The sequence below is a fragment of the Odocoileus virginianus genome, unplaced genomic scaffold (assembly GCF_023699985.2).
Source record: "Odocoileus virginianus isolate 20LAN1187 ecotype Illinois unplaced genomic scaffold, Ovbor_1.2 Unplaced_Contig_5, whole genome shotgun sequence".
NCBI classification, from domain to species: Eukaryota; Metazoa; Chordata; class Mammalia; order Artiodactyla; family Cervidae; genus Odocoileus; species Odocoileus virginianus.
This window is the reverse complement of record NW_027224322.1, coordinates 2,286,144-2,559,465: the sequence shown is the minus strand read 5'-3', so window position 1 is coordinate 2,559,465 and position 273,322 is coordinate 2,286,144. Positions and strand designations below refer to the sequence as shown.

At 60.5% G+C, this 273,322-nt stretch overlaps 8 protein-coding genes, 3 long non-coding RNA genes and 1 pseudogene across 46 annotated transcripts in view; 7 read left to right on the top strand and 5 right to left on the bottom strand.

Moving 5' to 3' along the window:
• The window catches only part of KIF1A (kinesin family member 1A), an 87,233-nt gene extending 45,462 nt beyond the window's left edge, over positions 1-41,771 (top strand). For 5 of the 16 annotated variants that reach the window (XM_070463623.1, XM_070463627.1, XM_070463622.1 and 2 more), the window contains 31 exons: positions 616-699; positions 2,455-2,635; positions 2,706-2,778; positions 2,903-2,996; positions 3,685-3,833; positions 4,642-4,820; positions 6,081-6,218; positions 12,866-12,984; positions 14,909-14,994; positions 15,584-15,722; positions 15,834-16,002; positions 16,135-16,225; positions 17,605-17,723; positions 18,359-18,414; positions 19,214-19,322; positions 19,537-19,603; positions 19,696-19,780; positions 22,418-22,523; positions 24,512-24,538; positions 31,275-31,298; positions 32,464-32,578; positions 33,527-33,660; positions 34,413-34,474; positions 34,643-34,788; positions 35,276-35,476; positions 35,901-35,978; positions 36,537-36,661; positions 37,381-37,533; positions 38,031-38,223; positions 38,691-38,809; positions 39,138-41,771. In XM_070463623.1, the coding sequence (XP_070319724.1) occupies positions 616-699; positions 2,455-2,635; positions 2,706-2,778; positions 2,903-2,996; positions 3,685-3,833; positions 4,642-4,820; positions 6,081-6,218; positions 12,866-12,984; positions 14,909-14,994; positions 15,584-15,722; positions 15,834-16,002; positions 16,135-16,225; positions 17,605-17,723; positions 18,359-18,414; positions 19,214-19,322; positions 19,537-19,603; positions 19,696-19,780; positions 22,418-22,523; positions 24,512-24,538; positions 31,275-31,298; positions 32,464-32,578; positions 33,527-33,660; positions 34,413-34,474; positions 34,643-34,788; positions 35,276-35,476; positions 35,901-35,978; positions 36,537-36,661; positions 37,381-37,533; positions 38,031-38,223; positions 38,691-38,809; positions 39,138-39,180 (3,464 nt within the window). In that variant the 3' untranslated portion in view covers positions 39,181-41,771. The remainder of the gene's footprint in view (positions 1-615; positions 700-2,454; positions 2,636-2,705; positions 2,779-2,902; positions 2,997-3,684; positions 3,834-4,641; positions 4,821-6,080; positions 6,219-12,865; positions 12,985-14,908; positions 14,995-15,583; positions 15,723-15,833; positions 16,003-16,134; positions 16,226-17,604; positions 17,724-18,358; positions 18,415-19,213; positions 19,323-19,536; positions 19,604-19,695; positions 19,781-22,417; positions 22,524-24,511; positions 24,539-31,274; positions 31,299-32,463; positions 32,579-33,526; positions 33,661-34,412; positions 34,475-34,642; positions 34,789-35,275; positions 35,477-35,900; positions 35,979-36,536; positions 36,662-37,380; positions 37,534-38,030; positions 38,224-38,690; positions 38,810-39,137) is intronic. The other 11 variants (XM_070463629.1, XM_070463632.1, XM_070463624.1 and 8 more) reach the window with 3 other exon arrangements.
• A 10,657-nt stretch (positions 41,772-52,428) lies between these two features.
• On the top strand, positions 52,429-65,494 carry LOC110150300 (putative aquaporin-12B). The gene is made up of 6 exons (XM_020913229.2): positions 52,429-53,035; positions 54,143-54,259; positions 55,435-55,600; positions 63,538-63,729; positions 65,028-65,098; positions 65,439-65,494. The coding sequence occupies exons 1-6, from the start codon at positions 52,429-52,431 to the stop codon at positions 65,492-65,494; spliced, it is 1,209 nt and encodes a 402-aa protein (XP_020768888.2).
• Positions 65,495-67,158: 1,664 nt separating this feature from the next.
• On the bottom strand, positions 67,159-78,305 carry GPR35 (G protein-coupled receptor 35). Of its 3 annotated transcripts, none has more exons than XM_070463604.1 (2): positions 78,090-78,305; positions 67,159-68,433 (listed from the first exon to the last, which is right to left on the bottom strand). In XM_070463604.1, exon 2 carries the CDS (start codon positions 68,421-68,423, stop codon positions 67,518-67,520), a length of 906 nt encoding a protein of 301 aa, XP_070319705.1. In that variant the 5' UTR covers positions 68,424-68,433; positions 78,090-78,305; the 3' UTR covers positions 67,159-67,517. The 3 variants fall into 3 exon arrangements, with proteins under 3 accessions (XP_070319705.1, XP_070319704.1, XP_070319703.1); XM_070463603.1 differs by lacking the exon at positions 78,090-78,305 and adding an exon at positions 74,889-75,274; XM_070463602.1 differs by lacking the exon at positions 78,090-78,305 and adding an exon at positions 72,630-72,956.
• An 8,160-nt stretch (positions 78,306-86,465) lies between these two features.
• LOC139033861 (small nucleolar RNA SNORA70) lies at positions 86,466-86,607 on the top strand (annotated as a pseudogene).
• A 6,676-nt stretch (positions 86,608-93,283) lies between these two features.
• Positions 93,284-103,711, bottom strand: CAPN10 (calpain 10). The gene is made up of 12 exons (XM_070463683.1): positions 103,394-103,711; positions 101,108-101,239; positions 99,595-99,791; positions 98,681-98,898; positions 97,658-97,799; positions 97,150-97,316; positions 96,699-96,919; positions 96,019-96,221; positions 95,681-95,936; positions 94,066-94,265; positions 93,661-93,706; positions 93,284-93,467 (listed from the first exon to the last, which is right to left on the bottom strand). The coding sequence occupies exons 1-12, from the start codon at positions 103,517-103,519 to the stop codon at positions 93,438-93,440; spliced, it is 1,938 nt and encodes a 645-aa protein (XP_070319784.1). The 5' UTR covers positions 103,520-103,711; the 3' UTR covers positions 93,284-93,437.
• Positions 103,712-110,335: 6,624 nt separating this feature from the next.
• Positions 110,336-118,733, bottom strand: RNPEPL1 (arginyl aminopeptidase like 1). The gene is made up of 11 exons (XM_020913231.2): positions 118,197-118,733; positions 115,259-115,399; positions 114,669-114,820; positions 114,218-114,334; positions 113,849-114,084; positions 113,546-113,659; positions 113,085-113,197; positions 112,668-112,776; positions 111,385-111,615; positions 111,171-111,313; positions 110,336-110,782 (listed from the first exon to the last, which is right to left on the bottom strand). Exons 1-11 carry the CDS (start codon positions 118,731-118,733, stop codon positions 110,522-110,524), a joined length of 2,154 nt encoding a protein of 717 aa, XP_020768890.2. The 3' UTR covers positions 110,336-110,521.
• ANKMY1 (ankyrin repeat and MYND domain containing 1) lies at positions 118,732-187,095 on the top strand. Of its 13 annotated transcripts, none has more exons than XM_070463672.1 (18): positions 131,531-131,636; positions 132,158-132,308; positions 133,619-133,805; positions 136,501-136,644; positions 140,463-140,935; positions 142,595-142,811; positions 143,049-143,231; positions 145,294-145,715; positions 146,981-147,152; positions 147,812-147,952; positions 149,167-149,307; positions 151,174-151,281; positions 155,050-155,181; positions 157,520-157,633; positions 157,963-158,128; positions 164,285-164,363; positions 165,114-165,274; positions 165,644-165,988. In XM_070463672.1, the coding sequence occupies exons 2-18, from the start codon at positions 132,175-132,177 to the stop codon at positions 165,781-165,783; spliced, it is 3,114 nt and encodes a 1,037-aa protein (XP_070319773.1). In that variant the 5' UTR covers positions 131,531-131,636; positions 132,158-132,174; the 3' UTR covers positions 165,784-165,988. The 13 variants fall into 13 exon arrangements, 11 of the variants coding, with proteins under 11 accessions (XP_070319768.1, XP_070319769.1, XP_070319766.1 ...); XM_070463673.1 differs by having other exon boundaries at positions 131,531-131,657; positions 143,067-143,231; XM_070463671.1 differs by having other exon boundaries at positions 131,531-131,657.
• Positions 121,092-124,292, bottom strand: DUSP28 (dual specificity phosphatase 28). Its single transcript, XM_020913196.2, has 2 exons — positions 123,774-124,292; positions 121,092-123,605 (listed from the first exon to the last, which is right to left on the bottom strand). Exons 1-2 carry the CDS (start codon positions 124,242-124,244, stop codon positions 123,477-123,479), a joined length of 600 nt encoding a protein of 199 aa, XP_020768855.2. The 5' UTR covers positions 124,245-124,292; the 3' UTR covers positions 121,092-123,476.
• Positions 123,785-125,060, top strand: LOC139033857 (uncharacterized). Its single transcript, XR_011486343.1, has 2 exons — positions 123,785-123,923; positions 124,651-125,060. It is a non-coding gene; the product is annotated as an uncharacterized lncRNA (long non-coding RNA).
• Positions 175,762-180,041, top strand: LOC139033858 (uncharacterized). The gene is made up of 2 exons (XR_011486344.1): positions 175,762-176,255; positions 179,193-180,041. It is a non-coding gene; the product is annotated as an uncharacterized lncRNA (long non-coding RNA).
• A 506-nt stretch (positions 187,096-187,601) lies between the features above and the next one.
• Positions 187,602-213,486, bottom strand: GPC1 (glypican 1). 7 transcript variants are annotated; one of them, XM_020913216.2, is made up of 9 exons: positions 212,843-213,486; positions 194,358-194,516; positions 192,165-192,556; positions 191,439-191,604; positions 190,620-190,750; positions 190,414-190,533; positions 190,196-190,329; positions 189,695-189,870; positions 187,602-189,259 (listed from the first exon to the last, which is right to left on the bottom strand). In XM_020913216.2, the coding sequence occupies exons 1-9, from the start codon at positions 213,006-213,008 to the stop codon at positions 189,024-189,026; spliced, it is 1,680 nt and encodes a 559-aa protein (XP_020768875.2). In that variant the 5' UTR covers positions 213,009-213,486; the 3' UTR covers positions 187,602-189,023. The 7 variants fall into 7 exon arrangements, with proteins under 7 accessions (XP_020768875.2, XP_070319783.1, XP_070319781.1 ...); XM_070463682.1 differs by lacking the exon at positions 212,843-213,486 and adding an exon at positions 198,835-198,977; XM_070463680.1 differs by lacking the exon at positions 212,843-213,486 and adding an exon at positions 198,020-198,109.
• A 6,966-nt stretch (positions 213,487-220,452) lies between these two features.
• LOC139033834 (uncharacterized) lies at positions 220,453-222,913 on the top strand. The gene is made up of 2 exons (XR_011486316.1): positions 220,453-220,866; positions 221,085-222,913. It is a non-coding gene; the product is annotated as an uncharacterized lncRNA (long non-coding RNA).
• The last annotated feature ends 50,409 nt before the right edge of the window (positions 222,914-273,322 follow it).

Sequence of the window (273,322 nt, the reverse complement as noted above, 5' to 3'; positions counted from 1 at the left end):
GGTGTCCGTCACCGCTGCCAGTCTCGAGCACGATCCTTCCTTTTCGGGGGGGTACCTGCTGTCCCAGCGGACACGGCCCCCAAGCTCAGCGCACGCTCCCTGGTGGGCTCCGGCTAGCTTCGGGGCTGTAGACCACTGACCTCTCTGTGACAGGGCCACTGCGGGGTGGTGGCCTTAAGCTGTGCTGAGGACACTGGTTCTCCCAGAATTCTGTCCCCAAAGCTCTCCCTGCCCTCGAGGGGTGGACACAAAGCCAGGAGGGGCTCTGGGACTCCAGGACCGTCCCTCCTGGAGACCCCGTAGGGCAGGGTGGGCATCTGGCACGGCCTCCCTGGCTCTGACTTGGGGCACAAGAGCCTCCCTACTGGGTATCACCTCCCTTGCCTGTGAGGGGCTGAGATGCCCCTCTGGCTTCTTTAAGGCCCAATCGAGGTGCTGCAGGGAGGAGGTGCCTGGGGGGGGGGTGCACCTGGGTGCCAGGTGGCCAGGTGGGTCGAGACCACCCCCACCCTGAGTGCTTGCTGGACTTGCAGTGAGTCCAGTTCACTGGACTCAGACAGGGAAGCAGCCAGGGTGACAGCCCCTCACGGTCCTCCTCTCTGCCCTGTCCTGTAGCTGTGGTGACCCTAGAGCCCTGTGAAGGGGCGGACACCTATGTCAATGGCAAGAAAGTCACGGAGCCCAGCGTCCTGCGGTCAGGTACAGTGGGGGCAGGGGTCGCCCCACTCCCCATGCCTGTGCACCCCTGCTCCCAGGCTGTGGGGCTGCAGGCACCTGACCAGCCTGCAGGCACCCCGGCTGCACCGTAGGCTCGGAGGTGGTGGGGCGAAGGCTGTTCGTGGCAGAACTCCATGAGGGGCCCTGTCCCAGAGCCCCGGCGGGACGGAGGGGGGCCTTGGCAGAGCAGCCAGCGGGGCGTGGGCTGCGCAACCCCCACACCCCGGCCCCCTGGCTGGGCCTTGTGCCCTAGTGTTATAAAACAAGCAGGAGGAAGATGTATGTATACACACATGTGTATATACTGATGTATCTGTCTGTCCATCTACCGAGGGACTTACTCAATGGAATTGGCTCAGGAGGTGGTGGGGGCTAGACAGATGGGTCTGAAATCTGCAGGTGGAACTTTCTCTTCAGGGACATCTCTGTTTAGCTCTTAAGGCCTTTTCCCAAGGGGCGAGGCCCGCCACATCCTGTGGATGGTCTCCTGTCCTAAGGTCACCACCCAGGTGCCACCCCCAGCTACAGACGTTCCCACCCCTGGCAGTGCATACATCAGTGCCCGAGCGCACCGCTGGGCTCCGCTCCCCAGACGAGCTGACACATAAAACGGACTGTCATATCACTGTGTCTGGGTGACTTTGCTAAGAATGAGGGCACTCTCTCTGGCTCCACTCCCCGGCTGAGCTGACATATGGACACACTGTCGTGTCACCATGTCTGATGACTGCTAAGAACGAAGGGACTCTCCCTCTGCCCCAGCTAGGGTTGCAGGCGGGACACCCCTAGCCTGACGTCCAGACCTCTCTGGGTGCTCCAAACGGCCCTCCCTGCCTTTGTGGTCCTGGGATGCTTTGAGAGGGTATGCACCACACATCTGGACTCAGGGGCCTCGTGAGGCCACCCATGGCCGGCGTCCTTGCTTGGTTGAGCCAGGCAAGGGCAGGTCCAGAGAGCAGTTTCTGTCTCCCTTGTCGCTTCAGGATCGGTGCCCGCAGGCTCGGGGCAGGGCCTGGGCTGCGAAGGGAGCGGAACTTGGGGGCTGGAGGAGCCGCCTGCAGGCTGGGGGCCTCGTGGGGAGTGGGACTGAGCCGGGTTTGCAGACCCCGGAGGAGAGCTGTGATTCCTGGAGAAAGTCAGAAGGAAGTTAGGCGGTTCAGAGAGAACCCTGCCTCCGGGCAGGATAGTCCCAGGGCAGCTGGCACTGCCCTGGGGGCACCTGTGTGCCCGGGAGGGCCCTGCCGACAGGGCAGAGCCTGGCTCTGGAAACCTGCTGGCCCCTGCTCTGCTGCCATCCAGGGACGGCCGGGAAGGGAAGTGCCAGGCAGAGGGGCCACGCCCAGCCCTCAGATGGGGGGTGCCAGGCCCAGGGCACGGGGCAGGAGGCCAGGCTGGCCTGGGAGTGGCACGTGCGGGGTTGTGGAGAGGATGGGATGGTGGAGACGCCCCAGGACTGTGCGCAAATGTCACTGCTGCTGGGAGGGGCGGGGCCCTGGGGAGGATCCGGGGAGCCTGAGGAGGCGCGTTCAGGTACTGGTGGGGGAGGAGGCCATCCCGCGGGGGCGGGTGAGGGGGACGCTTGGCGGAGGCGGCAGTGGGCTGGCTCCGGACAACTGGGAGCCCCCCGGGGAGGGCGACGCTGGGACGCCGGGGGTTTTCCTCCCCTTTCCTCTCCCCTCCTCCGAGGCCCCTCAGACCAAAGGTTCTCCAGCTGCCTGCCTCGGCCCTGTCCCCCAGGAAACCGCATCATCATGGGCAAGAGCCACGTGTTCCGGTTCAACCATCCCGAGCAGGCGCGGCAGGAGCGCGAGCGCACGCCCTGCGCGGAGACGCCGGCCGAGCCCGTGGACTGGGCCTTCGCCCAGCGCGAGCTGCTGGAGAAGCAGGGCATCGACATGAAGCAGGAGATGGAGCAGAGGTGGGCCGGGCTGCCCCTCCCCGCCCCCCACCGCCGTCCGCCCGCCGGCACTCACCCGCAGCTCTTGCAGGCTCCAGGAGCTGGAGGACCAGTACCGTCGGGAGCGCGAGGAGGCCACCTACCTGCTGGAGCAGCAGCGACTGGTGAGACGCCCCACCCAGGTCCCCGCTGCCCGCCGGAGCTGGCGCTGGGTGGGGCCGCGTCCGGAGGGGAGGGCCGCAGTGGCCTGGTCTCCGCGTGGAGCCACAGGCACACTTCTGTGCCTAGGACTACGAGAGCAAGCTGGAGGCCCTGCAGAAGCAGATGGACTCCAGGTACTACCCCGAGGTGAACGAGGAGGAGGAGGAGCCGGAGGACGAAGGTGAGGGGGCGGGCCGGGCCGGCCTGGGGCTGGGGAGGGGCCTCCCTGCAGGTCGGCTGGCCCAGGCCTTTGCCCCCGGGGGCCCTGGTCTGCAGGCAGGATTGGGGAGGCTGTGCTGCAGCAGGAAGGCACCTGTGCACACACGTGCAGTTCTGGGGCAGGCAGCCTAGAGCACGGGGAGGACAGTGCAGGGTCCCCTGCGGGAACCTTGCACCCACCCGGCCTGTGCTGCTTGAGCGGCGCTAGTGCTCCTCCCGGGAGAAGGTCTCTGCGCCGTTTCAGAGCGTTTCCTTGGGCGGCCCACCGCCGACTGCAGCTGCCGGGCGAAGGACCACCCGCAGGCAGGGTTCACGTCCCGCTTGGCCTCCGGTCAGCTGGTTGGCCCCTTGGGCGGATGAGACTTGGCCGCCCTTGTCTGGACTCATCTATCTGGGGGTGGGGGGTGCCAGGCCGCAGCCCGTCCTCCTGCCCCCACCCCACCGCTGCTCCGAGCCCTAACTGAGCTCCGGCCTGACCCTCAGGCCCCTCGCACTCACGCCGGGGGCGCGGCGGCCGCCGTAGGGCCTGAGGGCCGCTCCCTGAGGCAGGTCTCCCTGTACGACCCTTTCCCGAACATCCCAGACAGTTGGTGCGACCCTGGGGGCCTGAGCCCCCGCCCCGCATCGACCGGGCCCACCTCTCCGCACAGTCCAGTGGACGGAGCGAGAGTGCGAGCTGGCGCTGTGGGCCTTCCGGAAGTGGAAGTGGTACCAGTTCACGTCGCTGCGGGACCTGCTGTGGGGCAACGCCATCTTCCTCAAGGAGGCCAACGCCATCAGCGTGGAGCTCAAGAAGAAGGTGGGCCGGCCGCTCCGTGCCCCCGCCACCCCCATTCCCCTGCCCATGGGCCACACCCTGCCAGACCATCCCACACCATGCCCCTTTCTCACTACGCCCCGTGGCGCATACGCCACGCCCCCGCCACGCCCACACCACATGCCTGACACGCACGGCTCCCTCATGCCACCCCCCCCCCCGCCCTGCCCATTCCCCACCTATGCACGCCACGCTCGTGCCACTCCCTCGCCACGCCACGCCACAGCTACTAGCATGCCACGCCATGCCACACCGTGCCACGGCCCTTCTACACCACGCCCCTTTCACACTACCCCCACGGCACACGTGCCACGGCCCGCCACGCCCACACAGCCACGCCGATGCCACACCCACGTCACTCCCCTTCCACGCCACACCCCACGGCACGCTCATGCCACGCCCCCACCACGCCACACCTCCACCACACCACGCCACTCCCCTTCCACGCCACACCCCACGGCACGCTTATGCCACGCCCCCACCACCCCACACCAGGCCCCTGCTACGCCACGCCCCCACCACGCCGTCTGCACTCGAGGGCACTCTTCCAGTCCAGTAGGACTCCCAGCTGAGCGGCTCTGCCTCTCTGCCAAGGGGGGCGAAACGCCCCTGATCTGTGCCCCTAGGAGGCCGGGTGGATGAAGGGAAGCCGGCACTGACCAAGGCCGGCGCATAGGCAGGCCAGAGCGTGGGCGAAGTGGAGCTTTCTCTCCAGCCGCGGGAAGGAGGCTATTCCGAGGCCGGGCTCCACCTCCAAGGGGCTGATGGGCGTCATCTTCACTGTGCACAGGTCCAATTCCAGTTTGTCCTCCTCACGGATACACTCTACTCCCCGCTGCCACCTGACCTGCTGCCCCCGGAGGCTGCCAAGGACCGAGAGACTCGCCCCTTCCCACGCACCATCGTGGCCGTGGAGGTCCAAGACCAGAAGAACGGGGCCACCCACTACTGGACGCTGGAGAAACTCAGGTGCATGGGAAGCGGAGTGAATGCAGAATGTTGGGCAGCTAGTTTTCCTGTTTCGGTTTCTTTTTAAGTCAGAAGAAAGTACATAGGATCCAGCCTTATTAAAGAATCTGTGTTCTGCTCTGGCAAAGCTAGGCTGAAGTTGGTGGGTGAGGTGCTGGGGGGAGGAAGGCAGGGGGTCCTCCGCTTTGGGCGGAGCCTGGGCGGGGCGGAGGACGGCGGCCCCTGGAGGACGGCGGCCCCTGGGGGACGGCTGGTCTGCCCTCCCCTCTGCCTCCAGGGTCCCACGTGCCAACCCTGCTGTGCGTGGGCCTGACTCTTCCTGGGTGAAGGTGACTGGGCAGGGCTTTGCCATGGGAGAAAAGTTTACTGTTGCTCAGCTTCCCCTGGAAGGAGGGACACCCGCACGCAGGGGAGGTGCAGGGCCTTCAGGGACGAAGCAGGGGTCTCACTACAGCATCTTCGAGGCGTTCGTGGGCACAGCTGGACAAGGCGAACAGTGAGGACTGACCGGTTAGAACAGCATTGGAGGCTTGGGGCAGGGGCTGCCTGGTGGCCTGGCCCCGCACCTGAGATTAGGGCAGGGGAGCTGGCTGGTTGAGTGGGCTTGGGCCGGGTAAGGGGGTCTTCACTGTGGGGGAAGGGTCTCCCAGGCAGCGAGGCCCCAAAGATGTCAGAACACTGTGAGACACAGAAAATAACACAGACGCACTCACACGTGCAGCCACGCACATTCACACACATGGTCCCACTCACCTTCAAACACAGGCCCACTGGCACTCACATACCAACCATGTATGTTCCCAGGTACACCTGCCCCTTCCCTGTCCTCCAGGCTGCGGCCCCTCCTGGGAAATGAATGTCCCCCCAGGTCCTTCCTGCTGCACCTGGGCCCCCAAGGTATATTTCCCTCGGAGGTGTTTCTGCCACAGCTTGCTGGTTTTCCAGGGTGATAACTTCGGAAATGCCTTGTTCCTCGTGTCCTGTCACAACTTGCCCTTTGCTCACCAGCTCCCAGGGCTCCGTGCCTGAATCCGGGTTCCCCCACACTGGCTGGTCCCAGCCCCGTCCTCTCCTGACACCCTGCAGCTGTCACTGGGGTTAAGAGAAGTGTGTGGTGAACGTGTGTTGCATTGCAAGCCCCTTGCTCATGGTCAGCCGATTCCAAGGACCACGGAGGGAATGTCCGGCAAAGCCGCTTGAGCTGAGGGCAACCCTGAGCAGGACGCTCCGCCCGGGCCCACGCTGACCTCTGCCCTGCAGGCAGCGGCTGGACCTGATGCGGGAGATGTATGACCGGGCAGCCGAGGTGCCCTCCAGCGTCATCGAGGACTGTGACAACGTGGTGACCGGAGGAGACCCCTTCTACGACCGCTTCCCCTGGTTCCGGCTGGTGGGCAGGTGGGTGTCTGCCTCCGGACCAGGCTGAGAGACTGGGAGAAGAGTGGTGGGTGGCGAGGGCCTGGGCCCTGGCCCTGACCTGAGGCGGGCGCTGGCCCTCTTCCATCCCGAATCCCCTGCCTTGGTCCTCTCTGGGCTGAGTCCCCCCGTCATCCTCTTCACATACCAGTGGGCCCTGATGGGGAGGGGGTCTCCGCATTGCCACCCACCCCCGCTTCGGGGCCGTAGCCCTCAGGCGACACCTGTCCATGGGTGAGAGTGTGAGGCTTGGTCAGGCCTTCTGGGCCACCGGTGGGGCGTGAGCGGGAGGCAGGGCAGAGTGCTCCCAGAGCCCAGAGTCTGCGCCTGGGCTGTCCCCTGGCTCCTGGGCTGGGGGGGCTGCACCCAGCCCCTGCCCCCCACGGGGCGTGGATTCTGAGGCTTCGACATGACCACGGCCTCGGCCACACCCGGCCAGGACCACACCTGCCGGGACCTTCCGGAACCTTCCGGGGCTGCACACTGGCCCCACGGGCGGGCGTGCGTGTGTGTCCACGCCTGGGGACGGCGCACCCTGGGCCACCTCGGCTTTGGAGGCGGTGCCCGTGGAGGTCTGTGTGTCGGCCGCCCGCCCCGCCGCCCCCGAGGAGCCGGTGTTAACTTCTCTCTGTCTTGTCGCACTAACCCCAGTTCAGTCGTCTCTGGCTGCAACAGCTACCCTCTTCTCAACACATGCATGAGCGAGCGCATGGCTGCTCTCACCCCCTCCCCCACCTTCTCGAGCCCCGACTCCGACGCCACCGAGCCTGCCGAGGAGCAGAGCGTGGGGGAGGAGGAGGAGGAGGAGGAGGAGGAGGAGGACGCTGTCCTGGGGAGGCCCAGCAGGGGAAGGTGGGGGCCCAGTGACAGAGGAGGCAGGACGCCCCGGGGCACAGGCTCCACGCAGGGGGTCTGTTTCTGCAGAGAGGCCTCTGGAACCCCAGGGAGAGCCCCCACCCCCGGGCAGGGGCCTCAGGGCATTTGGAGAAGTGGCGGCAGGCATCCTTGCACCCCCTCGCCCACCATCCGAGGCCACTGTCCCTCCTTCTGCTGTTTTCCAAAAGAGACGGAGGGTCTGGGTCTGCTCCCAGTGCCGCCCCCGCCCCCCATCGTGGGAAGAGGAGCAGAACCTGGAGGAGGCCGTTGGGGGACAGCAGCGGGGGACGAAGGAAGGCAGAACCTGGCAGTGGGAGGGCCTCCCTCTGAAGCCCTGGGCAGCCTGGCCTCTCTTCGAGCCAGTCTCCATCTAAGATAGAGAACGCCTCATTCGTCCTGACCTTCAGGCCATCAACATTGGAGACGGCACCCCTGGCCTTGTGCCCTCCAGGGAGCTGTCCTCTGTGGAGGGGAGGCAGTGATTAAGGGTTTTAGACAGGAGACAGACCAGGTCCAGGAGGGGGCGTGGGGCTCGCCCTGCAGGCAGATGGGCCAAGTACAGTCCGTCTGTTTTTATCACCGTGGGACAGAAATGAGAAAGAAAGATCTAGAAACCTAGCTGTAGTAGTAGAAACCTTGGCTCACAGAAACTGAATTTACACATTCTGTCTGCAAAGGTGGAAGTTAGCTTTAAAGGCAACCTTTGTAGGAGTCTGGGATTGCTTCCTGGGCTAGGCCGAGGGAAGGTTTGGAAGTCTTGACCTTGGAGCACCAGTGCTGGAAGCTGTGCCGAGGCTGGCCCCCAGATAACAAGGTTTGTTCTGGGAGCCCTTGGGTGCAGCTGCTGGAGTGGAAGCCCCTCTGGTTCCTCTGGGAAGGAAGCAGGCTCTCTCGAGGGGATCGTGGGTTTATTCTGACTCAGTCTCCCTGAGCGGGGGCTGCTGGCCCCCTGGCTCTCTCCTGAGATGCCCCAGTCCAGCTTCCTGCCCCACCGACCCAAGGGAAGGCGTGACCCCTGGGGCTGGCTCCACACAGGCCTCTCAGAAAGCCCGGCCACGCAGGCCAGGGCTGCCGGGTGTCAGGCAGGTGTGGGGTTACTGGGAGAAACGGGGGTGGGCTCTTGCAGTCTCAGCCAGAAAGAGCTGGGTCCTTCCGACACTCCCCCTGTGATCTGGGATGTTACGAAACAACCAAAACCAAAGCCGCGCGAGAGGCCAGCTCCCCACGCGGCCGTCTGCGAGGGGCTTCATTTGAAAACGTCCTGATTTTTCTGGTTTGGCAAGAATTGGCTTTTCCCGTGCAGCAGCTGTGCAGGCCGAGCCCTGAGGAGGACCCGTGTGTGGTTCCCTTTATCCTTCTGGTAGCCGCTGGCTCTCTCTCCAAAGCTTAAGCAAAATTGGGGCGCCCACTCTTGCCTCCCTCCGGAAAGGCTTCCGTGGCCCCAGCATGCGTCTGCACCTCACCAATCTCGTGGTTAGCGCTGCCTCCTCCGCTCCCCCACGCTCCGCCCCGGCCCCCACCTCTGCCGCCCCCCCTGTCTCCGGCGGGTCTCAGCCTGCTTCAAGGTGCCCTTGCTCCCGAGCATGGGGTCCCGGTAGGGCCCCCCCCGCCCCGAGTCCAGGGTCAGCCTGCGTGCCGCTGCGCTGGGGGGGGGGGGGGGGGGGGGTGGGCCGGCCCAGCGGGAGGAGGTGGACCTGTGGGCTCAGTCTCCCCCGTGGTCCTCCCCGCCTGGACCTTCGCTCTCAGAAGGGGGGTGGGCAGGGGAGCCGCAGAGAGAGGAGGGTGAGGGGCTGACTGTCTGGGACGGACGGTCCCGGGGAAGGAGGACAGGTGCCCCTCGAGTGTAGGATCCAGGACTCTGGGTGGAAAAGCACTGACCCGCCGTGTCTGCTCTGCGCTGTCTGGGCCAGCAAGGCCGAGCTCCCAGCCCCCAGCCGGGTGTGCTCTGTGGGCCAAGCCGCTCAGCCCGAATCGTCTCCAGCAATGCGCCGGGCCGCCGTGTGCGGGTGGGCGTGCCGTGGCCGGTGGGTCCTCCTGACAGGGCTGGGCTGCTCCGGCCCCCGAGGTGGTGGGCACTGCTGTCCACTTGGGCGTGTGGAGGGCCCGGCCTCTACCCCTCGGACCCACCCTCTCCAGTCCCCGTCATCCGGGGTGGGCCTGGGGTCTTCCTGACCCCTGCCCTGGTGGCTGGTGCTGCCACCAGGGGCAGTGGCTGCCAGGCTGGGGGGTCCCTTCGGGGTGAAGGCGGTGTCACCATCACAGGGCAAGGGGCAGTGAGGAGGACAGAGGGTCCCGCAAGGCCACCGTGCCCTCTGGAAACCCTCGCCCAGGGCTGTGTCTGATCTGTGTGCGAACCCGCCTGGTGCCCCTGGGGGTGTGGAGACCAGCCCTCCCACGGCCGGCAGTGAGGTTCAGAGAGGGCAGCAAGTGTGGCCGTGGACTCCAGGTGTCTTTTTCTTTGTAAAACCCCAACCTCCAACCAAGGGGGCCCTCGAAGCCCCCAGCCCTGCTGTTTACGATACCCTAAGCATCTGGGTTTTCTTTCCTTTCCGACAAGAGGAAATCCCGTGAGATCGGGAAAGACTTGATTTACCTAACGAACCTTAAGTAAGCTGCTGGGCGATGGGGCGCTGTGCCCACAGCCGGGAGCTGTCCCGGAGCCAGCCTGGGGTCCCGCCCCAGCTGAGCGTCTGCTCCCAGCCTTGCTGTCCTCGGACCTCCGTCTCCGCCTGTGAGACGGGGCATGGAAGCCGTGGTTCGCCAGCCCTAGCACCCCCACTTAGACTTCCGGCGCTGTGTTTGAGCCCCTAGTTTGAGCCGTCGGACCAGCTGAAGCATGCCGCTGGGGAGGGAGCCCCAGCGTCTGTGTTGAGGTGTGAGGAGAAGAGACCCCAGCCACCTGCCGCACGGTGCTGGGGGCTCCAGCGCCAGCCCCAGTGGGCTCGCAGGGGCTGTCACGCACAGTTTCTCCCCTGGAGCTTTCGGTGGCAGAGTGCCAGCGGGGTGATTTGAGCTTTAGGACTCACGGGGTGCAGCCCTCTTCGATGCGTGGGCCCCGTGGCAGGAAGCACCCCGGGAGACCAGTGGGCATGTGCAGCCGCGGGGCCCTGGGGAGTGGGGACGCCCGCCCTGCCGCGGGCCTGCTGTGATTGGGTTGGCCTGGCCCCGTGCCTTGGACTGCCTAGGGCCTGGCCTCCGTGGGCGCAGGAGGGAGGAGGGCTGACCTCTTTCCCCTCCCTCTCGGCCCCTCGGGGTGGTCCTGGGTCCCCTGCAGCGGGCTGCGAGAAGCCATTGGAGCTGGGAGCCAGCGCCCAGGGACTGCTCCCTGAGCCTTCAGGAAGCAGCCCCCGGGCCTGGCGGGCCCTCCTGGCTGGTGGCCCTCGGACAGCCTGACACTCTGCCTCGGGAGGGCATCGTGCCCTCAGTAGCCCACGACCCAGGCGGCGTGCCTCCCCGTAGGTCCTCCTGTGGGTCCCTGCAGGGTGCAGGGGGTGGGCAGGCCTGCCCCCCACCCTGGCGCCTGGGGCTCCCAGAAGTCTCCCTACCCTGCTTTCTGCAGCAGGCGGTGCCCAGGGGCGGGCAGGGCTGAGGGCAGCGCTGACTGGGCCCCGAAGCTGGGAGCTACTCCACCCAGCCCCCTTTGCGCTCTGGGGCAGGGCGGGGCAGCTGGGCCTCGGGGGAGTGGAGCCGGCTCTGTGCCTGTCCCCATAGCTCAGAGTCCTGGCCCTGCACTTCCCCTTCTGGACCCCGTGACTTGGCTCATTTCACAGTCGCCCCCTCCCACCCCCAGTTTCCATCAGAGAAGCTGGGCCAGCAGCCCAAGTGCCGGGGAGGGGAGGCCCCCACCGTCCCGCCCGAGGTGGGTGCTGGCTGATGCCCTCTGCGATGTGGGCGAGGCCTTCCGTTCGGACTCCAGCATCTCTTGCTGGCTTCTGCTCTCCTGCGTGGTGGCTGGGGGCAGTGGGCCTTGGCGCCCGCTCCTATCGGGGGAGAGAACACTGAAGGGAGGGGCCGTGGGGCACCCTCAGAGATGGTGCTCTGCTGGGGAGGGGGCTTCCGCCTGCCGGAGGGTGGGGGGCCGCAGTGGCAGGCCCTGGGAGGCCCCACCCTGGGGTGCCTGGGGCCTGGCTCAGCCTTCAGGGGCCCAGAAAGCAAAACCAGTCAACAGAGGTTGGGCCTGCTGGTAAATTCGGGCCAACCGGGAGAGCTGTGCAGAAAGCAGCCCAGAGGTTGAGACGTGGTAGCCTTGCACAGAGATGGGAGCAAACGGGGGCGTGAGGCCAGAACGGGGCGGGGCCCACGGCAGGGGCTGGAGCACCTGTTGGATGCAAAGAGCTTGGAGGCCAAGGCGGGTGGGGTCTGCTCGGGTCTCAGGTCCCCTCTGGCAGCCGTGGAGGCCGGGGTGGGGGGGGGGTGCAGGGGGAGAGGGTGGGAGGCCAGGGCTGATGGGCTGGTGATGGGTTTCAGAGACTCGAGGCAGAGCTGAGGGACGGGCTAGGATGGTGTGCAGAGCTCTGCCCCGCGGTGGGGGAAGGCCGGCGGTGGCCAGGCTGGGAGCCGACCGGAGAGGGACGCAGGGGCTGGAGTCAGGGCCCTGGGGAGAGCCCCGCCCCCACCTGCGGCCACGGGGCATCCAGAGCAGGGAGCCCAGCCTGGATGAGGGGCGGGGTGACGGACGACGCACCTCTCCTCCTATCCCCAGTGACCCCTCCCCACCTGACCAGTGCCCAGACTGCCGCCTCAACTGCCCACACCTTGTCCCCACTTGGACCCCCTCACCCCCCGCACTTCCTCCCCAGCACCTCCCACTATCCGGCTCCAGATCCTGCCCCTCCCCCAGGACCACACCCAGAACTTCCCCAACCCCAGAGCTCTGGTTGCCGGGTCTGTGCCTTTGGGCTGGAGTGGAGGGCAGAGCAGGGCTGGAAACCAGGGTGCTCCCTCCAGGACAGCCCCCCCCCAGGAGGACATAACCCAAAGAGGACACGTCCCCAAGGAGGGTGTTTCCCCCTAGGAGTGGGTGTCCCTCCACGGAGGGCTTCCTGAACAGAAGGGAGTGGTGCTCATGCCAGCCTGCCCACCCGCGGAGCACCACAGGCTCCGCCTTCCACTGCCCATGAGATCCCGCAGGTCGGCCGGCTCAGGGAGGGGGCGCCACGGTGACGTGGCCTCTGGCCTGCCTGTCTTGGCACTAGCTGGGCGCATAGCTGAGCTGCCAGGAGAGGGGGGCTCTGGGCCCTGGGGCTGGTGGGGCCGTGCCAGGCAGTGCTGCAGCGTCTGGGGCATCCTTGGGGCTCTGTTCAGCCCTCCTCCCGGGCCCTGGCTGAAGTCATGGAGCTCTCACCCCTTGTGTTCCTGGAGAGGCTCACAGGGAGCCCTGAGCTGTCTTTTGCCATCTGAGGCCCTCTGTGGGGTCTGCGAGTGTCAGGGGCCTCCAGGGAACGGGCAGGGGAGACGGGGGGCATCGGCACCAGCGTGAGGGTTGTAGGTCAGCGAGGCGGTCCCCGGTCGTCACCCTTGAAGCAGGCTGAACCCTCCTCCTCGCTGTCCTCCGCGTCCTCCCGCCCCTCTGCCCTGTCCGCTGCTGCCCACCCCCCACCCCGGCCCTGTGCAGCTCCTGCCTGACCCCGCCCTGGCTGCCCCCACCTGGCTGCCCGCCCCCCTCTGCTTTGCAGTGTCGTGTTGTGCGCCCACCCTGCCGCCTCTGCCGGGTGCCCGGCGGGTGGCCCTGACCATGGCCTCTCCTCCCCCAGGGCCTTCGTGTACCTCAGCAACCTGCTGTATCCCGTGCCGCTGGTGCACCGCGTGGCCATCGTCAGCGAGAAGGGCGAGGTGAAGGGCTTCCTGCGCGTGGCCGTGCAGGCCATCTCAGGTGCGTGCAGGCAGCCTCCCCCACAGCCCCGGCCTCCTCCGTCTCTCCCTGCAAGACAAGCCCTGCTGCCCGGCGCTCGGCTTGGGCCCCCGGGGCTCCTCCTGGTCGGCTGGGGCCTCCAGGGCCATGAAGGCCGAGCCCGGGGCTGTCTGAGGCTCCTCTGGCTCGGGCCCCCCACCAGGCAGCCTGCAGATGCAGCCTGGTGCAGAAGTGTGCCCCAAGCCCCCACCACAGTCTCAGCTCCAGGAAGGGTACACACACTCTGGCCCTTGGTCCCCTAGCCTTCCCGAGTCCCTAGCACGGCCCCCTCTGGAGCACATGGCTGCTCAGGTGCTGACCTGTGTCCCCAGAGGCCGTGAGCCCCTCCCCACCGCTGGCCAGCTGCTCCAGCCCCCACTGAGAGGCAGATGCTCCTCACTGCCCAGTCCCCTCCTGGCCACCCCTCTGGGTTGGGGGCAGCCTCCCAAGGGAGGGCATCAGGTTTGCTGGGTTTGCTCCTCTGAAAGTGGATCCTCTGTGAAGCTTCTTAGGAGTGTGGAGAGATGCTTGAAGACGCATGGGAGCTGCTGGGCTGGAGGGTCCCTCCGCTGCAATGGCCAGGCTTCCCTTCCCCACCTTCAGCCCCCAGCGCCTCCTCGGGCCTCTTCCTCCTCTCTCGAGGCTTGGCCTGGGCACCATGGGTGCCCCGTGTGCAGCTGAAGAGGGCCCGGGCTGGGACAGGGAGGTGCGAGGCGTGAGCAGCGCGGGTGGCCTGCTCTCCCACTGGGTGGCCCGTGTGTGCACACCCTGGATGTCTGGACCCCTGTGCCAGGTTCTCGCTTCCCCACGATCTCAAGCACTCTCCCCAGCTCCTCCAGCTGTGTGACCACGGTGCTTAGGCCCCTGGGGATGCAGCTGAGAAGGGGGAAGCTAGGGGTGGGCTGGCTTTAGGAACGAGCCAGGTGACGGCGATGCTGGGGCATCCAGTGCCGCCCTCCTCCCCCGAGGGGGGCCCAGGCCCTCTGGGCGCTTCATCCTCCCTGGTCTCTTCCTGGCCCTTCCTGACCCCTCGGCTCCTGTAGAGCGGGTCCCACCTGGCTGGCCGCTTCATAGACAGACAGGTCGGTGCTGTCTGTTTGGGCCGCACCTGATGTCCCCCGTCTGGGGGCTGAGCTGGAGGAGACGGCCACCCCTGCCCCTGCCGCCCCGCCATGGCAGGGGCCCTCCTGCGCACTTTCCCTGGGCCGCCCTGAGCAGTGGTGGGGTAGAGCCCTGGGCCCTCGGGCAACTGGGGTGAACGCCTCGCTGGTGTTCGCACCCCCACAGGGCCCCAGAACAGAGGGTTGGAGCCGCCTGGCATCTGTGAAGTCTCCTGCAGCGGCACCTAGCCAAGTGGCTGGAGTTGGGGGCTGGGGGCCTGGAGGGGGCAGGGCTGGGGGCCTGGAGGGGGCAGAGCTGGTGGCCTTCAGGCGGCAGGAGAACGGTTTGGGTTTTGTCCCAGATGGTAGGCAACCCTGGACACTGGGGAGAAGTGGGTGTGAGAGCATGTGGGGTGTTGAGTGTCCAGCTGCGTGACGGGCGGAGGGGAGAGAGGTGGGGAGCCCGGAGGCACCTGGGTTCTGTTGCAGCGGCTGAGTCTGGGGTCAGGACTTGGGCAGGGGGGCAGAGGTAGAAAGCTTGGCTCTGATAAGGTGGCGTTCATGGCCCCATCGGTGTGGCCGTGCCGACGACATGGCTGCCGCTGGGCCATGGGGCAGTGGAGGCCGGTGGTCAGGGTGCCCGGGACATGCCCTGGTCATTCAGAACTGCTCAGCCGTGTCTGGGACCCCCCAGGAGGGTCAGAGCTGCACCTGGTTCCAGCATCCCCCCCGCCAGCACTCGGACTGGACGTCCTGTCCCACCTGGGGACACGCTGGGCCTGACCCTCTGCTCCGTCCTGTTTCAGCCGACGAGGAGGCCCCTGACTACGGCTCCGGCGTCCGCCAGTCGGGAACAGCCAAAATCTCCTTTGACGACCAGCATTTCGAGAAGGTAGTGGGGTGGCCACGGATGCCACCAGATGGGCCGCCAGCCCGGCAGGGCCTCGGGGTGGGCGAGGACAGCGTCTTCCTCGCAGGCGCCCTTCCTGCTCTCGGGCAGCAGGCCTGATTGGGGAGCTCCCAGGCCCTGCCTGGACCATGGTGCTCTGAGGCCTTCCTTGGGCCCTGGACCTCCGAGTCATCCCTCTCAGAGGGAGCACGGGGCAGAGCAGAGAGGGCCCGGGGTGGGGGCGGTGGGGGCCATGCGGGCAACTGGTGGGGGGCCTGGCTGGGCCCTGAAAGCCGCTGGGAGAGTCTCTCTACGGTGGGGGAGCAGGGGGCGGAGCTGAGGGAGGGGTCCTGGCTGGGTGGGCGGAGCTTAGGGAGGGGCGGAGCTGAGGGAGGGGTCCTGGCTGGGGTGGGGGCGGAGCTGAAGCCCAGAGACGTGTCCCACCTTCCTTTTCCGCTGCGTAGACTGACAGAGGCACTCAGAGCCTGGGGAACCGAGGGCTAGGGAGGAGTCCGCCCATGGCACGGGATGGCCTGGTGGGCGCTCAGGGTCCCTGGCGGCGCTCTCTCCGACCCCACCCCCGTCTGCACAGTTCCAGGCCGAGTCCTGCCCCGGGGTGGGCATGTCCCGCTCAGGGACCTCCCAAGAGGAGCTGCGTATCGTGGAAGGCCAGGGCCAGGCCGCAGACTCTGGGCCCTCGGCTGATGAGGTCAACAACAACACCTGCTCAGGTGGGTCCCCGCTGCCCACCTCTTGGCAGGCACATGTGCTGCAGGCCAGTCCCAAGCCCACACTCAGCCCTTTGGGTCCCTCCACACCCATCTGCCCTTGGCTCCCAGCAGCGGTGACCCCGGAGGGCCTCCTGGACAGCCCCGAGAAAGCCGCCCTGGACGGGCCCCTGGACGCCGCCCTGGACCACCTCGGCCTGGGCAGCACCTTCACCTTCCGTGTGACCGTCCTGCAGGCGTCGAGCATCTCTGCTGAATATGCCGACATCTTCTGCCAGTTCAAGTGAGCTCCGTACCCAGGCTGTGCGGGTGGGCCTTGGCAAGGCGCAGGCGCAGGGCACCTGGTGGCCCCCTTGGGGCTGGGGTGCCTGCGCCCAGGCCCCACACCCACCGAGCATCTCCTCCCGGTTCGCAGCTTCATCCATCGCCATGACGAGGCCTTCTCTACGGAGCCCTTGAAGAACACGGGGAGGGGGCCCCCGCTGGGCTTCTACCACGTCCAAAATGTACGTCCTCAGGGCCCCCGTCCCCCTGCCGTGACCCACCCCTCCCGGGGCCCCAGCTTTGCTGGCCTCCCTGAAACCCCCGAGGTGCTTTCACTCGGTCACACCTTCTCCCTCTCCTGTGCAGCAGCCCTGGGCTGGGCGTGAGGACAAGGGCCTTGGGCGCCAGGTGGGGGCGTGTGTGCTCCTGCTGGGCAGTAGGGGCTTTGGGGGGCTTAAGGCTGGGGGTGGGGGCAGCCCAGAGCCCCACCGAGGGCCCCTGCAGCAAGCCTCAGTCGGATGTGGATGTGAAGGGTCTGGGGGCCCAGCGAGGCCACCCTGGCTTGGTCCTGGGGATGAGGTGGGGCAGGGCATGCGGAGGGCCGTGGGGTGCCCAGGCAGAAGCCAGACAGGCCAGGGAACCCCCAGCCCGAGAAGAACTGGCAGACGGCGGGGACATGGTTCAACCCGCAACTCGAGCCAGGCTGTCAGGAGAGCAGGGGACTGTCTGCTGTGAGGCGGGGAAGCAGGGCCCTGACGGTAGCCGCTGGGTCACAAGACCTCGGGGACCCAGCGAGTGTGAGTTGGACCTGAGCTGTGGCTGTGCCCTGAGCAGCCACCTCGGCCTGGCTCAGAAGGGCCTTGTGGACTGTGGCTCATCCTGCCCCTCAGGGACGAGGGGCTCCGGTCGTCTCTAAGCCAGGGAGGTGGGGCCAGCTTTGCCAGGGCACTGCGTGGGTTCCTTCCCTGGCAGCCCAGCAGGGCCCCTCAGCCCAGGGGCTTTAACCAGGGGCTGCCTGCCTCTCAGCCCCTGAGGCTTAAGTCCGAAAGCCCGGTGGGCTCCGCGCTCCCTCTGAGGCCATGACGAGAACCAGTTGCCACCTCTCTCCCTGGCTAATAGATGGCCACCTTCCCCAGTATCCTCACGTCACGTCCCATGCGGGCCTGTGCCCAAGTGTCCCCTTCCTACGAGAACACTGGGCCTGTGGGGTCCCCAGTGACCTCATTCTAGCTCAATCGCCTCTGTGGAGACCCCTCTCTGACACCCGTGCTGGCAGTCAGGCTTCAACACGTGAGATGCGGGTAGTGGGGGACACAGTTCAACCCACAGTGCCGGGCAAGTGGACGAGAGTCCAAGCACGGTCAGGCCAGGTCACAGAGACCCGTCCTGCAGCTCTGCGATCTGAAAGAGCAGCTGAGCCCAGGGGCCCTCAGCCCGTCAGTCCTGTGGGAGAGCCCGCGGGCCAGCCCGCAGTGGCCGGTCCACAGGGCGTGTGGAGGAGCAGGCTGGGCAGACCCAGGTGAGGTCAGCCCCGGGCTCTGCGGTCTGGGCCTGGGGTGCCGGGTGCTCCTTGGAGGCCGAGCTCTCCCCTCCCTGACTCCTCATGCCGCTCCCCGACCAGATCGCGGTGGAGGTGACCAGGTCCTTCATCGAATACATCAAGAGCCAGCCCCTTGTCTTCGAGGTCTTTGGGCACTACCAGCAGCACCCGTTCCCGCCCCTCTGCAAGGACGTGCTCAGGTCAGCGGGCTAGGGCTTTTCGCCTCCGGGCTGGCAGGCTTGACCTGCGCTCTGGACGGGCCTGGTATGCTGGCTGTGGAGCCTTGTGGCCCCCCCAACACCTCCTATCTGAGGCTGGACACGGTGCAGTCAGAGACGGCCCTGTGAGGCTGAGGAGGGGTCTTAGAGGGTCACTGTCAGAACCTCGGCCTGGCCTGGGTGACCCCCTGCCCTGCTCCTGAGCCCTCCGCCCCCCCAGGCAGGACGGGGGTGACTGGCCCTGCTCCCTCCCCTGCCTGGGGCTCTCAAGGTGGGTCCCCGCTGAGCCCCCCGTGTGTGGGGAGAGCAGCCCAGAGGATTGGGGGCAGTGGGGCCCCTTGTTGCCACCTCTGGGCACCCTCTATGCTGATGTGCGGGACCCAGGGCGAGTGTCGGCAGAGCAGGCCGGAGGGGCTGGTTCCAGGACTCACATGTTCTAGGGAGGGGAGAGGCCTGCCTGGATTCCCAGGGCCTCATGGGGCCTCCCGGGGGGTTTCGAGCTCTAGGGTGCCCCCTCCCCGGTTGGTGGAGGCCTGAGGTCAGGCCTTTCCCAGGCCCCGTGGGAGGGGCATTGGCCTCTGGTCACTCACGGTCACTCTCCCCATCTGTCCCCACAGCCCCCTGAGGCCCTCACGCCGCCACTTCCCACGGGTCATGCCGCTCTCCAAGCCAGGTAGGCGGGGCTCTCCCGGCCGCAGGGTGCCCGTGTGGGCTGGCCACGCTTGGCCAAGTGTAGTCCTGCAAGGGCGTCCCTGCCCCCTAGCCTCCTGGCACCTCCCTGCCCCCCCTGCTGGCCCTCCGGGGGCCCCACAGAGTCAGGGCTCTGTTCCAGAGCAGGGGCCACAGAGGGACATCTGGGAGGCTGCCCGTGGCTGGGGATGAGGGCCGGGGGCTCCCAGGGGGCTGGGCCCTGTAAACTGAACCTGCAGGACGGACTCTGTCTGAGAAGAGGCAGGCTCGGAAGCTGCTTCCCTGGGGGGAGGCTGGAGGTGGGCGAGCCCAGGAGGTCCCTGGAGGAAGGGCCCTGGGAGGTCAGCCGCGCCTGGCACCCAGAGCAGAGGGGCTGTGGGCAGAGGTGGCTGGGCACACGGGGCACGGAGCCAGTGTGTTGGGAGCAGCCACACGTCTAGGGCGGCGGGGCCCAGGGCCTCTGTGCTGGAAGCAGGTACTTGGCATGGCCGAGCGGTCCCAGGCGGGTCGTGGGGCCTCAGAGCAGGCGTGGCTCCGGCCACTGCCTGTGCCCAGGTACATGGGGCTGCGGGCTCCTCCCACCTGGCACAGACAAGCCTGCAGTCACGCCCGCCCCCTGGGGTGGTGGCCAAGGCCTGTCTGTGCTCCGGGGTGGAGCCCGCCAGTCTTCCCCATGGAGGGCAGTGTCCTCGCTGCTGCTGGGGGTCTGCTCCCTGCCTCCTCTGCGCACCCTCACCCACGAGCGGCCTGTTTGCACCCACATCTCCTCTCTGTCCCCCCAGTGCCGGCCACCAAGCTCAGCACGCTGACGCGGCCCTGCCCAGGGCCCTGCCACTGCAAGTACGACCTGCTGGTCTACTTCGAGATCTGCGAGCTGGAAGCCAACGGCGAGTGAGTCCCGAGCCTGTGCTGCCCGCGCGGGGCGGGGCAGGGGTCCACCAGATGTGCAGGGCCAGGAGGGGCCTGGGGCAGCGGGTGGTGTTCCCCTGCCCTCTGCTCCGCCCCAGGGGGGCCGGCCGGCTGTGCGGTGCGTGCGGGGCGGGGCTGGGATCTGTGGGACCCTCTGTCGCCGGGCACACCCTCAGCCCTGCCGCCTCTCTTGCAGCTACATCCCGGCAGTGGTGGACCACCGCGGTGGGATGCCGTGCATGGGGACCTTCCTGCTCCACCAGGTGCGAGACCTCGCCGCCCCGCTCCCGCCCCGAGCCCCGCCCCAACCTGGCCTTCCGCCTTCTGACCCTGCGCTCTCCCCCGGTGCTGGCAGGGCATCCAGAGACGCATCACCGTGACCCTGCTGCATGAGACGGGCAGCCACATCCGCTGGAAAGAAGTGCGGGAGCTGGTGGTGGGTGAGTGAAGGCTCACACAGGTGGGAGCAGCACAGTCGCCCCGTGCAGCCCCAGACCCGGCTCTGCCCCTGTTGCTGTGTGGTCTTGGCTGAGTCACTTACCCTCTCTGTGCCTCACCCCTCACCTGAAGAGAAGCGCAGGGACTCAGGCGATGATTCCAGACTTCTATTTAATCACCGCGTTAGCTTGCTAGGGCTGTCGTAAGGAAGTCCCGCACTCCAGATGGCTTGAAAGCCCAGAACTTGGTCTTGTCGTGGTTGTGGATAAGGCCTGTGATGACGTTGTCAGCAGCTTGGCCATGCTTCCTTGAAGCCCCAGAGGAGGTCTTTCCTCCTCCTCTCCAGCTGCTGGTGGTTTGTGGGGAGCCCTTAGCTTGTGGATGCGTCACCCCAAACTTCAGTCTTCACGGGGCCTGGATACTTAGATGAGGGCCCACCCGGTCCAGCGTGACAGTGTCTCCCCTCCTCACGTCTGCCGAGCACCTGTTTGCACATGAGGTCACGTTCTGAGGTTCTGAGGGTCAGGACCACAACACGTTGTTTTGAGGGGACCCAATTCAGCTCACAGAGAGTGCCACGTCTTAGATGCTTTCCATCTGTAACTTTCTGCCGTGAACTCTTCCATCTTGGAAATGTTCCCTTTGCTGACTCTTTGCAAAGAATCTGTTTTCCCAGGTTCCGTTCTAAGACTGGAACCACCATCCCTCCCAGGACGGACCACTCCGTCCTCAGCGTGACGCCGCCTCCCCACCCCACCGCCCTGGAGATGAGGGACCTCTGAGGCCTCACCCCGGGTGTTGCTGTGGCCAAGGGCATCAGCTCAAGCGTGGCATCCCTGGGACTGGGGAGTGGTTCTGAGGGTGTAGCAGCAAGGATGTGACAGGGGCCCGTCGTCCTGCATCACTCGGTTAGGATCGTAGATCGCGGGGTTCTGGGGGCCCCAGGACAAACGTTTCATTTGAGATGTTCCGCGTCTTATTTCCACACAAATCAGAAGAACAGCAGAACAAACGCACACACCCCTATTGCAGATGTGGTCTGGGGGAGAGGCCCAATGATTCCTTTCTGACTTAACAAAGAAAACTCAGTACTACTTGTTTATTCCTTGAGGAGCAGAGTGATCAAATTAACCATCACTGTAAGCTTAAGAAGATCCCCTGGAGGAGGGCACAGCAACCCACTCCAGTGTGCTTGCCTGGAGAGTCCCATGGACAGAGGAGCCCAGCGGGCCACAGCCCATGGGGTTGCACAGAGCCGGACATGCCTGTCTGACTACACACGCACTCAGGGGCGAGAAGTGGGTAACGGAGGCACCAGGAGGGAGTCCTGGCTCGTGGCAGTTCTGGTGCCTTTTATAGACAGAGTCACCCCCGTGCCCCCACCACAAGTACAGGCATCTTAGAGGGCTTGGCTGGAAATAGCCCTTGCAAGGAGACATTTTTGACTCCGTGTTTCTCTTCTTTTTCTTAAGTATAAAAAGAGAGGAAACATTTTTTTCCTTCTCATCTTGCTAAGATGTCCTCTTCCAACGAGTAGGAGGGCCTGTGGGTTCCAGGCTGGGTGATTGGAACCTATCAACTGGGGTGGGGAGATATTGCAAGAGTTATTTATGGCTGAGAGACTGAGAAGCTCAGAACTTAGGCTGCGGGAGGACATCCACTGACAGGCAGCGCCATGGGCAGCAGTCACTAAATTGTGTCCGACTCTTTGTGACCCCGTGGACTGCAGCACGCCAGGCTTTCCTGTCCTCACCATCTCCTGGAGCTTGCCATCCAACCATCTCATCCTCTGTCGTCCCCTTCTCCTCCTGCCCTCAGTCTTTCCCAGCATCAGGGTCTTTTCCAAAGAGTTGGCTCTTCATATCAGGTGCTTCAGCTTGAGTATCAGTCCTTCCAATGAATATCCAGGGTTGATTTCTTTTAGGATTGACTGGTTTGATCTCCTTGCTGTCAAAGGGACTCTCAGGAGTCTTGTCCAACACCACAGTTCAGAAGCATAGATTCTTTGGTGCTCAGCCTTCTTTATGGTTCAACTGTCACGTCCATAGATGACTACTGGGAAAGCTATAGCTTTGACTGGATAAGCCTTTGTCAGCAAAGTGATGTCTCTGCTTTTTAATACACTGTCTAGGTTTGTCATAACTTTTCTTCCAAGGAGCAAGCATCTTTTAATTTTGTGGCTGCAGTCACCATTCACAGTGATTTTGGAGCCCAGAAAAATAAAATCTGCACTGTTTCCACTTTTTCTTTATCTATTTGCCATGAAGTGATGAAATCAGTTGCCATGATCTTAGTTTTTTGAATGCTGAGTTTCAAGCCAGCTTTTTCACTCTCCTCTTTCACCCTCATCAAGAGGCTCTTTGGTTCCTCTTCACTTTCTGCCATTAGGGTGGTGTCACCTGCATATCTGAGGTAGTTCGTATTTCTCTCAGCAGTCTGGATTCCAACTGCAAAGCCTGCATGGGCCTCCCTGCGCCTCTCGGTGTTGCCTTTAGCTGGGTGCCCCTATGGCCGTGTGGGCAGCCCTGTGGCATGGCCTTGTAGCCGGAAGCTCCTGCCCAGGCAGAGGTGGAGAGCGGGGACCTGGCGCCCACCTGCCCTCCTGGGGAGTGACCTGCGGCCTGCCCCCCTTCCCGCAGGTCGCATCCGAAACACCCCGGAAACGGACGAGTCTCTGATTGACCCTAACATCTTGTCACTCAGCATCCTCTCGTCCGGATACATCTGCCCGGCCCAGGACGACCGGTGAGTCCGCTCGGGGTCGGCGCTCTCTGGAGGAGGGCCTGAGTCTCAGCCCCCCACCTGGCCTGCCCAGCCGCGCAGGGCTCTGAGCTCTCCAGGCTTTCTTCCTGGCCCTCCAGGAGGTGGTGTGGGGAGGAGCCCGTGGCCGTGTGGTCCCCTGGCGAGCTGTTGCTCGCTCACCTGATGGAGGGGCACGTGGGCGTGGCTGGCGGAGGAGCTGGGTCCTGTCCTCAGGACTCTCGCGGGCGTGAGGCAGCATGGGGCAGTGGGCAGACGAACGGGCTGGATTTCCCAGCCACGCTGCTGTGGGCACATGTCCTGTTTGGCAGGCATCCTCCCTGCGGCCCAGGGTCCTGGAGGAGCTCAGGGTCGAGCCGGCCGGTGGTCTGGCATCCCGGGGTGGGGGTGTGCCCAACGGCATGGCTTGGCACACGCTCCTCCTCACTGGGTTTGCCGGGCTCGGGGGTTTTGGGGGAGAGGCCTCTGGGGGCCAGGCTGGGGTGGACAGCTCCCTGCCAGAGCCAACCTCCTGTGGGGACATTGGTAGGCTTGGCTTTGTCTGAGACACTGCTTCCTGGGAGTGTGGGGACGTGGGGAGGGGGCTCCCAAGTCCCGAAGGCTCAACCTGGTCCAAAGGGCAGAAGCCAAGAGCTGACCCCGAGCTCCAGCCGTGGGCATCTCCATGGGCTCTTGAGCCATGTTTGCAGACAGTATCTTGAGGGCTGGGTGCGCTGGAGCAGGTGGGGCCCCCCTTGCCAGGGGAGCTGGATCCATAAGGATAAAGGGTCCTGGTCCAGACAGAGCTGGGCTTCCTCGCAGGCTCCCCGGAGAGGGGGCAGCGACCCCGCAGGGGCAGGCGTGGCTCTGTTCCAGCCCTGCCCTGGAACCTTCTGGAGGAAACGCAGCCTGCACTCGTGTCCAGAGGAGGGAGGGTTGGATGAGGATGCTGGGGGGTGTTCTCTCAAGGGTGGGGGCACCATGACAGGCAGGCCGGGCTTAGGGGAAGGGAGGTGCGGCACATGCAGGTAGGCCCATCGCCATGGGGACACATCCTGGGGACCTGGCAAGAGGGCCTGGAGCCCTCTCACGGGCTGCCTGCGGGGACACAGGCCTCTGAGGCCATACCTTGGGTGGGGCCGAGGGGACCCGTGTCACCAGGGAGGCTGACCTCAGCGTTCCCCCAGTCTCTGACCCTCCCTTTGTCCTGGCAACACCTCCATTCTTGGGCTAGAAGGGGAGTGGACCGGGGAGAGGAGGGGGGCGTGGGTGCCTCTGGGACCGTGTCTCTGGGCTCCCGTCCTCCGGCCGGCACAGTGGCTGCGGGACACGTGGCCAGCCCCGGCCTGGGCTCCGTCCTGGGGAGCTTAGGGGGCTGGACCTCGGGTCAGTGGGGCTTTGGCTGAAAAGGTTCGCCCTGCTCCTGGAAGTCAGAGCATCCATCACTGGCGGGCCCGGCCTGTGCCCTGGGGACCATGGGACGAGAGGCCAACTCGAGTGCGGGAGGTCAGGGCCCCCGGGGCTCCAGGAAGCCCTCGACCAGAGTCCCTGCCCGCAGCTGCTTTGGCCCTTGCTTGGCTCCCCCTCTCCCTTGCTGTCTCATTCCAGCACGGCCCTGACCCAAGCCCCGCCCTGGGGAGAGTCTCGGGGACCCCCTCAGCGAGCGGCCCCAGGCAGGCGGCGTGCAGAGGCTTGGCTGGTCGACCAGCAGCTCCCCCAAGGGCCCTCTGTCCCCTGGACCCTGGCTGACGTTCTCGGAGCTCCGCAGGTGATGGGGCAGGCCCTCTCCCTACCGGGAGACCCGGGCTGGCCTTGGGCCCCGCGCCTCGGCTGCCCGCCTGCTTCGCCGCAGCCCCGCCCCCTGATCCCCGCTCAGGGTCCCCAGGCTGTGCGGCCTCCCGGCTCCGCTGGGCCGCCTCCACGCTGCCCCGCCTGCTCTGCTGCTGCCGCCCCCGGCCCCCCCCAACTAACCTGTGATTGTTTGTGTTTTGCAGGCAGTTTCTTGATTCGGACATGCCTAGGTACCATCCGTGCCCCTGGTTTCTTTCAGCCTGCCCCCACTTCACAGCCCCGAGATCTCATTCCAGCTTTCGGGCCCCTCCACACTCGCTCACCTCCCCGTCTGTCTCTGCTGTCTTCTCCTCCCGTTTTATTTCCTTTTTCCTCTCCCTGTCACACCGCTTCCTCCCCATTGCCCTCTGCCCCCCCCACCCATGGCTGAGCACCCCTGCCCTCCACTCTCGATCTTGGCTGCTTCGGTAGTTTCTGCCCTTGTAGAAGATGGCTGGCCTCCCGTTCCCCTCCACCCCCTGAGCCTTACCCGTGCCCCACCCCGCCCCAGCAGGAGCAGGCTCCCGCATGCAGGCTGGCCGGCCCCCTCCCCGCACACTGAGAGAGCAAAGAGGGTGCGTAGTGGGCACAGGACGGGGGGCAGACAGGCACAGCCCGGCCCAGCCCTCCCCGCTCTGCCCCGCTGCCCCAGGTGCGGGCCCCCCACCCAGCCAGGCTCCTGGAGAGGCCGCCACACACCCTTCTGGAAGGGGGTGGGTGGTGAGGGGTGAAGGGCCCGGGCTCCGGACTCGCTGGTCCCAGGAGCAGCCCCCGAGTCACGGGCTCCTGGGCCGGTCACGGAGATCCCTCCCCACCTGAGCTCTGGCCTTGGCGACCCGGAGCAGGGTCCTGGAGACCCTGGGGTGGACGGCCTCGCAGTCCCTGTTACAGACACTGTCCTTGAGGCCGCGGTCTGCTCTGGGCCCCTGTGGACTGTGGCCAGAGCTGGGCGTCCTGGTGTCTCTGTTCTGAAAGAGGAAGGGAGCAGCAGAAGACCTCCAATGAGGACGCCTGGTCCTTGAAGGGGCGCAGGGCGCGGGACGGTGCCTGCCCCTTCTCAGGGTGGGGCCCAGAGCACAGGGCGGGGTCAGGTCTGGTGCAATGTGTTGGGATGGATGGTCATTCTGAATGTGCCCTGGGCAGCTCTAGCTGAGGCCTCAAGGGGTGGTCAGAGGCTGTAGTTCCTGTGAGCGTGTCCCCAGGGCATGCGCACCTGAGGCAGGATCAGGCCCTCCCTGGGAGCAGGCAGCTGGCTGTGAGGGGGACTCTGTCAAGGAAGACCTGTGGTAAGGCTGCACTAGAGGAGGGTCACATCCCTGTGGGGCCCAGAGAGCATGGACCTGCCCCTCTTGGGTAGCCTGGAGGGCTTCCTGGAGGTGGCAGCCTGCCAGCTGGCCCTGGAAGCAAACTGGGCCCGCCATGGCAGCTGCAGCCTGCAGTCCGCCTGTTCTCAGAGAGCTCTGGGGTTCATCCCTGGAGGGGACCCGACTTCGGGCCTGTTTCCTTGATAAGTCCATCAGTACGATGACACAGGGGTATGGGCATTTTGTTCCAGTTTGTGTGTCCACAACCAGCCCGGTGTGACAGAGGTGTGTACACCCCCTGCAGATACATCCTGAAATAGAAACATTCCCTGTGGCCAGAAGGAGACCGCCTCAGGGTGGGGTGGGGGTGGGGCTCCTACTCAGCACCAGCCCCCAGGCTGCAGAAGGGCCTCACCCCAGCCCCTGGGTGCAGAGCGCAGTGGCCTTGGCCTGCGAGAGGAGGCCCAGAGTGCTGGGAAGGGTGAGGGGTCAGAGCCCCGAGCCTTGGGCTAGCGCCTGCTGCATGCAGCAGAAAACTGCTGTGGTGGGAGGTTCTGGGGATGAGCAGAGGGTGCCCTCTTGATGTCTGGGCTGGGGTGGGGCTTGGGGGCTGCACCGGCTGGCCGGGCTGGCTGTGTGAACGTCCACGTGTGGCAGGATCTTCTGGAGCCTGTGGTCTGTCCCCTAGGCCGGGGACTCTGAGGGCTGCCTCATCGTGTGAGACTAAATGAGATGAACGGGACAAGATCTAAGGAGGGGCCTTGCACATGGAATTTTATTAATGTGTGTAGTGTGGTTATTTTCACTGCTACCTTGTTGTTCAGTCACTCAGTTGTGTCCAACGTTGTTGTTCCCTCGCTCAATCATGTCTGACTCTTTGCGACCCATGGACTGCAGCACGCCAGGCTTCCCTGTCCTTCACCATCTTCCAGAGCTTGCTCAAACTCACATCCACTGAGTCGGTGATGCCATCCAACCATCTCATCCTCTGTCATCCCCTTCTCCTCCCGCCTTCAATCTTTCCCAGAATCAGGGTCTTTTCCAGTAAGTTGGTTCTTCAAATCGGGTGGCCACAGACTGGAGTTTCAGCTTCAGCATCAGTCCTTTGAATTAATATTCAGGACTGATCTCTTTTAGGATGGACTGGTTTGATCTCCTTGCCATCCAGGGGACTCTCTAGAGTCCTAGCATTTAATTTGAAATGCTCCTAAAGCACAAACCTCCTCAGCAAAGAGCCTAGTTTTTAAAAAGCTAACCACACCCGTTTTCCAGAGGAGCCCTGCTGAGATGCTGGGGTCTCACTCTCACAGTAGGGAGTGAGGAGGAGAGGTGATGACTCAGCCTGACCCACGAAGAGTGAGGTCAGACCTTCCACCTTCCACCCCATCCATGCATCTTACCTGGGCTCACTCTCCTGCCCTGGGCTCCTGGTGCCCGGGGCAGCAAGGGGCCACAAGACCCTATAAAGTAAGGCAGTGTGAGGCTGGGGAGGACAGTGGTCCACAGTGATCCTAAAGTAAGGTGGCGTTGAGGCTGGGGAGGTCGGTGGTCCACGGTGACCCTCACCCCTCCCGCAAAGCACAGGATCGGATTTCTCCAGACAGGTGGCTCAGGTGCCCCAAGGGCTGCCCCAGCCTCCCTGGGACGGGCCCGGGTTGGGAACTTGTGAAGTCTCTTCTCTGTCCTGTTTGCTGCACCATTGACAGGACATGACCCCCACTCACTCATCCATTCATCTTTCACACAGGGCACGACTCCTATTCATTCATTCATTCATCTGTCACATGGACACGACCCCACTCATTCATTCATCACATGGGACACGACCCCCACTCATTCATTCATCCATCACACGGTATCTGACCCCCACTCACTCATTCATTCCCCCGTCACACAGGGCACAATGCCCACTCACTCACTCATTCCCCTGTCACACGGGATCTAACCCCCACTCATTCATTCATCACATGGGACACAACCCCACTGATTCATTCATTCATCCGTCACATGGGATCTGACCCCACTCATTCACTCATTCCCCCGTCACATGGGATCTGACCCCCCACTCACTCACTCATTCACCTGTCACATGGGATCTGACCCCCACTCACTCACTCATTCACCTGTCACATGGGATCTGACCCCCACTCACTCATTCACCCGTCACATGGGATCTGACCCCCACTCACTCACTCATCACCCGTCACACGGGACACGACCCCCACTCACTCATTCCCTCGTCACACAGTATCTGACCCCCACTCACTCACTCATTCCCCTATCACACGGGATCTGACCCCCACTCACTCACTCATCACCTGTCACATGGGATCTGACCCCCACTCACTCATCACCCGTCACACGGGACACGACCCCCACTCACTCACTCATCACTCGTCACACGGGACACGACCCCCACTCACTCACTCATCACCCGTCACACGGGACACGACCCCACTGATTCATTCATTCATCCCTCACATGTGAGCCTTCCTCTGCAGTTGTTCAAAAGGGGGATGAAAGACTAAACAGGAGGAGTCTGTCTCCAGGAAGCTCAGATGCTGGTGGGGAGTTCATTTGTCCCCTCACCCCTCGATCCTCCCCTCCCTCCATCCCTCTGGTCAGAGTGCTCGCTCTGTGTGGCAGGAGACGCCGCTCGGCTGTGCGAAAGTCCCATCCAGACACAGAGCTGAGTCTCTGAGGTTCAAGGCTGCTCTCCTGCTCTTAGCTGTGTGGCTGCACCCTGTGATCCTGGTCCCCACTGGATAGGAGGGCTGTGCTGGCTGCAATTCAGGGGGCTCAGATCACCTTCCCTGAGTTCCTAGGCCGCTTCTACTAAAGGTGACATTGTCAAGAAACGTACTTCCCAGAGTCTAAGGCATTTCTGGTTGACACCTCAAGGGAGGGGCTTCATTTGCAGATTCTCAGCAGACCCGTTTGCACCAGGCTGCCCACTGTGCCTGCCCGTGGGCGCCCACGGCTGCGACGCTTCTCAGAAGCTGTCTGGATGAGCCCTGTCCCAGCAGGGGAGGCGGTCACACTTGAAGAGTGCCCAGGGGCTTGTGCTGGGAGCCTTGAGAGTCTCTTACCTCCCCCCGGGCAGCCCCTGGGCCTCTGAGCGCCCCAGGGCCTCCTGTAGCCCTGAGAGGGTGCAGTTCAGTTCAGTTCAGTTGCTCAGTTCTGTCCGACTCTCTGTGACCCCATGGAAGGCACGCCAGGCCTCCCTGTCCATCACCAGCTCCCAGAGTTTACTCAAACTCATGTCCATTGAGTTGGTGATGCCATCCAACCATCTCATCCTCTGTCGTCCCCTTCTCCTCCTGCCCTCAATCTTTCCCAGCATCAAGGTCTTTTCAAATGATTCAGCTCTTTGTATCAGATGGCCAAAGGATTGGAGCTTTAGCTTCAGCATCAGTCCTTCCAATGAACACCCAGAACTGATCTCCTTTAGGATGGACTGGTTGGATCTCTTTGCAGTCCAAGGGACTCTCAAGAGTCTTCTCCAACACCACAGTTCAAAAGCATCAATTCTTTGGCACTCAGCTTTCTTTATAGTCCAACTCTCACATCCATACATGACTACTGGAAAAACCATAGCTTTGACTATATGGACCTTTGTTGGCAAAGTGATGTCTCTGCTTTTTAATATGCTGAGAGGGTGCAGAGGCAGGACTAATGCTGGCTCCCCTGACATAGACCCGGGAGAACGGAACCCTGCCTGGCAGGACCCCTGCCTGGCCACAAGGTCACACCGTTTGAACAAGAAATGAAACGGGACGGATGTTTTGCAACACATGAAATTTTATTTGTCAACAAAGTTTTTTGTTTTTTTCTTAACTTTTTAATCATTTTTATTTTTTGGCCTTACAACATAGCATGTGGGGTCTTAGGTTCCTGACTAGGGTCAAACCAGTGGAAGCTCGGAGCCTTAACCAGCAGGCCGCCGGGAAGTCCCGAGTTCCCAGACTTCCCTATGTGGGTCCTTGCTTGTCTGAGCCTCACACTGTTTGTCCCGGAATTGAACCTTGGTGGTCCTGTCTCCAGGCCCCTGCTGCCCGACCCCTTAGGCCACTCGGCAGGGCCCCTCACCCAGGACCTCCTCCCCGCCTGGAGGGCTCATGTGGGGTCAGGAAGTCAGCTGAGCCTCCTGGACGTGGACAGAGGAGTGTGAGGGCTGCAGGACTGTGCCGATGAGTTTCCGCGTGGCCAGGGGCCCTGCCGGAGCCTGGGGGCTCTGCTGTGGGTGCAGCCTGGGCGCCTGCCCCTTTTCAAGCGGGGTCCGGAGCACGGCGCGTGGCTGGCAGGGCTGACTAGGCCCCACGGCCTCGCTGGGGCAGCGGCTGGGCTGGCCTACTGTGGCCCGTTTCCCCAGGATGCCTGGGTGCAGAGGGTCCGCAAGATGATGGGGCCAAACTGACTGTGAAGTGCTGATTCTCTGCCCTCGAGGTGGCCCCACGCCTCATCTGTGTTTCTATGTGTGCGAGGGCCCTGGAATCTGTGTTCCTGACCTGTTCTCAGTGAAGCGGACCCTGTGGCTCCATAGTCCCCATGTCTGGGCCACCTGTCCCCCTTAAAAGTGGCACCGGGGTCTGGCTGAGTTTCGCTCAGAGGGAGCAGCGCTGCGGGGGGTGGGGGTGCAGTTCCCGAGTGACCCGATGCCTACTCGGGTGTGGGGTCCCGAGGGCCCCCCACCTTCCAGTTGCTGCCTGGGTACACCGTGGCTCCCTCTGAGCCCACTGGGTTCGAGTTTCCTGCCATGTCATCAAGGGGGCACGAGTCAGTGCCCCCCACCCCCTGCCCAGCAAGCTCAGGGGCCCCCGCGTGACTGCTGGGGTCCCACATGGGCTGGGCCGCTCTCCGGCCTTTCTGGTGTGGGCTGGGTCCTCGCACCCTAGCACTTGCCAGGGAAGGAACCCAGCGGTGTCCTTCAGTGAAATTTGAGGCAGGCGGACAGGGCAGCACTGAGCCAGGTGCTGGCCACTGGGGGCATCTGGGGTGAGGGCTAGTCCTGACCCACACCGCCCAGGCGCTGTCCTCCGCTCCACACCGGCTCTCGTAGCCGGCAGGACGGCTCAGTGAGGCAGGACAGTGACTGCCACCATCTGACCAGGAGGCAGGGCGTGGCGTGTCTGCTGACAGCCCGAGCTCATGTGCTGTGAAGTGATATCTTGCTCTGAGCTGGGCTGCAGTGGGCCTCTGGCTCTGTCCATGGGCCCGGCCCCTCAGAGCTGGGGCATCTGGGGGCCCCCGGGACAGAGGGCATCCCTCTGGTTCTGGGTGGCAGCTCCAGGCATGCCCAGCTGGTCCTGCTGGGGACGGACCCAAGGACGCAGGGAATGGGGTGTCTGCAGTACCCAGGCTGGGGGCTCAGAGTGGGCCCCCACCCTCGTGGACTCAGTGGGCCCCCACCCCCCGGGGCTCAGAGCGGGCCCCCACCCTCCTGTGCTCAGAGCGGGCCCCCGGGGTGTGTCTGGGCCCCGGGCTGCGGTCGGCAGCCCATGGGCAGCGTGGTGCGGCGCCCGCCTGCTCCGTGTCAGCTTGTGCCCGGCCGGGTGGCGGTGCTCGTTCTGACATGTGGTCTCTTCTGTGTGTGTACGTGTGTCCTGGCTGCCTCCGCCTTTAGCGTTTCGTTTGGAAGTGACACTAGGTACAGCTCACCTTTCTCTTCCGCGCCCGCTGGCCCGCCCTCTCCGGTTTCCAGTCTCCTCTCCCCTCTGATGTCCGCCCCGCTCCCCTCGCCCGCCCTCCGGTCCCCCGCTGTCCTCCCCTCCTCCCCGTGGGTCTGTCTCCGTGACGTGCCCGGCGCTGGCCCTGCCCTGTCTCGCTGCTTCTCCCGTGGCCCGGACGCTGCGGAGACGGGGTGGCGCCTTCGCCGCCCTGCCCTCCACTCCCCTGGGCGGGGCTGGCCGTGCGGGCGCGTGTGCGGCGCCCCGCTTGCGCTGACGTGTTCTCTGCCGCGTCTTCGTGGGGATGCTGGGTGGAAACCGGAGAAGCTGGGGCTGCCAGGGCTCGCAGAGCAGCCACGCTAGGGTTTGAGGCAAATTCCCAGCTCATGAGGGACGGTCCTCAAGTCACGCCGGGACTGAGGCAGGGGTTAGAACGATTGAGAGCAGAAACTGTCGAGTAACAGGAAAGCCGGCCAGGAGTGGCGGCCACCACTCGTCTGGCCCCTGAGCCTGCCCCGAGCCACCCGCAGCATGGGTTCCTGGCCACAGCGCTCATGCCCCGGTCATGGCTTCCTGACTTAGAGACTGGGGACAGAAAGAAGCACCCGCGCCTGCTCTGTGCTCTGTGGGGCCCAGCCGTGGCCACGGGGGCTGTGCTATCTTTGGGGGGCTGCCCCGGTTTCCACCCCCAGCATCATTTCCCAGGGCCGTCAGTTGGGGATGAGATGCCGCGGAGAGCTCTACAGACCCGCAGGCTCCCTTCGGGTCCAGGGAGAGACCGTGTGCCTCCTTACTCAGGCTCAGGGGGTCCCTCGCCTCTCCTCTCCCACCGGTGGTCACAGCCCCTCTCCCCTCCACCCTCCCATCCCCACCTCGGCTCCAGAGTCCCGGGCTGAAACCTCCCATCCCCCAGGGTGGAGCTGAGGGCGCTCCAGGGCTCCTCCTGGTGGGGCGTCCGGAGCCCCCAACCCAGCCCGGTCCTGAGTAAGGAGGGGGTCTGTCCTCCCTGGACTCCGGCCCCAGCGGCTCGCCCGGCAGGTTGCCCACACGTCCGTCTGTCTTTGTGTGTCTGTCTGCATGTCCCCGTCCCCGCCGAGAGCACACCACGCTCCGTCAATTTTCTACCTCGTCTCTGCTTCCTTCTAGAACCTTTTACCAGTTTGAGGCTGCGTGGGACAGCTCCATGCATAATTCCCTCCTGCTGAACCGGGTCACCCCTTACCGAGAGAAGATCTACATGACCCTCTCTGCTTATATCGAGGCAAGAAACCTGTGCCCAGAGCCTCCCCCCAAATCACCCATCTCCCCAGCCTGAGTTGCTGGCCAAAGGACAATAAGGATGCTTGTTAGCCCCACACAACCACGGTCAACCCTGTTGTCTTCTCAGAGGGCTTCTTGAGTCCTTGAGTTAAATCTGTGTTCTTTTAATGGGAGTGCTCAGAATTAGTCAGTTCTTCTATCTTTAGTGTGTGGGTTTGTCCTTGGGGTTGTAGCGCCAGCAGACATTGCATCTAAGTTCCAGACAGCACGAGAACAGAAGCCTCCTTTTCCCCATCCCAAGGGTTTCTGGCTGTGACTTCCTTGGAAGCCCAGGAGGAGGCCGGGGGTGTGGGCATTTCTTGCCGGTGCAACAGCCAGCGGGGTGGTAGAGACTGATGTGCCCACCCTCCCTCGCTCCCTACCCCCAGAGTCTAATTATTGTGTCTGTAACATGGGGACCAGTGCGACCGCCCCACGGGATGCGGTTTGCTCAGGCTGAGCAAACACTGGTAGGGTATCGCCCAAGCAAGACCCCAGGATACATCCGCTTTGTCAGTTGTCAGCCTGGAGCTTCAGGAAAACCAAAGAAGCTGCTGTTTAAGTCAGCAGCTCGCTCGTTGGGCAGCGATCTCCTGTGGCCTTTAGGGTTGACCCGTGGTGCACAGACAGGGTCTGGTCAGATCCGCACAAACATTTTGGGGAGTGTGCTGTCCCAGTTTCATGGTGAGAAGGCTGAGGCCCATGTCTGGGATGTTGGGGTGTCCTACAGGGACCCCTGGCCCCTGGCCCCCCGCAGCTCCAGCAGAAGTTGGTTCAAGGTGGGGGCAGAGACTCTCCTGGGCTGGGGCTGCCCTGGGGATGGGGGAGGGGGAGGGTCTGCGGCTCTTGGGCCTCCCCGCAGAGGACGGGGCTGGGGGGCTGGGCTGAGCCCACCCCCCCGCCCCCACAGATGGAGAACTGCACGCAGCCGGCCGTGGTCACCAAGGACTTCTGCATGGTCTTCTACTCCCGAGACGCCAAGCTGCCTGCCTCACGCTCCATCCGCAACCTATTCGGCAGCGGGAGCCTGCGGGCCTCGGAGAGGTGAGCCCGCCAGGAGTGCTCTCCGGCCTGTCTCGCTTGCACCACCGGAGGAGGCCTCTGCGCACTTGTGGGGATGCAGATGTTGTGTTGAGGGGGCGGGAGAGAGCTGGGGTCTGCCTGTCAGGTGCAGCAGGAAGGCCTGTGTGTCCACTATGGGGCCCCTGTGGGTGGCCCCAGGTGACCTTCCTCCGCAGCAGCCGCGGGGCCCTGCTGCTGGGCCCTGGGGGAGGTGGGGCAGAGGGACCCTGGACGGCTCGTCTCCAGGGACATGTCCAAAGCCAGGCCTCCCCGCCCCCAGGGGGTTGGACGCCAGACCCGGTGTTCTGCATTCTTGGGGAGGGGGAGGAAGGCAGTGGAGGGACCCCGCCCCAGGAGGGGGGACACCCAGGGTGCCAGGTCCCTGCTGGTCACCTTCAGTGATGCTTGCACACCCTGTGTTGTGGGCGGCCGCCCCAGGGGACACAACCGGGAGGAAAGCCTGGGGGTCCTGGATGGCCACGACCCCATGACCCTGTCATCCAGCAGGTCACCTTGGGACCACGGCCCCCCCTCCATGAGCGGGTTAGTGGGGTGCCCTAGGCAGAGTCAGAGGCCCCAAGAAAAAGGGGGCCAGCGGGGGTCTGGGTCGGGGACCCTGACCCCCCAGCCCCCACTGCCTGGCGTGCGGGCCATGTGACTCGTGCCCAGAGTGCACGTGCCGGTGAACGGGCACCCGGCCGTTGCCACGCGGGTGACAATGGCCCCCTCCACAGCAACCGCGTGACGGGCGTTTACGAGCTGAGCCTGTGCCACGTGGCTGACGCTGGCAGCCCAGGTAGGCGTCTGCCCTGCGCCCTCTGTCCCAGGGTGGCGGGGGCACACTCAGGTGACATCAGCTGCACTGCCGTGCGGGGAGCCCCTCACCCGGAGACACTGGGGGGCTGGAGGACCGTGGGGGCGGGCGCAGCCCCCACCGGGTATGCCATGTCCGCGGCCCATGCAGGCATGCAGCGGCGGCGCCGGCGGGTGCTGGACACGTCGGTGGCCTACGTCCGCGGCGAGGAGAACCTGGCGGGCTGGAGGCCGCGCAGCGACAGCCTCATCCTGGACCACCAGTGGGAGCTGGAGAAGCTGAGTCTCCTGCAGGAGGTGAGGGCCGGGCCCCCCCGGCGCCCCCTGGGCCCCTGTCCCTGCCTGCGCTCGCACGCCCGCCTATAATGGGGCTCAGGGCCTCACGATGGCCCCCGGCTTCCGGCGGAACGTTCATCCTTGGTCCAGCCTCAGACTGGGGGGCGTGTAGTGGAGACGAGAAGGACACTGGGAGGAGAACTGGGCAGCAGTGAGGCCCTTCGGTAGCTCCAGTCAGGACAGCCTATGTCCAGCGGCGGGCACTGACCACCGGCCAGGGCAGCGAGTGGAAAGAGGGCGTCGGGGTCCGCATCCGTCCACGCTCTGGGTCCTTCCCGAAGCTGCGTCCCTGGAGCTTGTCCGTCTGCTCACGCTGGGGCATGGGCAGGTCTGCGGGCTCCAGGTCACCCACCACAGCCGGCTGAGCCTGCCGAGGGCCAGGGGCTCAGCGCGGCCGCACCCTCCCCGCCCGGCGGGTGCAATGAGGCCGTGCTCGTGCTCCTCACAGGTAGAGAAGACGAGACACTATCTGCTGCTGCGGGAGAAGCTGGAGACGGCCCAGCGGCCCGGCCCCGAGGCGCCATCCCCCGCCTCCAGCGAGGACTCCGAGGCCCACGGCTCGTCCAGCGCCTCCTCCCCGCTCACGGCTGAGGCCCGGCCGGCATCCCTGGAGGCACCCAGCGAGAGGCAGCGGGAGCTGGCTGTCAAGGTGGGTGGCCACCCTCCCGGCCCTTCCCGGTGCCGGCAACTGCTGGGACCTGGGAGGACGAGGGTCCTGGAGTCACCTTGACCCCGTCCCCACCCCGCCCCACCCACAATGGGACTCGGGCACTGTTTGCAGCCTCCTCCCCCAAGCAGTGACCTGCCCCCCTTGAATACCTGCAGTGACGGGGAGCTCACCACCTCCAGCAGAGCCGGCCCTTTCTGCCGCTGGTTGGGCCACAGGGAAGGCCTCCTGCACTTTGTATGCCCCCACCCCCTCCTTTGCCCAGGCCCCAGCCTGCCACAGGATTCCTCAGATGGCCCCATCCCCTGGGAGTCCTCCTGCGGTGCCCGGCCCCTCAGCCAGCCACCCACGTCCACGTCCGAGCCGGGTCCAGGGGCCCCTGACCGGGCGTTTGCTCTCCCCACAGTGCTTACGGCTGCTCACCCACTCCTTCAACAGAGAGTACACCCACAGCCACGTCTGCGTCAGCGCCAGCGAGAGCAAGGTGGGCACGGGGCGGGGGCACCCTCTCCCAGCCCAGGGGGGTGCCTCCGAGCTCAGGGAGGCCAGGGCCCATGCAGGGCAGAAGCGAGGCGCCCTCCTCTGCCCACTGTCCCCAGTAGCAGCCCCGTCCCACCTGGCCGCACCCCGCTGCACCTGTCCTGGGTGAGCCCAGCTGCTCCTTCGTTTCCGTCCTCACCCGGGGCCCATTGGGGCCGGTGGCCTCGGGCCTGTCCCCCACCTCTGTGCTGCCCTCCACACAGCCTCCGGAGGGGATCCTGCCCGCGCCCTCAGCCCTGCGGCGACCTGCCCTCTGCCCTCTGGCTCGTCTCTCCCTCTGCCCAGAGCTCCTCTTGCTGTGGCCATGGGGCCACACGTGCTGATGTCGGGGCTCAGAGGCTATGCCTTCCTTGGTCCTTTCCCAGGGGTCCCCCATTCCCCCGAGGCAGAGCCCGAAGCCCTGGGTGGGGCGGGCAGGGAGGGTCTGGCCTGCAGTTGGGGTGGGGGAGTGTCCCCTCACGGGGGCCCCGCACTGCCCCAGAGAATGCCGTCTCCTCCGCAGCTCTCTGAGATGTCAGTCACGCTGCTGCGGGACCCGTCCATGTCCCCGCTGGGGGCCGCCACGCTCACCCCCTCCTCCACCTGCCCCTCCCTGGTCGAGGGCCGGTACGGGGCCTCTGACCTAAGGTACCTGCGCGCCGGGCCGGGCCGGCACAGCCTGCGCCTGCAGGAGTGGATGGCAGGGTGTGGGGGGTGGCGGGTGGCGCCTGGGGGCGGCATGCAGCGGGGCAGGGCTCATGCTGTTTGTCCTGGGCCACTTTCTGCTAAAGCGTAAATTTAAACTGTGCTCTTCTATAAGGCTGGGAACAGGTCAAAACACTGAACAAAAGGCCTTTCCAGTGGCAAATGGAATAGTGGAAAAGCGGTGACAAAGCAGAGACTCAGGGCCTTTTGGGTCCACTGACTTCTGCTGATGTGGGGGCCCCCTGCTGACACCACCGTATCTGACCCCCGGATCTTGTAGCTCCTTGGGGTCTCTTTCCTCTGACTGAGAAAGGCGTGAAGCCCCCTGGGCCCCATCCTGAGACAGGCCGCCTCGGCCAGCGCGTCGGCCCCTCGGGCCAGGCCACGGACCACCCGCTCCCTCCACGCAGGTGGTCCCACCCGCTCCCTCCACGCAGATGGTCCCTGAGGAGGCCGAGTCAGCCTCGGTCAAGACCAAGAGCCGCTTTTCAGGGGTGGGGGTGGGGGGGCCAGGGCGCCCCTGGAGAAGGAGCCGGTGGCGGGTGGACCCAGTTGGGTGCCCCACCGGCCCCGGGGGTGATGCTGGCCCGAGGAGCCCACTGAGATTCCTGGGCCCTCCAGGGGCGTCCTGGCACTGCAGCAGCTTCACTCTGCTCCCCCAGGACCCTACAGCCCTGCTCCCGGCCAGCCAGCCCGGAGCCTGAGCCCCTGCCCGAGGCGGATGCCAAGAAGCCCCCCTCCCCTGCACGGGCAGCGGAAGCCGACAAGGAGCCCCAGCGCCTGCTGGTGCCCGACATCCAGGAAATCCGCGTCAGGTGTGTGGGGGCCCTGCCCAGCCGGCTCCTGAGGACCCCAGCTCTGCTTCTGCAGGGACGGCAGCCGCCCCAACCTGGGCAGTGCTGGGGGCCAGGAGACCACCCCCTGACCTGGGTCAGTGCAGGAGGTCAGGAGACCACTGCCCCCAGACCTGGGGCAGTGCTGGGGGTTGGGAGACTGCCCCCTGACCAGGGGCAGTTCTGGGGGTCAGGACACTGCCCCCCTGACCTGGGACAGTGCTGGGGGCCAACAGACCACCCCTCGATGTGGGGCAGGGGCAGCTCTGTGCTGTAGTCAGAAGACCAAGCCCCCCCGCCAGACGTAGGGCAGGGGTGGAAAATGAGCTGAGGTGGAGGACAGGAGAGTGGCCCAGAGCCTGGACCGGGGCGGGGGCCGGTGGAAGGCTGTGGGGGGGAGGGGGCGAGCCTGGAGGGAGGCTGCGGGGGGCCGGGTAGAGGCCGTGGAGAGGTAGTTTTGATGCGTTGCCACCCTGCAGCCCCATCGTCTCCAAGAAGGGCTACCTGCACTTCCTGGAGCCGCACACAGCCGGCTGGGCCAAGCGCTTCGTGGTGGTGCGGCGGCCCTACGCCTACATGTACAACAGTGACAAGGACGCCGTGGAGCGGTTCGTGCTCAACCTGTCCACTGCCCAGGTGGAGTACAGTGAGGACCAGCAGGCCATGCTGAAGGTGCGCCGCGCCACGGGCTGGCGGGGAGGGTGGGAGCCGGGCCCAGTCCCCGCAGGCCGCGTCCCCTCACCGCACTGCCGAAGCAGTGTGACGACGTCACGGGTGGGGGTGCGGGGCTCAGCCTCTTGTGTTCTGGGGCCACTCTGCCCACCTGTGGGGCGCGCCGTCCTGGTGATGACCAGCAGTGAGGGGTGGGGTGAGCATGGATCCCAAGGATACCCCGTTTGATGGCTCATGACACAGTCCCTCCTCCAGCGATACCCACAGAGGGTGTCAGGAGCCCTGCAGGCCAGCGGGGCACTGGGCCCAGAAGTGCAGCCTCCTGCCCCCAGCTTTGCCCCTGACCCTCCCGCGGATCTCCTCCTCTGCCCCTTCTCCGACACCCCCACCCCGACCCCCGAGGAGCAGTGGCCGCCCCGGGCTGAGCGCGGGTGGCTTGGCGCCCCTCACGGCGGCCCCCTCTGCAGACCCCCAACACGTTCGCGGTGTGCACGGAGCACCGGGGCATCTTGCTGCAGGCCAGCAGCGACAAGGACATGCACGACTGGCTGTACGCCTTCAACCCCCTGCTGGCCGGGACGATACGGTACGTCCGCCTGTGGAGGGCCGCGACGGGTGCCTGGGGCCCGCCCTGCGTGTGGGTCCCTGAGGCCTCCAGAGCCCACGGTCGGCCGGCGGGAGGGCACCTCTATGTCGGGACCACCAGGCCCTGGGTGGACGAGCCTCGCCCCTGGCGGGGGACCTTTTAAAGGAGGCTGTGGGGGCGGGGGGCTGCTCCCACCGAGTCCCAGAGGCAGGAGGCAGAGGGTATGTCTCCCGGGCAGTCAGGGAGGCAGGGACGTGCCCGTGATGCCCCTCATGCCAGCCTGCAGGCGCGCACGGCCCTCTGACCGCCGCTCCTGTCGGCCCCGCAGGTCCAAGCTGTCCAGGAGGAGGTCTGCCCAGATGCGGGTCTGAGCCCAGCCTCCCGCAGGCCCGGCCCCGCATCCCGTCATCGTCACCGTCTGTGTCAGCGCCGCCCAGCCCCGCCCGCCTCCTGGGATGCCCGCCCCGCCGGGGACCTGCCACACGACCTGTCCCAGCAGAGGCCGCACGTGTCGTCCTTTCTTTCTGCAGGAGGCGCCCCGGGTGGGAGGAGCTGGGAGGCGCCAGAAAGGCGGGGGGCAGGAGTCCTGGGGCATCGCCGCCATTCTAATATTTTTTTAAGCATAGACAGACTTATAATTAATATACACTAGTTAGTGACGTTGAGACAGTTCCCTCAGACATTAACGATAAGACTGTGTTCTATTTATAAGTATTTATTTCTAATGCCTTCACGTAGACCTGTAGGATTCAGATGGACCTGCCCCCTTGTTCCCACACACACCTCCCAAGCCTCTTGGGGACAGACGTGTCGGGGCAGCTCCCCGGGAGCCACGGGGACGTGGAGCTGGATGGACGGCCCCGGGGATGCACTGCCCCAGCCGCAGCTGAGGCCTGTCCCCGCGCACGCGGGGCTGGCCTGGTCCCTGGACCTGTGTGTGTGTGTGCGTGCGTGTGTGTCGGGGGTGTGCTGCCTGAAGGCCGAGCAGCACAGGTGTGTCCTTCCAGCAGGAGTAGGACGCGTGTCTCACCTGGACGGCAGCCCCTGAGTCGTGACCATCGGGGTACGCTTGCAGCACGTCCCTGGGAGCGGGTGGGGGGGCCCAGGCGCCCGGTCTGGGGTGAGAGGGTCAGGGTGGTCCCCGGTGTCCGGGCTGGCCGGGGGCGGGGCTGGGTCTACGAGAGGCTGTGGGCAGCGTGAGCCCCAGGTCGCCGCAGAGAGGAAGCCGTGGGCCCCTCTCTTGCCAGGAGAGGAGTGTTCGGGGGTCCCGGGGAGACTCTGGCGGCCGGTGCGGGTGGCCAGTACCAGCGCTGGGTCGTCCGTCTTCCAGGAGCCTTTTCTTGTGCCCGAGGGTGTCGCCGTGTCTGGTCCAGCCTCTCATGGCGATACCCGTCTCGTCCCCCCTTCAGACTCTGTGCCCAAGGGTTGCCCGGGCTGAGGGTCTGGTCGGGGAACCCACTGGCCCAGGGTCTTCGGGGAGCTGTTCCTCCTCCCAGAGACATGGCCAGCCCTCTTCAGCTCAGGGGAGAGCAGCCACAGCACAAGCCCCGTCCGCTCCGCGGCGCCTGGAGCAGGTGCAGAGGTGGAGGGTCTAGACAAGGACCGAACGCCGTCCAGAAACCAGAGGCTTGAGCGCCCCGGGGTCCCTGGAGGCAGAGAGCAGAGAGCAGGCTGACGGCCGCTCCGGAGCCAACACTGAGCCGGCCTCGCGGGCAGGGGGAGGACGCACGGGTGAGCTCTGGGGGTCAGTCCTGAGTGCCCCGCTGTCCTGCGGGGAGACTGGGGCACAGGGCCCGGCTACGGCCCCTCAGGTCAGCCAGCCTGAGGCCGCGGCCTCGCCAGGGTCCGAGGCCCTGTCTGGGGGCAGGGTGCCTGGGGCCAGCCAGCCTGCAGAGCCCCTGCTGCGCGGGGCGGGCTGAGGGACTCGCCCACGTCCGGGGCCCCCACGGCCACGGGGGCCCCACGGCCGCTGCGTCCTGCCATCCCAGCGGGGGCATGGCACCCAGGGTGTCCCTGCCCATCTCCGCCTCCTCCTCTCGGCCTGGGCCCGAGAGCTCTGTCTGCACGTCGGGAAAGCCGCTGTCCCGGGCCGGGTGCCATGGGAGCCAGCACAGGGGGTCTGGGACCCCGTCCCGCCGGTGACACGGGGGGCCGGTCTGGAGGCCCCGGGGGTGGGCGCAGACGGGAAGGTTGGGTGAGGGGTCGTGCTGCGTCCCTGAGGGGCGGGAAGGATGCAGGGAGCCACTTCTCTCGAATGGGCTTTGTTTCGGTGCTTGAGGCTGCTCCGGCTGCAGCTGCTGTGAGTTTGGGGGCGTCCCCGCGTCCCATCCAGGCAGGGGGGCATGCCTTCTGCGGCGGCCCTGGGCAGAGCCCCGGGTGGGAGAGTCCGGGCCCTGGTTACCGGGCTGGGGGCCAGGGGCGGGTGTTGAGAGACTTGTCAAGGCCTCTGTGCTCGGAGTGACTGTCCTTAAAATGCCAGCGTTTTGTTCTCTGACAGTACGCGCACGCACTCACACGCACACGCACACACACGTAGCAGGCTGAGTGCGGTGATCTCCCGTCAGTCCTGGACCCCCTCAGTGCCCCTGGGTGGATGAGGCAAGACAGCCAAGGAGGGTCCCTGAACGTCGCCGATGTCACGGCCTGCCTGGGGCTGCCACGCCGGTCCCTTCAAGCTCTCCCCAGCGAGAACCCCAGAGGCCCCCTCCTCCATCCCCTGGGACAGACGCGAGGCTGCGGCTTCTCCCCAGACCCTGGCCTCCTGCGGCCAGCTGGCCCCCGAGTCCCCCGTAGCTTGTACATATGTGCTTGTGTGGCCCCTGACCGTGACCGCCATCCCGATGTAACGGCTAGTTCCCTGGTGTCCTGAACCCGAGTGTTAGGCTCTTGGCTCCTGTCCCATGTGTGTGCGCTTAAGCTCTGTCCAGTTAAGAAATAAAATGGCTCTTTATGCAACACCAGACCCGCGGGCCCCCGCTCGGCTTTATTTGTGCGTTGGTCTGTCTGCTGGGGCCTTAACTAGCCGCAGGGCCAGCTGCCCAGCATGTCTGGAGGTAGCACGCGCCTCCCAGTGCCAGGCAGAGAGGGGAGAGCGGGCCCTGAGGGGTGGGAGGGGCCGGATGATGTTTATTGCGGGAGCATCCACCTGCTTCCCTCGGCACGGGCTGCACCATCTCAGCAGCTCCAGGTGCCCTCGGGTACGCCAGCCCTGCGTACTTCCACCCTCAGCTCAGGCAACTTCAAGTCCTTTCACGCGGTCAGCGTTACCTCATAATCAAACTGGATGAAGACATTCCATGAAACCATAGACCAATGTCCTTCTTCAACACAGAAACAAATCCCCTCGATAACATCTCACAAAGGCCATGGCAACTCACTCCAGTATTCCTGCCTGGAGAACCCCATGGACGGAGGAGCCCGGTGGGCTACAGCCCATGGGGTCACAGAGAGGCAGACACAACCTAAGCCATGTAGCACGCAACGCACACAGCATCTCACCAGGTTGAATGTAGGGGTATGCAGAAAGGCCGATGCCCCATGACCTAGGTGGGTTTATCCTGGGAATGCAAGCATGGTTCAAGAGCTGATCATTCTAATTCACTGTATTAAGCTAACGAAGGAGAAATCACATTATCATCTCTATAGGCGCAGAAAAAGCATTTGATGAAAATCCAATATCCGTTGCTAATCAAAACTTGAAGTAGAGGATAACTTCCTTAACGTGGTAAAGTGTCTGTAGCTCGCATCGTGTGTGTGTGTGTGTGTGTGCGCGTGTGTGCGCTCACTCAGTCGTGTCCGACTCTCTGTGACCCCATGGGCTGCAGCCCACCAGGCTCCTCTGTCCGTGCAATTTTCCAGGCAGGACTGGAGTGGGTTGCCTTGCCTTCCTCCAGGGGATCTTCCCGATCCAGGGATCGAACCCGTTTCTTATGTCTCCTGCACTGGCAAGCGGGTTCTTTACCACTAGTACCACCTGGGAAACCCAAGCTAGCATCATACTTAACAGCAAAAGATGAAGACTTAATGCTTAAGACTGGGCACAAGACAAGGATGCCCTCTCTCATCACTCCTATTCAACAAGGTAGTGGAGCTCTGACCAGGGCAGTAAGGCAAAACGAAAGAGAAGGTGCACAGATCAGAACAGAAGAATGGCGCAAAAGGCAGTAAGTTCTGAAGGAATATCCCCAAAATCCACTATAATTAATACATGAGTTAACCGAGGCTGCAGAGTGCAACGTTAATGTACACTCATTTTATTTATGTTTTATTAAAGTACAGTTGACTATGTTTAAGGTGTACATCAATGTGACTGTTATATATGCATATATATGAATACACACATATATGTATATTCTTTTTCAGATTCTTTTCCATTATATGTTATTACAAGCTACAGAATTACAAACACAAATTTTATTTTTATATGCTAGCAATAAACTGTTGAAACTTTGAATTTAAAAAATAGCACCATTTATACTGGTGGCTTCCGTGGTGCCTCAGATGGTAAAGAATCTGCCTGCAATGCAGATTCCTGGTTTGGGAAGATCCCCTGAAGAAGGAAATGGCTACACCCTCCAGTGTTCTTGCCTGGAGAATCCCATGGACAGAGGAGCCTGGCGGGCTACAGTTCATGTGGTCACAAAGAGTCAGACACAACTGAGCCAGTAAGCACACATTTATAAGAGTAGCAAAAATGTGAACTACATATGTATAAATCCTAACAAAATATATGCAAAATCAATATGCCGAAAGCTATAAAACACTGATGAGATACATCAAAGACCTAAGTGAAGAGTTATATTCACAATTAGAAGAGTCAATATTTATTAAGATGTCATCACTCCCCAAATTGACTTTTAAATTCAACATGATCTCAATCAAAATTCCTGTAGATATCAACCACCTGATTCTAAAATTTATGTGAAAAGTAAAGACACTAGAATAGCTAGAACAAATTTGGCACAGAAAAATAAAAGCTAGAAAAGTCACAATACCCATTTTGACCTATGAGTCTACGGGGACTGGGACAGTGTGGTATTGTTTTAATTGGAGTTTAGTTACTTTACATGCTGTGTTCGTCTCTGCTGTACAGCAGAGTGAGTCAGCCACATGCACACGTATGCCAGCCCTCTCGGGCCGCCCCCCACCCCACGCCCAGCCTCCCATCCTCCTGGGGCGTCGCTGAGCACCGAGCTGAGCTCCTGGAGCTGCCCTGCAGCGCCCCGCTAGTCTGTTTTACACCCGGATCCCACACTCCACTCCCCCCACGTCCACACATCTGTCCTCTGCGTCTGCATCTGTATTCCTGACCCGCAAAAATGTTATTTGTACCCTTTTTGTAAATTCCAGGTCAGTGTGGTATTGGTGAAGAAACAGACACATAGATCAGTGCAACAAATGTAACCAGCTGACACTTTTTACAAAGATGCAAAAGCAACCAATGGGGAAAGGATAGACTTTTTAACAAACAATGTTGGAACAGTTGGATTTTGATATGTCTTTTAAAGTGAATATAAACTTAACATCTTATACAAAAAGTAACTCAAAATGTTATGTAAAATCTAAATCTATAAAATTTCCAGAAGAAAATAATATTACAAGGAAACCTTGAGGATACAAAGCTAGGCATGGTGTTTTTGGATATGACACCATAAGTCCTATTCACAAAGAAAGAAATGCAAGGTTGAACTTTATGACAGTGAAGAAGCTTTTGCTCTGTGAAGGAAAATGAAAAGACGACCTACAGATGTGGAGAAGATATTCACAAATCATACCTCTGGCCCAAGACTTGTCTCCAGAATACATTAAGAATCCTCCCAAATCTCTGATAGGAAAAAAAATAACCCAACTTAAAAATGCTAAACAATGCCACTACTCACATACTTAAAGGGCTGAAATAAAAATCAAGAAATAAAACCTGATGATATCGAGTGTTGGTGAGAAGCAGCAACTGGAACGCTCCACTGTTGTTTGGGAAGCTGCAAAAGCTGCAATCACTCCAGACAAGGATTTGGGACTTTTTTAGAAAGTTAAATGTACACTTTCATATGACTCACCAGTCCCACTGCTGGGCATCTACCGTAAAGAAATGAAAAACCGTGCCTTAGAGAAATGGATACACAGATGTTTAAAGCAACTACTCATTGTTGCCCCCAAGTGGGGCAATGTAGAATCAAAATTAAAAGTTGGTGGCCTGCCTGAGTACCAGCAACAAACAGATGGAATTGGACATTTTAAAGTCACCATATAGAGTAGTGCCAAAAAAAAAAAAGAAAGAAAGAAGGTGTAGAAAACAACAAAATTCTGATGAATCAGTGATGTAAGTAAATAGACATTCTGTGTTCACTACTCTCGAGACTCACTGCTGCGAAGACGTGAGCTTTGCTGGTTGGCCCTATAGACGCAGTAGGGCTTTTCAGGAGGTGGTAGTGGTGAAGAACCTGCTTGCCAATGTAGGAGATGCAGGTTCAGTCCCAGTGTTGGTAAAATCCCCTGGAGGAGGGCGTGGCAACCCACTGTAGTATACAACTTCCCACAGACGAAGAGCCTGGCAGGCTGCAGTCCGTAGGTTTGCAGAGTTGGAAACCCAGACTCAATGCCTCCCCGATCACGCTGCCGGGGTGCCAGTCAGATATCCACAAACTGAATCCAAAATGTGTGTGTCAAGGCCAAAGACCCCCAAAGAGCCAACACGGTACTGAAGAAGAGCAAATTTGTAGGACTCACACCACCCAGCTTCAAGACTTACCATAAGCTTTCAAAACTCAGGATAGGGACTTCCCTGGTGGTCCGGCAGCTCAGACTCACCCTCCCAATGCAGGGGTCCCAGGTTCGATCTGTGGTCGGGGAACTAGATCCCACATGCCGTAACTAAGAGTTTGCATGTTGCAACAAAGATTAAAGATCCCGCGTGCCACAATTAAATAAATAAAAACAAATGCTTAATCAAGATAGTGTGATGCTGGTGATTGAGCAGACAAGTAGATCAAAGGTACAGGAGAGCCCAGAAATAGACCCACACAGAGTCAGCTGATTTTTAAAAGCAACACAGGCTGTTCAAGGGCAACAGGACAATCCTCTCAGCAATGGGGCTGGAGAAAGGGATGCCCACGAGCAAAAAGCATTTTAAAGAATCCGGTCACAGATCTTACACTTCTCACAAACATTCAGATGCTAAGTCAAAATGGATCTTGGACCTAAATGCAAAACACAAAGCTAAAACTTCTACAAGTACTTATCAGCGTTAAGAAATGCCTAGGACCTGGGCTTCCTGGGTGGCTCAGATGGTAAACAAAGGAAGTGTTAGTTGCCCAGTCATGTCCAAGTCTTTGTGACCCCATGGACTGGGTCTCGCCAGGCTCCTCTGTCCATGGAATTCTCTAGGCAAGAATACTGGAGTGAGTAGCCATTTCCTCCTCCAGGAGATCTTCCCAACCCAGGGATCAAACCTGGGTCTCCTGCCTTGTGGTCAGACTCTACCGTCTGAGCCAGAATCCGCCTGCAATGCAGGAGTTCCGGGTTCGATCCCTGGGATCTCCTGGAGGAGGGCATAGCAACCCACTCCAGTGTTCTTGCCTGGAGAATCCCATGGACAGAGGAGCCTGGTGGGCTACAGTCCCTGGGGTCGCAAGAGTCGGACATGACTGAGCGACCAAGGACAGCACACCAGGACCTGGGAGGAAATGCTTGGAAAACAATTATCAGACAAAAGACTTGTCTTTAGAGCATGTGAAGAATTATTATAACTCAATAATGAAAAAGATACACAACTCAGTAAAAAGCAAAAAGCATTTGAATGACGAATAAGTAGGCTCCTGACAATGTGGCTCACATCACCTGTCATCATGGGAGTGCAGCCTCCCACCACAGAGAGAGCAGACACCAGTGGGAGAGACTGTGGGGGTCTTCACAGCATCGCGGTGTTTGTGGACACCTCCTACCTGGAAGGCCAGCTGGTGTGGCCCTACGTTGGCCTCCTACCTTGCTCCTACTGTTGTTGAGTCGCTCAGCTGTGTCCGACCCCACAGACTGCAGCACGCCAGGCCTCCCTGTCCATCACCAACTCCCGGAGCTTACTCAAACTCATGTCCATTGAGTTGGTGATGCCATCCAACCATCTCATCCTCTGTCGTCCCCTTCTCCCACCTTCAGTCTTTCCCAGCATCAGGGTCTTTTCAAATGAGTCAGTTCTTCGCATCAGGTGGCCAAAGTATTGGAGCTTCAGCTTCAGCATCAGTCCTTCCAACAAACACCCAGGACTGATCTCCTTTAGGATGGACTGGATCTCCTTAGATAAAACTTAAATGGTGTGCAGCACACCCATCTTGAGAGTCCAAGGGACTCTCAAGAGTCTTCTCCAACACCACAGTTCAAAAGCATCAACTCTTCAGCACTCAGCTTTCTTTATAGTCCAACTCTCACATCCATGCATGACCACTGGAAAAACCATAGCTTTGACGGCACGGACCTTTGTTATCAAAGTAATGTTTCTGCCTTTTAATATGCTGTCTAGTTTGCCATAGCTTTCCTTCCAAGGAGCAAGCATCTTTTAATTTCGTGGCTGCAGTCACCATCTGTGGTGATTTTGGAGCCTAAAAAAATCTGCCACTGTTTCCACTTTTTCCCCATCTATTTGCCATGAAGTGATGGGACTGGATGCCATGATCTTAGTTTTTTGAATGTTGAGTTTTAAGCCAGCTTTTTCACTCTCTTCTTTCACCCTCATCAAGAGGCTCTTTAGTTCTTCACCTTCTGCCATTAGAATGCTCCTGGGAACGTAAATGCCACAACCACCTTGTGGGAAGTAGCAACAGGACCTCACAGAATTAAGTGTTGTCCTGCCCTATGATTTAGAAAGATTCTTTAGCTACTCACCACCACCCCAAAACAAAAAACACTTGTCCACAAGGACTTATATGAACTTACTGAGAGCAGCTTTATTTGTATTGCACGGGAAAAAATGGAAAAAAACATAAATGTTGGTTCATTATCAGAAAGATGGATTAACAAGTTGTGGTTCAGTCATGGAATGGAATTCCATTCAGCATTAAGTAGGAACAAAACTCTGACACTGGAAAGCAAACCAGCCCAGCCCCCTGCCGGCCCCCACACGGAGACGCCGGGCTGACGCAGGTCTCGGGCTACATGGAGGTCCCCAAGCCTCTGTGAAGCAAAGCAAGAAGCCAGATGCCTCTGACCAGGGGCGGGGCCCACTGGAAGGGACGGGGCTTTCTGAGAGCGCGCTCAGCCTGGGTGACCCACGGCTGTGCCTGTGTCTCTCGGGTGAGAGTTCACTCTCAAGATGGGTGTGCTGCACACCATTTAAGTTTTATCTAAAAGTATGAAGTATCTAGAAATACAGCCAATTCAGGCTGATGACTCAGTGGATCACCATCCCACTCCAGGCGGGGTGTCTGGTGGTCAGTGTTCGCTGTGCTCCGACCCCGGCAGGCCCTGGCCGCCCGGAGGCCAGGCCCCACGGGGGAGCCGCGGGTGACCAATGGGTAAGGCGGAGGCCCGGGGCTCCGAGGTGGCCGGGAGGTCCCCGCAGGCACTCATGTCGTGTGTGAGCCCGAGGGAAGCCCGGGGTCCACGAACACAATCGGTAACCTGCAACAGGAAAGAAGAGTTTTACTGAACCCAAACTGAAGACTATCACCCGGGAAACAGCTTCCCAGGTCACTCGGAGGGAGTGCTCCAGAGCAGTTCTATAACTCGTTGGGACAAAGAACATCAAACAAGTCTGGGGTGTGTCCCTTCATACCCACCCGGCTCCTCTGTCCATAGGCTTCTCCAGGCAAGTGTACTGGAGCCGGTTGCCACGCCCTCCTCCAGGGGATCTTCCCGACCTGGAGATCGAACTCTCATCTCCTGCTTCTCCTGCATTGGCAGGTAGTTTTTTCCGCTAGTGCCTCCTGGGAAGCCCCATATCCCTTTAAGTTCTCAAGAAAACAGGCCGGCTCGTACACAGCGAGTCAGCGTGTCCTCAGCACCTGAGAGGGAGTCTTATTGTTAAAGAAGGGCCAGAAAGGGAAGCATTTAACCTTTATTTTTAACACGGACATTCTTTGTTTTCAGTTCAGTTCAGTCGCTCAGTCGTGTCCGACTCTTTGCAACCCCATGGACTGCAGCACGCCAGGCCTCCCTGTCCATCACCAACTCCCAGAGCTTGCTCAAACTCATGTCCATCGAGTCGGTGATGCCATCCAACCATCTCATCCTCTGTTTTTATTTATTCATTTTTTTTGGTTGTGCTGAGCCTTCGTTGCGGCCCAGGCTGCTCTCTAGTTGCGGTGCTCTGGCTTCCCATTGCGGTGTCTTCTCTTGCCCCAGACCATGGGCTCTAAAGCACGCGGGCTTCAGCAGCTGTGGCTCCGGGCCCGAGAGCGCAGGCTCATCAGTCGTGGAGCACGGGCTTAGTTGCTCCGAGGCATGTGGGATCTCCCATGTCTCCTGTATCGGCAGGTGAATTCTTTACCACTGAGCCGCCAGGGAAGCCCCGGACATTCTTTCCTTCTGGTCGGTGCGCCCTTTCCTTTAATAATTAAACCAGATGTACAATGTATGTTTGCTGGGCAACAAACAGGCTATTCCTGTTAGCATCAAGCTCAAGCTAACTCTGGAGGATATATGTGTATGTATAGCTGATTCACTGTGCTGTACAGTAGAAATTAACGTTGTAAACCAACTACACGCCAATAAAAATCAATTTTAAGACAAGTTAACTCAGGTAAAAGCCAGAATGACTTCCCAGCTCCTCAGTCTGTGAGCATTTCTTTTATCACCGGCTTCAGTACACCAGGTCGCTGCGGCTTCCAAAACGCTCTCTGCTCCTTGGAGAGGGTGGGGGCCTGGCAGAAGGGAAAGACAGACACCCCGTGCACAGGCTGGAGTCTGGAGGCGTGTCTGCCTCCTGGGTGAGGTTGGGGCCCTGGAGACCTTCCTGCTGGGGTTGGCCTCACCCCTCTCCTGGGGCGTGGGGTGGGGAGAATGGGGCACCAGACGCCTTCCCACCTCCGGGAGAGTTCTGAGCCCCAAGGTTGTCTGCCAGGACAGCCAAAACAGTCAGCCCCTGTCCCTAAGCTGCAGGTCTCTGCCCCCCGCCTCACCGCCCTGGGCCTGGGCTCTAGGGGGACGAGCGCTGGCTGGGGAAAAGACAACAGATGGAGCTGTGAGGGGGCGGGGATGCGGGCATCAGATGGCAGGTGAGGGGGCGGGGATGTGGGCATCAGATGGCAGAGCCCCTGCCATCTTCGTAGCAAGAATGCGGGGGGGGGGGGGCAGAACGGAAGCCTCGGCTGGTCTCGAGCCCCCCCCCCCAATAGAAGTGCACCTGCTCAGGGAGACACGTCCCCAGCTGGGGCGCCGTTGGGAGCAGGGCCTTGGGTGGGGAAACCGGTGCTGCTGCGGGAAGCAGGTTCGCGTGGGCGCGGCTAGCGGCAAAGGCGTCCGGGCCCAGCCCTCAGCCTCGCACGCAGCACCCCGCAGCCCCGGGCCCGGCCGAGCTCCTCTGGAGGAAACTCACCCTGATTTGGAGGGCATTTCTTTCATCCCGGTGGCTCAGCTGATAAAGACTCCACCCGCAATGTGCAAGACCTGGGTTCAATCCCTGAGTCAGGAAGATCCCCTGGAGAAGGGATAGGTTACCCACTCCAATATTCTGGCCTGGAGAATTCCACGGACTGTATAGTCCATGGGGCCGCACAGAGTCGGGCACGACTGAGCGACTTTCACTTTTGTCTTTGGAGTCAAGCCCCTGGGAAGGAGGACGGGGACGGCAGGTCAGGGCGGCGGGGATGTGAGGGACAGAGCAGCAGGGGTGGAGGGCCGGGGGCCCCCAGGTGGGCTTGAGGGGGCGTCACCTGGACCCCTTCCCCAGCAGCGGTGGCCGGACATGAGGCCTCTGCCTGCAGAGACCCGGCTCCTGCGCTCAGAGCCTCCTCCCCCTTCTGCAGGGGGCAGGCAGGGGTGAGCCGCCTGTCTCCCCTGGGGCCCCTGCCCAGGGACCCCTCCGCCGCCCTGCGCCCTCTACCTTGGCCCCTGCGGGGTGTGGCTGTGTCCTGGAGACCTTGACTTTGACCTTCAGCAACAGCGCCCCCAGCCCCTGGCTCAGTCCTCCTCCCCCGGAAGCCTCCTCCACAGCCGGCTCCTGCTCTCTGCTCCAGCTCAGGCCTGCGGGCCCGTGCCCGGCTCGGGCCTCCCCTCCGCACCCTCTGAGCCCCGCTCAGCCTGTCCCCTTGGCCTGGAGTGACCGCTGGGCCAGGGGTGGCCTGGCAGATCCAGCACCCCTGCTCGTTCAGGTCCTACAGAGCGTCCGTGACCACGACCTGGGCTGTCTGTCCTTGCAGCCTGGCCGGTGTCCAGCAGAGTCACGAGCAGAGCCCCGAACTTCCAGTCCCTCCGACTTGGGAGCCAGGGCCCAGCGACGTCCTCGGGCCAGGCGCTTACCTGGACTCCAGCGGGGTGTGGAGAGGGGTTCACAGGGGACCCCACTTGCCTGGATCGGGCCCTCTCCTCCAAGTTCACCATGTGCTGGGCCTGCAGGAAACCCCCGAAGCCCCCAAGCAGCCCTTTTGCTCAAGACTAACTCATAACTTTGCTAGAAATGCAAGTCACATGCCCACCCTCCAGGCAGAAGATCCAGGGCAGTAAGTCCCCTTCTCAGGAACCTTGACACTGTGAGCTTTCAGAGGTGCGGATGTCCGTCCCATCAGCGTCCGGCGTGAGCCAAGGCAGCGGGCCCTCCGCCCTCCGTTCAGCTCTGCCGTCTCCCCTCCTCTGTCTCCTCCTGCCAGTAACGCTTCTTGATGTTCACTCGATGCCAGCCCTGTATGCCAGCTGTTGGTACGTTCTACTGCACTTTTCAAGGCGCTGTGTGTACTGTAAGGTTGACATGGTTTTGATTGTTTTTATGTATTATTTGTGTAAAGAGTATTATAAAGGGCTTCCCTGATAGCTCAGTTGGTAAAGAATCTGCCTGCAATGCAGGAGACCCCGGTTCAATTCCTGGGTTGGGAAGATCCCCTGGAGAAAGGGAAAGGCAACCCACTCCAGTATTCTGGCCTGGAGAATTCCATGGACAGTATAGTGTGTATATATAGACTGCATATTTGTGTGAAGAGTATAAGCCTATCACAGTACAGAACTATGTAGCCATTGTGTGGACTACAAACGTGCTCTCGGGACGGAAGCTGTTCGTGTGCAGGGGACTTACTGTATGAGGTGAGGTGGGTCCGTCTCTGCAGGCTTAGCTTCCAAGGTGCCCAGTGCAGCCCTGCCAGGGCGCCCCCTGCTCCCCGCGCGGGGCTCCTGAGCCAGCACACGGCCACCCTCCTGAGGGAGCTGGTGCCCAGGGACCCTCACCCAGGCAGGGATGGCACAGGCGCCTGCAGGGAGCTGCCCGGTGGAGCCAGGAGGCCGGGCTGAGTCACGGAGCCCCGGCAGCTTTGGGGAGCGGCACCCGGAGTGCCTGAGCGGGGCCGGGTGTCCGCGGAGGACGCCCGACTGAGGGGCGGGCCGGGGAGGCGCTGCGGGCGGTGCAGGTGTGAGGCTCCCACGGCCTCCCTGCCCGACACGTCAGCTCAGGCGCCTGCCGGCCATCCTCCGCAGCCTCCAGGCTGATGGCCGGTCTGAACGTGTCCCTCTGCTTCTTCCTCGCCACCTTCGCCCTCTGCCAGGCAGCCAGGAGGGCGGCCAAGGCCCTGCTCCCCGGGGGCGCCTACGCCCACTTTGCCCGGGAGGCGGCGGGCACGGCCCAGCTGGGGGCCTGCTGCCTGGAGATGCGGATGCTGGTGGAGCTTGGGCCCTGGGCGGGGGGCTTCGGCCCCGACCTGCTGCTGACTCTGGTCTTCCTGCTCCTTCTGGTGCATGGGGCCACCCTGGACGGGGCCTCGGCCAACCCCACGGTGTCCCTGCAGCGGTTCCTCCTGGCCGAGGCCTCCTTGCCCGGCATGCTGCTGGAGCTGGCGGCACAGGCACTGGGCGTGCAGGCGGCCGGCGCCCTGACGCGGCTCTACTGGGCCTGGGGGCTCAGCGACCTGCACGTGCTGCAGAGCCTCATGGACCCGCACTGCAGCTCGGCGCTGCGCACGGCCGTGCCCCACGGCGCCCTGCTCGAGGGCTCCTGCGCCTTCCTGCTGCACCTGGCGCTCCTCCGCCTCCAGGGCAGCCGCGCCGTCCACAGGGCGCCGGCTGTGGCCCTGCTGCTCACCGCCGTGGCCGGCACAGGTGAGACCGGCCGCCCGTCCCCGGGGCTGCGTGGCCACCCAGGAGAGGAGCTGCAGGCCAGCACGGGGCCTGGGGTGGCCATTGCCTGGGCACCTGCTGGGGGTGGTAGCCAGCCAGGCGGGACTCAACGTGATGGGCAGGGATGGGACCCCAGTCAGACAGTCCTTCCTGGTTGGGTCTGTCCTCACCTTGAGCTGCTCCTGTTCATCCTGGGAGGCCGACGCCTGAGGTGGACAGTGGGTGGGGAGGGGGGCTGCTGCTTCTTTGGGGCCCAGGCTCTGGTCTGGAAGCTCCTGCGTCCTTGGTCACCCCTCCTGGAGGCCCGGGGATGCTATTTCCTCCTCACCCCCTGCCGCTGACTGCTGGACCCACCTGTCACTGCTAGGCAGCCCCCTCAGTTCTCCCCTCCCCCCTCCCCACCCTCCCCCCTCCTCCCCACCTCCCCACCTTCCTTCTCCCTGCTCCCCGCCCACTCCCCTCCCTCCCCTCTTCTCCCTCCCCCCTCCCCTCCCCGTCTCCCTCGTCGTCCCCTCCTCCCTCCTCCCCTGTCTGGGATCTCCCCCGCACACCCAGGCCGAGCCTGCTGACCAAGCTCCCGTGGGCCCCTGAGCCCCGGTGGAAACCACCCTGGCTCCCCCCAAGGCGCAGGCCCAGCTCTGACCCTGCCCGGGGAGCCTCTGCCCGCCGGTCCTGTTGGAGGCCCTGGGGCTGAGGGACGCTGGCGCTGCTCCACGTGGCCCCCGCTGGCCCCGTGCACCCCTCTCCGCTGCTGTTTCTTTGTTTGGCCAAGGCTCTCTCCTCGCTGTTCCTGTCTCTCCATCTGTGTCTCCCCGCCTCCCTCTCTTTCTACGACGCCCTCCCGTGGGCATGGGGTGTGCAGAAGATGGCTGGGGCGCCGAGTCCACGCAGGGGTGAGAGGTCGGGAGACCCTCCTGTCCAGCTGCTGCCTGACCTCTGGGCGGCCTGCCTCCCGGTGTCCCCATGGCACAGGGGGATGGAGCCGGGCCACCCCGCCAGGCCTGCCCAGGCGACTGCCGGACGTGGGGTGGGTGGTCCCGCGGGCGGTGGCACAGGCGAGCCAGGACTGATGTCTGCACTTCCCTGCAGCCGGGCCCCTGACGTCCGCCTTCCTGAACCCTGCACTGGCCGCCTCGGTCACTTTCCGCTGCTCAGGGCACAGCGTCCTGGAGTATGTCCAGGTCTACTGGCTGGGCCCCGTGACAGGTAAGGGGCTCCAGGGGTGCAGGGGGCCCCGGGGGCAGGGGCAGGCCGGCCCAGTCTGTCCTCTGGGGACAGGGGTAGCCCACAGGGCTTCCAGCTCGCTGGCTCGGGTCGAGGCGGGGGCTGCTCCTGGGGCCTCCCCCAGGGTCCCGGAGAGTGGGGGGGGGATCCTTGCAGGGAAGCTGGAGACGTGGGCATTTGGAATAGAGCGTTTTGGCCCCAATCCACATGGGCGCTGGCTGGACGGGGCGGGGCTGTCCTTCAGAGCTCTTGGCTGGCCCAGGGAAGCGAAGTGAAGGCTGGGGACAGCAAGGCCACTCACCTGAACCCAGGCAGTGGGGGGGGGAAGCCTCGCCGTCTCTGTGGCTGCAGTCTCCCTGCCCCCTGCCCCCGGGCATCCGGGGCTTGCGGGTGCATCAGTCCCATCCCAGCCCGTCCTCCCTGTCCACCGTGTGTCCCCTGAGAAGGACAGCAGTCACACGGCGTTGGGGTCCACTCTGCTCCAGGGAGACCGCGTCTTAATGTAACTACTCACACCCGCTGAGACCCTATTTCAGGCAAAGTCCCACTGTGAGGTCAGGGAACGACCTGAATCCGGGGAACACCACTCCATCCTGTGACCCCACAGCTGCTGTGGCGACACTGGTGCCGTCAGGACCCTTCTGGGAGCCACGGGGGCGGAAGCTAGGGGGCCGGAACCCGTGTGCACACACCGGCTCAGTTCAGGCAGGAGGCCTCCCGCCCTTGGGGGGACGAGGGTTGGCCAGCTGGGGGTCCAGGGTCCTCCACTCCGGAAGCTCCGGGCAGAACCTGGGGGCGAGGGGTCGGCCAGGCCCCACCCCCTGACCCCCGGCCCCCTTGGTCCCACCTCCACTCTCACCACCCCGTGAACGACATGCTAGAGTCAGGAGACGGCCCCGAGAGGAAGGGCTGAGACTCAGGCACTTGTGCCTGGAACACGGGGCCCAGAGTGTGGTCAGCAAGTGCACACAGTTCCGGGTCCCCTCCGACCTCCGGGGGGTCGGCCCCAAGGGTAGTGGATGCTGGCAGAAGCCGGGCCAGGGCAAGACCTGGCCCCGTCTGCAGGCGTCTGTCCACAGATGGTGTGGGGCGCGGCATCAGGGGGGTCTCAGGCCTGGGGAGCCCCCAGCTTCCGTGTGACCCTCGCTCTTCCACAGGCATGCTCCTAGCCGTCCTGCTGTATCACGGCCGCCTCCCTCGCCTTTTCCAGAGGAACCTGCTTTACAGTCAGAAGAGCAAGTACCGGGTCCCCAGAGGGAGGCCTGTCCCGGGGCCTGGAGGCAGCCAGACGCCTGAAGAGGGGAGCAGAGGACGGGGACCCTGGTAGTGGGGGCAGGGGGGCAGCCACTGAGTTCCAGCCACGCCGGCTCCGTCCCCGTGAGCAGGGAGCTAGGGCCCAACCGTGGCTGGACCCGGAGGCTCCTGAGCTGAGGGCAGGGGACAGACCTCCAGCCCCTTCCTCACCAGAAACCACATGTCAATAATAAACCGTCCCTAAGACCTGCCATGTCCCTGGGCCTGACAGGCTGGTGACGGGCAGGCCGAGTGAGGCGGGGCGCAGGGCCACCTGCCCTTCCCTTTGCAGGGGGTCTCTGGTGCCTCTTCTATACAGTCGTCCTTCAGTCGCTCAGTTGCATCCGACTCTTTGTGATCCCATGGACTGCAGCACACCAGGCCTCCCTGTCCATCACCAACTCCCAAAGCTTGCTCAAACTCATGTCCATTGAGTCAGTGATGCCATCCAACCATCTCATCCTCTGTCATCCCCTTTCTACTTCCTGCCTTCAATCTTTCCCAACCAAAATCAAAGGTAAGATCTAGGAGGAGAGGCCACGGTGCAGGGTGAGCACACCCGGCCTTGAGGTGTCCCACTGGTGGTGACTGGTCGGCCTGGACACACCCCAGCGGGCAGCTGCTGGGGACGGTCAGGGTGATGGCTGGAGCCCGCGGCTGCAGGGGACATGGGACACCCAGCACCGCCCCCAGCACCCTGCCGCCCTGAAGGCCGTCATGGCCAGGCACGCACAGCGGGGCCCTCACTGCAGACCCCGGGTTCCCCAGGCTTGGGGGAGCCCCCAGCCATTTTCTCCCCAAAGACCAGAGCTCACCTGGAATCTCCCACCCCCAGAGAACACAGCCCCTCAGCTGGGGGTTCCTGCAGCCCCGTCCGTCCGGAGAGTGAGGCTGGTAGGGAGCCCAGCCCAGGGCCCCACCCTCTCCTCGGGCGAGACGGACAAGAGGGAGAAGCCAAGCAGAGGCCCTGGGTGAGCCCACCCGCCGAGGGGCTGCCTTGTGGAGGCGAGGCGCCGTCTGCCTGCACCAGCTCCAGTGCGGGGTGCAGGGGAGAGAAGGGAGACTCCTCCCCACTTCCTATGGCTGCCCGCCTTCACGATCCGCTCCCCCACCTGCCCGGGCAGCGCGGCTGCTCTCTATGGGCTCCGTCTCCTCTCCACCCTGCTGTGGCCGCCTGGGACGGGGAGCGGGCCCGGGTCTCTGAAGGCCCCCCCGGGAGAGAGGCGCAGGGGCGGTGATGCGATGGGGCTCCTCTCCTGGGGGTTCCTGGAGCCCCGTCCCCGGGGGTCAGCACTGGGAGGATGGCCACTGCAGCAGCCGCAGGGGTGAGGTCGTCACCCTGGGTGGAGAGGGGTCCTCACTGGCAGCACCAGGACAAGTGGGGGGGCACCGCTCAGCTATCCCCCAGAAAGGCCCTACAGCCCCCGCACAAGGCTTCCAGGACAGGGGCCCTCCTGCGCACTTGGGCAGTGAGCTGTTCAGGGAGTGAGCTCAAGAAAAGCACTAACGTGGGCATTGAAATACACGACAGCACTGGGCTATTAGAATTATTTCAGGAGTTTGGAATCTCTTTTGAAAAAGGTCAACATTGCAAAGCAAAATCCACCAACTTGGAAAGAAAAATTAAATTTAAGGATCACGTTATTACACAGAAAAGAACACAATGTTCATATGAAGCTTTGATGAACCAGTTACTACATGGATGACAACTCAAAATTAACTTTTCAGTAAAATTGAAGATAGAATGATAAAAGTGCAAAAAGAGCTGTTTGAAATTACATGCAAATCATGAATCAGTTTCTTTATGGTCTCCAAAAGCTATAGGAAATATGAAAGTGACACTGCAAAGATTTACATTTAAATTCAAACTTTCACAAAACTGATTTGTATGAAGGGTTAAATCTTTTCAGGAAAATTGCTCTGAAAGAATTGTTGTTCAGTCGCTAAGCTGTGTCCAACTCTTTGTGACTCAATAGACTGCAGCATGCCAGGCTTCCCCATCCTTCACCATCTCTCTTCGTTTACTCAAACTCATGTCCACTCATGTCCACTCATCCAGTGAGTCAGTGATGCCATCCAGCCATCTCATCCTCTGTCGTCCCCTTCTCCTCTGCCTGCCCTCAATCTTCCCCAGCATCAGGGTCTTTTCCAGTGAATTGGCTCTTTGCATCAAGTGGCCAAGGTATTGGAGCTTCAAGGTATCAGCTTCAACGTCAGTCCTTCCAATGAATATTCAGGGTTGACTTCCTTTAGGATTGACTGGTTTGATCTCCTTGCTGTCCAAGGGGCTCTCAAGAGTCTTCTCCAGAGTCTTCTCTTCTGAAAGAACCATCAGCTCTAAATGTCCTAGAACTTACATTTCAAAATAACTAGGAAGTATCCCCATGCTCTCACAGCCCATTCATACTCTGAACAGTCCCAGCAATGGTTCCATCAGCAGAAAGATCCTTCTCGAAGTTGAAAATCATCAGAAATGATTGCAATCCTGTATTTGTCCAGAGTGACTAGTACTGCTTTAAACTCGATTAACGGAAGATGAAGTTGCCAAATGTATAAATTTTAATTAGCTAATTAATAGATTTTCAGAAAAGGGAGACAGGAAAGTTGGACAATCAATCAAAATCTCTTGTGAATGAAGTATAGTAAGTCCCCTACCTGCAAGCAGGTTCTAAGTGTGCTCATAAGCCCACCAGAGCTGGCCTAGGTATACAACTAACACAGGCTGCTGTATGGTACTGGACTGGAGCAGGGCCTCCCTGGGGCTCAGACGGTAAAGAATCCGCACAGCATCTGGCTACAGGTGAGAGGGGCCGCCCTCCGCTGAGGCCCCAGAGGCGGCCCTGGAACCGACTCTGCACCCCTTTCTCTCCCGCCCCCTCTGCTGGTCTGAGCAGTCCGTGCAGAAGGCAGGGAGTGATCAGGGTGGTGTTGGGAGGGGCTCTTGGATGACTGGTCGGGGGCGCTCTGGTGGGCGGGGCCTACCTGCGTCCACCTGTGGCTTCCTGGGCTGCAGACACCAGGCCCCGCATCCAGGCCGGCTCCAGAAGGGGCTCTCATCTCTGGAACGTTGCCCCCTCCCTCTCTCCGGCCCACCCCCCACCCATCCCAGCTGCCGAGACGGAGGGTCCTCTGGAGAGGAGTCTGTGTCTGCAGAGAGGACCCTGGAGCAGCCCCACCCCAGCAGCACTGCAGCCCCTAGAGCTGGTTTCTCCAGCACTTCTAGGAGAAACCGCTGTTTCTGGAGCTGGGGCTGGAGAGGCTCGGGGTGAGCCTGGAGTATCCGCCTCCCCACTTTCCCCCAAAACACACCCACACTGGCGGGAGTGTGTCAGAAAGACAAGGACACCGCCGACACGGTTCCTCAATGGCCAAGACTGGGACAAGCTGGGCAGCAACAGCAGCAAACTCCTCACAGAAAACAAATGTCAGGTCACCAGAGGGGAAAGGTTGGGGGTTTGGGATTAACGTACTCACGCTACTGTACGTAAAAGAGATTACAACAAAGACCTATCATAGAGCACAGGGAACTGCACTCCGTATTCTGTGACAACCTCAATGGGAGAAGGGGCTGAAAAAGAGCAGATGTGTGCATGTGCGTAGCTGAGCGCTTGCATCTCCCGCTGGAACCACAAAGCCGAGGCCAGAGTCAGTGTCCGCTCCTGGCAGGGCCCATTTGTAATCTATGGGGCTACGGGGCGTCAGTCTGACTTGTTAGCATTGTGGGGTCCTCCCCTGGGGAGCCTGCCCCCAGCCGTCAGGGTGCAGGAGGCCGTGTCTGGACTCAGCCCATCTCTGCTTGGCTGCAGAGTCCCCATGCCCACTCATGTCGTGCGCCCGGGGGGCCACCTTATGCAAGAGCACCAGGATCGTCAATTCCAAGCACCTCTGATCCTGGAAGGGGTACTTCAATTGGGTGTTGAAATGTCCTAGTTTAACGCACCCCTTAAATTTCCAAAGCGATTTGTGTGGGTCCTAAGAGACCAGTTTCCCGTTGCCCATCTGCCTGATTGTATGGCCAGGTTACTGGCCACCACACGCTAGTCAGTAAAAACCCAACACAGAGGCAACAGCATGTAGTTCAACCGTGAGCCGATTCGCTTTCACCTTCTTTGATCAGACTGTGACCATGCAAGGGGATGCTGTCCATTCCCCTCGGACTGCCGGAAACCCAGCAGGCTGTGCTGCCTGAGAGCTGCTCGTGGGCACCGCTCACGTGGCGGTGGTGTCTGGCAGCCCCTCGGGGGCTCCAAGGCCACTGGACAGGGGACTAGGCTCCCTGTTCATGGATGTCCCCTGGGAGCATGCACCTGTATAAATAGGTAAATAAAACTCCCGTCTCATTCAGGAACTCTTCCAGTCACTTACCTCCCCACTGGCGAGTCTGTGGCATCCCATGGGATGTTCCATAACTGCTCTGTGCCCCTGGGTCGGGGAGGGGTCTCCATCAAACCCGATGCCGGCTAGTGGGCCAGCCGTCTCAAACGGAACCCAGCGGTGACCACCTGGGGGCGCTCACTGACTCCTGCCCTAAGGTTCTTCCTGGGCTCCACACAGGGCAAAATAGTTCCTGTCACTTTATGATTCAATTTATCCTTCCTGCCCTCCAGCCTCTAACAGGACATAGTGAACCTGGAGATCCTCTTTTGTCCATCAGGCATCCTATACGCCTTCATATTAATGACGTCTGTGGGCTGGACCACCTCACTGACCCCCATTTGGAATGTTCCATCGATGTCGGCTGAAGGGTGGGTTTCCAGGCCTCCTGTTGTACAGGATGAGGTAGGGGACGCGACCCCAGTCACACATAGACCGTCTTCCCAGAATACGTTCAGCTACAGCAGGTGCAAACACTGTCCATGACATCTGTTCAAACTTGGCAATTTTCATCCAAGCTTTCACCCCAGTCTCATCAGCTCTTGCCTTCCTGTCTCCTCTAGTCTAACGCTCACTTCTGTTGGGGTGTCACCCGCAGCTGTTGGAACCACAGGGCACAGGGCTTCCCGTCAAGGAATCCTAGAAGTGACTCGTCTCCGAGGTGACACCCTCCACCCCAAGTTTCCGAAGATTCAGGGCCAAGACACACGCTTTTCTCCACTAAAAGAGTTTTGATTTTCTCTTAGGAGGTAAGTGCTTCAATATTACTCCATTTGTGGGAAGAGTAATTACAGTATCTTGTTGCAAACAAGGGTAATAAAATAATGCAGACCCACAGCAAGAATTCTGTCTTCTAAAGTCATTTTGATGTTTTTCTCTTTCAGTTTTATTGCTATCATTTAAGTGATCAAATGACATCTCATATGCAGACCTGATAGAATTATAATTCTTAGGGTAATGAAAGAGGAGAATGAAAAAATTGGCTTAAAACTCAACATTCAGAAAACTAAGATCATGGCATCTGGTCCCATCACTTCATGGCAAATAGATGGGGAAACAGTGGAAACAGTGACAGACTTTATTTTCTGGGCTCCAAAATCACTGCAGATGGTGTAGACTGCAGCCATGAAATTAAAAGACGCTTGCTCCTTGGAAGAAAAGCTATGACAAACCTAGACAGTGTATTAAAAAGCAGAGACATCACTTTGCCAACAAAAGTCTGTCTAGTCAAAGCTATGGTTTTTCCAGTAGTCGTGTATGGATGTGAGAGCTGGACCATAAAGAAGGCTGAGTGCCAAAGAACTGATGCTTTTGAACTGTGGTGCTGGAGAAGTTCTCCAGCATTGGCAGGCAGGTTCTTTGCCACTAGCACCACCTGGGAAGCCCGCTGGCAGTGATATTAGGTCACAGGGGGACCAAGGCCAGCAGTGTCCGGACCCACAGGGCCATGCGGCAATCCAGGGAACGAGATAGAAGGAGCGCTGAAAGCCGCTGCTGACTCGTTCAGGGGAAGAGTGCAGGTAGGACGGGCCCTTCCCTATCCTTTGCTCAGGTGGCAGTTTCCAGGGATGGGGGGATCCTCAGAATTTCATGTCTGAAAAGGAGTGTCTGAGGAAGGCCACCCTGACCCCCATCATTCCCAGCCAGGGAGTCACTCTCAGGAGTCCCGGCTATGTCCCAAAGGTGGGGATGTGGCTCAGGCTCCCGGGGTCCCTACCAGGGATGGGGTGCTCCCCAGCCTCTGGGCCCCTGTGGTCTCCAGGGGTGGGGATCTGTGTGGGAAATAAGGCCAGACTCCAAGGGTACGGATTCAATACTCGAATGAGCCTGAGGCTCACGTCTACTCATGTTTTTGGCCCCACCCATGTTAGAGGTTGCCCTGAACCCGAGGATCCCAAGGTACAGGCGGGAACACTGTGGCCTGGGAGGAAGCCACCTGAATTTGCACTTGGGCAGCCAGAACACAGGACCACTCTCTGGACTGCGGGACAGTGGGCGATTGTACGGGGAGGTGGGTGCTGGCAGGCCCTGGCACACTGGGCCACGGCAGAGAGGGGACCAGAGGCCACGGCAGGCTGGGGACAGGGCCGCTGAGAGGTAACAGTCAGAGGTGGTAGGAGAGGAGAGGGCAGACAGGCACTCCTGCTCCTGGGAGGGCAGGGGCCCGGGTCTCAGGTTTGTTCCTCTTGAGGGGCACATCTCTGGAGAAGGCAGGGAGGGGCAGCTCACTGTCAGAGCGGTCCTCACGTGGGGGCTTAGAAGCCCCTAATGGACGCCAGTACTGGTGATGCTGACTAGGTCCAGGGTTCATGCTGGGAGATCACCTCAGTCAGATCCCTTGCTGTGGTCACAATGTCTGTGTGTCCTCAAACTTCCAAAGTTGGAATCCTAACCTAGCCCAACTGGATGTGATGGTCTCAGGAGGTGATGAAGTCACAAGTGTGGAGCCCTCAGGAAATGGATTGACGCCCTTGGGAAAGAGACGCCAGGGGGCTCCCACATCCCTTCCACCAGGGAGGACCCAGCAGCAGACAGTGATCTGTGAACCACGAAGCGGCCGTGGACCTGGAGGTCCACTTCCAGACTCGGGACTTGCCCATTTGGAAGCCACGTCTCCTGTGGTGTTCTAACAGTCCTCCTCCCAGACAGGGGAAGTCCTGCACCCAGGACCCAGGCCGGCAGGACAGACCCCCGACCTGAGCTGCCCGCGTGCCCTGGTTGGGTCTCTGCCGAGCAGGCTACTTTCACCCTCCGGTCTGGGTCACAGTGAGAAATCACATTCCCTCCGTAAATTAACTGAAACTTCAATCACAGCTGGTCACAACTGCGTGGTGAGACGCAGGTATGCTGGGAGGCGAAGCCCGGGCCTCGGCCCCCTCCCCTCCAGTGCGGAGCCACCCCCTTTTTCTGGGGCCTGAACAGTCTTTGGGGAGCGGAGAGTGGGACCAGCCAAGTCCAGCCTCACCGAGCGAGAACCTCCCGGGTAAAGAAGCGCTCGGGGCGGGGCCTAAGGGGCGGGGCCTATTCCTGGGTGGAGCCTAAGGGGTGGTCCTAAGGAGGCAGAGCCTATTTCCTGGGCGGGGCCTAAGGGGAACGGTTTGTTCCGGGGTGGAGCCTAAGAGCGGGGCCTATTCCTGGGCAGGGCCTAGACAGAGGGGCGATAGCTAGAGACGAGGCCGGGTGAAGGGGGTGGCTCCCGTGACCTGGCCTTGGGCCTCCTCACCGAGGCTCCGACCTCGCCCGCCCTCGAGGGCTGGCCTGTCCAGCCTGTGCTTGCCACATGCTGGACGCCGGGCCGGGCCCAGCAAGCTGAGCAGCCCCGAGCACGGTGACTCCGGCCTCCGCTCCAGCGTGCGAGGCGCAGTCTGCGAGGCGGGGCTGGGATCAGGGGTGTCCTTGAGACAGGACACAGCGTGATCGCTCAGGCAGTCCCGCCGCCCTGTTCTCCAGAGAGCACCCTCCTGGTTACAGGGTCACTCAGTTGCATCCGCCTCCTTGCTGCCGGGTCTCCTTGCTTCCTTCTGGCCCTCACACCTCTCCACACTGGAACCTGGGCACCCTCTCTGTTGGAGGCCCTCTTGCTTCCTCCTTAGCCACACCCCTTCAGTGTCCCTCGGAGTCCCGTTGTCACCCCTCATCACGTTCGGAGTCCCCATCCTGGCCTACACCTGCCATTGTTGTCCCGACGTCCCCCGCCCCACCCTGGCCTTGATCATGTCCCCCCTGGGCACCCCAGAGTGGCTCCCTGTCCTGACCCTCACCCAGCGTCCAGCCAACAGCACAAGGCGGGGCCCATGTGCAGGGCGCCTCCCACTCCTCTGATGCACAGCCTTCCCCACCTTCAGAGCAGCCCCTTCTCAGCCCTGCCATCTTATCTGGCCCACTTCCCCCCAGCCTCTCTCCTCTCCATTCCTCCATGGGGGACCCCAGAGTGCAGCCTTGTGAGGCTCTGGGTGCACATTTCAGGGTCCAGTGCCAGGCACAGGGCAGGTTTTATCTGTGCATGCTGATAAACAAGTCAGCTCCATGGGCTTGTGTCCACCCTCAGGATGCATCCTCAGAGCCAGACAGAGGCTCTAGCCAGCTCCCTGCGTGGCCAGCGGCCCCTCCCCTCTGCGTAGTCTGACACCCAGCCCCCCACCGCCTGCTGAGCCCCAGTGTTGCCTCCAGGGAGCAGTGGTCTCTGGACCCGGTGGGAGGGCCTGGTCTCTTGCTCCTGATTCTCCAAGGGGACCAGCCCTGAAAGGTGACTCTGGGGGTCTCTGAGGCAGGGGTGAGGACGCAGCAGGCCAACAAGCCCACCCGCCTCCAGTGACTGTGCCACCAGCCTGAGCCCTGGGCCTCGTCTGTCCCTGGGCCTCTGTGAGGCGAGGTGCCCACGGCCAGCAGCACACATCCTCCGGAGTCAGAGCTGGGCCTCCGTGGCTGAGGGCAGAGGGCAGCACCAGCTGGGGAGGGTGGCTGGACCGGCTCTGCCGGGATGCTTTTCACTGCACACAGAGTGCACAGGGACGGGCAGGCAGAGGGTCTGGCCCTCCCGGGTCACTTGCAGCTCAAGGTTGTCTTCGAAGGCAGTGTCCCCCTACAGGAGCCCCTTCCCAAGGGACCGGTGGTCAGGGTTGAACCTGGTGGGGCAGATGTTGTCCTCTGCAGTTTCCGGGGTTTGGGGGCATGGAGGGCGAGGGCCCCACCTCCTCCTGCCAGCCAGCTGCTGCTCTGGCCAGCAGAGAGCCCCAAGAGGAAATGGGGGCAGGGGCTGTGACCGTGCTCTTGGCCTGATGAGAAGCTCTGTGCTTGAGCCACAAACAGGATGGCTGGGCTTGATCTCCCTGGCACCGGAGCCGTGGTCAAGGGCACTGATGCCGCCAGCAGCCTTGGCTACATAAACGGCTTCTCTAGTGGGCCATTCGAAGCACCCCTGTGCCTGGCCCCAGAACAGCATGCCTGGTGCTAGAGGTGCGGTGGGTGATGGGTAGGCCTGTGCCTCCTGGCAGGAGAAGACCCTAGGCCAGGCCGTGGGTGGGGCACCTGCATGGGCAGAAGGGGGTTCCCACCAGCCACGCTGACCACCGTGTGGGTCCAGGGCCCTGCTGCACTGTGTCACAGCCAGGACGTCGATCTCCCTCAGATCGGGGCTGGTGGCCCGGCAGGAAGGTGGGTTTGGCCTGGGGCTCTGCCCTGCCCGAAGCCTGTCCGCCCTCATTCTGCCCAAACAAATCTCCCTCTGTGTCCTGGGAGGCTGAGGTGGGGCCTGGCCCCCGGAGGCTCTCAGGAGCAGCCGCCCCGCTGCCCTGGCCCAGCAGGAGCCCCCGGGTGGTCTCCTGCCCTGACTTCACGGTGCAGGTTTGTGCTGGTGCTGATCCAGCCCCTCGATTCCCCGCCAGGCCCTCTGCCCCGGTGGAGTGGACACGTCCTGAGATCCATGGAAGTCTGGGCGGGGCAGGGTCCCAGAGCTTCCTCTCAAGCCTTGCTGATGACGCACCTGCTCCTGCAGGTGTTGGCCTAGTGGACGCTCTGCAGGACCCCTTGCTGGGGGCCCTGTGGGCCTGACTGCCTCACCTCTCAGACAGGATGCAGCTAGCTCAGCAGCAGTGGGCGGTGGCTGCTGCCTGGTTGACCACAGGATGCAGGTTTCTGTCCACCTACGCCATCACGGCAGACCCAGAGCCGCAGGGAGGTAGACAGAGACACTGGTCACCACCTGCGATAGGACATCGCTGCCCACACTGCGGCCACTGTGGTCATTCCCCAGGCGGCAGCCACAGACACAGAGGTCGACAGCCTGGGAGGGGGTGGGACAATGTGGAAGCCTCAGCGGGCTCAGGGCCAGGGCGCCCTGCTGGGTGGACTTCACCTGGACCACAGAGGCAGGCTGTGCCGTTCTCTCCCCCTCCCCTCCATCTTCCGCTCCCCCTTCCCCTTCCATCTTTCTCTCCCCTCGCCCACCTCCATCTTTCTTCCCCTCCCCCATCTTCCTCTCCCCTTTCCCCCATCATCCTCTCCCACTACGCCATCTTCCTCTCCCCCTCCCCAACCTCCATCTCCCTCTCCCCCTCCCCCACCTCCATCTTCCTCTCCCCCTCCACCACCTCCATCTTCCTCTCCCCCTCCCCCACCTTCATCTTCTCTAACCCTCCCCCACCTCCATCTTTATCTCCCCCTCCCCCACCTCCACCAAGGGTTCCACCAAGGGCCCCTCCAGACTGTGGACCTGCCACCTCCCCTGCCCAGTGGGATGAGGGGCCCCAGCCCTGGAGCAGCCTAGGGGTCTGTGGGGCCCTTTTCTGAGCCCCTCCACCCAAGGCTTCATCAGATCAGCTCAGGACCTTTGCCGGTCCATCCCTCCACCCTGTTACCCCATCTGCCCCAGACCACATGACTCCTGGAAGGTCCTTCCTCCTGTGTCCGTGGGTGTGCGGTCCCAAACTCCTCTGGCCGGAAGAGCTGGTTCTGGTCCTTCCTCAAGAACCCCTGACCTCCACCCACTCTTGGGGATGCTCTGAGGGGCCAGAAGGGGTCCCAGGCTGGCCCTTGGGGTTCCCGGGTGGCAGGAGAGCAGAGGGGACCTGGGCCTGGGGGACAGCAGGCTGAGCCATCGTCTGTCTGTCAGTCTCTCCGCCCCTCCTCCCGGCTCTGCCCTCGTGCTCCCTGCTCGGCTCCTCGGAGGCTCCTTCTGTCTCGCTCTGCTATCCGTCTTCCTCTCTCGTCCTGTCCCTGTCACTGTCCCCCCTTTCTTTCCTCCAAACTACCCAAGCCTGCTCCCTCACCCCCATTCTCTCTTGCTTTCTCCCCATCTGTCTCTCCTTCTCTCCCATCTCTCACTTTTCTCTGTCCCAGAGACTGTCTCTGTCTACAGCAGCTCCTAACACCCAGGCTGAGGCCCCAGATGGCTCCTGGGACTCCACGTCTGGCCCTTGTGGACGCCCGTGTCCCCTGCCGACACAGAAGTTAACTGTCCCCACCTCTCCCTACACCTGGACTAGGAGCTCAGGGCCAGCTGCCCACACCAGGGCCTGGGCCGGGCCTGGGGCCGACAAGGCAGCTGAGGACCAGCCCTGCCTGGCGGCAGCCGCCAAGATAATGAGGAGTGGGCCAGGGTGGGAAACAGCTGGCAGGGCCCATGGAGAGCCCCCAAGTGGAAAGCCCTAGAAAGCCACCTGGAAGACACCGCAGGCGCTCCACCTCCCACTACGCGGCCATGGGTGGCACAGAGCCCCAGTGGAGAGCTTTATTCTGGCCCCTGTGGGGCAGTAGCAGAAGGCTGGCCATCAGAGCCTCAGGCACCCGGCAGACACCCACCTCCCGGTGCCCCAAGTGTGCCAGGCTCTGGACGCAGCAGGGTCCCTGGGCTTGGCCCTGCTCAGGCCCCAGGCCTCCTGTCCTCATCCTTGTTCCGCTTCTGCCCCAGGGGTGGGGCTGTTGCCTCCCCAGGCTCCATGCCCAGGTTGTCCTGCTGAGTTGAGCCTCCTGAGAGTGCCCCCAGCCCACGGCCCACAGCGAGTTCAGGGCAGATCGTGGGGCTCCTTGTCTCTGGTCACTGGTCCCCCCAGCAGGGGGGCCCATGGCTCATCTCCTAGGTCAGGGTCACAGTCAGAGTGTCCTTGCTCTTGTGGGCCTTGACTCTGGGGGATGTGGTTGACACAGACGCCTCCTGGAACTCCTTGGCCATGAAGTAGTAGCAGATGGCGTCCAGGCAGCAGTTGGCATCTGAGAGTCTGCTAGTGATCTTGATGGCCATCTTAATGGCACAGGTCTCCAGGCCCAGGGCCACGCGCATGGTCAGCACCATGTGGAAGGGCAGAAAGCAGACCACGAAGATAACCAGGTTCGCCAGGACCATGCGAGAGGCTTTCCGTGTGGCTTCCGCCTGGCCCGGGTTAGCCTCGGGCCTCTGGGTCAGGGCGGTCACCACCTGCAGAGAGCAGAAGACCAGCACGGCCAGCGGCAGGTAGAAGCCCAGCAGTGGGAAGACCGCGGTGTAGGTGTTCCGCCTGGAGCGGACGGCGAAGCAGAAGCCACCGTCCTGCACGTCCAGGAACCAGTGGAGCGCCAGGGAGCCGAGGACCACCACCCAGAGCGCGGCGCACACGGCCGCAGCCTGGCCCGGAGAGCGGAGCCCGCGGGCGTGCAGGGGGTGCCGCACGGCCAAGTAGCGGTCCACGGCGATGGCCATGACCAGGCTGATGCTCATGTACCTGTTGAGCAGGAAGGCGGCCTGGGAGAGCTGGCAGAGCGGCGTGTCCTGAGAGGTCTTCCGGAAGCGCAGGAAGAAGGGCAGGGCACAGAGCAGGCAGAGGTCGGCCACAGCCAGGTTGGCCATGTAGATGCGGGTCTCTGTCCAGCGCGGCAGGCGCCAGCACAACACCCAGAGCGCCAGGCCGTTGAGCAGCAGGCCAAGAGCCAGGAGCCCGCCCGTGTAGGTGAGAAAGACTTGCTCAACCGCTGGGGACTCCCAGGAGCTGCAGTTGCTGTTATTCATGATCCCGGGGCTGCAGAGCGGGAGCAGGGTGTGAGGTGGGTAGGCCAGCAGGGGGACCCCAGGCCCCCCACCACCTCAGGAGCCCCAAGTTCACCTGCCCAAGGAAGACACCCCAAGAAGCCCCGAGGCACCTGTGGGAAACCAAGGCCTTCAGAGGCCCTTGGGCCTGAGATGGCTTGGGGAGCCAGCCCAGGGCTGGACCCAGGTCCCCGTGCCTGAGCCTGCCTCTGCAGGGACCTGCTGGCTGCTGGGCAGAGAGACAGAGGGAGTGCACGGTCCACCTCCAGCCCCAGCCATGCCGACTCCACCCGATCTCAGGACGGGGACCCAGGGGTGGCCAGCCTCGCGCCAGCCCAGTGCCATTCTCACCAGGGGGGTTCAGAGGCAACTGCAAGACAGGGACCCCAGGGAGCCCTGGAGTCTGAAAGCTGGTAGACTGAAGGGCCTGTGGGGTCCCAGGGCAGCTCACTGCCCCCCTCCACCTCCTCCGCAAACCTGGCTGCAGGAGGCACCCGCGTCCGACGCACTCCTGCTCCTCAGCAGGGCGGGCATCTCCCGACCGGGCCCTTCCTGGCTACTGAGGTCCAGGGCAGCAGGGGCCGCGGCTCAGCCCTCCCGAAAAGCCCAGCCCCTCTCTCCCTCCTGTGCTTTGTCCTCTTGCTGAGGGGATGGTGGTTGGGTGCCCGGTTCCCAGCCTCCCTCCCTCCTCCCCTCCAAGAGCCTCCCCAGCTGCCCTCAGGCTGACCTAGACTCGCCTGACGCCCCATCTGGCTCAGGAGTCCCCTTGAGTTCCCTGTGGTCAGGGCCGCCCTGTGGTTCTGGTGGCCTCAGGGTGTTGCTGGGTGACCTCCACCCGGTCATCGTCAGAAGCCCCTACACAGCCTCACCCTCCACACCTCTCGCTCCCCTGCACACGCTCCATGACAGCCCAGGACTGCCAGGACCAGCTCACCAGGGTGGGGATGGACTTGGTCAGCGGTCTGACGTTCCTGGTGTGGCCCCCTGAGCTGGGCAGCACCCAGAGGCATGGGTGTCAGATGTGTGGGACCGTGGAGCACGCCTGTGCGAGTGACAGGCACCCTCCGGACCCCTCCCACCCCCATTTGGTTCCTCTGGCTGGAAGGGCCTGGAAGGGTGGGGGGAGAAGCCTTCCTCCCTCCATGAGCACCAGGCCCCCTGGGGGCTCCCTGACCTTCGGGCGAGGTTGAGAAGGGGGTTCAGTCCATTGGGGGGGGAGCATCATGGCCAGGCGGGGTGGAGTCTGCTCCCCTGTCCCCCCTCACACACAGGAAGGGGAGAAGCACCCAGAGGCGGCAGTATCAGGCTCATGGGTGCCAGGGTTGCAAGTGGGGCACTCATTTCCTGAGCCACAGCCCCCTGGGAATGTCCAGGCCACAGTCCATTAGGGGAGCTGGCGCACAGACCGCAGAGAGTAGGAGCGGAAATATTCTGCCCAATTATCCTGTTAAATCCCTTCTGAATTTTAAGTGCCCATTTGCCAGCAATTCAAGTTTCACGAATGCTTCCACTGTGTGTGAAACCTCTCTCCTCATGTTTGAAGGATTCTGCTTGTTCCCTCCTTGGTCTGTGACCACAGGCCCATGCAGGCAGGCTCCCCAGACTCCAGAACCCACTGAGACAACTGCTGGGGTCCTCCCTGCCTGCCTGCCTACCCCCAGCCGAGAACGCTCGAGCCTGCTGGGAGCACCCGGTGATCCTGCCATGCGCGCCTCCGGGCCGTCTCCCCACCCAGGCGGCGTCCGGGACGACCCCTCGCTACTCTGGGCAGCGAGGCCTGCAGCAGCGGATGGTCATCGCAGCCCAGGGCGCTGCCCAGGACAGCAGGGGGGCAGGCCTGCCCCTCACTGCATGCCCTCTACCCAGACGGCTATCTCGGGGCTGGTCCTGCTCCACACTCATGGGGGTGTCAGCTTCAGTCCAGCCTCGTGTGGCCCAATATTTGAAGAGGGAAACTTAAAAAACCTAGCTGCCCTCTTTACATTTCCCCTTTTATAATGACTGTCAGGGAGAAGGACAGTATTTCTGCAAGATTATCAGGGTGCACCTGACACTTGGAGGAAATGCCCTGTTCATAGGGCCTCTCCCTTGGGGTGAAAAAGGTTTGGGGGCTCAAGTCCCAAAGTCCAGCTCAAACAGCATGGGGTCCCCAGAAGCCATGGCAACCCACTCAGGTCCTGCCTGCCCCAGGCGAAGGCACGGGGCCCCTGGGCAGGGGTGGGGGGCGGCCGGGGCTCAGACCACTCAGCTGTGGGGGCACCGCCACTTCCTGCTGGGGGAGGCAGCCGCAGGCGGGGGGCAGCACCCCAGAGGCTGCGCTTCCTGCTCCCACAGCGGGTGGGAAGCCACCCTCGGTGCGGCAGAGGTGCCTTTGTCAGTCCCACGCCCTAAGTGGGATCTGGGGTAGAGAGTGGAGTGCTGACCCCTGTTGTCCGGGTGCCAAGGGGTCCTCTGGAGCTGGGACCCCAACTTAGAAATAGCCCAGGGCCCAGGACGAGTTTCACAAAGTCGCGTTCGCTGTGCTAGGGCCCCCCTCAGACCCCTTCTCTCCTAGCTTCAGATGCTGGTCTCAGCCCATGAGAGACTTCAGAGGCTCGAGTGAGGGGAGCCCAGGTCCCAGGATCACCCTAAGTTCCTCTGCATTCCGGCCCACGAGTGACGTCCTGGTGCCAGATCATCAGCCCCCACAGGGCTGTTCCTACAGGTTACCCTGCTGAGGTTCAGAACCCCGGCACAGCCTTCACCTGCTGAGACCCCGTCACCCTCACCCTCTGAGACCCCGTCACAGCCCTCACCTTCTGAGACCCCCTCACCCTCACCCTCTGAGACCCCTTCACAGCCCTCACCTCTGAGGCCCCCTCACCCTCACCCTCTGAGACCCCATCACAGCCCTCACCCTCTGAGACCCCGTCACAGCCCTCACCCTCTGAGACCCCCTCACCCTCACCCTCTGAGACCCCGTCACAGCCCTCACCCCTCTAGACCCCATCACAGCCCTCACCCTCTGAGACCCCGTCACAGCCCTCACCCTCTGAGACCCCCTCACCCTCACCCTCTGAGACCCCGTCACAGCCCTCACCCCTCTAGACCCCGTCACAGCCCTCACCCTCTGAGACCCCCTCACCCTCACCCTCTGAGACCCCGTCACAGCCCTCACCCCTCTAGACCCCATCACAGCCCTCACCCTCTGAGACCCCGTCACAGCCCTCACCCTCTGAGACCCCCTCACCCTCACCCTCTGAGACCCCGTCACAGCCCTCACCTCTGAGACCCCCTCACCCTCATCTTCTGAGACCCTGTCACAGCCCTCACCTGCTGAGACCCCGTCACAGCCCTCACCCCTCTAAGACCCCGTCACAGCCCTCACCCTCTGAGACCCCCTCACCCTCACCCTCTGAGACCCCTTCACAGCCCTCATCTCTGAGGCCCCCTCACCCTCACCCTCTGAGACCCTGTCACAGCCCTCACCCCTCTGAGACCCTGTCACAGCCCTCACCCCTCTAGACCCCATCACAGCCCTCACCCTCTGAGACCCCGTCACAGCCCTCACCCTGTGAGACCCAGACCCCGTCATAGCCCTCACCTCTGAGGCCCCCTCACCCTCACCCTCTGAGACCCTGTCACAGCCCTCACCTCTGAGACCCCCTCACCCTCACCCTCTGAGACCCCGTCACAGCCCTCACCCCTCTGAGACCCCATCACAGCCCTCACTTCTGAGGCCCCCTCACCCTCACCCTCTGAGACCCCGTCACAGCCCTCACCTCTGAGACCCCCTCACCCTCATCTTCTGAGACCCCGTCACAGCCCTCACCTCTGAGACGCCCTCACCCTCACCATCTGAGACCCCGTCACAGCCCTCACCCCTGAGGCCCCCTCACCCCTGAGGCCCCCTCACCCTCACCCTCTGAGACCCCGTCACAGCCCTCACCTCTGAGACCCCCTCACCCTCACCCTCTGAGACCCCGTCACAGCCCTCACCCTCTGAGACCCCGTCACAGCCCTCACCTCTGAGACCCCCTCACCCTCACCCTCTGAGACCCCGTCACAGCCCTCACCTCTGAGGCCCCCTCACCCTCACCCTCTGAGACCCCATCACAGCCCTCACCCTCTGAGACCCCGTCACAGCCCTCACCTCTGAGGCCCCCTCACCCTCACCCTCTGAGGCCCCCGGGCCCTGCGGGCACTGACCTGACCCACTGGTTCCCTCCTGAGCTGCTGACGCCTCGACAGGTGCTGCCGAAGGGCTGGTAGGGAAGCAGGGCTGGGTGAGCCGGGCCCCCACACTGTCCTGACTGCACCCCTCCTTAACGCTGGCAGGCAGTGGGCGGGCTGACGACACTGACAGCGCATGGGACTCCCCACTGCCTGTGCCGGCCCAGACCTGGGCTGCCTGGGAGATTCCTGGGGGAGGAAGTGGGGTTCCAGTGGCCACCTCTGTTGACAGCCCAGAGAAGCAGTGGTCTTTCTGGAGACAGCGGAGCCGGTGGTCCAGACTTCCCTCGGTGCAGAGGCACCTTCCTGTCATCTCCTGGGCGGGGCCGCGTGTCTGCGGTCAGTGTCCCCACCCACCCCCGCATCCTGGCAGGAAGGCCCTGCACCTTCGCACGCAGAGCACCCCGGCACAGCCCACTCCAGGTGGGCTTCCTGCTGCTCTGCACCAGGGCCCCACTCCCCCCGCCCCTCCACCAGCTAGCCTCCTCACTGCCCCTCCTCAGAAGCCGTCCTTGCAGACCACCTGCTCCCCTTCTAGAATGTTCTCTCCACCGCTTCTCCAGGCCCTCTGGAGTTCCATTCCCTCCCCTCTGAGCTCAGGGCCCCAGATCTTGCTCAAAGGGATTGCTCTGCCCTCCCCCTGCACCTGAGGGCAGCGCCTTGTCCCCTGGGCCTGGGTCCTCTGCACCGGACCTCAGCACCTCTCCCGGCATGGCCTGTGAGGGGCTGGGGCGAGTTCGACCCCACCCTGCCCGTTTCCACAGGCAGAACCTGGGGCTCCATGAAGGGGCCTGGCTGGCCTCCTGACTTGGGAACCAGGTACCGTGCCCTGAGGAGGGGCCTGGGCTCACCCTGCAGACCAGGCTGGAGGGTCCCACTGTGGGCTCCTCCCCTGGCGTCCCTCCTCTCTGACCATCCCCTCCCCACCAGCCCCCAGCCTCCGCAGCCCTGTGCGCCCCTCTGCAACCTGACGTTCAGCCGTAGAACTTCTGAATTTTTCTCGTGTCCTTGTCCTGGCCTGTGGCTGGGACCCCACCTGCTCCTGCACAGAAGGGCCTCAACAAGTCCCATTCACGGGTCAGCAGGGCCCAATGGAGGAATCCAACTGGGTGGCCAGAGCCCGGAAACAAGCAGAGTCTTGGCCCAGAGCAGGCGCGTGTAAACATGAGTGGCTGCAGCCTGGAGTGGGGTGCAGCCCCCCCGCCGCCCCAGCCCACAGGCCTGCAGCCGACTCACCATCCCCCCACTGTGGAGGGAGGGCAGGGCTGGGTCCTTTCCTCCAGGTCCACTGGGTCCCCGGGGGTCCAAGAGGCCTGGCCCCACCAGGCGGGCTCCAGAATCCAGACGAGACCCATTCCCACTGCCGGGCGGGCCGAGAACCCTAAGGCACCCTCCGCAGAGCAGGACAGGGCAGGGCCCGTGGCCCCGCTGCCTCTTCAGGACTCGGGCTCAGACAGAGCTCCGTCTCCGAGGCCCCCCACCCTCACTGCTCAGCGCCCCTGGTCCCAGCACCTGCCTCTTCTGCTTCACACCTGCCCGAGAGCCGTGGTGGCAGCCTGACGGGGGCAGGAGTCCTAGTGCCGGACTGACCGCAGGGGGCTCCTCCTTCCCCCGTGTCCTGGCCCTTCACCCCTCGCAATGGTTGGAGTTTGAGAGAAAAGACTGCCAGCAACGCTGCAGCGGGGGGACATGCTCCTGAGATTGGAGGTTGGCATCACTGCCTTGTCCAGATGCAACCTCTTCCAGGGAAGTGCCCGGGAGGCAGAGTCGCTCCCAAGGAGGCTGCCGGGCGTGCCCAGAGCCCCCATCCCCATCCCATCCTCACCCCCCAGAACCTCACTGCCTCCGGGACCCACTGTCCTCCACCACCCCCACCCCAGGCCTCCTCATCTGGAGTGGGAGTGATGTCCCCACCATTGGGGGCCAGGAGGGAACAAAGCCCTGAGAGCGGGGGACTCAGGACTGACCCAGAACGAGGGCGAAGGACCTGAGGACACCCAGGTGGGATGTCACGAGCTGCGCAGTGCGGCCACTGGCCGAGGGCCTTGACCCCCCAGCGGTCCCCCCCAGGGCTCCGTGACTCTGCGCCCATCCTGGTCTTGCTCTACGCTGGTCTGCCCCTTCCATGCCCGCCCCAGCCGCCTCACTCGTGGGCACCACGCTGGACACGGCTGGCAGGGCAGTGGGGAGATGGCCCAGGGGGATGCGCCCGGCACAGGGGGAGCCTACACTTACCTCGTGGGGTTCACGGAGGGCAGGTCAGGACCAGGACGCTTCCAGAAGAAGGCAGCCCTGAAGCTGGACCTGGGAGGTGGGCGGGGCGGAGTGGGGAGGGGCTTCCTGGAAGATGGAAGGGCGGGAGCCGTGGTGTCTCCGCGCTGGAAGGGGAGGCTGGAGGCGGGGCAGGCCAGCCTTTCACAATCTGGGCGCAGCTGGGCGGAGGGGAGTAGCGCTGTCCGTGGGGAGATGTGGCCACTGGTGTGGGCGCAGGGGCTCCTGTCACTGCCGCCCCCCAGCCTGAGGCAAAGGAGTGCTGGTCTAACACGAACACTGCTTCTTCGTTCTTCCTGGACCTTGCCTTATCTCCGGTATAGTGCAGGGAGGACAGTTTACTCTGATTACTGACCGCGGGCCCTTAGATATGGGGGTGGGGGGGTGGGGGCAGCACCTCACTAGCCTCGCCCAGCCCCAGCCCTGCCCCAGGCACCTAGGGAGGGGACCAAGGACACCCCGGGGGCCGGGCCTCTGGGCCTTGGGCTCAGCCTTCTGTCGCTGCCAGCACTTTCTGTTCCCCTCTTCTCAAAACCAGGTCTGGGAAACAACCCCTCCACCCCCACCCCGCCACTGGTCTGGCCCCAAACCTGCCCGGGGCCTGTTATTTGCCATGCTGTCACTGTAGCGGGCAAGGCAGGGGTGACTATGGGACACCACGCGGGGGTGGGAGGAAGGGGGGACACCTGGGAAATTGACGGGGATGGGGACGCTGCCAGGGGAAGGGGAGGAGGGGGTGGATCTGCAGGTCATCCCACCGTGGGCCTCACAGCTCCCCTCACCCCAGGCTCACTGCTCACCCTTGGGGGCCATCCTAACTCCTCCCCGGGCTCACCGCTCACCCCTGGGGGCCCATCCTCACTCCACCCTGGGCTCACCACTCACCCCTGGGGGGCCATCCTCCCCCCACCCCAGGCTCACCGCTCAGCCCGAGGGCCATCCTCCCCCCCACCTCACAGGAAAATGAGGCCCCATCTTGAGGAAACACCCTTGAACTCCACCCCAGACCTGAAGACCGCAGGCCGTGTTCAACTGGGCGGTCTGCTCCCCACTCCCTCCCCCCCGACGCTGTCCACAGACCCTGGGCTCAGGTGTCCCCTGAGCCGCCAGACCAGCCTCAGGGTCCCAGAGGAGGGCAGGAGAGGGAGGGCACTGGACCCTTCCTGGCCAGGCTGCCCACTCGCCTCCCCTCCCTGGGCCACCCCCACCACGGCCACTCCACCTCCAGGCACATCTCTCTGGGGGTCTGGGACTCCGCCCCCCATCCGCTGTTTCTTCCTGGACTCTCGCCCTCCGTCTCCCTGCAGGCTGGTCCCTCGTAAAGGGGCAGTTGGATGAGCCCAGCTCTGCCCCAGCCCCCGAGGGACCCTGCAGTTCTGGGCTGCCGAGAGCCACCTGGGGATCAGCCAGCGTGGGCAGGGGCCAGGGGCCGGCTTCTGTCCTCGGGCCCATCATGGTGCCCTGGCTGGACTCCTGCCTGCTGGGCGCTCACCCAGGAGTCACCGGCTGAGGTGACACAGGGGACGGGACTTTGCTGTAAGACCAGGCGGCCTCAGCGTCTCTGCACTAGACTCCCTAGTTCAATATACAGTTGAACTTTTCCATGAAACAAGTTTATAAAAACGGAGAAGTGGTGTGCAGTGGGGAAGGGTCTGCAGCAGGTGGGTGGTGAGCTGGCCCCTCAGCCCCGGGACGTGGGCGTGGGGCTGGCTGCCTGGGTGCGGCTCTTTGACATGAGACGCCGTCCACTCGAGACTTGTCCTGTGTGAGGCTCACCCTGCCGCCGCCGCAGGCCCTTGGATGTGACCCGTGACTCATCTCTGCACACTGACCACCAGCCTAGCAGATGGGGACTGCCGCGGAAGTGGTTGCGGGGCAGGGAGAGCCAAGGCCCTGACCCGACCCGTGAGGGCGGAGGGCAGGGGACAGGCACATAGCCCCAGCGGCTCTGCCACCCGCCTCCTCAGGTGAGAAGCGCTGGGCGCCAGGGAACCCGCCTCCCGCCTTCACCTACTGGGCTGCGGCAGGGACCCCCTGGGCCACCGGGGACTCCCCCCGGAGCAGCCCCTGCAGCAGCCACCTCCATCATTCCAGGAAGCGCTCTGTGGCCCCGAGACCTGCCTGCTCACCCACCCGCACCCCACCTCCTGCCACCCCGCCCCGCGGTGTCCTTCACTCAGCTGAGTGGCTGAGCGGGGAGGGGGCTGGTGGGAGCGCCCAGCAGCCCACCCTCGGGGCCCGGATGTGCCCGGGGCGGGGGACAGGCCCCCTGCTGTCCCCACACAGGCTCCTGTTCCTGCTCCAGGGACGGAGTCGGGGGGACACAGCTGGGCCCAGGGGAGCAGCGGGCTTGGAAACGCTGAGGAGGATCCTGTGGCCACGCTGCCTGCCTGCCCGCCCGCGGCCTCTGGCTCGTGCTGCACCCCAGGCCCTCCCGCCTCCTACCCTGGAAGGACGGGGGCCGAGGGGCCCAGGGACGACCGCTCTGTTTCCAGAAAGGAGCCAGCACACCCAGGCAGCGGAGCCCGGAGTCCTCCGGTCAGACGACCAGAGCACCAGACGCCCTCCAGGCTCTGGACCCCTGCTCCATCTATGACCGCCTCTCAGCCCAGGGGCCCGGTGGCCAGAGGGCACACGTCCAGGGCGCGCAGTCCCACTCCAGCGCCCGGGGCGGGCAGCCCTGCTATCCAGCCGTCATGGTGCCCCTGCGCTCTCACCACACGCTGCCCCGAAGCCCCCCAGACCCCTCGTGCTCCCAGACAGACCCCCTCAGCCCCACTGTCCTCTGTAGCCCCTTCCACAGCCCTTCACCCTGGGACCCCAGGGTGCCCGCAGAGGCTGAGCCAGGCGTGTCCAGTCCTTCCCCAGCTGCGGGGCCTGCGCCAGGGAGAGACACCACACAGGGCAGCGAGGGACGCTGGGGCCCCTAAGGCGTTGAGAGGCTCTGCTGGCCTGGCCCGGCTGCCCCCAGGGTCACCTCCGGGTCCCCCCTGGGGAGTAGTTGGGCCTGAGAGGTGGACCTGTCGTCCTGGCCCACAGAGTCAGACCCACAGGCCGGGCAGGGGGCCCTGGGCTTCCCAGCGCCTGGTCCTGACACCCCACTCTGCCAACACTAGCATTACTCAGGGACCAGGGCCAGGGGCAGCTCCCCTCCTGCAAACCCACCTCAGACGCCACAGGCAGACAGAGCCCAGGGCAGGGATGCGTGAGCACCACCCTGCCTCCCTGGCCTTGCTGGGCTGGGGGCAGGGGTGCCAGGCGGCTCATGGGGCCTCCTCCAGGGTGACTGCCAAGCTGCCCGCTCTGCCTCCTGCTCTGAGCCCTGGGACCTCCCCGCACCATCCTCCACGGCGGTGAGGAGCTGCTACAGCTGGCCGCAGGCTTCTGCCTCCCCGAGGGCTTCCTTCCCCTTTCTCTGCCCAGGGTTTGTCTGCCTGGAAGGACCACTGCCCCACACCAGCCTCCCTCCTGGGGACACTGCCTCCCTGCAGCCTTTGGCCACCAGGGCCCGCCTGGTCTCGGGCCTCCCTTCCCAGCAGAGATGGCCATCTGGGCCCGCCCCGTCCAGGCAGCGGCAGCCCCTGCCCACTCTCTGCCCCCCTTCCTCTCCAGGCACCCACTCCCTGCAGGGGCCCCTGCAGCCTGACAGTGGCTCCCAGGCCCTGCTTCCCGGTGGTGACCTCAGGCTGGGGCGTCTGGTGGGCAGAGAGTGGGTGTGTGCCCCAGGCCCATCATCCTCGCGTTGAAGTCAGCACCCAGGTTCAGAGCACCCCGGGGCTCTGTCTCTCCACGAGGGGGTCCTCTGCCCCCTGCTGCCCCCAAGGGCAGGCGGCCTCCAACTCAGGCTCCTACGAGCTAGTCTGTCTCGGGGGAGCCCAACGTGATCTGCACCCCAGCGACGCTGAGGCAGGAGGCCCTCTGGAGTGTGGGCAAGATGCCAGCCGATAGAGTGGCGGCCAGACGGTTCACAGAGAAGAGACGTAAATGGCTCGAAAGGGGGCCCTCAGTGTACAGGGCGTGGCAGCCCCACTCCCCGTCAGATGGGCCAAAGCCAAGTCTGACAGCCCTCTGTGGGGGTGGGACACCCTCACACACTCTCCTCTGGCATCCAACCTCCCAGAGGTCACCGGAAAGCATCCAGCTGGGCCCTTTGAACCCGTTATCCCACCTCTGGGAATCTCCATGGATGGACGGCGGAACTAGGGAGAAGGTGCTGGAGAGGCTGACCCTGCGGGGCTGTGGGGCAGCGACAGCCTGGACCCCATTCAGACATCTGTCATGGGCTCTGGGGGCGTGGAGTCTGTCCCATCCACACCACGGAGAACTGGGCAGTTGCAAAAAGGGAAGAGAGATATTTTTGTACATGAGGATATGGTTATCTCCCGGATATACAGCTAGGTGAAAAAAAAAGGATGTTGATGCTCATGTATTTATGTAGGAGCAGAAGGTTATATTTTTACAAATGGAAGAATAAGCCATAACATTTGTTTAAAATTAAATTGCTACCTACAGGGACTAGGCAGAAAAGAGGTGAAGGGAGAGAGGGATTGAAACTAGACTTCGGTGGATGTACTTTCGTTTGTAGATTTGGCTTTGGAACCAGGTAAATATTTATGCAATTACTAAATTAAATTACATTATATTTTAAAAGGGATTCTTGAAAGCAAGGTGAAGACAATTAATTTGCAAGATCAGTTGGTAGCATAACCCTACCAAATTCTTCCAAGTGAGGACTCTGTGGGAGAGGGCGAGGGTAGGATGATTTGGGGGAATGGCATTGAAACACGTATATTACCATACGTGAAATAGGTCACCAGTCCAGTTTCGATGCATGAGACAGGGTGCTCGGGGCTGGTGCACTGGGATGACCCAGAGGGATGGGATGGGGAGGGAGAGGGAGGGGGGTTCAGGATGGGGACACATGTACACCCATGGCTGACTCATGTCAATGTATGGCAAAACCCACTACAATATTGTAAAGTAATTAGCCTCCAATTAAAATAAATAAATTTATATTAAAAAAATCCAGTATTTCAATTGTATATCCATACAACCTGAGGACAAAGAGAATGGCCAGAATGTTCCATTGTCTGTAAACACCTTCCAAATATTTCAAAAACATTGTTTTGCCTGTACATCTGTGTCACTCAATGACTTTTTTAAAAGTTCATCTTAAATTATTTTCAGTAACCGTGTTGTTGATAGTAGTGTGAGGTTTTTGAGGCTGTTGTGCTATGGGATAAAGCAAGCGAATAATTGTGTCAGGCATTGTTGAGACTTCTGCTGTAGGATAAAGGTGTATCATCAATAATGAAACTTAGTAAAAACCAAGCAGATCTGGGGCTTCCCTGGTGGCCTAGTGGTAGAGAGTCCACCTGCCAAGGCAGGAGACACGGGTTCAATCCCTGATCCGGGAGGACCCCAGGCGCCTCGGAGCAGCAGAGCCCGTGTGCTGCTCCCATTGAGCCTGGTCTCTAGAGCCGAAGCCCATGCACCCCAGAGCCCGTGCTCTGCAGAAACAAACCATCGTAACAAGAAGCCCTTGCTCCATACCGGAGAGCAGACCTGCGTGCCACAGCTAGAGAAAAGCCCGTGCAGCCACGACCACCCAGGACAGCCAAAAACAAACAAGGAAAGAAAAATCTACTGAAAAAAGAAAAAAAGCAATTTGAGTGAATCTGAGTGAAAAAAAGTGAATTTGAGTGAAGAGTATCAGTTTGTACTCGTACTGTGTCTTGTCTTAAAAGTAAAGCTTCTTGGTTCTGACTGCTGATAAGGCTTAGAAACCACCATGCCTAACAGCCAGATTGTGGTCTCTAGCTAGCGTTTCTCATGAAGAGGAAGGGGGCCTGCAGAGAGAAGTAGATGCTTTTAGGTCTGGGTTGAGGAACAGATAAGATGCATCCAGAACGGCTTTTCATACCAGAGAGCAAAGCAGATCAAGATGGTCGCCAGCAACAAAGGGACTCGAGAGCCAAAGCAAGCTCACTCCCAGTGGCCAAAGACAGGATCATCTAATATCCATAGGGAGAATAATTTTTTAACAGATTGAAACACAGTGTTTACATCCATGAATTTTCAAGTTGCTTCATGAAGTGGTCCCGCCAAACCCCCAAAATCGCACCTGAGCCTGATCTAAGCTCTGAAGTTGGTCACCCATGAGAGGAGCTGCAGCGGGCGCAGAACACAGCTGGCGACACCCCAGGGGTGCCCACGGAGAGCCCTGGTCTGGGGACTGCTCCACACGGCCAGAGTCAAGAGGGGACGTGGAGGGAGGTGGGGGAGCATGGACTGGGAGTTTGGGGTTAGCAGATGTAAACTCTTATAAACAGCAAGGTCTTCCTGTAGGACACAGGGAACTATTTTTGGTATTCTGTGATAAACCATAATGGAAAAGAATATGCAAAAGACTGTATATATACATATATATGTATACACACACACACATACTGGGAATGATTGAGGGCAGGAGGAGAAGGGGACAACAGAGGACGAGACGGTTGGATGGCATCATCAACTCAATGGACATGAGTGAGTTAACTCCAGGAGTTGGTGATAGAGAGGGAGGCCTGGCGTGCTGCGGTCTGTGGAGGTCGCAAAGAGTCGGCCATGACTTAGTGACTGAACAACATGCATACGTATGTGTATATGCATGACTGAATCCCTTTCTGTGCAGCAGAAATTAACACACATTGTAAACCAGCTGTGAGAAAAAGAAGCGAAAATGTTAGTCTCTCAGTCACGTGTGAACCCTTTGCGACCCCACGGCCTGTAGCCCGCCAGGCTTCTCTGTCCGTGGGACTCTCCAGGCAAGAATACTGGAATGGGTAGCCATTCCCTTCTCCGGGGGATCTTCCCGACCCAGAGATCAAACCCGGGTCTCCTGCACTGCAGGCGGATTCTTAACCGTCCAAGACACCAGGGAAGCCCAAACTACACCTCAGTATTTTTCAAAAGAGGGGAGGTGAGGAGATGGGGACACTCGGTGCGCCTGGCAGGAGAGGACGCGGACCTCGGGCCTGCCGAGCTGCCAGTGGCCAGGCAGCCGGGCGCTGAGTGAAGCTCCATGTTCACAATCCAGCTTCTCTTCACTCAGGGCGAGGGCACAGGCAAGGGCGGGGAGGAAGCTCAGGGCTTCTCGGAGCTCCACTCTGCCCTGTGGGACCGCGGCTGAGTCGGAAAACATAGCGGGCCTTCTCTACTGAGGAGCCCCCCGCCCCGTGTGGACCTGGGAGTGCGGGGGACTGAGGGGACAGGCTGAGACAGGAAGGAGTCGGGGCAGAAGCACCTCAACCAGGTCCCCCCAAGGAGGCCTCGATGGCGATGCCTGATGTCCAGACTGGGAAGGCAGGGGCGTGAGGAGCACGGCCCCGCTGGGCAGGGCTGACTGCACTCTCGCCATCACACATGGGATTCGGGATTCGGGATTCGGGCCTGCAGCCGGAACCCTCAGATCCCAGTGCATCCAGACAAACAGTTTTAAAGGTGCACGCGACAGAGAATGTGAACGTTGGCTGCTTGCCTGATTTGGGGTGGTCATGACCTCGCAGTGTATATTTTAAAGCCCTTGCTTTCATTTATGCTGAAGTTTTGGTAGATGCCCTGATATGATATCTGGTATTTGTTTTAAAACCTCCCCACTGATAGAGCAAGGGCAGATAAAGCTGTGAGCCATTTGATCACTGTTGAAGTTGGGGGTGACAGGCACTTGCAGTTCATCATAGCCTTCTATTATGAAAATTATGTCTACTGGAGATTTTCCAAAATAAAAAGCTTTAAAAAAGATGGCCAGCACCCCACTAAAAATCCACAGACAGTATGGAAAGTATATTTGGGACTTTTGACTCCAAAGTGGTGTAGGAGACGGGGTTCTCTCAGAGGTCCTTAAAAGATGAGAAATCCCCGAGCATCAGAGGCTTGAGGGGCCAATGGCAGAGGGAAACCCTGGCCAACCTGTGCCCGGGAGAGGACTCCTGCCCACCAGAGAGTGGACGGGCTGTCTGAGCAGGGGGCGGGGGCAGGGCAGATGGGGGAGCTGCACTTGGCTGACTTTCGGATGTGGTTGGTGCAGTACAACCCCCACCACCTGTGCACATGTGTATGCGTGCACGTATGCACACAAACACATGGATGCATATACATATGCATACACCAAACACAGAGGCACAATCACAGGTCCACATACATGTATGCACATATTGGTATACACGCACACACACGTGCGCACATACAGCAGCTCGGAGCCAATTCATGGGCCCTACGCTCGCGCCTGCTCACCGTCACCCTGTGCTCTCACCTCCCGCCTGTCCTGGGCCCCTCACCGCAGGCCCCGTTTGCTCCCCTCCCCGCGTCTGCTGAGCCCCCTCTGGCAGGCACCAAGCTGAGCGGCCAGGCTCCTGCTCGAGGTCAGAGTCAGGCTGTGCAGTGCAGCGTGCTGGGGCTGCACTTCTAGGAAGTCAGCAACGCAACGGGGCGGATTGTCAGATTGCAGGGCTGCGGAAAGCCGGGGGGTTGGGTGCTGTTCTGATTAGCCTCTGGGACAGGATGGGGCCTGGGGAATCTGCTGCCCGGGGGCCACTGGCTGCCTGAGCAGCTGCTGGAGCAGGAGGGAGAGGACTCGGGGGACCGGTCCCCAGGGAAGCCCTGCAGGCCAAAAGCACGGGCCCCTCGTCCTCCCTGGTCCTGCAGTGCACCCCCGTACTTCACCCTCTGGAGAAGACTGGCCTGGGTCTGCTCACTGCCTGCCTGCCGCCCGCCCCCGCCGGGCGCAGCTGTCTGCAGGGCCTGGCTAGAGGATATACCGTGCCTCAAGCCCACCAGGCCCAAGTTCTCCCGAAAGACATCCACACACACAGGGTCTGCCTCCTCAATTCCTCTGCCTCCACCACTGTGTGGGACCCCTGGGACCAGGAGACCCTCCATGGTCAGCACCCAGAAACATCCTCCTGAGGGCCTCTGGCTGCCGTGCCACAGACCCCCACAGACACCTAATGCACCACCTTACTCCACCCCCAGCAGCATTTAGCAGAGTTGAACCATCCCTAGTTCTTTATTTTAAAAGTGTTTTGATACAACATGGACCAGATCTAAATGCACATGAGGTACACATGCGCAGGTAAGGAGGAGGTCCTCAGATGACCTTCGAGGCCCCCTGCATGCAGCCCAGATCAGGAGCATCTGGAGGCAGCACCTGGGGGTCCCCGCTAGGCCGCTTCCCCTCTGGCTCTGTGACGGCACACGCGCCTTACTTTGCTCCGCCTATCTGGCCTTTCCTCTCACACCCCTGTTGTTCTCCATGTGGGTCCCTAACTTGGTTCACTGGGGCTTGGTCCTTGGTCCTTGGGCTGAGTTTCACTGGGGCCTTTTCTCACCTGATCACACACTCTTCATAACAGATTCACCCAGTACTACTGACTCAAGAATCAGCCCATGCCCATGACCCTGCTGCCAGCTCCAGCTCAGACCTCTGGACTACACATGGACTGCCCACCAGGCATCTTCTCTTGGATATATAACAAGAAATTTAAGTGCAACTTGACCAAAACTGACCACATCATCAAGCCCCTTCATCACTCCCCGACACTGTAATCTTCCTTCAAATTTCCCTGTCTCAGAATCTCATCTTCAAGCCCCTTTGTAACCCCCCACACTGTAACCTTCCTTCAGAGTCCCCTATTTCAGAGAATGAACCAAAGCTGATCTCATCTTCAAGCCCCTTTGTAAGCCCCACACTGTAACCTTCCTTCAGAGCCCCTATTTCAGAAAATGAACCAAAACTGACCACATCTTCAAGCCCCTTTGTAAGCCCCACGCTGTAATCTTCCTTCAGAGCCCCTGTCTCAGAGAATGATCCCTCTTGTTGCCCAGGTCAGATACTTGAGTGCCATTTTTAACATACAAATTTCCCCTCTCTCTTACATCCAGTCAGTCATCAGTAAGTTAAATGTGCATATTGAAAGCCCAATAGCAATCACTGAAAAAATAAAGCAAAGAGGTATAATAAATAAAACAACAGAGGAGATAAATGGAATATAAAACAAAGTATTCCAGTTAATCCAAAAGTGAGAGGAAAAGGAGCAAAGAATAGATAAGAAAAATAGAAAACAGCAAGATGGTAGATTTAACCCAACCATATCAGCAATTACACTATATATAACTGGTCTAAATGCTTCAAGTAAAAGGCAAAGATTATCAAACTGGATTTAAAAAGCAAGAAGTGAAAATACACTGTGTAAATGATATACACTTTACAAAAAGACAGATTAAAACTAAAAAATGATAACAAAGTGAAAGGATGGAAAAGAGAAAATGAAACACAAACCATAAGAATCATAAGGGCTTCCCTTGTGGCTCAGCTGGTAGAGAATCCGCCTGCAAGGCAGGAGACCTGGGTTCCATTCCTGGGTCAGAAAGAGCCCCTGGAGAAGGGAAAGGCTACCCACTCCAGTGTTCTAGCCTGGAGAACTCCATGGACTGTATAGTCCATGGGGTCACAGAGAGTCGGACACGACTGAGTGACTTTCACTGTCACTGTCACTAATCATAACAAAGTTGGGTGGGGTGTATTGATATCTGTGTGTGTTAGTTACTCAGTCATGTTCAGCTCTTTGCGACCCCATGAACTGTAGCCTGCCAGGCTCCTCTGTCCATGGAATTCTCCAGGCAAGAATACTGGAATGGGTTGCCATTCCCTTCTCCAATATTGATCTCTAAGTAGACTTTAATACAGGGAATCTTACTGGAGATAAAAGGTGAAGCTTCATAATAATAAAAAGATCAACTCAGAAGAATAAGTAGACAAATCCACAATTATAGTAAGCTATTCCAACACTCCTTTCTCAGCAACTAAGAAAAAATTATTAAGAACATGGTATATTTGAACAGTGTGAATCAACTTGCACACACAGATGTCCATAGAGCAGCATATCCATCAAGAGCAGAATACATATTCTTTTCAAGTGCACATGAACAGCCTCAAAATAGGCCATGTGCTGGGCCACAAAGCAAGTCTCATTACAGTTAAGAGGATTTAAATCATATGTAATATGTCCTTCAAGTGCAACACAACTAAATGAGAAATAAGCGACAAAAGACTAAGCTACCCAAAGAATGCCCAAATATTTGGAAATTAAATAACATAACTATAATAAATTCAAGGGCTAAATAAGTAATCAAAGGGAAATGAGAAAATGTTTTGAACTAATTAATAATGAAAACACAACTTATCAATATCTGTGAGATAAAGCTAATTCAGAGTTTAGAGAAAAATTTGTAGCTTTAAGTGATTATACTAAAGGAGAAAAGGCCAAAAATCACTAATCTAAGACTTTTCTTTGGGAAGCAAACAACAACAACAAACTAACCCAAGTAAGAAGAAAGGAAATAAGAAAAGGCAAAAATTTAATAAAATATAAAAATAACAACAGAGAAAAATCAGTAACATGGAAGTTAGTTCTTTGAAAAGATCAATGATGTTGATAAACCTCTGGCTAAACTGATCAAGAAAAAAGTCCATAAATGACTAATGTCAAGCATGAAGATTTGCAGCCAATTAAGTCAACGGTGCTCTTTTCCCCATGGTTGGGGGGCAGGGGTGCTGTGTGCTGCTTGCAAACGACAGCCTCCTGGGTAGGTTATGCAGCCTGCTGCCTGTTCAGCTTGCTCTAAGGGACCTGGGACATTCATGACTGGCATGCTGTCCCCATTCTAGACTCCAGACAGGTATACACGGTGCCTTTGGAAGCTCCAGGGCACAGTGGCCAGGATCCACACTGGCCAAGTTACAATGTCCATCTGCACCAAGATATAGAACAAGGAGTGTGTAATTGAAGCCCTCCAGAGGGCCAAGTTCAAGTTTCTTCTGCCAAAAGGTCCACATCTCCAAGGAATAGGTATTTACTAAGTTTAATGTGGATGAATTTGGAGACATGGTGGCAGAAAAGCAGCTCCTCTTAGGTAACTACTGGGTCAAAGAATCCCCAGTCATGGCTCCTGGGACAAATGGCAGGCCCTGCACTCATGAGAGTCTTGGCTCTGTCCCTTCCTTACTCACACCCACCAGTAAACCAACTTTCCTGTCCAAAACAAAAGAATGAAGGAGGACATGTCACTTAGATGTACAAACATTACAGTAATAAAGGAAAGTTATTAATAACTTTATGCAAAGACATTTGACAGTTCAGCGAAAATCACAAATTTCTTGAATGTCACAACTTGCCAGAATTTGTACAAGAAATTAAAATTTTGAATAGCTTCTATCTATTAAAGTTGTTGAATTCATAGTTAAAAACATTTCCACTAAGAAAGCTCCTGACCCAGATGGTGTCACTGGGGAATTCTATCGAACACTTACCAATGAAATACTGGCAATCTTAACCACTTGCTGAAAATAAATAAGGATGAATACTTCCCAACTCATTTTCATAGACAAGTTTTACCCTCATACTAAAACTAGACAAAGACTGGGACTTCCGTGGTGGTCCAGCAGTTAAGATTCTGTGTTCCAATGCAGGGGACCTGGGTTTGATTCCTGGTCAGGAAACTAGATCCCACATGCCACAACTAGAAATCCCATGTGCCACCACTAAGACCCAGTGCAGCCAGATACAGAGATAAATATTTTTTTTTTAATTAGACAAAGATATTATTACAAGAAAACTGTAGATCAATATCATGCCTGAACATAGACACAAAAATCCTTAATAAAATATTAGTTTGGGACTTCCCTGGTGGTCCAGTAGTTAAGAATTCACCTTCCAATGCAGTGGACTCGGGTTCAATCCCTGGCTGGTGAGGTAGAGCCCAAGCGCTTTGGGGCAACTAAGCCCACGAATCATGACTAGAGAAGCTTGTGTACTGCAATGAAGAACCAGCACGGCCAAAACACAAGAATTAGCTGATTGAATCCACCAGTACAGAAAACAAATAATCCACCAGGAACAAGTATCCCAGGAGCACAAAGCTTATTTTAACATGAGAATGTCAATCTATGTAATTCACTATATTAATGAAATAAAAGAGAACACATAATTCTCTCAATAGAAGCAAAACAATTATTCTACAAAACTCAACACTCATTTATGATAGAGACTGTCAGTAAAGTAGGAATGCAAACCAGAATGCTCAGAACTACAAAACATTTTTGAGAGAAATAAAGAAGATCTCAGAAATGGAGAGCTACACCATGCTCCTGGATTGGAGGGTCCCAGTTCTCCTTATGGGCTGGCTTCCTGGGGGCTCAGATGGTAAAGCGTCTACCTGCAATGCAGGAGACCCGGGTTCAATCCCTGGGTTGGGAAGATGCCCTGGAGAAGGAAATGGCAACCCACTCCAGTACTCTTGCCTGGAAAATCCCACAGACAGAGGAGCCTGGTGGGCTGCAGTCCATGGGGTCGCAGAGTCAGACACGACTAAGTTCTCCTTGAGCGGTCTGGACAGCCAGACCAATGGACCAGCAAGCGTCACTGTGTGAGCTTCGCTTCCCGAGGAACGGCAGCTCAGCCCCCTCCCTCGGCCCTCACCCCTCGCCAGCTGCCAGCAGGACGCCCTGCTGTCTCCCTTGGAAGAATGCAGCAGCCTTCTGGCCGGGCCCTCCCTCCAGTCCATTCCTGAGGCTTCAACCAGACATGTGTCAAATAGGCACACACCTGGCCCTGCTCAGAACTGGGCCCAAGAGTGAGACCAAGCTCTCCAGTGGCCCGTGGCCTCCCCTCCGCTCTCCGCTCTCGCCACGCGGCCCAGGCCACTCCCCGCAGACATGGAGAGCTCCAAGCACTGAGGGTGCACGATCCTCCCAGCCCTGCCCTGCAGCTGGCTACCGCAGGCGGGCCGAACCACACCCCCACCGCCACCCCCCGCGTCGTCTGTCACCTCACTGCCAGGCCTCTCTGGTGACCTTGGGCACACCGGCCTGCCTGCCTGGAGGGCTCACAGAGCGGCCTCAGGACGAACGGGCCAGGGGAGCACGGTGTGCACAGGGCTGTGTCGACGCCGGCGGGCCCCCTCCGTGGGGCTGGGCTGAGGGCTGAGCCCACAGGCTTGCACGCGCATGCCTCGGCGCCCCAGCTTCACTCCTGCCCAGCCCCCGGACCCTGCAGCGGGCCCTCAGGGGTCTGCCCAAGCCAGGGCTGGAGGCGCGCCCAGCAGCCTCGCCTCCTGGGTGGTTCGTGAAGGACCAGGAGTCCCAGGCACCTGAGGACAGGCCCTGGCCCTCGTCTTTGTGCAGGGCGTGGGGGGCAGTGGTCTGAGGGACCCCGAGCAAGCTGGCTCGCATGCCGTTCTCAGGGTCTTGCTGTCTGGGCACACACAGTCTGCACTTGCTGGGAATCAGAGGAATGCCCCGAAGGTCAGTGCACAGACCAGACCTGCCCCAGGCTGCAGCCAGAATCCCCAGCTGCCTCTGAGCTCCCCTGGGGCCCCTGGTGAGGGAGAGGACTGGCGGGCCCTGCCCGCCTTCAAAGCTTGTCCTCGAAAGTAGAAAAGACTTCGTCTGATGGAGCAGCCATGTCCAAGGCCAAGTGTTGGGGTCATAGAGACCCAGAGGGTCCTCGGGAACAAAGTGACTTCTCCCTTCATTTCAAAAGGCAGTAAAAGCTAGGATGAATCTGTTAAATACTAGGGAAGAAAAAGAAATTCAGTAGAACTAAATGAGGCAGACATGGGACACCGAGCCAGGCACGGTTATGAATGGAGAGAGAGAGAGACACAGACAGAAAAACGTGCCTGGAGCGTCTGAGCGCCTTGGCCCTGGCCTGGCTGGTCTTGTGCACTCAGTCTGACCCCGTCCTGCCTCTTGCCCAGGACGTCCTGCCCCAACCCCTGCTTTCAGGGCTCTAGGATCCCGATACTCACCCTAGAAGCTCTGCCTCTCCCAAGGCTGACCTGGCCTGGGGAGGGAGGAAGGGGAGAGAGGAGATCCAGGATCGAGACTAGGGAGGTCTCGGCTCCCACCGAGGAGGTGCTGCCCGCTGAGCCCGGAGCAGGAAGTGAAGACCACAAGGAAACTCAGGCAGGCGTTCCGGGCAAAGTCTGCCCGGAAAGCCCAGGACAGTAGGCGGCCTCCCCTGCATACACCCAGACCCGCCCACCTGGGTCAGCCAGGAAACGTGCCCGGGAGGGAGGCAGCATTCCCACAGAACAGGGACCCCTCCGAGGTGGGCCCTGGCCCTGGACACAGCCCTGGGCTCCGTGCAGGGCCCTCAGCTTGGCGTGGGTGCCGTGGAGCCCAGAGCGGGGCCTGGGTGCGCATCAGTCAGTGTGGTAGAGGCTGTGGGCAACAGTGGACCTGCCCGGGACCCCAGGCCCTCCCAGAGCCCGGGGTCTTGCCTTCTGCAGCCCCACTCAGCCCGGGAACTCTGCGCTGGGCCTGGGGGCGGGAATCAGATGTGACATTAGACAGGCCCGAGGATTCTAATGCATCAGGACCTCCACCCAGGGCAGGAGGGGACGGGCTCAGATGGGGGACCTCTGAGGGCAGGTCCCTGTCCCTCGTCAGCAGACCTGGAGCTACCCCAGGAGACACGTCCAGACCGAGGACTCCAGGGCAAACCAAAGGGGAAGAGGCTGGACAGGGGACAGGCCAGAGCCTGCCCACACTTCCAGCAAGGACACTGGAGCCCAGAGAACATGAGCTGCTCTGTGACGGCGCAGCTAGGAGGTGGCTGCCCCGACTGGAACCGGCCTGCTTGGCACGGAGGCTGGCCTGGGGAAGGAAAGGCCCCCTCAGCTCAGCGGGCTGGTGCCTCTTGCGAAGGGATGGTGTAACAGCTGGTGCAGGCCCAGGGGCTGACGGTCGGAGGGGGCCTGGTGCAAGGGGCACAGAGACCACCCCCGAAGGCGCCCTGCCTCTCCGCGCCCAGATACCGCTTCCTCTGGCTCGGGGGGCGAGGCCGGCACCTGCTGCCCCAGGCGGCGGCCGCCTTCCCATTTACGGTGGCCGTGGTCCTGGCCTTCACCCGACTCCTCCGTGGGACCCCGATGGCCCAAGGGGAACCGAGGGGAACCATGGGTCACCCCTCGGGCGCCTGGGGAAAAGCTGGCAGCGTTCTGCCCTCCTGGGGTTCTGGCGCCTTGCCCGGGGGTGAGGGGCTGATGGTGACGGGCAGTGGGTAGCATCTTCCTTTTCAGGCTTCTTTGGAAGGGTAGTGATCTGCAGGGCCCCTGCCTGAAGCCCCGGCTCTCTGTTCTCTCTGAAGCCACCAGCCTCCCAGGGCCAAGCGGGGAAGGGAAGGAGGTGGTAAAAGGCAGAGCTGAGACGCAGTGGCTGGCTCAAGGGCGCCCCCAGAGGCCCCCCGATGGCCGGGGTGGGGAGGGCGGCTAGCAGGCAGCCGGGGCTGGCAGAGGGAGTGGTGTCTGGCCCACGGCTGGCTTGCAGTGAAATTGGCCATCCGGCCGGGGCTGTCGGGCAGGGGTGAGCTGGCCAACCGCAGAGGCCTCTGAGACTGGGGGGACCTGCGGGTCTGGAGAGATTTCCTGCCCCCCGCCCCCGGCCCCCTCCCAGCTGATCTCAGGACGAGTTCTTCTTTGAGGTGGCAGCAGCAGCTGCAAACAGCACACCCCGTGGAGGCTCAGAGAGAAGTTCCACGCCAGGGAAGCCCTCGGCCGAGGCCTAGGAACCAAGAGAAAACCCCGTAGGCTTGGGGCTTAACCACAGACGCTGACGTCTCCAACTCTGGAAGCTGGACGTCCGCTGTCGGGGGCCAGACCAGGCTGGTTCCTGGCGGAGGCCCCGTCCAGGCTTGCAGGCGGGCTTCTGTATGCCCACATGAAGCCCTGCTCTTTCTCCTGAGGATGCCTGAGGTCAACACCTTCCCAGAAGACCTGCGTTTAAGCCCCGTGCGGGCCCCTGGGTGCAGACCTCAGATCTCCTTCCCTTGTAAACATCCTGCACCCCAGACTTGTGTCGGCCTCTACGGTCTGAGAAGAGGCGATACCGTGGGGTTCAGAGCCGGGTCACCCACTGGCCCTGGGGGCACCGAGACGGCGGCCCTGGCACCGGCGTGGTCTTGTCCTGTCTGGGCGCTGTTTGACCGGGTGGATTGGGGAGGGGCCGAGGAGGCAGTGGGTTTGAGATGCAGGAACAGGAGCAGCTCCAGGAGATGGGCCAGGGGTGAGGCCGCCGCTGGCCGCAAGGGGAGCAGCCCCAGAGCAGGGCGCGAGCAGGCCTGGGCCCGCTGACTGCAGGGGTGGCCGGGCCCCAGAGGAAGGCCGCCTCCCCCCGGCGAATGTGCAGGACAGACTCCCCACGTGCTGCCACCACCAGGCCCGCAGGCCCTCGCTCCGTGGCTGTGCTCAGGGAGGGGCGGGGAGGACCAGGCCCCAGGCACTCAGGCCCGCAGCTGACACTGCCCCCGCACCGCAGCGGGACGCAGCGAGCTGCTGACCGTGCACCCTTGCCAGGACCACTCACGTGGGGCGATGGGATCACTTCCTGCTCTCCAAGCACGAAACTGGGACAGCCACGTGCAGAAGTCCAACTCCCTCTCTGGGGTTGGAGCCCAAGCGGGAAGGCCAAGGGTGAGACTGACGCCTCTGCCCTGCCCCCCAGACAACAAAGCACAGACAGTACCTCAGGGAGGGTGGGAACGGGGACCCCCTTGAGGCGCTGAAGGCGTGGGGTGGTCCCCTCAGGGGCAGTGGTCCCACCCTATCTCCCCCTGACTCAGAGCCAGGGTTTCCGGGGACACCGCCTGCTCCCAAGGAGCTGCAGGCAAGTCAGGAATGGGCAGGAAGACCTCCCGCCAGGACCAGAGGCCCTGCAGCCCCTCCCAGGAAATGACGTTGTAACTCCGGACCAGGAGCCCAACAGGCCAGGCACCCCAATCACGCTGACAACATGGTGCAGAGTCAGGGACGCGTGGGGACAGAAGACACGCCAGGCCAAGGCCAGGGCTCCCCACTCCCAAGTGGTTAGGGGTTTAGGGGCCCGGGGTCGAGGCCTGCAGGGACACTCCCACCGAGTCATGAGCAGAGGACTGAACCCTGTACCTCCGACATGGCCACTGGGAACCTGGGGGTGCGTCCACACCTGAGCGCCACTGGCCGGGAGACCAGAAGACGAGGTGGTGGGGGGACCTCATGTGGATGGACACCCTCCACCGCTCCCACCCAAAACCTGTCACGTGCCTGTCTTCTCACCTCCTCCCCTCACCAGCCCCGCCCTGCCAGGCCCCAGTCACCCCCCACATGTCAGTGGCCAGTGGGAGCCCCCACCTGCTCCTGCCGACCACCTGAACCAGCTGTACGCTGCTCGTGTTTATTTATAAACGTGATCCTAAAAACGTTTCTAATAAATAGTTCAAACAAGATCTGTCTCGACGCGCTCAGTCTGCTGTACGGCCTGTCTCCAGGACAGCGGAGAGACTGTGTGGAGGATTCCAGAGGCTCAGTCACGAGGACCTCGGTGCCCGCCTGGGCTCTTCCCGCGACTCCCGCTGGACCCCAGGGCTGCTGCTCCTGGGACGCACACAGGCCGGCCGGCGTGGGTCACCAGAGCCCGCACGCAGGGTCAGCCGCTCAGGCTTTCATCACTGCCGTGAAGGAGGCCTGCAGGAGGGGCGGGGGCTGGGAGGCGCTGTCCCGGCTGGCAGGTGAAGACCACCCTCCTCGCCTGCCCCGGGGCTGTCTCCACCCCGAGAATCTCTGCCTGGGGCCCGTGGGCTGGCTGCTGGGAAGGGCTGGGAAGCAGCTAAGACCCCAGGGCACTGGGAGGGCCCTCCCCTGTGGGCCCCACACGCACCTCCTGGAGCGGCTGCCCCAGCATCTCCTGGCTGTGAATGGAGCGCCTGCGGGAGAGAACGCCACTGTCACCTGGGCCTCCCGCACCCCGGGGGCGGGGGCAGTGAGCTCCAGGCCCCTCACCCTGGGCCTCCCGCACACCGGGGGCGGGGGCAGTGAGCTTCAGGGCCGTCACCCGCAGTCTCCCCGCACCCCGGGGGCAGGGGCAGTGAGCTCCAGGCCCCTCACCCTGGGCGGGTGGGGCGTGGGGGGCAGTGAGCTTTGGGGTCGTCAGCTCTCCTCCACAGGCCTCGTGCTCTGCGGGACAGGTGTGAGTCGGGATGTGTGGGTGACTGGGGGGGAACCAGAGGCAGGGGTGCTGGGGACACGCGCATGCACAGGGCACGCACAGAGCCCTGGTGCCCACCTGTCGATTCTGGTCTCCACGGTCACTGTGAAGGCGCCCTCTGTGTCCGGCAGGTAGGTGGAGGGCACGATGTGGTAGGCACCGGCAGGCAGGTGGCAGAGCCGGCTCACCTCCTGGGCATAGCAGTGCGGCACGCAGCTCAGCAGAGGCTCCTGCAGCAGCAGGGAGGGCGCGTCCTGGCCCGTGCCGTCCGCCGGAACCTGGGGGAGGCCGGGGCTCAGACGGGGGACCCTGTGGGCGACCAAACCGGCTGCGGCCGCCAGGACTGCAAAGGCCAGTCCCTTCCTGCAACCTCGACCTGGCTTCCTTCCCAGCGAGGCTGCCCTGGCTGGGGGCAGCTGGCAGTCTGCCTGGCCCTCGTCACACGCCAGGCCTCTCACTGGGCCCCACCACCCACGTGGCCCCGTGCCCGGGGACCTGCAGAAGCGCCACCATGCTGGCCCCCAGGCGGGCACCTCACTGTCCGTGCACTGGCCCTTCTCTCGCAACCCCTGGAGACCCACCCCGGGTGGCCTGGGTGGAGCATGGCCACAGCATGGTGCCCACGGCTATCGGGACGCCAAGGGCACAGGGAAGAGCCGCCCCCACCCAGGCCCCACAACGGCACGGCTCTGTCCCACCTTCTGGACCACACCCTCCTAGGGACACCGGGCCCTGCCCAGCCCCATCCTCAAGTGGGGCCCCCATAAGGGGTGGGGAGTTTGTGACCTCTGGCACTGCACTCCGCCCCCCCCGCCCCCAATCTAACCGGAGGTCTGCAAAGCATGTCCTGCATGCACTTCAGAAGGGTGGACTGCAGCCGGGAACGAACTCTGGGTAGCGCTGTGACTCCCTGGCCTTCTCGAGGCCGCCTGCCACCCGACCCTCGGTGGCTCCCAGGACCCAGGAGCAGTCTCTCCTCTGTGGGCCCCGGCTCCGGGCCTCATGGGGTTGGGGAAATGGCACTCTCTCCCGAGAGCGTCTCTTCTCTCCTGTCTGGGACTCGGCCTGCCTTGAGCTACTGGGCCTGGAGCGCCTCGGGGCCCCACTCTACGTCCCCTTTTTGATCTAGAAGCCCTCACTGGGTGGGTGGCGCATCCGTCTGTCCTGCTGAGGCGGTGTGGGTCGTCCCCCTCCCTGTCCCCACAAGCCCAAGCCCCCACTGGTCCAGGCACTGGAGAGGGGCCGGGGATTCCCGTGGCTTCAGGGAGGCGCCTGCTCGACCCGTGCCCACCACGCCCTGTGGGGGCTCCTGGCTGGAGGCACCGTTCTGAGGGCAGCTCTGGACTCCTGGGGGCGTCCCTGGGGGCTCAGCTGGTAAAGAATCCGCCTGCAATGTGGGAGACCTAGGTTCCATCCCTGGCTTGGGACGATCCCCTGGAGAAGGAAAAGGCTACCCACGCCAATATTCTGGCCATGAGAATCCAGGTCGCAAAGAGTTGGTCACAACTGAGCCACTCTCACACCTCACACAGGACCCAGGCGTCCAGATGCTCTGAGCCCCGGTGAGCGGCCAGGGCTGCCTGAGCTGACCGGTGACCCCGTGACCCCCGTGGGCTACAGACTCTAGGACAGCGGGACAGGAGTCTCGCAGGGGCTGGCTGACGCAGGCAGACCCCACCCGCCCGGTGCCTGCCTGAAAGATGTGGAAACCGATGGGGAGGCACTGGCGGTCGCCGCAGTGCTGGCGCAGGGAGATGCGTACGCAGCGCGGGCCCGCGCCCTCTGGCACCGATAGGGGGAAGCGGGGGTTGCTGGGGTAGGAGGCGAAGTTGCGGCTGCCCCCCGCGGTCCGGCCGACTCTCCAGGAGCCCCGCAGCCGCACGGTTTCCCACTCGCCAGCCGGGGGGACCTCCTGGGGGGTGGTGCCTGGGGCGGCCGGCTGGACAGCGCTGCGGAGACAGGCAGGAGGCGCTGGTGAGCGAGCCGGCGCCCGTGGGAGCCGCCCGGCTATGCCCCCTGCCCCGCCCTCACCTGAGCGCCACTCTCCCGGTGGAGAAGACCCGGAGCAGGAACTGCCCCGGCATGTCTTTCAGGAAGGTGCTGGGCACGGCCAGGTAGAAGCCCGGGCCGAGCTCACAGCGCAGGTGCACCTCGCGGTCATAGGCGTGGCACGCGGTGCCCGCCACCGGTGGCGCCGACAGGGCCTTGGGCAGGTTGACCCTCCGCTTCTCCACCTGCAGGGGAGGCCCCAGAGCGCCTGTCAGAGCCGGGAGGCCCCTGCTCCGCCCCCAGCAGAGGCCTCCCCTTTGGAGCACCCAGGCCTTCGGGGCCCTCCCTAAGAACCTGCGCCTTGCCCTCAGCCCCGGGGTCAGCGGCTGCGTCCCATGTGAGACACACATGCTGGTAAAGACACGTGGCTGATGCCACCTGGGCCTGCCAGGCTTGCCAGCGACACTGTGACCCAAGACACTGGGACCTCCCATCCGCATTGGAGGGAAGGGGCTGAGGGAGCGGACACTGGCCGGGACCAGCCCCTGGAGCCCTTCCGTGCTGTTTGCCTTTGGCCAGAAGACACACCCAGGCTGGGGGAAGGGAGGCGAGTCCTGTGGACTCAGATCTGACGGGGTGGGGGTGGAAAGGGGACGCGGCGGGCTCCGGGGGCTCAGGCCTCCACGTCCCGTGGGGTGGGGCGCCAGGCCCAGGCGGGCTACCTTCCAGAGGTGCAGGCCCACGGCCTGGTAGTCTCTGCCCGGGCGGCCGGCTGCGCGCACCCGCGGCCTCTGCAGGACACCCACATACACCTCGCTGGGCTCGCAGACCCGCAGCCAGAACTTGGGGTTGCTGGGGAAGCCGCTGTTGTTCCGGCAGCCTCCCGCCGACTGGCCCTTGACCCAGGCCCCGGGCAGCTCCTGAGTGTGGCATAACACCTTTCCTGGGCAGGAATGCACCGCTCAGCCGCGTAGACAGGGTTCCCCTCACGCCCCCAGCCCCACCTTGGCGTCAGGAGCCCTGCACCATGAGGACATCCCACCCAGCCACCTGTCCCCCAGGCAGCAGGGATGGGACCAGCGCTCCGCCCTCGAGAGAAGCCGGGTGGCGAGAGGGGCGCCGGGTGGCCCACCCCACTTCAGAGGGCGGGCGGTCTGTCCGGGCCTCCCTCACCTGAGTGCAGGCTCTGCAGGTGGCCGGCCTCCGTGCTGGGGAAGCCGATGGTGACCTCGTCAAACTCCCGCAGAAACTCGTCCTCCTCCACCCAGAACTCCCCATCCTGTAGCTGTGACAGCAGCTCTGCCTGGGCCGCCGGCTCTACCCGGCTCCACCCTTCGCCCCTGCAAGGAACTCCCTTCAACGGAGTGGAGGCCCGGGAGCAAGGGCCCACCTGCAGCCCCGGGGGCATCCTCCGTCCGTGGGTGCCCTCAGGACAGGCCCTGCCCCTCAGCGTCGCTGGGGTCCCGGGGCCCAGCACGAAGCCAGCTTCCCAAGGCTGTCTGGGGCCCTGCACAGAGCAGGTGCCAAGTGGGCCTTGCCAGAGACCAAACACTGTCCTGACCACGGTCCAAGCTGCAGGCAGCAGGCACGTGCACGGTCGAGAGGGCTCTTGGCCACGGCGGCCCCCCTACCGCCACCCACTACCCGCAGACGGAGACCCAGAGCGCCCGCCTGCACTCACCCCTCCCTCCAGGGTCCCTGCCAGCACCGCCGGCCCCAGGGGTTCTGAATGCGCAGCAGCAGGATGCTCTGGCCCACCAGATCCTGGAGCTCTCGCAGATCCGACACGATGAAAGCATGGAACTCGCCCAGCTCCCTGGTCCCTGGGGGAGGAAGAGCCGTCAAGCCCACACGCCGAGCGGACACAGGCCCGCCTCCTCGCCTGGGACACACAGCCCACCAGCTGCACTGCCAGGGCACTGAATCCTGACCTCGGTGGGCAAGCCAACTGGGGTGTGACCTGGTCCAGCAGGGGGCCACTGGGAGCGCCTGGCCTTGGATTTGGGCTCAGCTGCCACCAGGCCTGCAAACCGTTGCCTTCTTTGGGCCTCGGTCCTCGCCCAGATGACACTTTGGACAAAAGTCCCATTACAAAAATAATCTTAAATGTGAAAGCAATTGTGCAAAAAGATGCTCACCGCGATGTCATCTATGACAGCATGAAACTGGAAAGCCCTTAAATATCGGACATTAAGGGATGGATTCAGAAAAACGTGGCAGATACAGGGATAAAGCAGGACCCTGACAAAGTTCACACAGCACACAGAAAGTGACACATAACACAGAACACACACGTCTCGTGAAGAAAACTGAGAAAGGGCAGTAACAAGTCAGAGTAGTCACGTTTGGGTGACTTTTTCTTTCAACAGACTTGCTTCGTGAGCATGCATATCACTAACGTGGAAACTTAAGAGCTGGTTTTGCCTGATCACTAGCTGGGCCAGAGATGATGCCACCACTCTGCGTTCGGGGACGCCAGTGCAGACACCCCTCTCGCCCTGGAGGCCAGTCCTGGTCAAGGGAAGGTGGGACACTGCCCTCCGGAGAAGGCCGGTCAGAAGGGAAGGTCACACCCGGGACACCAGCTCTGAGGACAAAGGTCCTCTCTTGACTCAGTCCCAACAGGATCTGAGTACAAAGCTCCGGCAAGAGGCAGCGAGGGCTCAGGTGTGCCGCCCGCGAGGCCGCAGCCCGCTCCCCCTACCTGTCCTGGGGCCAAGCACCGAGCAGCTCAGCAGACAGCGGTCCTTCAAGCTGAGCAGCTGCCAGCAAGTCCTGCGTTCCGCGCCATGGGGCCTGTCCTGCTGGCCGCTGGTTCCGGCCACATCCTTCAGGTTCCACCTTTCGGCCAGGCCACCAGTGAGGTCCACCAGGGCGTCTGCCACCTGCCCCGCCCACAGCTGTTCATAGGAGCCATGGACCCTAGGGAGACAGCCAGGCGGTGTGAGGCCTGGCACTGGGCCCTCAGCCCTCCTGTCCCGCCATGGTCTGCCTCTGACCAACCTCGATCACCTCTCTTTCTACCCCGCCTTGTCCCCACCACATCCAGGCACAAGCTCGCCTCCAGGCAGAAGGCCCACAACGGGCACCAGGAGGAGTGGGCACAGTGGCCATGAGCACCCACCCCTCTGCCTCTCAAGATCGAGGCCCTGGGCCCAATGTGAGGTTGATGGAGGGGCTCACTCCTGCCATGAAGGTTCGCCTCCCGACCCAGCCTCCTTCAGCACGACCACCAGCGTCCAGGGAGGGCGCCCATGGTCTCAGGACCACAACAGACAAGTCTGACGCCTTGGACAGCTCACTCCTTCCCAGCCACCTGCAGAGGCCACCTGTCCCCAGGGTGAGAACCAGGTGGACGGAGAGGCTTCTCTTGCTTGGGTTTGAGGAAAGAGAGAGGACGACACGCACCCTCTCTCTAGAGGCGATGCCCCCGTGCCTGACCGTGACATGAGGGCAGGGAAGGGGGCGCGGGCCGAGGCAACAGCAGCCCACGGGCCAAGCCTCAGCACTTCGGTCTCTGGACGGGCCGGCCCACCCTGGAGGCCCTCAGGACCCACAAGGGCGCTGCGGCCCGCCCACCCGCCCGCCCACCCAGCCCCTCCACGCCAGCCAGCGTACTTGGCGTAGACCTTCTCCAGTAAGGGGAGCCAGAACACATCCTCTCTCTGGCACCGGGAGAAGCAGAGTCTCCCTGCAAGACAAGGCAGACGGTCATCTATGGTCACCTCCACCCAGTGTCCAAACTGCCAGACTCGACAGGTGAAGGAGCCCCGGTACGTCTGGTCGAGCCAGTTCGGTTGTCCTGGAGGGAAGACCTAGCGCGCATGGGAGGGGAGGCAAAAGGAGACGGTGAGAGAAGGCCCAGGCGGCACGTCCCGCGCCCCGGCCAGAGCGTGACCACGCTGGACGCTGCACCCCCTGGCACGCGCCTGGTTGTCCAGCTTGTGTGAACACCACTTGGGGGACAGAAGGTCACAGACCTTCCAGTGAAAGGTGCCAGGGCCGCTCTGAGCGACCGTCGCCTCCGAGGCTCTAGCCAGCCATCATGAGCTTGTCCCCAGGGAGCGCGGGCTCTGAATCCACGACAAGCGTGACTTCAGACTCCTGCATGGCGGAGGAGGCACCTACCCCGGCTGAAGCCCGGGCACTCAGCTCCGCCAGCACCCGGCTCGTGTTCATGGCTGGGGCCGCGATTCCGGCCCAGGGCTGAGACAGGACGGGGTCTGCACCCACACGGCCCTGTTGGGTCCTGGCTCTGCCCTTGTCAACTGGGACATGACCACAGTTTCAGCACCTTGTTTGTAAGAGGGGGTCCAGGCCACCAAGGCCTGTGAGAATGAAAGCCGGCAACTGTGGTGGGCTTGGCCCAGCACCGGGGACGTGGGAGCCACTGGGAAAGCGGTCAGCACTGCTGCTTTCACCAGTCACACTGGTGCTCCTGGGGGAGTCTCAACGGCTTCCTATTCTTGCGGGGTCCGCCTACATCTGAAACAGTTCTAACCACCTTTGCCGATTTACGCTGGTGGTTTAGGCGCTCAGTCGTGTCTCACTCTTGCAACCCCGTGGCCTGGAGCCTGCCAGGCTCCTCTGTCCATGGGATTCTCTAGGCAAGAATACTGGAGTGGACTGGTATTTCTTTCTCCAATTTATATTCAAAACCTATAAGAAAAGAGAACCACCACCCCAACTAGCTAGAAAACTTACTCCAAACCCGCACAGGATCCCTCAACCGACCCTCTCCTTCTTTGGGCCGGCATGTTTGTCTTTTTCTCCCAAATGCCTGCCTGGGACTTCCCTGGTGGTCGGGGGCTAAGACTTCACGCTCCCAACGCAGGGTGCTTGGGTTTGATCCCTGGTCAAGGAACTAGATCCTACATGCTGCGACTAAACCCAGTGCTGTCAAATTAAAACATACATATATGTGTGTGTGTATACATGTCACAAATACACGGCTGACCCAGGGCTTGGGAGGTGGTGGAGCAGGTGCAGCAGAAAGCACCCCGCTCATCCCTGACGGAGAGGGGGCGGCTGGGCCCGATGGCGGAGGCCCCCCGCCCAACCCCGCTTCCTTCCTACGCGGTCAGACAGGAAGAGAGAGGAGGAGAGGTGGCCGCGGGCGGCAGGCAGACACCTGGTCCAGGAGGTGGCGGCTCTTCTGCAGGGCGGCACACGCACACAGGAACCAACAGTCTCCCAGCAGCCCTTGCTTCACCTGCCCTTCCTGCGGGCTACCTGCAAACAGCCGGGGCGTGGCGCAGATTTCCTGAAATAAAGAAAATCGTCCGCAGTGACGCTGTGCTCGGGCTGGCCATGAAACCACGAGCAGAGGCCCCGTGTGACAGGGTCAGGGGAAGGGCTCTTCCAGTCACCCACGCCGCCCAAGAGGGCATGGGAAACGGCTGGCCTCTTGCGGCCGGTACCCATCAGCCCCTCCAGGTTGCACATCAGCCCATCCAGCTTGGCTTCTGGGCTCCCTGTCTCCGCCCACCTTCCTTGATTGGCAAACCGCACCCCCCAAACTCTGGACTAATCCCACCACCTTTGTGCAACAGTGAAATGTTCGTCTAGAAAACGGTTTCCCTTTAAATTCACAAAGGCAGGTCTCAAGGGGGGTCTTCTGTACTGCTTCTCTACAAGGCTCAGTTCTCCACACCCCAGATGAGCTGACCTTCCTCCTGCTCTCCTCAAAACACCCAGGTCCCTCTGAGCGGCGGCCTCGCCCGGGGCTCCGCCAGAAGCCCCCCCACCCCGACCCGACCCCTGCTGCTCTCAGTGCCTGAGTCCATCCACGGCCCCCCTGCCCCAGCCCTGCAGGCAGGATCGCACCAGCGCAGGCCCAGGAGAGGAGGCCCGCCGCCTCTGAGATACGTCCCTGGGCGCCGCCTCCCCTCCTGGCGCTTCACCGCCCATCTCCTCCGAGAGCTGCTCCCCCACTTCCTCCCTCCTGTTTCTTGCAGCACCCCCTTGCTTCCCAGCAGGTCCGCAGCCCCAAAGCTGCTTTGCATCAGTGTCACCTCCGTGTCGTCACCTCCCACGGGCATCCTCTGCGCTCCTCTTTCCTGACACAGCGGCATCAGAACGGCAGCTCCCCTGTGCCCAACAGCCCCCCTCCTGGCATCCACGACTCCACGTGCTCCGGCTGTCCTCTCCCCTCACTGCCTGCTGCTTCTCAGGTCTGCTTGTCAAGGCACCTGCGGTTCCTTAAGGCTCGGTTCCAAGCTGTCTCTTCTTCTCTGCCCCTACTTTCTCCAAGATGCCCTCCCAGACTCCAGACAGTAAGCCATCTGTTCGGTCCCTGTTCCCAGGAGCATCATCTAGCCCCGCTCCTCCTGAGCTCCTGGCTCTCACACCCACTTGCCTACCGTCAGCTCTGCTTGAACCTATGAGAGCAAAACCCAAGCCTACATTTCCAGCCCACCTCCCATTTCTGCAGCCCATCAACCAGGACCCCTATCCCCCCAGGTGCTCAGGCCAGAAATCTAGAAGTTCTTGATCCCTGCTTCATCCTCACCCTCTACTTCCAGGTGGTCACTAAGATCTATGAATCCTGCCTTGGACATCTCCCTTAATCACCCACGCCACAGCCCCAGCCTGAGGGCTGTCGCACTAATGCGAGCCCCTGCCTATTTCTCCAGGACCACTGCAATGGCCGCCTGCACTCTTGCCCATTGCACACCTGGCTGAAGAGTGAGCTTCTTAAAACATATATCCAACCGAATCACTCCTCTGCTAAAAATATCCCAATGGCCTCCCATTGCACCTAGAGTCCACTGGCTCAGCCAATCAGGCTCTTTGCCCCTTGGCACCTCCGTGACAAACAGGCCCTCGGTGCTGTCCAAGGAACGCTAGTTCTGGCTCTCTTCCAGGGCGGGTGCATGCCGAGGTCTCCAAGACGGCTGCATGCGCTCGGGGAGAATAAGGTTGCTCCAGGGACAGCCTTATTCAGCGGATACGCCGTTTCTAAAGCTATCAGCACAGCATTGGGCGAGAGCGTGCCTCTAAACTGCCACCTTGAGATGTTTACACCTGAAAGGGCAAGACGTTCACCACACCAGCGTGCAGAACAAAACGGCCGTGGCTTTGCAGGCTCAGCCGGGCCCTTCCAGGGGAGCAGGAAAAACAGAGCAAGACCGCTTGTGGTCAGAAGAGCCCTGCAGACTAGAAGCCCTTCACAGCAGACCCAAGTTGGGCTGAGTTTGCCGTGTGCTGAAGCGCCACGCTCGCGGGGCCGTGAATCCCCTACAGAAGGGAGCGCTCTCAGGTGGGGGCTGTGAACTCGGGTCCGGCACACTCGGAGCGGGCTGTGGGGGTGGGCCGGGGAGCCTTCTCCTGGGGACAGCCGGAAGCCGGCCTGGAGACGCGGCGCGAGACCCCCGAGAGCCCCGCGCGCCCCCCCCCCCGCCCCCACCCGCCCCACCTGGGGCCGCCTCCAGGTGATCTCCTCCCGGAACTGGGCCAGCGGCGTGGAGAAGCTGGAGAAGAGCGAGGAGTCCGAGGCCGGGAAGGCGGCGTCGCGGAAGAGCTCCTTGGCCGGCGCCCGCATCTTGGGCACCCCGGGCGCCCATCTGCAGCCCGCGACCCGGTGCCGAGCGCAGCCGAGCGGGCGCGCGGCCCCGGAGGGAAGGGCGAACCGGCCGCGCGCGGTCCCACTTGCCCGCGCCCCCTAGGCCGGCACGGCTCGGCCCCCCGAGCCCCCGGCCCCCCGGCCCTCCAGCCCGGCGGCACCCACAGCGCCGGACGGCCAGAGTGCGCGCCCGCCCCGTCGCCCCGGTAACCGTCGTCCCAGCAACCAACCAGGCGCGGTGCTCCTGGTCACGTGGCACGATGGCCCCTCCCTCCGGGCGCCGGAAGTCGCGTCACCGAGCCTTGAGGCCGTGTTGGTTGTGCCTCTCCTTCCAGGGCTGGGGGGCGGGGGGGCGCTTGGTGGTGTCTCAGCCGAGACTCAAGCCTGGGAGGCCGGTGCCGGCGCCTCCTCGGACCGGTGTGGCTCGGGCCGGGGTGTGAGGACGGCCTCCTGAGGCTGAAGGGACCGGAGAGGCCGCCTTGGACGACGTCGAGCCGCGGACTACAGGTCCCAGCATGCCGCGCTGCCTCCCACAATGCACTTCTCCCGGCCCCGCCGCGGGGGTGTCTGGGAGCCAACGGGACGCCCTCGGGAAGGCCGGAAGTGGGCCGTCAGTTGTCCGCCACCGCCGCCGCTGCGGTTGTGTGCTGGGGTCCGGGGAAGTGTGACAACCCCGGGACGGCCGTCCCAGGCCTGAGAGGCCGGCTACGGTTAGACGCCCTGGACCGTGAGTCGGCAGGCGATGAGGCTGGAGCTCAGTGCTGGTCCCCAGACGGCCGGCCATCTAGATGGTCCTAGCGTACTGGACAGTGATACGCTGGGCTTGCGGTTGCAGCTCATGGCCGCTCAGCGTTGCGGGTTGGTGACGACGCCGACTTCGGGATCTGTTCGAGGAACCTGCTCTTCCCCGGGAAGGAGGGCAGGCAGCTACCCTGACGCTTGTTCTCCGGCTGCCTCTCCAGGCCTGCTTCGCTGCGGCTGGACCCTTCACAGAGGGCCGCGCGGGGGCAGGTGGGGAGGGCACAATCCTCGAGGGCAGCTCTCTGCCACCACCTGGAGTTCAGATTTTGCGTCCCCAGGCTGTCTTTGCCCAGCCCCCACATACCCATTGTGGTCAGATCAGATCCCCACAGGCCCTCCTGATGAGACGCTGAGCCTGACCCAAGAGCGCCCGCCGACCTTGCTCCAGAGCCTCCAGTGTGAGGCTGTGACAGCTGCGGCTCCTCCCTCTGAGGCCCCTGTGGCGCCTCCATGAGAAGCAGCTGCTAGTGGTGCTGTGACCTGGGCTACCTTGACCCCACCAGGCCCCAGCCTCTTCGTTTGGGGGTCTGGGGTCCTCATCTCTGCTGAGGTTCTGGAACCTCAGCAACATCTCACATCTCCCCCTTGCAAAGCTTACTTCATGACGATTTACCCTGCAGCACTGACTAACAGGAGTTTATGGCAGGCTGGACACTGCACCGTTGCTGGAGGAAGTCAGGAATGGCCCAGGAGCTGCCTCATGTGGGTGTCCTAAAGGAGTAGGGGACGGATTTCGCTGCCCTGGGGTGTTGGGCAACTGGTCTGCTCCAGGTAGCACATAGAGGTGGTTAGCAGATGAGCTGGGGCCAGCCCAAGAACTGGACTCCCAAGTGGGAGAGCCTCTGCTGGGCCTCTCAACCCTGGCTTGCAAGCTCTGGAGAGCAGGCGGTTTTCTGTGGGTATATCAGTGTCCAGGGCTGGGCTCATGCCCAGAGAAGGGGCCAGGAGACAGTTGATTTGGGGCAGGGAGCAGCCCACGACCGTAGGCCCAAGTTTGTGACAGCACTGAGATGGCTGACGGCAGCTCTCCTGTTGGCCTGCCTGGCACAGCTCCCCCTGGGCCACATTTACCCCGTGAGCCCTTCAGGGTCCCTTTCCCCGTCCCTGGGTGCGGAGATGGCCCACTGGGAAATCAGTATTCTCTTTTCCCTCCTGTGCCCACCCCAGCCACCCCTGCACCCCTGCCCCCCTGCCTTGCGCAAAGTGGAGCCTCTGGCCCGTGGGTAGAAGGAGGAGTTGGAAGCAGCCTGGACTGGGGAGATGAGGCACTGTTTTGGGGGTGGCTGGTTCTTGACCCCAGTCTCCACAACTGCAGGCCCTGAGATGGGCCATTACTTAGTCTGACCTCAGGATCCTCACTGAGGTGGGAATGCCAGCTCCACGTCACGGCGATGACGGGCACAATGAGGTAGCGGGAGGCCCCGTGGAGCTGGAAGGACCGGCCTTGGGCCCCTCAGGTGAGGAAGCTTTGCTGGACGCGCAACAGGAGGACAGTGTTTGGGAAAAATGCCTCAAGGCGGACTTGGGTTAGACATGTTCTCAATTTCCCTGGTGCATCTGAATTGCAGGGCAGTTTCAGGCACATCCCCACCAGAGGCAGCCAGAGAATCTTCCCCAGTGTCCTGGGCCTGCGGGCGGCGGGGTGCCTGTCCCTCTGGGCAGGGCTTTCCGTCTGGGACTCTCCTCCTGAGGGGACGGGACAGGTGAGAGGTCCCCCACCTGAGAAAGGCCTGGGCCCACAGGACCAGCCTCCACCACATCTACCACAGCAGGGCCACAAGTCACCTAAGCAGGATCACCAGAGGCTGTGCCCTGCTGAGCGGATGTCCGGGCTGCGCTCCGGGCCCGTCTGCAACTGCAAACCCCGTGGTGCAAGGGCCCAGGCTGGGCTGAGCCTTGTGAGAAACAACCGTGGGCCCAGGCCCAGGGGGCCAGTTGGCGGGGGTCATGGCCCTAGGCTGTGGGGAGCAGTCGTGAGCACCGGGGACGTGGACTGCTCCCCGTGGGGTGGTGGTAGCTGGTGGGGGGGAGGGGTTCTGGAAGCTTGAGTCTCCCCTGCCCGTCTGGAGGGTCCAACTGAGGAACGGTCCCAGGAGGGCCAGAACAAAGGCCCCTGTGTCTCTCCTGTGGCCCCGTCAGTTAACAGAGGTGAGGAGAGGTCCGTCCTGAGGGCCGGAGGGTCAGGCTCCTTTCACAGTGATGAGACGTGGAGTCTGCGTGGTCCTCACGCACCTCAGCGGTAGGTGTCATTGTCCCGTCTTACGACGAGGAACCTGGACTTCACTGGGAGGAGGCGGCAGCCCAGGACCCCACAGCTGTAGGGGGGACAGAGCCAGTGTTCTGAGGCCAGGCAGGCCCGGGTCACTCTGCTCACTGAGAGGAATGGATGCTTGTGGGGTGGTGTTTTAGATCCAGTTTGGGGTTTTTTAACCTCGTTACAAATAATAGATGTTCTTAGACGAATTTCCGCCTGTTGCTCCACAGTGGTCATGTGTCCTTAAATTTTATTACTAACACAATACAGATAATTTCCTTTGTTGACTTCCCTCCCCTGGGATGACCATTTTTCCAAAGTTGGTTGTTTTCTGCAGTGTGGGCGAGCCATCACATTCACTTCAGGTCGTGGAGTCTGTGCCTCGCCGCTTGCTCATGCGTTTTTGAACAAGGGAGGTTTATCCAGGCCTGGCCGGTGGGCGGCCATCCTCTCAGCACCCCGCCTATGCCTGTCAGAACCCCTCTTAGACAATTGCCTCTTCAGGCAATTGCCCTGCCTTGGCCTTCATCCTCCCAGTGTCTGGTCAGGGATTATTTAGAGAGAAAGTGGGGGAAAAAACACCTTAGCAGCTGACATCTGGTTGCTCTTGGTGAAACAACAGCCTGTGTCAGGGAACACACCCACCAGCTGAGTTAGGGAGGCTGCCCCAGGGTGAGGTGGCCTCAGGTGGCCGGGGGGCAATGGCTAAGGAAAGGAGGGTAGCGTCCCGGTGCGTGCAGGATGGGGATACCTCTATCAGTTTGCATGTCTCTGTGGGGGCAGGTCATGACCCCAGGTCTGGGGCGAGTCCCACTTCTTTTCCTGCGTACTTTCCCTTCGTGGGTCCGTTTGCTGATGCTAAGAGTGCTCTTTGTCTGCTATTCCAGTCCGTGACCCATCTTCTTTGTGACCATTCTTCCTAGTTTTCATTTTTAAAGAATTGCCCCTTTAAAAAACTTCCAGGTCTTTGAGAGGTTCTTTGGCCCAAGGCCCGGTCATTTCACAAGTACCCGTTCCTGGTTTATTTCAATGCCCCCTCCTCCATGCACGTGGCTGAGATGTTTACGCTACGTTGTAAAGTCCTCCTCTGGTTGCCGTGTTGGCTCTGCTTCCTTGGGGATCAGTTTGGTGAGTGTTGGCCCTGGTGTACGTGGTTTATACACTCCTGGGCGGGTGCTCAATTGGGTGGGCCTTCTACATCTGACACTCCACCTGAGGCACCTGGTCTGAGGGGACTGCCACCAGGAAGGCCCAGTGAGACGGGGGAGGGCAGATGGTCTCCCAGGGCAAGGGTGGATCCCGAAGAGGAGGCCTGGCGAGGATGCCGTCCCTGGGCTACAGGCTCCAGGCCGTGTGGGCCCTCCACCCACCCACCCACCTTCCTGACCCCAGCAGGTCCCGTGCTCACGGACACCCCCTGGGCTCCACTTCCCCTCCTGACTGCTCCCTTCTCTGCCCCCCAAATTCTGTCCCCCAACACCGTGCCCCCAGCCCCTATGGTGGTCATTACTGCCGCTGGCAGAAACCCCCCACCTCCATGCGCCGGGTGGGAGTAGGCGTGTAGGGCCAGCGTGAATGCCGTGGACAGACGTGGCACGTGGCCCTGGTGTGTCCAATTGCCGGCCTGAGCCCCCCCCACGCCCCCCTTACCTCTGCCGAGGTGCTCTTCTCCATCAGCCAGGGGCTCTGAGGAGCCAGTGATGGGAAGCCCACCCCCTACCTGGCCTGAAGTGGGCATGGGCCACAAGCAGGAAATAAACATTCACTGTTTAAAACACTGGTGTCTTAAGAGTGTTTTCGCGTGTTGCTGGGGCACAGACATCAGCCCCAGAAGGGACAAGCGGCTCTGTCAGGACACAGGACACAGGCCTGCGGGGGGGTGGGGGTGGGGCGCTGGCAGGGCCCACCACTGGAGGCCGTGGTATGCAGCCTCGAAACATCTGGTAAGACTCAACTGTGATGACTCATGGGGCAAATGACGTCCAGAATAACTCGCAGGTCCAGTGGAAGGGGTTGGGAAACCTTGGCAGCGTGCGTTGGTCACAGGCTGTGTTTGGCAAGATACCACGTGGGAGAAGATGGGCTGAGAAAAACATTCCTGGGTTTGCATAGCAGTGGGTAAAAGGAATGGAGAAAGGCAGGAACGTCCCGAAGGGCAGGTCAGAGCCAGGACGGACTGCGGCAAGGATGCCGCTGAGGTGTGGGGGTCACCCCCACGAGGCCGTGGGCTTTCTTCTGAGCCTCCCAATGTCAGGGCCGTGCGGGGCAAAGCCTGGCCTCTGCCCGCTGAGCTGGGATCAGGACCTCAGGGGACCACAGAGCTTTTGAGGGCTGAACTGCCAAAGAAACCAGGAGCCTAGGACTAAAGAGTGTGATTGGAGACCTGAGAACAGCCGTGGCAGGGAGGAGGCTAAGGAAGCAGGTCAGCCCCACAGAGGGCTTGGCCAGAAGATGGGAGGACAGGCTGAGGGCTGCAGAGAGCCCAGGACTCGGGGGCCCGGGCCCACCGGCTCCAGCGCTGCTGCAGGGAGAGCTCCTGGGCCTCTGCTTCTCCCCCACAGGCTTCCTGTTCACCACAGCAGGTGACTGGCCCTCCCGCTCCAAGTGTCTGGGCTCAGAGGAGCCACACCTGGCCCTGGTGCTAGGACAGCGCCCGAGAGCCTGGTCCACGACTGGATGGGGTCAGGTCAGCTCCCAGGGGGTGGGGGGGTGTAGCAGGGAGGACAGTCACTGGGGCACTTGCGACTGGGTCTCACCAGTGGGCCAGCTGACAGGTTACTCTGGGGTCCAAGCGTGTGATTCTGGGGGAGACCCTGCAGCGCTGGGTGGACCCACAGCAGAGGCGCTGCCCCAGGAACCCAGGCCCGTGGGCGGCCAGGAGGAGGGGGCCTGGACGTTGCCCCTGGTCATCGTGGTGCATTGCTCCTGGCACCCACAGCTTGGCCGTGCTCTGGGGCCGTGCCTCCAAGGGCGTGCAGCCCCACCTTCCCCTGGGCCAGCAATGGCCGCAGCCCCTGCACTCTGTCCTCCCAGGTCACATGCCCGCTGCTCACCTCGCCCTTTACTTCAGTTTGGGAGAAAGGCCCACAGCGGGGGTGCTGGCAAGTGCCCCTGGCTTTGATGTTTGGGGGTCCTGGGGAGGCTGGTGCTCGGACCCCGGGGTGCAGAGCAGGGTGGTCAGGAGGGGCCGGATGCAGGCGAGAGCCCCAGCCTTGGGCAGCCCCCTCCTTCCCTGCCTCCGGCTGGAAGCCTGGGTCAGAGGACAGGGCTGTGACCAGCTCCACGGCTGCTGGGCAGCTGCGCAGGACAAGAGCTGGGACAGACAGGCTGGGAAGCAGTCTGCGAGTGGAGGTTTAATGGGACAATCGCAGTGACCCCGAGTGGAGGTCCCTCGGCCCAGCATGAACCCCGGGCTTCCCGGGCCTCTTCCAGCAGGGTGGGCCTAGAAACAGCACCAGTGCCGCCTGCCTTCCTGCGTGTTATTGCTGCCCTGGCCCCGGGGCCTGGACCCTGAGTTCCCTGAGGAGCTAAGGCTTTCCGGGGCCCCCCTCCCCAGGGACATCCACCGTCTGTCCGGCGCCCCGTCCCCCGCGGGGAGGGTGTGGGCATGTCTGCGTCCTCGGCCCTCAGGCTGCCGGCCCCGGGGGCGGGGGGCGGGGGCCCAGGGCTCTGTGGAGGCAGGCGTGTGGGGCGGGCGCGGCAGCCGGGCCCCCCCAGCGGGCAGAAGGCACATGTGGCGGTTGCTGTCGACCCAGGGCGGTGCCTGGCCGTCAGTGTTGAGACAGGAGGGCCCGCAGTGCAAGAGCGCTTGGGGAGGTGGGGGGAGACGGGTCCGCGGGCCTCGGTCGGCCCTGGGGGAGCCCAGAAGAGCCCCCGGCCAGCCCGTGGCCCAGAAGGCACAATCGTGGTGTCGGGGAGGCGCAGCGCTACGCAGACACGTTGACGTCCCTGAGAGAGATGGTGCCGCCCGGGGCCTCGTCCCCGAGCAGCAGGCCCGGCTCCGAGTCCGCCGCGGCCCCGCCCGGCTCCGCGCCAGGGCCCAGGCCCTGCGATAGGATCTGCTGGATGGTCCGCCGCAGGTTGGGGTGCAGCCGGCCCTGCGTCTGGTAGAAGACCTCCAGGGCGAAGGACTTGAGGGCGCCGGTGCACAGGTCCTCGTATAGCGGGATGGTGTACATGCGCGACATCTGCGGGCGGCCGCGGGTCACGGGGCGCCCTGGTCCTCCCCCAGCCCCCCACATCCTCCCCTCCCCGCCCCAGGGCGCTCGGGCTGCAGGGGCCCTGCCAGGGCTCAGGCCTGGGGATCCAGTGACCCTCAGGCCTTAAGGAACTCAGATGCCCCTGGCGTGCACGCCCTGCGGCGAGACCCCCGGACTCTGCTCCTGGCTTGGCCGGTGCTTGCCTGAGGTCTGGGTCTGGGCTCCACCCCATTCTCTGGGCTGCCCAGTCTGAGTGGCTGGGTGGCAGGGAGGGAGGGCAGGGGTCGGCCAGCCTAAGTGGCCGGGTCAGGGGGAGGGCAGGGGTCACCAGCTTGAGTGGCTGGGTGTGGGGGAGGGCAGGCCTGTGCGGCCGCACCTGACTCTCCAGGAATCGCCGGACCCTGTGGAGATCGGGGTAGTAGTCGTTGCGGACCACGATCTGCAGCCAGCGGATGCGGATCTCGGCGTTCATGGAGTCCAGCAGTGAGGAGTAGCACTTGGACAGGCTCATCACCACCTCTGTTGGGGCCACGGCAGGTCAGGGCCAGTGAGCCCCCCACCCCTCCCACTCTGGCAGCTGCGGGACTCACCCTGGGGCAGCGGGGACCCGTCCAGCAGCCGGTCCAGGAAGAGCGCCGTCTGGAAGGTCCTCCATTTGGAGATGTCGATGGCGCTGGCGGAGGCGGCTGCCTGGTCCAGGGGCTCGGCGGTCCACAGCTGGAAGAGGGCCTCCACGGGCCGGGTCAGGCTGGATCCCTGAGACAGGTCCGGCTCGGCCAGCGGGGGGCCCGTGGCATTCAGCCAGCGCTCGAACTCCAGCCCTGCAGCACAGACACCCTCCTGGGTTCCCAAGCAGGCCTGCCTGGGAGACTGCAGACCCCAAGGGTGTGCCTGGGGGAGACCCTGCCAGGGTCTGGGAGCTCCAAGGGCAGGGGTGGCCTGGGGATGCCACAGTTGGCTGCAGACCCTGCAAGCCATGGGCGGCTTCTGGGAAGGGGGCACAGAGGGCTGGAGCTGGGGACCAGGGACTCCCTGCCCGCCCACGTCTCCCGGGCAGAAACAGTGAGGTGCTGCGAGCCCACAGGCGGAGGGGCGGGGTGGGGAGCACTGCCCTGGGAGAAGGCCATTCCTGCTTTAGAGACTGGAGCCTGGGCAGCTGTGGGGGCAAGTCCTGCCATTCCTGCCCCCCAGACCCTTGGAGCACTTCCCAAACCTTCCCCAACACAGGGTCCCCGGCCCACACCTCACTGTGCTACCTCAAATCCTGACTCTCCCCGAGACGGCAGACCCTTCTCTGCTTTGGCCTAAGCTCTTGGACCAGGGACACCCTCACGAACAGGCCGGCTGTCTTCAGTCTGCTCTGAGGCAAACTTCCCTCTGCTCCTGGATCCTGCCCCAGGCCCGCTGTGCAGTTTCCAAGGCTCTTTCTGGAACTGCCTACTCAGCTCTGCATGTATGCGTGCTCAATCGCTCTGTCGTGTCTGACTCTGTGCAACCCCATGGACTGTAGCCCGCCAGGCTCCTCTGTCCATGGAGTTCTCCAGGCAAGAACACTGGAGTGGGTTGCCAGGCCCTCCTCCAGGGGATCTTCCCGACCCAGAGTCTCCTGTGTCTTCCACGTTGCAGGCATTCTTTACCCACTGAGCCACCTAGCCTAATTGCCACCTCCTCCAGGAAGCCCCCTGGGGCCCCTCCGGGCTGGGAATTGCACTCTCCTCTCTGTTCCTTCCACGTGGTCCAGCCTGAGTTCTACACCAACAAGTGAAGGTGGCTGCTGGCTGGCCAGAGCCCCCAGGCCCACTGTTCCACCCCTGCCCCCTGACAGGCCAAGGGCGGGCCAGTGTGGACACACGGCCAGTGCGAGGGGCCTTACCTGCCCGGCAGTCCACGCTCTGCTCCTTCAGCTCCGGGAAGAAGGTCAGGAAGGAGTCCAGCAGGTCCTGGGCCACCACGCTGGTGAACTTATACTTGTCCACGTAGGCCTGCCGGGCGGAGCGGACTCAGCAAGCCCGGGGGCTGGGTGCGCCACTGGCCCCCTCTCCCCGAGCCGGGCCCGGCACACACCGCGAGAAAAGGCCCTGCGCCCAGGGGTCTGAGCAGGGGGAGGCAGGGCCAGGGCGGGCACGGGGGCGCCCACAGCTGCCGCAGGGACCTGCCAAGTGGCCAAAGCTGGGAGGTGGGAGGGCCAGGAGCCCGGTGACAGCCCCGCTCATGGCCTCCACTGCTCCACCCCAACCCCAACCCCCGGGAGCCAGGAGGGGGCCGGGGGCCCAGGGAGTGGGCTGCTCACTCGGAGGAAGTCATCAAAGCGCTGGGGGTCCCCGCAGAGCTGGGACAGGTAGTACACGAAGCAGTAGCCCTTCTCGTAGGTGAACAGGTTCATCAGGTGGCTGGGGTTCACGCCTGTGAGGGAAATTGTGGCTCTGGGAGGCGCCCTGAGCCGCGTGGGCCCCCAGGGGTGGGGGCGGGATGGCGGTGGGGCGCTGCAGGGCAGGGGCCACTGAGCTGCTCACGTCCAGATGCCCCGGAGCGTGGGGGGGGCTGCCCTGCTGGGGGACCTTGGTGGAGGCCTCGGGTCCACACACTGGGGAGACGGGTGCTCAGCGCCCTCGAGAGGTGGCGCAGGCTGAGGGGGGAAGCCCCCCAGCCCCAGCCTCCACAGAGAAGCCTCATGGGGACGCAGGCCCCGCCTGGCTGGGCTGGGGTGGGGCCCGACGCCTGCGGGTGACGCGTGCAGGGCCAGGCGGGTACCTGGCTCCAGCTTGACCTGCAGCTTGCTGACCGGGCTGTCCTCTCCAAGAAGCTTCATCTGCCTGTGCAGGGCGTCCAGGCGGAAGGCTGTCTCCAGACAGGTGAAGGCCGCACCTGGACAGGTAGGGGCAAGACCGCTGCCCAGGCTGCTCCCCGCCCTGCACCCCATGAGCTGCCCTCCGCCTCCACACGCGGGGGACACACACAGACACGCGCGGGGCAAGGCGGCCGCAGCCGGGGGCCAGCCCCGTGCACAGTCCCTCCCTGACCCGGGGCATCACCATCCTGCCCCGCCCGGCGCACCGTGGGTCTCGGTGGTGATCCGCCGCTGGGCGTAGGTGGCCAGGCCCTCACTCAGCCACATCTCCTCCCACGTGGCATTGGTGACAGCGTTCCCGAACCAGCTGTGGGCCACCTCGTGGATGACATCGATGACCAGGAACTCGTCACTCTCCAGGATGGAGGAGATGATGAAGGTGAGGCAGGGGTTCTCCATGGCCACGATGGGGAAGGACGGGGGCAGGAAGACGATGTCATACCTGCGGGGAGGCAGGGGTGGGGGCCACGGGTGAGCCTCGCCTCCTGCCGCTTCTCGGCAGGCCGGGGGTGGGGGGGGGGGTGGTGCGCATGCCCTCTGACCCCTCTCGCGGCCGGCCGGGCTCTCACACGTACCTGCCCCACAGGTAGGGCCCGTAGAGCCGCTCGGCCGCGCTCAGCCACTGCTCCACCGCGCCCGACAGCTTGCTGGTGGCCGTGGGCAGGAGGCACGGCTCGGCCCACACGCGGCTCCTGTCACGGGGGACACGGTGGGCGGGGGCCAGCCTGCCCCCAGCCCTAGCCCCCCACTGGGCCTTCCCTTTGCTTCTGGGCACGAAGAGCGCCTGCCTACGCCCAGTGCGGGCGGCCAACCATCCAGCCTGCGCCCGCCACCCACCCCGCAGGCCCTTCCGACTGTGGGGCAAGCGCAGCCGGGGGAGGACGGCCCCCGGGACAGGCAGGCAGGGGCAGGGCTGGCCCCATCGCGCGGGATCACACAGGGCGGCCGCAGAGGCAGGCTGCACGCCGGGCCCCGGCAGCATCTCCTGAGCCTGGACCCTGGGCAGCAAGCAAGAGGTGGGCCTACCTGGGCCCGATGTCTGCGGGCTGGAGGTCCCCGGCCACGAGGGCCACGAGGTAGGCAGGCACGGGGTGCTCCATGTGGAAGCGGTAGACGCCCTCCTCCTCCACGTAGGTGCTCTGCGTGGCGCTCATCAGGACCTGCACCCCCGACGGGGCCTGCGTCCCAGGAGGCCCCACCCATCAGGACAGCGTGTCCCCCACAGGGAGCCCCATGCCCCCATGGGGGCCCCCCTGTGTCCCCGGTGGGGACCCCATGGCCCGGTTGGCAAGCCCATGTCCGTGGGAGAGGCCCCACCACCTGGGTCAGGCAGCCACACTGCTAGGGAGCCTCCCGTTCCCCGTCAGGGACCCCCACACTGCTCGGGGCACCCCCAGCTCCTGGCCCGCACACCTCTCGTCCCAGTCAGGAGTGGACGTGGGGCCAGGGGGCTGCCAGGAGCGCTGGGACCCGGCCACTCTGCCTGACCCCTCCCCGCATTGGCGTCCCGGGGCTCAGGCTGTCGAGGACCCTGACGTGGGCAGGCTGCCCCTCCCGCACGGCGGGCAGGGTGTGCCCCTTTACGGTCAGGAGCAGGGCCAGCTGCCGTCTCTGACCTTGACCACGGCCGAGTAGGTGCACTTGACCGCAGGCGTGTCGAAGCACGGGAAGAAGGACCGGTTGCAGACGGAGTGGCCCTGGGTGAACACGAAGGGCTTGGCGCTGCCGTAGGTCAACTCTGGGTCCAGCCACCAGATCTGCAGTGGGTGGTGGGCAAGGGGTCAGCTCTGGCTGGGGCGCCCTCCCCGGGACAGCGGGCTGAGCCCTCCTGGAAACCACAGCTGCAGGCAGACGGCCCCGCACCGCCAGAGAGCCGTCCCTCAGGTGCTCCGGCGCACCACGCCCCCAGCCTGCCCAGGCCAACTCAGCGCTCTCCTTCTCAATGCCACCAAGCATCATGATGTCTCCAGGAAGGGCGTCTGGCCGGGGGTCTGCCCAACCCAACTGCACCCACTCTGTGGGGTCCCGAATCTGTCTCCCACGTCCCCTCTGCCGGGACAACGTGGTCACTGAGGCCAACTGGACGGGTCTTCAGTGACCAAGTGCACACAGGTCCCCCCAGGGCCGTGATGGAGGGCCCCCAGCCCCCTGCAAGCAACAGGCCCCAGGACAGCAGCCACAGCTGCTTGCCACTGGGGGCCCCAGACCAGGACCACAGCTGGGGGCTGTCCGTGCCGAGACCCCAGGGGTGGGGGACCCCAGACCCTGGACCACCGCTTGGGGCTATATGTGCCGAGACCCCAGAGGTGGGGAACCCCAGACCAGAACCGCCACTGGGGACTGTCTGTGCGAGACCCCACAGGTGGGGGACCCCAGGCGGACCGCCACTGGGGGCTGTCCATGCCGAGACCCCAGGGGTTGGGGACCCCAGACCCAGGACCGCCGCTGGGGGCTGTCAATGCAGAGACCCCAGAGGTGGGGACCCCAGATCCTAGCGGATGTCCTCCAGGCCTGCAGGGCTGCCTATCCAGTTCCTGCAGATCAGCCAGGCCACTGTCAGCCTTCATGGACTTCTACAAAACTTCTTTTTGACTTCTATGTCTCTGTTCTCTGCCCGTGCAGAGCCTGCGGTGGTATCTTCCTTTTCTGCTGACCCCTAGGGCTGACCCAGATGTTCAGAAAGCCTCTCTGGGGAGACTGTTCAAAAATGCAAGCTCCTGGGTCTGGCCACCTAGGAGTGGGACCTAGGAACCTGCATTTCACCCCCCACCCCCACCCCAGGTCCTGGGACAAGCTGTCCCTGGCTCATGCTGGGGACAGGTCCCGGTGGTTGGGCTGCTGGGGACAGGGTCAGGCCAGCAGGGTGGCCTGTTGTGGGCCCTGGTCCCACCACTCTCCGACCACTCTGCTGGTCTTAGGTGGACCAGACACGTGGGCTCCAAGGTCAGGGAGAACCATATCCTCTGTTTTCACGGCTGTGGTGGGAGCCATGTGCGCCAGCTGTCAGAGCCCCAGAAGGCCCCTGGCAGGCAGCAGGGGCCTGACTGGCAGGGCAGGGGCCAGGCCGGCAGGCAGCAAGGGCCAGGCAGGCAGGACAGAGGCCAGACCAGCAGGGCAGGGGCCAGGCGGGCAGGGCAGGACCAGGCCGACAGGCAGCAGGGGCCAGGCGGGCAGGGCAGGGCCAGGCCGGCAGGCAGCAAGGGCCAGGCGGGCAGGGCAGGACCAGGCCGGCAGGCAGCAAGGGCCAGGCGGGCAGGACAGAGGCCAGACCAGCAGGGCAGGGGCCAGGCGGGCAGGGCAGGACCAGGCCGGCAGGCAGCAGGGGCCAGGCGGGCAGGACAGAGGCCAGACCAGCAGGGCAGGGGCCAGGCGGGCAGGGCAGGGCCAGGCGGGCAGGGCAGGGGCCAGGCGGGCAGGGCAGGGCCAGGCCGGCAGGGCAGGGGCCAGGCGGGCAGGGCAGGGGCCAGGCGGGCAGGGCAGGGCCAGGCTGGCAGGGCAGGGGCCAGGCGGGCAGGGCAGGGCCAGGCCGGCAGGGCAGGGGCCAGGCCGGCAGGGCAGGGCCAGGCCGGCAGGGCAGGGGCCAGGCGGGCAGGGCAGGGGCCAGGCGGGCAGGGCAGGGCCAGGCTGGCAGGGCAGGGGCCAGGCGGGCAGGGCAGGGCCAGGCCGGCACACCTGCAGAAGCTCACAAAGGGGTGAGGTGGCAGCTGGGGGCTCCTGGGAGTTGTGCAGAAAGCCTGCAGGTGTGTGTCTGGCCTAGGCTCTTCCTGATTTCTCCTTGATGGCTCCTGGCCTGATGCCTTTCCGTCACCCTGTCTATTCACATGCCACGGCGGTGACGGATGGAACCTCCTGGGGCCTCCCAGAGCTACCTGAATGTTGTGTGTTGTGGGTCACAGTTACAAATGTGCTGTCCACACAGGGACCCAGGAACACCCATGCTCCATCCTGAACGACCCCCTGTGGTGGAAGGGTGCTGTCTGAGCTGCCGAGGCTTCCTGCCCAGCCCCTGGACAGCGGGCGCTCCGTGTCCAAAGCCCCTCAGAGCCTGTGTGTGTCTGTGTTGGGGACGTGGGGCCAACCTGCTGGAGTGCCCGCCAGCCCCCAGGCGGCCTGAAGCATCAGAGCCGATCCAGGCCTCTCGGCCTCCCACGCTGGCAAGTCTGTCTCTCTTGCCACCCCCAGGGAACAGTCCTCTGAAGCCCGGGTCGCACGGAGGCCCTTGGTCGCAGTGCCAGGCTCTGGCAGATGCATGGCTTGGCATGCGCTCACCAGAAGCTGCCCCTGTCCCCAGGCAGGGACCCGTCCCTGCACAGCTGAAGGGAGAGGCTTCCCTGGTGGCACGCAGGACCCTGTCCCAGGGACCCGGGACCAGCACCCGGCGGCTCACTCGGTCCAGGACTCCTAAGGGCTCCCCTGGCACCAGCTGGGAAGCCCCGCCGGCGCCTGGACAGGATTCCGCGGCCGGCTCGAGGAGAGCCGGGCTGGCCACCCTCCGCAGGTGTCGCAGGCGCAGCGCCCCCAAGAACGCCCCCCTCGCCCGGCAGCAGGACTCACGGCGGGGGCGTCGGTCGAGGTGTAGCGCAGGATGACCTGGAAGGGCTGGTGCGCCTGCAGCTCAGGGGGCAGCGTGACGGTGAGCGAGGAGCCATAGTCGGTGAACGGGTCCACCCTGAAGGCCAGCGGGCAGCAGGCGGGCTCCGCGCCGGGCGCCTCGCAGAAGGCGGGCAGCGGCGGCGGCGGTGCGGGTCCCGGCCCGGGGGCAGCAAAGGCGAAGGCGCAGGGCGGCTCGGCGGCGGTGGCGGCGGCGGCGGGGGCGCGGCGGAAGGCGGCCGAGTGCAGGCGCAGGGCCGGGTGCGCGTCGAGCACGAGCGCGCGGGGCGCGGGGCGCCGCGCGCACAGCTCGAGCACCAGGCAGCCGGCCAGCTCGCGCGCCTCGGGCCGCAGCTCCAGGCCGAGCTGCAGGTGGCGGAGGCGGAAGAGCTGCGCGCTGGAGGCCGAGGCCACGTCCAGGGCGGGCGGCGGCTCGGGCGGCGGGCGAGCGGGCGCGGCCTCGGCGCCGGGCGCCTTGCGGCAGCAGCACTGCGCCGCCATGGCCGCCGCGCTAGGTGAAATCCATGGGCGGCGGCCGCCCGGGGCCGCGGGGAGCGGGCGAGGGGCGCCGGGCGCCGGGCGGCGGGGCGCGGGCACAACAGGAAGTCGCGCCGGGAGCCGCCCGGCCCGGCCCCGCGCCGTGCGCCGCCCCGCTCCGGCTCCGCTTGGCCGCCGCCGCCGGGGGCGCTGTGCGCGGGGAGACCGGGCTGCTGGGGACGCGGGGCCGGGGCGCCGTGCGCGAGGGCCGGGGCGCCCGCGACTCAGTGAGTGGGGAGACCGAGGAGCCGGAGGGCTGACAGCGCGGCTGGGGGCCGTGAGCCCGGGCGCTGTCCGTGGGCCCGGGGGTGCTGTGCGCTGGGCTGCGACCGTGAACCAGGTGCGATGCGTGGGACCGGAGCGGCCGCTGTGTGCAGGTGACCCCGGCACTGGGCTGGAGGAAGGGGAAGGCGCGGGGACCCGGGCGCGCTGGAGGTTCCTCGGGCACCCACTGCTGGGACACCTGGGTCAGGGAACTGTTACTCGTCCATTCCAGAACCTCGGGCCTGGAGAAAAATGCAATGATTCCCATCACCCTGACCCGTTCCCCTGTGAGACCAGTGGTCTGTTATGTGCCAGGAGGGGCATGGTGGTGGCTCTGGAACCTTGAGACTGTACCCTCAGATGTATGAGGCTTCTTAGATTGAAATTAAATAGAATTAGAAGTTCAGGTTCTCCGTTGCACTAGCCCTATTTCAGGGTCTCCATGTATGTTTGGAGGGTCATGTCAGGCTAGTGGGGCTTCCTCAGTGGCTCAGTGGTAAAGAATCTGCCCCCCAATACAGGAGATGGCAGGTTTGATCCCTGGGTCGGAAAGTTCCCCAGGAGAAAGAAATGACAACCTATCCCGGGGTTCAGGTCCTGGAGAATCCCATGGACAGAGGAGCCAGGTGGACTACAGTCCATGGTGTTGCGGAGTTGGACATGACTGAGCAAGCATGCACGCATCAGGTTAGTAGCACCATACTGGTCAGAGCAGGTATTTCATCATCAGAGAAAGTCCTGTTGGACTCTGCTGCCTTCAGGGCCGTCCGGGCCCTGTAGGATGATTGTTTAGGAGGTGAGTGCTGGGCAGTCACAAGACCTGGCCAGCCTGTCACCCCACTCTCGCCCAGGCCCGTCCAGACACTTGGGCCCGAGGGGTTGCTGGAGACCAGTGAGGATGCTCAGAGACCAGCATTGGGTGGGTCTCAAATCCATGAACGAGAGGGGCCGCCATCATCATGGGAGAATTGAGGTCCTCAGGGAGACGGGACCTTCTGGCCTGGAGTCCCACCCACCGCTCTCCCTGCTCTGTGTCTGTGGCACAGTTGGGGCCTGATGCACGCTGCACTCGACCTCGATGGCATCCCTGAGGGGTGTTTAATCGCTTTGGACTCAGTATCTCCATCTGTCACTCGTGTGGGCAGGGTGGGACGGCTGAGCTGAGGACCCATGTTCACGGAGTCAGCACCCGCACTGAGGCATCTCTTCAACTTGCCCTGTGTCATTTTAGCCTCAGGGACACAAGCTCCTGTCGGGGCCCCCACCGCAAACTCACCAGCCACTTAGAGGAAGAGGTTCAGCCCTGCATCCGAGACTCAAGACAGGGGAGAACTGGGTCTGATCAGTCCTCAGTGCCTTTAGGGGGCCCAGCGCCTGCCCAGAGGCCAAGGGCAGAGTGTTTTAGATGGCACTCCCAGCGTGAGCAGCCTCTTGGAGCCATCCTTTCCCCTCTCCCAGCCAGTGGGGCTGAGGCTGGAAGACCATCAGGGACTGCGTGCGGGCACCCACACCGGCCTGCCCTAAGCACCTGCAGGCACATCTGCTAGCCCCCTGCGCAGGCTAAGTTAACCTCAGGGGGCTTCTTGCCCTCCTGCTGCCCTGGCCTTCGGGAGCAGGGGTTGGGTCCCGTCCCTTCTCTCCTGGAGGGCCCTGGGCACCTCCCGGTGGCCTGTCCCACACACAGGACCGGTGGGGTAGGTGGTCATGTAGGTCCGGAGGAGATGTTAGTTCCTCCCTGGGCCATGCCTTCCACACCACGATTTTATAAGGAACCAACACCAGTCAGTCTGAAGGAGCAAACAGATGTTTTGCAGCACTAAAGGCAGCCCACCAAGGCACTTGTGAACTGTGAAGGCACAGTGGTCGTCTCCACTCTCCACCTCGTCCCTGTCAGCAGAGGACGGTGCCTTCGGTGTTGGGGGTCGGGGGCACTGCTTTGCTGACAGAGGTCCAGGGTGCAATGTACCCTCCTCCCCCATTCCACGTGGGGGAGAGGAGCCGGGAGGGTGGGACTGCTGGAGGCTGGGGTTTCTCCCATAGGAATTTTCATACACCAGCTTTTTAAAAAATATTATTTTATTTTTTTTGATTGTGGCGGGCCTTTGCTGCTGCCGAGTCGTGCTGGCGGGGGTTGATCTTCTTGCGGTGTGCAGGCTTCTCACTGCAGTGGCTTCTCTTGTGGAGAAGAGGCTGTAAAGCACAGGCCTCCGCAGTTCTGTGGCGCACGGGCTTTGCTGCCCCGCGGGATGTGGGATCATCCTGGACCAGTGTCCCTTGCATTGCAAGGTGCAGTCTTAACCACTGGACCGCCAGGGAAGCCCCATACACCAGCCTGTGGATGGTCCAACCCTGACTGGCTTGGTAGGCGGAAGCGTCTGCACCCAGCCTTCTCCCCATGAACACAGACTGGGTGCCACTGTTCAAGTGTGCGGGCACCGGGAGGGGAGCGGGTCCCTGGCCTCATCTGTTAGCAGGTGGACACGGCGGTGGGAGGGCTTCCAGGAGGCCTGTGGGGGTCAGGTGGGGGCTGTGCTGTCCCTGGGACAGAGGTCCGAGGCATGCCTGGCCTCTGGCGGCAGGCAGACGTGAACGGTTCTCCAACTGGAGCTGGGAGACCAAGGACTGGCCCGGGCTCTGACACCCCTGCACCCGTGTCACCCGGGGCCACGTCAGCAGGTCAGGGGGTGTGCAGCACCAGGAGCACACAGGGAAAAGATCTGGGCTCAGGTCCTGGCTGTAGACCTCCCAGCTGGGCAAACCACTCAGCTCGCCTGAGGGCACAGATGGAGCCGCAGCGGCCTCACCTGCCACGCGGAGACAACGGCAGGCGCTTGTTTACAGGTAGATGGGAAAGCAACATGAGCTGTGAGGGGCCTGCGGGGAGTAGGTGGCAGCTGGCGAGCCCTCCATAAAGGTGGCAGAAGTCAGGTTATGACGAGGGCTGTGGCTCTTAGAGATGGGCGCCACTGATGCGTGGCACTGCACAGGGCTGGGTGCTGACCTGCAGGGGGTGGGGCATGCTCTGAGCCAGGGGCCATCACACTGGCAGAGCAGGAGCAGGAAGGCTGGGGAGGATGAGGCCCCTTCACAACCGCCCCAGGGCCTTGCTCACAGCTCAGGCTCCCAAGCTTCACCCTTTGGGCTTTGCTTGGTCAGAGGTTTTCATCTGCAGGTAGGATGCTTCCGTCTGGGACACACCTGCACGGAGGCTGAGACCCCACTTAGCCAGTTGGGGGTCCTCAAGGCACACATCAGAGTTGCTCTGCTCAATGACTGACACTTTTTTTGGGGGGGGGTGCTGTGAGGCTTGCAGGATCCTAGTTCCCCGACCAGGGACTGACCCCAGGCCTCAGCAGTGAAAACGCCGAGTCCTAAGCACTAGACCTCCAGGAAACTCCCTGACCTTGACTCCGAAGGGGCAGCAGGGCTTTGCTGTGCTGGGACTCGGGGCACTGCGCTCATGCCGCTCAGGACTCCCGGGTTGTGCAGGAGACCACGGAGGGCACAGCACAGTGTAGGCAGGACCACTCGGCCCTTCGAGATGAAGGCTCCACACACCCCACTGGGAGGACCAGGACCCGGGGCACTGGCTGAGGGTCAAGGGAAATGATAAACACCAACTGCAGTATTTTATCCATTATTTTGTTATCTGTACACTGTATGTGTTAACCGGGGACTACATCATCTGTAATTCATGTATTATCCCTTTTTTCCTTTACGCTCTCCCCTTTATCTTATTTAGGGAGTGTTGAGGGTGATTAATTTTGTAGTATAGTCTTCAGGCTGTAGGATGCCCAGATGAGGTGCCTCTGAACCAGAGTAATCAATGCACTCAGACACATGGGTGGTCAGTGTGGTCTGGGCCTGACCTTGGCCGAAACCGGAAGGTCAGTAAGGTAGGAAGTGGGCGTGGGCACCGAGAGCCCCAAGGGAGCCCAAGCGGAGTCTGTCACAGAGCCTCGAACCCGCACCCTGTGGCACAGCAGCTCCGAGTCTGTTTCGGAAAGCCACCGTGGCCTGAGCTGGTGGCAGGCTCGAATGTGGAAGGAAGCCAGGGGCAGGGTGGCAGGCCCTCGTGACTCCTGTGGTTTCCCCATCTCCTGACCTTGGCTCCCCGCCCTCCACCTCTCCGTAGTAAATGTCTTTCTGGCTCAGTTTGCCCGAGTGGTTTTGATGTTCCTGATCAAGCCCTGTCTTGTAAACCTAAGGACCAGGGGAGGAACGGTTCCCCAGTTCTCTGCGAACATACCCCTACACTACCATCAAGCGGGGACAGAGAGCTTTGGGAAGCTGCAGAAAATAAAAACTCCGTAGGACGTGAGGCAGGAGAGGACGGCCCAGCCTCCCGTCAGTGCATGCACTACATCTTCCCACCTCGAGGATGCAGGAGACCCCCCAGCGTCCTACTTTGGGGTTGGTTGGTCGTCCTCCAGGGCTGACCGCTCAGGGCTCACTCGGGCCCGACGGCTCCCTGGGCAGGAGGGACCGCGACTGCAGGGCCTCCTCGTACTTCTGGAGCTGGGACCAGAAGCCCGGGTTGGGCTCGGCAACTGGGCGGGCGCTCTTCACTGTCTGCAAAGAAGAGGCTGCGGCTAGACCCCCGCGCAGTGCTCCCAGCGAGGTCCACAGACGCCCCGCCCCCATGGGCGCGCCCCGCCCCGCCCGGAAGTGTCTCCCCAGGCGGCGGAGCCCGCCGCTCCCGGAAGGTCCTGCCTCTCTCCGCCGGAAGTCCCGCCCTACCCGGAAGGCCCGCTCCAGGCTGAGGCCGCGGTGACGCATCAAGTAGGCGGTGCAGACGGCGGCCGAGCGGCTGCGGCCGTTCTTGCAGTAGACGAGGCAGGCGCCGCCGGCGCGCACCGCGGCTTCCATGGCGGCGCAGGTGGGCTCCAGGTGCGCTAGCAGGTCCTCCGCCGGGTCGTCGAACACGGGCACGCGCAGCTCGGCGATGCCGGGCGCGCCCGGGCCGGGCTGCTGGCGCGAGACGTTGACGCACAGGGTGACGCCCGCGCGCGCCAGCGGCTCTGGCGCGGCCGCGGCGCGCGAGCTCCCGAGGAAGAGCGAGGGGGCGACGCGCACGAAAGGCGGCGGGGGCGCCGTGGCGTACGCGCGCCGTCCGGCCTGTTCCGGGTCCATGGCCGGCCCGGGAGTCTTAATTTGGGCAGCCGGGTGGCCGGCCGACGCCCCCGGGTCCCTCAGGCCGCCCCTCCCCATCCCGGGGCAGGCTCCTGGGGTGGGTGTGCGGGGGCGGCCACGCCTACAAGGCCCTGGCCGCCGCCTCATTGGCCAGGTCTGGGCGGGCGAGGCCTCCTCTGATTGGCTGGCGGTGGGGGTGCGGCCGTTAGCGTGGTCATCGGGAGAATCTGATTGGCCGCAGACATGTGGGCGGGTTCAGGTTCCTGGATTGAATAAGCCCTCACCTGTGCTGGAGGCCCGACCCGGGCTGGCTGAGAGGCGCGAGGTCTGAGAGCTTCGCACTAGCGGTTCTGTTGCACCGTGAGGGTTCCAGCTGGGTCGGGCAGCGGGCGGCCGGCTTCCCAGGCTGTGGCTGACGCACTGAGCCAGGGCCCTATCGCAGAGTCTCATCTGCGCACTGACCAGTCATTACTTCTCTTACAAGCGCATTTACCTGTTGAGATGCCCCTTCGGTTCAGTCGCTCAGTCGTGTCCAACTCTTTGCGACCCCGTGGACTGCAGCACTCCAGGCCTCCCTGTCCATCACCAACTCCTGGAGCTACTCAAACTCATGTCCATCCAGTCGGTGATACCATCCAACCATCTCATCCTCTGTCGTCCCCTTCTCCTGCCTTCAATCTTTCCCAGCATCAGGGTCTTTTCAGACGAGTCAGTTCTTCGCATCAGGTGGCCAGAGTATTGGAGTTTCAGCTTCAGTATCAGTTCCTTCCCCTTAGTACAGCTTTATGTTTATTCCTTTATGTTCTCTGCTTCCTAATAAATTACTGTGTCATTTCTGCATTTTATTTTATTGTAAAACATGGATATATAAAATAAAGCTATTTACCCTTAGCATTTCCATTTTTCATAGACGAGTGTTTCTGTGATTTTTCCTCTTTTTTGGGTTATTACTGTAGCTTTAAAGAGTTACACAGTTTCCACCTAAGAAGACCTCTTCAACAGATTTTTCTGACGTCCAGTGTCTTTCAGGGGCTGGTTTCACTGAAAATTAGCTGTCTTGCAGTGTGTATGCATCTAGTTATTGGTGTTTCAATTCTATTCTAATAATACTGAAACATTTCTGATTTTCAATCTGTTGGACCAGAAATTTTTCTCCAGTGTAGGGATCCCCAACCTCTGGCCCATGGGCCGGTACCTCCTGTCAGCTCAGTGGCAGCATTAGGTTAGAAATAAAGGGCACAAGAAATGTAATGTGCTTGAATCATCCCAAACAAACCCCCTCCCCAGCCCATGGAAAAATTATCTTCCATGAAACTGGTCCCTGGTGCAAAAAGGTTGCAGACCCCTGCTCTAGTACATCCCTACCCCCCCCCCCACACACACACACACATGAACACACACTACTCGTAAAATGAACCTCTGCAGTCTTTCTGGGTGACCTCCATTCTCTCCATTCCAGCCAAAGCTACCAAGCTTGCTAACTGTCAGATATTTTTTGCAACTTGGTGCTCTCTCTTGAGCTCAAGATTGAAATGTTAGTCTGTAACCAGGTATTCACTGGCTGCAGGTCCAGACGTCACCTACTTCCCAGCATCCATGTCCCTTTCTGTGCCCTAAGGAGGGATTCTGACTTTTCCTGAATGGGATTCTCATTTCCCCAGAGTTCACAGGAGCCATCCAGCTAGGTGGGAGTACTGGTCCCCCAGCTCCAGAATCAAGCTTCTGATGACACTCCAGTCAGTGACATCTATCCCCGTGATTGCTTTAGGGCAGGGTTTGGGCTGTCATATGAACCAAAGAGGACTTCCCTGGTGACTCAGGCAGTAAAAGCGTCTGCCTACAACTGGGAGACCCAGGTTTGATCCCTGGGTTGGGAAGATCCCCTCTGGGAGAAGGAAATGGCAACCCATTCCAGTACTCTTGCCTGGAAAATCCCATGGACGGAGGAGCCTGGTAGGCTACAGTCCATGGGGTCACAAAGAGTCGGACACAACTGAGCGACTTCACTTTCTTTCATGAACCAAAGATGGGAGAGGGGCTTGGAAACCTGTCTTCTCCTTATGACCACAAAGGGAAACCAGCCTTGGATGAAACCACATGGAAGAAACCATCCTCAATGACACTTGGGTACTGAAGCAAACAAAACCTGAAGAGCCTCCAGCTTCTGGACTCTGGTTTCCTGAGCCAGCCAGTCATCCTTTACTGTCGGATGTTTGAGATGAGTTTTCTGTTCCAAGGCCTTTTAACTGATAACCTCACACTCCTTTCACCACCTTGAGTTAATGAATGGGTAACATTCATCAAGTCCATTCTCTCCCTTGATAGCTATGTTTGTTTACAGGACACTCTTCTGAACTTGACACCATACTCGTGCAGGGAGCCTTCTAGCCTTTCTCACTGCAGCCAGAATACCCTTTTTAAAGCATTGAGTTTCTGAATGTTGGTCCTGATTCAGCAGGTCGGCAGGATCCATTAGTGGGCTGTAAAGGAAATCAGTCCTGAGTGTTCATTGGAAAGACTGATGCTGAAGCTGAAACTCCAATACTTTGCCCACCTGATGTGAAGAACTGACTCATTGGAAAAGACCCTGATGCTGGGGAAGATTGAAGGCAGGAGGAGAAGGGAACGACAGAGGATGAGATGGTTGGATGGCATCACCAACTCAATGGACATGAGTTTGGGTAGACTCTGGGAGTTGGTGATGGACAGGGAGGCCTGGTGTACTGCAGTCCATGGGGTCGCAAAGAGTTGGACACGACTGAGTGACTGAACTGAAAACTTAACTCAAGATTCTTAGGTTGGGCATTTTTTTCAGTTGAAACCAGCTTCCCACTAGGCCTTGGCCCAGTGGTTCTCAAAGTGTGGTCCCAAATTTCAGCAGCATCTGGGAACATGGTAGGAATGCACACTCTCAGGGTCTATCTAGTCCGGACCTGCTGAACCAGAAGCTCTAGGAGTGAGACGCAGGAAGCTACATGTTACCATGCGCTCCAGTGATTCTGATACAAGACAAAAATCTAAGCATGATTTGGTCAATATAAAAAGCCACTTAAAAAAAAGAAAAGCTACTTAAAGCTTTTCTCTGTGGGTCAGCAGAGGCTTTGCTCTAGGCGCACTTGGCTCCGGGCTGTGCCTTCCAGTTTCCCTTCCTTTCTTCCTGTGAACTTAAAAGCACTTGAGAAACAATCTGCTGAAAGAATCCTTTTGGAATTTTTTAAAAGATTTTTTTCTCCCTTATATCCTTTACAGTTGTCTCACATGCATCTAATTTGATTGCAGTTTTATAAAGTGACTTTTGTTGACTTTTCCAAGCCTTCAGCTGAATTTTAATAGAAACATAACTCTGCTTCCCCATCCACATGTCATCAGTCATACTTCACTGAATTTCATAACTATGATAGGTTCAGCCAGCATTTTCAGATTTGCAAACACTGTGACTGGTAACATGAGCAACTAACATGCTGAAAACCAGTCGTCCTAAAGGTCAGTTTGCTGAATTTTTATCAAGTTTACCAATTCACCAAAAACTTTAAAAACTATTATTCTTGAATATTGTCAATAAATATTAACATATTGTTCCTATGAAAATTTTCTTTTTGGATATACTCTTTAGTATCATTGTAGGATTTGTATCAATTTATGGAAATAAGGCTTTTTAATCTTTGTTTTTTTTTAAAAAATACCAGTGCACATATACTTGTGAACATAAACAACATTTCAGCGTTTTATATTGTTTTTTCCAGTTTATAGAAGCTCCCAGAACACCTTTTCCTTTGTGGCCACATGTTAGTATTTAGAATTGCTTTGTCAGTCTTCTGAAATTGTAAGGTTTGCTAAAAAATACTGTTATCTGTTGTTTATAAAGTTTCATGTGAGTTGCCTGGGGCTTCCCCAGTGGCTCAGTGGTGAAGAATCTGCCTGCAACGCAGGAGGTGCAGGAGATGCTGGTTCCATCCCTGGACAGGGAAGATCCCCTGGAGGAGGAGATGGCAACCCCCTCCAGTATTCTTGCCTGGGCAATCCCATGGACAGGGAGCCTGGTGGGCTACAGTCTGTGGGGTCTCAAGGAGTTGGGACCAACAGAGTATAGCACAGCACCTGAGTTTCCTAGAATCAGTGTAACAAAGAACTGCTTTTGAAGTGGTGTCGGAGAAGAATCTTGAGAGTTCCTTGGACTGCAAGAAGATCAGTCCTGAATATTCATTGGAAGGACTGATGGTGAAGCTGAAACTCCCAATGCTTTGGCCACCTGATGGGAAGAACTGACTCATTGGAAGCGACCCTAATGCTGGGAAAGATTGAAGGCAGGAGGAGAAGGGGACGGCAGAGGATGAGATGGTTGGATGGCATCACCAACTCGATGGACATGAGTTTGAGCAAGCTCCAGGAGAGATGGTGAAGGACAGGGAAGCCTGGCGTGCTGCAGTCCATGGGGTCACAAAGAGTCAGACACAACTGAGCAACTGAACTGAACTGAGCTGAATGTAACAAAACATCACAACCAACCAGTAGGCTTCAAACAAAAGAAATATATTTTTCTGTGTTTTGTCTGCAAATCCCCCTGTCCTTGTAAGGACACCAGTTGTTTGGTCTTCACTCAATTACATCTGTAAAGACACTATTTCCAAATAAGGTTCATTCTCAGGGGTTAGGACTTCAGTTTATCATTTGTGGGGCCGGGGGGCAGGGGGACCACTGTTCAACCCACAACAGTTCAGTTCAGTTCAGTCGCTCAGTCGTGTCCGACTCTTTGCAACCCCATGAACCACAGCATGCCAGGCCTCCCTGTCCATCACCAACTCCCAGAGTTCACCCAAACCCATGTCCATTGAGTCAGTGATGCCATCCAACCATCTCATCCTCTGTCGTCCCCTTCTCCTCCTGCTCTCAGTCTTTCCCAGCATCAGGGTCTTTTCAAATAAGTCAGCTCTTCGGATCAGGTGGCCAGATTATGGGAGTTGTAGCTTCAAAATCAGTCCTTCCAATGAACACTCAGGACTGATCTCCTTTAGGATGGACTGGTTGGATCTCCTTGCAGTCCAAGGGACTCTCCAGAGTCTTCTCCAACACCACAGTTCAAAAGCATCAATTCTTCGGCGTTCAGCTTTATAGTCCAATTCTAACATCCATACATGACCACTGGAAAAACCATAGCCTTGACTAGACAGACCTTTGTGGACAAAGTAATGTCTCTGCTTTTTAATATGCTGTCTAAGTTGGTCATAACTTTCCTTCCAAGGAGTAAGCGTCTTTTAATTTCATGGCTGCAGTCACCATCTGCAGTGATTTTGGAGCCCAGAAAAATAAAGTCAGCCACTGTTTCCCCATCCATTTGCCATGAAGTGATGGGACCAGATGCCATGATCTTAGTTTTCTGAATGTTGAGCTTTAAGACCAACTTTTTCACTCTCCTCTTTCACTTTCATCAAGAGGCTCTTTAGTTCTTCTTCACTTTCTGCCATAAGGGTGGTGTCACCTGCATATCTGAGGTTATTGATATTTCTCCTGGCAGTCTTGATTCCAGCTTGTGCTTCCTCCAGCCCAGTGTTTCTCATGATGTATTCTGCATATAAGTTAAATAAGCAGGGTGACAATACACAGCCTTGACGTACTCCTTTTCCTATTTGGAGCCAGTCTGTTGTTCCATGTCCAGTTCTGTCTGTTGCTTCCTGACCTGCATACAGGTTTCTCAGAGGCAGGTCAGGTGGTCTGGTATTCCCATCTCTTTGAGAATTTTCCACAGTTTATTGTGATCCACACAGTCAAAAGCTTTGGCATAGTCAATAAAGCAGAAACAGATGTTTTTCTGGAACTCTCTTGCTTTTTTGATGATCCAGTGAATGTTGGCAATGATCTCTTGTTCCTCTGCCTCTTCTAAAACCAGCTTGAACATCTGGAAGTTCATGGTTTACGTATTGCTGAAGCCTGGCTTGGAGAATTTTGAGCATTACTTTGCTAGCGTGTGAGATGAGTGCAATTGTGTGGTAGTTTGAACATTCTTTGGCATTGCCTTTATTTGGGATTGGAATGAAAACTGACCTTTTCCAGTCCTGTGGCCACTGCTGAGTTTTCCAAATTTGCTGGCATATTGAGTGCAGCATTTTCACAGCATCATCTTTTAGGATTTGAAATAGCTCAACTGGAATTCCATCACCTCCACTAGCTTTGTTTGTAGTGATGCTTCCTAAGGCCCACTTGACTTCACATTCCAGGATGTTTGGCTCTAGGTGAGTGATCACACCATCATGGTTATCTGGGTCATGAAGATCTTTTTTGTACAGTTCTTCTGTGTATCCTTGCCACCTCTTCTTAATACCTTCTGCTTCTTTTAGGTCCCTACCATTTCTGTCCTTTATTGAGCCCATTTTTGCATGAAATATTCCCTTGGTATCTCTGATTTTCTTGAAGATATCTCTAGTCTTTCCCAGTCTATTGTTTTCCTCTATTTCTTTGCATTGATCACTGAGGAAGGTTTTCTTATCTCTCCTTGCTATTCTTTGGAACTCTGACAGGAAGTTTTAGGTGACTTTTTCTTTCTCTTTTCAGAAACAAATTTTAAAGGTGGCTCTGTTTGTATCTGCTCAGCTTCACAAGTGATAGCTGGAGCAGGGCAAAGAGGGGACGTGAGGGGAAGGATTAAGAGGTAGAGAAGGGCTCTAGGAGCCCAGGTGGTGCTGAGGGGCCGAGGGGAGGAGAGATGAATTGGGAGACAGACTGCAGGGTGGGGGGAGCGACCCCCGAACCCTGGGGTCCGGGTACAGCCCCCTTCGGGCCACTGCAGCTCGCGGGGGCGGCCAGGGCATCAGCTGTTGTCATCCCTTTCCACTGTCCTAAGAAGGGGTGGTCTGCGCCTCCAGAGACCCCTCCTCTATCCAGGAAGCCGCGGAAAGCCCTCGCGCTGTTCCCGGCTGCTTCTAGTCCAGTTCCTTGAAATGTGCTCGCTTCTGTTCTGAGAGCTACTTATCCCCCAAAACTATACCTAGGCACCTTCTCCCCGTAAAGGCTCCCCCGTGACCCCGGCTGCCCCCGATCTTGTCCCCCCACCAGGCTGTGAGCTCGTTGCCTTCCATAAACACTAACAGAGCCACCAATTGGCTCTGGAGTCAGGGAGGCTTGATCCAGAGGCCGACCCACAGTGCCCCTCTTGACCTCGAGATGGGTGTCCTGGTGGAGACCGCCGACTCGGGCTCAGCAAGCCTGGGCTGAGGGTCTCGGCGGGGAGCGGGAGCGGGCGCTGGGGCGGGGTCTCTGTGAGGTCACAGAGTGGAGCCCTGCCCCGCCGGGAGCCAGGGGGTGTGGCCCTGGGGCGTGGCGTGGCCTGGCGCGGGGATTGGCGGAACCGGGCACGTGGGCGGTGGCCCGGTCTCCAGGGGAACCTGACTCTTCTGAACCCTGAGCGGTGCAGAGTGCAGGCTTGCCGGCGCGGCTGCGCTGCGTTGGCCACAGCCCTGCGCGGACCGTGTGCGGTCGGTGAGAACTCTCTGAGCTTCGGTGCGGCCCTGTTAGGGGGATGAGCGGGGGCATCCCCGAGGTCCGCGGAAGTGGCGGCGGGGAGCCTGCGCGTGGGCCCCACGCCCCCTGGTCCCGGACCGCCATTCTCCCTGGGAGGGGCGGAGAGGAGGTTTGCGGCCCTAAGTGCGTGAGAGGCTGTTTTATGTGCGGGCTTGCGTGGGGACCGTGTCCTCGCCGCCCCGTCTCCCGAGACCCTCGGGGGGAGGAGGGGCCCGCTGTCTGTGGCCCAAAACGTGGCCCTAATTTAAGGTCGCGGGAGGGTGGCCCAGGCTGTCTTCCTTGGTTTCAGGGACACCCTCGGGCGTTGGAGGGGGTTTCCCTGGGACGGGGTGGGGCGGGGGTGGCGTTCCAACAGGATCCGGGCGTCCGCCGTGTTAGAGTAGGGGTCCTTGTTTCTCTGAGGCGCGCAGTGCTGTCGGCGGTCTGAGCGCCCGCCAGGAACCCCGAGGGAAAATGTGGTTCCCTGACTTTGCTTCCAGGTTCAAAGAGGAGAGATATGGAATATCGTTATTCCTTGGTCCCACATGACGAGGTCCCGGAGGTTGGCAATTCTGAAAACCAAGTGGAGGAGGAAGGCAGCGTGCCTGCGGCTGCCGGGACCCTAGAGAGCTCCATGCTTGGTGCCAAAAGGTGTGGGAGCCCTCCCGCGAGAGTGTGGAATCGGGCTGGCCCCTCTCCTTGGCTTGTAGACGGCTGTCCTCTCTCTGAGTCTTCACTTCGTCTTCTCTCCGTGCATTTCCCTGCGTCCAGACTTCCCCTTTTATTGATATAAGGACCTCAGTCACACTGGGCTAGAGCCCACTCTCATGACCTCTAACTTGATTATTTACATAAAGTGATTATTTGGAGACAGCGTCTGTGAAGATTCTGACTCCAAACACAGTCACACAGCCAGGCCCTGGGAATTAGAATTCTGACATATGAATTTGGGGTGCGGGGTGCATGGGAAGGAACACAATTCAACCCACAGCTACAGGTAAGAAAAAGGAAAACAAACCAATTCTGCGCCCCCAGACTTTATCATTGTTGCATGAGGGTCTCCTTCCATGTGGTTATTTAGACAAATAACCACATGTTCACAGCAGCTGCAGCCCTTTGCTGTCGGGCAGGTGCTTTGTTAAAGTGTCTGTGGCTCACGGCTGGCATCTGAGGGCCAGCTGGTGGAGGGGCTCAGAGCCTGAGGGCTCCCGTGTGTGTGCACCCCAGCCAGCACAGAGACACCCCAATGCAGCACCCAGAGAGCCCTTTAGAGTAGGGAGACAGGTGGGGGTGTGTGTGATGGGCTAGGCTCGGGCCCACTTTAAGTCAGGATGTGTACTTTGAGACAGTAAGAGCAACAAAGAGGCAACCTGCCCTGGTGCATGCTCTGCCCCTTGCTGTGTGCCCACCCCTGCCAGCGTCCTCCCATGTCCGTCTTGGTGATTGGCTTGCTGTTTCTCAAGCTGCTCTTGGATCCCTTCAGGCCTGAAGCTCGCTGTCCTTGTCCAGATGGAATGTCAAGCCAAGTAGAGAGGCCCCCAGATGAGCCCCCCACCCCCAGGGCACAGCTGGAGTGGGGCAGCCGTCGGGTTCCAGACAAGGCCCCCACCCAGCCCCCCAGTGCACAGCCATTGGTTCCAGACACGCTCCCCCCCACCCAGGGCACAGCTGGGGTGGGGCAGCCATCGGATCGAAGGCAGTGGGCCTGCCCTGGGCGGCAGAGGGCACAGCAGCCCTCAGCCTTGTCAGACAGCTGCACACTTACTGCTTCCTGCGTGACCCTGAGCACGCGCCATACCCCCGGTGCCTCAGTTCCCCTCCATCGAGAGCAGGGACAGCCGCCCAGTCAGCCTTGGGGGTTGTCGGTCGAAGCACGATGGTGTGCGGTTCTTGGGACTTGGTGGCCCTGAAGACCTTCGTTCTGCATCGGGCTCCCCTCCCCACCCCCTTCCTCTCCCTAGGCTCCTCCCGGAGGCCCCAGAGGAGGAAGAGGAGGCCGAGGGCCCGCTCAGGGAGCAGGACCTGAAGGGGGCCTACATCCAGCTGGTCCGGGGCATGCAGGAGTGGCAGGACGGCTGCGTCTACCAAGGGGAGTTCGGGCTGGACATGAAGCTGGGATACGGAGAGTTCTCCTGGCCCACGGGCGAGGTAATGGCCAGTCTTCCCTCTCGGCCAGCCCTGGCCCGCCTCTCTCAAGAGGCATGTGCTGTGAGCTTGTAGATCCGGAAAGAGGCTAGGAGAACGTCCCTGTGTGAGCAGCACCCAGGGAAACTCCTGAGATCACGTCCGAGGTTCACTTGGTGTCCCCAGGCTTCAGCTCAGAAAACGGTGACTCCAGAAGATAAATTCTTAATCTAGGCAAATTTGTTTTTTTTAATTGTGAACTACTGCAGTGAATTGTTTATTTATACTGGTGACACTGTCTTGTATTTAAGCTCAAGCAGAAGAAATGGATCTTCTTAAAGACACAGTGAACGCGCGCCTCTGTGTGCCCGCGGTAGGCGGAGTTTGGGGACCGTGGGGACGCTGAGGGGCCCGTGGCAGGAGCTGTTGGCGCCACCTGGTGTCCCTGGGGAGAGTGTGTGTGGCGAAGCTGGGGTGTGCCGTGGCCTGCGGGCTTAGTGCGCCTCCCTCGGTGGGCTGGGCTCCCAAGGCTCCCCACGGTATGCGGTCCCGCCCCGCCAGCCGCAACTGCACTGCTGGCGGTTCCGCGCTGCTTGCCCTGGTCTTTCCTTACAAGTCATAAAAACCGTCTGGAGGCAATGCAGGGCTGCACCTGGGGGGTTACAAAAGCTTCTGGGGGAGCCCAGGGGACCCAGAAGGCAGGACCCCTGGCCCCGAAGCCCTGCTGGGAGACGGGCACTGGCTGGCACAGGCTCCCCGGGGCTGCGAGGGGTCCCGCCTCTGTCCCGCTCCTCCACGCAGGGGCCCCGTTTGCTTGGTTTTGGTGCCCCAGCCTGGGTACCTCACCCAGTCCCTGACCTCCTGCGCTTAGCTTTCCCGGCTCAGGGACGAGAGGGGAGGAGGTGCGCAGGGGTCTTGGGCTGGAGCCTGGGGAGTGGTGGGGGCAGGGCAGGGCGGCAGGAGCAGCTGCAGGCGCAGGTGGAGCTTCAGGGCTCCCAGCCCAGTCCCACCTGGACTGCACCCCCAGAGCAGAGGACAGAGGCCGGGACCTGAGCTTCTGCCACGGCGTGCGAGGATCCGTGCCATCGATGACGCAGCACTGCTTTTATTCAGCATCTGCTGCTTTAGTCCTCGGTTGGCTTCTCTTTGCCCCAACACTGTGGGGTCCAGTGGTCAGACAGCCCCAGCTCCCGGTTGTGGAGGGTGGGGGCCCGCCGACCGGGCCTGCTGCCCCAGATGTCCCCACTCAGGGAGACGGTGGCAAGCGGAGCATCCACTTCGGTGCTGCCTGGGGGGCCTCTGGGTCCACTGAGGAGACGCTTCTGTCACCATGGTGGCTCCGGAACCAGAGGGAGCAGGAAGGCGAGAGGGTGCGGGGGCCGAGGGCAGCGTCTTTGAAGAGGGGGCCCCAGCACACCCATCGGGCTGGTTAGATGAGGCTCCTGGTCTGTGTGGAGCACGGATCTGGAGGGCCCTCCTGGGGTGGACAGAAACCCTGTCTTCTACGGGCAAGCTGAAGAGCAGGGCTTAGGTTCTCCCTACAGGCCTACACAGATGGTCTACCCCTCAGGACTTCTTTCAGTTGGGTAAACTGTACGCCCCCCAGATCATTCCAGTGAAATGATGTGCAGACAATGGGCTGTCTCCTTGCTGGTGCCTCTCTGCTCTCCGTGTCCCTGCTCCGGCCACTCTAGGAGTGAAACGATGAGCTGGAAAACACCTCTCTTGGCTGTGATGCCTGGAAAGCCCGTCACTGGGGTCCTGGGGCCCCAGGCTTGGCTGGATCCAGGGGCTCCCGTGACTCCATCAGGTCGCTTCTTCCCACCACCCTGGGGGTGGTCAAGGTTGACCTTCTGACATCCAGCAGAGGGGATGGTGTTGGGGTCCCAGCCTCCTGCGAGAGAGAAGAGGCCCCGTGGACACTGGTGTGACTCGGTGATGGGTCCTGTGGCCAAATGCGAGTCAGGGCTGGGCTGGGGGTGGGAGTCCTCTGCTTGGCCACTCATGCCAGGGAGGCTGGGGTCAGGGCACCACCTACCCGTGGGGACTTGTCTCCTTCACCAGAGGATGACAGGGGGCACTGGGCAGGCGGCAGTCACCGGCCTGCTGGTGCGGGGGGTGGGGAAGGGTCTGTGAGTACGGCCACCAGCCACTTGAGCACCCGGCCCGCCAGCTTCTGGTGTGGAAGGCGGCCGTCTGACACGTGAGAGTCAGGTCTAGCGGCTGAGAAGTGCTTTGGATGGACATTGCGTTCTTTCTCCCTCCTGGGGTCCCAGTGGAGGGGCGTCTCCATCAGACCACCCCCGGGGGCTCGGGACCAGAGCACAGAGCAGCCCGTGTGCATGGCCACAGAAGCCAGGGGTCTTAAGTCAGGGCCAGGTTGGTGACCCCAGGGCTGGCAGCCCCCCACTCCCTGGGCCAGCCGGGGGGTGCCGGTGGAGCTGGGGCCAGGGCTCACGCGTGGAGACAGGTCGTGCCCCAGCCCGGGCAGTGCAGACACCCGAGCCAAGACGGGGCAGCGTGGCCACCAGGGGCCAAGTGTGCCTGGCGCCCGCTCTACGTGACTGGGGTGACCGCCCCTCGTGAGCCCAGGGCAGCCCCGCAGTCCCGGTCCACGTGGCCCAGGCCCAGAGGCTCAGCCGGGAGGGCATTCTGGAAGGTTCTGGGGCGGTAAGGGGCGGCTCCTCGGACAGACCGGCCACCCGCTCTCTGTTCACAGTCCTACCACGGGCAGTTCTACCGGGACCACCGGCATGGCCTGGGCACCTACATGTGGCCGGACGGCGCCAGCTTCACGGGCATGTTCTACCTCAGCGCCCGGGAGGGCTATGGCGCCATGTGCCTGAAGGAGAGGCTCTTCCAGGTGAGGAGCCGGCCTGGGCGGGCGCTCCTGGGTCTGGGGTGTGCTGACGAGAAGCGGCTTTCCTAGTCTAAGCGATTGTGATCGTGCCAGTAATACGGCGCATGAGAAGAAAATGAACACACAGTGAGGATGAGAGAGCTGGGCATTGTTCTGTCCCCGGAACGGGCCCGGGGTTACCAGCAAGTTGCTGTGTGTCCTGTAGGTGAAGCAGTAAGCTTGGCGAAAACATTTACCTTTCTACACGTAGACTGGCTTCTGGCGCACGTGCTGTTCTGAAAGTTCCCTTTTTCCAGGAGAACATTCCTGGCTTTGCAAATACAGATTCCTCCCCCACCCCCGCCTTGCTCATTAAAGTAACACTTGATTTACTGGGTAGTGCTGAAAGTTTCAGGGCTTCCCTCATAGCTTAGCTGGTGAAAAATCCGCCTGCAATGTGGGAGACCTGGGTTCCATCCCTGGGTTGGGAAGATCCCCCGGAGAAGGGAAAGGCTACCCACTCCAGTATTCTGGCTGGAGAATCCCATGGACTGTATAGTCCACGGGGCCGCAAAGAGCCGGACACGACTGAGTGACTTTCACTTCTGACAGTTTTGACAGGCACGGTGCTGTGTGGTGACCCCCACGGGTCAGAATAGTCCCGTCAGCCCCAGAGCACGCCCCCAGGCCCTCTGGAGCAGGTCTCCCCCTGCCCCCAGTGCCCGGCCGTTGCATCTTTGCCGATAATCTTGCCAGGTCACGAGCTCATCGTCTGCGTTTTCCTCTGTGCTTGTGGTTTTGACTCTTACGCGCCCGTCTGTGTGTGCATTGCTGTTGGTGTGTCACGGGAAGTGAGGCTCCCTCCTGCGCCACGTGGGGACGTCCAGGTGCTGCAGCTCCATCTGCTGGAGAGACTCACTTCCCTCCCGCCCAGCCTTTGCCTCTTCATCAGAAGTCGCGCCTGGAAACAGCTGCCTGGCTGTCTCTCGTTACATGATGTCAGGACTGACGGGTGGGTGCAAGCGTCAGCGGCCTGGTTCTGCCTGCAAGGAGCTCCCAGCCTCATGCCCTGCTTTCGGTGGGGCCTGGCTGCTTTAGTGGGATGCAGAATTTAGACGCCACCGTCTGGCTGCTCATCACCACCGCACGGGTTAGTTTTTATTTTTAGGTCTTTTCAGTAGCAGATCTAGAGAACACCTTTCAAAACTTTTTTTTTTTTATGGATTATTTATATGACATTTTTTCTTTTTTTAAAAAAAATTTTAAAATCGAATGATTTTTAAAATCCTATTGTTGTTCAATCACTAAGTTGTGTCCAACTCTTTGTGACCCCATGGACTGCAGCACGCCAGGCTTCCCTGTCCTTCACCATCTCCTGGAGCTTGCTCAAATTCATGTCTATTGAGTCGGTGATGCCATCCAACCATCTCATCCTCTGCTGTCCCCCTTCTCCTCTTGCCTTCAATCTTTCCCAGCATCAGGGTCTTTCCCAATGAGTCGACTCTTTGTATCAGGTGGCCAAAGTATTGGAGCTTCAGCTCAGCATTAGTCCTTCCAGTCAACATTCAGGGTTGATTTCCTGTGGGATTGACTGGTTTGATCTCCTTGCAGTCCAAGGGACTCTCCGGCGTCTTCTCCAACACCACAGTGCTTTACTATGGCTCTTTACAATTTCCTCCCACCGTTTCACAGTTTTGATTTTGTGATTTCATGTAATCCCACAACAACCCTTTTTTGGGCCCTCCCCCTCTATTCCCCCTCTCCCCACTGGTGACCACTAGATTGTTCTCTGTACCCATGTCTCTGCTTCCTTTTTTGTTTGAAAGTACACTTTTTTAAGTGAGAAAATACATCATCAGTTCATACTGATATCTCCAGCTCCAATGTATGGGTGGGGGCTTGGCACTCAACAGCTGTGGTGCTGTGTTTGCCTATCTCTTAGTCTTAACAATCTTGGTTTCTAACAAGATTTCCTACTTGCTTTATCTCTGAACATGTGTATAACAGTTTCAGAAAAGGGCAGAGCCTCATCAGCACCACTCTGATGATTAAAAACAGTCTCAGTTTCCTTTGCTGTGTCTCTGTCCCTGGGGTGGCCCCACCGGGGAGGCTGGGTCCAGTCACAGGAAATAATTCCTCTAAGTGTGGGCACCTCCACCCCCCTCCTCCATGTAGGTACAGAGCTGCAGTCACTTGCTTTATTTTGCTTTCATATTTTTGGCATTCTATTTTTAAAAGCTTGTTTTGATTTCATTTTGTGATTATGCAAAAACCTGATGCTTTTCCCAAGTCAAATCCATCAAACACGGTCCCCCTCACAGGAGTCCCTTCTCTTCCTTCTCCAGCCTCCCTGGTCCTTGGTGATCATCTTTGTAGTTCTATCTCTGCATTTACAAACGACGGGCAGACAGGCACACACGTTCCTCCCCCGAGGGCACCCCGTCCTCCATCTGCGGTTACACCTGGTCCCAGCAGCCCTGCCCCCTCCCAGCAGCTCCGGAAGGCCTGCGTCACCAGGCAACCTTCCTCAGTGTGGATTCCATGTTTTCACCTATGATCTTTGGCATGCATTCCTAGAAGTGGGATTGTTTGGTGAAAATTGAATGCATATTAAGAACAGAATTTTCAAAGCCAGTGCCTGTGGAGAGCCCCTCTTTACTGAACCATCAAGGTTCCTGGATCATCATCTGCTGTTCACATAAGGCTGTGAACATATTACAGCTTTGATGAGCTGGGATTACTTCCTGTGACAGATTCTTAGAAGCAGACTCCTGGGGCAGCTGCTTTTCTGCCCTAGGACGCCTGCCTCTCTGCCCAGGCTCACAGCTCCTGGGGGACCATCCCCCAACCCTGCCACTTTCAGAGTCTGATGGCGCATCCCGCCCTGTCACTGGCCCATCCACAGCTTCTCCTGGAAACACCCGTGGCCCCAGCCCAAGCCTGTGTGCCGCGCAGTGGTCCTCACACGTTTCCCTCGCTCATTTCATCTGCTGCCCCCTGGTCTGGCTGGCCAGCTTCTTATTGGCAGGGCTGTCCATCCACAGTGCTCAGCCCGAGGCTTGCAGCCAGAGGTGCTCCATGGGCACGTTGGACAATGGGGAGCTCCCGAGAATGGGGCTGCTGTTCGGCTTGCAGATAAGGGGGGGTGGGGAGTGACGTGTGTGTCCCCAGGGTTTCAGGCCTCCGTGCGTTTGCTGGGTGGTTCTTCTGCCCGCCCAGCGACCTCCAGGCATCATCCTTCGACACCATCTCAGGGAAGATGCAACGCGTCCTCCCCAGGAAGCCAGGTCTCTGTGGTCCCGGCGCCAGAACCCTTGTCCCAGGTCCCTCGCTGTTGGGAGGCACTGCTGCCTGGTGTCTCACTGAGACCCTCCTGGCTCCCCCTGATCCTCACACCCACCACTGGGCACCGATGCCAGCAGGAGTGTCAGAGCCGCCCGGCGGTGGCTGCGCTCTGCTAGCCTAGAGGCAAGCCAGGCTGACCACTCCTCCTCTGCTCACGCCTGCTGGGGTGTGTCTGACTCGGCGCCCGGCACCTCTGCCTGCATGCTCCTTCCCAGCCTGCTGGCTGCCTGGGCTGGGCTCACCATGTTAGAAGAGCAGGGGGCGCACAGCATCCCCGGCTTCCCTGCGCAAGGCCCCCAGGCCCACAGCCCCTCTGCCCACGACGCGTCTGTCTCAACGCCCGTGCTTTGGGCCTGGAGCATCCAAAGCCTCAGTAAACTGTCAGTTGAATGAACATATTTCTTAGGATGATGCTTTCTTCCTCTGATTTAAGAAACTGGCCACAGAGCGCAGGCCCTGCCCAGCCACCCGTTCCGCCCCATTGTGCCGTCCTGCAGGGGCTGTACAAGGCAGATGAGCGATTCGGACCAGGCGTTGAGACCTATCGGGACGGCAGCCAGGACGTGGGGCTGTGGTTCCGTGACCACCTCATCAAGCTGTGCGTGGAGATCCCTGGCAGCCTCTCCGTCCACAGCTACCCCGAGTTCTCAGGCTTCCTGACGCACACGCCCGCCAAGGTCACCCTCGCGGAAGAGGAGAAGATGGACTGGGGCCTAGAAGAGGGGAGGGACCCATTCTTCTACGACTACAAGCGGTTTCTCTTGAATGACGACCTCACTCTGCCTCCGGAAATCTACATCTACTCGACCGACAATAGCCACCTGCCCATGACCTCCTCCTTCCGCAAAGACGTGGATGCCCGCATCTTTCTGAACGACATCCCTCCATTTGTTGATGATGGAGAGCCCTGGTTCATCAGAAACGAGACCCCTCTGATGGTCAGAATCCAGAAGCAGGCTTACAAGTTCAGGTAACCTGGCCTGCCCTCCCTCTCTACCCCAGGGCTCAATGGCCCTTCTGCCCTCTGATGGGGGCACACTCAGGCCGGGGCTCCTGAAGGCCTCTGGCGGCTGGCCCCGCAACTTGGCTGTCCTGGCTGGCTGTCAGGCTTGTCTTGTTTGACTGACCGATACAGCCCAGTGGCGAAGGGCGGGGGGAGCTTGTGCCGGGAGCTGGAACACACTGTCCAAGTGCTGAGGGCTGTGGGGGAGCAGGGCAGGAAGAGGCTGGGCGGCTGGCTTGGCCTCTGGCTTCTCCACAGATGGCAGGGGAGAGATGGAGTGCTCTGCTAGTCTACAAAGATCACCGCCGCCTGCCCCAATGGCCCTGGGGAAGTGAGCAGCTACTTGAGGAAGACTTATTTTTGAAGTTAAAGTTTTCAAGAATATTTTAACCCCTTTCCTACACTTTGTCCTCAAATATCTGTAAACTATTTTGGAATGCATGTTTTGTGAACACAAATGCTACTCATGCATGCATCATCTACCCATCCACCCATCCATTCACCTGTTCATCCACCCATCCATCCATCTACCCACTTATCATATCCATCCATCCATTCATCCATCCATCCACCCACTTATCATATCCATCCACCTATTCATCCATCCATCCATCTACCCACTTATCATATCCATCCACTTATCATATCCACCCACTTATCCATCCACCCATCCAGCCATTCATCCACCCACTTACCATATCCATCCACCTATCAATCCTTCTGTCCATTCAGCCATCCATCCACCCACTTAATCATATCCATCCATCTATCCATCCATTCACCCACTTATCATATCCATCCACCTATCCATCAACCCATCCATTCATCCATCCATCCATTCATCACCCACTTATATCCATCCACCTATCCATCTATCCATCCATCGACCCATTTATCATATCCATCCATCTACCCATCCATCCATCCACCCACTTATCATATCCATCCACCTATCCATCTACCCATCCATCCATCCACCCACTTATCATATCCATCCACCTATCCATCTACCCATCCATCCATCCACCCACTTATCATATCCATCCACCTATCCATCCATCCATCCACCCACTTATCATATCCATCCACCTATCTCATCCATCCATCCATCCATCCATCCATCCACTTATCCATCCATCTATTAGTCCATCCATCCACCCACTCATCCATCTATCCACCTATCATATCCATCCACCCATTTACTCATGCACCCACCCACCCACCCACCCACACATCCATCCATCCACCTATCTACCCATTTATCCATCTATTCACTCATCCATTCACCTATCCATCTACCCATCTATCACCCATCCATCTGTCCATCATGCAAAGAACAGCTGAGCCTATAAATTTTTTTTTAAAGTGATACAGCTCTTTCTGCTGAGGAAAGATGCTTGCTTAGCTATAGCATCTTCACCTGTGGGCAGCGTGTTCCCCAGCGGCAGGTGAGCTGTGCAGGCCTAGGGCTTAGGGTGCCCTAGGAGCAGACTGTGATGGCGGAGAAGGCGGGTGGTCCGGGGCAGAGGCACAAAAGAGGAAGTGTGGACAGGAGGGAGGGCCCCTTTGGTGGCAGGGCTTGGTGTCCAGAGTCGGGCTCCCCCACCGAGGCTCCCTGACTGCCAGGAACAAGAGGGCTCACAGCAGCTGGAAAATGGATGCCATCCTGGAAGGGCGGCGGAGCGGCTTTGCGCGCCGTGGGCCCAAGGAGCGGCTCTCCAAGGAGATGATCCTGAAGGCCCAGGAAGGGGATTACGACTGGATTTACGGGGTCCTGAGGAACAACCTCGCCAGCCCCGACGTGGCCGATGCCAAGGGCCACACGGTGCTCGCCGCTGCTGCTGTGAGCGCCCCAACCCCGCAGGGTGCTTGTGTGGGCGGCAGGGTCACTCACAGGACCGCTGACCCAGAGGGCCCTGGGCAATGGCCCCTCGTAGGCAGCCTGCCCTCCCCCTCCCCCCTGTGGGATGGGGGAGGGGGCGGGGTGCCTCCTCCTGGGGCAGCCGCCTCTGAGCTGGCCAGGGCGTGGGGCCTCACGGGGGTCCTGGCCCCTGCTGAGAGTGCCCGCTGTCCTCGCCAGGCTGGCCCCTCCCTGCAGGTTCACTGTCACACTGACATCGTCAGCCTCCTGCTGGACAGCGGGGCCAACGTGAACAAGTGCACGGACGAGGGCCTCACCCCGCTGAGCATGTGCTTCCTGCTCCACTACCCAACCACGTCCTTCAAGCCCAACATCGCCGAGAGGACGGTGCCCGAGCCCCAGGTCAGCCCAGGGGAACCTGCGCCCTGGCTCAGGGTCTGCGCCAGCCCATCCCCGCCCCCATCCCTGCGTACCAGTCCCCTGTCCAGCTGTCCACGCATCCAGCTGTCCCCCTCCCCCATCCCCCCATCCCCAGGCCCCAGCCCCTCCCCCATCCCCTGCCATCCATCCCCCATCCTCAGGCCCCAGCCCCTCCCCCACCCCCCACCCCCTGCCATCCATCCCCCCATCCTCAGGCCCAAGCCCCTCCCCAATCCCCCCCATCCTCAGGCCCCAGCCCCTCCCCAATCCCCCCCATCCTCAGGCCCCAGCCCCTCCCCATCCCCCACCCCCTGCCATCCATCCCCCATCCTCAGGCCCAAGCCCCTCCCCAATCCCCTGCTGTCCATCCCCCCCATCCTCAGGCCCCAGCCCCTCCCCCATCCCCCATCCTCAGGCCCCAGCCCCTCCCCATCTCCTGCCATCCATCCCCCCATCCTCAGGCCCAAGCCCCTCCCCAATCCCCTGCCACCCATCCCCCCATCCTCAGGCCCCAGCCCCTCCCCCACCCCCTGCCATCCATCCCCCCCATCCTCAGGCCCAAGCCCCTCCCCCATCCCCCATCCTCAGGCCCCAGCCCCTCCCCATCCCCTGCCAGTCCATCCCCCATCCTCAAGCCCCAGTCCCTCCCTGATCCCCTGCTGTCCATCCCCCCATCCTCAGGTCCCAGCCCCTCCCCATCTCCTGCCATCCATCCCCCCATCCTCAGGCCCAAGCCCCTCCCCCACCCCCTGCCATCCATCCCCCCATCCTCAGGCCCAAGCCCCTCCCCAATCCCCCCCATCCTCAGGCCCCAGCCCCTCCCCATCCCCTGCCATCCATCCCCCATCCTCAGGCCCAAGCCCCTCCCCAATCCCCTGCTGTACAACCCCCATCCACAGGCCCCAGCCCCACCCAGATCCCCAGCAGTCCATCCACCCAACCGCAGGCCCTCAGCCCCCAACTCCCCATCTAGCGGTCCCCCCTCCCCATCCCCTGCCATCCATCCCTCCCTCCTCAGCCCCCCTCTTCCATCCCCATCCCTCATCCACCTCTCCCTTGTCCAACTGTTCACTGGGCCAGTACCACTCATCGCTCACTTGTCTACCTGTCCCCCAGTCCACCAGTTTCCCACTCCTGTCCCCCAGCTCCCTGGCCTTCTTGTGCAGACCAGGCTCAAGTGGGAGGAACTGAGGTGGGCGGGCAGCAAATGGGAGGAAATCGCCATGGTCACTGGGTGCCCTGAGCTTGTTGCTGTGGCACAGAGGATGTGTCCCTTAGGAGGCCATGTGCAGCCCCTGGGGCCTCAGGACAGAGGGCGCCGTGGACCACGCACAGGGCCCGCCGAGGCCTCTGGTGACCGGCACTGCTGGAGGCCCCTGAGCCTTGCGGGATGCCTGCTTCAGTCGTTCTAGGCGGGCACGCAGGGTGGAACTGCCGGGCCCTTCACAGAAGCAGTTAGTCACAGAGGGCTGGGCCCGTTATAAAGTAATTAGCCTCCAACTAATAAAAATAAATGGAAAAAACCAAAAACAGAGGGCTGGGCCTGGCCCCAGCCTTTCTGCCTGGGGATGGTCTGCGGTGGGACCTGAGACCCTGCATTTCTGGCGCTGCTGCCCTCTGTCCCTGGGCCACTGCTGAGAACTGAGGCTGTGACAGCAGGTGGAGGGCGCGCCAAGCCGCAGAGCGCGACGCCACCACCCGCTGGATTCGGACGTTTCTGGGGCTCACGTTAGAAAAAGTCAGGACAGGTGGAGTTCATTGTAATAATGCCATTTGTTTAACCTGTGTATCCAGAATTCCCCGTTCTGGTGTGTAATCAGTACAGCGGCCCGTGGGGAGACATTTGGCATTGATTTTCCGGTCGCCTCCCCTACGATGCGGGGGTCTGCACCAGAAGCCTGCATGGCACCCGCGTGGGGAGGGTCCCGGTGCCTGGGGGGTCCAGGTGCCTGGGGGGCCCGGGCCGGCCCTGCAGACAGAGGCAGCTTCCTGGGTCAGCAGTCGCCGCTTTGTCCTAAGGACGTTTTCTTGGTCCTTTCCAAAGGAAGCTTCGAAGCCAGTAACCACGATCCAGCGTTCCTTGTCGATCTCGGAATCACCCGTGGAGCCGGTCGTTCTGGAGGAGCCGGTCACGGCGCCAGGCGGCCCGGAGCGGAAGCAGTCCTCCGCCAGGCCGAACATCGAGGAGGGCCGCCGCGGGGCTCGGGAGCGGGGCTCCACGTCAGGGAGGAGCAGTGCCAGCGACTCCGAGCGCTCTGGGGCCCTGGCGTCGGGGACGCTGGGCCGGAGCTCGGCCTGCAGCGACGGCTCGGACTTCGAGTCCGGCCGGGCCATGCGCCATTTCCGCATCGACCTGCCGCCGCAGCTGCTGGAGTGTGGCGCGCGGGGGCACAGCCTGCTGCAGACCCCGGGCCCCGGGCCGGCCGACCGGGGCACCATGAGGAGGATGGCACTGCGCATGGTCCAGTAGGTGGCGGGCCCAGGGCGCGCCTCAGGGGGAGCCGCGAGCCCCGCTCCCGTGGGAGGGCGGTTCTGCACGCCGGGGGTGGCTCCCAGCGGCTGGCCTCTGTGCTCTCCCTGGGGCGGAGCGTGGGATGGGGTGCTGGCACCGGAAAGGCACAGGCGAGCACTCACCCTCAGCCACCCAGGGACACACGCGTGCTCTTGTGCACACCCGCCAGCACACGGTCACTCACCGTGGATGCGTGTGCGCACAGGCGCACCACGCCCGGGGAGGCTCTCACGGAAGTAGGGCTGCCCCGCCAGCAAGTCCCGAGCACACAGAGTATCTTCAGGGCCAGTGGCCCCCTCGCGGTGCGGGCTCTGAGGTGGCCAAGTTTTTCATGAAAACTGGTTATCTGTGCGAATAGGGAATGGTTAGTGTTACTTTTTGAGTGTATTACTAAATATTTGAACACATTCTCAGTCTTAATTTCTAAGACAGTAGACAGGGATGGCTAGAACCCGGGTAAACAGACCTCTTTGGGAGCCTGGAAGGATCATACAAGTGCGGAGGGTCGGAGGGCAGGCCGTCTGAGCGCTGCCGCCCTGGACTGACCCAGCCTCCTCTCTCCCTCTGCTCTGCCGGGGGTCAGCGGGCCGGTCGGGCCCCCACCTGCCGCCCTCGGCCTCTCCGCACACCCCGCTCTGCACCCCCACCTTCTCCCTGCCCCCCCACCCGCCCAGCCCTCACGCGTCCCCACAAGAGGCTGGGTGTGCTGCTCTGAGGGGGTTGTGAGAGATGTGTGTGGTAGGTGTGTGTGCACTGTGTTACATGTGTGGTTGCATGTATGTGCCATGCCGTGCCTGCGTGTATGTGTGTGTGTGTACGTGCTATGCTATGTCTCTGTGTGTATGTGTGTCTGTGTGTTTATACATGTATGTGCATGTCTGCTGTGTGTGTACAACCTTGGGTACCAGGCAATGTACATCGTCCCCTCACTGCCGCCCCGGGAGGCATGCTGGCCCCCACCCCCACCCCGCATCACGGGTGACCTCAGAGAGGCTAAGTGAGCACCAGGCTGAAGTCGGGCAGGGCCGCAGCTGGACCTGGGCTGCCCTGGTGCAGAGAAGGGCTGCAGTCTTGGCAAGGCAGGACCCCGGCGACGGTGTGCTCCGCGTCAGGCCTCATCAGCACCCCCGGCGGGGCTCCTTCCGGCCCGGGGCATGTCTGGGCTACGGGCTGCGCATGCCCCTCCGCCAGCCTGTGACAGTCTCCCTGCTCCTTCCAGAGACAGGCACAGGTGGGCGACCATCAACCTGCTGCTGCGCCGCGGCGCCGACCCCAACCTGTGCCGCGTGCCCATGCAGGTCCTCTTCTTCGCCGTCAAGGCCGGGGACGTGGATGGGGTGAGGCTGCTGCTGGAGAACCGGGCCAGGACGGACATCCAGTTCCCGCCCAAGGTGGGCTGCGCCGCGTTGGGGGCCGCAGGCCGACTCTGACGGTCTCCCGCAGCGTCTGCTTTCCTCCCTGGTTGTGTTGATGCTTGTCAGTCACTTAGGCCTCTTATACTCAGAGGTGTTGACTTCTGAAAGGCTGCCAGTCTTGCTCAGGCTACTTGCTCACCTTCTGGGCCCCTGAGCCAGGTTGTTTATTTCCTCTTTATTCTTGGGTGTAAGTGCAAGGGTGCAGGGAAGCAGGATTTCAGGCGTCAGACCCAGGAGGATTTCACAGGAACTTGTTGTGCTCACTGATTGGACTCCATCTTTGAAACCTCCTGGAGGAGAGCGGAGACATTTAGTCTAATAGGAAGCTGGTCCACCAGGGCCTGTGTTCCTCTCTGTCACCCTGGCAGACGAAAGCCTCATGAATCAGAGCAGACGGCTGGGCTTGTGTGGTGTGTTTGTGGTCCATTGTGGGCGGGCCTCTTGTCCCGAATGTCCCGGATGACGAGTATGTGGTGCCTTGGGAACCCGAGGCAGGTGGGGGGCAGGCGGCCACGCTCTCGCCCTGGACCTGGGCCCCACGGGCCTTGTTCACACAGAGCCCCACCCTCGGGCTGACAGCTGTCGCTCCTCGGGAGCCGGGGCTGCACCCTCACCCGCCTGTGTTTCCCCTGCAGCTGGGGGCCCTGACCCCTCTCCACATCGCGGCTGCCCTCCCTGGGGAGGAGGGCGTCAAGATAACGGAGCTGCTGCTCCATGCCATCACCGACGTGGATGCCAGGGCGGCTGACCAGGACGATGTGTACAAGCAGGCTAAGGTGGGCATCGCACCGTGGAGGGTGGGGTCCCTCTGCAAGCAGCGTGAGGTCCCTAAGGAGGGTGCCGGGCACTCTGCGAGCCGCAGGCTGGCCTGGATCCGGGCAGCGCGTGCCTGGACACCCCGTGGTCGTCTGTGCGAGCCGGGGCCTGTCCGGGGCAGAGGGAGGCAGTGTGACTTGGGCCCCGAGTGTGAACACTCCGCACACAGGCCTGTGGTGTGGGAGAGGCACACGCGCTTCACGAACGTGAGTGAGAACCTGCTTTTTCAGGCAGCTCACAAAGCGCGGGGGTCCTCGCTGGGGCAACCGGGCCCCCGGGAGGGCATTCTGTAGGAGGCTCTGTCTCACCAACTTGGGGGGTGCCCCTCTGCCTGGAGACGCGTCTGCCCAGGGCCACACTCCCTGGCCGGGTCCTCCCATCCCGCCTGCTCCCAGCCGCCCCTCTGGCCCCTGGGCCACTTCTAGGCTGCCGCCATCTGAGAAGGCCGGCCCGGAGCCCCGCGGGCTCTGAGTTCCTGATGCGCAGGGGGAGTCGGGCCACGTGCTCTGTCCTTGCCGAGGTTGGGGGAGTCGGGCTGTGGGCCTCCTCGGGCAGCCTCCAGGTCTGCCCCACCCTCAGGGAGCCTCGTGTCCCCAGACCAGGTCTCAGGACCCAGTGCCCCCTGCCAACCTGCTCCAACACGTGACGGGGAGGGGAGTGGACCCTCGGGGGGCAGGGCAGGCTGCTGGGTGGGGTGCTGATGCTGCAGAAGGGCCTGGGGGCCAGAGGTGGGGCTTGGAGCCTGCTGGGTGGGGGTTCTGGGGTTCAGGGCTGGCGAGGCAGAGCTTGCATCTTGGCACATGCAGCGACCCCCGCCCCCCTGCAAGGCCATGCCGAGGCCCCCTCCGCCATGCAGCCCTCCCAGCCTCCTCCTCCAGGCCGAGCCCCCGGAGCACAGCAGCTCTGCCGTCTCATCCTTGCATCCACCCAAGCCTCATCCAGCCCCCAGCACCGAGGGCGTGCGGTGGGGAGGGGAGGGCGGGTTCGAGGAGTCAGCGTGGTTCACAGGGCACCGCTGCAGGCCTGTGGGCTGGGGGGGCGGCGCGGCCCTGGGGGAGCCCTGGTTGTGAGCTGGTGCCTGCAGAGGGTGCAGGGCCCAGGTGGCATGTGGCGGGTCTCTGTGCTCTGGGGGGACAGGCTTGGGGCCACCCTCGACCCCTCTGTCTGCCTACAGCTGGACCTGCTGCCTTCCAGCCTGAAGCTCAACAGTGAAGTGGGCCCGCCCAGCATCTACTACAGCAGGTGCATGTCAGTCCCCGACGAGGGAGGCAGGACGGCCCTGCACGTGGCCTGTGAGCGGGAGGACAACCACAGGGTGAGGCGGCCTTCTGGGTGGGCCGGGGGGTGTGCACAGGTGCCTTGAAGCGTACCCGTGAGTGCCCGTCCGTGAGTGTGTGCGTGAGTCTGTGTGCAGCCGTGTGTGTGAGCTTGTAGGTCGGTGTGTATGTCTGCGTGCACGTGTGTACACATGCACGTGCAGGGCGGTGAGCCCGCAGGCCTGGTCGGCTGAGCCAGGCCTCAGGTCCCATGGCCATGTGAGCAGACCTGGGCGTGCCTGCCCCTGGCTGCTGTGGTCCAGACCAGGGTCCTCCAGCTACAGGTCATCCTCCCTAAGTGGGCCCCGGACTCGGGGGACTGGGTCAGATCAGCAGTGAGCTGGGACACGCTGTGTTGAGATAGGATAGGAAGCATCATGGAACTTGTGTGCATGGACGTGTTATTTCAGAGCACATGCTGGGGACACGCGTCCACACACAGGCCTGTGTACCTGGCGGTGGGGGCCTGGGTTGCCTTGTGAAGTCACTGCGTTACTGCGGGTGGCAGTCACACATGTCTATGCTGCCAGCCCATCGCCCCCCGGACGGTGACCCCGTCTGGTGCCACTGCCTCCTGTCCCCTTTGGGATCAGTTTGCCCGTGGCGGATGCAGGAACCCCTTGGAGGATGGGTGGGAGGGGAGCTGGGGAGCCGGGCCAGGGAGCCCCTGAGTGCATGATACACAGCCTCTGTTTATTTGCCTGTAAATGAAAGAGCAGCAGCCTCACGGGCCTGCAGCATGAGGTCTTTGTCACTGCCCAGGATGAGGATCACACGTGCCGCCCTGATGGGAGCCGTGAGGGCCTGCGTGGGGGTGGACGCCCACGCAATGCTGGCAAGGGACCACCCACTCCAGAACACCCCCTCTGTCTTGTCAATGCATCCTCGGTCTGTGTCACTGCCCCACCAGAGAGGGGCGGCGAGCCCAGGCTGAGGCCGGGGACAGCAAGGTTCCAGGAAGGTGGGGCTGCCCAAGGCCGCTGGGCAGTAAATTGGAGGCCTGGGCTTGGAGCACAGCTCTTTCTAGCTCACACGCCTTTGTCCTTTGTACTGATTTCGGATTTGGAAAAGTTAAGGGGAAACAGTCAGGAGACGCCTCAGGCCGTGTTCTCTTCAGATCAAGGACAGATCACCAGTGTAAAGTCCGGTGTTAAGACGTGCGCGGGCTGCAGCCATCCAGCTACCACGCCTGCATTCCAGCAGGGAGAGTGAGAAGAGGGGGAGCTTCCCAGGAACCCCGCGGCCCACTTCTGTGGGCTCCCCTTGGCCCGGCCAGTGAGGCTGGCAGAGGTGGTGGTCTTGCAGAGTGGGCCAGCTGGCCCCTGGGGTCGGCATGTCCGCAGAGCAGCAGACCGCCCCTTGTGGTGAGGGGAGCCTGGGTCAACTCCCCGCGGGCACTTCCCAGAGAGGAGGGGGAAGCTGAGAGCTTCCTTGGGGGTGAAGGGCTGAAAGCGCCCCTGCGTTTCTTTTGCCTGGTGTGTCCTGGTGAAGGGCTCGCCCTCTGCCCCGCCTGCCGTGAGCCCAGCCCAGCTGCAGTAGTCTCGATATAGCAGCACCAGCTCGATTCGAGTCTGCAACAGCCGCAGTAGAGTGGCCCTGACTCTCCTCTTTCCTTCAAATCAACTTACTCGTCACCGACGTCCCTTGTTTTCCATCTGAAATGATCGATGTTTGGAAAACATCTTCTCGGCTTGGGGATCCACCCACCATTCACTGCCCAGCGTCCAGGGCGCTTGTGTGTGCCAGGCAGGGCCCTAGTGTGAGGGAGGAGCAGTCAGTGGCCGGGATGGCCTCACGGTGTGTGTCTCCCCTGGAGTGGAGGCGCCCCTGTAACCCGCCGTCCTTCCGCCTCTCTCCCCACCCAGTGCGCCAGGGACATCGTCCGGCTCCTGCTGGCCCACAGAGCCAACCCCAACTTGCTGTGGAGCGGCCACTCCCCGCTCTCCCTGTCCATCGCCAGCGGCAACGACCTGGTGAGCAAGTCCCACCCCGCCGGCGTACCTGCGGGGCTGTCGCGTGCCCCTGCTTCAACGCAGGCTCTGGGATTTGCTGTCCTTGAGGTGCCCCAGGGACAGCATGGTGTGATGCCCGGAGGGTCCCCTCCCATGAGGACGGAGTGCCCCACAGAGAGAAGGGTGGAGGGAGGGAGTGAGCATGAGGGGGAGGGTTCACCCGGCAGGTGCTGACTCAGCCTCAGAGCACTGGGAGAGCACCTTGGGTGGTTCCCACCTTCTGTGGCTGCCAAGGACTGTGTTTGTTCTCCCACCCACCCACCTGTCTAGCCACCCAGTCATCCACTCATCCACTCATCCATCCTCCCAGTCACCCATCCATCCATCCTCCCAGTCACCCATCCATCCATCCTCCCAGTCATCCATCCACTCATCCTCCCAGTCATCCATCCATCCATCCTCCCAGTCATCCACTCATCCATCCTCCCAGTCATCCATCCATCCATCCTCCCAGTCATCCACTCATCCATCCTCCCAGTCATCCATCCACTCATCCTCCCAGTCATCCATCCATCCATCCTCCCAGTCATCCACTCATCCATCCTCCCAGTCATCCATCCATCCATCCTCCCAGTCACCCATCCATCCATCCTCCCAGTCACCCATCCATCCATCCTCCCAGTCACCCATCCATCCATCCTTCCAGTCATCCATCCACTCATCCTCCCAGTCATCCACTCATCCATCCTCCCAGTCATCCATCCATCCATCCTCCCAGTCATCCACTCATCCATCCTCCCAGTCATCCATCCACTCATCCTCCCAGTCATCCATCCATCCATCCTTCCAGTCATCCATCCACTCATCCTCCCAGTCATCCATCCATCCATTCTCCCAGTCATCCATCCACTCATCCTCCCAGTCATCCATCCATCCATTCTCCCAGTCATCCACTCATCCATCCTCCCAGTCACCCATCCATCTATCCTCCCAGTCATCCATCCACTCATCCTCCCAGTCATCCATCCATCCATCCTTCCAGTCATCCATCCACTCATCCTCCCAGTCATCCATCCATCCATTCTCCCAGTCATCCACTCATCCATCCTCCCATCATCCATCCATCCATCCTCCCAGTCATCCATCCACTCATCCTCCCAGTCATCCATCCATCCATCCTTCCAGTCATCCATCCACTCATCCTCCCAGTCATCCATCCACTCATCCTCCCAGTCATCCACTCATCCATCCTCCCAGTCATCCATCCATCCATCCTCCCAGTCATCCATCCACTCATCCTCCCAGTCATCCATCCATCCATCCTTCCAGTCATCCATCCACTCATCCTCCCAGTCATCCATCCACTCATCCTCCCAGTCATCCACTCATCCATCCTCCCAGTCATCCATCCATCCATCCTCCCAGTCATCCATCCACTCATCCTCCCAGTCATCCATCCATCCATCCTTCCAGTCATCCATCCACTCATCCTCCCAGTCATCCATCCACTCATCCTCCCAGTCATCCACTCATCCATCCTCCCAGTCATCCATCCATCCATCCTCCCAGTCATCCATCCACTCATCCTCCCAGTCATCCATCCATCCATCCTTCCAGTCATCCATCCACTCATCCTCCCAGTCATCCATCCACTCATCCTCCCAGTCATCCACTCATCCATCCTCCCAGTCATCCATCCATCCACTCATCATCCCAGTCATCCATCCATCCATCATCCATCCACTCATCCTCCCAGTCATCCATCCTCCCAGTCATCCACTCATCCATCCTCCCAGTCATCCATCCATCCACTCATCATCCCAGTCATCCATCCATCCATCCTCCCAGTCATCCATCCACTCATCCTCCCAGTCATCCACTCATCCATCCTCCCAGTCATCCATCCATCCATCCTCCCAGTCATCCATCCATCCATTCTCCCAGTCCTGCATTTTTCCTTCCTTCCATTCATTTATCCACCTTCCCACCCACTGCTCCACCCATCCATTCTTCATCATCCATCCCTCCTTCTGTCTTATTGTTTGGTCACTAAGTTGTATCCAATTCTTTGTGACCCCATGGACTGCAGCACACCAGGCCTCCCTGTCCATCACCAACTCCCAGAGCTTACTCAGACTCATGTCCATTGAGTCAGGGATGCCATCCAACCACCTTCTCCTCCTGCCTTCAACCTTTCCCAGCATCAGGGTCTTTTCCAATGAGTCAGTTTTTTGCATCAGGTGGCCAAAATATTGGAGTTTCAGCTTCAACATCAGTCCTTCCAATGAATATTCAGGAATGATTTCCTTTAGGATTGACTGGTTGGATCTCCTTGCTGTCCAAGGGACTCTCAAGAGTCTTCTCCAACACCACAGTTCAAAAACATCAATTCTTTGGTGCTCAGTTTTCTTTATAGTTCAACTCTCACATCTATACGTGACTACTACTAGGAAAACCATTACTTTCTATGGACCTTTTGTTGGCAAAGTCATGTCTCTGCTTTTTAATACACTGTCTAGGTTTGTCATAGCTTTTCTTCCAAGGAGCAAGTGTCTTTTAATTTCATGGCTGCAGTCACCATCCACAGTGATTTTGGAGCCCAAGAAAATAAAATCTGCCACTGTTTCCATTTTTTCCCCATCTATTTGCCATGAAGTGATGGGACCAGGATGCCATGATCTTCATTTTTTGAATGTTGAGTTTTAAGCCAGCTTTTTCACTCTCCTCTTTCACCCTCATCAAGAGACTCTTTAGTTCCTCTTTGCTTTCTGCCATTAGGGTGGTATCATCTGCATATCCTGAGGTTGTTGATATTCCTTTTTTCTATCTATCCACCTATAATCCACCCACCTATTCATCCTTTCATTTAGCTGTTATTTTTTGAGCATGTTCTTTGTACCAGGTAGGCACCATTCCAGGCATTAGGTGTTGAATGGAACAGAAGTGTCAAGGATCCTACATTCTAGTTGGGGCAGATGGACCACAATCCGGTGTGACAGTGTCAGGCACTAAGCTCGTGAAGAAAGTGACGATGGGCGAGGGGAGGAGCGTGAGGGGGGCTCCTTCAGCTGGGTGGCGGGAGGGCTTCTCTGGTGAGAGGCCTGGGGCCGCCATTGCTGCTGAGGGGCTGGGGCTCCCGTGTCCCTCCTGCCCCGCCCCTCCGCCTCCTGCCTTCGCTCATGCACCGAGTCACTCACTCAGCGCGTCACGCGGGCACCTGCTCTGTGACCGGCCCTGGGGGGGTGCGGGCAGCCTGGAGGAGAGCCTCATCCCAGGCGCAGAAGCTCCCGGAGGGCCAAGCTCGGTTCCTCGTGTGTTTGGAGCAGCTGCTCTGACCCCAGGCCCCCCGGGGGCCCCTGGGCGACTGGGGACGCAGCAGGGAGCAAGGGAGCCCCGTCCTCTGCACGTGGTCAGGTGATCACGGTGACCGGCTGCCCTGGGTAGAGGCAGGCTGGTCCCAGGTACACGGACCAGCAGGACATGCGCCTGACCCTGTGGGGTGAGAGGCCCGGCAGGATCCCCTGCGTCCCCAGATGGAAAGCAGAGAGGCGCCGGGACCACTTCTGAGCAACTGGACGTTGTTCTGAGGAAGTGCTGGACCTGGGCCGCCCCGGGGGAGTGGGAGTCCTCCCTAGGGAGCCGCCGTGTGTGCGCCCCAGCCTCGCCGTCTGAGCCGCGGCCCCTGGGGCTGGGAAACAGGGAAGTCGCCCCGCGTGGCCTGGCTCCGGGCGCTTCCTCGGCTTATCGGGGAGGGGCACGGCGGGTGCTGACAGGCCTGTCTGTGCCCAGATCGTAAAGGAGCTGCTGTCCTGCGGAGCTGACCCCAACATGCTGCTGACCAAAGGCTTGGGCAGCGCCCTGTGTGTTGCCTGTGACATCACCTATGAGAGCCAGAGCAGCCTGGAGAGCAGGCTGGCCCTGGTGAGCCGGGGGCGGGGAGGGCGGAGAGGGGAGGCCCTGGCGGGCGGGTCTGGGGTCTGCACTGGACCCTCTGTCTGGCCCTTGCTTGCAGCACGGCGCTTCATGGCACTTCATGGGCTCTTGCTCTGTGTTCAAGACTTGATGTTCCAAACACTTGAGAAAGTACAAACAATTCTTGCCTTTTATAGTTTATAGACATAAAATATATTAGTGGCAAACCCACCCAAAAGGCCAGACAAGAGTCCCTAGTTTGTCTTGAGAGACATTGGGCTTGGCTTTGGTCTAGCTGCAGGAGTCTAGAGTTTTCAGTGACAGAACCAGATTACCAGGGATCCAGAAGCTGTATCCTGGGGGGGGGGGGGGGGGATGGGGAGCTGTGTCCTGAGTGGGGGATGGGGAGCTGTGTCCTGGGGGGGGGGATGGGGAATGGGGAGTCGGGTGGGGGGTGGGGGTGCACTCTCTGCTGGAAGCAAAGCTTCACTGGCAGTGCCCCCAGAACCTAGGGTTTTTGTTTGTGAGGAAGGAAGGTGGAGTGATGAGAGGCTGGTGACAGTCATTGAGGCCGCCTTGTGTCTCCCCAAATAACGACCCTGCTGACACCTGCTCAGCAAGTGTGCGTTATGAACTTCCTGTAGATGACAGCTTGATTCTTGTCTGTCACATCCAGCCTTGTGGCTTGTGGTTTTGTCAGCATTTCTCGATGAAACTGTGAAACCAAAGAACCTCTGTGTAGCACGGCATCCTTCCTTGTCATGGTCAGGGTGGGCGCCTCTGACAGATGCTGTTTGCTATGAATGCAGTTGGTGCTGTGTCAGGAGCGTAGGACCTTGCCCTGGGGTGTGCCAGGGGTCCAAAGGCACACACATGTGCACGCACAGGCACATCACATGCCTGCGTATACATGTGCAAGCACCCCCCTCATGCACATAGCTGCTCTCTGCAGCCACACACATATGCATGCACACACATGCCCACACGCCTGTGCACACATGTGCATGCAACCACACACATGCATGCACACACATCCACATGCCTGTGTATACGTGTGCAAGCACCCCCCACACTCACATAGCTGCTCTCTGTAACCACAGATGCATGCACACACATGTCCATACAACAGTGCATACATGTGCACGCAACCACACACTCACACAGCTGCTCTCTGCAACCACACACATGCATGCACGCACATGTCCACATGCCTGTGCATACATGTATAAGCACCCATCCCCACACACTCACATAGCTGCTGTCTGCAACCACACACACATGCATGCACACACATGTCCACTCACCTGTGCATACATGTGCACACAACCACACACTCACACAGCTGCTCTCTGCAACCACACACACATGCATGCACACACATGTCCACACACCTGTGCATACATATGCATGCAACCACAGACTCACATAGCTGCTCTTTGAAATGACACACATGCATGCACACACATCCACAGGCCTCTGAATACGTGTGCAAGCACACACATACACTCACATAGCTGGTCTCTGCAACCAGGCACACGGCATCTGTGGTCTTACTGAGGGCCCTCGGGTTGTTGTATGGATGTTGAACATGGTACAGACTAGGGCTTTTGGCCTCTTTAACCTACAGAACTTGAGAACAAGTCACAGGCACCCTTGCTCATTCCCCGAGGCGGGGTGAGCTTGTTCCTTATGTGGGGTGAGTGGAGGGGTGTCCAGGGGTCAGTCTGGAGGCTTAGGTGGTCTGCTCGCCCTTCGGTGGTGTTGAGTGCAGGGTGTGTGCACATACCCTGCTTTTGCTCCTGGCTCTTCAGAAGTGGCAGCTGCGAGTTTCTGGTCTTTATGTATCTTGTTGTCCGTAGTCTGCCTCAACTGCACCTGCACCCAGCTATTTTTAGTCCATTTGGTTTCTTTGTGTTTTGTTTCTGAAGGAGACATTTGTCCAGGTGCAAGCACTGCAGCAAGGGTCCCAGGTCCCAGCCTGTCTCAGACAGACCGGCTTGGGGTTTGCCCTCCTGCCACTTACACTCTAGTGGAGTGGGACCAGACCTCAGCAGGGTGCCCTGGGGTGCGGTTAGGTGAGGGAGGGCTGCCCGAGGAGCCGGCCAGCCCCCAGACTCAACCTTGCTCTGAGGGTTACCCTGAGGACACACCACCCTAATGTCTCATCCGTCTGTCTGTTTGTCTTGCTGACACTCCGCACACCTGGGAGGATGGCCCAGCTGGGTCACGCAGTGGGCAGGAGCCCAACCCTGCTCTCCTGCTGGGGGAGAGGGTCCCCTGGTCCACGCCCCACCCCCTGGTGGCTGGGGCAAATGTGAGACTTTGACGTGGGCTCTGTTCTCCACAGATTGACCGGCTCATTAATTACGGGGCTGACATCCTGTACCCTGTGACACTTTCACAGGGGGACAAAACAGCTGTGGGCACAGCGGTCGACTATGGGTACTTCAGATTCTACCAGGTGGGTTGAGTCGCTCATTGGCGATGGGGGTGGAGCTGGGGCCTTTAGCATCTCTTGGGCAAGGCGGGCCAAAGGTCCCTCATGCCTCTGACCAAAGTCCTCCCCCCGCCTCCTAGAAGGGAAAATTCAGGCCCCTCAAGCATTGCCAGCTTGACTGTCTGTGCACCAGCTCTCTGAGCGTTATCCTGGTCTGTCCTCACACTCATTGCCATGACCACAGTGTACCCCAAAATGTTGGTGGTGGGCCAGGGCTGCTGGACCTGCTCCCCCTGGTGGACTGGGGGCCCGGTGCCCCGTGCTCAGAGGTGGTGACTGGCGTTGGGTTGCAGGACCGGAAGATAGCCCACTGCCCCTTCCACATGCTGATGCCTGCAGAGCGGGAGACATTTCTGGCCCGGAAGAAGCTCCTGGAATACATGGGCCTCCAGCTGCGGCAGGCCGTCTTCGCCAAGGAGGGCCAGTGGGACCCGAAGGTGCTGCATCTGAGCAAGAGAGGTGGGCGTGGCGGGTGCTCAGCTGGGTGGGTGCATGGGCGTGGTGGGCAGCCAGTGGGGTGGGTGGCTGCAGCGAGCTCCTCAGGCAGCTCGGAGCTGACCCGGAGGTCCCCTGGCCTGTGTGTGTGTGACGGGCTTCATGCATCGTGGAGGAGCATGGGTGCCCCGTGCTGGGGGCTGCGTCCCCCGAGGGTCTGGCTCCAGGAGGCTGTGTGGGGTGGGCCTGGGAAGAGAAAGTGGGGGGCCCCATCCCAGGCCTGGGAGCATCACCTGTGTCCAGTGCCCTGCCTGCCCCGCTGCCACGGTGGGGGACACGACCCCTGAGGAGGGCAACGTGCCTGTACCGGGGGTGGGGGGAGGGAGCCTGCCCTGCGGTCTGCTTGGCGAGCTGCGCCCCGGGGGTGGAGCTGGCAGCCAGCCTGAGCTGGGGGGGAAGCCCTGGCTCACGCTCCCCCGAGGGCCCTGCATGTTCTAGCCCCTTGGCAGAGCCAGCCTGAGCTGCAGTCTTGGATGAGAGCCTGGCGGGTCCTTGGGCGTGGGCGAAGGATCCAGAACCCCATGGCGCACAGACGGGGAGCTTGTCTCCTGGCTGACAGTCTGCTTAGGTGGCGAAAGAGAGTGGGCTCCTGGGGAAGCCCACGGGCCCAGGGGAGGGGCTCTGCCTTCCAGGAGACAGGGTGGGGCGGGGTGTGCGGTGACGGCTGCCTGTGGGGGGGGTCCGGGACCGGTGGCCCTCCTCAGCCACACCTCTGCTCCCGTCCGCTGCTCGGAACCCGCACAGCAGGTGACAGGGAGACAGAGGTGGCGCAGGGGACTGCTGAGAGACCCCAATGCCCCTCCACCCTTGCGCTCAGCCCTGACACAGGGCCCTATGGCGGCAGGAGTCGGGTTGCTGTCCGAGGGCCGAGCCCCTACTGTCCCCTCCCCAACACCCCGCGTCCACCCCGCCCCCTCCGCCCTGCCCGACTCCCTTACACATACCCTGCCCCGTAACCCCCCCAGCAGCACCCCTGCTCTCCCCACCACCCACGCGTGTACACACACGGACCAGCCTCCCCACCTCCCTCACCTCCCCCACCTGCACATGTACATACACACACAACCCCCCAGCCTGCCCCCACCCACCGTTCCACACACCGCGTGACCGTCTGTACCCTGTCCCCCAACGCCTGGACCCATCCTGCAGCCCTGAGACACCCACCTTTCATACACAACGCTCCTCACTGCTGCACACACACCCACACACTAACATAAACCTGCCAAATCCACCCACAGGCCTGCGCACCCTCAGGTCTTCACCCCACCTCCACTGCACCATACACCCCAATGTCCACACTTCCTGCACACACATCATAAGACCCCCGCACCCCACCCCACAAATAGTTCCTAACCAGATGCCCACCTACCCGCTCACACACGTCCCTACCAACTGCTCACCTCCACCACCCCTCACACCCCTGTCCTCACACACCTGCTACCCCAGGCCAACCCCCACACAAGCCCCCAGGGACCACCCCCCTCACCCCCTCCCCGCATACGCACTCATTCCTCCCCACATGCACGCTCATCCCATCCTTCCCCACAGAACCCCCTTGCACACTGTCACACACACACCATCCATCATAACGCTCACCAGCCCACGCACAGCCACGCACGTCCACTCACCCTCACACCGGCGCATGGCCGCTGACCTCCTCGTACCTGCGTGCCCACACACGACCTCCCTGCCCCATCAGCTCATGTTGGTGGGGCGGGGGATGCTTAGACAGCAAGCAGGTGTTTGCTCGGTTCAGGAGGCTGGAGGCCGAGCTCCGGGAGCCTCTGTGGCCAGCTCTGGGGGGCCGCTTCCTGGCTCCTTGACGCCGTCTGCCTGTCCTGTTCTCACACGCAAGAGAGCGCGTGCACTTCCTCGTTATACAGAGTGCTAATCCCACCAGAGGGCTCCGCCCCCATCACCCCAAAGCCCCCCTCCAAGTCCTGTGGCATTGGGGTTAGGCTTTCAGCAAATTAATCTTGGAAGGACACAGGTATGTCCATAACACCCCCCCACCCCCCGCCCCCGACTCAAGCACAAGCCTCCCCTGCCCTCTCACTTACACACCACCCAACACACAAATAACAACAGTCAGCCCTGGAGGGGGACAGTGATGATGGGAAATGAACAGGTCCCCAGTGAAAAGTGGGCACCCCTGAGCACATTGACGTGGGCATGATGGAGAGAGGGGAGCAGGAAATGTAGTGGAAGATACCATGATGAAAACATCCAGAATTTGGTGAAAATCGTCAGCCTATATATCCAGAGAGCTTAATGAACTCCCAAAAGGATAAACACAGACAGCTGCAAACAGACACACCATAGTTGAAATCCTGAGAACCGAATGATTCATCACAAGGAGACCCCAGTGAAGTCAGCAGTTGGCCCCTCGTCAGAAGCCACGGAGGCCAGAAGGCAGTGGGATGTCATAGTCAAGTGCTCAAAGCGGTTAGCTTCAGCTGAGAATACTAGATCCAGCGAAGCTGCATGAAGGTGACAGAGGCATTCCCGAAGACGGAGCCCTTGAGAATTTGTCCCTCGTAGTCTGCTTTACAGGAAGTGCTAAAGCACGTGACTCCAGAAGTCAAGTCCTCCATGTGAATAAAGAGCACTGGCAAAGCTAATTGTAAAAATAAAAAAGAAATGCATGTTTTCTTAGATTTAAAAAGAAATTTGCATAATTTATATATAAGCGATTTATAGAAAAATTACTATAAGCATATATGTATGGATTTTATTTTTTATAATCTTGGTGGCTCAGCTGGTAAAGAATCCACCTACAATGCAGGAGACCTGGGTTCGATCCCTGGGTTGGGAAGATCCTCTGGAGAAGGGAACAGCTACCCACTCCAGTGTTCTGGCCTGGAGAATTTCATGGACTGTACAGTCCATGGGGTCACAAGGAGTTGGACACGACTGAGTGACTTTCACTTTCACTTTCAAGGAAATAACAAAAGTATAGTTTAAAATAATTAAAGAAATTCAACATTACATTCAGAAGTATTCACTTAATGCAAAAAAGTAAATAAAGGAGGAGTAGAAGAACAAAAATATGAAACACATAGAAAACAAAATGTAAAATGGCAAATGTAAACCCAGCTATGTCAGTAATAACATTAAGTATGAGTGGACTAAATAATCCAGGCAAGAGGCAGAAACCATCAGATTGAATAAAAATAAGAAAAGTCCATTTACATGTTTCCCACAGGAGACATATTTTAGACTCAGTGATACAAATAGATTGGAAGTAAAATGATTAAAAAAATCTAACATCATGAAAATAACGACCACAAGAAAGCTGCAGTGGCTATCCTTATATTACCAAAAAATGGACTTTAAAGCAGCAAAAATATTACTGACGATAAAGAGGGACATTTTTAAATGATGGAGTCAATTAATCATGGAGGTAAAGTAATTATCAACCTGTAGGCACCTGACAGCAGACACCCAGATAAACAAAGCAGAAAAACACACGAGAAATGCAAAATAAATAATTCAATAATAAAATAGCTGGAGATGTCAATTCCCAATGTCCTACAATAATGTGCATAAAATTTAGGCACAAAATTACAGAGAAAAGAAGATTTAACAACACGGTTAGACTACAGAGGACAGGGAATGCTGGCATGCTACAGTCCATGGGGTCACAAAGAGCCGGACGCGACTGTGTGCCTGAACACACACAGACACGCTGGACTCCGAGACCTAATGCACTTATAGAACGCTGTGCCCACCAGACAACAGAAGGTATAGTCTTCTCAAGTGCACGTGGGACACTGCCTAGGACAGACCATGAGCTCAGTCATAAGACCCGCCCCCCCAAGCTCTTAACACATTTATAGGGATAGAAAGAATGCAAGTTATGTACCCTGGCCACAACGGAATGGAATTAGAAATGAGTATAATAGGAAGACATTTGGAGATATCACAGAAAACAATACACTTCTAAATAACCAGGGGGTCAAAGAAGAAATGAAAAAAGTGATTAGAAAGCACTGTGATGTGGATGTGGAAGAAGACGACATACTGGAACCCGCTAAAGCGGCGACCGCAGGGACGCGCAACTGTGAGCACCTTAATTAAGGAGAAAGCAGTCTCAGTCACCAACCCGACCCTGCTCCTTAAAACGTTGGCAGAGGAAGAGCACACTAAACCTAAAGTGAGCTGGTTTGCCAGCTACATAAATGTACGTGTGTTTGTTAGAGACAATATTAGTGAAATAGAGGATAGAAACATAATAGAGAAAATCAGTAAACCTCGAAAGTGGTTCATTGAAAAAATCAGGAAAACTGACACATTTGGCTCGATTGACCAGGAAAAAGTGAAGACTCAAATTACTAAAATCAGAATTAAAAGAGCAAACATTATTAGCAAACATTTAGGAGTTAGAAAAGAATTATGAGAGAATACTATGAACAACTTTATGACAAGGAGTTGGAGCACCAAGGTGAAATGGACAAATTGCTGAAGACATAGCATCTTCTGCAACCGATTAAAGAGGGAATAAAAAATCTGCCCAGATTTATCACAGTTAAAAAGATTGAGTAAGTAACAAAAAGCCTCCCAACAAAGAGTAACAAAAACCTCCCTAACAAACCCAGGGACAGATGGCTCCACTGGTAAGTTACACCAAACATTTAACATGGAATTAGCACAAATCCTTTTCTAATTCTTTCAAAAATTAAACAGAAAGGAACACTTCCTAACTTATTTTATGAATTCTCATTACTGATTCCAAAGCCAGAAAACAGCATTATAAGAAAACTAAAGACCAATATCCTTTATGAATATAAATGCAAAAATATTCAACAAAATACTAACGAACTGGGACTTGCCTGACAGTCTAGTGGCTAACACTGTGCTTACGATGCAGGGGCGTGAGTCCCATCCCTGGTTGGGCAACTAAGACCCCACACACTGCACCGTGTGGCTGAAAACACACATACAGTAGCAAACCAAACTCAGCCTCGTGCCAAAGAACTATCTGCCATGACCGAGGGGGTCTACTCCAGAAAGGCAAGGATGGTTTAACAACAGCAAACCTGTCAGTGTAACATACTGCACTATCCAAGTGAAGGAGAAAACTCAACTGATGTTAAAGAGTTTTTGATGTAGAAAATCCAACATCCTTTCACGATGAAACACACAACAAAGAACAGAAGGGCATTTCTTGAGCCTGATAAAGGGCACCTGCAAGAATACCCCCACAGCTAACATCAAGTCAGTGATGAAAGGCTGGGTGCGTTCTCACCCCAAGGCCAGGAAGAAGACAGAAACGTCTTCTGTGTAACATTGTACTGGAGTTGTAAACTCTGCAATTAGACAAGAAAAATAAACGAAAGGCATCTGAATTGGAAAGGAGAGTTAAAGGTACATCCTGCTTTATCGCCAGCTCCCCCAGAAGCATCACTCTGGCACCAGGTGGTTTGGGAGGGTGCTTTGGCCCTGCCCACTCTGTCACTCACAGAGCTGCTTCTGGACCCCACAACAGCATGGGGAGTGGTCCTGGGGGCTGGGGGGCATGGAGAGCGGGGAAGGAGGGTCTCCCAAATTCTCTACTCTCCCGGCCAGCAGGTGTTTCTTTGTGGGGTTTCTGTGTCTTAAGGGGTGCCGGGGGAGTGGAGGATGGGTGGCCTTTCTTGAGAGGACTGATGTGTTGTCGAAGGACAGGAAAGCAGAGGGGTGTGGTTGAGCATCGGGTGATTACTGTGGGTGGGATTCGCTGCTGTCCTGTCCTCCAGCCCTCTGGGCGTCCTGCTGCCAGTGGCCAGAGAGCCAAGCCAAGTCTCCAGACCAGAGGGGCATGTGAACTGGCACTAGAGGGAACCTGGTGCCGCCCTGTGGCCATTAAAGGCAGAGTTGGGAACGCGGAGCTGGGCCGACGGCCAGGAGGCTTGCAGACCTCAGCGCGTGGGTCCAGGAGCAGAGGGACGCGCCGCGCTCTGTGCCCTCGGACCTGTTGGGGGCTGCTCAAGGGCTGTGCTGCCCGCCCCGCCAGCCTCGCAGGGCTGGGAAGGGGCTCACCGGGTGGTGGAGGCGGGCAGCTCAGTGCTGCCCTGCACGCGTGGGCATCACACACGACTAGGGGGCCGTGGAGGCTAACGCGGGTCTCTCTCGCTACAGCGGAGCTGGCCCCCTGCCTCCGGCTGAAGCGGAAGGGCACCGGCGTGCCCAAGGGGCAGGACTTGCTGGAGCAGGAGCAGTAAGTGGCTGGGTGGTGCTGCTGAGCCTGCTGCGACCTCCCTGGCCCAGGCAGGGTCGCTCCCGAGAGGGCCAGCTCTGCTGTGGGCCGTGGCTCAAGCCAGGATGGGGGCAAGGGGGTTGCAGGCTCACTCAACCTGTGGCCTGAGGGGCTCTGGGTGGGTTCCATGGCCCCTGGCGGGGGCAGTGGCCAAGTGGGGATGAGCCCAGCTCTGCTGCTCGGAGACGCCCCCCACCCCCGTCAAGGTGGAGGTGCTGCCCTGCACCCCACACCCTCCTTGCCCCTCCACTGCTGGCCCCCTCGGGTCTTAGCTCTGCCCTGTCCCTGCTGTTGGGGGGCAGTCTTTGCGTGCCTGGCGCTGTGTTATCCCCGTGGGCATCCTGGACAGTTTCTGCCCAGGAAACCCTGATGGGGGTGGGTGGGCAGGCAGGGGAAGGGCACCTACCCAGCTCACTGCCCCCCGGCCCCATGGCAGGCCTGCCCAGAACTGGCTCCCCCACCGCAGACTCCTCCCACCCCCTTGCCGTGGTGATGACGTGAGGGTCCCCGAGTTGGGGACTTCCTGCCCGGTCGGGTTGGCCAGCACAGGGTGGGGGCTTGTTCCCTGTTCCTAGTAGCACCTGGCCGGACACGCTTAGACCAGGACTCGCGAGCTGGCCGCTCTGAGCGCGGGACACGGCGGGTCCCGGTGCCCAGGGCCTCAGGCACACGTGCCGGGCGCCCCCTGACTGCCTGCCTGCTGCCTTGCAGGATTCCCTTCTTCAAGTTCTGCTGCCAGTGCGGCCGCTCCATCGGGGTGCGCCTGGCACCCTGCACCCGCTGCTACGGGATCCTGACCTGCAGCAAGTACTGCAAGACCAAGTCCTGGGCCGACTTCCACAAGAAGGACTGCAACGCCCTGGTGGCCGTCGGTGAGTCCAGGCGGCGGCTGGGCGAGCCCGGCCACGCCCCGAAACCTCCCAGTCCAAGCCGCTGTGCAGCGTTCCCGGGGAGGGGGCCTGTGTGGGGACAGGGGGGAGACTCTCGCTGGCCCTGGTGCTCCAGCGAGGCCGCTGGTGGGCAGGGCGGTGTGCAGAGCTGTCCCTTGGGACACGGCCAGGCGGCCTGGGCCCTGTTGGGGTCTGGGGGGAAGCAGGGGTGTCCTGTTCTTTCTCAGAATCTGTCCTCTGCTCCAGGGGAGAGGCTGGACAGACCCCTGCCCTTGGGCCCGTGCCCCTGGAGCTCTGATCCACAGCATCACCTCCATCTCCCACCCTGTGAAATGGGTCTTTTAGTAACAGGTCCCTGTGGGGTGCACCCTGGATCTGGTCACAGCGCCCTCACCCCGGGGGCTGCAGGACCGGGGCCTGGGTCGTCTCTGAGGAGCAGTTACCCTGACACCTGGTTCTCGCTGTGTATCCCGCACACGTGTGAGCTCTGAGCAGAGCGTGCCTGTGCAGCCCTCACCCCACGTCGGGCCCTGGGCTCTGGGCGCCCCTGCTGCAGTGGGAAGTGGGGGGCCCCGAGAACAGAGACTGCTCTGGGCGGTGCTTCCAACAGCAGCCCGCGGCCTGTGTGGGCACGTGGGCTCCTCGGGGACGGCCCAGCCCCTCACTTCCAGGCTCCCCACTCCCTGCCAGTTTCTTGTCCAGGGGAGCAGCAGGAGGAGGAGTCCTGGAGGGTGGACGGATCTCAGTGAAGAAGCAGCGCTGGGCTCCGCGGCCAGGCGGGCTGGGCCGCCTCTGGGCTGCTGGCCCCAAGGACTCTAGGGCCAGGGGTCTGCTCCCACAGCGCGATACACAGCAGTGTCGCCCCCGACCCTGAAATAAAGCAGCCTCCCTGGAGGGGTTTCAGCCCTCTCCATCCCGACCCGGCTTCCCAGGTGGTGCTGGTGGTAAAAGAACCCGCCTGCCAGTGCAGGAGACGTAAGAGACGCAGGTTGATCCCTGGGTTGGGAAGATCCCCTGGAGGAGGGCATGGCAACCCACTCCAGCACTCTTGCCTGGAGAACCCCATGGACAGAGGAGCCTGGCGGGCTACAGTCCCTGGGATCCCAAGGACTCGGACACGACTGAATCGACAGCACGCACGCAGGCACCCCTACCCCAGCCAGGGGCTCTGTGTCCAGCCGGGGGTCTTGCTGGCCCCCTGGCCTTGGCCGCCTGTCGGGAGAGAAGGGCGGTGGGTGCGCATCAGGACTGGAGCGTGCTCTGGAGGTAGCGCCGGGAGGTGGGGGTGTCTGGGCTCATCACGGCTCACAAGGGGTGGGGTGGCACCTCCCGTCCCTGCCCACGGGCTCCAGGCTGCCCACTAGTGTCCAGGGCACCCGTTTCTTCCACGTGCATTTCCTGAGCATCTGCTTTGCCAGGGCTGTTCTGGGGGCGGGGGGCTGGTGGATGTGGGAATCACCCCCAATTGAGACGGAGGGGAAACTAGAGGGTGACCATGAGCCAGGAAGGGGGGTCCCCGGGTGGTCCATCTGCCCCCATGGAGGGGCGGGAGGAGGGGTGGTGAGTCGTGAGGTCCTGGGACCCCATCTTCCAGCAGGAAGGTGGTGGGTGCTCCAGAGAGGGGCTTGCTGCTGAGAGCAGAATGGTGGGGCGGGTGGGAGTGGGGAGGTGGCAGAGGAAATGGGGGGGTTGGAGCCCAGCAGGGGAGGACTCCAACCCAGCAGGCTTTTCGCTGGTCAAGGTGGTGTCTGCAGCCATGCTGGTTTTGCCTGATTTCCAGTCTCTTGAGGACCGGGCTCCCTAGTGGGGCTCCCTCCTTCCCTGAGGAAGTTTGCTGGGGGCCACCCTGCCTGCTCCCGGAAGCAGGGCTGAGAAAGGCACCTGGGCAGAGGAGAGGACCTGGTCGTTGCCCTGGAGCTGGGCTAGCTTTGCAGAGGGGCTCCCCGTGGAGGCTGGGGGTGGGCTTTGGACCTGCCTCAGCCAGTCTGGCTGCAAGCCCTGGGACACGTAACGGGGCTGTGGAGCACCTTCCTGGGTGGGGAGGACGGGGGTGCCTCCCACTACATCTGCCAGAAGGAAACTCTCCTAATGATGACTTCTCACAAGTCACACTTGTTCCTTGTACAAAAGTTAGAGAACACGTATACACAAAAGTAAGAAACGGGAAATGACAATTATCCCAGCACCTGGGAATTACCACGGCTGACACTTTGGTGTGTGTGCTTCCAATTTCATGTGAGTCTATATAGACACCACTGGAAACAGTGACAGACTTTATTTTTTGGGCTCCAAAGTTACAGTGGATGGTGACTGCAGCCATGAAGTTAAAAGATGCTTGGAAGAAAAGCTATGACAAACCTAGACAGCATATTAAAAAGCAGACATCACTTTGCTGACAAAGGTCTGTACAGTCAAAGCTATGGTTTTCCCAGTAGTCATGTATGGATGTGAAAGTTGGACTATAAAGAAATCTGAGTGCCGAAGAATTGATGCTTTTGAACTGTGGTGTTGGACTCTTGAGAGTCCCTTGGACAGCAAGGAGATCAAACCAGTCCATCCTAAAGGAGATCAGTCCTGGGTATTCATTGGAAGGACTGATGCTGAAGCTGAAACTCCAATACTTTGGCCACCTGATGTGAAGAACTGACTCCTTAGAAAAGACCCTGATGCTGGGAAAGACTGAGGGCAGGAGAAGGGGACGACAGAGGATGAGATGGTTGGATGGCATCACCGACTCAGTGGACATGAGTTTGAGCAAGCTCTGGGAGATGGTGAAGGACAGGGAGGCCTGGCGTGCTACAGTCCACGAGTTCTCAGAGTCTGACACGACTTAGCAACTGAACAGAAGACATCATATGTAACGTGTGCACACACCACGCACACACATGCATATCTAAAGTGGGAGCATGGTCATGTTGTAATCTAGGCAGTGAACATCTTTCTGTGCTGTTTATCTGCAACATCATTTTCCCCAAATGAAAATGGTCTTTATTCTGGTTGTGCAAGATGAAATCAGCATAAAGCATCCCAGTGTACTGAAGGATAACGAGCCTGAACGGGTTTAATTTTAATCTGTGCACACATGCACGTGTGTCCTCCAGCGCCCTGTGCATGCACGTGTGCTTTTCCATGCACTCCATCCATCCATCCAAACAGAGAGGCTCACTTTGAACCTTCACCTGCCTTCCTAGCGCCCTGTGTGGTCCTGTCACTTCCCCGCCGGAACCCCAGCGTGTCTGCCTGATGCCGCTTTGATGGGCATGTAGGCTCACCGTCCACACATGCAAGGCTGCTGCACACACACTGCTGGCCCATGGTCCGCTTTGTCTGAACTCACAGGGATTAGCTCTTCACACCTTTGTTCTGCGTCCCTGGCTCGCCCTCTGGAAGCCCTGGCTCGTGTCCCTCCCCTGCCCCGCCAGCCCCGGGCTCTGGCGGTGTCGCCCGTCCAGTCCCCGGGGTGCCGCACCCCTCAGCTCACAGCTCACTTCCACACGTCGATCCCGCACTTGTCTTTCCTCTTGCCTGCGTTTCCTGGGGAGGTTTGCTCTCCCTGAGTTGTGAGGACTCCCTAAAGCACACCCCACCCCGTCTCCAGCTCCCATGGGAAGGGCCTTCTCCCGGTTGAACGTGGCCACGGGGAAGTGTCGACTCTGTTCACCCTGCCCGTCCTGCCCTTCGGGGGCCAGTTTGCTAGCGTGGTTAGGAAGCAGCCCTGGGTGAGACTGTACGAGGCTGTGCCCAGATTCTACAAACGACTTTCTTGCACCGTGGTTTTCACCTGCTTACCTGTAACTTCATTCTTTCTGGAGTTATTTCTCCACTCTTCTCCAGTAGCATATTGGGCACCTACTGACCTGGGGAGTTCATCTTTCAGTGTCCTATCTTTTTGCCTTTTCATACTGTTCATGGGGTTCTCAAGGCAAGAATACTGAAGTGGTTTGCCATTCCCTTCTCCAGTGGACCACGTTTTGTCAGAACTCTCCACCATGACCCGTCTGTCTTGGGTGGCCCTACACAGCATGGCTCATAGTTTCATTGAGTTAGACAAGGCTGTGGTCCATGTGATCAGATTGGTTAGTTTTCTGTGATTGTGGTTTTCAGTCTGTCTGCCCTCTGATGGAGAAGGATAAGAGGCTTATGGAAGCTTCCTGATGGGAGAGACTGACTGAGGGGGAAACTGGGTCTTGTTCTGATGGGCGGGGCCATGCTCAGTAAATCTTTAATCCAATTTTCTGTTGATGGGCCAGGGCTGTGTTCCCTCCCTGTTGTTTGACCTGAGGCCAAACTATGGTGGAGGTAATGAAGATAATGGTGACCTCCTTCAAAAGGTCCCATGCACACACTGCCACACTCAGTGCCCCCGACCCTGCAGCAGGCCACCGCCGCCGGCCCACGCCTCTGCCGGAGACTCCTGGACACTCACGGGCAAGTCTGGGTCAGTCTCCTGTGGGGTCACTGCTCCTTTCTCCTGGGTCCTGGTGCACAAGGTTCTGTTTGTGCCCTCCAGGAGTCTGTTTCCCAGTCCTGTGTAAGTTCTGGCAGCTCTATGGTGGGGTTAACGGCGACCTCCTCCAAGAGGGCTTATGCCACACCCAGGTCTGCTGCACCCAGAGCCCCTGCCCCTGCGGCAGGCCACTGCTGACCCGCACCTCCGCAGGAGACGCTCAGACACAGTTCTGTCTCAGTCTCTGTGGGTCTCTGGGTCCTCGTGCGCACAGGTATGTTTGAGTCTCTGGTGGGTGTAAGGATGATTCCAAATGTGATTTCACCCCTCCCACCATCTCTGTGGCTTCTCCTTTGCCCTTGGATGTGGCATATCCCCTCACAGTTGCTCCAGCACCTGTGAGATCAGTGGAGAAATAACTCCAGAGATAATGAAGAGTAGGGGCCAAAGCAAAAACAACCCAGTTGTGGATGTGACTGGTGACAGAAGTAAAGTCTGATGCTATAAAGAGCAATACTGCATAGGAACCTGGAATGTTAGGTTCATGAATCAAGGCAAATTGGAAGTGGTCAAACAGGAGATGGCAAGAGTGAACATCGACATTTTAGGAATCAGTGAACTAAAATGGACTGGAGTGGGTGAATTTAACTCAGATGACCATTATATCTACTACTGTGGGCAGGAATCCCTTAGAAGAAATGGAGTAGCCATCATAGTCAACAAGAGTCTGAAATGCAGTACTTGGATGCAATCTCAAAAACGACAGAATGATCTCTGTTCGTTTCCAAGGCAAACCATTCAGTATCATGGTAATCCAAGTCTATGCCCCAACCAGTAATGCTGAAGAAGCTGAAGTTGAATGGTTCTGTGAAGACCTACAAGACCTTCTAGAACTAACACCCAAAAAAGATGTCCTTTTCATCATAGGGGACTGGAATGCAAAAGTAGGAAGTCAAGAAACACCTGGAGTAACAGGCAAATTTGGCCTTGGAGTACAGAATGAAGCAGGGCAAAGGCTAATAAGAGTTTTGCCAAGAGAACACACTGGTCATAGCAAACACCCTCTTCCAACAACACAAGAGAAGACTCTACACATGGACATCACCAGATGGCCAACACTGAAATCAGACTGATTATATTCTTTGTGGCCAAAGATGAAGAAGCTCTATACAGTCAGCAAAAACAAGACCGGGAACTAACTGTGCTCAGATCATTAACTCCTTATTGCCAAATTCAGACTTAAATTGAAGAAAGTGGGAAAATCACTAGACCATTCAGGTATAACCTAAATCAAATCCCTTACGATTATACAGTGGAAGTGACAAATAGATTCAAGAGATTAGATCTGATAGAGAGAGTGCCTGAAGAACTATGGATGGAGGTTCATGACATTGTACAGGAGGCAGTGATCAAGACCATCTCTAAGAAAAAGAAATGCAAAAAGGCAAAGTGGTTGTCTGAGGAGGCCTTACAAATAGCTATGAAGAGAAATAAGCTAAAGACAAAGGAGAAAAGGAAAGGTATACCCATTTGAATGCAGAGTTCCAAAGAATATCAAGGAGAGATAAGAAAGCCTTCCTCAAAAAAAAAAAAAAAAAAAAAAGAAAGTCTTCCTCAGTGATCAATGCAAAGAAATAGAGGAAAACAATAGAATAGGAAAGACTAGAGGTCTCTTCAAGAAAATTAGAGATACCAAGGGAACTTTTCATGCAAAGATGGGCATAATAAAAGACAAAAATGATAAGGACCTAACAGAAGCAGAAGATATTAAGAAGAGGTGGCAAGAATACACAGAAGAACTATACAAAAAGATCTTCATGACCCAGATAACCACAATGGTAGTGATCACTCACCTAGAGTCAGACATCCTGGAATGCGAAGTCAAGTGGGCCTTAGGAAGCATCACTACAAACAAAGCTAGTGGAGGTGATGGAATTCCAGTTGAGCTATTTCAAATCCTAAAAGATGATGCTGTGAAAGTGCTGCACTCAATATGCCAGCAAATTTGGAAAACTCAGCAGGGCCACAGGACTGGAAAAAGTCAGTTTTCATGCCAATCCTAAAGAAAGGCAATGCCAAAGAATGCTCAAACTACTACACAATTGCACTCATCTCACATGCTAGTAAAGTAATGCTCAAAATTCTCCAAGCCAGGCTTCAACAGTACGTGAACCGTGAAATTCCTGATGTTCAAGCTGGATATAGAAAAGGCAGAGGAACCAGAGGTCAAATTGCCATCTGCTGGATCATCAAAAAAGCAAGAGAGTTCCAGAAAAACATCTATTTCTGTTTTATTGACTATGCCAAAGCCTTTCTGTGGATCACAACAAACTGTGGGAAAGTTCTTAAAGAGATGGGAATACCAGACCACCTGACCTGTGTCTTGAGAAATCTGTATGCATGTCAAGAAGCAACAGTTAGAACTGGACATGGAACAACAGACTGATTCCATGGAGTATGTCAAGGCTGTATATTGTCACCATGCTTATTTAACTTTTGTGCAGAGTACATCATGAGAAACACTGGGCTGGATGAAGCACAGGCTGGAATCAAGATTTCCAGGAGAAATACCAATAACCTCAAATATGCAAATGACACCACACTTACGGCAGAAAGTGAAGAACTGAAGTTCTCCTTGATGGAAGTGAAAGAGGAGAGTGAAAAAGTTGGCTTAAAGCTCAAGATTCAGAAAACTAAGATCACAGCATTCAGTCCCATCACTTCATGGCAAATAGATGGGCAAGCCGTGGAAACAGGGAGAGACTTTGTTTTCTGGGCTCCAGAATCACTGCAGATGAATGCAGCCAGGAGATTGAAAGATGCTTGCTCCTTAGAAGAAAAGTTATGACGAACCTAGATAGCATATTAAAAAGCAGAGACATTACTTTGTCAACAAAGGTCCTTCTAGTCAAAGCTATGGTTTTTCCAGTAGTCACGTATGGATGTGAGAGTTGGGACTATAAAGAAAGTTGAGCGCCAAAGAATTGATACTTTTGAACTGTGGTGTTGGAGAAGACTCTTGAGAATCCCTTGGACTGCAAGGAGATCCAACCAGTCCATCCTAAAGGAAATCAGTCCTGAATATTCATTGGAAGGACTGATGCTGAAGCTGAAACTGCAATACTTTGGCCACCTAATGTGAAGAACTGACTCACTGGAAAAGACCCTGATGCTGGGAAAGATTGAAGGCAGGGAGGAGAAGGGATGACAGAGGATGAGATGGTTGGATGGCATCACTGACTCAATGGATATGAGTTTGAGTAAGCTCTGGGAGTTGGTGATGGACAGGGAAGCCTGGCGTGCTGCAGTCCATGGGGTCTCAAAGAGTCGGACACAACTGAGCCACTGAACTGAACTGAACTGAACTGAACCTGTAACTATATAGTCAGCCTCGAGTTCGTTTTGGTGCAGGGCAGGAGACCCGCCTGGCTGGAGCTCACTGCCCGGGATTAGTGCAACAGAGCTCCTGTCCTGTGAGATGCAGTGTTGTCCATACTCACTCAGTCTATGGGTCAGGTGTCAGGTTCGAGAATGTCTTGTCAGGATGCTCTAATTATTTTCAGTGTTTCGTTTGGGAGACAGTAGGCATCTTTCATGTGTTGTTTTCCAGTCAACCACGTGTTGCCGTTGTTGTCATTTCCGTTACATGGGAATCCCGGTCATCGGCTTTCACGCGTCACACCCAGCCTTCAGCTGCTCAGCTCCGCCTTCATCGCAGCCTCCCCGGTGCCGCCACGGCTGGCGTCCCCTCCGCCCCCTGCCGCCCCGAGGCCATGCCCACTCCTCTGTAGTGAACCTGTGCCCTGAGCGCCTCCCCGCCGCGCGGCGTGCTCCAGGCACCTGGGACCCTGCAGAGGAGGACACCGGTGCCCGCCCTGCGGGGCCCATGTTCCAGGAGGCAGAGCCGTGGTGTGGAGAAGGCCCCCGCTGCCGGCCTCCACCAGGGCAGCGGTGGATGCCTCCACCGCGGCTGACCGGCAGCTGGTGCGGCGAGCCTCAGCGCCTCTCTGAGGCGCGCATGCCGCCGCCTGTCCCCAGCTCTCTGCGCCCGGCCGTGGGCTCTGCGGCCAGCGACGCCCGGTCCGTCCCTCCCGGGCTCGCAGGCCGAGGACGCGGTGGATGCCGCGCCGTCTGTGGCTTTCGGCCTCCGGTTTAACAGCAGGGCGCATGGCCTTCCTTCTTGTGGCTGCCACACTGAAGTCAGCCGTGCCGGCTCGCGTCTCCCCTCCCCGTGGGCTGCACCCTGCTCCGTTATCTTGATTCTGAGCGGGTGCCGGCCACTGTGAGTTTTCACTGGGGCCACAGGCCAGTGCTGCGCTCACCTCCCTCTCTCTCCCGGAACCTCCGCGCCTCCCACCTCGCCGTGGGGGTCACCGTGGTGACAGGAGCCTGTCAGCCCGCGTCCGTGCCCAGCTCTAGGCCGAGGGTCCTGCCTTGGCCGCTCCCCTCCCACGTTGCCGTCCGCAGACTCCGGCTGGAGCAGGGCTGCAGCCAATCGGACGGCCGGCCCCTCAGGTCCCCAGTGCCTCGGGCAGCCGGCTGGGATTTCAGACGCGGGGATGGCTCAGGCTGGGCTCCTCCCTCCCGTGGACAGACTCAGACAGGGTAGGGCCTAGCACTGCCAGTGTGGGTGGAGCAAAGTGGATGTCACTCATCCCTGGGGCTCCTGCAAAGCCAAGCTTCGTTTCCAGAAAGTTCTGTGATGTTACTGAGGCCCTCCTCCCGCTTCTGCCCTCTGAGTGAGAGGAGGCGCCCACGTCCTGCTTCCCTTCTCTGGCTGCTGGGCGGGCCACCTGCCCCCTTAGCTCTCTGAAATCTTGGAGCTGCATCAGTCAGGCCCAGCTGCAGGGGGAGGGCTCCCGGCAGGCCAGGGCGGCCCCACCTGTCCCCCCACGGCCTGGGCCCAAGGAGCCTGCAGACCCTCCCTCGTGGGCCCGCTCCATCGTCGTGGGGGATGGTCCGTCACCTGCTGGAGGCGGGCGGGTGGGGAACACGCCCAGTCCCTGCGGGGCGGTGCTCAGGGCCGCAGAGCTCCAGCTGCCTGCCGGGGGCTGGGCTGAGAGCTGGCCTGGTCTGGTCCCTCGGGTGTTTGGCTGGGCGTCTGGGAGAGGGGAGACCAGCCCACCAAGAGGCAGTGGGGACCACATGGCAGTGATAAGCGGGGTCAAAGTGACTGATGGGGGTCAAGGTTTGGCCAGGGAGGGTGCAGGGGTCAGAGTTAGTGCAGAAATGGTCGTGTGTGGGAGCATCTGGGAGGCGGGGCTGCGGAGAAAAGTGGGGAGGGGAGGGGAGGCGGCCGCCCACAGACGCAGGAAGGGGAGACAGGGCGTGGCGGGTTGGGGTTTCTCCTGCCCTGTTCAGCTGAGGCGGATGCGTGTGTGAGTGTGTGTGTCCGTGTGCGCCTGTGAGTGTGTAGACGGTCATGACAAGTGGGTGGAGAGCCGGGTTCCCCGGGGCCGCCTTTCCAGGCAGCTGCTGAGGAGTCAGTCTGCGGGGAGTGAGTGGTCCGAGGCCCCCTCCGCTTCGCCCCTTCCCGTCCCCCACCCTGCCCCCTCCCCCACCCCAGCTCGAGTCTGTGCCCGATGTCCCGCTCACCCCGCCCTCCAGGACCCTCACGCCCACCTCCCTGCCCTCCAGGCTTCTCTCGTCCACCCAGCTGGACTCCGGCCCGCCGTCCTTCGGGCTGAGAAGAGAAGCCCTGCCCCCTGCCCCAGACCCGCCCGGAGGGCAGCTGACGGGGGGTGGGGGGGGCAGACCGAAGGCAGGACCGCGGAGGGCGCGGTGCTCCGGGGTGATCGTGGGTGACTGCAGAGCGCGGGGCCGCGGGGGCCTTCAGAGCCCAGACTCGGTCATGAGGACGGTGGAGGAGCAAGGAGGACAGGCGGGGGTGCAGGCGGAGGGGCCAGCGAGCAGGCTGGTGGCGGGGCGCCGAGGTGGGCGTGCCCCAGAGCAGGCGAGCTCCGGGAGGTGGAGCGAGGGGGGCGCGGCAGGGGGTGATGGGCCCCTCTTCGAGCAGGGGACTCAGGGGCTGGGGACGCTACACAGGGAGCCCATGTCCTCAGCATGAGGGGAGGGGCGGTGCTGGGGATGGAGGCTGGAGCCTGGGCCAGATAAGGTCAGGGGAACCTCGGGAGGAGACGGCCGGGGAGCTGGAGGTGGGGCGCAGCCTGCGAGGCAGCTTGGGATGGGCAAGGGCAGTGGCATTGGGCTTGGAATGTTGGTGGTTGACATAAAGGGCCTGGAATTTGTGGGTGTCAGGATTCTGCCCAGAAGCCAGCATTCTGTGTTCTGCAGAGGTGGGGTGGGGGCAGGGTGAGTCTCAGGAAGGAAGCAGAGAACAGGTTTGTGTGTCCTGGAGCTTCAGGTGTCCTTCCCGGCTACAAAGTGCCCCCGCTGGAAGTGTGGGGCACTGCGGTCCATGGATTCACAGAGCACTGGGCACGACGTGGCCACTGAACAGCAGCAGCAGTATTCCACTGTGTAAATAGACCACGGTTTCTTTACCTTCATCTGTCGGTGGGTACTGAGATTGCTTCCGCATCTTGGCTGGTGCTTCTATGAATATTGGGGTGTTTTGTCATTGTTGAGTTGCTAAGTTGTGTCCAGCTCTTTGCAACCCTGTGGACTTCAGCACACCAGGCTTCCCTGTCCTTCACCAGCTCCTGGAGTTTGCTCAAACTCGTGTCCATCGAGTTGGTGATGCCATCTCACCATCTCATCCTCTGCCACCCTCTTCTCCTTTTGCCTTCAATCTTTCCCAGCATCTTTGGGGTGCATATGTCTTTTCAAATTAGTGTTTTCCTTTTCTTTGGATTATAAATACCTAAGTGGGATTGATAGATTGTATGATAGTTCTGTTTTTAATTTTTGGAGGAAACTCCATGCTGTTTTCCATAGTGGCTGCACCAATTTATATTCCCACCAACAGTGCCTGAGGGTTCCGTTTTTTCCACATCCCTGCCAACACGTATTTATTGTCTTTTTCACGATGGCCATTTTGACAGGTGTGAAGTAGTATCTCAGGAGTTTTTGATTTGCATTTCCCTGATGGTTAGTGATGTTGAGCATCTTTTCATGTGTATGTTGGCCATCTGTCTGTCTGCTTTGGAAACATGCTTATTCAGGTGCTCTGCCCATTTTTAAATCATATTGGGCTGTTTAAAACATATTGACTTGTATGAGTTGTTTATATGTTTTGGGTAGTAATGCCTTACCAGACACATCATTTACAAATATCTTCTCCTGTGCAGTAGGTGGCCTTTTCATCTTGGTGATGGTTTCCTTCACTGTGCAAAAGCTTTTTAGCTTGATGTAGTCCCATTTATTATTTTTGCTTTTTTGAAAGCCTTTGCCTGAAGAGACAGATCCATAAAAATATTGTTAAGGATGATGATATCAGAGAAAACACTGCCTGTATTTTCTTCTGGGAGTTGTATGGTTTCAGGTCTTAACTTTCAAGTCTTTAGTCCATTTTGAATTTCTTTTTGTATACAGTGTGACATGGTGGTCCAGTTTGATGATTTTACCTGTAGCTGCCCAGTTTTCCCAACACCACTTATTGAAGAGTCTGTCTTTCCCCCATCATATTTTTTTGTTCCTTGTTGTAGATTAATTGACCATGTGTGAGTGGACTTATTTCTGGGCTCCTTTTTCTGCTCCACTATCTGTGTGTCTGTTTTTGTGCCAGTACCACTCTGTTTTGATAATTATAGCTTTGTAATAGAGTTAGAAATCAAGACGTATGATGCTTTCTTTGTTCTTTCTCAAGATTGCTTTGGCTATTTGAAGTCTTTTATGGTTCCATACACATCTGGAATTATTTTCTGTTTCAGTGAAAAAAAGATGTCATTAGATTTTGATAGAGACTGCTTTGAATCTGTAGATTGCTTTGGGTTGTATGGTTATTTTAACAGTATTAACTCTACTAATTCATGTGCAAGTGATAGCTTTCCATTTATATGTATAGTCTTCAATGTCCTTCTTCAGTGTCTTACAGTTTTCATAGTACAGGTATTTTACTTTCTTGGTTACATTTATTCCTAGGAGCTTTATTTTATCTGACTTGATTGTAAATGAGATTGTTTTCTTATTTTCTCTTTCTGATAATTCATTATTAGTGTATGGAAAAGCAACAGAATTCTGAATGTTAATTTTGTATGCTGCAAATTTACTGAATTTATTTATTATAATATTTCTAATGGTTTGTTGGTGGAGTCTTTAGGGTTTTCTCTATATAGTATCAAGTCATCTGTAAATAGTGACAGTTTTCCTTCTTTCCTCCAGTTTGGATGCCTTTTGCTGTCTGAGTGCTGTGTCTTCCAATACTGTGTTAAATAGAAATGATGAGAATAGGCATCCTTGTCTTGTTCCTAATCTTAAAAGAAAAGCTTTCAGATTTTCACCATTGACTCTATGATGTTAGCTGTGAGTTTGTCTCAAATGGTCTTTATTATGTTGAGTTACATTCCCTCTATAGCAATTTTGTTGAGAGTTTTTTTTTTTTTTAAATCACAAATGGGTATTGAATTTTGTAAAATGCTTTTTTTGTTAGTTATTTATTGAGATGATCCCATGATTTTTATCCTTTGTTTTGCTAATGTGGTGTTTCATGTTGATTGATTTGCTTATATTGAACCATTTTGCATCCCTGGAATAAATCCCACTTGATAATGATGTATGATCATATTAATTTATTGTTGAATTCAATTTGACAATATTTTGTTGAGGCTATTTGCATCTTTGTTCATCAGGGATATTAGTTGGTGAGTTTGTCTGGTTTTGGTATCAGAGTGAGGCTGGGCCTCTGAATGAGTTTGGAAGTGTTCCCTTGTAATAGTTTGAGGACAGGTGTTACCACCTTATAAAATGTTTGAGAGAATTCACCTGTGAAGTCATTTAGCCCTGGAATTTTATTTATTGGGAGTTTTAAAATTACTGATTCAGTTTCATTACTAGTAGTCAGTCTGGTCAGATTTTCTATTTCTTCCTGATTCAGTCTCGGAAGATTGTGTTTCCAGGAACTTACCCATTTCTTCTAAACTGTGCAATTTGTTGGCATATAACTGTTCATAGTATTTCCATATGATGGTGTGTATTTTTGAGATATTGGTTGTAACTTCTCTCTCACTTCTAAGTTTTAAAATTTGGGCCACTCCTTTTTCCCTTGATAATTCTGGCTACAGGTTTACCAATTTTATCTTTTCAAAAAAGCAGCTATTATTTTTATTGACCTTTTCTAACACTTTTTGGTCTCTATTTTATTTATTTCCACTCTGATCTTTATTATTTCCTTCTTTCTGTTAAGTTTGGACTTTGGTCTTCTTTTTCTAATCTTTTAAGTGGAAAGTTTGGTAGTTTATTTGGGAGGTTTTTTTTTTTGTTTGTTTATTTGTTTCTTTGGGTAGAGCCAACTGAAGCTAAATCTGCCTCAGATTGTGAACTCCTTATATGCAGAGTACATCATGAGAAATGCTGGGCTGGAAGAAGCACAAGCTGGAATCAAGATTGCCGGGAGAAATATCAATAACCTCAGATATGCAGATGACACCACCCTTATGGCAGAAAGTGAAGAAGAACTAAAGAGCCTCTTGATGAAAGTGAAAGAGGAGAATGAAAAAGTTGGCTTAAAGCTCAACATTCAGAAAACTAAGATCATGGCATCTGGTCCCATCACTTCATGGCAAATAGATGGGGAAACAGTGGGAACAGTGGCTGACTTTATTTTCTTGGGCTCCAAATCACTGCAGATGGTGACTGCAGCCATGAAATTAAAAGACACTTTCTCCTTGGAAGGAAAGTTATGACCAACCTAGGCAGCATATTAAAAAGCAGAGACATCACTCTGTCAACAAAGGTCCATCTCGTCAAGGCTATGGTTTTTCCAGTGATCATGTATGGATGTGAGAGATGGACTAGAAAGAAAGCTGAACGTTACCATCTTTCTAAATTCCATATATTTAGAAAGATGGTAACAATAACCCTGTATGCGAGACAGCAAGAGAGACACAGATGTACTGAACAGTCTTTTGGACTCTGTGGGAGAGGGCGAGGGTGGGATGATATGGGAGAATGGCATTGAAACATGTAAATTATCATATGTGAAACAAATCTCCAGTCCAGGTTCGATGCATGATACAGGGTGCTCGGGGCTGGTGCACTGGGATGACCCAGAGGGATGGGATGGGAAGGGGGTTCTGGATGGGGAACACATGTATACCCATGCCATTGTATGGCAAAACCAATACAATGTTGTAAAGTAAAATAAATTAATTAATTTAAATTAAAAAAAAAAAGAAAGCTGAATGCCAAAGAATTGATGCTTTTGAACTGTGGTGTTGGAGAAGAAGACTCTTGAGAGTCCCTTGGACTGCAAGGAGATCCAACCAGTCCATCCTAAAGGAGATCAGTCCTGGGTGTTCATTGGAAGGACTGATGCTGAAGCTGAAACTCCAGTACTTGGCCACCTGATGCGAAGAGCTGACTCATTTGAAAAGACCCTGATGCTGGGAAAGATTGAAGGCAGGAGGAGAAGTGGATGACAGAGGATGAGATGGTTGGATGGCATCATCAACTCAATGGACATGGGTTTGGGTAGTCTCGGGAGTTGGTGATGGACAGGGAGGCCTGGTGTGCTGCGGTCCACAGGGTCGCAAAGAGTCAGACACGACTGAGCGACTGAACTGAACTGAACTATTGCAGAATTCAGGCTTAAGTTGAAGAAAGTAGGGAAAATCACTAGCCATTCAGATATGACCTAAATCAAATCTCTTATGATTATACAGTGGAGGTGACAAGTGATTCAAGGGATTAGATGTGGTAGACAGAGTGCCTGAAGAACTATGAATGGAAGTTCGTGACATTGTACAGGAGGCAGTGACCAAACCATCCCAAAGAAAAGAGATGCAAGAAGGCAAAGTGTTTGTCTGAGGAGGCTTTACAAATAGCTAAGAAAAGAAAAGAAGTGAAAGCCTAAGGAGAAAGGGAAAGATACCTAACTGAATGCAGAGTTCCAGAGAATAGCAAGGAGAGATAAGAAAGCCTTCTAAGTGAACAATGCAAAGAAATAGAAGAAAACAATAGAATGAGAAAGAGATCTCTTCAAGAAAACTGGAGATATATCAAGGGAACATTTCATGCAAAGATGGGCACAATAAAGGACAGAAAGGTAAGGACCTAACAGAAGCAGAAGAGATTAAGAAGAGGTGACAGCATTACAGAGAACTATAAAAAAAAGGTCTTAATGACCTGGATAACCACTCACCTAGAGCCAGACATCCTGGAGTGTGAAGTCAAGTGGGCCTTAGGAAACAGTACTGCAAACAAAGCTAGTGGAGGTGACGGAATTCCAGCCGAGCTATTTAAAATCCAAAAAGGTGATGGTATTAAAGTGCTGCACTCAATATGCCAGCAAATTTGGAAGACTCAGCAGTGGCCACAGGACTGGAAAAGGTCAGTTTTCATTCCAATCCCTAAGAAGGGCAATACCAAAGAATGTTCACATTATCACACAATTGCACTCATCTCACATGCTAGCAAGGTAATGCTGAAAATCCTTCAATTTAGGCTTCAACGGTATGGGAACTGAGAACTTCCAGATGTACAGGCTGGATATAGAAAAGGCAGAGGAACTAGAGATCAAATTGCCAACATTCCTTGGATCATAGAGAAAGCAAGAATTCCAGAAAAACATCTACATCTACTCCATTTGACTGTGTGGATCACACCAAACTGGAAAATTCTTCAAGAGTTGGGAATACCAGACCACTTTACCTGTCTCATGAGAAGCCTCTTTGCAGGATAAGAAGAAGCAGTTAGAACCAGACATGTAGCAATGGACGGGTCAAAATTGGGAAAGGAGTATGTCAAGTCTGTATGTTGTCGCCCTGCTTATTTAACTTATATACAAATTACATCATGCAGAGTACCTGGCAGGATGAAGCACAAGCTGGAATCAAGACTGCCAGGAGAAATATCAGCAACCTCAGATATGCAGATGATATCACTCTAATGGCAGAAAGTGAAGAGGAACTAAGGAGCCTCTTGATGAGGGTGAAAGAGGAGAGTGAAAAGCTAGCTTAAAATGCAACATTAAAAAACTAAGATCATGGCATCCAGTCCCATTACTTCATGGCAAATAGAGGGGGAAAAGTGGAAACAGTGGCAGATTTTATTTTCTTGGGCTCCAAAATCACTGTGGACAGTGACTGCAGCCATGAAATTAAAAGATGCTTGCTCCTTGGAAGGAAAACTATGATAAACCTAGACAGCATGTTAAAAAGCAGAGACATCACTTTGCCAACAAAGGTCCTTCTAGTCAGAACTATGTTTTTTCCAGTAGCCCTGTACAGATGTGAGAGTCGGACCATAAAGAGGGCTGAGCCCCGAAAACTTGATGCTCTTGAGCTGTGGTGCTGGAGGACTCCTGAGTCCCTTGGGCAGCAGGGAGGTCCAACCGGTCAGTCCTAAAGAAAATCAGCCCTGAATATTCATTGGAAGGACTGATGCTGAAGCCCCAGTACTTGGCTCACCTGATGTGAAGAGCTGACTCATTGGAAAGACCCTGATGCTGGGAAAGATTGAGGGCAGGAGGAGAAGGGGATGAGACAGAGGATGAAATAGTTGGATAGCATCACCAACTCAATGGACAAGAGTTTGGACAAACTTCAGGAGACTGTGATGGACAGGAAGCCTAGTGTGCTGCAGTCCATGGGGTTGCAAAGATTTGAACAGGGCTTAATGACTGAACAACAAAGGCCTATGTTGCTATCAATTTACCTCTTGGAACTGCTTTGATGCATTCCACAGATTTTGGAGAGTTGTGTTTCTATTTTCATTCATTTTGAGGTGCTTTTTATCTTTGATTTCTTCATGGACTCTTTTTCAGTAGCATGTCAGTCAGTCTCCACATGTTTTTTACCCACTTTCTTCCTGCGATAAGAGTACTAATTTCATACCACTGTGTTCAGAAAAGATGCTTGATACAATTTCGGTCTTGATAAATCTGTTGAGACTTGTTTTGTGGCCTAGCATGTCATCTGTCCTGGAGAATGCTCCCCATGCACTTGAAAAGAATGTGTATTCTGCTGTTTTGGGATGGAATGTTCAATAGACATCTATCAAGTCTTTTTGACCTAGTGTGTCATTTAAGGCCTTTGTTTCCTTATTGATTTTCTATCTGGATGAACAATTCATTGACATATGTCAGGTATTGCTTTCAGCTTTTCTCTTTCTGTCTTAATATTTGCTTTGTATATTTTAGGTGCTCCTATGTCAGGTGCATATATATTTATGAACATTATATCCTGTTCTTGGAATAGTTACTGTATCATTATATGATGCCTTCTTTGTCTTTTGTTATAGACATTAAATTGTTTTGTCTAATATGTATATTACTAACCCACCTTTATTTTGTTTCTGTCTTCAAGGAATATCTTTTTCCATTCTTTCATTTTCAGTCTGTGTGTCTTTAGTTCTGAGATGAATCTCTTATGGACAGCATATGGATAGGATTTTGTTTCTTTTTTTTAAACAAACACATTCAGCTATGTAATATCTTTTTAATGGAAGTGATTCCTGACAGGTATGTACTTACTGCCATTCTGTTACTTATTTTCTAGTTGTTTTTGTAGTTCTTCTCTGATCTTTTCTTTTTTTAGTCTTTCTCTCCCCTTGTGGTTTGATAACTTTAATGTTATTTTTGCTTTCCTTTCTCTTTTTTGTGTGTATCTCTTATAGGGTTTTGCTTTGTGGTTACTGGGAGGTTCATATATATTATCTCTATATAACTGTGTCTGTTGGTGATGGACAGGGAGGCCTGGCGTGCTGTGATTCACGGGGTCGCAGAGTCGGACACGACTGAGCGACTAAACTGAACTGATGTCTATCTATATCTCTTTATCTAATTTGTTTTACACTGATACTTATTTTAATTCAAACACATTCCAAAAACTACATTTTTTTTTACTCCCCCACTCCACAATTTTGTTTTGATGTCATATTTTACATCTTTATGTGTATCTCTTAAGTCCTTACTGTAGTTATATGTAATTTTATGATTTTTGTCTTTTAACCTTTGTACTAGCTTAAATTTTAAGTTGCTGATCCACTGCCTTTACTATATATTTGCCTTTCCAGTGACATAGTTTTCCTTCATAGATTTTCTTATTTCTTTTTATGGCCTTTTCTTTTTTTGATTAAAGAGGGCCCCTTAACATTTCTTGTAATGCTAGTTCAGTGGTGACAAAGCCGTTTGGTTTTTGCTTGTCTGCAGCACTCTTCTTCAGTCCTGAATGGTGATCTTGTTGGGTAGAGTATCTTTGGTTGTAGGTTTTCCCTTTCAATACTTTAAATACATCATGCCACTCCCTTCTGGCCTACAGAGTTTCTAATGAAACGTCTGCTGGTAGCCTTATGGAGGTTCCCCTGTTTGTGACTCTCTCTCTTGCTGCCTTTAAAGTTCTCTCTTTCCCTTCACATTTTGCCATTTTACTTATGATATGTCTTGGTGTGTGACCCTCTTGTTCATCTTGTTTGGGACCCTCTGTGACCTTTACCTGGATATCTGCTTCCTTCTTCAGGAAAGGGATGTTTTCAGCCATTATTTTATCAAATACATTTTCTGCCCCATTTTCTCTCCCCTCCTTCTAGGGCTCCTACAGTGTGAAGGTTAGTATGCTTGATGTTGTCTCAGAGGTTCTTTAAGCTGTCCTCGTTTTAAGAGAAATGTTTTCTTCCTGCTGTTCTGATTGGGTGATCCCCGTGACTGTCTCCCAGGTCACTTATGTGTTCTTCTGGATCAGCTTGTCTGCAGTTGACTCCCTGTAGTGTGATTTTCATTTCAGTGACTTCTTTTGCTCTGGTTGGTTCTTTTTTTTTTTTTTGTATTTTCTAATTCTTTGTTGAACTTCTCACTGTATTCCTAAATTCTTTCCCAAAGTTTGCTCAGTATTTCTCTGGACTGTTGCTTTGAACTTTTTATCCAATAGATTACTTATCTGTGTTTCTTCAGGGTCCTTCTCCCCCTGGGGTTATGTTTTTTTATTTGGAACATGTTCCTCTGTCTCCTCAGTTTGTTTGGCTTTCTCTGTCTCTATGAAATTATGCAAACTTTGTGCCGGCTTTAAAGGCATGTCCTTATGTGGGAGCTTTATCCACACTTTATCCACTGTGCCAGTTTCCCTAATACCTAATGTTCTCTGGGTGCTCTCTCTGCTGGTGTTTCGGCATGTTGGAATTTTAAAACCTGAGCTCCTGTCACTGGGGATTTTCTATTCCCTCTCTCCCCAGTGAATCACATTCTGCCTGACGCTGGGCGCATCCTATGGCTTCTTTCACATCTGCCCCTCTCCACTGTCAGCTGAGGACCAGCGGGATGCCCACCCTCCTGGGAGACTTCTGCTCAGAGCCCTGGCAGCAAAGCTTTCCTGGCCCGTCTGCCCGAAGGGAGAACTTCTTCCTTCCACAGTCCAGGCCACACAGGGCTGCCAGCTCCACACCTGTGATGCCCTGAAGGAGACACTTCTGCATCTGATATCCACCCACACACTCACTACGGCCACACAGGTTTTTTAAGTGTGTGGGACTTAGCTCTCCCGTGACTTCAGGTGACCACTGACTTTATATTGATAAACATTGATTTTGCCCAACATTTTGATGTGTCTGCCAGGAAGGCGGTCATTTCAACAGTTACCATGCTGCTACGACTTCTTCAAAATAGACATTTCTGAATACTTTCCCCTCTTTCTTGATACTCTCATCTTGGGCCAGTCGGTCTGATTCTCCAGGTAGATGCGTGTGCATATTTTGAGAATTTTGCTGTTTCTTGCTGGTGTTTTTCTGTTTTCCCAGGTTGGGTATAGAAATAGGTTTGTGGTATAATAGAAACTGGGAAGGCTCTTGTTGCTCTTTAGGCCAATAGAGGAAGGAGGGAAACAGGGTCGTGGAGGTTTCACTTCGGCCTCCCTGCTGGCTCAGTTGGTGAGGAAGCTGCCTGCGATGCGGGAGACCTGGGCTTGACCCCTGGCTTGGACGATCCCCTGGAGAAGGAAATGGCAACCCACTCCAATATTCTTGCCTGGAGAATCCCATGGACAGAGGAGCCTGGTGGGCTGCAGTACATGGGGTTGCAAAGAGTTGGACACGACTGAGCGACTAAAGCGCGCGCACACAGGTTTCACTTTAGAGGGTTGGCTCCTCTGGAAGGAGTCCCTGCCGTGCAGGGGGTGTCTGCAGGGGTCCCCTGGGGTCCCACCCACGTGCCCCATCTTTGATGGCTCTGACACGTGACTTCCGACGTCTCCACTTCCTCACAGGGACACAGACATCCTTGCACTGTTCACTAGGGACTTAGGGTTGGGGAGTCAGTTCTCCATTCAGAATCTGAGTAGCTGCACTGTGATGATAACCATCATTTCTAGACAGAAGGGTTGTCTCCAGGTAAAGGAATGCCGAGTGTCACCTGGAGGGGAGTGGAGAGTGCATTCCTGCATGTATGTGCACACACTCGTATGTGTGTGTACGCATGCGCGCATAAGTGTGTACCCGTGCCCAGGCCACGCACAGGTGGCTCCGAGGTGCTGGCTGCTCTGCACCCATCAGCGTGGGTCAGGATGTCTGTGACTTCCAGATCCCCACGAGAAATGAACAGGACCAGCAGGCAACGAGGGAGCCTCTCACTGCCCAGCACCTGGCCTGGAGCGGGCAGGGCTTGGGAGCTCGAGGGTGGCCCCGGGCCTGACCCAGGGCAGGGGGGGCCCAGTGCTCTGGGGACAAGGGCAGCCCCTTCCCCTCCTGACCCGGGGGCTGTCCCGTGCTGGACGCTGCCTTACCTGTGCCCTCCTTTCCCCTAACAGGGAGAATGTACCCAATGATGTTCATAAAGAAACCCCTGAAGCAACTTGGCAGCGAGCCGCGGGCGTCTGAGGCCCTGAAGCCCTCAAGCAAGTCGAGGTGCTGCATCTCATACTCCACCTATAGTCACGAGTGAGCGTCTGGGCACCCTGCGGACTCCACAGGGCTCCCAGAGCCCCCCGAGGCTTCCTCCCAGCCTGCCAAGGGAAGAAGGCCTTCACAGCCACCTTGGCCTCCGGGAGGAGCTGGGCCAGTGGGCACCGAGGCCCGTCAGGACTTGAGCAGCGGCGGGCAGGTGAGCACCCCACGCTGCCCGACGGGAAGCCTGGGCCGCGCCCTGCAGGTCTCCCTCCGAGGAGCCACCTCCTCCTCCCGGAGTGTGCTGCCCGGCTCCTCCTCGGGCCGGGGGCCCTTGGCGCTCCAGGGCCTGGACCACCAAGAAACTTTGTTGAACGCTTGCATGGCAAGCCAGTGTGGGCGGCGATGCCCGAATAAAGTGACTGTCAGTGGCTCATGCCTCTGCTACAGCCCCTGGCTGAGGTCCAGGGCCCGCACGCGGTGTGATGCTGGACAGGCCGCCCCGCTGGGGCTGCAGGGCACGTGGGGACAGCTGGCCAGGGGCCCCTGCTCTGCTGAGAGATGCCAGCTAGGCAGGGCTCTCTCTGTGGCTCTGGGGCTAACGGGACCAGCAGGATGTAGGGCCAGCCCCAGCCACGGATGACGCTGGTCCCGCCACACTGTGGCCTCTGAGCTATCTCTGAGGCTGCTCGGCAGGAACTGGAAATAGGAAGTTTCCTGGATGTGCCTGGATGTGTGCGTCCAGAGTGGGGAGCGGGAGGGTGGACGGCAGGAGGGCCAGGGCCAGGCCGCACACTCCCCAGCCGTGAGTCACGTCACCATGAGAGACCTGTGTACGAGCCCGCCCTCACCTCCCCACCAGTCCCAGCGTGCCGGGCATGCCCATGGCACACACCTGCGGCCAGGCGGGGTCGGCGGGGTCACTGCAGCAACACGCGGTCTCCAGCCTTTTATTCATACGAGGACTTGAAGGACACACGTCACCTGCGGATGCCGTGTGGCCCGAGACGCAGCCGGCCCGGCCAGTGACCACACAGGGCTGACCCGTCCAGAGACGAATGGAGGGCGGGCCCGAGCGGTTGTCCGGGCACACGGGTGATGCTGCCCCAGGCCGAGAGTCCAGCTGGCCTCCACCCGCAGACAGGGAAGCCCCGACCCGGCTCCACCCTGGCACAAGGCTCTGATAGGGTTGGCGTGTCTGTGGGAGCGGCCCTGGACCCCAGGTGTCCCAGAGGCCAGACGCCCTCCACCCTGTGAGGAGAAGCAAAGCGGCAGGAAGCAGCCTTCGTGGGGCACAGGGGCTGCTCAGGATGTTGGCCTGGCTATGTGGCCCGGCATCCCCCGACCCTCAAGACCACCCTGCCCGGCCCGAGCCCTCTCCGGCAGGGAGCTGGCCCCTCCCCAGACCCTGCAGTGGACGGGGCTTAGGAAGGCGGGCCCTGGCCTGGGGAGGGGCCTGCAGAGACTCTCAGAAGCTTCCGGGGAGGAGCCGAGAAGGCAGCTCTGGGTGAGAAGGGCAGGAGGAGCCGGTAGAGGAGTCATGGCTGGGAAAGCCCTTAACTATCGGAGCGCCCTGGCCTGCGGCCGGCAAGGTCAGGGAAAGGAAGGCCCTCGGCGTGGGCGCCGGGTCTCCCTGGCCCTGAGCTCGGATTTCCCCAGCCACCCAGCGTCCCCGCGGCCAGGCGGCGGCCAGGGGTCGGCTGCGGCCCTGGCCCACGTCGTCCTGAGCTGGGACGTGGCCCTGGTCTGGGTGGGGGTGGGGAAGGGCGGGGGCAGTTGGCGTCTCCGGAAGTCCGCGTTCGGGCCTCGCGGTCGGCCAGGAGCGCAGCCCAGAGCCGCAGCTGAGAGGGGCCCAGACAGGGTCCTGGGGGTGGGGTCAGGGCTCATGCATCATCCCAAAGGCCCCGCTCGGCCCTGGCTGGCGGGAACCCTGACACCCTCTGGGGGGTTCTCGGGCCTGAGGCCTGGGCCTGGCTTTCAGACACCTGAGCTCCAGGTGCTTGGTGGTGGGGGAGGAGGGCACAGCCCGCGCTCAGCAGGACGCCGCCCAGGCAGCCTCCTACCCTCCCAGGTGCCGCAGGGGCCGGGGGGAGAGACGGCCAGCGGCATCTCGAGGCCTCTGAAACGCATGGCTTTTGGGGGACACCGTCCCCGGCTGACCTGAGGGCCCCGTACAAAAGTAAAAGCTCGGGGGGCCGGGCGAAGCCCCCCGCCCTGCCTCCAGCACAGTCACAAGCCGGGTCCCTCGGCAACCCATCCTGTCCTGCCCTGGGGCCTCCCGGCACAGGGAGTTAAATATCGTCTGCTGCGGGTTTTGGCAAAGTCGGTCCTTGGCCGCGGTCCCTGGGGCCGGGGCAGTTACCGCCCCCGGGGCGCGGCTGCCAGAAGGGCCAGGGCGAGCCCCAGGAGCAGCAGGGGGCAGGCGCGGGGCGGGGGGCGGGCAGCGGCGGACGTCTGCTGGCCCTCCCGCTCAGACAGCCCTGGGAGGGCGTGCGTCAGCGGCGTCCGCGAGCTGGCGCTCTTCCTGCCGACCTTCCGGCCGCACACCTCGTCTGGGCAGCCCTCGCCGCTGCCTGAGCCGCTGCCGTCGTCGCCTGGGAAGAAGAGGAGGCTCTGGGAGACCCCGAGGGCCGCGACCCTCTGCCTGGGCCTCCTGCGCCGGGGACGGCAGTTCCTGGGGCCTGCCGAGGCTGGGCAGACATCCTGGCCGGCTCACAGCCATGCCGGAGACAGGGTGGGGGGACCGTGACCACAGCTGGGCAGCAGCCGGGCCTTTAGAGTCACCTGGGCCCGGGGCTGGAGGGGCTGCCCCCCCGCCCACCTTTTCCCATCTAGGGCCTCCCCTCACCCCACACCTTTCCCAGCTAGGGGCTCCCTGGCACTCCCACACCCACCCCGGGGCCCCACCCTGGGCGCTCAGCCGCCCCCGGTCCGCCCTCCACTGGCGTCCTGGAAGTCCAGGTTGTTGCCTCCACGCCGACCCGGGGACCCCACCCCAGGCACTTAGCTGCCCCTCGGCCTGCCCTTACTGGCATCCTGGAAGTCCAGGTCATTGCCGTTATAGGCACCGCGCAGGCGGTTGGTCATGATCTTCAGCTGCATGATCTGCTGGCGGATGGTCATGTCCGGCTTGGTGATGTCCACCTCTACCTCGGGGTTGTTGATCTGATTGGCCAGGCCGTCACCCATTACCTCGGGGAGGTACCTGGAAGCCAGAAAGACAAGCCCTGGATCACTGCCCTGCTCCCCACAAAGGGGCCTGGCCCCAGCAACGCCCATCCACGCCCCTCCTCCAGTCAGGGTGGTGGCAAGCCTGAGACCACCCCCCACCCAAGGTCTTCAGGGGCTGCCGGGAGCCCACACAGGGCCCTGCAGCGGAGCGTGGAAGCACTGAGCGTGTGTGTGCGGTGGGAACCTGGCCCTCGTCCTGGCTCTGGGTCCTGCAGGATGTCCCATGTCAGACCTGGCCCAGGGCACGATGCACCCGGGGCCACGGACAAGCCGAGGGGCCGGAGCGGTGGGACACTCACCGGCCCTTGGCCATGCCGTTCCAGCAGCGTTCGTCACTGGCTGAGCTCATGGCCAGCTTCTCACTGCACAGTGTCCCCGGGAGGCTGATCCAGAAGTCCTGAGCGTCTCGGAGCTGCGCCTTGGCTTCGGAGACCTGCGGGGTGGCAGTCAGGCCACCAGTCGCCCCCTCCCAGCTGCCCCGCCTGCCCTCTGGGGCCCGCCCAGCGAGGCCACTCACCAGCTTCTGCAGCGTGCCCGCAGGCAGCCTCTCCTGCAGCGCCAGCTTGCCCCGGGGCCGCTTCTCCTCGGAGCCGGGGCCCTGGGGGTTCACCTTGGGGTTCCCGCAGCCCTGGATGACCTGGGGGAGCACAAAGAGGTCCCGACAGGCACGAGGCCACATCCGGGGGCCCCCCTCCCCTGCCCACTGCTCTCCCCCTGCCGCACCTTGGTCGTGAGCGTGTCGCTGTTGTCCTGGAGGGCATTGATGGCCTCTGCCAGCCAGTAGTGCACGCCGCCGATGACACTCTCTGCGCCCGAAGGGCCCCAGAACTTGTCCGTGATGAGCACCATGGAGTCTGGCCCAGGTGTGAACAGAAACACGGGGCACTTTGTACGGACGCACGCTGGCTCATGGCTGTGCTATGCGCAGGCACGTCAGCCCACATGACACAGTATTTCTGCATGTCTGCTCACTGCAGGCCAGCCCACCTACACATGAGCTCCTGCGTGTGTTGGCATGCATGTAGGTTGAGCACGTGTGTCTAAGCTTACACCTGTCAGCACACACACGTACACCTGGCCCACTGTGTGCATACGTTACCTCATGTCTCACAATGTTCGCATTATGCTATGACACGTCCATGTGTTTCGGCATGTGTGTGTGCTGGCCTGTGTCACCACGAGTGTTGATATGGATGTGTGTTGGCTCACCTCACACGAGCAGATGCACACAGGAGTGCAAGCGTGTCGGCACGTGTGTCTAGTGACCCACCTCATGTCAGCACGCACCAGCCAGGTCACCCCATGGCAGCAATGCACACGGTAATTCACGCACGGGTCACCCTGCCGTAAGTCTCACGTGTGTACCTTGGCGCGCTCGCTCACTGGGCAAGGACAGGAACCTGACCCCCAGGGCGCCCTCCCAGGCAGCTGGCCGTGACACCCCTCTCTGGGAGATTCAGAGGGAACCCTGCCCCCCAGCCTCGGGGACCACCCGCTCTAGAGGCCAGCCTGCTACGGGGGGTCATGGCAGTGGGGGCTCACCCAGAAGGTTCCTCCACTCGGCATCCAGGTCGGCCTGGTTGGCCAGGCAGCCCTTGAGCACGTTGCGGCAGTAGTCAGGGCAGGGCCGGGCGCCGGGCACCCCCAGGCAGTGGGCGCAGTACACCAGCTTCATGACGGCCCGCGAGCACTCGGGGCTCAGGGGCACCTGCAGGGCCAAGGCAGCCTGAGCCCGCGCCACCACGTGTGCACCCCGGGCGGGAGCCCCGGGCAGGAGTCGGTGCCCAGGTCTACCCCACCGCGGTGGGGCCTTTTCTGGGGCCCTGTCTCTTCCCAGATGACCAAGCAGGCCTGCGCCCCGGGCGGGGGCGGGGGATGGGGGGGCGCTCAGTCCAACCAGTCCGGTCACCGTGCTGGGACTCCCTCCGGAACACTGCGCTCATGAACCCTCCCTCGGGAAGCGGGAACCCTGCGCACCATGCAGATGAGGGCCCCGAGGCTGGGGTTACCTGCTGAGGGCCCTCGCTGCCAGGGGCGGGGGCGGAGAGGTGAGTTCTACCCAGGCCCGCAGGGGTCTGACGCTTATGCCCCCCTACACCGGACACCGCATTCCGCTGCTCTGCCTGGGAGCGGGCCGCCCTCTCATGTCCCGTCCATCTGACCCCTGGAGCCCCCTGGGCGTTCAGCCCCAGGCCCCTCCCCTTCCCGTTCCGACAGGCCCGGCCCGGTGCCCAGGGGCGTGGCAGGGGGCGGGGCCACGGTACGCACCTTGGCCACCTTGCGCACCACGTCTCCGGCCACGCCCAGGCCCTGCACGAAGGTGCGCGCCGCCACGAAGGCGCGGGTGGCGCGCAGGCGCAGCTCGCGGGGGGCCTCGCCGAAGGGCCGCAGCGGCTCGGCCTGCTTGCCCAGGCAGTCCAGGTAGTCGTCGGGCAGCAGCAGCTGCGGGTGCAGCTGCCGGAACAGGCGCTCGAGCAGGCGCGCCCAGAACTCGGCCAGCGTCTCCTGCAGGTGCAGGTTGGCGCCGCCGTAGTAGAGGCGCAGCTCGGCGTACAGGTCGCGGAAGGCCTTGGCGCTCTGCGTGTACAGCTCTCCGAAGGCGCCCGGGAAGGCCTCCTGCAGGACGCGCTCTGAGTCGTTCAACAGGCGCTGGAAGTGATCTGGGTGCGCGGGGAGGTGGGCGTGAGGCCTTCGGGGGCCCCCTGCCCACCCCACATGCTGCGGCAGCCCCGACCGGCATTCCCGGGGGCTCCGCCGGCGACCACCCCAACTGCCCCGATGCTCTGAGTCATCAGAACCTGCGGGGGCGCTGGATGCCGGCCCCCACGGGGTCCTGAGCCCTCCCCCTCCTGGCCTGGGGACTGCAGTGGCCAGCATCTATTTCTGAGCTGAGCTGCATGCGAGCACCTGGAAGGGACTGCTTCCGAGGGCAGGAGGGTGCAGAGTTGGAGTGGGACCCACAGGGGGAGAAGGCCCTGGGCGCCCCTCACCTGCTCTCCTTCCCAACAGCTCTCCTTCCTCCCCCGCCTGTCACCCAGCCAGCCGCCCCGCCCCCTCCAGCCCCAACCCTCCACCCCACGGGTCTCTGAGGCTCTCCTGGGCTTCCTGTCCTCCCGCCTCACTACAGGGAGCTCCTTCTGGTTCTGGAAGCGGGCCAGCCTGGGCGGCTCCTCTGCGGGGGCCCCTCAGGACATTTCCAGAGTCAGACAGAGCTGTGGAGGTGGGGGGAGAGCGTGGGCAGCAGACCCCGGGGATTTGGGGGAAATGCTTCTGCCCTGTGTGCTGAGAACCGGGGCCCCAACATCCTCCTCCTCTCTCAGCAGGGAGACCCCAGGAGCTGTGGCACACGGCCCGCCCGCTCAGATGCGTCCTCACGAGCTGTGGCCACCCCTCCCCACCCAGGCCCACCCTCGGGTGTCCAGGCAGGCTCGGATCTGCTCTGAGGCGGCGGGGATGTCAGACTTGGGGCCCCCGGACCAGTGCCCACACGCGCCCCACCCAGGGCCTTGGGCAGGAGACCCTGGCACAGCCCTGGCTGAGCCCTGCAGCCCCCAGGGCGGGAGCTGTGGGAGGAAGCAGCCAGTCCATATTCCTGTCCCGACTCCCACCATGGCCCTGGGGGCCTGGTCCCCACCCCAGCCCGGCCTCCAGACAGGCTGTCCGCAGCTCAGCGACCAGCCCAGCAGCACACAGGGTGCTCGTGGGGCTGCCACGCGCATGCCTGGCCACCCCCCCCCCCCAGGAGATGATGGCCCCGGCTGCGGCTGGAGAGCCGTGTCCTGGAACATAGCCAGCGCAGCCCCGCTGGGCTCAGGGCCTGGGGAGCTGCAGACCAGGGACCCTGTGGTGGGCAGCCTGGGGTGGCCTGACCAGGTGCAGCGGTGGGGCTGGGGTGGGAGGTGGCAGGCAGAGTGGTGGGGGCCCAGGTGGGACTGGAAGCGGGTGAAGAATCGCTTTTAACACAGGTGAGCGTCCCAAGTGGGTGACGTGCAGGCTCTGACAGCAGCTCAGTCGCTTCTGGGGGCCCCCGCCGCTGCCCCCTCTGAGGGGCCCACTGTAAACGTCACCCAGTCGTCCCACCACTCCTCGCTCCGGGCCCAGACGTGACGGCCAAGCCCGGAGGGAACCGCTGACCTACACACGGCTGCCCCCAAGATGCCGGGACCACGTCAATGGCCCCTGATCGCTGCGCCCTGCAGTCCTCACGCAGAGCTCCCGGCTCCAGAGCATGGTGGCCAGCCCCAGGCTGGTCCTGGCAGACACTGGCAGAGCTCTGGGTGCCGGGGGGCCACCTGGAGGTGGAGGGTCCCCTCTGAAGGGCTGACGGGACACGCTGGCTCCACGGGCGGAGGAAGAGGCCTGCAGGCAAACTGCTACTGCGCCCGCTCTGACCTGCCCCCCGGGGGAGGCCCCAGGTGCCCACTCCCGCCGTGAGTGTCCACGGCCCCCAAGCCTGCTCACCATCAAAGACCCGCTGCTGGGCGGCCAGCGTGGCCTGCAGTGCCCGGCTGCCCTCCAGGAGCGCCGTCTCCAGCTCGGCGCGGCTGCGGTTGGCCAGGTTCTCCTCCATCTCGCTGGTGCAGCAGGTGTAGCCCTGGGGGCAGATGCGCAGGTGCTCGCCTGTGGGGAGGGGCTGGCGTGAGGGAGAGGAGGGGTCGGGGTGGGGTGGCCCCGGGAGGAGGCACAGCGGGGGTGGGGGGCCGCCTGGGGGAGGCAGACCCCGGAAGGGGCTGGGCCTTGCGTGGGCCGTGCTGCCCTCAGCAGAATTCGCCCCCCAGGCCCCCTCGCTGCCCCCATCCACGTGAGGAGGTGTCCCAGGCGCCCCGAGCCGCTCAGCTCCACCCCTGAATTCAGCACAGAGGCCGCGGGGCCTGTGGGGGGTGGGCCCGTCAGACTCCAGGTTCATGGGGAGTGTGGGGGGCGTCCAGGACTGCTGACGGCCCTCCCCTGCGTCCAGGCTGAGGGCAGGGGGACAAGAGGGGCTGAGGGGCAGGACAGCCCCAGCCTCCCCCACACCAGCTCGGGGCGCCGGCTCCCACTGAGGGCAGGGGGCCCTGCGGGCAGGGGGGCTGCCCACCCACAGTTCTGGGCTGGCCAGAGGCAGGGGCCTCTCGTCAGGACAAGCAGGACGCACATCGAATGGGGCCCTGCCGTGAGCCCCACCCCGATCGGTAGGACACACCTGTGCCCCCAGGGCGCCCACCGCCCCCCGCTGCTGCCCAGCCCTGGCTCCTGGGGGCCCAGGTTACAGCAGCGCCAGGGCGGCACTGAGGCTGGCCCCGTGGCCTTGTGCAGGGCGCACCTTTCAAAACATGCCGGTCCGGGTTTTGAGTGGGTGCTGTGAGCCCACTTTGCGGACCAGGAAACTGAGGCTGGCTGAGGTTAGGTTTCGTGTCGAAAGTTACATCTCGAGGGGCCAAGCGGCTCAGGCTGCCCAATTTCAGGCCCCACCCCCACTGGGCTGCCTCAGCCCACCCTGGCCCACCCCACACAGGCCACACTTCCTGTCTAAGCAGTGCAGAAGGAGGCTCCCTCCTGTGCCAGCCTGGGGTGGAGGTGAGCAGACAGCACCAGGCAGGGGGGCTGAGACCCGAGGAGGTGCTGGGAGGTGATTCCTCCTCCTCTCGGGGGACCTTTGCTGACTCTGACCTCAGCCTGGCCCTTCACCGCGGGAACAGGGGGGAGGACAGCAGGCCCGGGGTCTCCGCGGGGCCAGCTGGCAGAGACTGGCCGCCTCCCGAGTGCTGGAGGCTGTGCATCCAGCCAGACGGGCCTGAGTCTCCCCTGCTGCCTGGGACCACCAGCCCCGTGGGGGGCAGGCAGGGGGCTGCAGGCTGCCCGCGCCTAAGCACTTGTGCCACGGGGTGGGTTTTGGGGGAGGTGTCCTGGACTGGCTGGTCCCCCTCCCCAACCTTCCCGGTCCCTGGTGAATCCAACCCCTGATCCAGGACACACAGGAAGCCCCCTCTGGGTGGGTTTGGAGGGGCTCCTGGGCACTGTGGGCCCACCCACCCACTGCTTGCAGCTGGGAGCTGCCCGCCCCAGCCCCCCGCCCCTGCCACCTCGTCCAGCCGGCCCGGGGGCCCGCGCTCTCCCGGCCGCCCCAGCACAGCCCCCGTCCCTCCCTCCCTTGGTGGACACACACGGGAGTGAAGACACGGAGCCAGAGCCTGGACGCCGGCCTGGGGCCCCGGGCGGGCTGGGCCGAGGCGCCCCGAGCCGCTGTGGGGCGGACTGGTAGCCAGTGCGCCCCAGGGTCACCTGTGGGCAGGGACACCTGCAGGGCAGAGGATAGACTGCAGGGGGCCTTTCTGCACAGCAGGCCTGCTCCCCCGATGTTAGCCAAATAGCAGGGGTTTGGGGGGTCTGCCGGTGTGAGGGGGGAGTGAGCTCCGGGTCCCTGGAGGTATGCAAGGCGGACGGATGCAATTCTCTTCTCATCATTTCAAACCCCCATCCCCAAACCCCACCTCTTCTCTGCTAAAGGCCTGGAGACTGGGGAGGGGATCCTCGGGCCAGGTGGGGGCATGGCTGGCTTCCTGTCCACTTTAGAGGTGCCCAGTCCACCCCTCTCATCACCGCTTTCCCCCTCCTGTCCCCTCCCATCCCCACTGGGAGGCATCAGCTTGCCCCCTCTGCCCGCTGACCCCTCCCACCTACACTGACCCCCCACCCCCACCCCGGGCTGGTCCACAATGGCCCCTCTGCCCGCTGACCCCTCCCACCTACACTGACCCCCCACCACCACCCCGGGCTGGTCCACAATGGCCCCTCCTTTCTTTCTCTGTAGCTGCTGCTCACTTGACAGCCGACTAGATCCTTCTAGAATTCTTCCTTTCCTCAGCCTTTGCGATGCCTCCTTTCGCGATCCAGGTTTTGGGTGAGAGGGGAGGGCTGTTTCATGCTGGGTTTGCTCCCCCAGCCCCGGACCCCACCCCACGTTTCCGAACCCAGGTTAAAAACACCCACACCCGCTTGCTGACCCCAGGGCAGGTCCTCTTCTTGCTGGACAGTAGCCAGCTCCCCCCACATTCAGACCTCCCGGGGCCCCCCCAGACTCCTGCTCCTGGCTGCTAGGCCCCATCAGTCTATGGCTTAAACGTCTCTGAGGCTTAGCCTCCTGCCGCCTGCGCTCACGGCCACAGCCCCAGCCCTCCTCAGCCCCACCAGCTCTGTGACCGCAGCACTGGAGACCAAGACCCCACGCAAGCGGCGGTACTCGCCTCCGAGGCTGGACAGAGCGCGCGTCTGTGCTGGCCCAGCCTGGCAGTCCTGACTGGTGCCCGGGAGCCCTCCCAAGGAGACTGCAGCAGGAAGATGGCGCCAGGCCAAGCCCATCTTTCCAGAAGCTTCTGTGGCTCACGCAGGAGCACGCAGACAGCCTGCGGCACTGGCCTCTGAAGCCACGATCGGGTGCTAGGCACCAGCTCCCCCAGCCACCCCCAGGATGCACTGGCTAATTCAGTGGAGACAGCCAGCCTCTCCGGACACCGCCCCCCCCCCCCCCCGAGGGAACATGGCTATGTGGGCAGCTCCGGGCACCCAGGCCCCCAAACACCGGGGGGGAGGCCAGGGCTGGAAGAGCAGGGAGGGGCCCTTGGCCACCTGACCCTTCCACTCTGCCCTGGACCCCACGGGCCTCCAGTAGAGGGTGGGCAGAGGCTTTCCCCAAGCCACAGAGCCCTCTCTGGATGACTGTGCGTGCCCACTCTTGCTCTGATGGGCTGCAGGACCCCTGAGCAGGTCCACCAGCCTGCAAGTGGTGGGGAGGCACCTGACAAGCATCGCCGCCAGGTTCCCTGGGCACCGCCCACCGCGGGAGCCCCAGGCCGCCTTTTCGCATCTCCTCACCCCGCCCCACCTGCCACCCTTGAGGCGTCTGTCCTGGCCTCTGTCTGCAGCAGGGTCAGCCCTGAGGGCTGGGGTCCACCCGGGGGGCAGCCACAGACCCACCGCGGACAGAGGTTTTCAACCGCTACCCTCCAGGGTTCCTAACGCGACAACAGACCCCGCCACGGCCACCGCCCCGCCCCGCTCCCCTAGCCCCCTCGGAGCACCTCACCGCCGGCCCCAAGCCCCTCCACCATTCCGGCCACCTGCCAGCATCACCGAGCCAGCCCTACCGCCGCGCCTCCGTCACTGGCGGGGACCCGAAACCCAGGGGTGTCGCCTGCGACACCCCGGCGCCCGGCGGGAGGGGTCCGGCCCTCTGGCCGATCCGGGACCCCGTCGCCCCGGGGCAGCAAGCGCGGGCGGCGGACAAAGGCCGAGCGCCCGGGCTTCAGCGGCCGCCGGCCAGGGACAGAGGGCCGCACGCGCGGAGCCGCAGCCGGTGCGGTCTGGAGAGGCGGCCGCGCTCCTGGCGCAGCGAGGAGGGGGCGCTGGCGCAGTGGGCGCGGCAGCGCCGAGGGGAGGGGGGCCGCGCCGCAGGAGGGGGGCCGGGGGCGCTGCGATTGGCGGGGAAGGGGCTTGCCGCAGTGGGCGAGGCGGGCCTGGCTGGGGGCGGCAGGCGGGGCGCGCACGGGGGCTGCGGCGAGCGAAGGGGAGGGGAACGGGCTTGATGGAGAGGAAGGGGGGCTTGCTGCAGGAGGGGGCTGCGGCAGGAGGGGGAGGGGTGGCGAGGAGGCAGCGGAGGGGGGCGTGGGAACGGGACGAAGGTGGGGGACGGATGGGCGCGGTGAGGACTGGGCCCGATGCGGCGCACACGGAGACGGCGAGGGGCTTGCGCTGGGGGCGAAGGTGGGGTAGGCCAGACTGAAGGTGGGGTCTGGGCAGTGGTGATGGGGGCAACAGGGTGAGCGGCGAGAGGGGTCAGGAGGAGGGTTCGGGGTGACGCCCGCCCGGGGATGGAAGTGCCGAGGGACGCGGTTGACGGAGATGGTGCAGGGCGCCGGCGGGTCTCCGCGCTTGGATCCCAGCCCCCGGGCTTAGCCCGAACCCCCTTCTCGGCGGCGGCGGTGGTCCCGGCAGGCGGCGTGCGACTCCCGGCTCTAGTGCGTGGTCTGGGGCCCGCCCGGGAGAAGCGGCGGAGCGGGCGAGGGCAAGAGCAGCAAAGCGGGACGCGCTGGCGGCCGCCGCCCCGCGCAGCCCCGCGCAGCCCCGGCGCGCACGGTCCGGGCCGCGGCTCCCGCGCGGGGCCGCCTCCTCCCGAAGCCCCCGCCCCGCCGCGCGCGGCGCCGCCCCCGTCCCCCCGGAAACCGCGGCGGCCGCACTCTGCCCCGGAGCTTCCCGCGGCCCGGGCCTCTGCCTGGCTGCTGCCCCACGGGGCTCCTCCCGGCATGGGGATGCGAGGGGAGGCAGCGCCAGCTCGCTCCCCAAGGAGCACGGCAGTCCCCCGCCAGCGAGCCCCCTCTCCCTATGACAACGACCAGAGCCCTACGCTGGGCGCTCAAAGGCCACCGTCAATCACCCGTACTCTACACGCCCCTAGCCTGCATCCTATCGTCCTGTCTGCTTCCCCTGGGAAATACAAGGCCCCTGCCTGGCCCAGTCCCCACCTCCTCCTGGGTCTCCCTCCGACACTCCTAGGCCGTCACCGTGGCTGGCTCTCGCCCATCCCCGCCACTCCCTGCAGCCCCAGCCCTGGTCTTGGCTGCCACAGCGCGAGCCAGACCCACTGCAGGGCCCGCCCGCTGAGGACCCCTCCCCACAGCGCAGAGACCTGCTGGACAGGCAGCTCTCAGCAAAGTGGCCTCTCCAAGGCAGCCCACAGCACCCAAGGTCCCGGAGGAAGGGGCTCCACCAGGCAGCTCACAAGGCTACTCCCTGAGGCCTGTCTTCTGCTCAGAGACCCCTGAGCAGGCCACCCTGCCAGTGGCCACTGGCCTTGGGGGCTGCCTTGGTGAGGCGGTAGGCCCCCCTGGGTGTGGGCCTGGATGCAGCTCCGGCTGAGGGTCAAGCCCCCTCCCACTGGCCTTCCCACAGTGCTTCAGGGTCCATGGCTCACACCGAGGCCTCGGGATAAACTGGGGATGAAGGGGCGCCTGCTCTGCCCGTGACCCAGGCCCTGCTGCAAGGCAGGTGGTCCTTTCGGAGCCTGAGAGTGAGGTGCCCCTCGGAAGCCTCGCCCACCAGGGCAAGCTCCATGCGGCTCCCTCATCCTGGGCCCAGGCCAGGCTGCAGAGTGCACTCACGCTGCAGACCTGTCCCTGACGGGCCCTGGGGAACACGGGCTCTGTAAGCTCTCGCATCTCCCCCGCCCAACCACCCAACCGCTGGGCCAAGAGCAGCCCAGGAGGCGGACGGGCACCGCCCCCCTCTGCCCCGGCGATCCCAGAATAGCAGAAGGGGGTGCTGCAGCCCCGGGGTCCTCTCAGCAGACCCCCCACAAAGGCCCCATGCTGGCCCGTCTGTCCAGCACAGAGAGGCGGCGGACACAGGCCCCGGCGGGGCCAGAACACAGCAGACCCCGGTGCCACTGCAGGAGCCTGCAGGGACAGGAGTCATCCCTGGCCACGCCCAATAATGAGGATGGAGCAGACCCCCCAACCCGGCCGCTCCCCAGGAAGCCTGGCAGCCAAGTCCAAGGTCACGGCCGCCCCCGCTGGCGCCCCATCTGACCTGCTGCTTCCCCCAGCCCCCGGGTCGCACGTACCCTCCGCTTTGCCCTTTCTTTCAAGACCCACTCATCTCCCTCTTCCTCCAGGAAGCCTTCCAGGTTCCTCTGGGCCAAAGCGCCTGCCCAGCCTCTGACCTCCTGGAGCGTGAGCAGCCTCGGTGGGGGCTTCCTGCTTGGCCACCCTCCCTGGCAGCAGGAGAGCTGCTGGGCCTGCCGGTGGGGCCTCTCTGCCCAGGCCCAAGCTGGACCTGGTGCTCAGGGACCTGTGTCCAAAGAGAGACTCTCTGGGCCATGCCAGCATTCTGGGAGACGAGGCTGAACACCAACGTGGCTGCAGACCCACAACCTTGGGCCTCTGCCTCCGCCGGAAAGCCAGCACCTCCCTGACTTGACCCCTCCCCAGAGCTGGTGCTCCCTGCTGGTGCGAGGGGCGTCCACGGGGCGCTTCCACCACCCATGAAGACCCCCTTATTCCTCCAGGGGCCCCACCACCACCTGACGAGGTGCAGCATGCACTGGGGGCCCACACGGGTCCGAGGAGCCTTTCATGCTCACAACTGTCCCCTCCTGTTCTCCCTGCCGGAGCCACTCAGGAAGCTCGAGCCACAGGCCTAGGGAACTCAGCCCGGAGTGCATAGGACCCAGGAGGACCCGGGCCTCCCCGCCTCTCCCTGCACAAGGCCGCCCTCGATTCCAGTCCCAGGGGAATTCCTGAGCGGGAGGGCGGAGGCCGAGGCAGGAGCCGACATGCTCTGCCACCCAGCCGGTCACCCGTGGCCGGCCCGCCCGGAGGGCCCCGGGCAGGAGCAGGTGGGGTGCCCCCAACCCCCCAGTGCTGACTCAGCATCGCCACCCAAGCAGCACCTCCAGGAGCAGCATCGCCCCCCTCCCTCCCTCGTGTGGGCGCCTCCGAGCCCAGTCCCGAAGGCACGACTGGGGTGGGGCACAGATATGGTCAGGACAGTTAAATGTGCACTTCAGATCAATGATGCATTATTTTCCAGAATAAAAGTGTCTGGCCCCAAAGCGTTGACAGCAAGGACCTGAATACAATTTTGTCCACTCCTGTGCGCAGCAGCTTTAGGCAGAAGGCCAAACGGTGAAAACAGCCCAAGCGTCTACTGTCCAGTGAAGTGATAAACAGCCCTCCTGGCTGGCCCTGGGCTCGGGGGGTGGGAGGGACCCTCCTACACTGTGGGCTGCTCCTCTTGGGAGGCCCAGAGCTAACGCTTCTTGAAATTCCCAGCTTCTCTGGACCAGCCAAGTGGGAGCACAGACACCGAGATGGTGCCGCCCAGGATGCGGCGGTGGTGACGGAGGGGTCCCCCACCTCCAGCCCACACCCCTCTGATCCCCAGCGTGGCCCCTGGGCCTGGCCAGTGGAGGCCGACCTCCCTCCCCACCAGGAGCAGTCTCCCCGCCTCTGGACACAGGCTGGGCCTGCCTCTCCAACAGGCGCCGCCCTGACGTGACGCCCCCACGACACGCATGCACGCTGGCCGCCCTGGGCTGTGCGCGCCACGCGAGAACCCAGTCTCACTCCACGTGGCAGGCACTGCTACCACCCCCGTTATCCACAAAGGCATTCTGAGGCTCAGAAAGGTTCAGTGATGGCTCAAGGTCACAGCGCGTGAGCCTGGAGCTGGGCTTGAACCCTGGCAGGATGGCTGGGTCCAGGCAGCCAGGTTTTATTTAGCTTCTGCTAAAACCTAAGACATCGGCCACTGGATCCAAAAGACCTGGCCCTGGGCCAGGGGAGGGGCCTTGCCCATTAGCCCGGCAGGCTGCCTCCTTCAGAGCCCTGTGGGCAGCGCCCGCCCTCCTCAGAGCGGCCCTCCGAGTCCCCCCCATGGGCGCCCAGCCTCGGGATCATCCTCCTCCGTCTCTGGCCTTGCACACCAAGGGCACCCACGACCCTTGGCCTCCAGCTGGAAGCTCCAGATAGCCGAGGGGGTGGGGCTGGGCTCTTGGGCAGGAACCACTGGGGGCGCGTGGTCCACCCAGGGCGAATCCTGCATGGGCAGCAGAGGGTCCTGGGGCCGGGAGGGGAGCGTGGCCGAGCGAGCACAAGTCCCCGGGAGGATGGGGCGGGGAGACCTCGGCTCTCAGCGAGGGCGGCTGTGCAGCGTGGGGCCCCGGGCCACCCCAGGCGGGGGGAGGTCTTTGCTTTACAGTCAAGGCGGGGGGCGTGTATGATGGCACACCACATGTGCGTGCCAAGGTGCTCAGTCGTGTCCGACTCCTTGCGACCACATGGACCATAGCCTGCCAGGCTGCTCTGTCCATGGAATCTTCCAGGCGAGAATCCTGGAGTGGGCTGCTGTGCCCTCCTCCAGGGGATCTTCCCCACCCAGGGATCGCACCTGCGTCGCTTATGTCTCCTGCATCGGCATGAGGCTTCTTTACCACCTGTGACGCTCTTGTAAGCCACATGCATCCGTCTAAACCTGCACACGTTCTCTTCACTTGTAACTTACAAAAGTAACATGTGGCCACCACGACCAGCAGAGCTGCAGCTCACGTGAGACCTCTGACAGCCGCCCAGACCCTGCAGAGCGCGTTGTGGCTGCGTTTCAGCACCAAGGACAGCACCCGGCACGCAGTAGGCGCTCAAGGACACTCCCTCGGAAGGACTCAGCCTGATCTGGGTGCCCCACACCCCCACCCCTGGCAGCTGGCTGGCTGCCGGGCCCAGGGCTCCCACCTCCAGGCCCAAAGGCTCTCCTGGAGCAGCCAGGGCCCTGCCAGCACCCTGCCTGGGCTGAGGGTCCAGCCCACCACACAGAGGCCTCCTTTCCTCTGCACCCTTGACTGTCCACTGGAGCCCGCAGACGCCTTCTCAGAATAACGCTTATGGAAGAAAAGATTATGCAGGGGGTCCTGAAGGAAGCCCCAGGTGCGGTGACGCAACTGCTGAAATGTGAGCAACGGGCGAGCAAGGTGGTGCCTGTGAGCTGGCTGACACCCACCGGGAACGCGAAGCTGCGTGAGTGGAAGCGGCACCTGGAGACACCTGATCGAGACGCAAGGGGGCAGGGGACCCAGCAGTTCATGGTGAGCGAGCCCGGAGTCCAGAATGCCATCGCTGCCTTGTTCATAATGACAAGAGATGCTAAGTCCTGGGTAAAGGTGAGCAAAAAAGGAGATGGACTGTCTTTCTGTCGAGTTCATGATCTCCTGGATTTTTAAGCCTGAGCCTCCCCTGGGCACCCTGGTTAAGGACCTCAAATGACCTGCCTTCACACCCGAATCTGTCCACCACAGTTCGCCGATCTTTCTAGAGCTGAGTCCACCCCCAACCCAGAAGGCTGTCCTGGCCCCAAGCAGAGGGCCATCCCCTCCCCTCTACTCCTGACCACTGACTGCATCCCATCTAGAGCTGTGGTTCAAGTGCTTCCCATGAGGAATGACTGGTGTTTCTGGAAGCTGCCCCTTGACCTGCTCAGGAGCGGCCTGCAGTTCACAGGGCCCCTGGGATCCCCGTCCCTCCCCTGCACACTGCGATGACCAGACACGGCCCCAGGGAACTGCTCCGGGCTGGGGACACTGCTTTACCCCGGGGCGGAGGACGGTGAGCTGTGCGTCTGACCTGCAGCCGCCCCAGTGACCCCCAGCCCCCGAATACACGGTGACAGGGAGGTGGCAGTCCCGGGGTGTTAGGTCACTTGAGGGGCTGCCATGGCTCCTGGGTGCCCTGGGGGCTGCCACTGCCAGGCCGAGGGAGGGGGTCAGGGATGGTGGGGCTAAACGTCGTAAGAGGTTCTAAAACACGTCTGTGGGTCCAGTGTGTCCCGAGCTCCGCGGCAACGGGAGGTGAGCGTGAACGCCTGAGCCAACCCTGAGGCAGGTGGCGTCATCCTGTCCCGGGGGCCTGCGGGCGGTCACAGGTGGTGGGAGGTACTCCCCGCAGCCCGGAGCCTGGACAGGCACCAAGAGCCCCATCGCTGCAGGACGCACAGACGCAGCACGTGGCCCAGCACAGCGGCCCCGGGAGCCCAGGACGTGCTTAGACCCAGGGACCAGCCCGCCCGGCCACTGCCAGGCTCAGACCATGTCCTCGGTGTTGGGGAAGGCGGCCGCCACAGGCTCCAGGGCTGTCAGTGAGCCGGAGGAATGTCCCCGCCGGGGAGGCACAGGGGCACCTGTCCAGGGCTGGCTGCCAGCGTGGAAGGGAGACGTGCCGGCCTACCCCTCAGACCGCTGGGCTAACCGAGGGTGTGATTGCGGTCACACGCGCCCCGGGGCCAACAGCCGGGCACACAGGCGCGGGGTACAGCCGCTGGGCTAACCAAGGGTGTGACTGCGGTCACACGTGCCCCGGGGCCAACAGCCGGGCACACAGGCGCGGGGTACAGCCGCTGGGCTAACCGAGGGTGTGACTGCGGTCACACGTACCCCGGGGCCAACAGCCGGGCACACAGGCGCGGGGTACAGCTGCTGGGCTAACTGAGGGTGTGACTGCGGTCACGCGCGCCCGGGGCCAACAGCCGGGCACACAGGCGCGGGGTACAGCCGCTGGGCTAACCGAGGGTGTGACTGTGGTCACACGCACCCCAGGGCCAACAGCCGGGCACACAGGCGCGGGGTACAGCCGCTGGGCTAACCGAAGGTGTGACTGTGGTCACACGCGCCCGGGGCCACAGGCGCGGGGTACAGCCGCTGGGCTAACCGAGGGTGTGACTGCGGTCACACGCACCCCGGGGCCAACAGCCGGGCACACAGGCGTGGGGTACAGCCGCTGGTGGCTGGGCTCTGGACTGGGGAGTGGGGGGGCCTGGCAGCCCCGGCCGAGCTTCTCACTAGACCTTGCCCCCGTGGAGGGGGCCTGCGGCTTTCGGGTGCGTGCAGAGCGGTCCAGGACGGGTGGGTGGGAAGGTGAGGGTCCTCGCCTCTTGCCAGGCCTTCCCGGTGGGCAGGGCTCAAACCTCGGGCGCCGTCAGCAGGACTGGCTCTGGCTTCAGGAGGCCCCCCGAAGTCCATGTGGGGTTCTCACTGGCCTGTGCCTCTCCTGGCCGCACCTGGGACTGGCCACCTGCCTCCCAGCCTTGGAGAGCCTCGGTCCTCATGGTCTGCCAGGGCCCGTCTCTGCGGGCAGGTGCCAGGGGCTCTGTGACCTTGCCCTCACCTCCTCTGACCGACCATGCGCCGCAGCCTGGAACGCGTGCCCAGCGTCCACAGACAGAGCCACACGGATGCCCCCCACTGCCCCCGCGGGGCCGGCATGATGGCCCCGCCCCTGACCTGCTCCCTTCTGGGGCACCCCGTTGGTGCCCACGGCGGGGAGGCCATGGGGGAGCAGCCACTCCAGGGATAGGGCCCTAAGCGGTGGGGACCCCTCGCTGGGACCCACTTTCCCCACCGGCACTCTAAGAGCTTGGACCAGGTGGGATTCGGCCTGCCCCGCAAGCCCCCTGACCTGCCAGCTCCGGAAGGCTGGGCGGGGCTGGCCGCCAGGCAAGGGCCAGGCACAGGCCAGGGCGTGGAGTAAGGAGGCAGGCCCACGACCCGGCCTGGTCTGGCTCGTGGGCACCTGGTGGGAAGCGGGGCTGCAGAAGGCAGGGCCCAGAGCTGGTGCTCTGGCAGGGCCTCCTGTGCAGCCGGCTCCAGCCCCATCCTCTCCTCGGCCCCAGGCCTGGCTGTGCTCACCCGATCCACCTGCGGGGCCCGGGGCCTGGCACAGCACAGCCCCCCGTGTGGACGGGGCCTGCCTCCCAGACCTGCTGGCCAGCCCCGCCAGCCTCCCAGGGCCCCTTCCTCCAGCCGCAGCGGGGGCAGCAGGCAGGGCTCTGGGCCTCTGGGGGGCTGAGGTCGGGGGCACAGCACATGATGGACCCCCCGGGGCTGCCCGGTCACCCGGCCAAGCCTTCAGAACGCAGGGAGTGTTCTGCACAAAGGAGCAGCCGGGTCCTCAGGACACGGAGCCAGGACCCAGCCTTCCACCCTGCACGCTGTGTCCCCTCCCGGGGCCTCCCACGCGTCGGCAGGGACCCCAAGCCTGTCCACGCAAAGCGGTGCCGCTGAGTCACGACGGGCCCAGCCCGGGGGCCCTGACTCCTGTAGAGGTGTTCACGCCGGGCTCTCACTGCGCACCAAGTTCTGGGTGGGCCCTGCCACCAGGCAGACGCCTCAGCAGGGCAGCAGTCACTGCCGGGAAGGTCAGAGGCAGAAGACCCTGCTCCCTGCCCCCCACACACCTCCCATGGGGACGTTCAGGCCCACGGGGCAGGGCTTGCGGGCCAGTGCGGGTGAGGAGCGAGCCAAGGATGGCCTGACCCCCTACCCTGTCACAAGGCCCCACAGCTCCACCTAGGCCCTGGCCTGAGAAGCCCCCCACGCCCCACAGAACACCCGGACCCCAGGACCCCTGCTCACTGGACGGGAAGCACCCCGACACCTGACTGAACCCTGCCTCTCGTCCACACGTCGGTCCTAAGCCCTCGGACCCGAGGATGGGGGGGTCTTTGCAGACGTAACTGCTCTACTCCTAGCTTGACGGGACTGGTGTCCGCATTTCCATAAGGGGGAATCCGGATGTAGGCTGGCACAGGCCTCGTAGAGATGAGGCAGAGACCCCCAGACCAAGGGCCGCCCACCAGCTCCCGAAGCAGAGGAGACCCAGCAACTCTTCCCGTACGGCCTCGGGAGGAACCACGTAGATCTCGGACTTCCAGCCCCCGGAGTGCAAGGCCACAGCCCTCTGCCATGGAGCCGCCCAGCCTGGGGCACCTCTGTGGGCAGCCCCGGGGAAGTGGCTTCGAGTCCGGGTCCCAGCGCCCAGCCCAGCCCGGCACCACACAGCCGGTGCCCAGAGACCTCACTGCTGCGGCTGTCCGGTCTGGGGGAGCGCCCTGGGGGGCAGAGAGCCCCGGGGGGCGGTGCTCGGGACGCCGGGTACCACGGCCCCTAGGGAGGATGGTGCTGGTGGGCCAGCCTGCGGGAGGGGCGTGTGTGTCAAGACAGGGGGAGCTGACACTGAGGCCACAGGCAGATGCGGGCTGGGCTGAGGCTGGCCTGGCCCTGCAGGGGCTCCCCGACCTGCCCAGGCTCCCACGCTTCCTGCCAGCGGAGCAGGTCCACACCCCTCGCACCCAGGGTGCCCCCAGCGCCCACTGCTGGAGCAGGAACAGTCGGGACAGCAGGAGGCCCCAGCTGTGCCCCCGGGCAGAGGCCACGCTGGGAGGACAGGCCGGCGCCCCCCACCCCACAGGGGGAGAGACGGGGGACGACCGCGGCCCCCGCCCCACCCAAACTGCACAGGCTGCAGGCAGCTCGGGGCTCCTGCCCAGACCTGTTCCTAGGCGCTCGTGATGAGAAGGCCGCCAGCCGGCACGGGGTGGGTGGCCCCGTGCTGGAGCCCTGCCCGAACGTGGGCAGGGGCCTGGCCCCACAGGACGAGCCTGGTGCCTGGACGTGGTCAGGGCAGGCACCGGGCAAGGAGACGTCAGCCAGGCTGGGCCTGGTCCTGAGCCCTGGTCTGAAATGCTCCGGAAATAAGCCGAGGACTCGGGGAGAGCCGGCCGGCCTCTCTGCAGGGGGCAAGTCCTGGCCCAGGCCCAACCTGACCCAGCGAGGCCTGTCCCCCAGCCCTGGCCGGGCCCCCTGGCCTGGCATGTGCCCCTGGCCTGGTCTGTCCCCCAAGCCTGGCCTGTGCCCTAGCCCTGGCCTGTGCCCCAGCCCTGCCCTGTCCCCCAGCCCTGGCCTGTCCCCCTGGCCTGGCCTGTCCCCCAGCCCTGGCCTGGCCCACCGACATCTGTGCCCGTGTCTCTGGGAGGCCCAGCGCAGGTCCGGTGCACCTACACACCCTCTGTGCTCCCCCCAACACTGGCTCTGGGGTCCACCTGCTGCCTGGCCAGCGTGCCCCAGCCCCTCTGCCAGGAGGCCTGTCCACTGCAGGCTCACACTGTTCCTAACTAGGGCCAGCACGGGGCCCGTTTACCCAGACCGCCAGTCAGCCCTCCGGAGTCACCCACCGTGGACAGGATGTCCCCGTGACTGCCGGGGGACCTGGCCTGCTGTGGTGCCGGGGACACGCCAGGCCTGCCCCAAGGGTCCCGCCCCTGGAGGAGCCCTCCTGAGCAGGGCAGAGGCAGCAGGCCTTCACTGGACACGCGCCGGGGCTGGCCAGGGGTGTGCCTGCGGGGAAGGCCGGGCCGCCGTCGGCTCGGTGAGGGAGGGGCAGCGAGGCCCCGGGAGGGGTCCGTGCAGAGGCTTCTCACCCAGCCTGAGAGGTGGGCTGGGACCGGGGGAGCCGCGGAGAGGGCAGCTGGCTGTCCAGCAAGGCCTGGGCCTGGAGGCCCCACAGCAGGGCTCCAGGCTGGGGTGGTGTGAGACGTCCAGAAGCCCGGAGCCCAGCACTGCTCAGCGGTTAGTGCCACGGGCCTGGGGGTCAGCACACCGGCTCTGGGACTGAGTGCCCAGTGGGCACGTGTGGAGCTGGAGAAGTGGTGGGCCTTCTTGGCCTCGGGTACTCACCCCTGAGTCAGGTCCAGACCCCCCCACCCACTACAGCCGCCGGACAATCCCGGGGAGTGACCCCCCGAATCAGGTCCAGAACCCCCACCCACTGCACCCGCCGGACGGTCCCGGGGAGTGATCCCTCAATCAAGTCCAGAGCCCCCTCACCTACTGGATGGTCCCAGGGAGTGACCCCCGAATCAGGTCCAGACCCCCAACCCACTGCACCTGCCGGAAGGTCCCGGGGAGTGACCCCTCAATCAAGTCCAGAGCCCCGTCACCCACTGGATGGTCCTGGGGAGTGACCCTCAAATCATGTCCAGATCCCCCACCCACTGCACCCACCAGACAGTCCTGGGGAGCGACCCCGTGCAGGATGGAGCGCCCACCTGCTGGACACCACTGCAGGAAGGACCCGCATGGGCTCCAGGGCTGGAGGCAGCCCCCAGAGCACACAAGGTCAGCACACTACCCCTCCTGTGGCCTTCGGGGGGCTCGGGACTATGCCCATTGTTACATGTGAAGAAACAGGGGCCCAGAGAGCCCAGGTGGCGGAAGGCGGGCAAAACAACAGGGCTGGCCTTTGCGCCCAGGCCCAGGGAGGACGCCCTGTCCCTCCAAGGAGCACAGCGGCGTGTCCGGGGCTCCAGCAGGGGCCCAGGCCGTTGCATCATGCAGTGGCCCTGTCAGCTCCTGGCTCCCCTGGGCCCCCACCCTCCAGCCCCGTCCTCAGGCTGGGGATGATGAAACCGCAGCAGCTCCGGGGTGGGGGGGGCCGAGCAGTGGCTCTGCGGAGGCTGGGGACCACCTGGGGACCCAAGGCAGGCACCTGGGCCTCTGCCCCCTCAACGGGGTGGGGTACGCGCACTGTCTGGTCTGGGGCTGGCTGTGCACCAAGTGGTCTGTGAGTCCCGCTGACCACGACAGAGTGACAGCCTTGGGCAGGCGGCACAGACACGCAATGGCCTCTGCTGGGAGGCCTGAGCGGTGGCCCCTGCTGGGGGCCCCTGGCCAGCTGGGGTCCAGGAGCAGAGGAGCCGCTGACAGTACCGGGCTCCCCTCCGACCTCCAACCCCAAAGGCAGACAGTCAGGTCCCTGCTCCTTGGCCCGGGCCCTCCGTCTCCCACGGCCCCCACCATGGCCGGCATAAAGTGGGACGTGTGTGGGTGTGGACTGAGAACCTACTCCCCGTGCCAGGAACTGGGCGAGGTTCTGCGGCTGCCGCAGAGGACAGAGCAGACAGATGCACCTCTGCCCCCAGGACCCCAGTGAAGCGTCAGAGAGATCATGATGAACCGTGGCATCAAAGGGTCAGGAGAGCCAGCAGGCACCCCAGGAGCAAGCCCCTAGGTGGAGGCCGAAAGACCACAGGCACCTGTACACATGTGGGTGCACATGTGTACACGTGCGCGCATACATGTAGGCATGTGTTGCGTGCAGATGTGTGCGCACACATATATGTGCACACGTGTCGCGTGCACACCCGTATATGTGCACATGTGTGCGTGTGTGTACGTGTGCATGTGCGTGTGTGTGTGTGTGCATGTGCGTGTGTGCATGTATGTGTGAGTGAGATGCAGCCCAGGGCTCGGCTTTTCCCCAACAGTGCAGACGGTCAAGAATGAGGGGCAGCTCCCTCTCACTTTCTACGCAGGGCTCTGGCTGGGGGAAGGCCCGCCTGTAAAATGGGATGACTGCCCTCCTTACCCTGGCCGGGCCGGCTGTCCATCCAAAAAACGACACACGTCACCAACAGAAGCCCCGTGCGCTCTGATGGCCCCTCTTCCCTAAGCCCATGGCGTTTCCGCCTCCAGGGGAGGTGGAGGCTGGAAAGGTCGCCCACAGGCTCAGGGCTGCCCTCCCACCCCTCCAGTCCTGGGAAGCACGGAGCCTCCTCACCACCAGCTGACGCGGGCGCCCACCCCCAGGGACCCCCAGGCCAGAGGAGTCCACCCGCCGGCCCCCAAGACTCAACACGGAAGGCCCGGCTCCCGGAGAGCGTCGTGCCGCCACGCGGCCACCAGGGGGCGCCCGGCCCGCGGAGCCGCGCCAAGCTGCCGGAGCAGGAGCGGCGTCCGGGTCGGCCACTGCCTCGGGAGGTCACCCTGCTTCCCTCTCCCCACGTGGCGCTGGCACTCCTCTCGGTGCCGGGGCCCTGCGGGGAATTCACGGGGGGCGGGGTGCAGCCACGGACCCCCGGGAGCTGGGGCGGAGGAGTCACAGGGAGTCCAGGCAGGGAGGCCCCGCGAGGGTGGAACCCGGAGCTCCGGCTGGCACAACGCTTCCCAGTTGCAAAGCCCCCATCACACGCACAGCAGCGCGCTTTGCCCGTCCCGGCCCCGAAGCCCCTGCACCCTGCAGCCCAAGGAGGCGGAGACAGCCCGGCCGCCAGCCCACCTCGCCTTCCCAGGCCTGCCCGCCGCGCTCCCAGCCCTTGGCGGCTGCCCAAACTCTGCCACTCTGTCTCAGCCTAACTGGGACAGAGGCCTGTGGATGCGATTGAGAGTAGGATGGCCCCCAAGGACACAAAGGCCGAGTCGGACTGGACGTCTGAGGGAGGGCCATGGGGTCCAGGGGACTTGGGGCATGCCAGCCAAACTGGGGCTGGGAGACCCTGGGGCTTGGGGAGGGATTCACCCCAAAGGTCACGCATTTCCAGGCATCGGGCCCCCACATGGGGCAGGGTGGGGGAAGAGCCTGAACTGACTGTGCAGGGGGTCTTGTGCTGGTCCCGGGTGCCCAGACGCACCCACCAAAACTGCCCTCCCCCCAAGGGAGGAGGCAGCTCTGACGATCAATGGCAGGGCTCCATCAGCAGAAGCACAGGAAAGCCTGCCTTGGGGGACTTAAGAGGGGGTGATCTCCAGAGCCCCAGGCAGGGGGCTGTCAAGAAGCCCAGGCAATGATCTGTGGGTTCTGCCCTCCTGGGGTTAGGGGTCAAGGGCCTGGCTGCCCCAACCCCCCTCCCGTTCCCCAGCCAGGCCTGGCCATGGACGCGGCCTGTCTCCTCTCATTCAGAATTCCTGTGGCTGCGGTCCTTCCCTGTCCCCCGTGTCACCAGTTGAGTCTGGTCTCTCCCCGCCCCCTGGCTTGGGAGGCCTCCCCAGGGCAGGAGCCTGGAGCTCTGCTCCTGGCTGCCCCCCACCCCGTGTCCCGGGAACCCTGCACCTCCGTGCACACCCGGTGCGGCTCTGGACACGTTTGCAGTTTGAGGAAGGAGCCTGGGGGTGGGGGGAGTGTCTGCTAGCTCCACAGACTCCGCGCTCCCCCCACCCTCGCTCCGGTCCCCACAGCTCCTCCGAGGCCCGCAGGAAGGGTGTGCAGGACTGCGGGCAGCTGCAGGGCCCAGGCCGCCTGCGACGGCGCTGCTCTTACAAAGAAACGGCACGGCCCCTGGGCGGGATCCAAGGCGCCGACCACCTGCAGCTGGACTCCCCGCCGGAGGCGGCCCGGAGCGCCAGGCGAGCACAAGTTCCCCGAGCAGGAGTCCCTGCGAGGCGGCGTTCCGCTCCCGCGGCCGAGGTCGCGCCCGTCCGCCCCGGCGCTCGCCCCTCCCCAAGCGCACGGCTCGCTCCCTGCCTCGCCGGGGCCCCGAGTGTCTCTGCTGGGGACCCCCGGGAATCCCCGGTCCGACCCCAGGAGCCTCCGGGGGAGGCCCGCACGGCCGGGGTAGTCCCGAGCCCACGGCCGCTGTCGGCTGCGCCCCGACTCCGCGGCTTAGCCCAGGCTGCCCTGGAGGACGCACCGGGCCGGGGAGCGCCCAGTTGGCTGCGCGGCGAGGACAGCTCCGCCGGGAAGGGGCCGGTGTGTGCGCGCCGGGGACCGGGGAAGGCCGGGCGGAGTGGAGAGACCCGGGCGGAGGGAGGGCGGCGCGGGGCGCGGGGGCGCAGGGCGGGAGAGAAGAGGGGGCGCAGCGGCGCTCCGGTCACTCACCCGAGATCTCCGCTTGGGGCACATCGCTCAGGCTGAAGCCCTTGGCCCCGTAGATCTGGCGCACTTCCCCGCAGCTCCGACTCTTGCTGGCAGGGTCCCCGCGGGAGCAGGCGACCAGCGCGGCGGCCGCGTACAGCAGCCACCAGCCTCGGGCCCGGAGCTCCATGGCGGGGCCGGCGGCGCCCCCGGCCGGGCCCGCGCAGCCCCCGCCCGCGAAGGGCAGAGCCAAGGTCCCCGCGCACTCGGCTGGCGGTCCGGAGGCGCCGGCGACCGGGGAGGCGGAGACAACAAAAGCCGGCGGGGCGCGGGGCGCAGGGCGCGCGGGGCGCGAGGTCCTGCCGCTGGCTCGGGCGGCCCCAGAGCGCGGCAGGCGAGCGCGCAGTCCGGGCCCGGCCCCTGGGCGGCGGGGAGAGGGGCGGGGAGGGGCGCGCGGGGCGGGGCGCGCGGGGCGGGGCGCGGCGCGGGGGCGCGATCCCAGGCGCACGGGGCGCCCCTCCGGCTCCCGGGCCTGGTGCGGGGGGCTGCCTGGCTCGCGCGGGTCTGCCCACTGCAGGAGGAGAGCGGGGTGGCGGGAGAGCTGGGGGCCGCGTCCGGGGTCCCGAGGGCGGGCCCCCCACGCCCGGCGCCCGGGGCGGCGACACCACCTGCGGGGGCGGGGGCGGGGGCGCTGAGGCAGGGCTTCCCCCGCCGGACGTGACGTCACGCCTCCCGCGCGCCTATCAGGGGCCTCCCCGCCCCCAGCCGGCCTCCCTCCCCTCTTCCCTGGGCTCCGCGCCGGCCCCGCCGGCCTGCGCCCTGGCAGCGTGCCTCGCGCGCCGGGTCCCGCAGCCTCCTCGGCCCCCTCTGTCCACCGCCCGCACCTGGCCCGCACCCTTTCACCGGCCCCTCGCCTCGCGCCCGTTTCAGCCTCCTCACCCGCGGCTCCAGCTCGCTCTTGATTCTTTTGTGGAGGAGGGTGGGGGGGCTGTAGGCGGGAAACGAGCCAAGAGAGCAGCCCGCATCCGCTCGCCTTCACGCGCAGAGGCAACCCGCTGCTTAGTTGTCGGAGATCGTCGGCCGATTTTTGTCCCCTCCACGTGATGCTCTGGATGCTCGAGAAGCGAGAGAGTGGGGCAGGGGCTTGTCCGTGGGCTGGGGCCGCCGGGTGGTGGCAGGTGACCTCTTGGGGAAGGGGTGGGGTCGGGGCCAAGAGCGGGTCAGGTGTATGGGGGCGGGGAGCGCTCGCAGACGGAGGGGCTGGCCGGTACCGCGCCGGGGGTTCGCAGTGTGTCGGGCACAGAGGGAGAGGGGGCGGGGGCCTCGGGAAGGGAGGACCAAAGCTGGGTACTGGCGCCCGGAGGGCTCCTTCATTCCCTCCCAGCGGCTGCCCTCCCCTGCTTCGCTTTCCTGCCCTCCTGCTTTGTGAGGGCAGAACCCAGAGGCCACCAGGCCCCAAGCCCAGCTGCCTGATAGGCAGAAACGGGGTGAAAGCACATAAACCAGCACCCTTGGGAGAGGACCCCGAGATCACCACGGTGAGCCGATAAGGTGCCTGGACCGTGAACCTGGGGCCCCATGGTTTCACCTCTCAGGAGCAAGTCTGTCCACCCTGGGAGGAAGGAGGACCCCATCCCTCCCCTGGGGCTCCCAGAGTGGTGGCCTCGGCAGCCCTAGAGGGTCTCCTAGCCCCTCGCCCAGAGACCCCGAGTTGTGTGGAGATGGGGTTGAGGCCCCTGTGGTGTGCAGGCCTCCAGCCCTCCGCGTGCACCTGCTGCTTTGTTGGGCTGGTGACTCGGGGATCCCCCTGCAGCCGCTTCGGGCTCCCCCCATCTTTGCTTCCGGATCAGGCAGGAGCCGGAGGGCTAAACCTCGCCTGAGATGTGATGGGGTCACCCACCCTGGCCGGAGTCTGTCCCCTGTAAAGTCGGCCAGGCTGTGCGATTCCTCAGGGTGGGCTCAGTGCGGTCCAGAGCCTGGCGGGCGGCTCTCACGGGGCTGGCATCCCGGATGTGGTGGTCGTGGCCACAGCCCCTGCCCGGCCCCCCCCCCAGGTGTGTGCTGACTCCGCCCCGTAGAGGACCCTCACCACTGCCTGACAGTCCTGTGTTCCTTCCCCTCAGAGCCGGGGTCCTTCCCCTAGTGAGGAACTGTCCCCAGGCAGTTCTGACGTTCGTTGCCAGGACGTGGAGGGGAGCCGGGCAAGTGAGGGCTGCGGTGCCCCTCTGGAGGAGAGCTGCGAGGACAGCAGGGTGTGGCCCCCCTTCCCGGGCGCGGGGCTCTGGCTGTGCTGCTGTTGCTCCGCCCCGCGCTGGGGGGCCGCCTGGGTGCTCAGCCTCCATGCGCCTGGGGAGGTGGCGGGGGGCCAGGGTGCGGTGTGGGCAGAGGACCAGTGTCCCCCGGGGCACGTGGCGCCTCCCCAGGGGGTACAGTCTTTCCGGTTCTCCATCACCAGGTCATTGATTGAAGGTGACACAAAGGGGTGGGAGGGAAAGCCCATGATTTGTCTCGTCGCCGGCACCAGCGGGCTCCCTGGTTCCGTCCCGGAGTGAGAGCTGCAGACCCGAGTTCAAGTCGGCAGTGTGGTTGCCGACGCTGCGCTGCCCGGGTTCTGTGTCTCCTCGTGACGATCGGGGGCAGGGGGTCTGGCCGTGCCCACACAGGCTGGGTGCTGCTGCGTAGATCCGGTGCGGGGCCTGTCCTTGGTGCCACGGAACGCTGTGGAGGGCCCGGTGTTGACCCGTGTCCCACGGGGAGGCAGGCGGGACTGTCCCCCGGCTCCAGATGGGTCCAGCACCTGCCAGGAGCCTTGTGACCAGGAGCTGGAGGTCAGGCGTGGGGGCAGCTGGCTGCTGGGTGGTCGGGCTCGGGGTGGCTCTGCTGAAGGCGGCAGGTCACAGGCCTTGGGGCCTGGAAGGAGGTGCCACCTGCACCCCCACGTTCCTTCCTCTCTTCCCTCGCTGTTCTCTGGCCTGCAGAGCCTCCCTCCTTGCTGCCCCACCCAGGGGTGTGCTCTCAAGAGTTCAGACGCCGACACCTTACTGGGCGAGGGAAGGGGCCCTGTTTGGGGTCATAACACCCCAGTGCCAGCTGCTGGGGCTCCACTGCTCCCGAGACACAGCGGCCTGTGCGCGGCCCCCTCTCATGGCCCTGGGCCTGCCGTGCAGACTGAGCGCCCCCCTGGGAGAGTGCACAGCCCGGGCTTTTGGGATCTAGGACTAGGTCACACTGCGGAGGGCCTCGTGAGCCCACAGGTGGCTGCTGTGGCTCCGGCCAAGACCGCCACCTTCTGCTCTGGGGTCCTGGTCTGCCAGACATGGGGTACAGATGTGGGAAGGGAGGGAGGAAGGGAGGAAGGAGTGAGTGGTTTGCTCATAAAGAGAAACAGCATCGTCCCTGTCGAGTGGGTGTGTGACGGAGGCTGGATTTGCCCTCTGCTGACACCAAGCTTGAGCTGAGAAGAAAAGGACCTTTTAGAGGCATCTCAGAAGGGGGCGTGTACTCTCCCACGTTTCCGTCTCCTGGTGGAGTGACCCCGAGTCCCAGAGGGCAGCGCCCTGCCCCCCACTTCCTGTCTCTGGCCGGTGAGGGGCCAGATGTTAAGGCTGTGGGCCTGCCGGGCTCCACCCCGGACTCCGCAGGCTGGGGCTCCCCCCGGCGGCTGCTGGGGAGTAACGGGGTTTGTGTTCTGGTGGGCGTCTTTCGGGGCCCCCCGAGACAAGTGTCCAGGTAGACTGATCAGTTACAGTCGCCTCCATCCACGGGACCATCTCTGCCCACCGAGTCCCTAACGAGACCCACGGGGCAGGATCAGGGGGTGCTGGGCCCAGGACAGCTGGGCTGCCACTGGCCTGCTGGGGCCCCAGAGCTGTTGTGATGCCCTGGGGGTCGGCGGAGGACACAGGGTCCCCCCACCTCCGTAAGGCCCTGGGGGTTCGCAGGCAGCAGCCTGAGAGAGGAAGTGGGTGCCCCAGGTGTGGCCGGAGAAGAGGAATGGGACTCTGGTGGAGCAGAGGCTTCTGCGGGCAGGCATCATCAGGGCCCCTGATGGCTCCCCGATCCTGGGGGTGAAGGGGGAGCCCCCCGGGCCTCGTGGCTGCTGCTGGTCCGCTTGCGCTCCTTGCCTCTGTGGGGAGGTGGGCAAACGCTCCTAGTCGCTCACGCATCCATTCGGCAACACGGCTCTTGTCCTTATAAAGGCTGTCGCCCCAGGGTCGCCCCAGTGCAGAGTCCCCGAGGTGTGGCACCTTCCTGGGCTCTGCCCAGCAGCATCTTGGAGGCCCCACAGAAAAGGGCCTCGTCCCCGACCCCCAGAGGCTGACTCGGCTCTGAGTCTGAATCGCTCCCCCAAACCGGGGTGGGGGATGCCCGTCAGAAGCAGGGAGGGTGGCGAAGGCCCATGCTGAGCACAGGGTTTGCAGTTCAGATGAAACGGGGGTGCCGTTGTCCCCCAAGGGCGGTCCTGCCTGTCCCCTGTCCCTTGCTCCAACCCCTGCAGCGGCTTGGACCTCAAGGCAGACATCCTGGCAGCCCGCTCAGCTCCGCAGGGGCCCTTTGATCAGCCAGAAACTGGGGCAGGCCTCCCAAGCTTGCGAGGCTCGGGCACCTGGGCGGGGCTGGGCAGGAACTGAGGGCGAGTGTGGGGTCTGCGCACCCCTTGGAGGAGGTGGCCTCACGCTCAGCTCTGGGCCCGCCTGGCATGGCCTCCCCTGTGCCTCCTTCCCCGCCCGGTTCCTGGCCTGGCCCCGGAGCAAGGACTGCGCTGGGACCCAGGGCGCCCAGGCAGCATCTGATGTACTGGGGGGAAGCCCTCCCTGTGTGCCCAGCAAGGGAGCTGCTGCTTTCTGGGGCCCTGCCAGCCCTCCCTGCCCGCCTGGCTTCTGTCTGTCCCTCCTGCACACCTTCCATCTCGCACCGTCGCCGACTTCTCGGATTTTCCATCTCCAGTCTGCACCGCTGGGCTGATGGTTCTGCAACCACCTCCCATGAGAAGCCCACAAAGGCTGCCTGCTAGTGCTGTCGGAGGGCTCCCAGCCGCTCCTCACCTCGTGGCTGACCGGCCCATTAAACCAAACCAGGCCCCCCTCTCTTCCCCAGATGTCCGGGGCTTGCCCTGGAATCTTCCACTAGTCTTAGGCGGGTCTGAGGTTGCTTCCAGCTCCAGAGGTTTGGGGCCCAGGGCGTGTGTGTCCAGGCAGGGGTGGTGCCTGAGGGTCTCGGTGAAGGCAGTCTCCTGAATGTGAGGTCTCCTGGCATCTCTTCATCACCATCGCCCAAAGGCTGCGCACAGCCCTCTGGATCCCCCAAACGAAGAGCCGTTTCCAGGGCTTGGCCAAGTTCAAGGCGTCCTCTGAGAAGCCGGTGAGGACTCACCCTGGGGAGGAGCTGGCCCAGAGGGCCCAGCTTGCCGGAGGAGACCCGGGATCCCAGCCGTCATTTTTAGGAAGAAACAAACCCGCGTCTGAAACAGGGCATCCCCTGCCCCCCGGAGGTGACCTTGCTCGCTCACCCAGGTGTGCCCTGGGCCTGGGATGCAGGGACTCCGCTGGGCTACGTGGCTGTGGAGGGGGGTGCCTGGAACTGACCCTGGCTGGCTGGCTGGCCCCACCTTTGCCGCTCCTGACGGAGGGGCTGCGAGGGCAGGGCCGTGGTTCCAAAGGTCTTCTCCCGGCAGGGCGGGGGAGGGGGCTGGGGTGGGGCCCTGGTTGGCCGGCCTGGAGGATCCGTCCGCCTGTTGGGAGCTAGGTGCCATGGGCTGGCGAGTCGGGAGGTGACGGTGGCCTCGGCGGCCTTGGCGGGCAGCCCACAGGCTGAGAAGGACTCACCTGCGTGGGGTCAGGGCTCAGACCCGCCTGCCCAGTCTGGGGCTGGGGGGCAGGGCAGGGCCAGGGAGGAGCCGTCTCGGGCTGGGGGGGCGTTACTCTGCAAGGTCCCAGGAGCAGGGTCTTGCAACCTCGGCAGGAGGGCTGAGACCTGGAAGCGAGCTAGGGCGTCTTCTGGATCCTGGGGGGAGGCACTGCCAGGTGAGGCCGCAAGAAGACTCCAGCCCCCCGAGGTCTGCTGCTGCGCTGCTGGGGCCTGAATGTGCAAAGGGAAAGTCCTCCAGGCTGGGGGGGACATCTGATGCTGAGCCCGGGACCCCCGGCCCAGGAGAACGGGCTGCAGGCGGGAACTGGAGGCCCTGAGGTCCGTGGAGGGTGGGGGGGTGCTTCCAGAGTCAGGGTTATGCTGCAGGTCTTGGGGGAAGGGGCTGTTGTGGGTGCAGACCAGGGTGTGGGGTCCCGGCCCCGGCATTGCTCGTCGGAGGCTGCAGCTCTTCCATCCCCCAGCACAGCCGGAATGTCCCCACATGTAAAGGGGTGCTTGCTGGAGTCGGGTGAGGAAGGGGGGCCCGGGGCCACAGCCGGCCCCATGACCGGCCGTGGGGTCAGCCCTATAGCCGAGCTCAGTCTGAGTGCCCAGCCCTGATCAGTTCTGGGTGAGCGGGACAAGGCGGGGGTCCACCCTTGCGGGGAGGAGGGGGCACTGGAGGTCGAGTGTCCCCCAGGCAGGTGGGCACTTAGACCAGCGTGTGTGGCTCCTGACACCAGCCCTGATCCAAGTGCTCCCCAGGCCTGAGACCAGGGCTGGATTCAGGGAGGGCAGTGGGGACGCCTGCCCACTGTGCCCTTGGCCTCAGTCCTGGGAGCCCAGAGCTGGGGTGAGGCAGCCCCCAAAGGGGCTCCTGGCCCCACAGACCCTGGCCTGGCCCCTAGGCCCGCGCCTTCGTCCTCTGCGGGCTTGCTGGTCCCAATACCGACAGTGAGCAGCTGGGCCGCCCCAGGAGGGCAACGTGTCTCTTGCTTTCTCCATTTTCTTGTAGGAAAAATGGGCACAATACAGGGTTGTTTCCCAAATAGCCAAATATCCAAAAAAGGGCAACAGAGTGTGTGTGCTGGGGTTTACACTTCTCAATCTGAAAACGTGCTGCAAAGCTACGTAATGAAACGGCGTGACCCAGGCACAAACACAGACCGGTGAGACAGAAGTCAGCCCGTGGGTGTCTGTGGCCAGCCGGTTCCCACAGGGTGCTGGGACCATTCGCTGGGAGCAAGGCTAGTCCCTTCAACACGTGGTGCCAGGGCCACGACGGGAGAGCCCTGCCTCTCCCCAGACACAAGAGCCAGCCCCCCATGGGTCAGAGGCCCAGATGGAAGAGCTAAACCATAAAACTCTGAAGAGAACAGGGGTCAATCTTAATGACTTTGGATTTGGCCATAGGTTCTTAGACAGGACACCAAAAGCACATTTGATGAGAGAAAAAAATGGATACACTGGACTTCATCAGAACTAGAAACTTCTATACAGCAAGTGAAAGGACTGCCCCTAAGGTGGAAGAGAATGTTTGCAGTTCACACTCTGATAAAAATCTAGTGTGTATATAATAGCAACAAATTAATACATAGATAAGTTTGATACACGTGTATATATGTAAATAGCCAAAAAGTACACAAAATGAGGCTCAGCGTTGTTAAGTCATTAGGGAAATGCAAATCAAAACCACAGTGAGGTACCTTTTCATACCCACCAGGGTGGATATAATAAAAAAGATGGAAGGTAGCTGATGCTGTCCAAGATGCGGAGAGTCGGAAGCGCCGTGCATTGCTGACGCGTGTGTGTAATGGTGCAGCCCCTGGGAAAGCTGTTTGGCGGGTCCTTAAAATGAAGAACAGAAATACCGTTTGACCGAGCTCTTGTACTCCTGGGTGCATGTACCCCAAAGACATGAAAACAGTAGTTAAAAACTTGCACATGATTGTTTACAGCAGCGTTATTCACAGGAGATAAAAGATGGGAACAACCCAGATGTCTCCCCACTAATGACAGCATAAACAAATGTGCTCTGGCCTTCCAGCAGAGTTGTATTCGGCCATAAAAAGGAAGTGCTGACTCAGCCGTCAACCTTGTTGAACCCCGAGATTGTTAGGCTCCATGAAGGAAGCCCGTCACAGGAAGCCCCTCCTACGTGAAATGTCTGGAGGAGAGAAATACCTGGTGACAGCAAACAGGTTGGTGGGAGCCAGGGGCTGGGGGAGGGGAAACGTGGATTGACTGCTCACGAGGTCAGTTGGGGTGACCTTCTTGTTGGGGCGACAAGAGAGTTTTAGAACCAGGTAGAGGTGGCGGTTGCACCATGTTCCAAATGCCTCAGATGCCGCTGGGTCTTTAAAATGGTTAATTTATGTTGTGTGAACTTTCTTAACCCGCCCCTCCCTCCCCAAACCAGGGTTGTCATCCTTCGTACGCCTGGTTAACTTGTTTGAAGCCTGAGAGGGTGCCTGGTGTGAGCCATCCCCTGGGACATCCCTGCGACCAGCGCCTTCCAGAATGGGGGCAGCACTCCGGTAGTGTGTCCACCATAGCTCCGGACCTGATGGAGACCTGCGTTTGTCACCTCGAAGCTCCCCCGGCCCCTGAAGGCAGGTTCCTTGGATGGAGAGAGGGGTCCAGGTGGGCAGGGGCAGCGCCTAAGAGGAGAGCTTCTCAAACGCTGAGTGTTCAGTCTCCCAGCCCCCGGGATGGAGCGACACTTTCAGAACAAACTAGAGTCATGTCCTCGCAATGTCAAGTTGCCATAGAGGCCGCCCTAGGTGCCACTGACACGTCCCTGCCAGGCGGTGGGCCACGGGGGCCTGGAGCTCGCGGGGGAGCTGACGCATCCGCTGTTCCTCCAGCCGCGCAGGTGAGCGAAGCTGCACCCCGTCCCCTCCTCCCCTGACCCCAGCTCTGGCTGCCTAGCTCGGCAGCTCCTGGGAGGCATTCACCTCTGCCCTGAACCCTCAGGCTGGCCCTCAGCCGAGCGTTCGCCCTGCACGTGGACCCCGTGCTCTGGTGCAGACCGTGAAGGCCCCCCCACACGTCCTGCTGCTTCGTCCTCGGGGGCCTTTCCCGTGGGGAGGGGACACGCCCCTCAGAGCCATTCGGAATGGGGCTCAGAGCCGTGGTCTCCGGCCAGCAGGCTTTCTGACCCTCTCGTCGCCTCAGAGAGACCCCTAGCCTCAGGCTCCTTCCCACCCTGCTTGCAGATTTTCCTAGAAGGAGCTAGTCTCGCCCAAAGGCCATTTCTACGTCTGCACCTTCACACTGTCCAGACGGGGTATTTTTACTAAATTGCAGTTGTAGAAAATGCACTCTGAAAACAGAGCCCTCCCCGCTGTCCTGGCCCCCCAGCCCTGCAGCTGTTAGCCGGGGGCACCCGGCAATGTGTCCCCTGCCAGGGCTGAGTCCGATCGTCACTCACACTGCTGTTACTGCAGGGTAGCAGGTGGGCCAGGACCCTGGGGCTTCCAGGTGCCTGGTTTGGACGGGTGACAGGCCTGCCCACTCAGGAGGGTCTCAGGCAGGGGGAGTGTTTGCTGCAGCCCCTGCCTGAGTGCGTGGAGGCCCCAGTAGGCTGAAGGCCGCTGCTGTCAGACAGGATCCAGTTTGCATGACCAACAGCCAAAATTTAAAATTTCCTAGCCTAAAAACTTAAAAAAATTTCCCTAGTAGTAATGTATATGTGATTGCTACAACTCCAAATTCAGAAGTGTGAAAAAAAGTAGTCCCTGTTCACACCTCAAATCGCACCCTCCACCCAGAGTATTGAGGTTAACACTGCAGGCATACCCTTCTAGAACTTTCTGTGAGTTGTCTCTGGGCAACCAAGAGACCCTAGTAGTTTGGCTCTACTAGGCACATTGTTGTGCATTTTTTAGCTGGGCCCTATGTCCTTCCCTGGTGGCTTAGATAGTAAAGAATCTGCCTGCAATGCAGGAGACCTGGGTTCCATCCCTGGGTCGAGAAGATCCCCTGGAGGAGGGCATGGCAACCCACTCCAGTATTCTTGCCTGGTGAATGCCGTGGACAGAGGAGGCTGGCACGATACAGTCCACGGGGTCACAAAGACTCAGACACGATTGAGCTACTAACACTTTCAGTTTCACGTCCTGGTGATTCCCCCTTGTTCCTTTCCATTTGTTGCCTGATTTCCGAAAAAAGGCTGCCTCTTCCTTCTATTTTAAGCCCCAGAGTTTTGTTATTTCAAACAAAGTTACATTAAAAACCTGCCAGGCACTCTGTGTGAGCACGTGAGTTCTTCTATAGAACAAATGATCAGAAAAACATCTGCTGAGTTATGCGATGTGTGTTTTCATGTTTCAAATGAACTTGGCCAAACGGTCCTCCAGAATACCGGGCCAGTGAAGCCCCTTGTTCTGTGCCAACCCGAATGACGGGTCAACCTCACGAGCGATTCTGTTTGTGCTCCCCGAGGACCCGGAGGTTGGGATGCTCTCATCTCACACCCTGAGAGTTTCCCGGGGTCCGATAGCCGAGCCCTTTGCCATTCCCCACCTTGGTTGTTGGTCTTTCTCTGTTATTTTTTTCTTGGTAGTCACATTTATTAAGGTATCATTGCTATACATTTTAAGTTTACAATTTGTTGTTTGATGAGTATTCGTGTAAGTATCACCCAGATCATGATACAGAAAACTCCCATCATGCCAGAGACTTCTCTCTTTGTAGCAGATCTCCTCCCCGAACCTGACTTGACCCAGGCAGACACTGATCTAATTTCTGACACCATAGATTAGTCTTCCTTCTGCATACATTAAGTAAAATCTCTGACCAGGTATTCTTTTGTGTCTGGCTTCTCTCCCTCAACCATGTCTGCCAATATATTACATGTGTTGGCAAATATTTCATTTTTATTGCTGAGTGGCAGGAGGGCCAAGAGGAGCTACTCCACGTTCAAGGTCAGGAGGGGCGGCCGTGAGGAGATACCCCTCGTCCAAGGTAAGGAGCAGCGGCTGCGCTTTGCTGGAGCAGCCATGAAGAGATACCCCACGTCCAAGGTAAGAGAAACCCAAGTAAGACGGTAGGTGTTGCGAGAGGGCATCAGAGGGCAGACACACTGAAACCATAATCACAGAAAACTAGCCAATCTGATCACAGGACCACAGTCGTGTCTAACTCAGTGAAACTAAGCCATGCCGTGTGGGGCCACCCAAGATGGACGGGTCATGGTGGAGAGGTCTGACAGAATGTGGTCCACTGGAGAAGGGAATGGCAAACCACTTCAGTATTCTTGCCTTGAGAACCCCATGAACAGTATGAGAAGGCAAAATGATAGGACACTGAAAGATGAACTCCCCAGGTCGGTAGGTGCCCAATATGCTACTGGAGAAGAGTGGAGAAATAACTCCAGAAAGAATGAAGAGACAGAGCCAAAGCGAAAAACAACACTCAGTGTGGATGTGACTGGTGATGGAAGTAAGGTCCGATGCTGTAAAGAGCAATATTGCATAGGAACCTGGAATGTTAGGTCCATGAATTAAGGCAAATTGGAAGTGGTCAAACAGGTGATGGCAAGAGTGAATGTTGACATTCTAGGAATCAGCGAACTAAAATGGACTGGAATGGGTGACTTTAACTCAGATGACCATTATATCTACTACTGTGGGCAGGAATCCCTTAGAAGAAATGGAGCAGCCATCATGGTCAACAAAAGAGTCTGAAATACAGTACTTGGATGCAATCTCAAAAATGACAGAATGATCTCTGTTTGTTTCCAAGGCAAACCATTCAATATCACAGTAATCCAAGCCTATGCCCCAACCAGTAACGCTGAAGAAGCTGAAGTTGAACAGGTTCTATGAAGACCTATAAGACCTTTTAGAACTAACACCCAAAAAAGACATCCTTTTCATTATAGGGGACTGGAATGCAAAAGTAAGGAAGTCAAGAAACACCTGGAGTAACAGGAAAATTTGGCCTTGGAGTACAGAATGAAGCAGGGCAAAGGCTAATAGAGTTTTGCCAAGAGAACGCACTGGTCATAGCAAACACCCTCTTTCAACAACACAAGAGAAGATCTACACATGGACATCACCAGATGGTCAACACCAAAATCAGATTGATTATATTCTTTGCAGCCAAAGATGGAGAAGCTCTATACAGTCAGCAAAGACAAGACTGGGAGCTGACTGTGGCTCAGATCATGAACTCCTTATTGCCAAATTCAGACTTAAATTGAAGAAAGTAGGGAAAACCACTAGACCATTCAGGTATGACCTAAATCAAATCCCTTATGACTATACAGTGGAAGTGAGAAATAGATTTAAGGGACTAGATCTGATAGAGTGTCTGATGAACTATGGACAGAGGTTCGTGACATTGTACAGGAGACAGGGATCAAGACCATCCCCATGGAAAAAAAATGCAAAAAGGCAAAATGGTTGTCTGAGGAGACCTTACAAATAGCTGTGAAAAGAAGAGAAGTGAAAAGCAAAGGAGAAAAGGAAAGATATTCCCATTTGAATGCAGAGTTCCAAAGAATAGCAAGGAGAGATAAGAAAGCCTTCCTCAGCAATCAATGCAAAGAAATAGAGGAAAACAACAGAATGGGAAAGACTAGAGATCTCTTCAAGAAAATTAGACATACAAGGGAACATTTCATGCAAAGATGGGCTCAATAAAGGACAGAAATGGTATGGACCTAACAGAAGCAGAAGATATTAAGAAGAGGTGGCAAGAATACACAGAAGAACTGTACAAAAAATATCTTCACGACCCAGATAATCACGATGGTGTGATCACTCACCTAGAGCCAGACATCCTGGAATGTGAAGTCAGGTGGGCCTTAGAAAGCATCACTATGAACAAAGCTAGTGGAGGTGATGGAATTCCAGTTGAGCTATTTCAAATCCTGAAAGATGACTCTGTGAAAGTCTTGCACTCAATATGCCAGCAAATTTGGAAAACTCAGCAGTGGCCACAGGACTGGAAAAGGTCAGTTTTCATTCCAATCCCAAAGAAAGGTAATGCCAAAGAATGCTCAAACTACCGCACAATTGCACTCATCTCACACGCTAGTAAAGTAATGCTCAAAATTCTCCAAGCCAGGCTTCAGCAATACGTGAACTGTGAACTTCCAGATGTTCAAGCTGGTTTTAGAAAAGGCAGAGGAACCAGCAATCCAATTGCCAGCGTCCACTGGATCATCGAAAAAGCAAGAGAGTTCCAGAAAAACATCTATTTCTGCTTTATTGACTATGCCAAAGCTTTTGACTGTGTGGATCACAATAAACTGGAAAATTCTTCAAGAGATGGGAATGCCAGACCACCTGATCCACCTCTTGAAACCTATATGCAGGTCAGGAAGCAACAGTTAGAACTGGACATGGAACAACAGACTGGTTCCAAATAGGAAAAGGAGTACGTCAAGGCTGTATATTGTTACCCTGCTTATTTAACTTATATGCAGAGTACATCATGAGAAACGCTGGGCTGGAAGAAGCACAAGCTGGAATCAAGATTGCTGGGAGAAATATCAATAACCTCAGATATGCAGATGACACCACCCTTATGGCAGAAAGTGAAGAAGAACTAAAGAGCCTCTTGATGAAAGTGAAAGAGGAGAATGAAAAAGTTGGCTTAAAGCTCAACATTCAGAAAACTAAGATCATGGCATCTGATCCCATCACTTCATGGGAAATAGATGGGGAAACAGTGGAAGCAGTGTCAGACTTTATTTTTTGGGCTCCAAAATCACTACAGATGGTGATTGCAGTCATGAAATTAAAAGATGCTTGCTCCTTGGAAGGAAAGTTATGACCAACCTAGATAGCATATTAAAAAGCAGAGACATTACTTTGCCAACAAAGGTCTGTCTAGTCAAGGCTATGGTTTTTCCAGTGGTCATGTATGGATGTGAGAGCTGGACTATAAAGAAAAGCTGAGCACAGAAGAATTGATGCTTTTGAACTGTGGTGTTGGAGAAGACTCTTGAGAGTCCCTTGGACTGCAAGGAGATCCAACCAGTCCATCCTAAAGGAGATCAGTCCTGGGTGTTCATTGGAAGGACTGATGCTGAAGCTGAAACTCCAGTACTTTGGCCACCTGATGCGAAGAGCTGACTCATTGGAAAAGACCCTGATGCTGGGAGGGATTGGGGCAAGAGGAGAAGCGGACGACAGAGGACGAGATGGCTGGATGGCATCACTGACACAATGGACATGGGTTTGAGTAAGCTCCAGGAGTTGGTGATGGACAGGGAGGCCTGGTGTGCTGCGATTCATGGGGTCTCAAAGAGTTGGACACGACTGAGCGACTGAACTGAACTGAACTGAGTATTCCGTTGTGGACATACCACAGCTTGCCCATTCATCTACTGATGCCATTTACATCATTTGCCCATTAAGCTGCCATGAACATGCAAGAGGCTTTTGGTGATCATGTTTTTTGCTTTTCCTTAGTAAATACTTAGAAGTGGAATTTGAGCTGTAAGTATATGTGTTTAAGAAGGTGCCAGACTGTTTTCCTGTGTTGATTTTTGAGGAGCTCTCCATGGATCAAAGCCCAGTCTCTCACTTGGAGTCCTGGAGGCAATTACCACCCTTCCCCCCGTGTGAATTAGTCCCGAGGATTTCTGACCCACAAGGGTGCGTTCCCAGATGCCCATCCTCCCATCTCTGCAGATTTTCATCTGGACCAAGACCTTATCACAGTTTCATGGGACACACATTTCTTTTTTTTAACTTATTTTTTTTGTATTTTAGCATTTATTTTGGCTGTGCTGGGTCTTTGTTGTGACATACAGTCTTCGTTGCGACCTGTGAGATCTTAGTACCTCAAGCAGGGTCTGAACCTGGGCCCCCTGCCTCGGGAGCATGGATTCTTATCCACTTGACCACTGGGGAAGTCCTGGACACACATTTCTCAAAATTCAAAATTTCTTGGCTCTTCTTTCAGATGTTCTCCTCTGTAAGAACCTAGGGCTCAACCTGTTAAGTCTCATCACTTGCCCTGAATTTGTAGGTTAGTCTTGAGAGAACTTTTTTTTAATCAAAATTGAGAATCCTGTGTATTGCAAATTTCTCATTTTATTCAGTTTTTTCAAAATTGCTTTTCAGTGAAGTTTTATAATGTTTACTATCTAAGCCTTTTACATTGTTTTTTTTTTTAATTTTTAGATTTTTGGGAACTCTGGTAAGCAGTATTTTTGAAGATGTATTTTTCGTTGGCCATTGCTTGTACAGGAAAGTTAATGACTACTGAATGTTGCTTTTTGATCTCCCAACTTGAATAAATTATGTAATTAGTTCTAACAGCTTTTCAGTTGGTCCACTTCTGATTTCTCAATTAGTCATGGCTTGATCTTTTCATTTTCAAATGTTTTAGCCTTTCAGTTCTTTAAAAAAAAGTATAGTTATTAATGCCTTGACTATGATCTCTAGTATAATACTGGTAAAAGGTAAATGTTATCAAAAGTACTGTAAACGGCGAAGATCTTCATCTGTTCTCCTGACTGTAAAGTGTTACTCGTTCAGTCGTTTCCAACTCTTTGCGGCCCCATGGACTGTAGCCCACCAGACTACTCTGTCCATGGGATTCTCCAGACAAGAATACTGGAGTGGGTTCCTGTTCCCTTCTGCAGGGATCTTCCTGACCTGGTGACTGAACCCGAGTCTCCTGCATTGCAGGCGGATTCTTTCCCATCTGAGCCACCAGGGAAGCACCCCCTTCCCCCGACTATAAGAGGGGTGCTTTTAGTTTTACTGTTGATCACAACTTTGGCTGAAGGTTTCTAGAAGAAATCTTTATCAAGGTAGGGAAGTTTGCTTCGTTCTTTTTTGCCAAGAGAGCTCTTTTCAGAGTTTTTAGTAGGAAAGGATCTGGAATGTTTTCAAAACCTTCAAGTCGTTTTTTTCTCCTCACTGAGTGTCGTGGGTTATATTTATAGATTTACTGATACTGAGCATCCTTCCACCCCAGGACTGAACCCTACGTGTATGCAGGCGTTTTCAGTCCCATCCTGGCTGTGGCTTGCTGCAGTCAGCCCCGAAGCTCCCAGTTCTGATGGTCTGGGTAAATTCTCCTCGTTGGGCTGAGGGTGGGTGGCCACTCTGCGGGACTAGTGGGGTGGGCATCAGTGGCTCTGTCCCCCATGTCCCTCTGGCTGCTGTTTGGCCGAGGTGTCAGGGATGCTGTCTGTCGGGCCTGGCCTGCCTCAGCCAGCTTCTGGCCCTGAGCGTCCCCCAGTCTGGAAAGCGCCCTGTAGAGCCCTGGCCCCCCCGGCCTGCCCTGGGCTCCCGTGGCCCGCTCAGTATCCCTGGTCAGCACCTGGTCAGCACCGCCTGTGTGCACAGTGGACCGTCCTGCCTTGGGAAGCCTGGCGTGGCCTTCCCAGGGATTGCCTGGAAACGGGTGCGGGCCTGCAGGAGGGACTCTGTGCCCCCCGCCTGCTCGGGAGGGGGGTCCTGAACGAGCGAGTCTCTGAGCAGAAGCCCGCCGGATAGCCTGCAGGCCCAGTGCCTTGTGTATCCCAAGCGGGCAGAGTCTCCCCCGCCACCTTCCTGTGCCCAGCCTCTGAGACCCAGGGGCCTCCGGTCTCCCCCGCCATGTCTTCCTAGAGTCGGTTCTCTGGAATACTGGACCTGGGGTGCACAGCTGAGTGCTGACCAGGGGCTGGAGGGCGGAGGCTTCCCCTCAGGAGGTCTGGGTGCCGGGCTGCGCCAGGCTTCGTGGGCCTGCTGTGTCCAGCGGGCCAGCGCCCTGGGCAGATCCACAGAACGGGCCACACGGTGGAAATGAAACTGTGCAACCCTTATCCGAGCAGAGACCACAGCTCAGAGATGGGGACCCTTGGCCTCTGGACCCATGAGCGGGCTGGTGCCCTGTCATTACCCGTGCGCGTGTGGCTCGGCGGCTCCCTGGGGCCTGGCAACCACCTGCCCATTGGCAGCTATTGGGGAGCCTGCTGGATCCTGCCTCCCCCGAGGGCCACAGAAAACCTGCCAGTGAAGGATACACTGCGGGGTGGGCAACCCAGGCAGTGAAGGCATCTTCGGGACACTGCCTGCCTGTCCTGAAATAAAGTTCAACCAGGGGTCCCAGCCCTCCGGGGTCCCAGCCCCCTGGGATCCCAGCCCCCCGGGGTCCCAGCCCTTCAGGGTCCCAGCCCCTGGCATTCCAGCACCCCAGGGTCCCAGCCCCCCGGGGTCCCAGCCCCCAGGGTCCCAGCCCCCTGGCATCCCAGCACCCCGGGGTCCCAGCACCCCAGGGTCCCAGCCCCCCAGGGTCCCAGCCCCCTGGCATCCCAGCACCCCGGGGTCCCAGCCCCCCAGGGTCCCAGCCCCCTGGCATCCCAGCACCCCGGGGTCCCAGCCCCCAGGGTCCCAGCCCCCTGGCGTCCCAGCACCCTGGGGTCCCAGCCCCCCAGGGTCCCAGCCCCCTGGCATCCCAGCACCCCGGGGTCCCAGCCCCCTGGGGTCCCAGCCCCCTGGCATCCCAGCACCCCGGGGTCCCAGCCCCCAGGGTCCCAGCACCCTGGCATCCCAGCCCCCGGGGTCCCAGCCCCCACGGTCCCAGCCCCCTGGCGTCCCAGCACCCCGGGGTCCCAGCCCCCCAGGGTCCCAGCCCCCTGGCATCCCAGCACCCTGGGGTCCCAGCCTCCCAGGGTCCCAGCCCCCTGGCATCCCAGCACCTCGGGGTCCCAGCACCCCAGGGTCCCAGCCCCCTGGCGTCCCAGCACCCCGGGGTCCCAGCCCCCCAGGATCCGAGCACCCCAGGGTCCCAGCCCCCAGGATCCCCTCTGCCTGGGGCCTGCTTACCCAGGAGGCCGTCCTTCTGGCCTTTGTTTGCCTCAGAGGACAAGATGCAGGTGAAGCGCAGCCGTGACCACAGGCCCCTCCCTGCGGCCCCGGCGCACTGAGCAGAGCCCGCGGGGGCCCTGTAGGCACGGTGGGTGGCAGCGGCCAGGGTGTGTCTGGCCCGGTACGTGGAGGGGCTCTGCAAAGTGTGTGTTGGGTCCCTGACCTCTGAAGTGGACAGGCCGACCGGGGGCGGCTGCTCACAACCCAGGACCCCGCCTCCGGCTGTCCCCACCCGCCCAGGGTGGGGGGCTCGCTGACCCTGCCCGCTGACTCTGCCCGCTGACTCCCGGGGAGCAGCCCTTACGCCTGGCCACCCTGGGGAGGGGATTTTGGCTCCCTGCAGCCTGGCCAGCTTCTAACGCCCCGCAGAGACAACGCCTCAGTGATGGATTAAAAATAAAATAAAATAGTAAAGGACCAAATTTGGGGAAGGCCTCTGAGATGCGCTTGGACCCAACGCCGAGTCTCCAAACCGTGATTTTGATGACGTGGCAGAACCGGCCCGCAGACCACGTTTCCCTTGAAATGCACAGTGGTTTCGTTTCTTTTTTTTTTTCTTCTTTAAATTACAGGAGGAAGGAGTGCTTGGCAAAGTCTAGTTCAGGACTTGCCAAGCCCAAACTATTTGAAAAGAAAAAAAAAAAATCACAAGATATTTTGCCCAAACTCTAAGAAGACTTTGATTCTGTTTGAAATTTGAGGTCTGTGCAGATGGCCCGCCGGGCGGAGGTGGAGCCTTGGCCGGGCCCCCCAGTATGACTGCAGTGTCCTGGGGGGTGGCCTAGGTGGGTGGACCCCCCGCCCCCACCCCCCGTGCCGTCCTCTAGCTCAGCAGACTGAGTCCCAGAGGGGCAGTGCCAGCGCTCGTTCAGGTGTTTACAGACCCCTCTCCACCTTCACCCCACCTACCACACAGGCGCTTGTGTTCAGGGGAGCAAGTGGACGATCTCCAGTGCCTCCCCCGCCACGTTCAGGACCCCCGGGACAGCAGGACAAGTCTCCCACGGCAGCTCTGGGAGGCGGTGGTGGTTCAGTCGCTCGGTCGTGTCTGACTCTTGTGACCCCGTGGACTGTATCCCACCAGGCTCCTCTGTCCATGGGATTCTCCAGGCAAGAATACTGGAGGGGGCTGCCAGTTCCTTCTTCAGGGGCTCTGCCTGACCCAGGGGTCGAGCCCACATCTCCTGTGTTGCAGGGGGTCTCCTGCATTGCAGGTGGGATTCTTTACCAACTGAGCCACCAGGGAAGCCCAGGGATCTTGGGTTTACCCGGCACAAGTTGAAGGAACCATCCACGTGATGCTGCTTCCAACATGAGTGGCAAGTTGGTGTCCCCGGGGCCCCCCTGGAGTACTGTGGTTCACTAGAAGGACTCCGAACTCACCAAAGCTGTTGCATTCAGGGTTGTGGTTTCTCCCAGGAAAGGACAGAGATGAAAGGCAGCCTGGGGAGACGCTGGGGGCAGAGCCCAGGAAAAGAGCGGACGGGAAGCCTCCACGGTCCTCTCCTGGAGTTGGGATGGCGCGCCTCCCGGCATACTCCTGTCCCTGACATTCCCCAGGCAAGAATACTGGAGTGGGTTGCCATTTCCTCCCCCAGGGGATCTTCCCGACCCAGGGACTGAGCCCGCATCTCCTGCATTTCGGGTGGATTCTTTACCACTGACTCAGAGAATCTGACCTCGCCCAAAACAACTGAGCCACTGCCCCCAACTCCCAAAACAAACTTGCCACTCATGTCAGAAGTGGTCTCGCAGGGATGATTCTGCCGGCCCATGCCAGGTAAAATCCTGGAGCCCACCTCCCAGAGCTGCTGCAGAAGACTTGTCCTACCATCCCGGGGATCCTGGACATGGTGGGGGAGGATTGTCAACCCAGCCTGAGTCCAGAGGTTTTCCTGGGGCCCTCATGTGAGCATTCATTGACTGACTGTCCAAGTGGCTGACCTCAGGGTCCAGGCCTTTGTGAGGTCAACTGATACCACGTGAGCCCAAGGCAGCACCCCAAACCACGTTGGCACTATCTGGCATGGCCCAAGGTCTCCAGGTGAACAAAGGCACCCCACCAGGTGGAACCTTAAAGGGCTCAGAGGTCACCTCCTGGAAGTTGGGGGCAGTGGCCCGGTTGTTTTGGGTGAGGTCAAATTCTCTGCTGGGTTTCCCAGGTGACTCAGTGGTAAAGAATCCACCTGCAATGCAAGAGATGTGAGTTTGATCCCTGGGTTGGGAAGATCCCCTGGAGGAGGAAATGGCAACCCACTCCAGTGTTCTTGTTTGGAGAATCCCAGGACAGAGGAGCCTGGCGAGTTACAGTCCATGGGGTCAAAAGAGTCGGACATGACTGAGCGTCTCAGTGCGCAGGAGCAGTCTCTGCCACGCCAGCGGGCCCTGGGGGTGTCTAGGGACCCCTGTCGGGACCGGCATGCTTTCTTCTGAGGCTTCTCTGCCTCTGATGTGTTTCACTATGGTCACCCCTTCTCTGGGGCTGCCCTCCCGGGGGGTTCCCTGGACGGGGAGCGGAGAGGGATCATCCCTCCTCCCCAGGGCCCCGGATGCACCGCCCGGGATGAACGTGGTGGTGGGCCCCGGGGGGAATGGCCTGGAGCCCCTGCCCAGGTCAGTGCAGGTGGGGGGTGGAGGGGGCCACCTGCAGCCCCCTGACACCAGCCGCCTTCTGGAGAAAGTGGGAGCAATGAAGCAGGCTGGCCGGGATCCTCCGGAAGTGCAGCTCCATCCTCCCTGGGGACTGAAGACGGGCCTGGGGCTGCCTGCCAGCGATCGAGGCAGCGAGGAGGGCAGATGGCTGGCGCAGCTGCAGGGGGTCTCCGCAGGGTCCCTCTCCCACCTGGGCCCGCACGGCTGGCTCCCCCCACGCAGTACCTGCACGGGAGAGCAAGGCTGCGGCTGTGGGCATCGCGGCGCCTGGCTTTGTGCTGGACCCGCCCGGCCTCCTTCTGGGCCTTGTTGAGGTCTGGCTCCATCAGTGGCTTGCAAGCTGTGCTTTTAGCAGAGAAGCCTTAATTGAAGGGTGACTCCCCGGGATCCCCACTCAGTCTATAAGGAGGACAGGCCCGCAAATCTTCTGGGTGTTGCGGGCAGGGGGCTCTCAACCCGCTCTTGCAGCCCCGCTGTGTCAGAGAAATGAAACCGGGAACACCTGTTATCAGCAGCTTGGGGTTTCTGGGGGCCGCCTGGGGCGTGGGGGGTCACTGAAGTCGGCTGACGGCCCTATCTGCAAACGTCTTCCTAGCAGCACCTGGGTTCCTGTGTCATCGAACCACCAAGACCAAAGCTTAACGGAGCGGTCACTGACCACTGCTCCCAGGACGTCCGGGCTCCAAGCTCCAGGACCCCCCACAGAAGCCTCTGCTGTCCGTCCCCAGGCCGTCCCTGGGGACCTGGACTCAGGGCAGGGTCCGGGAGGGCGTGGCAGACCCTGGCTCTGGGGGTGGGGGAGGGTGGGGCACACCCTGGCCGGGGGGAGGGGGGGAAGATTCCGGGGCCTGGGGGGGGGGAAGGCGGGGCCGACCCTGGAGGGCGGAGGGAGAGGGGAGGGGGGGAGAGGGAGGGGAGGGGGGGATAGGGAGGGGCAGGGGTCAGGGGGTTAGGAGGGGAGGGCAGGGCAGACCCTGGCTCTGGGTGGTGAAAGGGAGGGCAGGCCCCGGCCCTGGGGGCGGGGCGCTCGGTGAGCAGTTTGGGAGGACCCCTCTTGTGTCAGGGTGATTCTTCCTTCAGGTTTCAGGGAAGTGTACCCAGTGAAGGATGGGAAGGGGAGGAAGGCAGAAGGGCAGGGGTGCCCTGTGGGGTGCTGACCAGATGTGCTGGGGACATGCAACCGCGGGGAGGGTCGGGACACCACGGTCCTGATGTGGTCTCATGGAGCCTGCAGGCCCCAGGAGGCTCCGTGCCTAGTTCCCCCAGCCCCTCTTGGCTGGCCTGGGATCAGTCACAGGACGAGAAGGTCTGAACAGGCCCAGGCTCCCTTCCGGGGCAGGGCTAGCAGGCCCTTGGTCTCCCGCATCTGATCTGCCCATCCTCCTCCCAGAAGGACCCCCTCTCTTTTTCCAGCCGGGCACATCCTGTAGAGCTCCAGAGTCTTCAGGGAAGGTCTCTGGTTAATCTGGGGGGTCGGGGGGGCAAGGACCAGAGAGACGGGGCTCGAAATGCAGCTGTCAACTTGGAGGCTGCGGGGTGGGGGCAGGGTTGGTGGCCGTGGGGGCTGGTGCCCTGAGCGCCCGAGGGTCAGCAGGTGGGGAGAGCCTGTGCCCAGGCTGTGCGCGGGTGTCCGCTGGTGAGCAGCGCTCAGTCGGGTCCGACTCTGTGACCCCTTGGACTGTAGCGGCCAGGCTCCTCTGTCCACGGGCTTCTCCAGGCAGGAATGCTATTTGAGTGGGTAGCCATGCCCTCCTCCAGGGGATCTTCCCGACCCAGGGATGGAACGTGCGTCTTCTGCCTTGGCGGGCGGGTTCTTTCCCACCAGCGCCGCCTGGGAAGCAGGGCCGCTTCCTTTTCTGCTGCCCCGGATGGAGGCTGCAGGGGAAACAGCGTGGGAGCTGCTCCTCGGAGCTGGCGTTTGTTCTCCTTGTCTTCACGGGGTTGCTGATCATTGGAGAGTTCCAGGAGACTGTTTGCGCGATGCCCCCAGGGCTGATGCGCTGCCGGGACAGTCCCCCTGTCCACACCACCACTCAGCCTCGGTGGTCCCTCCACCTAAACGACAGACACAGGACCTGCTTCCCGAGATGGAACGTGTGGGGCGTCCAGGGCTCTCTCTGCCTGTTTCCCCACCCCTGGGTACCCAGGGCAGGGTTTACCTGAACCCCATCCCGCTCCCGAAGGCAGGAGGGTCCCCGTCCCCTGCCTCAGAGGATGCCCGCCTGCAAGCAGACGCAGCCTGACCCCCCCACCCGGCTGGCTGGACACCCCTTGCCCTGTCCCGCGGGGTGGCTCTCCAGGCCCAGGGCAGTCCCCAGGACATAAGCATGACTGCTAGTGCATGCGCCCTTGGGTCTGGACTCCTGGGGCTTCCAAACGGAACACCAGCTCCCCGAGGGGTCTTCAGAACTTGTTGAAACGCGAGTTGTTTTCTGTTCCCAGCTTGGCTGCTCTGCCAAAGGCAGTCTTGTCTGCTGGATTCACCAGGCTGTCCTCCACCTCTGCCCCCCAGGGACCCCACAAAGATGATTCTGAAGGCTTATTCACATCATGGTGGGAGTGGTGTTCCCCGGTTACCTCTTCCATCCTAAATGAGGAAAGTCCCCCAGGCAGTTACTTTGTACCACATTTTTTTTTGTGGCTTCAGATGTTGCCTTGTGCAGAAAGGCCTTCCTCACCCTGAGATGAGGAAATGTAATATTTTCCCACGGGTCCTTTGAACGTTCATGCTTTCGTTGTATTAATGTCTGTGACTTCTCTGGTGTCAAATGTGAGATCTGTATCTCAGTTATCCCCCAGCCGGCTCCATCTGTCGCAGCAGGCCCTGTCACACGCCAAACAGCCTGTCTCTGCATACATGACGTGGTCACACGTGTTTGGGGTTGGTCCCAAGACTGCGTTGTCCAGCACCTACCTGCTTACACGTGTGACAGACCACCTGATCTTCGAGTGGTGCCTTGCGACATGTTTTAGTTTAAACTTTTCCTTTTCTGTTCCAAATATTTTATTGATGTTTTCGTTGGAATCACATTAATGTTTTAGATGAAGCCATGGAGAACAGACATCTTTATGATGTTGAACATGTCCACACAAGGGCACAGGTTGACTTTTTATTTCTTCAAAACATATCTTTGTCTCCCAGATGTATTTAAACATTTTCTTCATGTAGAATTTGTACGTGTCTCATAAGTTTATTCCTTGGGAGTTTATCAGTTTCTGTTGCTTGTATTTCAAGTGGGATCTTCTATTTTATCTTCTACAATTCTTAATTGGGAGTACTGATGAAAGCTACAGATTCCTATATAGCATTTTTAGACTTGGTCATCATGCAAGATTCTCCTTTGGTTTATAACAGTATTCAGCTGATTTTATTTATTTCTCCAAGTATGTAATCATATATTCTGAAAATAGTACTAGTTATACCTTTCTCTTTTCAATTTGAATGCCCCTGGTTTTTTCTCAGGCTTCCCAGTGGTAAAGAATCAGCCTGCCTGTGCAGGAGATTCAAGAGACATGGGTTTGATCCCTGGGTCGCAAAGATGCCCTGGAGAAGGGAATGACAACCCACTCCAGTATTCTTGCCTGGAGAATCCCATGGACAGAGGAGCTTGGTGGACTACAGTCCATGGGGTCACAAAGAGTTGGACACGACAGAGCATGAATGCATGCTTTCTTCTCTCACCAAACATAGGGCAGATGGTGGCTTTCTCTTCCTTAGGTCTTGGGGACAAAGGTAACTGTTTCCCCATCAAGCACGATGATGCTGGTGTGGGGCTGAGGTAGCTGTCTTTATCATGTGACAGAGGTTTCTACCTCTTTCTGTTTCATTACCTTTTAAAACTTTAAATGAGTATGAATGTTACATTTCATCAAATGTCTTCATCAAATCCATGAGCTATGCCAGTAACTGCCCTTGAAGTAAGCCCTGCTTCTCTTTCTTCTGGCAATTATTCTATTTAGATATCTCCCCCCCCCTTTGTTAGTTTTGGTAAATTATGTTTCCTAGGAGAGTGCCCACTTTATCCAGTTTTTCCACAGTTATGTGCATAGAGTTTAACAGGTAGCCAGCTGTCTCCTCTCGGGGTCTGTGGGGCGGCTGCTGCCAAGCGCCTGCACTCCTGGAAGGTTCCTGTTTAAGAGCAGAAGGATGCGTCTGAGGCGGAGAAATGGGGATGTCGTGCATTGCTAGTGGAGCCGCTTTGGAACAGTCCCACGGTTCGCTGGAAGGTTAAACATGCATTACCTCGTGACCGGCAGTGCCACTCCACCAGAGCGTGTGCTCAAGAGAAATGAAAACACATGTTCCTGCGGAGACTTGTACGTGGGCGTCGTTCGCTGTAGCCAAGGAGCAAACGAGCAACAGAGGCCGCCCACGGCGGATGAACCGATAAGCAGTGCGGTCCATCCGTGCAGTGGAGTACTACCTGGCCACAGAGAGGACTGGGGTTCTGATCCGAGTCCTAACCTGAGTGCACCCGGCACCCACTATCTAGGTGTAAGAAGCCAGTCCCACGGGCCACAGAGGGTATGATTCCATTTATGAAATGCCCAGAGGAGATGAACCTAAAGAGACAGAGCAAGTTTGTGGTTCCCCGGGGCTCGGGGGCAGTGTGGAACGAAGCTTCCTGGGGACGATGAGGATGTTCAGAAGTGAGATGGTGGCGATGGCTGCATGACTCTGTGAAGGGGTTAAAACCATCAAACTGTGCACTTTAGGTTGAGTGGAGTTCACGGTTGTGTGAATTATAGTTCAATGAAGCCAGTGGAATGGGGGAAAGGAGACAGCCTCAGCTCACGCTCTTCTCATCCAAATAGGCAGAGACGAGCTTTGGAAGGAGGGGTCAGGGGTCACGTGAAACAGTGCGCTGTGCCCTAGTAGGAACCTTGAGGGAAATGGACACACCGCGGTGTTTTGGAGACAAATCTCCTGTCGTGTAAAACAGTAATCTATTGAAAATTCAAACAATATGTAGAGTCAGTCTCATCAGAACCCTCCAGTCTCACCCCTGTATCTCGGATTCCGACTTTGTTAATGGTGGGGCCAGCAGACTTTCAGACTCCCCAAAGGCTGTATTCTGGGGTCTCTCAACCTTGATTCTATGGATGTTCCCTGTGGGGGACCGTCCCATGCTTTGTGGGAAGGTGCCGTCCACCCACTAGACGCAGGAGTCGTGATACCCATAGCATCTCCAGATGGGGCTGTGTCCCCGGGGGGTGGGGGTGGTGTGGGAATCCGTCCCTGGCTGAGAACTGCCGCTCTGTCCTAACACAACTGAGATCTTGCTGTAACTTCTGGAACCCGGGAGCAGCTTTCTCGGCCACATGCAGACAGTGAACCTATCCCACCCTGTTGGGAGACCATTTATTCCCTCCACCCGCTGGGTCCTGGTGGCTTTTTTGTTTGTTTTTTTCATCATTATAGCAAAGGTTCCTGCCATACACATCTTTTCACAATTGTTTTCTTAAAAACAATTCTCAGAAAGGAAGAGTCAAAGGTCCGCATGTTTTAACTTGGAACGTGTTTCCAGAAGTCCTCAATGAAGAGCTGGTCACAGCTCCCAGCATGTGGAGGCACGCAGGACAGCTGGGCACTCTGGGCAAGCGCTGACAACTGTGGATTGTCGGTGTTCAGTCCTGTCCGACTCTGTGACCCCATGGAAGGCACTCCAGGCCTCCCTGTCCATCACCAACTCCCAGAGTTTACTCAAACTCACGTCCACTGAGTCGGTGATGCCATCCAACCATCTCATCCTCTGTCACCCCCTTCTCCTCCTGCCTTCAATCTTTCCCAGCATCAGGGTCTTTTCCAATGAGTTGGCTGGCTGTAGGTAGCCAGTCTGAAGTTTTATTAATTTATTCAGAAGTAAAGCATGGCGTCCGATATAAAAGAACAGTTTTGTAGCAAAAGATCACATTGTGTATTAAGACAAACTTTTGTAAATCTCGCCCCTTGATTTTTTCAGGCTTTGAAACGTAGAATTGTTTCCCACGTCCCAGATGGTTTAATCACTCAGGGCTACTTTGACTGTGTGTTGGAAGCAGCTGTCACTTTAGCTTTCCTCGAACAGAGAAAGTTTAGTTTGGCGCCTGGCTCCTCAGCGCCCGGGGTGCACTTTCCTGTGAGAGCCCCACGCTTTGGAAAGCTTACAGCAGAGCGAAGGAGATCCCGAGACGACGGGTCTTCCTCGGCGGCCGTTCCTGAGACGTGCGCGTCCGGGCCGTGGCCGCGCGCGCTCACGCTCCTGGTGCTGCGTCCACGCTCCCCTCGTTCCAGGGGTGCACACGCCGAGCGGAGCGCGACTTCAGCGCTCACGTCGCCCCCCGCCCCCCGCCTGGGAGCTGCGGCGCCCCCCATTCCAGGGCCGGGCATGCCCTCCGGGGCGGGTGCAGGGGGACCCGGGTGGGGCGACCCTGCGGAGAGGCGGGGAGGAGGAGGAGAGCGGGGTGAAGCTGGCTCCGGGGTGCCGGGCTGGAAACCGAGGCTTTGGGGGAGGGGTTCCGGGAGAGGAGACACGGTGCGTGGGGCTGGGGTGGGGCCTTATCTCTGGGAATGAGAGCAGCAACGCCCTGCGCTGCCCACGGAGGGTCCCTGGGGCGTAAGGGGCAGAGTCTGGCCTCTGCGGAGCCTCCGAGGCTGGTCCGAGGGCTTGTCCCCACCCCAGCCTCTGACCGAGCGCCTGGGCCCGGGGCGGCCTCTGGGGTCCGAGCGGCTCCCCTCCACGGCTGTGCTGCGAGCCTCAGGGGCGCTGACCGCGGGCGGGATGGGCGCCCGTGGTCCAGGGGGCCGTGGGGGGCTGGTGGTGGGCGCAGAGTGGGAGCCAGGGCCTGTCCATGGCGGGTGCCCACGCGGAGCGGAGGTGTGCCGGACTCCAGGTGCGTGGCCAGCCCCGCCCCCCCTCCCCGCGTCCCGCCTGTCCGCCCCCGCCCCAGCCCTGTCTGGCCTCCCTCTCACCCCTGATTTTTCTGAAGTGTGAAATCGACATGTCCGGCGGCTGAGTTTTCACAATCGGGACACACCCAGACCACATAGTTGAGCCCTTCCCAGACCCACCGTCTCCCGGTGACACACCCTGGCCCCGGGGGGTGGGCGCTCCTGCCCCCACCGGCCCTTATGGGGTGGGGGTGGGGTGGGGCAAAGAGCACAGTCCCCACCTCCTCCCCTGCCTCCCCTGGGGGCCGAGCCCCCCAGATCTGTGGCTGAGGCAACACTTGCGTTCTCTCCAGGTCAGAGGTCAGACTCCACAACCGCGGGGTCTGCAGGACCGGGTCCTCTGGGACCCTGGGGGGCCGTGGGGTCCCTTCCTGGCCTCCTCCATCTCCTGGAGGCACCTGTGCCCCGTGGCCAGTGGCCCCCTCACCCCGCATCTGATTCCTTCTCTGGCCCTCGGGGCTCCCTCGCACAAGGCCCCGCATGGGGACAGTTGGGCCTCAGGGGTCTGCACGTAGTCCCACCTGCAGTGTCCTCTCTGGGGGGCCACGCTTGCGGCTTCTGGGGCTCAGGACGGGGAGCCTGTCTCGGGGCCGGGTTCTGCCATCCCTGGGGGCTGCTCCCAGTGCAGTCTGGCCCCTGTGTGGAGACCACGGGCCACTGTCTGCTGGGGCGCCCGGAGGTAGAAGGGCTGGGTCAGCTTCCCAGGACGGTGGGACTGAGACCTCCTGCCGCCCCTTCTGGTGGCCCCTGCGTCCCAGGCGCCCATACCCCCCGGGGAGCCTCTGGCCTGCCTGCTGGGCACCAGGCAGAGTGTCTGGATCGCAAGTGACGGCCCTGCTCTGGGCGGTCAGACAGGCGACTCACCCGGCCAGGGACCCTGGCACCCTCACGTCCTGTCCACAAGTGAGGGGCGGCAGGCAGCAGTCCCCCAGACCCTTGGGTGCTGCGGCCTGACGAGCTGGCTGTCCACGCGGTGCGTGTATGTGTCGGGGTTAGGGCTGGGGGCGCCCACGTCCACGCACACGGGGTGCCCCGGGGGCAGGCACGGGAGTCCCCTGGCCGCTCTCTGAAACGTCCGCTTGAGGACCCACATGTGCTCCTGGGATAGGCCACTCGGAGGGCAGGCACTCCCCGCAGCAGCTCCACGCCCTGAGGTGGCACCTCCCAGGTAGAGGGTCTCTGGGCGCCCCCCACCGGCAAGTGGCCTTGACCTTGGGTGGGGCCGCGGGGCTAGGTGCCCCGACTCTCGGGGACCAGCTCATCGCCGGCCAGGGAGGCAGCCCTCCGTGCTCCAGCCTGCCTCGCTCTGCGAGGTGCAGCCTGGCTCCTTTGATGTCTGAGTTCCAGGTCCCGCTGGGCCGGGCCCTGTCTGGGCAGGCATGCCGGCCCCGCCTTCAGGCCGCGGGTGCAACAGTTGCAGGGACCCGGGTGGGCCTCCTCCTCCCAGTTCAGACCCGACTCTCCTGGGATCTCAGGTCCCTCCACCGCTCTCTGTCCTCAGAGAAGGCGACGCTCTTGTGGGGTTGGGCAGAGGGCCTGGGGCAGGGCCCTCCTCTGGCTCCCAGCTTCATCTGGGGGACAGGATGCCTGGTCTGCGGTGCCAGCAGTCACGGCGGTGGCCACGCACCCGTGCTGGGAGGTGGGGCCTGGGGGAGCGGGGCTTTTCACAGCGGCTCCTTTAGTCCTCACCAGATCCCGCGGGCCACCGGGCATCACCCCGCAGACCAGATTCAGAGGTCCAGCTGCCGGCTTGAGTGACCCGCCCGGTAAGCGATGGGCTGGTGTCACCCCAGAGGGCCTGATGCCGCTTCTGGGTCTCACCCTGCCCCCAGGGGACCATGCCCGCGGCCTCCCCGCCTGGCTGCGCCCACCTTCCGCAGGCCTGGAGGGGACCCTGGGGGGGACTGCCCCCCCCCCCCCCGCCCCCCCGGCTGGGCTCCAGGCAGGGCTGGGCCATGGGAGTCATGCCCTGCCCTGCCCCTGGGGGTGGGCATCGGGGGAGGGCGCACTCGGGACCCCACTCGCTGTTGTCCCCTCTCCTGGGTCGGGGAGATGACCCTCCGTGGGAGCAGGTCCCTGCCGGAGCTCCAGGCTCCCGGAGGTTGAGTGGAGGTGGGCGCAGAACACCGCCTGGGTCCCCTTGGGGTCTGCAGAGGCCTGAATGGCCTGAGTGGGTGTGAGAGTTGGACCATAAAGAAGTCTGAGCACCAAAGAATCGATGCTTTTGAACTGTGGTGTTGGAGAAGACTCTTGTGAGTCCCTTGGACTGCAAGGAGATCCAACCAGTCCATCCTAAAGGAGATCAGTCCTGGGTGTTCATTGGAAGGACTGATGCTGAAGCTGAAACTCCAATACTTTGGCCACCTGATGGGAAGAGCTGACTCATTTGAAAAGACCCTGATGCTGGGAACGATTGAAGGCAGGAGGAGAAGGGGACAACAGACGATGAGATGGCTGGATGGCATCACTGACACACGGACATGAGTTTGAGTAAGCTCCAGGAGTTGGTGATGGACAGGGAGGCCTGGTGTGCTGCGGTCCATGGGGTTGGAAAGAGCCAGACACTACTGAGCGACTGAACGGCACTGCAGTGAGTGGCCTGAGTTAGAGGGCCTGGCAGGAGACCCTCCGGATGCAAGTGGAGGGGCCGCCCGCCTGGCCCTCTGGCCTGAGGCCTCACGGGGCCCGCGGAGCAGCCTCTGGGGGCCCCGTGACGGGGCTGGCCTGGCCTGGCCCTCGGAGAACCAGCGTCTTGCCCCAGCTCCTCGACGCCCCACGGGAGCGCTGGCCCTGAGCCCTGAGCCTCCCCGCCCTGCCTGCCCTGGGTCCTGGGCGGTGTCAGGCCCCCGCCCGCGGTGCCCCTCAAGGCGGCAGCTCTGTGCGCGTGTCTGTGCTCCTGCCTGGCGTGGAAGAGACTCGGAGACAGCTCCAGACAGAAGGCAGAGAGGAAAGCCAGCCGCTTGCCGGGGGCAGGCCTGCTGTTTCCCGTTTCGGGGTGTTCACTGCTGCTCCTCCACCCTGCCCCGCGTCCTTCCCTCCGCCCCTGTGGGTGACCGGGGACCAGCGCAGCTCCGAGGCCCCTCCCTCAGCCTCGGTGGACAGGCCAGGACGCACGCGGGGCCGACTGGTCAGGCCCTGACTTTAGCTGCTCCGAGGGAGCTGGGGCTTCAGGGAGTGAACGCGGACAGTGGGGCTGGAATCCTCCAAGTGGTTCAAGATGTCAGGAGGCTTAGGGAGGGACGCGGGCGGCATTTCCTGTGCTCGCTTTGAAGACGTGGGAACAAAGGCGGGACCGTGGGCGTGGGTGGAGGGGCGCAGGCCTGTCTGGCCTCTGAGCCTGGATGGGCAGGGCTGGAGGGGTGCTGGGGGCCTGCAGGGGGCCCCAGACAGGACCCCACCCCCTCCCGGCAGGCTGGGGCCCTGCTGCAGTGACCACCGCCCTCGGGGTGCCCTCCTGGGGCTGTGGGGTGGACGTTGACTTCCCAGACCTTGCAGCTGTGCCCAGGTCTCCCCTGGAGCCTGTCAGTTACTGTAGCTGCCCTCCCCCCTCCGCCAGGGAGGGCGCTGACCCCAGGCCACGTGCTGAACCCTCCGCGGGCGCGTGATCAGGCACTTTCCCAGCTGCCTGGGGCGGGGAGGGGCTGCCAGGAGAGGGGCCCCCGGAAGTCCTTCCAGCAGCTGCCCTCTTTCTGGCCAGTTCCGCAAACCCGCCTCATGTCGGGCGCTGTTAGCGTCGCACACGTGGCCGCATCTTCTCTGAGCTGTCGCAGTCAGTCAGGTGGGGTCCGTCCCCATGGGACCCTGGCCTGGGAGCTCACTCGGCAGGAAGGTGCCGTTGAAAGTAGAGACGTGCTTGGGCAGGCGGCGGGGGGGTGGGCACTGAGCCCCACGCGGGTGGGTGTGATCTCACTACGGGGGGACGGCCCTGGCCCCTTGCACCTCAGCCTCTCCCTACAGGCCTCTCCCCGTGAAGGTGGGAAAGGCCACGTCGCAGCTCCTCGGCAGGGTGAGGTCCTCAGGGCGTAGGGCCTCAGCCCCTCTCCCCCAGGTCGCTGGCTGGGGCTGGGGCGAGGGCAGAAGTCCAACAGGGAGCAGAGAGAAGAGGAAAAGTCGATTTCCTAACGACGTCTGTCCACCAGCCAGTGCTCCCGCCCCCGCTTGCCTGCAGGAAGTCGGGCCTCCTGGGGCCGGGCCCTGAGCCTCCGCGCTCTGCCAGCCCTGCTTCTAGAAGGAGCGAGGGCAGAGCTCAGAGTGGTGCTGCCCGCCTAGGCCGGGCCGCGTGTCCTGGGGTGCTGGGGCCCACTCCCCTCCTCCCCTGAGGCCCCGTGGTCTGCTGGGTGAGCCGTGAGCCCACACTCAGCTCTGGAGGGTGTGTGGCCGCAGGGCGGTTTGGGGTGGAACCAAGGTGGCCAGGAGAGCCCTAACTCGCCCGGGTCAGAGGGAAGCCAGACCTTGCCTCCCCCGGACACCTGAGTCCAGGATCCCCCTCCAAGGCCCTCTTGTGTAACCAGGCTCAGAGGTCCGCCTCTGGGGCGCGGGTGATGAGGCCGAGGTCTGGAGGTGGCCGGGAGCTTTTGTGTCCTTCCCACGGACAGCTCAGCACCCGCACCTCACACCCTTGGGGTGAGATGCAGCTATTCTCTGGCATTCTCCTGCCCCGCCCACGGTGGCCAAGCCCCTCTGGTGGAGGTGGGCAGTGGGTGGCTCGGGGCCCGGGCCGGGGAGGAGCCTCCTCCAAGGAGACCACCCGCTGGGAGGGGCTGCCCGCTGAGCCCCCAGCAGCCTCGGGTGGGAGCCCCGGGACCTGGTTGAGGTGCAGGGCGCGTCCTTTCCCCCTGGTGCACCCCCGGTCCTGCAGGGGCGTCTGGGCAGCGCACGCAGTGTCCACAGAGGCCTCAGTGGCCTGTTGCAGGGTCACCGTCTCGGGGACACAGCTGGCTGCGTGCCCCCAGGGTGCTGGGCTGGCGGGCTCCCTGGGCTGTGTGCACACCCCCTGTCACCTTTGTGAGTGGGAGACATGATTCCATCAGTGAGCTGCCCAGGCCACTCTGTGTGTCCCCAGGTGGTGCGGAAGGACCCGTGTTGGGGCCCCTAGCCCGTCACCTCCGTCACCGAGGCTGCAGAAGCCAGTGTTGGTGGGGAGATGCGAGACCCCCGGCCTCAGCGGATCTGTGGTTGCTCAGCGCGGATTCTAAAATAAACCAGAAAGTCTGCAGTCCCAGTGCTCATCACACGTCCAGCACAGACCCCACCGGCCCTCAGATGAGGTTCAGGAGGGTGTCGGGGGGCCTCCTCCCTCGAAGGACTAGCCTCGCCCTGGGGAGCCCCCTTCCATCACACCGCTGGCCTGGGTCTCCCGTGAGCTTGGTTTGTTCCCTAAGCAGGAGGGGAGACGATGCTTTCTCAGTTGCTTTCTCGATTGACATCTCGGGCTCTGCCATCTTAAGTTTCCAACCTACTAGCTGCTCGAGACTAAACATCTGGATAACGTGCATTCCACCTACATGATGGCAGCTTCAGAGATTTGGGACCAAACACTGTATGTCTTGGATTTTTTATGTGGCGATTTCTCATTGTGATGATGCTGCCAAGGGGGTATTTGTGGCGACTCGGCCCTGTGGCCTCTGACCAGGGGAAGACCACGGCCAAGGACCTGGACACCCCGCGGCCCTCCCTGGGGTGGCCGCAGTGAGATAGAAGGTTTGGGGAGCCCCCGGATGCCCAGGCTTTTCTCAGACACTAAGAAGCGGGTCTCGCTGCTGGCGTTGTTCCCGTGCCGTGGCTCCTTCCTCCTGCATTCCGAGCCCTGGCGGGCTGGCGGGGTAGGATGGTGGGGGGCTGGCTCACCCCGCCCAGCACCCCCGTAGCTGACATCATTCCCCAGAGACAATCCAGCACAGCCCCGCCCCAGGCCCCCACCCAAAGCCCTCACATAGCTCACCGAGGTCAGACCGAGTCCGGAGTGTGAGGGAGGTCTCCCGGACCCCGATGGTGTTGGGCCGCTCTGGGCAGGTCTCCCACACCCAACTCTTTGGGCCTTGAACTTATAAGATGAGCCTGTCTACTCTCCATGCTCCTGTTTTTGCAGGAATGCAACTGGGGGACTGGGAGGCTCCGATGGGCACTCCCAAGAAAGCGGGCAGTGGGGGGCTCTGTGTCCCTGAAGAGCAGGCTGCTTGTTCCTAAGCCTTCTGCCTGGCCACATGGAGGCCTCTGTAGCTCTGCTGTCTGCAGCCAGCAGGCAGCCAGGCCTGACCTCTTGGACACGTTCGGGGACCCCTCTCCTGGGCAACCCTAATTGGAAAAGACCCTGGTGCTGGGAAAGATTGAGGGCAGGAGAAGAAGGGGACCACAGAGGATGAGATGGTTGCACTCAACAGACATGAGTTTGAGCAAACTCTGGGAGATGGTGAAGGACAGGGAAGCCTGGCATGCTGCAGTCCATGGGGTCACAAAGAGTCTGACATGACTGAGTGACTGAATAGCCACAGCTCCCGGGCCCACCCTTTCTCCACGGCCTCTAGGACAGCCTGATGCTGGGGAACCCTGGCCATCAACACCTCTCCATGGTGGCTGCTGGAATTTCTCCCCAGATGCTCTCAGGGGAGCCAGACTCCCTGGGATTCCAGAGGAGCCCCCTCGCGTGCAGCCTCAGCTCCTGCGTTGTGTAGGCCTGGTCATCTCTGCTTCCTGCTCAGCCTCCAGATGGCCCTGCCACAGGCCCTCCACGCTGCAGCCTGACAGGTCCTCCCCGGGTGCGGTGGGGCCTGGGTCACCCTCGGGATGGAGCCCAGCACTGACCCTTCATATTCCAGGCCAGGGCCGCCTGACCTCCTGGCCATCCCCTGCCCCAGCTGGAGGCTTTGCAGGCCACTCAGGGCCCCTAAGGGTCCTGCCTTCCTGCTGCCTGGGTCTGGTGAGCACCCACGGTCCTCGTGGGTGGCCTGGTGGCTGGGCCGCACTCTGGATGCCTTGCTCAGGGCTGAACTGGCAAGTCATGGCTATGACATCCATGCGAGAGGGCTGGGGGCATCGGCCCCTCTGCCCGCCTCATTTCCCCGTGTGTGCGTCCAGGAGGCTGGAACCCTGTTTTGTGAGATGCTGTCGGGTGGACGGTGCTGGCCCTGCCGGGTTTGGTCTGTGGAAGGCCTGCAGCTCTGGTCACCTTTGGGCATGTCTTCTGCCCGAGAGGACCCTCCTGCAGGCTGGGTGAGAGGCTGTGAAGGGGAGGGCCCACCTTCCACGGGAGGAAGAGGTGCTCCTGACCTGGCAGGGCCTATGCCTGCCCCCTCTCTCCCTGAGCCTGAGCAAGCCTCCTCTTGTGTGTTCAGAGTGGGCACAGTACCCGGGCCCCCGGCGGCCACAGAGGGTCCTGGCAGGCGGCGTGTCAGGAGCTGCTTCTCAGGGCTCTGGCTCTGGGCTGCCCCCTCCTGCCCTCTGCCCCTGCCTCCCCTCTGCCGGGCCACGGCCAGCGGGAACGTGGAGGCTGCCTCGGCCACAGGCCTCCGGACAGGATTTCTCCAGTGGAGACGACTTCTGGGGCCCCTTCCAACCCTGAGAATCTGGGGGGTGGGGACGCGCTGACTCGGCAGTTGACGATGACTCAGGAGCCGAGAGGTTTATAATTCAGCTGTCTGCGATCGCATGCCTCTACTGTTTTAACGTTTAGTGATTCATCAGTCTTGAAATGTGTTGGTAGATATTAAGGCTCCTTTATTCACAGTATTCAGATACGATTGAAACATGAATGTTCTGATTGAAATACCAAGATTATGTTTATCTGTGATTTTAAGTTGTTTGACTGTTCTAGGATAACAGAGCTGCAGAGAAGTTTTGTTTAATTGTTAGAAGTCCTATGTGAATGCTTACCACGTGTGTGCATGGTTTATATCTGTTGCGTGTGTGTGTTCAGTCACTTCAGTCATGTCCAACTCTTGCGACTCCATGGCCCGTAGCCTGCCAGGCTCCTCTGTCCATGGGATTTTCCAGGCAAGAACACTGGGATGGGGTGCCATTTCCTTCTCCAAGGTTTATATCTGTTGTAGAAGAATGCAAAAGAGTAGTAGTTCAGTGATTAGGAGCCAAGGTTTTTAGTGTAAAAGACAAGAGACATGGTAGAAGAGAAGAAGTTGGTTAAAATCCTGACTGTCAGACCTGAGTTGTGTCCAGATGAATTCATCCTTATTTTTCCCTCGAACACATGCGTTTCCCAGCTCACCACCTGGAAAAGGCAGGAAGCCGAGACAGCTCGTGGCCTGAGCACACGTGCCCACACGTGGGTCTGGACAGCACCGCAAGGACGGGAACCCCCAGGGATTTTGGTGAAATGGCCGTGTCCAGGTCTGGAACAGGGAAAGCGTTTGCCCTGTTGTTTTAATAGCAGCTTCCTTGAGAACTGATTCACTCGCTATGTAACTCACCCACATACAGAGTGCAATTCAGTGGCTTTTACGCGTGTTCACCCAGTTGTGCAACGTTCACCACCATCCAATTCCTGAGCACCTCCATCACCCCCAGAAGGAGCCCCCATGCTGGGGGGCGGCCCCTCCCCGCCGCCCTTCCCCACCCCATCCACCACCCCTCTGCTGTCCGTCTCTGCACGCCTGCTGTCCTGGATGTTTTATGTTGACCTGGCCTTTGGGGCTGCCCGCTTCCCCCCGAGTTTCCAAAGATCTTCCAAGAGCTCCTCCATTGCCCCTGGTCCAGGACTGGGGCCTCCTTCCTGCCCCCTGTCCCCAGGCTGGACTTGTCCCCCGCAGCCTGTGGTCGGCCGCCCGGCATCATCGTGCTCATGTGCCTCCCCCTGGGAGGGACCCCCGCGGGCTCCCCGAGGCCCTCCGACCCCAGTCCTCTCCACCCCCTTTGCCACCTGCCTCTCCAGGCCTGCTGCGGCCCAAGGGCTGGGGGAGGGCTGACGGGTGTCCTCTGGGCCGGCCTGGCCCCTTGAGCCTTCCCAGACAGGCCGTGCTCACAGGCCGGCCCAGCCCTGTCCTCTTACAGCAGGACATGTGTGCGGGTTGGAGCCGGGCCATCGCGGAACCCACGTGGGGCCTGGCCGGGTGTGCAGCTGAGGGCCTGCCCCTGAGAGAGCCCAGGGCTGGTGCGGGAGGGGCCGGGGTGGGGCTGAGGCTGGTGGTGGGTGTGAAGCAGGCTGTGGGGTCCTGTGGGAATCCCCCCATCATCTCCTGTCCTCGGGTGAGCACCCACCCCCCCAGCTCCTGTCCTCGAGTGAGCTCCCACCCCCCATCTCCTGTCCTCGAGTGAGCTCCCACCCACCCTCATCTCCTGTCCTCGAGTGAGCACCCCCCCATCTCCTGTCCTCGAGTGGGCACCCACCCCCCCATCTCCTGTCCTTGAGTGAGCTCCCACCCCCCCATCTCCTATCCTCGAGTGAGCTCCCACCCCCCCATCTCCTGTCCTCGAGTGGGCACCCACCCCCCCATCTCCTATCCTCGAGTGAGCTCCCACCCCCCCATCTCCTGTCCTCGAGTGGGCACCCACCCCCCCATCTCCTATCCTCGTAGTGAGCTCCCACCCACCCTCATCTCCTGTCCTCGAGTGAGCACCCCCCCATCTCCTGTCCTCGAGTGGGCACCCACCCCCCCATCTCCTGTCCTCGAGTGAGCTCCCACCCCCCCATCTCCTGTCCTCGAGTGAGCTCCCACCCCCCATCTCCTGTCCTCGAGTGAGCTCCCACCCACCCTCATCTCCTGTCCTCGAGTGAGCACCCCACCATCTCCTGTCCTCGAGTGAGCTCCCACCCCCCCATCTCCTGTCCTCGAGTGAGCTCCCACCATCTCCTGTCCTCGAGTGAGCTCCCACCATCTCCTGTCCTCGAGTGAGCTCCCACCCCCCCATCTCCTGTCCTCGAGTGAGCTCCCACCATCTCCTGTCCTCGAGTGAGCTCCCACCCCCCATCTCCTGTCCTCGAGTGAGCTCCCACCCCCCATCTCCTGTCCTCGAGTGAGCTCCCACCCCCGATCTCCTGTCCTCGGGTGGGCTCCCAGCGAGTCTCCTCCCACCTCCGGGCCGACTGTGAGGGGCGTGTTCACAACGGCTCTACTGAGAAGCAGGGTGCACTCGGTGTCCCCCCAGAGCAACGCCCGCCCCAGTCCTCTCGTGGCTCCCTCCCCTGTGGGCCCTGAGAGCGCCCCTGGGTGGGCCTGACCCTGGGCCTGCTGCAAGCTGTGTTCTGAGCCCTGAGGACCGGGCGTCCCCACCAGACCTGGTCCAGCACCCATTGAGGGCTGGGCCCCATGGTGGGGCCGGAGCACAGGAGCAGAGGCCTTCCAGGCCCAGAGACCCCAAGGCCCACCCGGGACCACCGGCCCAGGAGACCCCAAGTCTCACCCGGGACCACCGAGCAGGGAAGATAGGGGGTTATGGCAGGGGAGACCCCAAGGCCCACCCGGGACCACCGGCCCAGCAGACCCCAAGGCGCACCCGTGACCACTGGCTCAGTAGACCCCCAAGGCCCACCCGGGACCACCGGCTCAGTGGACCCCAAGGCGCACCCGGGACCACCGGCCCAGCAGACCCCAAGGCACACCCGTGACCACTGGCCCAGGGGACCCCAAGGCCCACCCAGGACCACCGGGCAGGGAAGATAGGGGGTTATGGCAGGGGAGACCCCTAGGCCCACCCAGGACCACCGGCCTAGGAGAACCCAAGGCCCACCTGGGACCACTGGCCCAGGAGACTCCAAGGCTCACCCGGGACCACCTAGCAGGCAGCCTGCGGGGGGCACAGTAGGGTGGGGGGAGGCCACCAGACTCAGGTGCTGGCCATGTCCAGCAGGGCTCTGCACGCTGCTCCTCACAGGGGCGGCCTGCAGGGACCCCACAGCCGCTGGCCTGACCCAGGAGCTGGACCTGCACTTCAGCTCCTCCTTCACTTCCCCGGAGAGAGACCCGGGTGAGTGCCGTGCTCTGACGGCAGGCCCAGGGCGGCCAGACAGGCTCCACCCTCAGGGACCCACGGTGAGCCGAGAGATCCGGACAGGAAAGAGGAGGGAAGGGACGGTGAGACAGCGCGTCCAGGGAAGCCTGCTGGGGCCGAGTGTCCAAGCTGGGACGCAGAGGCCCTCTCTGGGGGGGTGGGCGCTCCTGGCGGCCTTCGGGGCTTGTTTATGACTTCCGCTGACGAGTCCCGCTCCTGGCCTCCAAGTGTCTCTGCGACACCACTGACCCAGCAGCCCCATGTCCCCAGGACCGGCAGTGAGCATGTGATTTCTGGAGGTGGGGTTGGGGGCAGCGCTGGGGCTTGAGTCTGAGCTGAGAGGACAGGGAGGAAGCCAGACGTGGCCGGGGGCCTCCCTTTCCTGATGGCAGGTGGGGAGCTGGCCGTGAGCAGGGCCGGACAGTGGCTGGCAGGCTGGGGGTGTCTGAGGCTGACCCACCGCAGGCCAGAGGCTGGGGCTGGCCTCTGGGGCACCTGGCCAGTGGCAGGGGTGAGAGGCTGTGAAGGACGTGGCCCCCAGGACAGCCTGGCCGTGCTGTGCCCGTCTACGCCCTCCACCCGCACCTCCGCCCCCTTGGCCGGCCGCTCTGCTTCGGCTCAGGTGCCCTTGGCCCCACTCACCCCACTTGGGACTGACCCCTGGGCCCGTCTAGCACAGGATCTCCTAGAATTGGCTGCAGGCTGCATGGAGGATGCTCTGATCTTGAATAGTGATCCCCCGTCTGGTTCATCAGAGCATGGAGCCGAAAGAAGGCTTCATCCTTGGACGGCAAGGATTGCGTTCCAGAGCTGACTTCCAGGCGGGGAGGGACTGAGTGGTAAAGCAAGAGCGGCGTGTGAAAAGTCTCCCAAGCCTTTCCACTCCCCTGTCTGAGGACCTGGTGAGGACAATCGGTAATCACAGGATGCAGACTTGCAGCTCCTGTCGGGCTTCTCCGGCGGGCCTGGCGCAGCCGTCTCTGCTGGCTGCTCGTCGTTTCTGGGCTCAGCGGTTGCTGTCTTTGCTGCTGATTTGCAGTGGCGTCTGCGGCAAGCAGATTCTCCCTGAACTTCCAAGTACACGCATCTTCATGGGCAGGGTTTTTAGTAAGCTTTTCCCTGAAGGGTAACATGCATGCAGACAAGGTCACAGATTATCAACATGCAGCCTGATGCATCTGAGAAGTGAGCACACCCACAGAACCACCCCCGGACGATGGCACCGGACAGCCTCCCACGAGCCCTTGGTGCCCCTTCCTTCTCCTGACCACCCCCGCGCCCACCCCCCAACAAAGGCTACCGCTCTCTGACTTCCGTCACCATTGGTGGGTTTTGTCTGGGTTTGTATTTTACGTAAATGAATTCATACAGTGCCAGCTCTTTTGTGTGTGGTTTCTTTTGCTCCGGTTGTATTTGTGAAGTTCCTCCATGTTATGACAGGCAGAAGTCTATCCTTTCTTTATTGCTGTCCCACTGGATGATTATATAATTGTTTGAAAGTATTTCTCTGCAGTATTGTCAGTGGACGATTATGTTGAGAGTTTAGGGCCACGGTGAATGCCCTTGCTGTGCCTCTGTGCCAGCGTCCTGTTGAGAACATATGCAAGCATTTCTGGGAAAGGAATCGCCGGGACACAGCATTTCCAACTTTGGAAAATATCATCAAACAGTTTTCTAAATTATAGCACCAATTCACACTTCAGGCAAAGCATGTGAGCACTCCCCTTGCTCAGCATCATGAGAACCTTTTAGTCTGAGCCATTCTGGCGATCATCGTGGTTTAAATTTGCATTTCCACGATGACTAAGGCTACGGAACACTTTTTTCCACGTGTTTATTTGCTGCTCTGTGAGTGTCTTTTCAAGTCTTTTGCCCATTTTAAAAATGAGCTGTCCCTGCACACAGATGTTTTTAGCAGCTTTATTCATAATTGCCAAGACTGAAAGCAACCAAGATGTCCTTTGGTGCTGGGTAAATAAACCAGGATACATCGAGACAGTGGAATATTACTCAGCACTAAAAAGAAATGAGGCTTCAGGCTGTGACAAGACACAGAGGAGGCCTGAATGCATGTGCCTGAGTGAGAGGAGAAGCCAGCTTGGAAAGGCTCGCTGTGGGCTTCTTCCACCTCGCTGGCATTCTGGAAAGGCGCAACTGTGGAGACAGTAGGAAGAGCCGTGGTTTTCGGGGGCTGGGGGCGGAGAGGCGGGGCTGGGTGGCGCTCAGGGATGTTGGGGTGAGCGGACTCGGTGCGAGGCTGTCATGGTGGAGAGCTTGTGCTCTGGCCTTCGAGGAGGGCTGAGCACCCCAGGAGAGGCGGCCAGGTGGCAGCCTCGTGCCCTGCAGCTCTGGTGCCTGGCGTGGTAACTGAGACACTGCAATCGTGAGGCATGAGGCTCTCTGCACTCCTGTGGGCAGAGTGGCCCAGACCGTGTGTGTCCGGGGCCCCTGCCCCGGCTGCAGAGAGGACTCCCTTCGCCTCCTGTGTGAGCAGCTGGCCGAGCTCTCGGGTGCCGAGCGTCGCCCCTCTGCACCTGAAACAGTCTCCCTACCTTTCCTGACATCACTGTCCCCCTGGATCGGCTGCAGCTGGGTCAGCGTCCAGGAGGCGGGGCGGGGGCGGCCGAGGCCCTGGCATCCAGAGGGTGCTTCCCAAAAGGATGTGCGCTTCTGAGCCCTGGCCATACCCTGTGGACACGCCACACAGACACCCACGTCTTCTCGCTCCTGAGCAGAAGCCAGGCCAGCTGGGAGCTGCAGCACCAAGGCCCTCCCGAGGGCACCCCGCGAGCGGCTGAACCCAACCGCGCTTGTCTGTGACGGTCTCTCTCCTCAAGGCCCGCCTGGATGCCTCCCCACTGCACCAGGCGCGGCCCTGTCCAGCCTCACCCCCGCTTGGCGTTGTCCTGGGGGGCGGACCGCGCCCTCCCACTTGGCACCAGACCCCGAACATCTGGGCAGCGCTGACTGAGTGAAAAGGGAAGGAAGGGTCCCCAGACCCCCAAGAAGACAAGGCACAGGGTGGAGGAAGGTGTTTGTAGCATATTTAACAGAGTTGGCTTTGGGTCCAGAATATGTAAAGAGCACTCACCAAGCAATCACACAGCAGCAGGCAACAGGCCGGAGAAGCAGGCAGAGCCCCAGCTGGCAGTTCCTAGGACGCGAAAGGGCTGTGAGCCTCACCGAAATGTGCCTGGACTGATAGCAGACAGGGAGGTGTGTGTGAGCCACAGTGAAGCCAGGCGCAGCGGCTGGGTGGGCACAGAGGCCCCGCAGACAAGGCCGGGGGTTGGGGGGACGGGAGCTTGCAGACGTTGAGTGCAAACTGGTCGGGCCGCCCTGGGAGGCATTCTAACAACGTGGAGTCCACCCCACCCCCGTGCACCCCAGAGCTGTCAAGGTGTGGGTAGTGGCACCAAGACGTGCGGTGTGAGTGGCCGTGCTGGCCTTGCCCCTGAGCGCCGGGGACTGGACAGGAGCAGATGGCTGTCAGGGTGGAATCAGAAACGCGGGGCGCAGGCATCGCTGTGTGGGGGACACCGGCTGTGCCCACAGCCGCAGCCCCAGGTGCCCAGGCGGTGGGCGCAGGCCCCTCCCTCCGCCTTCGGAGCCCCTGTCCTGGGGTGGGGGGCGGCTCTGAGGCTTCTCTGGGCTCCCGAAGAGTGGGGAAACCGAGTCTTCCTTCCAAGGAGGTGAGAGCAGGGGATTCCAAACGTCCAGGAAAGTGAGCTCTGCCCAACAGCATCACCCCCTGCTGTTGTTCACGTTTAGCTTGCAAACATCATTTTACATTTAAATGTGTTTGAATAGTACAAGAAACCTGATTTCAGTCAACCTTGGAAGCTTTAGGAGTTGCATCTCCCTTTAAAGTGACAGAGGCTCCCTCTCAGGGGCAGGGCTGAGAGTTGACAAGGATGCGCCTAGAAAGTTGGGGCTCTCCGGGGTCTAGGGGTCCCTGCGGGGAAACAGTCGGAGCCTGAGGCCACTGAGCCAGGCCTGGGGCTGGACGCTCCTGACCCTGACGGCCACCCCCAGACCCTCCTCACTGCCCACCGACTAGGAGCCCAGGACCTCCTCCCCTGGGACCCCGACTCCCTGCTCCAGGCCTGCCGGGGCCCGTGCAGGGCCTGTGAGTGTCCGAGGGCAGGTGTGTCCCGTGAATGTCTGTGTCACGACTGCGAGGCCCAGGGTGGCTTCCTCAGGGCCTGCCTGTGATAACCAGGCGGCTGTGTCGTCCCTCAGGAATGCGGCCAGGCCTCGGTGTCCAAACCCCACAGCCCGGCAGGCATCAGGAGCCCCAGGGCCAGGCCTCGTCTCCTCCTCCTCCTCTGGGCCTGGTCCTGGGTGGGGGCATAGGGCAACTTCGCACAGATGGCTAAGCCTGGGCTTGCTGGGCTGTGCGTGCGTCTTCCACGTCTTGTTTCTGGGGCCTGGTCACCTCTGGACGTTGGCTGGACGGTGCAGGGCCGTGGCCTTGCAGAAGCTTCACAGTCAACCAGGAGCCTCAGGCCCAGAAGACTTCCTGAACATGAGGAGGACAGGGCAGGGCAGTTCAGGCTGGGCCAGCGGGGCCCCCGGTGTCCAGGGGTGCGGCGGGGCCTGTGAGTGGCGGCCCCGAGCCTGCTCCAGGGGCAGCAGTGTCTGCAGCCAGAGGACTGGCCTTGGTCTGATCAGAGCCGGTGTGGGAGCAGGGCCGGGGTGGGTGACTCCGGCCTGCAGCCAGCCCTAGAGGCTTCCTGGAGCAGGCTTCCCAGACCAGGTTATGGCCTCTTCGATTCCAGTTCCCAGCACCCTGGGCCCAGCCCCCTGTGACCTGAGGGTCAGGGGACCTGCCCTGGCCTAGAGGACCCAGGTCAAGAGAACAGGAGGGGTCCTTCCAAGAGGAAGCCTCAGAGTCCGGTCCCCTGGGGTTTGCGAGCTGGGGGCAGCACTGGGGACTCTACAGCCCTCGTCCCTTGCCCCATCCCCCGACCTGAACCCTCCTCTTTCCGATTCTCTCATCTCCCACCCCCACTGCCCTCCCCAGGGGCAGGAAACCTCTCCAGGAGTTCCGCTTGGGACCTGTGCCACCTCAGGCCTCAGGGTGGTGAGCCCAGGACTTCAAAGGCCTGAAGAGGGCCCACCCACTGCCCGGGTCTGGAGCGGAGCCCCCTGTCTCTCTGCCCAGGCCCTCCCCACCCCTCTGCACACAGAAGTCTGCAGGAAGTTCTCGGGGTCAGCAGCTAGGGGACTCCTCAGTACCAGTCCCTGGCCTCACCCAGTCCTGGGATCCTGGCCTGCCCAGAACCTTGGGGCTGCCCCTGGGCCAGCATCCATGTCCAGAAGCAGAGAAGACCCTTTCATTTGTGCAGTGGGGGCTGCTGTACCAGGTTCCAGAAGCTTCTGTGGCCACAACCCAGTGAAAACCCAGAGAGGTATGGACAGCCTCAGGAGGAAACCAGCGCAGACTGGCCAGGGCCAGCCCTGGAGGTCCAAGCCAGTGGGGCCCTTGGCAGCCCCGGGGGACCCTGGCCAGCTCCCTGGTCAGACAGGACTCGGGGTTCGCGTCACCTGCTCCATCTCAGGAAGATCTGCGTCTGTGTCTGGGCTCAGCCCTCCTGCTCTACCCAACTGCCAGACCCTCAGCACGCCTGCTTGCTTTGTCTCAGAGGCGGGACCTGGGCATGACAGACCCTCCGCAACTGCCCCAGAAGGTCTGCCATTAAAGGGACGGTGCAAACCCCACCGCGTGCTCTGCGCCCTGCCTCGCCTGCCCCTCAGCGATGTCCGTGCGGACGTGTCTGCCATCCAGCAGGAGGTGGCCGCAGGGCCTCTGCACCAGCACCCTGCTGTCGGGGCACCGTCCCTGGCACCTGTTCACCCTGTCGCCTCCAGCTCTCTGCCGGAGCGGCACCTCCCTTGGGCCCCTCCCTGGTCTGAGTCAGACCCCCAGGCCCCAGAGGCCCTTCCTGGGACCCACATGGCCCCTGCCCCTGCTGTGAGGGCCGCCGCTGAGGGCCGTGCTCCGGCTCTGGCCCCGCAGGTGCGGCTGCAGACAGCTGGCCCTTCCCGGGATGCCTGTGGCGTGAAGTCAGCTGCCCGGTCTTCGCTGACGGCCGCACCCCGGCTATTCTGGGAGCGCGAGCTCAGACCCTGGCTGTGCTGCTCCCATCCCCCGAGCTCCAGGGAGTCTGGTCTAGGGAGGGGATGCTCCCTTCTCTGTCATGGCCCCAGAGCCCCCGCGGGACACCGCTGCTCCGGCTGGGGTCAGGGTGGGCCGCGCTGGGCCCCCGGTGGGGGCAGGGCTGCCACGAGCTGCATCCCTGGCCAGCTGCTGCTCGGGGCCTCCGGAGCCTGTCCCCCTGGTAGAGACGACCCCAGGGGCTTCAGCTGGGGCCTCGGTCTGTCCCGAGGGAAGCGGCCAGGGTCAGCAAGGCCTGCGGCTTGGAAAAGCCGGCCGAGTCGCCTTCACTCTGTCGAGAGGAGCTGTGTCCGCTCCAGCCCTGTGTCCAGGCCCTCACCAGCACAGTCTTGAGGAGCCTTGGCTCGCTGCCCTGGCCTTGCAGCCAGAGACAATGCCCAAAGCCAGGCGGCCTGGCCTACACGGTGGCTGGGCCCCGGTCCAGGTCCAAGGGGGAGCCGGCAGGCCCGGGCCCTGGGGGTGGGGCCCTGGAGAGGAGCCCAGGACACTGAGGATGGGCCCCAGAGCCTGCCCTCCGCCCCCTGCCCCACGCCCGCAGGTGTCCTGCGCTTAGCCGGCTGCCCTGGGCTCCCGCTGAGGAAGCCGCCCCCAGGCCCAGCCGGGGGAGGGCTCTAGGAGTTGATGGAGGGGCCCCCGGGGAAGCAGTGGGGGTCCTCTGGGGTCTTCTGCTGGATGAGCACGCAGCACCTGCAGGAGGAGGCCCTGGAGCCTGGGGGGCACAGCTGAGAGCAGAGAGGAGCTGCTGGGGGGTCCCCGGGGACAGCCCGTGGTCTTAATGCCTGTCATGTCCTGTGGGGTCCGCGAGCTCAGCCCTTGGTCCCCAGGGGCCAGACTCAGGGCTGGTGGCCAGAGGGCCCCTTCCCCTCGTCACCCCCACCCCACGCCTCTGGAGCTCCCGTCCTGGCGCGCTTGATGGCATGGGCAGGGGTCAGAGCTCTGGGGTCTTGCTGGTGACTCAGCCTCCAGGTGACTTGAACGCTTTATTTTCAGCTCTCTGCAATCTCTATCACTTCCTTTCCTCTTGCCACTTCTGAGCAGGTCCCTGAAGCTTGGAGCACGTTTGTGTGTTGTGTGTGTGTGTATATGCATGTGCACGCCTGGGTGTGCATGCGTGCGTATGTGTGTGGGGCATAGGGAAAGTTTCTGGCCCTGTGACGCCCCTCCCCCTCCCCTTCTCAGGCCCCCCGGGGTCGGGCCGTGCTGGGCAAGTGGGCAGTTGTGGCCTTCTGTTCTCCCCAGAACCCTGCCAATGAGGACCCCTTGGTGGGAGCAGAGTCACCTCCCTTTGTTCCTTCCCCGGCCTGTCCTCTGCCCTGGGAGTCCAACCCGCCCCGTTCGCCTCCTGTAGCCCCTGGGGGCTCTGTGGGCCACCCAGGGAAGAGATGGCTGACCCCCAGGGCACTGCCCTGCACTCCGGGCTGGCCTGGCAGGCAGAGGCTTCTGGCAGGAGCTCCAGCCACCAGCGTCCACGAGCGATGCTTAGGGCCCCTGGCACCCTGTGGCCTTGGGGAAGTCCGGGAGGAAGCAGCTCCCCCCCCCAGACAGAAAGAGCATCTTTCATGCAGACCCGCGTCCCCTTGGGCCGAGGCCTCCCCCGGGCCCTCCCCGCCAAGGACAGGGCTGGGGGCAGGTCTGGGTTTGGTCTTCTCTGCAGGCCCAGGGGAGGGTAGGGGGGCTGTCGGCCATGTGGGGAGCAGGTTCTGGAGCTGCTTGTTTTCAGCTGCGGGAGGCCCGAGCTCGGGCAGAAGGGCCCTGGAAATCCTCCAAGGGCCATGGCAGCCGGGAGGGCTGTGTCTGCCCGGCGGGATGTGCCGGGGGTGGGGGGAGGCAGCCTGGCTCCCCTGGCGTGGCTGACCTCCCTGGGGGGCTGGGGTGCAGGGTCCAGAGTGCAGCCAGCTCAGGGTGGGGAGGGTTCTGGGTTCAGGTGGCCGTGAGAGGGGACACGGGAGCTCAGAGCGGGGTAGGCTGGTCCGAGGCCTGGGCTGCCAGCAGTGGTCAGCGCCCGCGGACATGCCCGCGGGCATGGGGTCAGTGCTGCTGGTTCTTGCAGAGGGTGGTGTGTCTTGGAGAGAGTCCCAATGCCTGCGGGGGTCCTGGTTGGGGAATAAGCCCTCAGAAGCCTCAGATGGCGCCGGTTTCCAGCAGCACGCAGCGCTCAGGGAAGGAGGGCAGGGCCTGGGGTGCGAGGAGCTGCCGGCAGGGCCATTTCTCCAAACCCTGGGGGGGCCGGGCCGCCCCGGCCCCCACGCCCTCCACGGCTTGGCCGGGCAGGGGAGCCGGGTGACGGCCGCCCTGGAGCCACGCGTGTCTCGGGCCGTCCAAGCCGCAGGGTGGAGGGGAGAACAGAGCAGGAGCCAGGGCACAGCGAGAAAGTCTCCTTTGTGCTCCGGCCAAGCCGAGCCCGCAGACGCGAAATAGCGAAGCCAGGCTGTGGGCTGCACCCAGGTCCTGCAGGCGCGGCCCAGACGCTGTGGCTCGGGGGGCCGCCTACCCGGCTCCCCGAAAGCCCCCAGCCCCCCAGACATCTGTGTGCTGTCAGGAAAGTGAGAAGGGGGTGGCCCGCCCACCCTGGGTGTCCTGACAGCCGTGTGGAGGCGCAGGGTGGGGGTGGGGGGGATACTGCAGGGCACTGAGGTTCCTTCGAGGCTGGGACCCCCGACCAGGCAGAACCCGGGGGACCCCGACTGCCGCCCCTCTGCCCCGTCCCTACACAGAGGCCACCAGCAGGAGGGCCGGGCCCCTCTCTCCCTGCTTCCCGGGAGGGGGGAGGCCCAAGTCAGTGGTCTTGGGGGCTTTAGGGGGCAGGGGTGCAAAGGGGGCCTGGCATTCCTGCTGGTTCTGACAGAGGGGTGGCAGAGCCCGCAGCGTGGCCCACCATGGCCCCTGGCAATGCGGCCGCCCCCGCCTCTGGCTCCCCGGCTGGGGACTTGCGCTCAGCCCCACGAGCGAGCTGTGTCCGCTCCGGGAGCCTTGGGAGCGGCTCCAGCCATCCTGTTCCGACCGCAGGCCGGCTCGCCGGGGAGCCTGGCCTCGCTGTGATCTGGTGGGAGGGGACCACGGGGAGGCCAGGGCTGGCGCAGGGCAGCTCGGGAAGGGAGGCCAACCCCATCACCCGTGTCCCCAGAGCGCCCCTGCACCCCGGCCCCAGTGAGCCAGGAGCGCGGGAGGGGGTCACGTGCTGTTGGGGTGCTGGGCGGTTTGGGGGTTCAGAGCTGGGCTGGTGTGGCTGAGAATGGCTGTGGCTGGACACTCACGTCCGGTTGAGGTGATCAGCAGAGTCCCTGGGAATGGCCTGCCGGACGCTCCCCTCGCCCACCAGCTGGGCAAACCTTCCAGAGTCACTCAGCCTCTCTGAGCCCATTTCTCCCTTGAAAACGGGGGTGTCTCTGCCTCTGGGGGTGGGGTAGGATCTCTGTGATCTGCCCCCTGCGCTGGTCTCAGCTGGGCCGGGAGAACAGAGGGCTCAGAGTCGGGTCTGGTGGAGCCAGCAGGTGTCAGGAGCGAGAGCATCCGTGGAGCATCAAGCTTGTGGCTGCGGTGCAGGGAAGGGAGGGCTACGGAGACGCAGGACCCAGCCACTCACGGGCCAGCGGCCGCCAGCTCCCTGCCCACCACCGCGCTGGGCGTCGGCCAGAGCTCTTAAGCTTGACATGCGGGTGTGGACCGGGTGGGGCTGCCCTGCAGATTCCTGCCTAGTGATCCCCATCTCTTTTCTTTTTTAAAAAACCATCTTTTTGTTTTGTATCAGAGTACAGCCGACCACCGTCGTTGTGGCGGGGCACCGAGAGCGGCTCGGCCACACGTGGACACGCATCTGTTCTCCCCAGACTCCCCCGGGTCCAGGCCGCCCCTGCTGTACTGGAGGCAACGTCTCTCTTTGGAAAGCAGTGGGGCCAGGCGGGGAGATCTTCCATGATGAGGCTTCACGGTGGACTCGGGGTCCAGGAACCCAATTAGGTCGGTGCTGGTGAGGACACCCTGCACGCCAGCCAGGCATGGGGGCTGGCAGGACATGGGGCGCTCCAGCCAGGCTCTGAAAAGAGACCTTTTGAAATCTAGGGGCCACAGAGTACAAGAAAATCAATTTCCAATTACGGTGAAGCCCAAGCTTACACAGACAGACCAGCTCGGGGTGCGACCTCACAGGGGAGACGGAGGCAGCTTCTCCCGGGCTCAGCCCTGCGTCCTGCCCCAGGGACCGTGGTCAGGGCCCTCCCCTCCTGCCCACCAGACGTCGGGGCTGGACGACAGCTGGTCACCGCGGTCCGTGCTCCGATGCTTCATTCAGCGTGTGGTGGACGTCCAGCCTTGGTGGGGGGAGGCCCACGGAGTGACTCGTGGCTTCTGCTGCCCTCAAACCCAGCCCCCGACGGTGGGCAGTCAGGCTCAGCAGGGCCTGGCTACTTGCAGGGACAGTAGCGTGACTTCCGGACACATCTGAGCTCCAAACAGGCTTGGCTTTTGGGAAAACACTGTTTTGTTGGCCTCGGAAATTAGCCACGTTTGTTGGGCAGCCAGATGCTTGAGGTCCTTCAAGTCCCCTTTGCCAGACCAGCCTCCCATGCAGGCCGAGAGTCTCGCTGCTTCTCTTTCTCCTTGGAGCCCCCTTCCTGGGGGCGAGCTCGGCCCGGAGTCCCAGGCAGGTGTGGGCCCCTCCGTCACGTCTCCATATCTGACCCGGCAACGCCCACTCCTCACGCAGCCGCTGCGCCAGTGTTGTTTAAATGAACCCCTGCGCTCAGTCTGCTGTCTCTGGGCACTGCTGGGGCACCTGCCACTTACCACGTTCTGCAGAAGCACACTCAGCCCCGGGCCAGCTGCAGACGGGCCTCAGGAAGTGCGAGGGAGTGAATGCGTGAATGGAGGGGTGAGGGAACCCGGGGCAGACCCCCAGACCTCCCGCCCCAAACACGCACTTGAGGGGAAGCAGCCTGTTCCTGCAGTGGCCGCTCTGCAGACCTAGGTGATCCTGCTGCCGTAGCTGGGGGGCCTGGGTGTATCAGCCGGGACTCCGGCTGAATCGGCACGAGACAGGGGCCTCGAAGGGCCCCTCCCAGGCTGCCCCTGAGGTGGGGCGGTGTAATGTCTCATTTTCCAGAAGAGTCCATGAGACACACGAATGTGGGGGGCTCAGGCAGCCTTTCGATGACAAAGCCCACCCTCCCACACGCACAACCCGAGCAGGGTGCCCCCGGGTGGGAGGGGCCTGGAAGGCCACAGCCTGCACCGCCCCCTGGCCCCCCACCCCCACCCTGGCACTTCCTAGCAGCCCCTCCAGGGAGTCTTCACACATTTCCTAGTTGCCATCTAAAAATCATGAGTTATTTCACCTGCGATTCCTTGAGTGTGGTTGGAAGCCCCTGTAAACAGCCTGCTCTCCGGGACGGATGTCTGGACCACCTTTCAGGTTGTGTCTGGAGGGGCGTGTCTAGTGGCAGATCCCAGGCTCTTCTTGGGGACCCTGGGGTGTTGGGGTCCCCAGGGCACCCTCAGCTGCAGGGACAGCCTGAGGGAACGAGGGCTTCACCCTGAGACCCCCCAGCTGGCCCTATGCCACCCAGGGACCCGTGTGCCCCTCAGGCTCTTGTCCTTGTCTGTCGGCCGGGGGCCTGGCTGAGGGTCCTGCCCCGCGGGGAGAGCACAGCCCTTGAGGACAGTCCCAGGGTAGCCGGGCTGTGGCCCCGCTGCGGCTGGGACAGACAAACATGCTGGGGGAGCTGGGCAGGTGGGCTTTTGTGCCTGTGATGGCTGGCCCAGGCATTTCTGACCCTTTGGGGGCCAGGCAGGGTGGCGTCGCTCGCTCAGGCATTTAACCCAGAGCCACAGGCCTGAGCCAGAGCCCTAGCCCTTGCAGGAGGACAGACCGATGGGACCCCCCCACCCCCACCCCATCGGATTCTGGGGAGGTGTTCTCCAGACCCGCCTGACTCCTGACTTCTCATTATTCGTGGGAGCCCTGCTGCAGGGTAGCTGAAGAGACTTAGTTCTAGGTGCCCCGGGGCAGCATTTCAGCTCTTGCTGGTGGCACAGAAGGTTCTCCACGGGCTGGGGAAGCAGGTATGCAGTACAGCCAAGACCAGCACTGAGTCAGCCCGCATTTCCCCCCCCAGAAAACGGGATGTGGGGTGAGCAGTCTCTGAAGGCCTCACTGCTACGCAGGAAAGCTTCTGGTTCCTTGAAGATGGTCCAGCGAGAGGAGCCTGACTCCCATGGAGCTGCCTGACTGGTCCAGCCTCTATGGCCCGGCTTCTGGGGGAGGGGCAGACCCAAGGATGCTCTCCTATCTGTGCCCTCCCTCCAGCTGACTTCTCTGCACAGGGCCTGGAGGCTCAACAGATATTTGGGGTTGATTTCTGGATGCAAGTCTTTGAATTCATGCAGAGACTTCCCTTTGCCGACAAAGGTCCATCTAGTCAAAGCTATGGTTTTTCCAGTAGTCATGTATGGATGTGAGAGTTGGGACTATAAAGAAAGCTGAGAGCCGAAGAATTGGTGCTTTTGAACTGTGGTGTTGGAGAAGACTCTTGAGAGTCCCTTGGACTGCAAGGAGATTAAACCAGTCAATCCTAAAGGAAATCAGTCTTGAATATTCATTGGAAGGACTGATGCTGAAGCTGAAACTCCAATACTTTGGCCATCTGATGTGAAGAGCTGACTCATTGAAAAAGACCCTGATGCTGGGAAAGATTGAAGGTGGGAGGAGAAGGGGATGACAGAGGATGAGATGGTTGGATGGCATCACCAACTCAATGGACATGAGTTTGGGTGGACTCCGGGAGTTGGTGATGGACAGGGAGGCCTGGTGTGCTGCAGTCCATGGGGTTGCAAAGAGTCGATGACTGAGGAGAGTTAGAGGGTTGCCCTCAAACTCCTTCACCTAATATAATGGCTTTGTCTCCCTGGGAGTGAGGACTCTGACACTTAGCTTTGTTCTTGAGGCTGCGTGGCTGTTGGGAGGGGTCTCATGCTCCTGACTCCACTCCCCCGCTGTTGGGTGATGGTGATAACAGCTCACGGTCCCTTCTGGACCCCCATGGGGGTTACTTTCTGGCCAGGAGTCCAGACTTGAGTGATTTGGAGTATGGTCTGGCCAAGACCTCTGCCAAAATTGCCAAGGACACCCTCCAGGCCACTAAAAATGTTTTTAATAGGAAGAACTTCTTTCCATTTTACAAAAGCAACATTTGCTTGTTTTAAACAAGGCAGAGGATCCGAGACATGTGAGCGATGCCACCCTGATCTTGGCACCTCCTGGTCCGGTTGCCGTGGCTCCTGGCACATTGCCCTCCTGGCCTTTCCCGGCTCCCAACAGCCAGATAAACACACGTGAAAGCAGGATCGGATTGCTCGCGCTGTTTCCTGGCCTAAGGTTTCACCAGCGTGGTGCCCGGGGGCCCTTCTGTGTCACTGTGCCCACAGCACTGCCCTGCCAGTGCCCGAGCAGCATCTGCAGGAGGTCGCCCGTTTCTGATAGCTGCCCACCAGGAGCTGGAGACGGAGGATACTCTTAGACACCATCTCTGCCCAATTTTTTCTGTTTGCTTACAAGAAATTCCTAACACTGGAATCTATGGGGCAAAGGGCATTCAACCTACAAAGACCTTTAACATAGCCTGTCAAAGCCCTGCCCCCTGTTCCCCCAGAGCAGGATCAAACCCCAGGCCCCAGTGTGCAAGGGTCCCCGGACCCCCTGCCCCCTCTAACGCTGTGGTCATCCTTGCCTTCTCATTCTCCCACTGACAGGACTCAGAGGACATTTTGTGTGGCTTTGATTCAATTTGTAAAAGTCCTAGTGAGGGAATCATCCTTCTCGAAATTTCTGACTTCCGCTGCCTCTGTCTCAGCAGTTTCCCTTCAGGCCCCTTCCCTTGGAATCAGGGCGGTGGCAGCTCCGCCCACATGCCCCAGGCTGTGGCCTCATCAGCTCTCCCCAGGTCACGGCCACGCCCATCTCTGTGGTCCTCCGACCTCAGGCCCCTGTGTACACACCCGGGTACCTGCAGCCCTCCCACGCTCCTTCCCCTCTTCTTCACTGTTTCTGGGACACTGTTTTCAAGGCAGACACTGGGGTCACCCGCAGGCTCCCCACCTCACACTTGGGTGCTGGTTTAGCCGAGCTCGAAATTCTAGGTTGATTTACTTTCTTTCCGATCTCTGAAAACACTGGTTCGCAGTTTCGCTGGGCCACTGGATAATCTGATAGCAGCTGCCTCAGAGGTTAACAGCTTTTCTGAGATCGTGTAGAATTTGTCCCCGGTCTCTTTGTAATGTGTGCGTGTGCCTTGTCTGTTTACCCTTCCAGCCCGAGGCGCGTGTGCTCCTGTGGGGTGAGGGCCTCCTCCGAGTCTGACCGCGGACTCGCTCTCCCCCTGCGTCCCTGCCCTGCCTCTGTGATCAGGCCCAGGCCTCCGCCCTGACCCCTGTGTGTCTCGTGGCCGTCTCTGAACCTTCCCCGGCGTCCACTCTACTCTTGGCCTCTCCTGCTGTCCTTGGTGTGTTTCTGGCCTGGTCTCCGTCTCGGGAGCGTGTTTCCTGAGTAACTGGCCCCGGCCTCCCTGTGCTCAGTTCCCGCTCCGGGTGCCCGGGGCCCTCCCCGGCTCGTGGATGGTGTTCCCGAAGCTGCCTGTGGGTTCCGGGGGCCGGGTGAGGGTGTGCTTTCTTGTTGCGCCGTTTCCCTGGTGTGTTTATACACCCGAGGGTGGGGTGGGGTGGCCCCCCGTGGGGGCGGGGAGGGCAGAGTGGCTGCTGCCAGGGGTGGGGGTGGAGGGAGGTGAGCGGGGCTGAGCTGCTGGCTGCGCCCTGGCCCCTCGCCCACCTGGGCTGCCCTGTGCCCAGGGCTCAGGCGGCGGCTCTGCCTTCGTCTCCCTCAGGTGAGTGGGCTCCGCTCTCCTGGGATGCGGGTCCCCGCTCCTGCTCAGCCCTTCCTGCCCTTGGACACGAGACTGTCACTCAGGTTTATGGTGCTCACACTGGGGAGGACGCTGGCAGCTCCCACAGCCCGCACCTCAGGTCACGGTCAGAGCCACACGCCCCTGCCGCTGCAGGCGGGCTGAGGCCCTGGAGGTGGATGGCGGGGGATGGGGCATCTGCAGATGGGGGGCTGCCCAAGACACTGGCCAGGGCTGGAGGGCCAGCCGGCAACGGCCACTTCCGGGAGCTCAGCCTGCCGGCACCTGTGACCGTCTCCAAAAGCCACCCCACCTCTGGAAGGGGAGCCTCGGGAGGGCTCTGTAGGGTTCACATGCAGTCCTTGGCGACTCGGGGCGTCTTTCCTTGGTCCTCAGCGCCGGCCGGCTGGCCTCTCCCTCCCACGCCTCGCAGAGCCTCTCCCCCAGCGTGGACAGTTCCCTGTTTGGATCTGACCCAGGGTGTGGGATGGGGTGCTGAGTCACAGGTCAGCCTCAGATTAGGGCTCCAGCAATCCTGGGGGATTCACACCATGCCCCCCTCCCCCCTCCCCGGCCCGGCCCCAATTCCCAAATGTCTCAGGAGAGAGGCTCTGACCAGTTGCAGAGCTCAGGGATGGGAAGGTTCCCACAGGACCATGGGGGTATCCCAGTGACCTCTGACCTGTGCTGAGGTCTTGTGGGACCCCTGGGAGGAAGTAAGATGGGGGTGCTCTGGGCTTGCCCTTGGGGAACCCCAGTTTTCCTGGAACAAGGGATCGCTCACAGCACCAAGCAGACCCCAGTGGAGGTTGACCGTGGCCTGGGGCTGTGATGGGGACCCCCGTGGAGGAGGTGTCCTGGGAGGGCTGGACCTCTGGGGCAGTGCTGACCCAGACCGGGGAAGGCAGCAACGTGGCTCCACGCGTGACGGGTGTCTGGGCTTAGGCAGAGGGCTGTGCTGTTGATCTGGGCTTGAGAAAGTCAGGGTCTGTGGCTAAGGCTCCAGGGGCCAGGGCTGGGAGGACTGCGGAGGAGGGATGGAGGAGGGGGAGAAGGGGAGGAAGGAGGGGGAGGAGGGGCGGGGGGAGGAGGAGCCTCCTCTCCATTGCCTTGGGTCCCACTCCCCGCCTCATTCAGGGAATACGCCCAGGCGGCTCTAACCTGGGCAGCCCTTATGCCCATGCTGGCTGAGGCTGGCCACTGGAGGCCTAGCCCACTGCCCCCCCGGCCCCTGGCTTGTGGTTATGCTTGCCGGGCATAAGGCAGGGACGGTGCCGGCTTCACCGCTGGTAGCTCACAGCTGCCGGGGAGCTTCACATCCTTGGAGAGTGGGCGGCTCCTGGGGAAACTGAGGTTGGGGACTGCCAGGGGCTCCCCGAAGTCTCCCAGCTAGTAACCCACCAAGTGGGCTGCCCGAGGTCAGAGCCGGGGCTCTGTGCCTCCCACCCCCTCTCAGAGTGCGCTTGGTTATCCCGTGCTCACCAGGTTGGTGGAATGCAGAGAGCAGGCCCCGCCCACAGGGGAGGCTGGCAGCCCCACCTGTCCCAGAGATGCTCCGCCAGGACACCTGGACCCTGTCCGGTCTGTGGCTGGTCCTGGCAGCACCACCGTCTGTGCTGAGGCCCCTGGGACGCCCCCCAACAGGCCAGTGCACCCGGACGGAGAGCCGGAGACCTTCCCCGTGCAGCCTCACCCGGGGCACAGCGAGCCCCGGGGCCTCTCTGGCCCTTGGTCCCTTCTTCCTTTTCTGGGCTCCGGGAGGCTCCTGCATGTGTGTGTGAGCCCAGGGCTCAGGACCCTGGTGGCCCTGCTCTGGGATCTGCTATCAGGTTAGCTGGAACTTGTAACCGTGGCCCCTGACTCGCATGGAGACCCATGTGGTTTCGGAGGCGATGCTTAGAGACCCCGGTGCAGGTCCTGTTATCAATGCGAAGAAAACAAACCTTCCTGTCTTGAGAGCAGAGAGGACCAGTCATAGATTATCCAAGCTGTCATAAAGCAAGGGCATGAATTTGGCTGAGAAGACGAACATTTAGCGTTCTCTGGGTGATTTTTGAGTCTCGTCAGGAAGGGGAGTCTGGCTTCGAGTCACACTGAATTAAGATGCTGGACTCGCGGCGACCTGGTTACACGCTTGCACCAGCCACTTGCAACACGAAGCCAGACGACCGCGCTCAGGTGGAGAAGGCTGCCTGCCAGTGAGAGGCCCGGACGGGGCCATGCACGTCACCCGAACGCGGCCAGAGTCTCCAGCCCACCAACCCTGCACTTCCTCTGCCAGTTCTGTGTGGGTGTCCCACCTTTGCTTGCATGCCTCCCTTGACAGCAGGCTCACTACTTCACAATGGGTGCGCCCATGTAGGAGCCTCCCACAGCTGCTCCTCAGGGCCACTGGTGAGTCCAGCAGAGTCATCTGGACGCCAGCTGCCAGCTGCCAGCTGCCAGTCTTCACATGCTCTTCTTAAAGGCGTACCAGCGGAGTGAGGGAAGGGGGAAGCCTTGGGAAATGAAAAAAGCCTATTCTAAAGAGCCGGGAGCTCCTGATTACAAATCCCCAAAGCTGGTCTTTTACTGGTGGTAGGGTATATAGAATTTAGCCCTTGTAAAGCACGCCTTGACCGCAGACAGGGGAGCGACACCTCTCGAATCTCATCTCAGTGTGAATCCTCTTTGCTCTGTTCATCCTGGCACCCCCAGGGCTCCTGCTCAGCACCTAAGCCTCATGCTTCCACTGGAGATAGCCCCCCACCTGTCTCTGGCCTCCTGGTCTGCGGCACAGCCATCCACGTGCAGTCAGCCACAAAGGAGCAGCCACGTTGGGTGGAGAGACATGGCCCAGAGGAGCAGATTTCTGCGGAGAGACAGCAGCTGACACAAGACAGGCGTGGTTTGTCTCCATCAAGGGCTTTGTAGAAAGAAACCCAAGCTGGATCAAATTCTAACAAGATGCAAACGGTTTGCACACGACCAGCAGTGGGAGGCGCTTGACAAGACAGAGGCGGCTTGCGAGGCCAGCTCGGGGGAGCCTGTGTGCACGGATGATCCCCCAGACCTTCTGCTGCTGCAATTCATTTTCTCCAGAGTGGTGCACGGCCTGAAACGATCTCAACTGCAAGCTACTATTAACGTGCCACAGTCCCCACATGCCTTTTTTTTTTTTTTTTTTCACAAAAGTAATTCAGCACAGATGTGCCCGCACCAGGGGCAGGAAGCTTGCACACTGGGAAATGGAGGCTCAGTGGATGCGGAAGCTTCCAGTGCACCTAGTTCTCGTTACCGTGTGCTCACGTGAAGTGCAGCCAGGAGACGCTGCGGCTCCGCCGCCGGCAGTCTTCGAGGCCCTCGGGGCTCTGGGTTTCCTTTGGCATCGTCACGGTCAGGTGGCCTTCAGGACACCCCTCATGCAGACGTTCCTGTGGCTGCTGCAACAGATGGTCACAAGCATAGTGACCTGAAGCAGCGCAAGTGTATCACCTTACAGTCCTGAGTCAGAAGTCCTCAAAGCAAGGAGTCTTCAGCACAGCCTTCCTCCTGGAGGTGCCAAGGGAGAAGCCGCTCCTTTCCCTTTTCTGGCTTCTGGAGGCGCCTGCATTCCTTGGCTTGTGGCTGCGTCCGTTGTCTTCAAAGCCACTGGCAGGGCTTCGTCATTTCCCCTTCTCACCTGTGCTTCCATTTCTGACTCTGATCCCCCTACTTCCCACTTCCCCTTGGAAAGATCCTGGAGATGACACTGGGCCCACCCTCATAATCTGGATCTCCTGCTCCTTCCCTTAGATCACATCTGCCAAGTCTTTTTGATGTCACGGGTTCTGGGGGCTGGGGCGTGCGTGCCTTCGTGGGAGGCATTATTCTGGAAGGGGCAGTGCACTCACTGGACTCTGCAGCTTTGGGGCTGCTGTGTGCGCTTTGGTGCTGTGAGACACCCTGGTCGTACAATGCGTCCACACGTTCATTTGGCCAGTAAGCCACCACTGATGCAGAGCCCTTGGTGGAGTCTCCCGGACCCTGGGTGTTACTCAGAGAGCACACAGCCTGCTCTCTGTGACCTGCGTGTGCCTGCCCACCGAGCTCCCTTCAAGGATGACGTTCTGCCAAAGCCAGAGCTGAGAATGCAACATTCAGAAATGAGGGAGGAATGGGAATGTTTCAGCACAAAAAGCAACCACACACAGTGATGCAGGAAATGGGGAGGGGGGTGGAAAGCACTAAACAGCAAAATGACAAAAGTAAGTCACTCTCTATCAGTAATTGCGTTACATGTAAGTGGGTTAAACTCTCCAATCAAAACACAGAGATTGGCAGAATGAACAAAAACTCATGATTTGACTATATGCTGTCTACATGAGACTCACTTGAGATCTAATGACACAAATGTTAATAGGATGGAAAAGGATGGACAAAGGTATTCTGTGCAAGCAGTAACTGAAAGAGCGCAGGGGTGGCCATGCTGCGGCAAACTCCAAACCAAAAAAGACTGCAAGGACAAAGGACATTAAATATTAATCAGAGCTCAATAAGGAAGGAAGATTTAATAATTATAAACCCTTATGCTTCTGCCAGACCATAGCATGTAAGATGCAAAAACTATCAGAACTGAAGGAAGAAATGGACAGTTAAGTAATGATAGCTGGAGACTTCAATATCTCACTGTCAGTAACGGATGGAACAGCTGGACAGAAGATGTGTAAGGAAATAGAGGACATAGCACAATAACTAACCCTTTCCAATAGACATATGCAGAACACTCCACCCAGCAACAACAGTATACAGGTTCTTCTCAAGTGCTCATTGGAAGTTTTCCAGGATAAACCATCTGTCAGGCCACAAATTAAGAATCAATAGATTTTAAAAGATAGACATTGTACAGATCATCGTCTCTGACCACGATGGGATGAAGTTAGAAATCAATAACAGAAGGTCAACTGGAACATTCACAAATTGTGGGAATTAAACAACACACACTTAAACAACCAGTAGATCAAGGAAAGGAACTCACAAGTAAAATGAGAAAATACTCAAAGATGAAAGGAAATGAAAGCTTGGCATGGAAACTTACAGGATGCAGCAAAAGCAGTGCTAAAGAGGAAATTCACAGTCTAAGTGCTCGCCTTAGAAGACAAATCTCAGCGTCCCTGATCAGATAGATACAAATCAAGTGTAATGAGCTATCACCTCATACTTAGAATGGTTATCACAAGCCAAGAGAAGAGGTAAGTACTGGCAAGGATTTAGAGAAAAGGCAATCCTTACATGTTATTGGCGGGAATATAAATTGGTGTAGCCACTATGGAAAGCAGTATAGAGGTCTCCCCCAAAATTATTAAATAGGGCTACCATATGATCCAGAAGTTCCACTTCTGCTATATATCCAAAGGAAACAAAGTTATACACTGAAGATATCTGTACCCCCCATGTTTATTGCAGCGTTAGTTACAGTAGCCAAGACATGGAAATAACCCAAGTGTCTGGTCCAGTGGATGAGTGGATAAAAACGTACACAATGAACATTACGGAGCCATAAAAAGCAGGAAACACGCCACATGCAATACCGTGGATGGACTTTGAGGGAGTTATGCTAAGTGGCACACATCACACAGAGAGGTGAATACTCTGTGATCTCATTTATACATGGAATCTGAAAAAGTCTGAGCTCCTAGACACAAGGAGCCCACAGGCGGCTGCCAAAGGTCTGAGGTGGGAGTGGAGAACGTGATGAACGTGCTCGCAAAGCGCACACTTCCAGTTACAAGATAAACAAGCTCTGGACGCGTCGGGTACCGCACAGTGATTGCCGTTAACACTGCCACAGTGTATACTTGAAAGGCACCAGGACTGCAGAAGGGCCCCCGGGGGCTCAGTGGTCAAGAATCCGCCTGCAGTGTGGGAGACTTGGGTTCGATCCCTGGGTCGGGAAGATCCCCTGGAGAAGGAAGTGAGAACCCACACCAGTGTTCTTTCCAGGAGAGTCCCATGCACAGAGGAGCCTGGATGGGCTACAGTCCAGGGGGTCGCAAAGAGTTGGACATGACGGAAGCAACTGAGCACACAAGACAGTAGATCTTAAAAAGTTCTCATAACAAGAAAAAAACATGTAACTGTGAGGTGAAGGATGTTAACCAAATGTGTGATAATCGTTTCTCATTACTTACATATGTCAAATCATTATGTTGTACATCTTCAGTTCCATTTAGCTCAGTCGCTAAGTCGTGTCCAACTCTTTGCAACCCCATGAATCGCAGCACACCAGGCCTCCCTGTCCATCACCAACTCCCGGAGTTTACTCAAACTCATGTCCATTGAGTCGGTGATGCCATCCAACCATCTCATCCTCTGTCGTCCCCTTCTCCTCCTGCCCCCAATCTTTCCCAGCATCAGGGTCTTTTCAAATGAGTCAGCTATTCTCATCAGGTGGCCAGAGTACTGGAGTTTCAGCTTCAGCATCAGTCCTTCCAATGAACACCCAGGACTGATTTCCTTTAGGATGGACTGGTTGGATCTCCTTGCAGCCCAAGGGACTCTCAAGAGTCTTCTCAAACACCACACTTCAAAAGCATCAATGTTTCGGGGCTCAGCTTTCTTTATAGTCCAACTCTCACATCCATACATGACTACTGGAAAAACTGTAGCCTTGACTAGATGGACCTTTGTTGACAAAGTGATGTCTCTTCTTTTTAATATGCTGTCTAGGTTGGTCATAACTTTCTTTCCAAGGAGTAAGCATCTTTTAATTTCATGGCTGTAATCACCATCTGCAGTGATTTTGGAGCCCCCAAAAATAAAGTCTGTCACTGTTTCCATTGTTTCCCCATCTATTTGCCACGAAGTGATGGGACCAGATGCCATGATCTTAGTTTTCTGAATGTTGAGCTTTAAGCCAACTTTTTCACTCTCCTCTTTCACCTTCATCAAGAGGCTCTTTAGTTCCTCTTCACTTTCTGCCATAAGGGTGGTGTCATCTGCATATCTGAGGTTATTGATATTTCTCCTGAGGCAATCTTGATTCCAGCTTGTGCTTCATCCAGCCCACATTTCTCATGATGTACTCTGCATATAAGTTAAATAAGCAGGGTTACAATACACAGCCTTGATGTACTCCTTTTCCTATTTGGAACCAGTCTGTTGTTCCATGTCCAGTTGTACACCTTAAACTAACACAATGTTTATGCCAGTAACATCCCAATTCAATTGGGAAAAAACAAGAAAGACCTCAAATCAAAAATCTAACTTTACAATATGAGG

Excerpts from the sequence above, each read along its gene's own strand:
- LOC110150300 (XM_020913229.2), top strand. The coding sequence starts at position 52,429 with ATGGCCGGTCTGAACGTGTCCCTCTGCTTCTTCCTCGCCACCTTCGCC. Across the intron at positions 53,036-54,142 it reads CACCGCCGTGGCCGGCACAG|CCGGGCCCCTGACGTCCGCC; the intron begins GTGAGACCGGCC and ends ACTTCCCTGCAG. Across the intron at positions 54,260-55,434 it reads CTGGCTGGGCCCCGTGACAG|GCATGCTCCTAGCCGTCCTG; the intron begins GTAAGGGGCTCC and ends GCTCTTCCACAG.
- GPR35 (XM_070463604.1), bottom strand. The coding sequence starts at position 68,423 with ATGAATAACAGCAACTGCAGCTCCTGGGAGTCCCCAGCGGTTGAGCAA.
- CAPN10 (XM_070463683.1), bottom strand. The coding sequence starts at position 103,519 with ATGCGGGCGCCGGCCAAGGAGCTCTTCCGCGACGCCGCCTTCCCGGCC. Across the intron at positions 97,800-98,680 it reads GGTGCTTGGCCCCAGGACAG|GGACCAGGGAGCTGGGCGAG; the intron begins GTAGGGGGAGCG and ends TTCCTCCCCCAG. Across the intron at positions 95,937-96,018 it reads ACCGGGAGAGTGGCGCTCAG|CGCTGTCCAGCCGGCCGCCC; the intron begins GTGAGGGCGGGG and ends CTGTCTCCGCAG.
- ANKMY1 (XM_070463665.1), top strand. The coding sequence starts at position 118,732 with ATGGCCGCCGCGCTAGGTGAAATCCATGGGCGGCGGCCGCCCGGGGCC. Across the intron at positions 147,153-147,811 it reads ACATCCAGTTCCCGCCCAAG|CTGGGGGCCCTGACCCCTCT; the intron begins GTGGGCTGCGCC and ends TTTCCCCTGCAG. Across the intron at positions 164,364-165,113 it reads GACTTGCTGGAGCAGGAGCA|GATTCCCTTCTTCAAGTTCT; the intron begins GTAAGTGGCTGG and ends GCTGCCTTGCAG.
- RNPEPL1 (XM_020913231.2), bottom strand. The coding sequence starts at position 118,733 with ATGGCGGCGCAGTGCTGCTGCCGCAAGGCGCCCGGCGCCGAGGCCGCG. Across the intron at positions 114,085-114,217 it reads GGGCCCTACCTGTGGGGCAG|GTATGACATCGTCTTCCTGC; the intron begins GTACGTGTGAGA and ends GCCTCCCCGCAG. Across the intron at positions 110,783-111,170 it reads GGCGATTCCTGGAGAGTCAG|ATGTCGCGCATGTACACCAT; the intron begins GTGCGGCCGCAC and ends GGCCGCCCGCAG.
- DUSP28 (XM_020913196.2), bottom strand. The coding sequence starts at position 124,244 with ATGGGGAGGGGCGGCCTGAGGGACCCGGGGGCGTCGGCCGGCCACCCG. Across the intron at positions 123,606-123,773 it reads GCCTGGAGCGGGCCTTCCGG|ACAGTGAAGAGCGCCCGCCC; the intron begins GTAGGGCGGGAC and ends TCTTCTTTGCAG.
- GPC1 (XM_020913216.2), bottom strand. The coding sequence starts at position 213,008 with ATGGAGCTCCGGGCCCGAGGCTGGTGGCTGCTGTACGCGGCCGCCGCG. Across the intron at positions 192,557-194,357 it reads CCAGCAGCGGGTCTTTGATG|ATCACTTCCAGCGCCTGTTG; the intron begins GTGAGCAGGCTT and ends CCGCGCACCCAG. Across the intron at positions 189,871-190,195 it reads AACGGCATGGCCAAGGGCCG|GTACCTCCCCGAGGTAATGG; the intron begins GTGAGTGTCCCA and ends TCTGGCTTCCAG.